Genomic DNA, 270,768 nt, shown 5'->3' with positions numbered 1-270,768 from the left:
TGTGTGAGGCTGCCCTCCTTGTGTCGCAGGTGCCGGAGTTACGTGGTGGGGCACGTAGAGAACGCCTCCCCCAGCCTGCAAGGCAGACTCAGGACCATCTTGGGGAATAACACTTCTGTAAGACAGGTTGTGGACAATTACAAAGGTGCGGGGCTCCTTTGAGGTGGGGCTGGGGCGGTCTGGGCACCTCTTCTCCCCTTCCTACTGGGGAATCTTGAGGGAGCCAGTCCCCATCCTGCGCAGGCTGGTGGGTGAAGGGGGGTATTGCCTCCTCCACTCCATCTGTCACTCCCCCCATCCCTTGTTCCTTAGGGGAGAGGGTGTCACTGTGCACCTGGCAGGGACCAAGAAATTTGCTTCTGCGCTGCCGTCGCTCACGGGCGGCTGTTTCTCACCTCACTCTCATTTTTTCCTTTACTCCTCCAAATCTCAGCCTCTCTGGAGACGACTCTGACCAGGAAGAAGCTGCAGCGACCTCTGGCCGTGGGTAAATTCATGGGACTGGGGAGGAAGTGGACAGTGGGGGGGGGGAGGCTTGCATACCGCCTGCCCTCGCCTGGCCCCACAGCAGTGTTTTCCCCAAGTCACCAGGAATGGAACCTGCTGGGAGTGGCTTTCTCTTCAAGTTGGAAGGCCCAAGGGATGGCAGGAGTCTGGGGGGTCCCAAAGGCAGCATCTGGGGAAGGGGGCAGGGGGTCTGTCAGCTGCCACACGGAGCCGGCTCTTCCCCACCACGCCTTGGCCCTTCCAGAAAAGAGCCAGGCTTGAGGGTGCTGGGCCGGGCATCCAGGCATGTCTTTCAGGGCATGGAAGGGGGAGGGGAGGGTGGCTCAGTTTTCAGTTTCACCCTGTAAGAAGTGGGGAGGGGGCTTCTTCAGAAAGACCAGCCTGATTTTAACACTTGTCCCCCTTTCTTCTCCAGTACCTGTTCCACAATATATACAAGGTCCAGCAGCGCCTAAAGGTAACAACACACTGTGGGAAAGCCCTGGGGGTGGGAGTGGGGTGGCTTTCCATAGAGGGTGGGGTCCAGCAGATGCAGGAGGTCTGCAGGCCCCAAAGCAGCCACCCAAATGTGGGCCTGGGGCAACGGCAGGGAGGTCCCATCGCTCTGGAAGAGCGCTAAACCCACAACCAGCAATAGTGGGAACTCGGGAGAAGCAGGAACGGAGGGAGTCCTCAACTTACGACCACAACTGAGCCCAGCATTTCCATTGCTGAGTGAGGCACCTTGTTAAGTTAATTTTGCCCCATTTTACAACCTTTCCTGGCACTGACTCGTTGCAGTCGTTAGTAACACGGTTGATAAATGAATCAGGCTTCCCCATTGACTTTGCCAAAGGGGATCATGTGACCTCAGGACTCTGCGACCGTCATAAGTACCATGCCAGTTGCCCCAGCGTCCCCATTTTGATCACGTGACCATGGGGGATACTTCAGTGGTCGTAAGTGTGAAAAACGGTCATAAGAGCCGTTGTAACTTTGCCGTTGTAAGACGAGGACTCCAGGTGCCCTGAGCAATAAAAGTAAACACAGGACCTTCCCTGGATCGGACCCCCTGGCTCCTCTTATCCTGTCTGTTCTCCCAGTGACCCACCCACCCACTGCCCAGCTCCCCTGCCCCTCCAGAGACCCTTCCCTGACCTCAGGCTGCAGAGACCATCCATACTTGGGAATTGGTCCCAAGCTTCCCTTTTTGGAAGCTCGCCCTGCACCACGTCTCGGGGCTCCAGAGACGAAAGAGAACAGCCCAGTTTCCTCCCCCTTTGGCATCCAGCTGCCCTCCGGCTGCTAAGCAGGGGCAGTGGCCACTTGCTCCGTCCTTCCCTGAGCCGAGGAGCCTGACCTGCCTTGCCCTCTCCTGTTCCCAGCCTGCCTAAGAGCTTCTCTCTCTTCTTCAGTCTACGTCACACTGGACAGTTCGACTGCCCACCCGCGGCTCTGCTGCCAGGGAACCACTCTCACTTTGGCCAACCAAAACCAGAATCTCCTGGATCTGCCAGGGAGGTTCGACCAGGAATTGTGTGTGTTGGGCTGCGGGGGATTCAACACGTGGTGGTACTGTTGGGAAGTGTTTGTGAAGGAGGCAGGCAACACCCCAGTGGGTGGCAGAGCAGTCTGGGCCGTTGGGGTGGCCATAGAGTCTGTACGCAGGAAGGGGAGCTTCCAGCTGAGCCCCCAGGAGGGAATCTGGGCCGTGGGGAAGAGTGTGGAGGGGCAGATGGTCGCTTTCTCCAAGGTTCATGAGAAGCTCAGCTTGCAAACGCCGCTGACGAAGCTGCGGGTGCAGCTGGACTACAGGGCAGAAGAAGTGGCGTTCCTGGATGCGCAGACTGGGGCTCCCCTCTACACCTTCCGGACGGGGCCCTTCCTTGGGGAGAGGGCCTACCCTTTTTTCTACCTGGGCCAGCAGGGGGTCACCCTTCAGTGTGAGGTAGTACGTTAAAGGTAGAGATGGCTGGTGGGCACTCCTACTCTGCAGCAGTCCACATTAAGGCACCACCTCCCCGATTCCTGCTTGTTAAGGGGGAAACATGTTAAAAGTGCTCTTCCTCAGATCCTGCACAATCCTCCTTGTCCGATTGTGGTACCTGGAAGCAGGGACAGAGGGATTGTAGAGGGGGTCACTTAGCTCAGCCCCACTTCCTGGTGCCTTCCGAGGATGCATCTGGCAAGAGGACCAGATATCCGTTGTCCTCCGGTACGAGGTCCTTCCCACCCTCCCGTTCTACCCTGCTAGTGTTTCTTGGTGGTCTCCCTTCTCCGTACCATGTCCAACTCTATATAATTTTGCCATGATCGTGCAGACTATTTGGGAGCTGCCAAGTGGTTCTGAGCCACCAATTGCTGGGAGCCCCTCCCCCCATTTATCCCACCACGTGGGGAAGACGCAGCGATGCTCCTGGCCCCTCTGAGCCCCCCTTTGAAGTGCCCCTTGCTCGGGCAAAACCCTTGATGCCTCCTGGTGCTAGGTGTAGCAATCTTGTTGTGCGTTAACACAGTGTTTCTCAACTATGGAAGATGGGTGGATTCCCAGAGTTCCAGAATTTAGGTATTGGAAGTCCACACGTCTTCCAAGTGCCACGGTTGAGAATCCCTGCCTTATTGTGGCTTGCAGTGTAGATCATAGTTAGATGTTTAAAGGACCTTTTGATTAATAAAAAGCATATCTTAATATCTGCATGTTATTCTACACCAGGGGTCTTCGAACTTGGCCCTTTGATGGGAGTTGAAGTCCACAAGTCATAAAAGGGCCACGTTTGAAGACCCCTGTTCTACGTTTATGTTATTCTAAATTTTACTCCAATGTTACTCCATTGTTACTCCCAAGTTTCGTATTAAAGCAATATGTTTATCTTTTATTTGTAGACATTGAATATGTTTTTAAGATTACTCTTCAAAGCCCTTGAAGTGGGGACAACGGGGGGAAGGGGTTGTCCCATGGGGGGATCCTCGTAGAGAGACCTTCAGCCACCCCTAAGGGGAGGGGGGACCCCTTAGTTGCTGTTCTGTGGCCCTCTAGGGTGGACGGACAGATGGTTTGGGAAAGGCGGTCCCTGAAGGCATCCTGGCCACACAGGGCTTTAAACAGACCCACAAATAGCACTCAGAGGCACCGGCAGCCACAACCTCAGTGGTGTGATGGGCCCACACCAAGGCTGGCCAGGGAGCACAAGCAGGCTGGGCGCTGCGCTCTGGAGTAGCCAAAATTTCAGGGTAGACTTCAAGGGCAACATGCCTCCATAAAGTAAACTGCAGTAGTCTAATCGGGACACAACTGACAAGAACTAATGGGTGGAAGCTTGTTGAAGAGAGCTCCAACTTGGAAGAAAGAAGAAATTTCCTGACCGTGAGAACAATTAATCAATGAAAAAGCCTTTTCAAGGAGAAGCTGGACAGCCATTGGCTGGATGGTGTATAAGGTCTTTTGCCTTGAGCAGGGGGTTGGACTAGAAGACCTCTGAGGTCCCTCTTCCAGCCCTAGCATTCTGTGGCTGTTCTGCTCCAGAGAAGGCCACAATGTGTCGTCAGCAGAAACCACGAGAAGATTACACAATTTTGGGATAAAACATTGGACTTGAACAGCTGCTCCCATCCTGGTGGGGTTGAGTCTGATCCTGTTTCAATATTCCAATTTTATCTCGACCCTTAAGTCCATTTATAACTTTGCAAAATGAAAATATTTAGCTTTATGCTGTTTACTTCAGAGCCTTTACATTCTCAAGCTTACGATTAATACTTTCTTATATTCAGAATTAATTGGTTACACTTATACGACCACACAATTCACACAGCGGTGACTCTGGGCAATTTACAGAATTTAAAAAACCCACATAAACCACCCATAACCCCACCCGAAACACACAGGGCAGCAACAACAACAGAATCCGATCAACCTCTTGGTCAGCTTCACTTTGGAAGCCTTGCCGTAAATGGCTGACGGAGATATCTCTAAAGGCTCAAGCCAGCGTCCCACGGTCTCCTTGGAAGGGAACAGCCGCCCGGAGCAGATGCAGGGGTGTCTCCCGTCCTCCCCTAATCCAGAGAGGTTTCCTCTGGGATGGCCGCTGCCTGCCAGACCTTCCCCAGAAGTCCAGAGGTGCCGAGTTCGTGCCACTCACGAACTCTTCTTGAGCCACAGCTGACTAATGCTGCAACATGCTTTAGAGCAGTGGTTCTCAACCTTTTTAATGCCGCAACCCCAACCGGTTGTAAGTCGAGGACTACTCAACTGGTGCAGCACCGTTTGCAGAATGGGACTTTTGGCGGGCTCAGCAAGGCAGAGACAGCCCGGACAATTCCTATTGGCTTTTGAAAGCCAATAGAATTAGACTCTATTCAAGAGAGTCTATTCTATTGGCTTTCGAAAGCCAATTGAATAAAAGGGAGGAGCACAGCAAAGGAAAAGGGGGGGGGGAAATGGCAGACTGCGTTGTTTGGCGACCCCCGTGAAATGGTCGTTCGACCCCAAATGGGGTCCCGACCCACAGGTGGAGAACCGCTGCTTTAGAGACAGACGCCATTGTGAACTCGGCAATGGAGGCAAGCAGCTCTTCGGGGGGGGGGCAGGTGTCGCTGTGCCCCCAGGGAGGCTGGCATCCGGTAAACAGGCTCTCCAGCTCCCTCGTGCCCAACTCCGGCATCGGCTGTTTGCCAGGCAGAGCCTCTGAAACGTCTTTGGGCTTTCCGGAGAGGAGAGGAGAGGAGTTACCACAACCCTCCTCCTCTGGGATGGCCGTGATGGGCCTGAGAGGGGAAGGGTTAATGAATCTCCCCCCCCCCAAAAAAAAGCCCACCTGGGCCTCACTTCCCTGAGTCCACTTGGGTCTCTCAGACGATCTGAGCAAGTTGGAGATCAAGGGCACCAAGCATGCAGTGACTTTATGGAGGGGGGGGTGATATTGAGGGCCAGAAGGCAGGATCCACCCCCACACCACCCTCTCCAGAGCAGCCCCCCCCCGAGACTCTGCCCTTTAGCACTGTGAGGCCGAAAGTGACCCTTGCAGGCTCCACAATGAGTTCAGCTCCTACTCTGGAGAGAATCTGCTGGTCATTTTTGGAGGGAGGTGTTTGGGAGTGGCTGGGGGGGGGAATAAGAAGGAAAATCCCCCCCCCCAAAGAAGGATCCTGGAGGAGCACTGAGGCAGAGCTGGGAGGGGAGGGCCCACCGCCTGGGGAAGGGAGATGCAGCCACATAGCCAGTGCAGGATTTTGGAAAACCCACCAGCCAGGCCCAGGAGGGGAGGGCCAGGCAGTCCTGGGGCTCATGTCCCCCCTCCCCCCCCACACACACAATCCCAGAGGGGGTCCTGGCTGGAAAAGCCAGTCTGGAAGCCTCTCTGCAAAATGAGGGGGGGCAGGAAACGTCCTGAATCCTGGGAGGCAAAGGGTCTCGGATCCGGGCTTCCCATTTGGTCTGCCATGTAGGGCAGTCAAGAGGTGGGGGGGACAGGGGGAGGGGAGGTCAGGACCATCCCTGCCCTTGCCTGAGGGAGGGTGGGCCATGGGGGGAGGGCTGTCTTGGAGGGGGGAGCCTTCAGGGCCCCTAGGAGTCTTTGGGTCTTCAAGGCAGCATTTGGACGCTCCCGGCGACTGGAGGTTTGGGCCGGGATTCTTCCGCTCTTCTCACTGATGCCCTGAGCCGAGGGCATCGCCCGTAAACCAGCCCAGCTCAGGACAAGTCTCCAAGGGATGGCCCCAAGCAGGAGGCCTGGTAGCAGAGCAGCCCCGGGCTCTTCTCCAGGCTTCCCCGTGGCTGCCCTGGCTGGGAAGTGCTTCGGAGGGGGAGCCAAAGGAAGCCAGTCTGTCCGGGGCAGCTGCTCTGCCTGGGGGCCAGCTGAGACCCCCCCGTGGCCCCTGCAGACGCCCCGAGAGGGGTCGATTCCTGGGTGGTCAGTGCAGCAATTGGGGAGCCTGGGGCCCCCTGGAAAGTTGTGCATGTGAGCCCCCCGGACACCCTCTCCCTGCAAGTATTGGGCACCACGGCTAGAATTCTTCTTTATTTGTGAGACGTCTTGTAAGGAAAAACACACACGATATTCTGACAGGAGGGGCCAAGGCTTCCTGCTCTGGGCAGGGGTTTGACTGGATATCCTCCAAGGTCCCTAGGAGTCTTTTGTCACTGTTGCCCCAAAGGAAGAGCCTCCAAGGGATGGCCCCAAGCGGGAGGCCTGGCAGCAGCACAGCCCCGGGCTCTTCTTCTGGCTTCCCTGTAGCTGGCTGGGAAGCCCCTTGGAAGGGGAGCCAAAGGAAGCGAGTCTGTCCGGGGCAGCCGCTCTGTCTGGGGGGCCAGCTCCCCCTCTCAAGTCTTCTGGGGATGCCCCAAGAGGCCTCCGTTCCAAAGGGAGGCCCGGAGTGGTCTGTGCAGCAACAGGGGGCGGGGGCAGAGCCTGGAAGACCCCCGGGTCCCCTAGAGCAGGGGTGTCAGGATCCACATCAAACTCTCATCCCAAGAAAGCAGAACCTGTGAAAGCGGTTTCTTCCGAAGGGAACTTTTATTAGGAGAAGCTGACAGCAGGCATAACAGACAGGATCTGAGGGTTTCTCGCTCAGATGGATAGGCAAAAGTGTCCCAAGCAAAAACCCCACCCCATAGTTCATCCGGTCGGTTCAAACGGCCCAATCCCCAGGTGTTAGGTTCCTTGCACCTTCTCTGGGACCCCAGACATAAAGCAGTCGCCCCCCCCCCCGAGGTTGCATGCCATTCTTCCCCTCCCTTTTGCTAGCTGACAGTAAGGGATGGGAAAGTTCACAGAGAAATAATGCAGGAAAGCAAAGTGTGACATTTTAGAGACAATAAACCTCAAGCACTCCCCCTTCCCCCCCCCCCCGCCTAGGAGTATGGCAGAGCCCAGGATGAGAAGAGAGTGGGAATTTGTTGATACGGGTTCTGACAAGCAGAGCTGGCTGAGGAATTCTGGGAGCTGAAGTCCACAAGTCTTAAAAGTGGTCAAGGTTGCACACCCCTGCCCCACACAGCTACGTATGTGGGTGGGGCATCCCTCCCCACCAGAAGGGGCTGGGCGCTAAGGGAAGGGGGGGTGGGCAGCCAGCACCCTCCTTATTTCTAATCCCTTACTTTATAGGAACCGTGTGCCAAAAATCGGGAAAAATCTCAAATCCCAAACACTCTCGTGAGTTTTGGCCACATATATTAAACCAGGGGTAGACAACCTTGGCTCCTTTATGACTCGTGGACTTCAACTCCCAGAATTCCTGGGCCTGCATGGCTCAACTTGGAAGCCTCTCCCTGTCCCCTCAGCATGGCTGGCTCAGGAATTCTGGGAGTTGAAGTCCACCGGTCATAAAAGGGCCAAGGTTGCCTACCTCTGGTGTAGGGTCTCCTGCCCCTCCCCGCGGTGGGAGGCCATTTCCCCCGCGTGGAGCGCTGAGCCGCCCCTCCCACCCGGCTGCTCTCCGCCAGGGGCCCCTGGCGGGCCTTGCCACGGCATGGGGGGGTCTGGGGGGAGCCGGCCACACTCAATGCTTCCCAAAGCAGGACCCCTTGCCCACCCACGGGTGGGGTTTGCCCTCTCATCCTGCAGTCCTGCACGGGACCCCCTGACGGTCCCCGACCCGACCGGGCTTCTTCTACGCCCTGCCCCAGACCAGGGGATCCAGCTCGATCCCTTCCCGAGATCCCTCTTCTCCCAGCAGGTGGGGAAGGGGCGCAGATCCTCGGCCGGCGAGGCGGAAGGAGGGGGGCGGTCGCGGGCAGCCCTCGGCCTCCGGGGTGAAGTGCGAGAAGGGAGCTCTGCGGGGTCTTCGCCAAAGCCTCCCCTGAGCGGCCCCCGGGAAGCGCGCCCCCTTCCCCACCCACCCCCACCCCACTCCTGGGAGGGAGGCTCCTCCTCTGCGCCCCTTGCCCTGAAGGGACGCCCCCGCCCACGCGGGAGAATCGCCTCGTGAGGCCGCATTTGCTCCCCCAGGAGTTTGGGCTGGCCGCCCTCTTGCCTTTTTTGACCCCTCCGGGAGCGTGGGGGGCCACCAAGCGAATCCCGGGCACCTCCACCCACGGGGGTCTTATTCCGGGAGGAGGAGAGGGCAAACCCCACCCGTGGATGGGCAAGGGGTCCTGCTTTGGGAAGCATCCAGCGTGGCCGGCTCCCCCCAGCCCCCCCGTGCCGTGGAAAGGCCCGCGAGGGGCCCCTGGGGGAGAGCAGCCGGGCGGGAGGGGCGGCTCAGCACTCCACGCGGGGGAAATGATCTCCCACCGCGGCGAGTGGAAGGACCGTCTCCTTCCGCTCCCCCTCCCAGCTGGGAAACGAAACCGAAAGCTCCGGCGTCTCCCTGGTTGCTTCTGCGCAGGCGCCGCCGAGCCCGCGCTTAGCTTTCCAGTCGGCGGGAAAGGCGGCTGCTCTGCCCTCTTCGGGCAGGGCTGCTTTTCCGCGCGTGGGAAAGTTGCGCCCCGGTTCAGGCTCCGGGGAAGGGGCGTCCCTCCTCCCCGCCTTGGGCCCCACCGACCGGAGTCCCTCCAGAGGGGGGGCGGCCCTGCAGCCTTCTGAAGGGCCGAAGCAGCTTCGCGGGAAGGTGAGCTCCGTTTTCTCCTCCCCCCCCCTTGAGAAACGACGCCCCGATTCCCACTGAAGGGCGCCCCAGTGGGGGGAACCCTCAAAGTGGGGGGGAGAACCGGGTTTTTCTCTTCTGTTGCCCAGTTTGTTTGGGGAGGGAGGTCTCGGTCTTCACGGACTGGCAGGGAAGGAGCGCAAGGGGGGGGTCTATGGGGCTCCATGCTTGTTCATTCTCCAAGGAGGGCCGGGACCCCACGAGACCCCTGGGCTGAGGCTGAAGGGACACAAGAGCGGATGGGGCCCAAAGAAGCCCTGCCAGACCCCAAGGAGGCCTCCCTTGTTCTCTGACCACTGAGTAACCCCCCCATTTCAAAAAGCCAGTTCTAACGGGGGGGTTAATGCCTCTGGGCTTGAAGGAGGGGCTCGGAGCATGTTCCCTCCAGGAGGGGAGGGGCTGAGAAATCCTACCGACTCCCGGCTGCCCCCCCCCCAAGGAGCCAACAAATCAGCCTCTCTTCCTTCCAGGCCCAGCAAGGGGGAAACGGAAGTGAAGAGTCCCATGGCGGCCTCAGGGGAGGAGACGGCCTTGGAGCAGCTGGGCCACGAGGCCACCTGCCCGCTCTGCCTGGACCTCTTCCAGCAGCCCATGGTCCTGGCCTGCGGGCACAACTTCTGCTGTGACTGCCTGGCCCGGCTGGGCGCTGAGGCTTCCTGCCCCCAGTGCAGAGCCAGGGTGGAGCCCGGCAGCGCCTACCCCAACCGGGCCCTGGCCAATATCGTGGGCCTGGTGAAGGGGCTTCGGCTGTCTGGGGGAGCCCAGGAGGGGAGCAGCGGCCCACAGCTGTGCCAGGACCACCAGCAGCCCCTGCAGACCTTCTGCTCCAGCGAGAAGCGCCTCCTTTGCGCCGGCTGCCTGGGGGGGCACCAGGGCCACCCCCTCTTCTCTCTGCCCGAAGCTGCCCAGGAATACAAGGTAGGGGACGGGCACTGTGGAGGCAGGCGTTCCCAACGGGGGGAGGTGAGCAGCCCCAACTGCCTGGGCCACTCCATCAGCTCTTGGGGGGGTCAAGCAGGGGGGCCCCCAGAAAGATGGAAAGATGATCGTGGGAGCAGTTGTTGTTAATTGCGAAGTCGTGTCCGACCCATCGTGACCCCATGGACAACGTTCCTCCAGGTCTTCCTGTCCTCTACCATCTTCTGGAGTCCATTTAAGTTCACACCTACTGCTTCAGTGACTCCATCCAGGCATCTCATTCTCTGTTGTCCCCTTCTTCTCTTGCCCTCCATCTTTTCCAGCATTAGGCCCTTCTCCAGTGAGTCCTTCCTTCTCATTAGGTGGCCAAAGTATTTGAGTTTCAACTTCAGGATCTGGCCTTCTAAAGAGCAGTCGGGGTTGATCTCTTCTAGGACTGACCCGTTTGAACGCCTTGCAGTCCAAGGGACTCGCAGGAGTCTTCTCCAGCACCATAGTTCAAAGGCCTCCATTCTTTGGCGCTCAGCCTTTCTTGTGGTCCAGCTTTCACAGCCATACATTGCAACTGGGAAAACCATGGCCTGGACTATACGCACTTTTGTTGGCAGGGCGATGTCTCTGCTTTTTAGGATGCTGTCTAGATTTGCCATAGCTTTCCTCCCCGGGAGCAAGCGTCTTTTAATTTCTTGGCTGCAGTCCCCATCTGAGGTGATCTTGGAGCCCAGAAAAATAAAATCTGTCACTACCTCCATTTCTTCCCCATCTATTGGCCAGGAATTGAGATGGCCGGATGCCATGATTTTGGTTTTCTTAATGTTGAGTTTCAAGCCAACTTTTGCACTCTCCTTCACCTGCATCAAAGGCTCTTTAGTTCCTCTTCACTTTCTACCATTAGAGTGGTATCATCTGCATCTCTTAGGTTGTTGATATTTCTCCTGGCAATCTTAATTCCAACTTTTGATTCATCTAGCTCTGCCTTTCTCATGATGTGCTCTGCCTATAAGTTAAATAGGCAGGGCGACAGTATACAGCCTTGCCGGACTCCTTTTCCAATTTTGAACCAATCCGTGGTTCCGTGTTCGGTTCTCACTGTTGCTTCTTGACCCGCATATAGGTTTCTCAAGAGACAAATAAGATGGTCTGGTATTCCCATCTCTTTAAGAACTTGCCACAATTTTTGTGATCCACAGAAGTAGATGCAGTTAAAGGCCCCCAAAGACTAACGCTCTAAAATGGCAGAGGAGAGCCAGGCTAATTTTCGGCAGCGAGAGAGGAGATGGGAGGCAGGCAGACTCTCAGCTGCTTCTCTCTCGTGAGCCTCTGCCTGCCCCGAGCCTCTCCCTGGCCGGATTCTCTGCTGGAAGCTCTGGTGCCCAGCAGGGCCTCCCCCTGGAGTGTAGCACGGGGGTCCCTCTGGCCCCTTGCCAGCCTCCCTGGGTGGGAGCACTGCCATCGTGGACTGGGCAATGGCACCGTCTCCTCCCCGCGCAGGACTTGCTGGATGCCCTCCTGGAGCCCCTGAGGAAGGAGGAGAAGCAGCTGCTGGAGCAGAGGCGGAGAGAAGAGCAGAGCCGGCAGGAGTGCCAGGTGGGTCTCTCGGGGGGGCACAGGAGACAGCTCCAGGGATGCTGGTTCTGCAACTGGGAACTCTCCCCCCTCCCTCTGAGTTCCCGTCTTCTGCCCCCCCAGGAGCAATTAGCCACTGAGACGCAGAAGGTCAGCCTGGCGCTGGGGTCCTTGGAGGAGCTGCTCCGGGAGAGGAAGTCGGTCTGGTTCGCCTGGCTGGCCGAGCAGGAGGAGAAGATGGAGGCCGAGTGGGTGGGCCCTCTGGCCCAGCTCAACGGGGAGGCCTCCCGCCTGCAGCAGCTGATTGCCCAGATAGACAGGAAGTGCCGCCAGCCGGACAGGGAATTCCTGCAGGTGGGCGGGGCTCTCGCTGGCCTCAAGAGGGGGAGAAACAGAGGTTCCCTGGGGGGGGAACGCTGGCTACCTTTGCGAGGGCCGGGACCCATTTCTCTGCTCTCCTCTTTCAGGATATCCAGGACACCGTGGACAGGTAAGGCACCATGTCGCCCTGTCCTTGTGGGTCAGTTTGTCCTCAAAATTCCTTGTGCGTCTGGATCTCCGAGGATAGTTTTGTCACCGAGAGAAGCTAGTCGTGTGGTCCTGGTGCTCTCTGGGCTCGACCGATTCCTTGCAGACGTTACATTACCTGACTGGGTAACGCTGTCAGTGCCGGGAGGAAGTGGGGTTCGCTCTCCCTTTACATGCAGATAGGCTGCCCTTAGTTGGGGTGCTGTTTACGGCTTGGTTGCAGATCCAGCCTTAAGCCGTAAGCGTCACAGATTAGGAACCACCAACACAGACAAACAATCCAACAGTAAACAACAGCCTGATCGTGGAACCACCGAGCAGGTGGCAACAGTCCCAGCAACACTTGACAGGGGAAGCGGGTAGCACTGGTGGTCCTTCACTTAAGAGCCACAGTGGAGGCTAAAATTCTGCAAGTGAGACAGTTGAATCATCTCAGTTTATAAGTTAGTAACATGATTGTTAAGTGAATCTGGCTTCCCCATTGACTTTGCTTATCGGAAGGTCGTACAGAGGGGATCACGTGACCCCAGGATCACGCAACTGTGACTGCTGTAAACGTGTCGGTTGCCAAGCGTCTGAATTTTGATCATGTGACCACGAGGGATGCTGCAACAGCTGGAGCTGCGAAAACAGTCATAGGTCACACGTGTTGTGGGGAGAGAGCTGGGTAGCTGTGTGAGGGCGCCCTCCTTGTGTCGCAGGTGCCGGAGTTATGTGGTGGGGCGTGTGAAGAGCGTCTCCCCCGGGCTGCAAGACAGACTCAAGACCATCTTGGAGAAAAACACTCCTGTAAGGCAGGTTGTGGACAATTACAAAGGTGCGGGGCTCCTTGGAGGTGGGTCTGGGGGGATCTGGGCCCCTCTTCTTCCCTTCCTACTGTGGAATCTTGGGGGAGCCAGTCCCCATCCTGCTGGGCTGGGAGGTGAAGGGGGGTACTGCCTCCTCCATCTGTCACGCCCCCAACCCTTGTTCCTTAGGGGAGAGGGTGTCGCTGTGCACCTGGCAGGGACCAAGACCGCCTCTGTGTGGCCGTCGCTTGCGGGCGGCTGTTTTTCACCTCGCTCTCATTTTTTCCTTTCCTCCTCCAAATTTCAGCCTCCCTGGACATGACTCTGACCAGGAAGAAGCTGGAGCGACCTTTGGCCTCTCCGGCCAGGAGCGGCTTACTCAGCAATTTTCAAGGTCCAAGGGACGCTGGGAGTCTGGGGGCGTCCCAAAGGCAGCATCTGAGGGAGGGGGAGCAGGGGTGTAACAGCGGCCACATGGAGCCGGCCCTTCCCTTCCACGCCTTGGCCCTGATTTTAACACTTGTCCCCCCTTTCTCCCCCAGGAACACCTGTTCCACAATATGTACAACTTCCAGCAGCGACTAAGGGTAACAACACACTGTGGGAAAGCTCTGGGGGTGGGAGTGGGGTGGCTTCCCATAGAGGGTGGGGTCCAGCAGATGTGGGAGGTCTGCAGGCCCCAAAGCAGCCACCCAAATGTGGACTTGGGGCAACGGCAGGGAGGTCCCTGATGGCAGGCGTGTCCATCGCTCTGGAAGAGCACTAGACCCACAACCAGCAATAGTGGGAACTCGGGAGAAGCAGGAACGGAGGGAGTCCTCAACTTACGACCACAACTGAGCCCAGCATTTCCGTTGCTGAGTGAGGCACTTGTTAAGTTAAGCAGCCGCCCCTCGCTCCATCCTTCCTGAGCTGGGTTAGCCTCCTCCTCGGGGAGCCAGCCCTTCCCTGCCCTGCCCTGCCTTGTCCTCCTCCCCTGTTCCCAGCCCACCTAAGAGCTTCTCTTCTCCCTCCTCTTCAGTCTACGTCACGCTGGACAGCTCAACCGCCCACCCGCGGCTCTGGTGCCAGGGAACCACTCTGACTTTGGCCAACCAAAACCAGAATCTCCCGGATGTGCCAGGGAGGTTCAACCAGGAATGGTGCGCCCTGGGCTGCGAGGCATTCACCGCAGGCTGGCACTATTGGGAAGTGTCTGTGCCGGAAGGTGGCAGAGGAGTCTGGGCTGTTGGGGTGGCCAGAGAGTCTGTACGCAGGAAGGGGAACTTCCGGCTGAGGCCCCAGGAGGGAATCTGGGCCGTGGGGAGGAGTGTGGAGGGGGAGACGGTCGCTTTCTCCAAGGTTCACGAGAAGCTCAGCTTGCAAACGCCGTTGTGGATGCTGCGGGTGCAGCTAGACTACAAGGCAGAAGAGGTGGAGTTCCAGGATGCAGAGACTGGGGCTCCCCTCTACACCTTCCGGACGGGGGCCTTTTTTGGGGAGAGGGCCTACCCTTTTTTCTACCTAGGCCAGCAGGGGGTCAGCCTTCAGTGTGAGGGATGTCCAAGTTCATCTGTGTGGCACGGCTACTGATTATAAGAGAATAGAAAATAGAATAGAATTAGAACAGGAAGGGACCTTGGAGGTCTTCTAGTCCAGCCCCCTCCCCCCCATTCAAGCAGGAAACCCTATAGACCATCTCAACAACAGTTCCTTCAATAATCAGTTACCAGAATACTGAAAGAAGCGACTTGTGGCCATTTTGCACACTTGGGACCTCAGTCAAGGCGATTGAAGTTCAGACCCTTGGCGAATGACTCACGTCTTTGACAGACGCCCTGACCTGGAATCCCCTGGTCCCCTTTTGCGACCCCTCTGATGAGCAAGGTCACCGGGGAAACGGAGTTCCCTCAACAACTGTGTGACCCATTTAAGAACTGCAGCGATTCGCTTAAAGTGTGGCGAGAAAAGTCGTCAGACGGGGCAAAACAAATTTCTCACTTAAGAACATTGATTTTTAGTCTCCGTTGGGGACTACCTCCAGGGCACGGGCCCACGTTACCTACCTCCCTGATTCCTGCTCATGGGCCTTTTTTCCCCGTGTGTGTGTTTGTGTGTTTGTGTGTGTGTGTGTACTTGAAGCCCAAGAGGTGGGGCTGCAGCACAGTCCGCTATGCTCAGCCCAATCTCCTGATGCCTTCAAGAGGACCAGATGTTGCCCACTGTCCTCTGGGGTGTCCTTCCAACTCCCCTGTCTAGTCTGCCAGGGTTTCTTGGTGGTCTCCCCTCCCCATCCATATCCTACCTTCCATAACGTCGCCATGATCAGCCCAGGCTGCTTGGGGGGCTGCCAAGCAGTTCTGGGCTGCCGATGGCCTGGGGGGCTTGGACTGGCCATGGCCTCTGGGCTAGAAAATTTGGGTGTCCACGCGTCTTCTGGGTGCCACGGATGAGAATCCCTGCCTCAGTACTTTTATAATCAATAAAAACGACATCTTAATATCTGCACGTTATTCTACATTTATGTGATTCTAAATTTTACTCCAATGTTACTCCAAGTTTCTTATTAAAAAAGCAACATGTTTATCTTTTATTTGTGCCATTTCTCTACACCTTGGTCCTCACAGACGCTGGGCTATTTACGTACATCTTGAATAAGTTTTTAAGGCGACCTTTGAAAGCTTCCACGACAATAATTTTTAAAGGTAGGCTCGACCCCCCCCAAAGGTCCTCTGGGAAAGGGGTATTTTTGGCAGCCCTTGAAGTGGGGCCAATGGGGGTGGGAGTTTCCCAGGGGTGGGGGGAGCCCCACAGAGACCTTCAACCGCCTCTTAAGGGGAGGAGGACCCCTTAGTGGCTGTTCTCTGGTCATCCGGGGTGGACAGACAGACACGATTTGGGAAAGGGGATCCCTGAAGACATCTTGGCCACAGAGGGCTTTAAAAGGAGCCAGCAGGCCCACAAATTGGACTCGGAAGCACAAAACACAATCCCAGATTGGGTCCTGGCTGGAAAATCCGGGTCTGGAAGCCTCTCCCTGCAAAATGGGGGGGGGGTGATGTCCCGAATCCTGGGAGGCAAAGGGCCTCGGATCGGGGCTTCCTGTTCGGTCTGCCATGGAAGGCAGTCAAGGGGGGGGGACGGGGGGGAGGTCAGGACCATCCCTGCCCTTGACAGGGAGATTGAGCCATGGGGGGGAGGGGAACTCTTCCCTTCGGTTGTCCCTGGCTGTGGCCTCTGTGGGGGAGGGGCCACTCTGATCCTGCAAAGGGCCCTGAGCAGCCGCAGGACTCCGGCTGGCCAGCCTGCCTCTCTGGTCCAGCAGAAAACGCCCAGGAGTTGGCCAAAGACTCTGGACACTTTACGGCAACAAAACAGTTAAAAAGTTTACAGGTCCCCAACATAGAAGGCGCCTAAGTCGCACACAGAGCCCCCTTGACCCCAAAGGCTGAAGGCCGGAAGGGAGGATGGTGCCCATATGGGAGAGCCCCCTCTGGATGTCCAGAACTCCCCCCCCCCAGGAAAGAGACCCTCCCCTGGGAATGAGTGGTTCCCCCCCCCCCCGGCAGAGGCCTTCGGGTGGGGTGAAGTGGGGAGGCAGCCCGGAAGGTGCCCGGCCGAGAAGGACAGACCAGTTAAAACCAGCGCTTGCCTGGCACCTGGGAGGCTGGGGGCCCCCTGGGGTCTCCTCCAGGTCCTGGCTGCCTTTTGGGTTCAAATTGGAGCTGAGACAAATTGATTCACTAATTTTTATCCTGCCTTTATTATTATAAATAACTCAAGACGGTGAACATCCTTTCTCCTCTTATTTTCCCACAACGACCTTGTGAGGTAGGTTGGGCTCAGAGAGAGGGGGGAGGGGAGAGGGAGGGAGGGAGAGACTGTCTCAAAGTCACCCAGCCGGCTTTATTGCTGAAGGCGGAACTAGAACTCACGTCTCCTGGTGATTGGCCCAAAGTCACCCAGCCGGCTTTATTGCTGAAGGTGGGACTAGAATTCACTGTCTCCCAGTTTCTAGCCTGGCGCCTTCACTGATAGGCCAAACTAGCTGGGGGGGGGAGGGAAATACACCAGTTCGCCTTTAAATAAATAATTATTAAATGTCATAGGAGATGCTTCAGCTGCACAGAGGTGAGATTTCTCCTGACTTTCGGCTCAGGGATCACAAATGAGGGGGCTTTACAGCCTCTCATGGGGGGGGGGTGTCCTTGGAGCTCCTTGACCTGGATGAGGTTTTGGGGGGGGGTTGCAAACGTTTTATTACCGGACTAGGCAACCTCCTCAGGGGACCCCGCAGTTCAACCCTCAGCCGCACATATTCCCTCCTGTGGGAATTTTCCTTAGGACGTGTCACAAACGAAGAGGGATAAAATCAGAGCAGAGGCGGCGTCGAGTGCTCGTGGGGTGGGGGGGTCCCCGGGCTGTGTGCAGCGGCGGCTTCCGTGGCGGCCAACCGGGCCAGGAGCCGTCACGGGGGGGGGAAGTGGGTGACCCGTGGGGGAGGCAGCCCCCTCCCGCCCTTCTCCGCGGAGGCTGCCCCGGCCAAGGAGGGCCGTCGAAGGGCTGCGCTTGGGGCTCTCGGGGTGCTCGTCCCGCCCACCCACAGCGGATCGGGGAGGGGGAGGGCGGGACTCAGCCAGGCTCTTCCGGGCAGCGTGGCGGCGGGAAGGAGGGTTCTCCTCCCCCCGCAGCGAAGGGGCCTCCGCAACCTCAGCCGTCCCGGAGAAGGCGCCCCGTCGGAGGGAGGTCGCTTTGCAGGGGCTGCGGTCGAAGGCGCCCCCTGCTGGCCTGGACAAGGCGTCCCATCATCCTGAGCCCAAGGAGGCGGGACAGCCACGTGCGGAACGGCACTCAGCCCCTTTTGGGGGGGGGAGGAATGCCCCGCCCACACACGGCTCTCCAGGGCCCCCCCCCATTGCTGCTCACACCACCCTGGGCCTCTCGGGGCGTCTGGGGGGGAGAGAGTGGGGGCAGCTCCTCCCCCAGGCAGAGCGGCTGCCCCGGACAGACTCGCTCCCTTTGGCTCCCCCTCCGAGGCGCTTCCAGCGAGGGCAGCCGCAGGGAAGCCTGGAGAACAGCCCGGAGCTGCGCTGCTGCCAGGCCTCCCGCTTGGGGCCATCCCTTGGAGGCTCTTCCCGAGCTGGGCTGGTTTAGGGGCGATGACCTCGGCTCAGTGAGGAGAGGGGAAGAATCCCGGCCCAAACCTCCAGCCGCTGGGAGTGTCCAAACGCTGCCCTGGAGACCCAAAGACTCCTAGGGACCCTGGAGGCCATCCAGTCCGACCCTCTGCCCAGAGCAGGCAGCCTCGGCTCCACCCACCTGAAGGCCCCTGGTTCAGACGTGACCTTTCAGCCAAGGGGGTGACCTACGTGGCCCCACCCAACACCCCCGAAGTTCTTGCTCCAAGCTGCCCCAGCAACAGCCACCCGAAGCCTCTAATCCCCCCTCACACGTAACAACGTGTGCCTCGCTGAGGAATTCTGGGAGTTGAAGTCCACAAGTCATAAAAGGGCTACGTTTGAAGACCCCCCCCCTCCGGAGTAGAGGTTGGTGCCAGGAGCCCTCTTGGGTACAGGTGCAGAGGGGCGCCCTCCCCATCTCGCTCCATCACGTGTAGATGTAGATCCCGTGTCTCTGCGGCTGGTGGACGTGTCCACTGTATATCAAGAGGGGGGTTTTGGCTGCCACTCGCTCGGTCCGGCCCTCCTGGGCCCCACCCGACACCCCCGGAGTTCTTGCTCCAAGCTGCCCCAGCAACAGCCACCCGGAGCCTCTAAGCCCCCCCCCACCTAAACACTTGGTGCGGAACCTCCCCTTGCAGGAGCAGTCCACCCCGGACGAGCCCTGCTCCGGAGCCTCCCCCAGCGGGTGGGCGCGCTCTGAAACACCAGGAGGGGCTCGCGTGCCCCCCCAAAAAGCTTTAAACATCTTGAGCAACTTCTTCCCTTCGGACGCTCGGGGGGAACAGCTGCCCCGGGAGCCTTTCCATGGGGGGCGGGGGGCGAGCAGGAAGCGCTTCCCCAGGCGACCGCTCTAGGACTTCGCTCGCTGCCCTCCACCCCGGTGTCCAGCGGGGCCGAGACGGGCGGAGGGCGCTGTCCTCGTGCTGAAAGCCCCCCCCCAGCCTCCCCCTTCGCCTCTTCGGAGCCAGGAGCCGCTGAACCCCCCGATGTTGGGCTTCCCTGCACTGGACGACGCACTGACGGTCCCCGACCCGATCGGGCTTCTTCTACACCCTGCCCCAGACCAGGGGATCCAGCTCGATCCCTTCCCGGGATCCCTCTTCTCCCAGCAGGTGGGGAAGGGGCGCAGACCCTCGGCCGGCGAGGCGGAAGGAGGGGGGGTCGCGGGCAGCCCTTGGCCTCCGGGGTGAAGTGCGAGAAGGGGGCTCTGCGGGGTCTTCGCCAAAGCCTCCCCTGAGCGGCCCCCGGGAAGCGCGCCCCCTTCCCCACCCACCCCCACCCCACTCCTGGGAGGGAGGCTCCTCCTCCGCGCCCCTTGCCCTGAAGGGACGCCCCCGCCCACGCGGGAGAATCACCTCGTGAGGCCGCATTCGCTCCCCCAGGAGTTTGGGCTGGCCGCCCTCTTGCCTTTTTTGACCCCTCCGGGAGCGTGGGGGGCCACCAAGCGAATCCCGGGCACCTCCACCCACGGGGGTCTTATTCCGGGAGGAGGAGAGGGCAAACCCCACCCGTGGGTGGGCCAGGGGTCCTGCTTTGGGAAGCATCCAGCGTGGCCGGCTCCCCCCAGCCCCCCCGTGCCGTGGAAAGGCCCGCGAGGGGCCCCTGGGGGAGAGCAGCCGGGCGGGAGGGGCGGCTCAGCGATCCACGCGGGGGAAATGGCCTCCCACCGCGGGGACGGGCAGGACCGTCTCCTTCCGCTCCCCCTCCCAGCTGGGAAACGAAACCGAAAGCTCCGGCATCTCCCTGGTTGCTTCTGCGCAGGCGCCGCCGAGCCCGCGCTTAGCTTTCCAGTCGGCGGGAAAGGCGGCTGCTCTGCGGAGGGGGCGAAAGTGCGGCGGCGGGAGCGCCGGGTGGGGGCCTTCCCTGGGTCCTCTTCGCTGCCCTCCCCAGGCCCAAGAGCGGCGCCCCTCCTCCGCTCCGGGCAGGGCTGCCTTTCCGCGCGTGGGAAAGTTGCGCTCCGGTTCAGGCTCTGGGGAGGGGGCGGCCCTCCTCCCCGCCTTTGGCCCCACCGACCGGAGTCCCTTCGGAGGGGGCAGCCCTGCTGCCTTCTGAAGGGCCGAAGCAGCTTCGCTGGGAAGGTGAGCTCCGCTTTCTCCCCCCCCCCTTAAGAAACGACGCCCCGGTTCCCACTGAAGGGCGCCAAGCGGGAAGGTGGGGGGCACCCTCAAAATGGGGGGGGGGTCGAACCGGGTTTTTCTCCTGTTTGCCAGGTTTATTTGGGGGGAGGCCTCGGTCGTGGGGGAACTGGCAGGGAAGGAGCGCAACGTGGGGGGTCTATGGGGCTAAAGGCTTGCTCATTCTCCAAGGAGGGCCGGGACCCCACGAGACCCCTGGGCTGAGGCTGAAGGGACACAAGAGCGGATGGGGCCCAAAGAAGCCCTGCCAGACCCCAAGGAGGCCTCCCTTGTTCTCTTCTCTGACCACTGAGTAACCCCCCCATTTCAAAAAGCCAGTTCTAACGGGGGGGTTAATGCCTCTGGGCTTGAAGGAGGGGCTCGGAGCATGTTCCCTCCAGGAGGGGAGGGGCTGAGAAATCCTACCGACTCCCGGCTGCCCCCCCCCCAAGGAGCCAACAAATCAGCCTCTCTTCCTTCCAGGCCCAGCAAGGGGGAAACGGAAGTGAAGAGTCCCATGGCGGCCTCAGGGGAGGAGACGGCCTTGGAGCAGCTGGGCCACGAGGCCACCTGCCCGCTCTGCCTGGACCTCTTCCAGCAGCCCATGGTCCTGGCCTGCGGGCACAACTTCTGCTGTGACTGCCTGGCCCGGCTGGGCGCTGAGGCTTCCTGCCCCCAGTGCAGAGCCAGGGTGGAGCCCGGCAGCGCCTACCCCAACCGGGCCCTGGCCAATATCGTGGGCCTGGTGAAGGGGCTTCGGCTGTCTGGGGGAGCCCAGGAGGGGAGCAGCGGCCCACAGCTGTGCCAGGAACACCAGCAGCCCCTGCAGACCTTCTGCTCCAGCGAGAAGCGCCTCCTTTGCGCCGGCTGCCTGGGGGGGCACCAGGGCCACCCCCTCTTCTCTCTGCCCGAAGCTGCCCAGGAATACAAGGTAGGGGACGGGCACTGTGGAGGCAGGCGTTCCCAAAGGGGGGAGGTGAGCAGCCCCAACTGCCTGGGCCACTCCATCAGCTCTTGGGGGGGTCAAGCAGGGGGGCCCCCAGAAAGATGGAAAGATGATCGTGGGAGCAGTTGTTGTTAATTGCGAAGTCGTGTCCGACCCATCGTGACCCCATGGACAACGTTCCTCCAGGTCTTCCTGTCCTCTACCATCTTCTGGAGTCCATTTAAGTTCACACCTACTGCTTCAGTGACTCCATCCAGCCATCTCATTCTCTGTCGTCCCCTTCTTCTATTGCCCTCAATCTTTCCCAGCATTAGGCCCTTCTCCAGTGAGTCCTTCCTTCTCATTAGGTGGCCAAAGTATTTGAGTTTCAACTTCAGGATCTGGCCTTCTAAAGAGCAGTCGGGGTTGATCTCTTCTAGGACTGACCGGTTTGAACGCCTTGCAGTCCAAGGGACTCGCAAGGAGTCTTCTCCAGCACCATAAGTTCAAAGGCCTCAATTCTTTGGCGCTCAGCCTTTCTTATGGTCCAACTTTCACAGCCATACATTGCAACTGGGAAAACCATGGCCTGGACTATACGCACTTTTGTTGGCAGGGTGATGTTTCTGCTTTTTAGGATACTGTCTAGATTTGCCATGGCTTTCCTCCCCAGGAGCAAGCGTCTTTTAATTTCTTGGCTGCAGTCCCCATCTGAGGTGATCTTGGAGCCCAGAAAAATAAAATCTGTCACTACCTCCATTTCTTCCCCATCTATTTGCCAGGAATTGAGAGGGCCGGATGCCATGATTTTGGTTTTCTTAATGTTGAGTTTCAAGCCAACTTTTGCACTCTCCTTCACCTGCATCAAGAGGCTCTTTAGTTCCTCTTCAGTTTCTGCCATTAGAGTGGTATCGTCTGCATACCTTAGGTTGTTGATGTTTCTCCCGGCAATCTTAATTCCAACTTTTGATTCATCTAGCCCTGCCTTTCTCATGATGTGCTCTGCATATAAGTTAAATAGGTAAGGCAACAGTATACAGCCTTGCCGGACTCCTTTTCCAATTTTGAACCAATCCGTGGTTCCGTGTTCGGTTCTCACTGTTGCTCCTTGACCCGCATATAGGTTTCTCAAGAGACAAATAAGATGGTCTGGTATTCCCATCTCTTTAAGAACTTGCCACAATTTTTGTGATCCACACAATCAAAGGCTTTAGCATAGTCAATGAAGCAGAAGTAGATGCAGTTAAAGGCCCCCAAAGACTAACGCTCGAAAATGGCAGAGGAGAGCCAGGCTGTTTTTCGGCAGTGAGAGAGGAGACCGGAGGCAGGCAGACTCTCAGCTGCTTCCCTCCACGTGAGCCTCTGCCTGCCCCGAGCCTCTCCCTGGCCGGATTCTCTGCTGGAAGCTCTGGTGCCCAGCAGGGCCTCCCCCTGGAGTGTAGCACAGGGGTCCCTCTGGCCCCTTGCCAGCCTCCCTGGGTGGGAGCACTGCCATCGTGGACTGGGCAATGGCACCGTCTCCTCCCCGCGCAGGACTTGCTGGATGCCCTCCTGGAGCCCCTGAGGAAGGAGGAGAAGCAGCTGCTGGAGCAGAGGCGGAGAGAAGAGCAGAGCCGGCAGGAGTGTCAGGTGGGTCTGTCGGGGGGTGAGGGGGCACAGGAGACAGCTCCAGGGATGCTGGTTCTGCAACTGGGAACTCTCCCCCCTCCCTCTGAGTTCCCGTCTTCTGCCCCCCCAGGAGCAATTAGCCACTGAGAAGCAGAAGGTCAGCCTGGCGCTGGGATCCTTGGAGGAGCTGCTCCGGGAGAGAAAGTCGGTCTGGTTCGCCTGGCTGGCCGAGCAGGAGGAGAAGATGGAGGCTGAGTGGGTGGGCCCTCTGGCCCAGCTCAACGGGGAGGCCTCCCGCCTGCAGCAGCTGATTGCCCAGATAGACAGGAAGTGCCGCCAGCCGGACAGGGAATTCCTGCAGGTGGGCGGGGCTCTCGCTGGCCTCAAGAGGGGGAGAACCAGAGGTTCCCCTGGGGGGGGGGGACGCTGGCTACTATTGCGAGGGCCGGGACCCATTTCTCTGCTCTCCTCTTTCAGGATATCCAGGACACCGTGGACAGGTAAGGCGCCATGTTGCCCTGTCCTTGTGGGTCAGTTTGTCTTCAAAATTCCTTGTGCGTCTGGATCCCCGAGGATAGTTTTGTTACCGAGAGATGCTAGTTGTGTGGTCCTGGGTGCTCTCTGGGCTCGACCGATTCCTTGCAGACGTTTCATTACCTGATTGGGTAACGTCATCAGTGTTTGGAGGCAGTGGGGTTCGCTCTCTCTTTACGTGCAGATAGGCTGCCCTTAGTTTGGGTGCTGTTTACGGCTTGGTTGCAGATCCAGCCTTAAGCCGTAAGTGTCACAGATTAGGAACCACCAACACAGACAAACAATCCAACAGTAAACAACAGCCTGATCACGGAACCACTGAGAAGGTGACAACCGTCCCAGCAACACTTGACAGGGGAAGACGGTAGCACTGGTGGTCCTTGACTTACAGCCACAGTGGAGCCCAAAATTTTGCTGCTAAGTGAGACAGTTGAATCGCCCCAGTTGATAAGTTAGTAATATGGTTGTTAAGTGAATCCGGCTTCCCCATTGACTTTGCTTGTCGGAAGGTGGGACAAAGGGGATCACGTGACCTTGGGACACTGCGACCGCCATAAACATGCGTTGGTTGCCAAGTGTCTGAATTTTGATCATGTGACCACGAGGGATGCTGCAACAGCTGGAGCTGCGAAAACAGTCATAGGTCACACGTGTTGTGGGGAGAGCCGGGTAGCTGTGTGAGGGCGCCCTCCTTGTGTCGCAGGTGCCGGAGTTACGTGGTGGGGCGTGTGAAGAGCGTCTCCCCCGGGCTGCAAGACAGGCTCAGGACCATCTTGCAGAAAAACACTCCTGTAAGGCAGGTTGTGGACAATTACAAAGGTGCGGGGCTCCTTGGAGGTGTGGTTGGTGGGGTCTGGGCCCCTCTTCTTCCCTTCCTACTGTGGAATCTTGGGGGAGCCAGTCCCCATCCTGCTCAGGCTGGTAGGTGAAGGGGGGTACTGCCTCCTCCATCTGTCACGCCCCCAACCCTTGTTCCTTGGGGGAGAGGGTGTCACTGTGCACCTGGCAGGGACCAAGACGTTCGCCTCTGCTTACGGGCGGCCATTTCTCACCTCGCTCTCATTTTTTCCTTTCCTCCAAATCTCAGCCTCCCTGGACATGACGCTGACCAGGAAGAAGCTGGAGCGACCTCTGCCCACGGGTAACTTCATGGGGCTGGGGAGGAAGGGGGCAGTGGGGGGGGGGAGGCATGCAAACCGCTTGCGCTTGCCAGGCCCCACACCAGCAGTTTCCCCAAATGGCCAGGAGTGGCGTCTGTCGGGTGGATTTCTCTGCAGGTTGGAGGGCCCAAGGGATACCCAGAGTCGGGGGGCCCCAAGGGCAGCATCTGGGGGAGGGGGCAGGGGTCTGTCAGCCGCCACATGGATCCGTCCCTTCCCCGCCATGTGTTGGCCCTTCCAGAAAAGAGCCACGCTTGAGGGCACTGGGCAGGGTGGCTGGGCAGGTCTTTCAGGGACATGGAAGGTCCCATGGGGGGGGGATGGTGGCTCAGTTTTTAGTTGTGCCCTGTAGGAAGTGGGGGAGGGGGCTTCTTCAGGAAGAGTACCTTGATTTTAACACCTGTCCCCCTTTCTTCCTCAGCACCTGTTGCACAATATGTACAAAATCCAGCAGCGCCTAAAGGTAACAACACACTGTGGGAAAGCCCTGGGGGTGGGAGTGGGGGTGGCTTTCCATTGAGGGTGGGGTCCAGCAGATGCGGGAGGTCTGCAGGCCCCAAAGCAGCCACCCAAATGTGGGCCTGGGACAACGGCAGGGAGGTCCCTGATGGCAGGCGTGTCCCATCGCTCTGGAAGAGCGCTAAACCCACAACCAGCAATAGTGGGAACTCGGGAGAAGCAGGAACGGAGGGGGTCCTCAACTTACGACCACAACTGAGCCCAGCATTTCCATTGCTGAGTGAGGCACTTGTTAAGTTAAGCAGCAGCCCCTCGCTCCGTCCTTCCTGAGCTGGGTTAGCCTCGGGGAGCCAGCCCTGCCCTTCCCTGCCCTGCCTTGTCCTCCCCTGTTCCCAGCCCACCTAAGAGCTTCTCTTCTCCCTCCTCTTCAGTCTACGTCACGCTGGACAGCTCAACCGCCCACCCGCGGCTCTGGTGCCAGGGAACCACTCTGACTTTGGCCAACCAAAACCAGAATCTCCCGGATCTGCCAGGGAGGTTCGACCAGGAATGGTGCGCCCTGGGCTGCGAGGCATTCACCGCAGGCTGGCACTATTGGGAAGTGTCTGTGCAGGAGGCAGGCAACACTCCAGTGGGTGGCAGAGCAGTCTGGGCCGTTGGGGTGGCCCTAGAGTCCGTACGCAGGAAGGGGAGCTTCCAGCTGAGCCCCCAGGAGGGAATCTGGGCCGTGGGAAGGAGTGTGGAGGGGGAGACGGTCGCTTTCTCCAAGGTTCACGAGAAGCTCAGCTTGCCAAGGCCGCTGAGGATGCTGCGGGTGCGGCTGGACTACAAGGCAGAAGAGGTGGCGTTCCTGGATGCAGAGAATGGGGCTCCCCTCTACACCTTCCGGACGGGGGCCTTCTTTGGGGAGAGGGCCCACCCTTTTTTCTACCTGGGCCAGCAGGGAGTCAGCCTTCAGTGTGAGGGACGTCCAAGTTCATCTGGGTGGCGCGGCTACTGATTATAAGAGAATAGAAAATAGAATAGAATTAGAACAGGAAGGGACCTTGGAGGTCTTCTAGTCCAGCCCCCTCCCCCCCATTCAAGCAGGAAACCCTATAGACCATCTCAACTTAAAACAGTTCATTCAGTAATCAGAAGTTACCACAACACTGAAAGAAGCGACTCGTGGCCATTTTGCACACTTGGGACCTCGGTCAAGGCGATTGAAATTCAGATCCTTGGTGAATGACTCACCTTTTTGACAGTCGTCCTGGAATCCCCTGGTCCCCTTTTGCGACCCCTCTGACGAGCAAGGTCACTGGGGAAACAAGAGTTCCCTCAACAACTGTGTGACCCATTTAAGAACTGCAGCGATTCGCTTAAAGTGTGGCGAGAAATCGTCAGATGGGGCAAAACAAATTTCTCACTTAAGAACATTAATTTTTAGTCTCCGTTGGGGACTACCTCCAGGGCACGGGCCCACGTTACCCACCTCCCTGATTCCTGCTCATGGGCCTTTTTTCCCCGCATGTGTGTGTGTGTGTGTACTTGAAGCCCAAGAGGTGGGGCTGCAGCACAGCCCACTATGCTCAGCCCAATCTCCTGATGCCTTCAAGAGGACCAGATGTTGCCCACTGTCCTCTGGGGTGTCCTTCCAACTCCCCTCTCTAGTCTGCCAGGGTTTCTTGGTGGTCTCCCATCCATATCCTACCTTCCATAACGTCGCCATGATCAGCCCAGGCTGCTTGGGGGGCTGCCAAGCAGTTCTGGGCTGCCGATGGCCTGGGGGGCTTGGACTGGCCAGGGCCTCTGGGCTAGAAAATTTGGGTGTCCACGCGTCTTCTGGGTGCCACGGATGAGAATCCCTGCCTCAGTACTTTTATAATCAATAAAAACGACATCTTAATACCTGCATGTTATTCTACATTTATGTGATTCTAAATTCTACTCCAATGTTACTCCAAGTTTCTTATTAAAAAAGCAACATGTTTATCTTTTATTTGTGCCATTACACCTTGGTCCTCACGGACGCTGGGCTATTTACGTACATCTTGAATAAGTTTTTAAGGCGACCTTTGAAAGCTTCCATGACAATATTTTTTAAAGGTAGGCTCGACCCCCCCCCAAAGGTCCTCTGGGAAAGGGGTATTTTTGGCAGCCCTTGAAGTGGGGCCAATGGGGGGGAGTTTCCCAGGGGTGGGGGAGCCCCACAGAGACCTTCAACTGCCCCTAAGGGGAGGGGGGGACCTTTAGTGGCTGGCTGGGGTGGACAGACACAGTTTAGGGAAGGGGATTCCCTGTAGACATCTTGGCCACAGAGGGCTTTAAAAGGAGCCCACAGACCCACAAATTGCACTCGGAAGCACAAAACACAACCCCAGAGGGGATCTGGGCTGGAAAAGTGTGGTCTGGAAGCCTCTCTCTGCAAAATGGGGGTGATGTCCTGAATCCCGGAGGCTCTTGATCCAGGCTTCCCATTCAGTCTGCCATGGAAGGCAGTCAAGAGGTGGGGGACGGGGGGGGTCAGGACCATCCCTGTCTTTGGCTGGGCCATGTGGGGAGAGCTGTCCTGGAGGGAGGAGCTCTTTCCGTGGGTCCAAGGTCAGTTCCTCGTCTGGAGCCTCCAGGGCCATGTGTGGGGCAGGCCTTGGCTGGGTTCAGCCTGAATGCCGTCTGTTGGGGTCAACAGACAGCCTGGAATTTGAGGTTTCGAAGTTTTCAAAAGGGATCCTGGCCCTATTAATAGCCTCTTTTTTATCTTTTAAAAAAGCCTGTTTTCCTCCTCTTAGCCAAGGCCGTCTCTCGGCATTTTGTTTATCACATGCCTTTGCCGCCCCGTCTCTCAGCTGAAGGCGACTGAGCAAGAAAGACGCAAATCTTTCACAACCGTGAATGCAAAAAAAAGGATTAGAATTACAGAAATTAAAAACAAACTTCAAAAACCCACCAAGGTTTGAAGGAGAGAAGTGGGGACTTTTTCTTTGCTAGGGCACCAAGAGCCTTTATAAGAATAATGATAATACAAGTTGGAAGGGACCTTGCTGGTCATCTAGTCCAACCCACTGCTCAGGCAGGAAGCCCTAGACCAGGGATAGGCAACCTTGGCTCTTTTAGGACTCGTGGACTTCAACTCCCAGAATTCCTGAGCCAGCACAGCTGGCTCAGGAATTCTGGGAGTTGAAGTCCACGAGTCCTAAAAGAGCCAAGGTTCCCTACCCCTGCCCTAGACCATTGCAGACCAATGGCTGTCCAGTCTCTTCTTAAAAACTCCCAGTGTTGGAGCATTCACTGGTTCTGGAGGCAGGTGGTTCCACTGGTTAATCATTGTAGCTGTCAGGAAGTTTCTCCTTAGTTCTAGGTTGTTTCTCTCCTTGATGAGTTTCCATCCGTTGCTTCTTGTCCTGCCTTTCCTGAAGGCAGTGTAACCACTTGCCTTTTTGGCAACTACACAACAGAGGGCGCATCCTGAAAAGTCCTTACGGAAGGTTCTCCCATTTTCACCTGCAATCAAGGTCTTTGGTTGATGGCTTGCCACTTCTGTCTGCACCCTTTGTCTGTGTACCCCATAAAAGGACTTCACACACACACACACACACACACACACACACACAAACCTACACTGCCTTAAGAAATGCTTTTTGTTTTGCCTGAATTAGTTAGAACAATTAACCAGTGGAACCACCTGCCTCCAGAAGTGATGAATGCTCCAAGATAGGAAGTTTTAAAGAAGAGACTGGACAGCCATTGGTCTGAAATGGTATAGGGTTTCCTGCCTGAGCAGGGGGTTGGACTAGATGACCTCCAAGGTCCCTTCCAACCTTAGTATTAGTACTAGTACTAGCATTATTATGGATCATCGCACAGTCAGCCAGATGTTCAGACTGGATTTGGCATTTTGTCTACCTATCGAGTCCTTACCCAGGACCTGGGATAGGCAGATGTGGATGTTTGATGGTATTACAAGTATCGTTGCAGGATGGAAGCAGTTCCTAGTAAGGCCACCTTTTGCAATTGACTAATAGCGAATTTGTCAATGCCAATGGTGTTCAAGTGGTGCTCCACTTGTTTTGGGATTGCACCCAAGGAGCCTATGACTATTGGTACTACCCTTGCTTGCTTTTGCCACAGTCTTTCTATTTCTATTTGTAGGTCTTTGTATTTTGTTATCTTCTCCAGTTCTTTCTCTTCTATTCTGCCGTCTCCAGGCACTGCCACGTCCACTATCCAGACTTTTTTGTCTTTCTTATCGACAATTGTTAAGTCTGGGGTGTATTATTATTATTATTATTATTATTATTATTCAGGAGTTCGTATTTGGGGGGGGCAAAGAAGCCCCTTTGCAAAGGTCAAAGTCTCTCTTTCCAATCCAGCAATCTGGTTTCTTTACCAATAAAGGAGAATCTTTGCAGCTCAAGGCCCTGGGTGGTCCCTCAGCTTGGCTGTCTTCTTGCAGACGTTTCGTTATCCAAACTAGCCAACATCGTGAGTGTTGGTTAGGAGTGGGGTTAGTTCTCCGTTGAGCAAATTGAAAGATGGATAACCTTTATTGTCTATTTTTTTAACTGGGCACAATGGCCCACATTAAAAATGAAATTTAGTTGCTTGCTCTGGAGGTGTACACATACATAACACACATTTAAACACACTATATACAACATATGGATAGACCTGCACACTTAATCTAAATCAGGGGTCTGCAACTTTGACAACTTTAAGACTTGTGGACTTCAGCTCCCAGAATTCCTCAGCCAGCTTCTAGTCCAGCCCCCTGCTCAAGCAGGAGAACCTATCCCATTTCAGACAACGGACCGTCCAATCTCTTCTTCACAGCCTCCGGTGACGGAGCACCCATGATTTCTGGTAGCAAGCTGTTCCACTGGTTTTTCTCTCCTTCCATTTCGTGCCAGAGACGAGAGATGCGAGGAGCTGGAGCCTCCTTGTATACGTAGCCCACTCATGTTCCGGATGTCGTCTGAAACATCCGTCACAGGATGATGCGTATCTGTCTGTCTGCCTGCTAAACAGTTCTGATAGCATCAGAGGGAGGAAATGAGGACCAACAACATGGACTTTGTGGTCCTGCTGTACTTGCTAAGGAGCATGGGCTTTTAATTTTAATTCTTGTAATTTATTTTCTACGCAAAGGGGCAGGATGTTTTAATTTCATTTAATATTTCTCCTTTTGTACTATCCTTTAATTGTGTTAGCTATAAAAGGAGAATGTGGATCAGCAGCTCCAACCTTCCTTCCTTCCTTCCTTCCTTCCTTCCTTCCTTCCTTCCTTCCTTCCTTCCTTCCTTCCTTCCTTCCAACCAACCATGACTTTGTTGAACTTTTGTGTTGTTTCTTTTGCAAACTTTTTTTTTTTTTTTTTGCTGCAAGGGGGGGGGGGCGGGACAGGCCGGGAGAGCAAAACTCTTCATTGGCCTAAGCAGCCTTTCCTTGAAAATGCTGGGCTGTAAAATAAAATGGCCAGATTTCCTTCCTGCGGACTCCATGGAGGGAAGGGATGTGAGGGCAATCAACCAGTGGAACAGCTGGCCACCAGAAATCATGGGCGCTCCATCACTGGAGATTTTTAAGAGGAGGCTGGACAGTCACTTGTCTGAGATGGTGTATAGGTTCTCCTGCTTGAGCGGGGAGCTGGACTAGAAGACCTCCAAGGTCCCTTCCAGTTCCATTCCATTCCATTCTCCATTCCATATTCTATTCTATTCTATTCTATTCTATTCTATTCTATTCTATTCTATTCTATTCTATTCTATTCTATTCTATTCTGTAACTAGCCTAACATATCAGCATTTTCATTGCCTGAGCTGTGGTGTACTGTAAGAGGGACTTGGGAGTCGTAGTGGACAATCACTTAAATATAAGCCAGCCGTGTGCTGCAGCTGCCAAAAAAGCCAACACAGTGCTAGGCTGCATGAACAGAGGGATAGAACCAAGATCACGTGAAGTGTTAATACCACTTTACAAGGCCTTGGTAAGACCACATTTGGAATACTGCATCCAGGTTTGGTCACCACAATGTAAAAAAGATGCTGAGACTCTAGAACAGTGGTTCTCAACCTTTCTAATGCCGCAACCCCATAATACAGTTGCCCATGTTGTGGTGACACCCAACCACTTATACATCACCGGGTGCCAGGGGCGTGGCCAAAGAAAAGGGGGAAAAAATGGCGGACAGCCTTGTTTGGCGACCCCTGTGAAATGGTCGTTCGACCCCAAATGGGGTCCCGACCCACAGGTTGAGAACCACTGGTCTAGAAAGAGTACAGAGAAGAGCAACAAAGATGATTAGGGGACTGGAGGCTAAAACATGTGAGGAACGGTTGCTGGAATTGGGTATGTCTAGTTTAACAACGAGAAGGACGAGGGGGGGACATGATAGCAGTCTTCCAGTATCTCAGGGGCTGCCCCAAAGAAGAGGGAGTCAAGCCATTCTCCAAAGCACCTGAAGGCAGGACAAAAAGCAATGGATGGAAACTAATTAAGGAGAGAAACAACCTAGAACTAAGGAGAAACTTCCTGACAGTTAGAGCAATTAACCAGTGGAACTCCTTGCCTCCAGAATGGGTGAATACTCCAACACTGGAAGTTTTTAAGAATTTATTTATTTATTTATTTATTTATTTATGAGACTTATATACCGCTTTAAGTGCAAGCACTCTCTAAGCGGTGTACACCAGTAAGCAATGTATATATATATTTACATTGCCCCCAACAATCTGGGTCCTCATTTTACCTACCCCGGAAGGATGGAAGGCTGAGTCAACCTTGAGCCGGTGAGATTTGAACCGCTGACCTGCTGAACACAGTCAGCTAAAGTGGCCTGCAGTACTGCACTCTCACTGCTGTGCCACCTCGGCTCAAGAAGAGACTGGACAGCCATTTATCCGAAATGGTGTAGCGTTTCCTGCCTGAGCAGGGGGGTTGGACTAGATGACCTCCAAGGTTCCTTCCAACTTTATTATTATTATTGTTATTGTTATTATTGTTATTATTTTATTATTACTACTACTATTACTACATTGGTACCCCTTGCTTTAGGTTATTTTATGCAATGTTTTTTGTTTGTTTTTATTTGCCTGCCACCCAAAGATGGAACCATTTCTTTTTAAAATCTGCTTGGCAAAACACAACTTCTGTGCCCTTTAAATGCTGACCGTTCTCTTACTAAATCTTGTAGTGGCTCAGCAAACTGTAAGTAGTTTGAGAACCACATGGTGGTTCGGCTCCCTTATTAGCACTTTTTTTTAAAAGGGGATATGGGCACTTCTAACAGGGCAGTCTGGGCCACAAATTATAACTTTAAGAAAATGTGTGTTGTTGTTTTGTTTCCCTTTGCTACCCAAGGTCTTCATTTCTTCGGTATGTGAGAACTTGCCCTTTCAGCAAACTACAGAAAAGAGAGAATGCTCTGGAAGTCCTTGAATTTTTATTTTTTTATTTTTTAAAAACCAACCCAGCTGGAAAAGAAGGATTTAATTGGCCACCTGTGGGAGCTTATCTGTTTTCTCTTGTTCAAAGCCTGGCAGGTGATCAAAGGCTTCATCCCTGGCTGGGCATCTCAACATGTCTTGCATTGTCTGCTTCTCCCTCGCCTAGTATAAAAGGACTTGACATCCCCCCACCCACTCCGGCCCTCCAATAACTGATAAGCTTATGGTCCAACTGGGGAACTGGCCAGGATCCTTCCACCCACCCACCCACCCCCTCCCAGCAGGGACTGGTGAAAGGGAAGTTGAGGCCCACCTGTAGTAGGTACAGTAGTGGCCAAGATTGTGGAAACCTTTTGGGAAAAGTGTATTTTTGAGGTTGGATGGCTAATAACACCAATTTCTTTGGGGGGGAACAGTACCATAAAATTATATATCAATGAAAAGATCATTTAATCAAGAACGTAGTGTAACAAAGTTTGTTCAATTATCTGTACTGTGTTCTCTGAAAAGTTACAGCCAAATAACCGGAAAAAGAGAGCACAACTTGCTTAGCTGGATCTCAGGGAGCTTTCCTTCCTCTGATTTTAGCCAACAAGCACGAGTAATAAAAATTAGTAATAATTAATAATAACTGGAGCACCACCTGAACACCTTTGGCATCGACCAATTCACCATCCATCAATTGCAAAAGGGGCTTCCCATCCTGTGACAAGAGTTGATACACCATCCCAACGTCCACACCAGCTCCTCCCAAGACAAAAGCACCAGAATAGAACAGAAAAATAGAGTAGAATAAGAATAGGACTTCCGGTGGTCAAAGCGGTGGAGATGGCGGCTACTTTGTAGCCGTCCTCCTGAGAAGGTGTCAGATCCGCGGAGCACAGCGTTTATCAGCTGGCCCGCGGCTCGCAATCCCCTTCCCGGGCGAAGGGAAGGGGTAGAGATCGCATGAATAGAGGTAGAACCTCTTAACTCTCCCTGGATTTTTATTTTTAGGGGGGTAGAAAGAGGGTTCCCTCGGAGTTCATTGCCTTCTCCGCCTCTCAGCTGTCTTTGTTTCTTCGGAAACAAAGCGAGACGCCGCTACCATCTCCGTACTTAAAGAAACCGTGAGTAATCTTAAACCGGACAGAACTGTTTAAAGGATTTTATTTATAGTTTAGCTTTATTTTATTTTTTTTAGTTTATTTAGTTTATTTAGTATCTGCTGATTTTTTTTTATTTTTTTGAGCTTTCTCTTTTTTTTTTGGGCGGAAAAGTGAGAGTGAAAGTAAAATGGCGTTTTGAAAGTTTTTTTTTCCTTTAAAAGACGGATCGGCTGAATTGTTGTTTAATATTGCTTTTTTTTTACTTTTTTTACTTTTTTATTCTTGGGGACTTTTAGATTGATCTTATCTTATTCTATTTTATCTTATTTTTAATTTTTTTTTGGATTACTTATTTTTATTGGTATTTTTAAGAAGAAAGGAAGATAAATTAAAATGGCTTCAAAACGACAACCAGCTACTGCAGCTTCTAAAGTAACTTCTTCTCCTGCTACTTCTACTGTGCAACAACAACTTAAAATAATACCCTCAGTGCAGCAACCTAAATCTACTCCACCTTCACCTCCCCCATCTGGCACATCAGCACAAGACATTAAAGAAATAATGGTAAGTGCTGTCTCACAGTTTAGGGAGGAAATGAAACAACTTTTGGATCAGAATAAATCTGAAACTAAGGAGGAAATGAAGAAAGAGATGAAGGAGCTTTTAGAACAGAATAATGCTATTTTGAGGGATGATATACTTCTAGCTCTATCTGGAATGGCCTCAGTGGTTGTGAAGCTGGACTCCAGAGTAGAGGAAATTGAAGAAACAGTTGAACTTTTGGATTATAAATTTCAAGATATGGAGAAAAAAGTGGAGACTTCACAAGATGATATTCTTATGTTCCAGTATAGACAGATGGAATATGCTTTGAGAATAAGGGGTCTGAAAGAAGATAAAACTCAAGATTTGATGGAAATGGTGATTAATGACTTGGCTGTTATTTTGAATATTGATAAAGAAGAGTTACGTGGGGATGTGGAAAGAATTTATAGAGTTAATTCTTGGATTGCAAAACAGAGGAATTTGCCTAGAGATGTGGTGATATATTTTGCTAAGAAGTCTTTGCGAAATCAGATTCTACAAACTTTTTATAATAAAAGATTTCAGATTGCTGCCCAAGATATTATTATTTTAAAGGAAATTCCACCTAAAATTTTAAGAAGCAGAAAAGATTTTGCTTTTTTAGTAAATGAACTTAAAGCAAGACAAATGCCATTTAGATGGGAGATTCCGATGGGCATTGTTTTGAGCCATGCGGGGACACGTTATAGACTTAATACAGTTGCTAAAGCTAAGGAATTTTATAAAACGGTCCTGGGAGCAGGCTCTCCTTTGCCCATGATGCATAAAGTCTTGAGTGACAAAGAGATGGAACAGAAATCTGAAGGTACAGGGATGATGACTGCTGGACAGGTGGTATGGATGTCTCAACCAGAGGTTAAAGAACAGAGAATGACCCGTGCAGCACATAAACGTAAAGAAAAAGAACAACAGAAAAAAGAAAAAGAAAAAGAAATTGAAGAATCTACTCAGCAAATTGCTTCAGTGCCGGTGGGAGGAGCAAGACCCAAAAGCTCTGCTACATATTCATCAGCAGCAGAATTTGAGCGGATCTTCTCCAGGCTGAAGGCCAAGGGAGATGGCAAAGCTCCTGTCCTGGAATGTTAATGGATTAAACATTCCTCAAAAGAGAAAAAAAATTTACCACTATTTGAAACAACACAACAATGATATTATTTGCTTGCAAGAAACTCATATTACAGCTAAAGATCAAAAATATTTAAATAATCCTCGCTTGGGATCTCATTTTGTATCTCCCGCCCCTGGGAAGAAAGGGGGTGTGGTAATCTATGTTAAACAGAATTTATCTGCTACCTTGTTAGAATCAGATCCTTACGGAAGATATGTTATGCTTGAACTTGGTTTATATGGCAAGAAAATTCTTATTGTGGGGTTGTATGCACCAAACCAGCAACAGGAGCAATTTTATAGGTTACTACATCAGAAAATAACTTTGTTGGACTATAGATCTGTGATTTTAATGGGAGACTGGAATGGTGTCTTAGATATACAAATGGACAAAAAAGGCTCTTCTACCTTTTTTAAACAGGCTAAATTACCTAAAGCCTTTTTTGACATGAAAGAAGATTGGGAATTGAGAGACTATTGGCGTGAACGTAATCAAGAAGAAAAGGATTTTACGTTTTTCTCAGATAGACACCAATCTTTCTCAAGAATTGATTTCTTTTTGATCACAACAGATTTATACAACAGGGTGAAGAATGTAAAAATTTTTCCTAGGACATTGTCCGATCATAGTCCAGTTTGGATGGAACTGTTTGTAGAGAAGGAAGATAGGAGATCCTGGAGGGTGAATGAGAATTTATTTAAACAAGAAAAAAATGTTCATAAATTAAAGGAATGTTTAAAGGAATATTTTACTTTAAATATGAACAAGGGAACATCAATGTCAATGGTCTGGGATGCAAGTAAAGCTTTTATGCGTGGTATTTTGATAAAAATGAATAATTTGCATAGACAGAAACAGATTCAGAAACGGAAAGACTTGGAAGAGGAGATTAAATTAAAAGAGAAACTTTTAATTTCAAATCCCTTAGATGAAAAGATTAAAGGAGCTTTAAAATTGTTAAAAACACAATTTAACATGCTGATGGCTGATCAAGCTGCAACTAATTTGCTATTTATGAAACAAAATACATTTTGTAATGCTAATAAACCAGGGAGATGGTTGGCTTATCAGTTAAGAAAAAAACAGAAACAGAGGAATATAGATAAAATAAATTATAATGGTAAATTGGTTTATCAGAAAGAATTGATTAAGAAATCTTTTTTAGAATACTATCAAAAATTATATAAGGGTACCAATATTCAAATTACAGATATAAATAATTATTTAGGCAAAGTCAACTTTCCTAAATTAACAGAAGATCAGGAAAAAAAGATTAACGGTTTAATTACTAAGGAAGAAATTGTTACAGCTATTAAACAATTGAAATTGGGCAAAGCGCCGGGTACGGATGGGTTGACATCTATTTATTATAAAGCTTTAGTAGAAGAGATGATCCAACCGTTGTGTGAACTGTTTAATAATTTATTACAGGGGTTAGAGATCCCTCCATCCTGGCGTAATGCATTTATATCATTGATTCCAAAAGATAGTCAAGATCTTACTTTGCCTAAAAATTATAGGCCTATATCTCTTTTAAATGTGGATTATAAAATTTTTGCAAAAATTTTAGCTAACAGGCTTATGGGGATCTTGCAGCAGTTTATACATAGGGATCAATCGGGTTTTATAACTGGAAGGTATATGAAGAATAACGTTAGACAAATTATTAATTTATTAGAGTATTTAGAAAAGAATAACCAAGTCTCTGCAGGCTTGATATTTTTGGATGCTGAAAAAGCCTTTGATCAAGTGAATTGGCAGTTTATGCTGTGTTTAATCAAGGAGATGAATTTTGGACAAAATATATTACAAGTATTATCCAATATATATCAAAAACAGACTGCTCAAATTATTGTAAATGGGGGTTTGTCAGAGGCTTTTGTAATAGAAAAAGGAACAAGACAGGGATGCCCGTTGTCTCCGTTATTGTTTGTTTTAACACTGGAAATTTTGTTGATTAAAATTCGGGAGTCTCAAGAAATAAAAGGAATAGAAATTAATAAAAAAGAATATAAATTAAGAGCCTTTGCAGATGACTTGGTTGTTACTTTGTCTCAACCTGTTTCTTCGGTGGTGAAATTATTACAATTGATTCAACAATATGGACGTGTTTCTGGCTTTAAAATTAATAATAATAAGACCAAAATATTAGCTAAAAACATGACTAATGGTGATAAACAGGCTTTAGTTAACTTAACAGACTTTGAAATTGTTGATAAGGTAAAATATTTGGGGGTTACATTATCTGCTTCTAATGTAAAATTGTATAAAAATAATTATGAAAAGCTGTGGATGGAGGTACAGAAGGATTTAAAAAACTGGAATAATTTACAGTTATCCCTTATGGGCAGAATTGCAGTTATTAAAATGAATGTCCTGCCAAAGTTTATTTTTTTGTTTCAAATGTTACCTATCTTAAAGAACGAACGTAATTTAGATGAATGGCAAAAAGGTATTAATAAATTTGTTTGGGCAGGGAAAAAACCAAGGGTGAAACTTAAAATAATGCAAGATTTTCGTGAGAGAGGTGGACTCAAGGTACCAAATATGAAATTGTATTATGATGCTGTAGTATTGACATTGATTAGCGACTGGGTGAATTTAACAAATACAGAAATACTTCATTTGGAAGGCTGGGACCTATTTTTTGGATGGCATGCCTATTTAATATTTAATAAAAAAGTGGATTGGGTTTTTAAGTCTCATATTATAAGAAACTCTTTGCTAAGAGTGTGGAGAAAGTATTATAAAAGTGACTTCAAAATACCATTATGGGCTATACCTCGGCATGCCATAGAAGGTATAAGGAAAGGGGTAAATATGGACAAGGTCTCTTACGTACAGTTATTAAGATGGGATGGCCAAGACTGGCAGTTAAAATCTTTGGAAGAATTAACACATGAAAACTTAACTTATTCATGGTTCCAATATAGACAAATAGTGGATAGATGGAAGATGGATTGTAAAATGGGCTGGCTTAGAGAAGATGGAATTTTTTTAAAACAAGTAAGAGATCAAAGGCCAACCCATATTAAGAGAGTTTATGGGGTTTTAGTGGAATTAGATTCAGAACTTGAACTAGTTAAAGATTGTATGATTAAATGGGCACAGAATATTGGTGAAACGATTTCAATGGATACTTGGGAACTTATTTGGATAAGAAATGTTAAATTCACACAAGCGCAAAATTTAAGAGAGAATTTTTATAAGATGTTTTATAGATGGCACCTTGACCCAAAGAAAATGTCCATTATGTACCCTAATCTACAGCCGAAATGCTGGAGATGTGGATATTTGGATGCTACCTATTACCATATTTGGTGGACGTGTAAGCATATAAAAGCTTTTTGGATTAAGATATGGTGGAATATTCAAAGAATTTTTAAAAGAAGGGTAAAATTTACTCCGCAATTATTTTTACTAGGTATTGTTATTGACTGTGATGCTAAGGAGGTTATATTGATGTTAAATTTGATTACAGCCGCTAGGTTGTTAATAGGACAATATTGGAAGAAGGAATCTTTGCCTACTTTACAAGAATGGTTTCATAAAGTTTCGTATTTGGCAGAAATGGCAAAGATTTCGGCTTTCTTAAAGGAGCAATCTCAAGAAAAATTTTTTGCGGTATGGGAAAAATGGATAAATTTTATACAACATAATTTGGATATGGAAAAATATTATTTAGCCTTTTTATAATTTGTAATGATTGTTTTTTCTTTCTTTCTTTCTTCTTTTTCTTTTTTATATATATACATTTTTAATGTATTATTATTCATATATTTTTTTTTTTTATATATATATATGCTTTATTTTTCGTCTACTTTCTTCTTTCTTCTTTCTCTCTCTCTCTTCTCTTTTTATTTTTTATTTTTTTTCTTTTTTAGTATATATTATTCATTTTAAAGTTTATGTTATGTATATTATTTCTATATATATTATTACTGTGATTTTTATTATTATTATTAATTATTTTATAAATTGCAAATGTTATTTTTAAAATATTTGTTAAATAATCCTATATTCAGTTCTGGGAAGTCGGGGGGGGGTGGGGTGGTTGGGGAGGGGGGGGTGGATTTTTATTTGTAAAACTTTTGAAAAATTTCAATAAAAAAAAAAAAAAAAAAAAGAATAGAGTAGAGTAGAGTAGAGTAGAGTAGAGTAGAGTAGAGTAGAGTAGAGTAGAGTAGAGTAGAACAGAACAGATATTGGAATGTAGAGTAGAGAGAGTAGAGTAGAACAGAACAGAACAACAGAACAGAATATAGAATAGAATAACAGAGAATAGAATAGAATAGAATAGAATAGAATAGAATAGAATAGAATAGAATAATATTGGAATATAGAGTAGAGTAGAGTGGAGTAGAGTAGAACAGAACAACAGAACAGAATATAGAATAGAATAGAATAGATATTTGAAAATAGAATAGAGTAGAACAGAACACAACAGAAAATAGAATAGAATAGAATAGAATAGAATAGAATAGAATAGAATAGAGCTGGAAGGGACCTTGGAGGTCTTCTAGTCCAACCCCCCACCCATTTACAATTAGTAAAAGGATATTTTTATTTTATATTTTATAAAAATACATTGTACTGTATATAAATATTATACGGTGTTTTAATATTTTATAATTTTATACATTCTACTTTCTTATATTTATGTGATACATTTAATAACGTATTTAAATTTGCGCATTTACGTTGGGTTGCAAGGCTGGATTGAACGAGGTGAAATGAATGAAAAAAGATACTTGGGCAAGTAGCCTTTTCCACAATAATTGGGAGATCTGCCGGCTCCCCAAGAATCCTTGGATCGTATCCAAGGCCAGGAAAGCTGGAAAAAAGATTTCTTTAGATTCTCTTAGGCAGAGCCTGTTTTTTTTTTTTTTTTTTACACAAGCTACAAAAACAGTTCTCGGATCTGCTTCCAAGAGAGGGTGTTAAATCTATCCTATATGGGTGGTCCTCAACGTATGACCACAATTGAATCCAAAAGTTCTGTTGCTAAGTGAGACATTTGTTAAGTGAGGTTCCCCCCCCATTTTTAGGACCTTTCTTGTCACAGTTTTTAAGCAAATCACTGCAGCTTTTAAGTTAATAGCAGTGAATGTCACTTGATCCCGGGATGCTGCATAACCGTCATAAGTACAAGTCAGTTGCCAAACACCTGGATTCTGATCACATGACCACGGGGATGCCGCGAGGGTCCTTTTAAGTGTGAAAAAAGGCCTCTTTTTCAGTGCCGTTGTAACTTTGGACCGTCGCTAAATGAACCGTTGTAAGTCCGAGGACTACTTATATCAATTGATCCATTCAGCACTTAAATTTTGGGGGGCTCTGATGGACAAAAATATTACACGCAGGAATTAAGGCAGGGGTCTTCCAACTTGGCCCTTTGATGACAGGTGGACTTCAACTCCCAGAATTCCTCAGCCAGGCACATGCGTGCCTGGCTGAGGAATTCTGGGAGTTGAAGTCCACCCGTCATCAAAGGGCCAAGTTGGAAGACCCCTGGATTAAAGGAAGAAATTTGGGAAATAAGGGGGAAAGACCAATACTATTTCCAGTTCTCCATTCACCCCCCCACCCCCTTTTTCATTTCATTTCCAGTGAACAAAGTAAACCAACTTTTGCCCTACATCCTGCAGAGATTCGGCTTATCCTTGGACAGCGGCAAGTTTACGATAACTGAATTATAACCGAAGACCCAGATGGCCAAGAGCCAGGAGAGTTGTTAGTTAGTTTGGAGATCTTTTCCATTTGTTTTTTTCTTTCTGGGTGTCTTGAAAAAGACACCCAGAGAGAAGCTTCACCATACTGAGAGCATGTGGGTGTGTTTTGATTTCGTTTTTATTTTTTTAACGGTTGCCTAGTTGGTCTTTTGGGCCAAGAAATGATCTTTTATCTTTCAGGGAGCGAGAGATTGAGTCAAAGGGACAAGCTTTTCTTGGAGGTTTCCAAGAAAAGACGGGAGAGCCGTTTCTCCAGGAAGGACTCTGGCCTTGGGCAAGGGGGTTGGACTAGATGACCTCCCATGTCCCTTCCAGCCCGAGGATTCTGTGATTCTATCTTCTCGCCACCTTTTTGGAATGCTGGTGAGGAGGAATCTTCTCAAACATTCCCAAACTGGAATAATAATAATAATAATAATGATAAAGTTGGAAGAGACCTTGGAGGTCATCTAGTCCAACCCCCTGCTCAGGCAGGAAACCCTATATACCATTTCAGACAAATGGCTGTCCATTCTCTTCTTAAACTTCCAGTATAATAATAATAATAATAACAACAACAACATAGAGAAAGTCATAGAAAATGATAAAATTAAACCGCTCTGGGACTTCAGAATTCAAACAGACAAGCACCTGCAACATGACACCCCAGACTTAACAATTGTCGATAAGAAAGACAAAAAAGTCTGGATAGTGGACGTGGCAGTGCCTGGAGACAGCAGAACAGACGAGAAAGAACTGGAGAAGATAACAAAATACAAAGACCTACAAATAGAAAGTGTGGCAAAATACCAATAGTCATAGGCGCCTTGGGTGCAATCCCAAAACAACTGGAGTACCACTTGAACACCATTGGCATTGACAAATTCGCTATTAGTCAATTGCAAAAGGCGGCCTTACTAGGAACTGCTTCCATCCTGCGATGATATCTGTAATACCATCAAACATCCACATCTGCCTATCCCAGGTCCTTGGGAAAGACTCGATAGACAAAAAGGCCAAATCCAGTCTGAACATCTGGCTGACTGTGCAATTAATAATAATAATAATAATAATAATCCACATCTGCCTATCCCAGGTCCTTGGGAAGGACTAGCTTGGTAGACAAAAATGCCAAATCCAGTCTGAACATCTGGCTGACTGTGCGATGATCCATAGAGCTGGAAGGGACCTTGGAGGTGATCTAGTCTAACCCCCTGCTCAGGCAGGAAACCCTAGATACCATTTCGGACATATGGCTGTCCAGATTCTTCTTAAAAACTTCCAGTGTTGGGAGCACTTAAGGGTGGATCGCAAAGGTGCTTTTCTAAAAAGGCAACTGATTTTCCTTGAGGAAGAAGCAGCAGCTTCATCGGTTGCGATGGAAGGATTTAGAGTCCAGACAGTTGAGACTGAAGGGTGTGTGTATGCGTGTCTGCGTTGTGGTGTGTGAAGCTCTATTGGCAAGACGGGGTTTTCACTTGTGTTTGAACCCGGGGGTCCTTCTCCCCCGTCTGGTTCCACAAGACGACATCTTGCCATAGATCGCATGATGCTTTGGGCTGGAATTAGGTGAATCAGGAGAGAGCTGGAAGGGACCCTGGACATTTATGTTGTGTATGTGTGTGTGTGTATAATGTACATTTATGTTGTATATATAAATGTATGCGAATATAAGTGAGTCCTAGTGGACTATCACCTAAATAGGAGCCACCCTTGTGCTGCAGCTGCCAAAAAGGCCAACACAGTGCTGGGCTGCATTAACAGAAGGATAGAATCAAGGTCACATGAAGTATTAATACCACTTTACAAGGCCTTGGTAAGGCCACACTTGGAATACGGCATCCAGTTTTGGTCACCACAATGTTAAAAATATGTTGAGACTCTAGAAAGAGTACAGAGAAGAGCAACAAAGATGATCAGGGGACTGGAGGCTAAAACATATAAGGAACGGTTGCTAGAATTGGTTATGTCTAGTTTAACAAAGAGAAGGACGAGGGGGGACAGGATAGCAGCCTTCCAGTATCTCAGGGGCTGCCCCAAAGAAGAGGGAGTCAAGCTATTTTCCAAGGCACCTGAAGGCAGGACAAGAAGCAACGGATGGAAACTCATCAAGGAGAGAAGCAACCTAGAACTAAGGAGAAACTTCCTGACAGTGAGAACAATTAACCAGTGGAACAACCTGCCTCCAGAAGCGGTGAATGTTCCAACACTGGAAGTGTTTAAGAGAATGGACAGCCATTTGTCTGAAATGGCATAGGGCAGTGGTTCTCAACCTTTTTAATGCCGCGACCCACAACCGGTCGTAAGTCGAGGACTACTTAACCGGTCGTCAGTCGAGGACTACTCAAGTGGTGCAGCACCGTTTGCAGAATGGGACTTTTGGCAGGCTCAGCAGGGCAGAGACAGCCTGGACAATTCCTATTGGCTTTTGAAAGCCAATAGAATTAGACTCTATTCAAGAGAGTCTATTCTATTGGCTTTCAAAAGCCAATAGAATAAAAGGGAGTAGCACAGCTAAGGAAAAGGGGGAAAAAATGGCGGACTGCGTTGTTTGGCGACCCCCGTGAAATGGTCGTTCGACCCCAAATGGGGTCCTGACCCACAGGTAGAGAACCACTGGCATAGGGTTTCCTGCCTGAGCAGGGGGTTGGACTAGATGACCTCCAAGGTCCCTTCCAACTTTACTATTATTATTATAATGTATATTTATGCTATATATCTAAATGTGTGTGAATATGCATTTATGTTGCATATCTAAATGTGTATATAATATACATTTGTGTTGTATATATAACTGTGTATACAATTTGAGGATGATGTCTTTCCTTCCATGCCAACCCCTCCCCCTCAGATGGGGGGGGAAAAAGCTCCCTCAAACTGTGCTTTTGTTCAGGAGGTTTGCGTTCCCTTATGGAGAGTCCAAGCTGTGCTCGATTTGGCCAAAAATAATTTGAGCGGCAACCCCAACCACAGTACGGCCTTGCTGGGAGGGAGCCATGTGAGAGGCCTTCTCCTCAGCCAGGGTGGTGGGAGTTGTAGTTCAATCTATGTGGTGAGCACCCAGCCACCCACACACGGCCTTCAAGACTCAAGATGGAGACTTTGGTCAGGCAGCTGAGGGGGCTCCCCTCCAAGGCCGCCTCCTCCTCCTCCCCCAGAAGCCCTGCAGCTGCCTGGCCAGACCCCCTCCCCCAAGGGAGGCTCCCCTTCTTCCCTCAGAAGAAAAAAGGCGGGAAAACCTAGCTAGTTCTGAGGGGGAGGAGCCTAAAGAGGGAAAATCCTCACACCAGGGGCCAGTTGAGCCTAAAAGGAGGGAAAATCCTCACACAAGAGCTAGTTGAGCCTGAGGGAGAGGAGCCTAAAAGGCAGGAAAACCTCCCAGCCGCTTCTGAGGGGGGAGGATCCTAAAAGGAGGGAAAATCCTCACATCACAGGAGAGCCAGTTGAGCCTGAGGGGGAGGAGTCTTAAAAAGGCGGGAAAATGCATCTAAGCAGCAGCTCTTCTTTCCTGCCTGGGAAGAAGCTTCTGGAAACTGCCTCCCGCTGGCCTTATTTAGCACCCTTAGCAGAATTCAGCAAGGGGGACGGGAAACAGCAGACACCATGGCTACCGCTGATGGTCGGGTGGTTCATTTGTGTCCAATTCTTGGATCGCCTGCAGTTTCCTTGCCAGAGTTTCCCCCAAGTGGTTTGCCATTGCCTCCTTCCTGGGGTTGAGGTAGAGTGACCGGCCCAAAGGTCACCTAGCCAGCTTCGTGCCCGAGGCAGAGTAGAACTCAAGTTTCTCGCCTGCTACCTTTACCACAGCACCAAACCGGCTCTCATTTATTTGCTGTTTCATAAAATTTGTTCAGTCACCTATTCCACGGTTTCTAGGCAGTTTACAAAACCTAAAACGGAATTAAGTTAAAAATACAGACCAGCATCGCTGGCTGGGGAATTCTAGGAGTGGAAATTGCCCAGTTTGGAGACCCCTGAAGTAGACTTCAGCAAAAAGCCCCAACTAAAAGCATGACCGCACCTTTCAACGCACAAACCTCAGGCCTGGAGCCAAGATTAGAATTTAAGGAAAGGGGTTGTTAAGCGAGTCACACCTGCAGAGAATCTGGCTTTCTCCACTGACTGCTTGTCGTAACTCCAAAGATGGCAGCCCCACGATCCTGGGATGCTGCAACCCATCTTCATAAATACATGGTAGCTACCAAAGTTTAACCCCGTGATCATCAGGATGCAACTGTTAAGTGTGAGGGCCGGCTGTCCCTTTTTTCAACATCATTCTGATATTGGAGTCACTAAATAAAGCCCGCAAGTCACACAGCAGCTCTATAGAAGCCCAGCCTTCAAAACCTGCGCACCCCCCCCCCACTAAAGCCCTCCGGACACTGGATTTGTACCATTTTCTTTCTTTTTTTATTATTATTATTTACATGTTAAAGAACCAGAAGATTTAAACATACAATTAAGATGAAACAAGAGCCCTAGAAGATGGAACAAGTGGGAAATAAAAGAAACGGTAGAAAAAATATACAGTCAACGTAAAAAACTCGATGGGGGGGCTGCCTCTCCTCTTCTGGCGGCCGCCCCGGAAAGGGGGCGAAGAACATGCGATTGTGGCGGTTGTGCCAAGGACATAACACGGCTACACTCACTCCGGGTCCCAAGGAAGCCAGGGGGGGGAAAGGGGGAATAAATAAAGAACCTTGAGTGCGGGGGAGGGGCGTGAGAGGAGGCGGCAACTTTTCTCCCCTCTCCCCACCCAAGAGGGGAGAGGCTCCAAGCTGGAGCACAGGGGGAGGGCACGCAACTCCCACCCCACCCAGGCCGTCTTCTGTCCCTCTGGAGGAGGAGCGTCACCAAACTCAAAACTCGCTAAATGCCAGATAAAAACTACACAAGGCTTTGGAGTTCCAGGCAACCCCTCCCTTCCGGAGCAACCCTGTACACACATAGTCCTGGTGCGGCCCCCACCAAACCGAAGCCACAAACGGGGGGTGGGGGGAGTAACCCAATGGGCTCTCGCCCCGCCACAGTCTGGTGGGGGGAGAAGAGAGGGCAGCCGGCGGCCGAGCCTTCCTGTGCTGACCCAGAGGGGGGAGCCCCCTCGCTCTTCCAGGTTCCGATCCCGCGGAACGCCTCCTCTTCCGGCCTCCCTTGCAGGGCCTCCCCTCCCGACCCACCCGTCTCTCCTCATTCGCCCCCGGGGTCGCCTAGCTGGAGTCCGAGTCGCTTGTGTCCGAGGAGGAGGAAGAGGAGCTGGAGCTGCTGGAGTCGGAGCTGGAGCTGCTGGCGCTCAGGCGGGAGACGGGCACCTGCTGGGCGGACTCTGGCTTCTCATTGGCTGCAGGGGGGGGAAAGAGAGAGATGGGTCAGTCTCGGACCACCAGACACCCCCCCCCAGAGTGCCCATGGCCGCGGCCGGAGGCTGACTGACCTTTCTTGGGCGGCTTCTTGGCCGAGTTCAGCTGCCCGCTGACATCCTGCAGGCGCCTCTCCAGCTCCCGCTTTTTCTCCAGGGCCAGCTCCTCCTTCGTCTTGCCCACCGGCTTCTTCAGGGCTGCGGGGGAGAATCCTGGTCAGGGGGGGCTCCTGCCAAAAGGAGGGGGGCGCTTGCCACCCACGCACAAAGCCTGCTGCTTCCACTCCTCACCCGGGGACAAGAGGGACCCCCGTAGCCTCTACTTCTACTCTTGTGATACGTATTTCAGGCTGTGTGGGTTACGAAGCCATCCACCATCTCTACACTTATACCTTAAACCGTGGCTAAGCAACCCTGAAACACGAGCCCACCCCTGCAACATTCACAATTGGAGGTTCTCCAGCCCCGAAAGGGTGTCATGGGAGCCAAACCTTTGGAAGGGACGACTGCAGTGGCCCACCCAGCCTCCCTGCTGACAAAACCTGCCACGCTAGAGAAAAACGGAAGCAAGGACCACGGGCACCAGGGGGGCCACGGGATGCACGGTAGAGGAAGAGGGTGGCAAGAGAGACCGACCGGGGCCTTCAGAAGGAACCCAAGCTCAGTCCTCGTTTTTAAACTAAGGCTGCCTCCTTCAGTCTTGCTAGGGGATTTTCTGTCCCCCAGGCTGGGCAATGGGGTGGGCGCCCATCTAAGTGAGCCCCTTAAGAGACATGGGTGGGCAGCCCAGGTGGGGGGTTTGTGGAAAAGCTTCCCAGACAAATCCAGCTGGCCAGGAGAACACCCACCCAGAGGAGGGGAAAAGAGCGGGAATGCAAGGCTGTGTGGCAGCAGCAGCAGCTGCTTTTCCTAAAGCATCTGGCAGAATCCCGTAGAAAGGCTTCATCTCCCCCCCCCCCGCCAATCACAACCATTATCCACAACTAATTGTGGATCCTGGGATTTCTCCCCCTCCCCAGAGAAAAAACCCTAACCAGCCATTTTCCTATCTGTGACACTGTTCGTAAACAAGGCCGGGGAAACCCTCCGTGGGGGATCAGGCCCCACTCCTACTCAGTGGTCGGGATAATCTAAGCACTCAAAAGACCCTCTTGGAGACCCCCCTGCCCCCCAGTGCCAACGTGGAGCCCTCTCCGGAGTGCAATTTCAAGTTGTTTTTCACAACTAAAGGCACTGTGGGGAAAACAACAAAACCGGGCGTGAGGAGACACGCAGTCTACCTTGCGCTCCTCGGAATAAAAACGGGGGCAAGGGGAGATCGCCAGCAGAGCCCCCTTCTGCCACGTCGTCTCCCCTCCCTCCCTCCCTGTGGCAGAGACGGCCTCACAGACTCCCCACAGAGCTGGGCCGGTTTGGGGGAGCCACACCACACCAGACTCACTCTCACTGTAGGGCTTCCGGGGCTTCTTGCGCAGGCAGGAGAGGACGTAGTGCTCCAGCTCCCGCAGGGTGGAGGCCTTGAGCGTCTCGAAGTCGATCTCGATCTCCTCCGGGTTCGAGTCCCTCAGCGAGGGCTCCCGCGACTGGATGATGTGCACCACCCGGCCCAGCTTCTCCCCCGGCAGCTTGTTGATGTCCAGGCTGAGCTGGCGCTTCTCGTCGTAGCTCATGGGCTTGCTCTCCTCCTCCTCCTCCGAGTCGAAGAGCAGGGGGGGCGGGGGAGGAGGGGGAGGAGGCGGCGCTGCCCCCTTGGAGCCCCCGGACTTCTTCGAGTTCCTGGCAGGAGAGGGGAGAGGGTTCAAGTGGCATGCAGTTCCACTGGCCCTCGCCCCTAGGAACCCGGCTGGGAGGGGGGATGAGCATCAGCTGTCAGACTTGTCTTGGCTTGTTTCCACGCACACAGAGCTCGCCACGGTCGATCCGCCGGGCAAAGAGAGTCATCACCCAGCTGGCCCCCCTCCCTGTCCTGCCTCAAGCACTCACTTGCTGCTGCCGCCGCCACCGCCTCCCCCACCGGCCTTCTTGGGCTTCTTGGGCTGGGCCGGGTGGTGAGCGCGGCCCTCCTCCTCCCCCGCTCTGGCCTTGCGCTTGTCCAGCTTCCTCCTCTTCTTCCTCTCCTTCTTGTCCCGCTTCCTCTTGGGCTTGGAGACAGGGCCCTGCGAGAGGGCGGCCAGCTGCTCGTGCACGGCCCGCAGCTGGGGGGAGGGGAGGCGGGGAGGAGTCACCAAGCGCCCCCTCCCTTTCTCTTCCCCCCTCCCACCAAGGCCCTGGGGGGGCCCTGCCTCGTTCCCCACCCACCCCTCCATCTTCAACCGGGCAAAGTGCCCCCCCAACTCACCTGTTCCTGCAGCTCAGCCAGCCGATTGGCCCGTTCCTCCTCGGAGTCCGAACTTTCCTCCTCGCTGTCCGAGGAGCTCTCGCTGCTGCTCTCATCTTCGTCCCCTTCCTCTTCGTCATCCTCTTCCTCCTCCTCCTCCTCCTCGCTGGAGGAGTCGTCGTCCGTGGAGGACTTCATCAGGAGCCCCGGCTGGGGGAGCGACGTCGAGGGGGGCCCGACGTGGAGGGGCTCGTCCGGCATCTTGGCGTAGCTGAACTCAAAGACGTCCTGCCAGAGGAGGGACGGTGAAGACAAACACACAGACACACACACACACCTCCTTATTGCTCCGGCATCTCAACGGGGAAGGGTCCCCTCCCACTGGGACCCCCAAGGGCTCTCACCTGCAGCTTGCGCGCCATGGCCACCACATCGTGGTCAGGAGGATTGTACTTGTAGCAATTGGAGAACATCAGCCGCACATCGGAAGCGAACTCCTGTGCGTCGCGGTACTCCCGGTTCTCCATCTTGCGCTGGGGCCGAGACAAAGCAGGCAGGAGAACACCATAAGGTCACAAACCCCAGAGCTTTCGACACACACACACACGTACCATCTCTCCACGGGGCCCACTTAATTCCCACAGGAGACAGCGTCAGGTTGTCCCTAACGTTGAGCACAGCAACACCGGGAAGTGGAGCCCAGCATGGACACATCCTGCTCACCCGGGGCAGCCAAGCCCTTTTCCCCAGCCTGTCTGCCACTACAGAACCCATCTCTTCCAGGCCCTGGGTGCACCCTGGCTACGCTGCTGGACACGGCTGCTACCGGCCCCGCAGCTTTGTCTCAGGGCCCTGGACCTACGTGCGGTGGGGAGTGCCTGGATGTGTCGTTCTTTCCCACAAAGTGAGGCCGGCAAAGCAGAACCGCATTTTCATTCAGAAAGGCTATTGCTGAGAAAATTATATTTTTGGGGGAGGGGGGGCTACTACACTAAGCCAAATAATTGCCTTTTTTTTCAGCTTCTTTCCCAGGAGGGCTGGATAACGTTTCCGGACTACGTGTCCTTCATTCGTCCCTTTCCCATTCTTTCTCTTTCTCTCTCTCTCTCTTTCTGTTTGTCTGTCTGTCCCTCCCTGTGTTTCTGTTCCCCCCCCCTCCCTCCCTCTAGGGCCAGGCTTTGCCCTCATAGGACAAAGGAAGCAGAAAATCCCGCCCAAGACGGACACAGCTGTCGGGCCAACAAGGCCAAAGGCAGACAGGGCAGCGGCCCACTCTCTCTCCCTCCCTAGAAAGCCGGTTTGGTCTAGCAGGTCAAGGCACCCGCCAGGCTAGGAAGCAGGAGACGACGAGTTCAAATCCCACCACTTTAGCCGTGACTTTGGGCACCACCCCCGCCCTCCCACCCGGCAAGGCAGTTGTTACAGGGAAAATTAAAGAGAGTGCTGTCTTGATGCGTTCCATTTATAAAAACCACCGAGGCAGGCTATCAGAAAAATACAAACACTAGAGAAGGTGCGATGCAGTGAGGGAAAGGGGGCCACCGGGAGACCTGGGCTTGTTGGCACAAGGCCTGCATGGGCCCCCTGTGCTCTACCCGAGGGAGGGAGGGAGGGAGGGAGACTCCTTGTTGCCACCCACCACTCCCCTCTCCGAGACCCCCCCACCCGGTGCCAAAGCGTTCAAGTGAAACCCCCCCCCCCGAGATTCCGAGGCGCTTCTGCCCCCCAGGCTCCCACCTTAATGCTGCTGAGGTCCATGGGGTGCTTGATGATCTCGTGGTAGTCGTGGAGGCCCAGGGCGGAGGCGTCCACGGGCTTGTAGAAGGGCCAGGCGTAGGCCGCATGCCTCTTGGAGACGAGCTCCTTCAGGATGCCGTTGCAGTACTTGAGCTGCTCCGACAGCTTCCCCCGCTTGGAGGTTTGGTGCTGCTGCGAGTCCGGCAGGTCCTTCCGGGGGGGCTTGATGGGGCGCCCGCTCTCCCGCCGGGCGGGGACCTTGGCCGCCTTGGCCTCCAGCACGGAGGGGGCGGAAGGGGAGGACTCCCCGCCGCTGGTGGCGATGATGGCCGTGGGCGTGGGGGTCGTGGTGTCCGCTTTCCGCTTGACGCCCTTTTTCTGCACAGGGCAACGAAGCGCTCTCGGTGAGTTGCCAAGAGCGTGCCCCAACTGGGGATGCTGGTGGGACCCCCCCCACACACACACTACTGCTCTTCCCTGGCCCTGATGGCAGGGTCCCCCCGGCCACCCACCAGACTTCCTACCTTGGTCACCGGCTGGGTGGGCGCAGGCACGGCCAGCAGTGGCTGGGAGGCGGTGGCGGCCTGCAGCGGCTTGAGGAGAGGGGCGGAGATGACGGAGGGGTGGGGGATGCTGATGATGGTGGTGGGGATGTCCGTGGTGCCGCTGGAGAAGAGCCCCGTGTGGGAGACCGAAGAGATGGCCGGAACTTGCTGGGCGGCTGCGTTAGCTGCTGCCAGGAGGGCTGGGGAGGAGAAGTTGCCACGAGAGGTTGGCCGAAGCAACTTAAGGAGGTCGACAAGCTCACCACCAACCCCCCTGGCCCTTTCCCAAACTAGGAAGCTCCCCCCCCCCAAGCAGCCTGGGCTGATTACAGTGACATGATAGAAGATTGGACGGGGAGGGGAGACCACCAAGAAACCTGGCAGATTAACCGGGCAGTTGGAAGGACACCCTGGAGGACAGTAGGGCAACATCTGGTCCTCTTGCCAGATGTGGTCTTGAAGGCACTAAGAGGGGCCATCCTCATGAGGCACAGGGTTCAACCTCCTCCCCCAGCCATTCTGCCCACTGCCAAGCCCCGCCCAGTGCCAAGCCCCGCCCCGCCCCTGGTTACCTGCTGCCCGAGAGGCTCCCTTCTTGTGGCTGTTCTTGGCCACCGTGAGGACGATCTCCTGCTCCTCCTGGGGCATCTGGGCCACTTTCTGCAGGAAGATCTTCTCCAGCGTCTGGGCCATCAGCACAATGTCGTCTGTGGGCTGCAACGAGGCGACAATCAGCAAAAAGAAAAAAAAAAAAGGCCGGGGACAAGACGCCTGGAGCTTCGCAGACCCCTTCGGCATCGATTTCCCGTATGCCCTTTTAAAAGCTGAAGGGAAGTTAGCATCAAACACGCTAAAACTGCGCGATCGAAGGTCGCCTGAAACAGCGGTGACAACAGAAGTTTCCCGAAATCCACCCATCTGGGGTTACCGTTCTCTTTCTCAATAAGATTCCCAAATTAGTTTGAATCAGATTTTCACACGACAGAAAAACAACAGGCTGATCTGCACTAGAACAGAAAGCAATTTCCTGCAGATCTGTCCAGACAAGGCAGGGAAAGGTAACCAATTAGGTGACCCATGGATAAAGTCCGGTGGAACCGAGCCCCGGATCACAAAAGCCCCCGGATGCTATTAAGCGCTACTACTTCCCTGGCCCTCCGAACAGGACTTCCATCAGGTGCCTCCCTCCAGCCCAGCCGGGCCTCACCTTGTTGTAGATGTAACAGTTGGTGAACATGGTGTTAAAGTCCTGCATGCACTCGCCCGAACTCCAGTAGTAGCCGTTCTCCAGGCGCCGCTTGATGGTGCCCATGTCCATCGGCTGCTTGATGATTTTGTGGTAGTCCTGGAGACGAGAGGGGCAGAGGGGCCAGCCGTCAGGGACCCTGCAAGCAGCCCCTTCTCAACGCAGCGAACCACCCAGGGTCCCCCCCCCCGGGGGGGAGGAGCAGGCCATGCAAGTCGCAGCAGCAACACCACCCGGGAGTGTGTGTGGGGGGGGTCCTGCCTCACTGTCTAGGCAACCCTGCCACTAAGCAGCCCAGCTGCACAAACACACGCAAGGAGGACAGGGACTCTATCCTGCCTGGCTCTTCCAAAGTGGATGAGAATCCGGCCAAAACGCAAGGGAGCCCCCCCTCCCCTTGGGGAGATCTACAGCCTGTACTTGAAGCCTCCCCCAAGAGCCACCCTACTCAGGCGTAAACAAGCACATAACCCTGGACAGATTTGTTTCTTTTTTTTACCTCTGGGCTTTAAATCCTTGGGTGCCGGCCGTTAATTTGGGGGGCCCGCTTGATGTCTTCTACAAAGTCATGGATGGGAATCTGCAAAACGCATTCAGGTCACAAGAGATTAGATGGGGGAACGGTGCAAAAAGCAGCTGCATCCTCTCATCCATGCCTTTGTAGGGACAGGAGGGAGGAGGAGGAGACCCTTCCCCGGTGGGAGAGGGAGACCCTAACCACTGGCAATGGACCCTGACTGACTGATGGGGAGGAAACGGCATCCCCACTGCTGGGAAGACGAAGCCCGAGAGAGAGAAAAGCCGGCACAGGAGCAGCAACAGCCGAGAAAAGCCGAAGATGATGGGACACCCGAGCAGCAGCGCCATTCCCGATCACCCTCCCCTCAACTCTGCCCCAGCCGCGCAACCCCGGAGGGAGGCAGGCAGGCGGTCGGTTCGTCGGTCCCCAGAAGAGCCAGGAAGCCCCCCTCGACGTCCCGCCACCACGACCTCCCCGCCGGTTACCGGGAGCCCCAGCTTGACGGCGTCCACCGGCTGGCGGAAGGGCCAGGCGAACTGGTGCTTCCAGAGGGCCTTCATCACCACTTTGTGCAGGTACTGGAGCTGGTTGGTCACCCGGCCGGGCTTCTTGGGGTTGGAGACCTCGGGCGGGGGCGGGTTGGCGGCCGAGGACAGGTGCAGGGCCGGCACCGACGCCATGGTGGGGCTCTCGAAGCCCTCGTAGAGCAGCGACGGCTTGCGGATCCGCTTGCCCGGCGCCGCCGACTCCGCCGCCAGGCCCAGCAGGCCGGCATTGCCCTCGCCCAGCAGCCTGCAAGACGGCGGGGAAGCGGGGCTCAGCCGGTCGCGCCCTTCCTTCCCTGCCTGCCTGCTTGCACCGAGGCTCCGGGGAGGCTGGCAGGAAGAGGCGCCCGGTTGCTAGGCAATCCCGCCGCCGCCGCCCCTCCCTTCTTCCTCCCCGGCCGGGCCTGGCCGCCGGTACCTACTTGCCGTTGGGGTTCACGTTCTGCAGCATGCCCGCCGCCACCGCCGCCGCGCCGCCCTGGCCTCTCCGCCGGGAGGGTCCCGCTGCAGCAGCCGCCGCCGGCGCCTCCGTGGCCTCGGGGGGGCCCCCCACCTTGCTGGGCGCGCGGCTCACGGGCGCATCGCGGGGAGGGAAGGCGGCTGCATGGCGGACCGGCGCGGGGGCTTCTCCTCCTCCTCCGCCGGCCGAGCGGCGCAAAAGCTCAGAAAATGGCGGCCTCCGCAGCTGCGCGGCGCTGCAGGCAGCTTCCCGCTCGCGAGGCCTCGGGGGAGGCCGGCCCGCCGCCGGGCACGAAATACGGGGCGTCGCGGAGTCCCCGGAGCCGCCGCCTCCGGAAGGGCCGGGAGCCGGGCTGGTCGTCGCGGGCGGAGCCACGGATGGCGGCGGATTGTCAAAGGGGGACTGCGAGCCGCGCTCCGCTTGGGCCGGCCGGCTCTGCCTGAAAGGCGGGACGGGCGGGGGCGGCCACCGCTACGGAAGCCGGGAGGAGGAGGATCCGAGCGGTGGTTGCAGCGGCGACGATGTCTCCGGATAGAGTCCGCCCCCTCTCCGCCGCACTCGCGCTGGCTCCAACGCGCGCAGAGAAGGCTCCTTCCTTCGCTACAACGAAATGGCGCCTGTCGGCCTGCCCCCGACCGGCCTTATATAGACGGCCGCCGCCTCCCGATTGGCCGACAGCGGGGCTGACATCACCGTCCCGCCCAGCCACGCCCATTCCCAGCCTCGACAGATCGCACGGGGAGGAACGCCGGACGCCGGTGCCTTACGATTGGGCGACACCCGGGTCCATCACTCTTCCACCTTCCGCCCCCTACTCCGGCTGCCGGCTCGCGCATTGGGCCTGGCTGCCATTCGTTCGCTCCCGATTGGCTCGCGCCCCGCGCTGGGGCGGGACGCCGAGTGGAGAGCGGCCGTTGGCTGTTGCTGTTCTCTGCTCACCGCGGGGGGAAGGGAGGGGAGACGGGAGAGGCGCCATTTTGGACAGCGGAGAAGCAGGGCGGCGGGAGGGCGGCGGCGGCGACAGCGTACCGTTCCCCGCCGCCCTCCTCTTTTCCTCTCTTCGAAATAGTCCCTACCCGGGGAAAAAGGAAGCCCCGGATGGGAAAGCGGGCGTTTTCCCGCCTCAGACGTCGTTTCCCGCCAAAACCCGAGACTCCTCAGCCGCACAAAAGATGCTCGGCTGAGGCTCCTCGACGAAATCAGAAACCGGAGGGCTCGGCCGGCCGTCTCCCTCACATATAGATCGCCCACGGGACGTTCTCGGCCTCGGCTTTCCAACGCTGGCACGGCACGCTCCTCAGGGCAGCAGGCGCGGGGGGGGGCGGCCAAGTGAGGCGGCTGAGTCATTTCCGGTGGGGGCGGGGGGTCCCAGCGGGGCTGAAGGGCACGCGAGACAACTTCCCCCCCCCTCGCCCGGACGCCGTGACGCAGCGCTTCCATCTTGGGCGGCGGCGGAGGGGGGCCAGAAAGAGTCCCCCCTCCCCCCACGCACCAATCACCCGCGCAGCACCGACTCCATTTCTTCCCGCCCCCCCAACCGTCTTTCCAGGCCCCGCCTGAGCCGCGCGACCCCTCAGCGCCGAGGGGGGCCCTTCCAGGCGGAGGCGGCCGGCGCGTCACGTGACCGAGTAGCGGCCTCCCCATTGGCCACGCCATGAGCGGGAGGGGCCGAGAGGCGAAAGGCTCCGAAATCGCGCCCGCCGCTCGCCGGACGGCGTCGCCGGAGCGGGGAAAAGCGACGGGGGTAGGGGAAAGGAGACGAAAAGCTCCTCCGTACAGTTAAGGAAGCAAAAAAAATAAAAAATCCTACCAGCGCTGCCACGGCCGCCATGAGCCTCACGTCACCGCGCTCCGATTGGTCCCCGCCGTCACGTGTCCTCGCCGCGGCCGCCGTTCCCAAAAGCCCGGATGCCGCCGGGGACCCGCTCTTTCCGCCTGCCCCGCCGCGTAACCATCCAGCCACCGAAGATAATCCCGAAAAAGCGGCCCGCCGGCGCGGCCCCCTTCCGGCGGCCCCCGCCCCCCGTCCGAGCCCCGCTTTGGGCGTAAAATCAGCATGGCTCCCGCGACGCCCGGAGAAGCCGACTGCGCATGCTCCGCCTTGCCCGCCTCTATCTACCCTCGCGCGTGCGCGCCAGCCAGCGCGGTGCGGGAGAGGCGGGGGTGCGTGCGCAGTGGTGGTTCGTTGCGGCCCGCCGCCGGGCTATCCGTCGCGGCCGATGGGTGCGGGAGTCCCCTTTGGGGGGGGAGGGGAGGGGCAATGGAGGTTTCCCTTTCTGGATCTCGGGGGCGGGGGTTGCACGCTCGTGGGGGGGGCGTCCCGGGACCCCTCCGGGCATGCGCAGAAGGTTCGCGCTGTGCCGCGCCTTGTCCCCGCTTGACCCCGCCGGCTGCAGAGGCGGCGTCCCTTCGGAGGGGGCGGCGGGCGTCGCTCGCTGGCGGCGAGGAAAGACCTCCCGGGAGGGTCTCCGGGGGAGGGGGAGGGAAGAGGCCGCCCCTCCCGTACAGCAGCTGCCGCTGCAGGGTCCAGTGTCCGGCCTGATGACCTCGGGGATCCCTTCCAGCTCTGCCACGCAGGGGAGCTTCCGCTTCGGGGGTTCAGTGCAGGCGTGGCCTCATCAGGGACGGGGAGGGGGCGGAACGAAGCCGAGGCTGCCTCTTCTCTGCCCCGCGGAGCTGCCCGGAGGGAAGGCGCGTCCCGCTCGAACCGGGACCCCGGAGCTCCCCGTTCCGCTCGGAGGGGACCCCCTCTGCACCGCTGCTTGACCCTCAAGCCCCTCTCCCTATTTCTGTTGTCCCCCCCCCCAAGAAATTAGGTGCTCCCCGCTGCCGTTTCTCCCCAGAGCGTAAATACAGCTTCGGAGTTGAGGTGGGGGCTCCCGCCAATTTCTGACCCCCCCCCGGACCGATGGGGAGGAGGGCATTGCTAAAACGTGCCTGTCCAGCAATCCAAGCGAAGGTCCTTGAAGCCCCCCCCCCCCGCACAAGCTGGTCTGGTGGGAATAAAACCTCGTCTGGATCCTGTTTTGTATGTTTCAGTGGGCTGCTCTTCGAGGGCGACGGGGCAAAGGGGACTTCCTGGGACCCAAAACCCGCCAGGGGTCTCTGGGGGGGGCACAATTGGGAGTTTAGTACAAATTCTGAAGGAATTCATCCATGGGCGTCCCCTTCCCCTGGAGGAGAGAACCGGGGATCCCCCCCCCCCAACGTCCCACCTGGAGGAGACCCTGGCAGAGGCACTTGGGCAGCTTGAGTGGCCCCATCGGGAGTTGGAGGGGACCCCCAGGCCGAGGGGATGCCCCTGGGGAAATCTAGGCCCAGCTCAGGCTAGAGTGCCCCCCCCGCCCTCCCCCCCCCGGGTTCCCTTTGCCCATTTCCAGGAAGTTTCCTGATGCTTTCCTACTCAGCCTTGTCTCTGGAGAGAAGCCCACCTTCCTGCCATGTGCACAGGGGCTGTGCTGGGGGGTCAGAAACAAGGGCCCCTGCCTCCTCCCAAAAGAGGTTGGGAGCTACTCAAGAGCAATGGGTGGCGTTCCTCCTCCTCCTCCTCCTCTTTATGGCTCATGGCTGGTTTTGCACACAAGGACCCCAAGCAAAACAGGAACATCCACGTAGACCAGGAAGTTAAGGTCCAGCCCATAGCAAACACTGTTCTCTCTCTCTCTCTCTCTCTCTCTCTCTCTCTCTCTCTCTCTCCCTCCCTCCCTCCCTCCCTCTCCCTTTTTATCTCCCTCTCTCTCTCTCACACACACACACACATTCTCTCTGGGTCTCTTTTCTCTCTCTCTCTTACACATTATCTCATTGTGGGTCTCTCTCGTTCTCTCATTCTCTCTTGATTGACCTGGTCAAAAGGAGATGTGTAGTAGTAGTAGTGGTAGTGGTAATAATAATAATAATAGGAACTGCTTCCATCCTGCCACGATACCTGTAATACCATCAAACATCCACATCTGCCTATCCCAGGTCCTGGGTAAGGACTCGATAGGTAGACAAAATGCCAAATCCAGTCTGAACATCTGGCTGACTGTGCGATGATCCATAATAACAATAATAATGTTGGAAGGGACCTTGGAGGTCAACTAGTCCAACCCCCTGGAAAGAGTTTGAAGGAAGGTGAGCAGAGAGCTGCAAAATGCCAATGAGATCCTTGGCTAGCTGAAGTGTCTGTGTGTGTGTGTGTGTGTGTGTGTGTGTGTGTGTGTGTGTGTGTGTGTGTCAGGTGCCCAGGCAGGATCGGGCAGCAGTTCCTCAAGGGCTCTGCCCAGGGGTGCCACCCGTGGGGAGGAGGCAGGACCCTCACTGGCCCGCCCCAGGTGCTGCAGCACCTCCCCCCCCCAGTTTTTAGTATCTGGCGTTCTTCCCAGGCTCTCCTGAAGGGGGGGCTGCTCTCTAAGGTGTTTGCTGCCCCCCCCCCCCGTCTAACTTTTGACAAGGTGACCGTGCCGTAGGTGAGGCTCCTGTCCCCGGCAGACTGAGGTGGAGCTGCGGACCGACGCTTCCGGTACAAAGGCTGGGCCAGCTCTGGGAGCAGCCTCCGGCCTCTTCCGCCCACCTTCTCGCCCCCAACCCGGACCTCCGGGACTTTTCTCACTGCCCGGGTCGAGGCAGGCTCCCTCCCCTGCGTTCCCCTGGCCCACCGGAGTGCCCCCTCCCTCAGAAAGGGAGGGCAGGTTGCTGTGGTGTCGCTCTAGCCTCGGTTCCCTCTGTCCCCCCCACCTGCTCCCCCCCCCGGCTTGCCGGGTCCAAGGTAGATAGGGGAAGGCCTGGAAAGGAACTGGAAAAACTGGGGGGGGGGACGGGGTTTTTCCGTTTTTTCCAAATGCCTTTAGAAACAAAGCGGAAAAAAAACAAAACGAAAAAACGGTGGTATTTTTTCCAGTTCTTAGTTTTTTTCCCCAGGCCTCAGAAATCATGGGCACGCCATCAATGGGGGCTTTTAAGAAGAGGCTAGACAGTCACTTGTCTGAGATGGCACTATAGGTTCTCCTGCTTGAGCCGGGGGGGGGGGTGGACTAGAAGACCTCCCAGGTCCCTTCCAGCTCTATTCTATTCTATTTTAATTATTCTGTTCTGTTCTATTCTATATTCTATTCCATTTCTATTCTATTCTATTCTATTCTATCTTAATTATTCTGTTCTGTTCTATTCTATGTTCTATTCCATTTCTATTCTATTCTAATCTATTATTTTATTCTAATTCTATTCTATTATTCTATTCTCTTTATTCTATTGTATCTTTATTCTATTCTATATTCTATTCCATTTCTATTCTATCTTTATTCTATTATCTGTTCAATTCTATATTCTATTCCATTTCTATTCTATTATTCTATTCTATTCTATCTTTATTCTATTATTCTATTCTATTCCATTCCTATTCTATTCTATTCTATTCTATTATTCTGTTCTGTTCTATTCTATATTCTATTCTATTCTATATTCTATTTCATTTCTATTCTATTATTCTATTCTATCTTTATTCTATTCTATTCTATATTCTATTCTATTCTATTCCATTTCTATTCTATATTCTATTCTATTCTATTCCATTTCTATTCCATTTCTATTCTATTCTATTCTATTCCATTCCACTCCACTCCACTCCACTCCTCTACTCCACTCCACCCCACCCCACCCCACCCTACTCTACCCCACCCTACTCTACTCTCTACTCTACTCTTTTCTAGCCCGGCTGCACTATCTCCACTTCGGGACCGAAACTGCCGGGCTTCCCCTTGGCAACAGGTGACCAGGGCGCGCAAGGGGAGCGGATTGGCTGGCCGGCCCCAGAGGCGGGCCCCAGGTGGGCGCGGAGCGTCGGGCTTCTCCCCGCGGGGCCAGAAGGACGCTGGGCGAGCGGGCAGGAGAGGCGATGGGTCCCGGGCGCTGCCGGTGGGCGCTGCCGGCCTGGGCTTTAATCTGGGCGTCGATGGCCACGGCTGGAGGTAAAGAGGCGGGCCGGGGGGGGGGCGGAGGCTGAGGAGCGCCTGCCGGAGCAGGAGACGCGCCGCTAGAGCCGCGCTCACACGGGCGCTTGACCCGGGTTACCAACCCAGGCTCCTTCCTTCGCGTAACAAAAGAAGCCGCGTTCGGACGGGAGGCAAAACTCCCCGCCGCCGGGAGCTCGGCGGAGCCCGCTTTTTCTGGCCGTGTGAACGGTCTCCGGATAGCTACACGCTTTTCTTCCCAAGACCAGACCTTCCTGAAGTGCTGGGGGGTGGGGGGGTCCGTAAACCCCCACATATACGACAGGAGAAGCGGCTGGTCCCGGATTTCGGAGCCCCCCCCCACACACACACTCACTCACTCACTCACTCACACACACACCCGCCCGCGCGCTTCGGCTGAACGGCCAGCCTTTCGTTTTCGCTTTCAAGAGAAGGAAGTTTTTCTTCAGCCAGGCTTCCTGCAAGAGTGTCACGTCTGAAGGCGCTTGGCCAGCTCTTCCTCGCGGGTTAGGAAGCCGCGAGTCTCCTCCTGGCCTTCCGGAGCAGCCCAGGCGACGTCTGGCAGGCGCTACAGCCGCCTTCGCACGACCCCCGGGCCACCAGGGTCGGCAAGGAGCCCGACCCCCCAACACACACGGGGGGGGGAAGTCCGTGCCTGGGAAGCAGGGAGTGACCGGCGGAGGGGCGAAGGGAGAGCAGGCGCCCGTTAGAGTTCAGGCTGGTCCTCACGGCCAGCATGCGGGTTGATCCGGAGTTGCTGTGTGAACGCATCTAGAAGAAAGCCCTGTCCTCCCCACCAGCTGAGAAACAGGGAGGGGGAAAGTGGAACGAATGAAGGAAGGTGGAGCAAAACGGGAGTAATTAGCAGCGGGGAGGGGGGTCTAAGACCATTTGCTCAGTCTCCCCCAACCCAAATGGCCCAAATAGCAGCAGCCACCCAAGGGGGGGAGGCAGCAGGCAAAGGAAGGGGTCGTGCTGGCAGCCCCCAAAGCCACACCCTCCTGGAATTGGATCTCTTTGTCCCTCACCAGGGACTGGAAGCACACTGGGGAGGAGGAAGAGGACGAGAGGTCAGAAAAGTCAAGATGGCAGCCCGGCGGGACCGTCGAAGCCCGGAATCCACATCTCGCATGGCGGAGCTTCATGGAGGGCATCGTCGCGACGGCTACGACGCCCCTCTGCAAGCAGCCTAAATCGGGGCGCTTCAAACTCGGCCCTTTGATGACTTGTGGACTTCAACTCCCAGAATTCCTCAGCCAGCGTGTACACGCTGGCTGAGGAATTCTGGGAGTTGAAGTCCACAAGTCATCAAAGGGCCGAGTTTGAAGGCCCCTGGCCTAAATCATGAATGGGAGTCTGGCCTGACCTGGTCACGGGGTGTGTGTGTGTGTCACGTGACGCTCCCCCTCGCTGCCTCCCAGTTTGCCGTGGATGGGTGAGTGGGGGTCTCCCTCCATCCACCCCCTCCTCTTTTTCCCCCTCTCGCCCCCTCCAGAGCAGCCGGCACACCTGTTCTCGGAGGTGTTTTTCTGCCAGAAGGACTACCCGCTTTATGGCCTGGCCCAGACCCTGGACGACGCCCTGGTCCTCTCCTTCGACTTTACGGCCTCCAGCTGGAGCCCCCGCCTGCCGGCCTTCCCCACGGAGGGGCTGCTCTCCATGGCCCAGATCGAGGCCAGGAAGAGAGTCTGTGACGCGGTCCTGTCTGCCCTCACCCGCTTTTCCGACACGTACATTCAGATCCAGTTCCCCGAGGCCACAGGTCAGGCGCTGAGTGGGGTGGGGTGGGGTGGGGAAGCGTCCCCCCATTTATCCTGTTGGGCCACAATTCGGTCACTCTATAAGCCAGGGGGTCTTGTGGACTTCGATTCCCTTTCCAGAGCCCCCTTGCTGGAGGCTGGCTTCCCAGATCTCCCTCTCTGCCCAGGGCAGATTCCTCCTGCAGGATCACTCTCCGAAGAAGTGTGAACTCTCTGTTATTTAAAGCAGAGGGGTATAGGCCCTCCTGTCTGAGCAGGGGGCTGGACTAGAAGACCTCCAAGGTCCCTTCCAGCTCCATGCTATTCTATTCTATTCTATTCTATTCTATTCTATTCTATTCTATTCTATTCTATTCTATTCTATTCTATTCTGTAATTCTATTCTATTCTATTCTATTCTATTCGGGAACCATGATTTATATTTATTATATTATATTATATTATATTAATTATGTTATATTATATATTATAATATATTATTATATTATATATTATTATTATATTATATTATATTATTATATGTTCATAGTATGTTTAGGTGTATGTCGTGTATGTGTTTCACTTGAGAGCGGGCAACTAAATTTCATTTTTGATGTCATTGTGCCCACAGTAAAATAATGACAATAAAGATTATTTTCTCTTCTCTTCTCATTTCATATATCATATCTTATCTTATCTTATCTTATCTTATCTTATCTTATATCTTCTCTTCCCTTCTCTTCTCTTCTATTCTATTCTATTCTATTCTATTATTCTCCTATCCTATCCCATCCTATCCTATCCTAACCCTGGGCCACTTGAAGAGCCAGCCAGCCAGGCCGTTCTGGGAATTGAAGCGGCCCAGGTCGGACAGCCCTGAGTCTGAGGCTGCTTCCTTTTATTTTATGTACTTGTTCATCGGTGCCCCCACCAAGGACCATTGGCCAGTTTACACTAACGCACGCTAAAAAAAAAAAAAATAGAATTTGAATAAAGCCTATAGAGAGAGCAGAATCAAAAGGAAAGCTGAAAACGCTGTGCACACTCAGCAGCAGCGAGCGGGCCTTCCGTGTCCATGCCAATTAAAATGGCACCCAAAGGATCCTACTGGGGATGGGATACAGCAGGGGTCTTCAAACTTGGCTCTTTCATCAGCGTGCCTGGCTGAGGAATTCTGGGAGTTGAAGTCCACAAGTCACCAAAGGGCCAAGTTTGAAGACCCCTGGCCTACAGTCTGTCTCAGGAGGAAAGCACCACCCTTGCAGAGACCCACTCACACACACACACACACACACAACCCTTTGGTGGGGAAGGATCTGAGGCAGGGTCTGGGTGTACATCCTGAAGGCCTGAGCCGGTACAGGGGGGAGGATGAACACAATAGCGGAATAAGAGAGTTGGAAGGGATCTTGGAGGTCATCTAGCCCAACCCAGGTGCTGAGTTTTGCTCCAAGGCCTTTTGAGCCCGGATGAGGTCAATCCCGGACTTTAGGGGCCTCTGCTGGTCTTCGTGACTCTGAGCCCTGATGTTTTGCCCCTTTGGAAAGAAGCCAAGTGTCCACCCCGGGGGACTCACTGGGCCGTTTCCCCCCCCCCAGGAATCCCTGAAGTGGAGATCTTCACCCTGCAGCCCCTGGTGCTGGGCCAGCCCAACGTCCTGGTCTGCTCCGTCAGGAACATCTTCCCTCCTGTGGCCAGAATCAGGTGGGCCCACCGGGACCAGGAGCTGACCCAGGGCGTCTTCTCCACCCAGACCTACCCCGTCCAAGTGCTGGATTTCCAGATTTTCTCCTACCTGGAGGTGACCCCCCAGGCAGACGACATCTACAGCTGCACCGTGAAGGGCCTGGGGGGCAAATTCGACAGCAAGGCCTTCTGGGGTGAGCTGCACCCCTCCCTCCTCCCTTCCCGGGCTTCCGCCAGAAGACCCCCTCCCGACTAACCCTCCCCTCCCCCTGCTTCCCTTGCAGTCCCCAAAGACCCCATCGCTTCCAAGCTCCTGGAGAACGTCCTCTGCGGCCTGGCAGTGGCGGTGGGAGGGGTCTTCTTCATCCTGGGGGTGGTCCTCCTGGCCCTCTCCTTCAGGGCCAGGCACGCAGGTAGGCCGAGGGGGAGGGTCAATCAAGATCCGGAGGGGATCTCGGCCTGCCCCTCCCGCGGCTTGGCTCCTGGGCAGAGCCTCCCCGAATGAGGAGTCAAGTTGGGGGGCGGCAGATTTGGGGAGGGGGGGCCTTGCCCGCTCTGCCCCCACTTTGTACAATCACCCCTCTCTTCTTCCTTAGACTGAAGGTGGCCCCATTAAGAAGACCCTCCTTTCTCCATTTCCCCCCCCATCCATGGATCGGCAGGACCCGGAGGCCTAGCTGGGAAGAAGACCCCCCCCCTGGATGTCAGCGTTCCCCCCTCCTCAAACTGAGCAGGGAAAGCCCCTTTCGGGAGGAGGTGCTCCCCCCTCTGCCCCTCAACCCCAACCAGCTGCAGAACAGATTCTGGGAGGGGGGAAGGCTGGGGGGCTGGGGAGGGGTCCCACCTGGGAGGATCACCCAAAAGGACGCACATTGAATCACACGGTTTCCGCTCCTCTCCTCCCCCCCCCCCACTTTCCTGCCTTTGGGCCTCATTGCCGGGCAGGTGTGAGCCCCCCCGCATTAGATTGGTCCCCCCCACCCCAGGCACCGGTGGGTGCAGACACTGGCAACCAGAAGGAGCATTTTATTCGCTCGTTTTAACCCAGGGGTGGGCAACCTTGGCTCTTTGATGCCTCATGGACTTCAACTCCCAGAATTCCTGAGCCAGCCAGCCATGGCTGGCTGGCTCAGGAATTCTGGGAGTTGAAGTCCACGAGGCGTCAAAGAGCCAAGGTTGCCCACCCCTGTAAAATTTAACCTGTAGCAAAAAGCCGATCAAAGCTGGAGGAACCGGAGTGGGTCCAGCTGCGCCGTGGGGCAGAAACAGCTGTGGTGCCTCCCCGTGGCCTCTGTTTGGTGGGGGGAGAAAATCCCATCGAAGCCAACGGGCCTTGCAGTTGGCCATTCTCTGCCTCCCTCCCTCTGCCAGGGCTGCCATGAGGAAGTGAAACCCAGGCGTGGGGGGGGGGGAAGGGGAAGACGCCAATCTTCCTTATCAAGAATAGCCAGAATATAAATTCTTGTGTCAAAGGAAACCGAGGCATTTGCATACAGTAAGGAGGAAATAATCTCAGATGAAAAATTACTAGGCTGCCAGCACTTGGGGGGGGGGGAGAATGCCCGTAAAAGGGCTTAAGGGCAGAAAAACTTACTTACAGCTGATTCTGTCATTAAAAGTTTAAAAATGCATGCCCGACGTGGGTGGATTTATTTGCTGGAGGGTCTTCTGCACCCCTGGGGGTGCAAATGGGGGGGGGGACCCAGCCCTTGAATGGTGGGGAGGGGGAGCTGGGGGTTGAAAGAGCAGTGATTAAATCAATGTTTCTCAACCTTGACAATTTTAAGGCATGTGGACTTCAACTCCCAGAATTCCACAGCCAGCAATGCTGGCTGTGGAATTCTGGGAGTTGAAGTCCACATGCCTTAAAATTATCAAGGTTGAGAAACACTGGATTAAATCTTTCGGCTAATAAATCGGGTAGGCAACCTGGGCTCTTTTAGGACTCGTGGACTTCAACTCCCAGAATTCCCGAGTCTTGGGAATTCTGGGAGTTGAAGTCCACGAGTCCTAAAAGAGCCCAAGTTGCCTACCCTAGTTTGAAGACAAGGGGCACATCACCATGGAGTCAGTGGTCCTGGGTGTTCCCGGGAGGCCTCGAAGCCTCCCTTCCAGAAGGGCCGAATGGCAGAGGAAGGACTCCGGGGCCCATCGTTCCCCGGTGTCCCAATTAACGAAGCAGGCTCTGCCACAGGGGCGCCGGGGATGATGGGACCTCCCGATTCCGCCCTTCAGAGACTGGAAACGGGCAGTGAAACTTCTGGAGGGGGAGAGAAGGGGGAGGGGGCCCACAGGCCGGGATGGTGGGGGGAGGGGGAGGCTGTGGGTTTCAAAAGAAGAAGGCCTGGGGTGGGGGGTGGGGGAGACGCGGGTGGAGGAGAGAAAAAGGGGCTTTTCCGGTCCGAGGATCCCTCGCTGTTCTGAGCCAGATCCTTCCAGAGCCCCAGATTGCGCTGGGGGGGAGGGGCGGGGGGCGTCCTGGCTGTAATCGACCCCCCGTTTGGATGAGATTAAAACCACCCAGCCGTGGAAAGCTTGGCTTGGTCTCGGGTGTCAGACGCTTCTCCTCCACGAAGAAGCGCCCCGCCCGCTGAAATGGGTCGGCGGTCGCCCAGCCGAGGCACCGAGGGGCTTCGTCCCCCTCCGCGCGCCTATCCCGGGGGGGGATTCAACTCCGGCGCCTCTCCAGTTCCATTTCTCTCGTAGAAAGACCTCTGGGGGACCCCTATGAGTCTATGCGGCGTGTTTAACGGCGGTTTGTGAAGGAAGGGGCGGCCGAGCCGGGCTCAGGGCGCGCAGGGGCTTTGAGGGACCCTCCTGGACCCCGAAACCCCGCCTGGCCGACCTCGGAGGGTCGTCCGCGGCGCTCAGCCGGAGGGTCGCGGGGCGGCTGCTCTCCTGTACCTCCCCCTTGCTCGGTTCTTCCTGCAACTGCCCCCCCGCCGCCCATCCTCCTCTTTCGCCCGGCCCGGAAGCCAGAGAGGGCGCAGCGCTCCCGTTTCTCTCTTCCTGCGACTACAAGGTCCATAATCCCCAAGTGCGTGCATCTGGGGAGGGGGGGGACAACGTCAGGGGTCCGGCTGGTTCAGGAAAAGCTCCCGCAGCGGGCCTGACCCGGGAAAGGAGCCGAGGCCGGAGACTCAAAGACACGAGAGGGGGGGCGGCAGGAAAGAGAAAGGAAGGACGGGGGGGGGAGGGACAGGCTGGCAGCCTTCCAGCGTTTGGGGGGCTGCCCCAAGGAAGAGGGGGGGGGTTCAGCCTCTACTCCAAAGCAGCTGAAAAACAGTCGTAAAAGAATCAAAGAGAGAAGCGAGCTGGAATTCAGGAGAAACTTCCCATCCGCCAGGAAAATTAGCCGGTGGAACGGCTTGCCACCGGAAGCAGTGGGCGGTCTAACGCGGGAGGTTTTTCTCAAGAAAAGACGGGGCAGCCACTCGGTCTGCAATGTTGCAGAGGGTCACGACTAGAGGACCTCGGAGGCCCCTTCCGAGCCCTGTCATTCCGTTCTTTTGCGAGCGCCCTGGGGCCAATCTCCCGTTCCGGCCCTCGGACGGCTCGGCTTTCCCCAGCGACTGATGACGCGCCGGCGTCCGCCTTTCCCATTGGGCGCCCGCCCTGGGAGGAGGCCGGGCCGGGGCGGGAGCGGAGGAGGGCGCGTCAGTCCCGCTCCGGGGTCCGTTCCGCGCGGCCCTTCCCGAGCGCCCTGCAGGACGGCCGCACCTCCCGCCTCGGCTGCCCGCCCAGATGCCGCCTCCGGGGCTGCTGCTGCTGATCCTGGCGCTCAGCGCCCCGCCGGCAGGTGAAGCCGCTCCCCCCCGCGCCCCCGGGACCCCCGCGCCCCCTCCCCAGTCCCTTCCCGCCCCGAGCGCCCCGCGGAGGCTCATTGGGGAACGGGGGGGGGGCCTCTCCGCTCAGCCGCAGCGAAGGGGCGCCGGTTACCCAGCGGGTGGAGCAGGTGGGCCCAGGTAGAGCTTCCATGCCCGGCGGCAGTCTATCTGCCCGTTTCAGCCCTCCGGAGATCTTCCCGGACGGTCCTCAGGGGGTTCCCGGGGAAGTTGGTGACGCCGCGAGCAGGTGGAGGCGGGAGGACCCAAAGGATGTGCGGGTTTGGGGGGAGAAGGGGGTCTTCTGGGCATGTGAAGAGCGCTTCCCCTGGCCACCGAGTTGCTCCGACGGGCCTCGCTTCCCTGCCCCGCTTTCGCTTTCCTGTTGGACGCCGAGCGCCGAGCCAGCGGGAGCCGCTCCCCTTTGCTTGCAGTTTCCGCCTTGGGTTACGGTTCCCATCCTCCACGGCGCGAGGGGCGCGTGGGCTGGGCTTCCCCCGGAGGGGGCTTCGCTTTTCTGGGCAAGGCGTCGGAAGGACGCCCTTCGCTCCCTGCCTGGGCATTCCCCGGAAGAAGGGAGCGCGAGTGTGTGTGTGTGTGTGTGTGTGTGTGTGTGTCTGTCTGTCTGTCTGTCTGTCTGTGTCTCTGAGTGTCCATCTGTATATCTGTGTGTGTCGGTGTGTGTGTCTGTATATCTTTGTGTGTCCGTGTGTGTGTGTGTGTCTGTCTGTGTGTCTCTATGTGTGTGTCTGTATGTCTGTGTGTATCTGTGTGTCTGTCTGTGTCTGTGTGTCTTTGTGTTTCTGTGTGTGTGTGGGTGTCTGTCTGTGTGTCTCTATGTGAGTGTCTGTATGTCTGTGTGTATCTATGTTTCTGTGTGTGTCCGTGTGTGTGTGTGTGTGTGTGTCAGTGTGTTTCTATGTGTGTGTCTGTATGTCTGTGTGTATCTGTGTGTCTGTCTGTGTCTGTATATCTTTGTGTGTCCGTGTGTGTGTGTGTGTGTGTGTGTCTGTCTGTCTGTGTGTCTCTATGTGTGTGTCTGTATGTCTGTGTGTATCTGTGTGTCTGTCTGTGTCTGTGTGTCTTTGTGTTTCTGTGTGTGTGTGTGTGTGTCTGTCTCGGGGCAGTGGGACCATGGAACTCCCTGCCTCTGGAGTGCCACCCTCTGAGCGCCCCGGAGCCGTTCAACTTCTTTGCCTGGGGAGGGGGCTTCCAGGCAGACACCCCTGATCTCCCTTTCTCTCCCCCCCACGCCTCCCCCCCCCGCGCAGGTGCCTTCGTGCTGCACCTGGAGACGGACTGCCTGCTCTCGGCCGACGGCGGCGTCCTTGAACACAACTGGGTGCTTTTCTTCAACAAGATGCCCTTCACCTGCTACGACTTCAACCAAAGCCAGGTCCTGCCTTGTGGCCTGGGGGCCTCCCAGCCCTGGGACCAGATGGGGGTGCCCGTGGCCCAGTGGCTCGCGCAAAACGCCCCGGAACTGCCGCAGGAAGCTGCCCAGCAGTGCCAGATCCACGGACGCCCGCTCTGGGCCCAGACGGGGCAGAGGCTGAGTGAGTGGGGGAGGGGGAGGGGGAGGGGGGGCGCTTCGGACCGGGGAGGGGGGGAAGGGGCTGGCCAACTAAGCCAACTGCTGAGGGAGCGGGGCTTCTCCTAGAATCCCAGCTGGAAGAAGGGGGTCTTAAAAGACCGTCTAATCCAGGGAGTCTTCCAACTCGGCCCTTGGATGACTTGTGGACTTCAACTCCCAGAATTCCTCAGCCAGGCACGGAGCGTGCCTGGCTGAGGAATTCTGGGAGTTGAAGTCCACAAGTCATCCAAGGGCCAAGTTTGAAGACTGCCTGGCTGAGGAATTCTGGGAGTTGAAGTCCACAAGTCATCCAAGGGCCAAGTTGGAAGACCCCTGATATATATATTCTGGTGGGGAGAGGACCCCTCCCAATTTTTTTCTGTGGGGGGCCAGGCAGAAGAGGCTGGGGGCAGCCAGCCCAGAGGGAGGCGGGAGGGGGCTGCCTGTCCAATGTCTACAAATAAAACATAAACATGTTGCTTGGGTAGGAAACTTGGAGTAATGTCAAATTGAGAATCATAAAACGTAGAACTGGGGTCTTCCAACTTGGCCCTTGGATGACTTGTGGACTTCAACTCCCAGAATTCCTCAGCCAGGCAGTCTTCCAACTTGGCCCTTGGATGAGTTGTGGACTTCAACTCCCAGAATTGCGTGCCTAGCTGAGGAATTCTGGGAGTTGAAGTCCACAAATCATCCAAGGGCCAAGTTGGAAGACCCCTGTCCTAATCCGAGGATGGGGGGGGGAAGCAGATCAGTGGGGGCCGGGGTGCTGAGAGAGAGGGTCCAATCCAGCCTCCCCTGTCCCCCCCCTTTCCTTTCTTCCTCAGCTATGCCGAAGGTCAGCATTTTCCCAGTCACCCCTCAGAACACTCCGGATCCCATCATGCTGGCCTGCGTGGCCTGGGGCTTCTACCCGGGAGACGTCAACGTAACCTGGCTGTGGAACGGGGACCCTGTGAAGGATCTCCTGGACCCCCTACTGGTCACCAGCAACGGGGACTGGACCTACCAGGCCCGGCTGACACTGCCGGTCGACCCCCAGAAGGGGGGCAGCTACTCCTGCTCCGTGCAGCACCCCAGCCTGGCTGCACCTCTCACTGCGGAATGGAGTGAGTGGGGTGGGGGGTGGGGACAACTCATGTGGGGGGGCAGGCACGTCTTCCTGTTAGTGGGCCTGGAGGAAGCAGGGCTGATCCTCAAGGGGACGTCTGTGCATGCGCAAAGGGCATGTGTTCAGAGGGCCTTCCCTCTGTGCGTGTGCGGAGGGCTCCTCTCTGTGCGTGTGCGGAGGGCTCCCCTCTGTGTGTGTGTGGAGGGCCTCCCCTCTCTGTGTGTGCAGAAGGCCCCCGTGCCTCCCAACCTGGAATGAAGGAGAAACTTGCTAACAATGAGAACAATTAACCAGTGGAACTACCTGCCACCGGAAGTTGTGGGTGCTCCATCACTGGAGGTTTTTAAGAAGAGACTGGACAGCCCTTTGTCCGAAACGGTATTGGGTCTCCTGATTGAGCAACGGGGGCTGGACTAGATGATCTCTGAGGTCCCTTCCAGCTCTATTCTGATTCTTTTTCGGCGAGTCTTCATCTCTCGGGGATTTGCAGGAAAACATCCGGACAAGGCGGTGGGGAGTTGCGGGAAAATGTCCAAGAATCGAGGCCCCCAAGCTACACCACCCCCCTTTAGAAAGTGCAGAGCCTGTGGTGAAATTGCAAGAGCCTATGGGACTCTCCTCCACTGGGGTCCTGAGGGCCACAGAGAGCTGGCGGTTTCTCTGGGACAGGGTCAGCTTTAAGATGGCCAGGACTACAATTCCCAGCTGTTGGTCTATCTATGTCAGGGGTCTTCCCACTTGGCCCTTGGATGGCAAAGCTGGCTGGCTGGGGAATTCTGGGAGTTGAAGTCCACAAGCCATCCAAGGGCCAAGTGGGAAGATCCCTGGTCTCTGTGCTGGCTGGGGAATTCTGGGAGTTGAAGTCCTCGCATCTGAAAGTCGCGAAGGGGTTCCGGGTCAAAGGGCAAGGGACCCCCGTAAATCCCCTCCAAAGTAGGAACCAGAAGCATCTTCAGCATCAGAAACAATGGGGGGAGGGGGACTCCTTGCGTTGGGCAAAGGACCCGAAGGGGAAGCCCCCTCCCCATTCTTGGTGTGTGTGAGACATGAACAGCCCCCTCCCCATTTTTCAGCCCCAGGGATCCCCTCGGAGCTGTGGATCAAGATTGGGGTCTCCGTGGCCGTGCTGGTGGTGGGGACGGTCTTCCTGGCGTCCGGCCTGGTCTTCTGGAAGCGGTCAAGGCTGCAAGGTGAGTGGGGGGGGCGGAGCCCCAACTCGAGTGGGGAGGCTGAGAGGTATGTGTGTGTGTGTGTGTGTGTGTGAAAAGGGCCCGTGCCTTTGGGGAGGGGCTGTAGATGGGGGCAGCCCCACACCCCCCAAAACAGGGCCTGACATGCTGGCTTGTTTCGTGCAGGGGGGCAGAGGGGGTGCGGACCCGCTAGGGGGCGCTTGCCAGCTCTCTGGGGCACGGTGGCTCCCACCCCCCCCCCCGACCCAGAGGGCGGAGCTTCAGCCACGGAGGGCACAGAGCCCCTCTGAAAAAGGGGGGGGGAACTCACCCCAAGGCTTGGGCGGGGGAAAGGGCAGGCGGGGGGGGGCGTGGATGGGGATGAGGGGTGTTGTAGTGCAGAAGCAGGAGAGCAGATCGGGGTGGGGGGGTGGGCCAGCCGTGTCTTGGGGCTGCTGGCCCTTCCTGGGGACCCTCCCCCATTTGGGCCCACCCAAAGACCTGAGCACCCCACTTAATCCACTCTCTTGCAGGATACGTCCCCCTGGAGGGCGATAGCTACCCCAGTGAAGGTGAGTCTGGCAGCAGCTAGGGGAGGGGGCTGCAGGAGCAGACTGCCTGCCTCCCCCCCCCACTCTTCAGCCCCAATGCCCCCCCCCTTTCGGCACCTCCAGGAAACCTCTGAGAGGTAATGGAGCAGCCCAGCTGCTGCTTGGGCTGGGGGGAGCGTCTCACACTGGAGTGGGCTCTTCCCTCTGATGGAAGACCCTTCCCCTACATTTCCCTTCCTGTCCTGCCCACGGAGACCAGCCAGAGAGAGCCCCCCCACCACAAAGTTTGACGCTTCTGGATCACTTCAGGTGTCGGGGGGAGGGAAGTGTTGGAGGGTCCCCACCCCAATTTCTGCATTTGCTGTGTCCCCAAGTCTCACGCCCCCCCTTTTCCATCCACAGGTCGGTAGCTTTCGGAGTTCACCCCCCCCCTTCCCAACGCTCAGCTGCACCCCAGCAGCCACCTCACTTCCCTCCCGCCAGAGGGCAGAAGATGTCATCCTGGGGGGGTCTCCCAAGAGGCCCCCCATCGCCGCTGCAGCGGAACGAAGCAGGACACCCTCCCCGTGGCTTCCTTCCACGCTTGTAGAAGGTGGGGGTGTGGACTCTCGCAACAGCCCCCCTCCTTTTCCTGCACCCTGGCTTCTCCAGGGTGGGGCTCGAGAAATAAAAACATTGCCCCCCCCTCCAGTTTTGCACAGCCTGATGGTGTTGGGAAGGGGAGGAGATGGGTGCAAAGGGAGGGGCTCTTTGCTCTGGCTGGGGGGGGGGTTCTGGGTGCTTCAGAAAAGGGGCCTTGAACTTCCGGGAAGGAAGCAGCAAAGGCGGTGCCAGGCTCTGCTCTCTGGGGGGGGGGTTCTGCCCAGAGGGACCCCCCCCACAAGGGGCTCAGGCAGGGCAGGGCGAAGGCTGAGGTTTCCAGCTTCAGCCTCTCTGACTCCCCCATGTGTGTGGGGGGTCCCCCTCAACGTGGCTTTGTTCTGCCCTGGATAGCCACTCCAGATGCCCCCCCCGGACGCCTTCTGCCTTAGCCCCCCCCATTCCAAGGCTTGTGGGCTCCCCAGTGTGTTGTGGCTGAGCACACGCAAGTGAGAAGCCCCCCCAGCCTACCGAAAGCTGCCCCCCCACCAGCCCCTCAAAAAGAGGAAGCGAGAAGTCCTTCCTCTTCTCTCCGACTGTTGGAATATTTCCCACCCCCCAAGGGAGGGAAGCTAAGTTCTTAAGGTCTAGCCTCATGAAATCTTTTTGAAGCCAGAAGAGCTTGGTGAGGGGGTAGGGTAGGGCCTCCGTGGCCTCTCAGCCGCAAGACACCCCCCCCAGAGAGGGTGAGTGGGGGTGGGCTGCTTCCCAGAGAAGTGAGTGCCGGGGTCCTGGGTGAGAAAGACGCCACGAGGGGCCTGGTTAACATGGCAATCCAAAATTAATCTGAATCAAAGTGTTGCAGCATTTAGAGTGGGGGGGCAGCTAGATGACCTGCCACCCCCCCAGCAAAGGTCAACCGCACAGCTTCCCTGGAGGGGGACAATCCAGTCACTGCTCCTCAGATTCTCTAAAAATCCCCATCGTAGCTCTCCTGTTGGTCTCCCATCCGGGGACCGAGGCTGCTGTTTCATCCCATATAGACCATGGCTACAATGAAGGGGCGCGTGGTGGCTTTGGAGGCCCCCCCCACGCAAGAGGGACACATGTGGGGGGCTAATCTTCCTGCTAGATTTCCAAGCAGAGCCTGGAAGCCCAGGATTCGCACCCGGAACCCAAAGGAAACAGGCAAACGAGGCCGAGCTGCCACACACCCCTCCCCCCAAATACGACAGCCCCTCCCTCTAAAACCAACTGAGCTGTACTGCAAAAAGCCCCCCCTTTCTCCCCCCACCCTCGGCTAAAGGAGTCCCCAGGCCTTCCGGGCCGAGGACGATGGGCATCGGTGGAGCCAAGAGGGTAAGGCAAACGAACCTCCCTCCCAAACACCCAGGACAGGGCGGCTCCCATCATCCACAGCCAGGCAGCCCGCGGATAAGGACGGAAGAGGCGAAGAGCGGATCCGGTGAGAAGCTGGAAGGCCTGGCGTCGAAACTCGAACTCGGATCCTCCCGACCAACTCCGATCTCGGCAGCCGAGGACCCCCCCCCGGATAGCCCAGCCCCCTGCAGCCCCCCCAAGAGTCTGGCTCATCTCGCTGACCTCCCCCCCCCAGAAAAAAGAGGAACTCCGAAGACCGATTTCGAAAGGAGTGAATATTGTCTTTTCAGTTCCACAAAAAAACATCTGTAAAAAGGCGGAAAACAAACTTCGACCCCCCCCCAGTCGTTCCCCTCCCCCCCACTGGAGGAGAGGGGGCAGGGGGAGCAGGAGCCCCCCTCCCACACACACACAGGCCTTCCTGGGGGGGGGGAGGCGTCTTCTGGAAGGGAAGAGGGGTGCCCCCCCACAACCGCCCCCCCTCCAGTTGCTGTCCATCAGGTTGGAGACCCCCCCCAGATTATTTCTGCTCCTTGGTGGGGGCGTAGTAGAGCTCCAGTGGCTTGCTCAGCTTCCAGTACTTCTCGTTCACCAGCTCCAGCGTCGCCGACCCGTTCAGCGTCTGAGTGGGGGGGAAAGGAGAGGGGGAGGAGAGAGGGGGGTGTCAGTTAGGGGGTCTCCTGCCCCTCGGCCCAAACCCCCCTCCTGCAGACCCCGAGCCTTCCCCGGGTGAAACCTTCCAGAAAAGATGGAGTGCCTCTCTCACTAGGCCGGGGGGGGGGAGGCCATCTTGGCTCATTTAGGACTGGTAGACTTCAACTCCCAGAATTCCTAAGCCAGCCATGCTGAGGGGAAAGGGAGAAGTTTCCAAGCTGAGCCAGGCTGGCTCAGGAATTCTGGGAGTTGGTCCATGAGTCATAAAGGACCTAGGCCCTAGGCCAGGGGGAGGCCACCTTGGCTCTTTTAGGACTGGTGGACTTCAACTCCCAGAATTCCTGAGCCAGCCATGCTGAGGGGAAAGGGAGAGGTTTCCAAGCTGAGCCAGGCTGGCTCAGGAATTCTGGGAGTTGAAGTCCACGAGTCATGAGGGGGCCATATTTCCCCCATGCTGGCTCAGGAATTCTGGTTGGAGACCCCCCCCCGGCTCAGGAATTCTGGGAGTTGAAGTCCACGAGTCATGAAGGGGCCAAAGTTTCCCTCATGCTGGCTCAGGAATTCTGGGAGTTGAAGTCCACGAGTTGTAAAGCAGACTAGGCCTAGGCCAGGGGTAGGCCACCTTGGCTCTTTTAGGACTCGTGGACTTCAACTCCCAGAATTCCTGAGCCAGCCATGCTGAGGGGAAAGGGAGAGGTTTCCAAGCTGAGCCAGGCTGGCTCAGGAATTCTGGGAGTTGAAGTCCACAAGTCCTAAAAGAGCCAAGGTGGCCTAGCTCTGCACTAGGGGGGAAACAGGTCACTCGGGCAAGCGAGCCCAGCCACACGGAGCCGACAGCCAGGCAGCAGATTCCCAGGATGGGCCAGAAGGGGGATCTGAACCCCACCATCGGGGGACCCCCCAAATCTTCCCATCCGCCCCTTCCCGTCCGCCGTGCTCTCACCGTGAAGGCCCCTCCCGCCGTGGTGATGTAGATGGTGTACTGCTTCTCGCTCACGTCCTCCAGGGCGGGGGGCTCGGGGCCCGGGTCGGGGGCCTCCTCCTCCAGGGCGATGCGCAGGGCCAGGTATTTGGAGAGGTGGTCCACCGTGGCGTTGGCCGTGGTCTTGACGTACCTGACAGCCCACGGAGGCAGGGGGGGAGAGAAGGAGGGGATGGTAAGAGGAAAGGACAACCCCCCTCCCAGGTTTTCTGGGGGGGGGGGCGAGAGAGAGCAGCTGACCCTCCCAAAGCGTCTTGAACCCCCCTCCCACCAGACCCCCGTAAACGGCCCCGATCCTCCACAGAGGCCCCAAAACAGAAGGGGGGGCCGCCTTTCCCGGTCCCTGACCTCAGAACCTTTGGGGGGGGGCAGGGGGGGTCTCACCTGGTCTGGGAGTAGCCCCCCTTCTCCACCAGGACCGGGTGGGGCCGGAAGACCAGCTCGATCTCGCTGGTGCTGGCCTCGGTGCCGGGTTCGGGGCTGCCCCGCCCGCCGTCGTGGGAGGTCTCGGGCTCGGCCATGGACTCGTCGGAGGCCCTGGAGCGCTTGCAGCTGGGCCCGGCCTCCGGCTGGCTGGGCGCCGAGGCGTTGCTGAGGTGGGAGCGGCTGTCGCAGTTGTCCTCTGCCCCACTGAAGGTGGTGTTGTCCGATTCCTGGGGGTGCTTGCGGACCCGCTGGCCCCTGGTGGAGGAGGAGAAAAGGCGGTGGGGTGGGTGGGTGGGTGACCCACGGTGAGGAAGGCGAGGGGTCTTCCCCGCTCAGCCCCCCCTGCTGTACTCAAGGGGCTTCAATAAAAGTTTATTATGAAAATCTGTGTCTCATGTCTGATTGGTTGTGTGCCAGGCTTATCCATTTTCGGACGACCAAATAAGCAGAAAAATATAAGTCCGCCATGTGAGCGTTTTGTTTTTTCCTTTAATTATTTTTTATCTTTAAAATTTTGTTATTAGATGATGTACATATGTTTATCCCAATAATAATAATAATAATAATAATAATAATAATAGAGGTGAATACATCAAGAGAGTGAAGAAGATCTTAAAGTCCAAACTCAATGGAGGAAATACCATAAAGGCAATCAACACCTGGGCAATCCCAGTCATTAGGTACACAGCTGGAATAGTGGACTGGACTCAAGCAGAACTAAAAGCAATGGATAGGCAGACCAGAAAAATAATGACAATGAATCATGCCCTTCATCCACGCAGTGACATTGATAGACTTTATCTACCAAGGCAAATAGGTGGGCGTGGAATGCTACAAGTACATCAGATGGTTGAAGAAGAAAAAATGGCTTGGAAGAATATCTGAAGAACAATGATGAAGATGCACTGAAATTAGTATATCAGGAAGGCTTACTAACTACTGGAGAGACCAAACTGGCCTACAAGAAAGACCAAATGAAGAACAGAATAGAGGCATGGGAAGACAAAGCACTACATGGCCAATACATGAAAAAATAGCTGGGAACGCAGATAATAACAAGACCTGGCAATGGCTAAGAGCAGGAAAATTGAAGAAAGAGACTGAGGGACTAATTCTGGCCGCACAAGACCAAGCTTTAAGGACAAATGCATATAAAGTCAAAATTTAAAAGACAGCAACAGACAGTAAGTGCAGCCTATGCGAAGAAGCTGAAGAAACAGTGGACCACCTGGTAAGCTGTTGCAAGAAGATTGCACAGACTGACTACAAGCAGTGGCATGACAAAGTAGCAACAATGGTGCACTGGAAGATCTGCAAAAAATATCATTTGCCCGTAAGCAAAAACTGGTGGGATCATAAAATAGAGAAAGTCATAGAAAATGATAAAATTAAACCGCTCTGGGACTTCAGAATTCAAACAGACAAGCACCTGCAACATAACACCCCAGACTAAACAATTGTCGATAAGAAAGACAAAAAAGTCTGGATAGTGGACGTGGCAGTGCCTGGAGACAGCAGAATAGAAGAGAAAGAACTGGAGAAGATAACAAAATACAAAGACCTACAAATAGAAATAGAAAGACTGTGGCAAAAGCAAGCAAGGGTAGTACCAATAGTCATAGGCTCCTTGGGTGCAATCCCAAAACAACTGGAGCACCACTAGAACACCATTGGCATTGACAAATTCGCTATTAGTCAATTGCAAAAGGCGGCCTTACTAGGAACTGCTTCCATCCTGCGAAGATACCTGTAATACATCCACATCTGCCTATCCCAGGTCCTGGGTAAGGACTCGATAGGTAGACAAAAATGCCAAACAAAGTCTGAACATCTGGCTGACTGGGCGATGATCCATAATAATAATAATAATAATAATAATAATAATAATAATAATAATAATAATAATAATAATAATAAAAAGATGGAAGGGACCTTGGAGGTCATCTAGTCCAATCCCCTGCTCAGGCAGGAAACCTTATACCATTTCGGACAAATGGCTGTCCAGTCTCTTCTTACAAACTTCCAGTGTTGGAGCATTCACCGCTTCTGGAGGCAGGTGGTTCCACTGGCTAACTGTGGTTAAATGTTTAAACACAGTTATTTCTCTCCCTCCATTGTTCTCCCCGATTAGATAGTTCAGCTTAGAAAGAGTTACAATCTTGATTGAAATTAAAGTGATTAATGGAAGGGTGGATGGATGCATTTATCGGCCTTTAATTTAAAGTTGATTTAGGCAGGCACATCCCACGGATCTAAAATCCTTCATGAAGTTACAAAGAATACAGATATTTCTAAGGAAGTAAAACATGGACGGAGACAGCCCCACTGGCAAATGGAAAAAGGATTAACAACAACAACAATAAAGTTGGAAGGGACCTTAGCGGTCATCTAGTCCAACCCCCTGCTCAGGCAGGAAACCCTATTCCGTTTCCTAGCCAATCTTACCTCATCCTACAGGATTATTTCCCCCCCCCCCATCCTGTTAGGGAAGAAATTGGACAACATGAAAATTAAGAACAAAGCAATCAAATTTACATGTGTCTTTAACAGGCCTGTCGATCAAAGTTTCCTTGTGGTGTCACCCTCCCACCTTCCTGAGTGGAGATGGTATCCCCCAGAACGAGACCCGGATGACAGGCGCTCCAATGCCTCCAGCAGGGGCTGGTCTAGAGGACCTCTGAGGTCCTCTCCTTGGAGGGAAAATGCTGCCATTGCAGATTCTTCGGGGGGGGGGGCGGTTTCGCACCCAAGAAAGCAGCTCTAAGCTTTAAAATTAATTAATTTTTTAAAAAAACAGACGCTGAATTGAGTCCCCCCCCACACACACACACCTCCATTTTACAGGTAAGTCCTCAACTTAACGACCAAAATTCAGCCTGGGAGAAATTGGCTCCAGGGACTTTTGTCCCGTTCTACGACCGTAGAGCCACTGGCAATCTATTATTAAGTTAGGCCACATGGTCGTTAAGCAAATCCAGCTTGAGCCCCCTCTCCCCGCTGATTTTGCTCGTCAGAAGGGGAATCACACCACACACACACGCATCCCCAGGGATGCTGTGACCGTCGTTAAGTATGAACCAGTCACCGAGCATTTGAATGTAAACACACGTGGCTACGGGAGACTGTAAAAACGGTTGTAAGTGTGAAACACGGCCACGGGTGGCTTTTTTCAGTGCTGTTCTAACCTCGGTCACTCAACAAGCCATTGTCAGTCAAGGACTGCCTGTCTATAGATCAGGGATCTTCCAACTTGACCCTTGGATGACTTGTGGACTTCAACTCCCAGAATCCCTCAGCTAGGCACGTCCACAAGTCATCCAAGCGCCAAGTTTGAAGACCCCTGGTCTTTGTGCTGCCTGGGGAATTCTGGGAGTTGAACTCCTGGCATCTTAAAGTCACGAAGAGGTTCCCGGTCGAAGGACAGGGGTCTGGCTGAGGAATTCTGGGAGTTGAAGTCCACAAGTCGTCCAAGGGCCAAGTTGGAAGACCCCTGAATCTTCAGGCTGGTGTTTTCGGCTTCGTGCTTCTAGAAGCACGAAGCCGAAAACACCAGCCTGAAGATGAGGAATGAGAATTCGTCGAAACGTCGCCAAGACACTTCCAATTTGACGTGGGAGAAAACCCGAATAACCAAAGACCTACATACAAACACCAGCGAAAACCTCAGAAAACATATATATATAAATATATTTATAAATTCTGATGAGGAGAGGACCCCCCCAATGTATTTTGGGGGGGAGGAGGAGGAGAGGCTCGGGCAGCCCTATAGGGAGAGGCGGTAGGGCGTGGGGTCCCCGCCCCCCCTCCCCTCCTACCGGTTCATGGCCTGCATCTTGAGCCCCTCCTCCATGCTGCTGCGCAGGGCCTGCTGGTTGTGGAGCCGGTTCAGCTTGGCCAGCACCCGGTCCTGGTGGGCCTCGTACTCGTCCCGGCTGGGGTAGATCTTGGAGATCAGGGCGTCGAAGTTGGGGTCCGGCCGGAGGGACCGCTTGGACACCAGCTTCTTCCGGCACGTCGGGCACTCCTTGTTCCTGTGGTGGTGGTGGGGGCAGACGGAGGGAGGGTTTGGCCCCGCTGGAAGACACACACACACGCACACGCACACCCTACTCACTCCTCGGGAGGCGAGCCCCCCCGGGCCCCCGCGGTGGCCCTACCCACTGCGCAGGGCTGTGACAATGCAGTCCGAGCAGAAGCGGTGCAGGCACTCCTTGGTGGTCATGGTGTGCTTGAGCATGTCCAGACAGATGGGGCACATCAACTCGCTGTGCAGGCTGCGGGGGGAGACGGCGATCTCCGTCCCGTCCATGACGGCCTCCTGCCGGGGAGACGGGCACGTTGACACAGACGACTGGGGGGGGGGGTGTTCCCTCTCGGCTGTGGTACTGTAAGCCACTCTCCGTGGGGCGGCCCTTGGCCATGACCGGCGCCAGTCCTGCCAGGTGGCTCCCGGGTGTGACTCGCAGCGCCCCCAAAGTCCCTCCAAGGCTGGACGGTCTGGGGGTGCCACGTCAGTCTGGGAGAAGCCCCTCCGCCCATTTATATGCCAATCTTTGGAGGAGGATGGGGGGTATCCTGGGGGGGGGGCTCCCAATTTTTATGGAGGGGAATCGACCTGTTTGTGTGCCACTTGTGCCTTCCTCCCCCCTCCTCCTCCCCCCTCCCTCTCCAGTCCCTCACCTGGGGAGTCCGAAATTGACCCATTGGTGCCCCCCCTTAAGATTCCCACATCCAAAAAGGGGAATCCAGTGGAAGTGCCCTGGAGGAGGGGTCTCCCATGGCTGGTTGGGGCCTTGACCCTCCCTGTCCTTCTCCTGCCAGCCTTGGGCCACTTGGGCCTTCCCCTCCCCCCTCCCCCCTTCTCCCCCTCCCCCTCCTCCCCCCCAAGTCCCTCACCTGGGGGGTCCGGTGAAGCTCGTACAGGCTGAGCTCCCAGGTCTTGCTGGCGGTCTGTGCGTTGGCTGGGGCGGCCATGGCAGCCTTGGGGGGGTCAGGAGAGAAGAGGGGGGGCTGAGCGGAGAGGGAAACCCTCCGGGTACCTGTGCACGCGTGTGCCTGTGCACGCGTGTGCGCGCAGCTTCTGAAAAGGACCCTGCAAAGGAAGGAAGGAAGGCTCAAGAGTAGCTCAGCTGCCAAGGAGTGGCCCCAGAACGCAAGACCTGGAAGGGGCCTCGGTGGTCATCCAGTCCAGCCCCGTCAGCGGCTGCTTCGGGGTTTAAACAGAGCAATGGGGGTGGGGGGTGGGCAGAGGGGAATCTTGGCTTTGCAGCCAAGGGCAGATGCCATCATAGCCCATCTGCCCCAGCCGTACAGGCCAGGGAGGATGGGTCCAATCCCTCTGGCGTTTGAACTCCAGGGACCGCGACCCCATCAGCTGCTGCTGACGGAGCGGCGTGGAGGAACCGGGGGAGCAACCGGCTCTTTCGCCCCCCCCCCGCCCCAGAGAGGACCCCGAGTCAGGCCTGCCGCCCCTCACCCACCCACCCGGGGACAAGGCCTCTTTTCCCGGGAGCGGAGCCGGGTCCCGACGGCGCCCCCGACGGCTCCGCAGCGGCAAAACCGAATCGAGGGGAAACCCCGAATATTTGGGGAGGGGGTTTCAAACGGCTACCCCCCTCCCCAGAGTTTCCCCCCCTTTCTCCAACTCCGGTTTTCTTTGGGTGTCCCCGCTCGCCCCACGAAAGAGTGGCGTGCAAGGGGCGGGAGAGGCCGGGCGGCACTCTGTGCACGCCCAGAGTACCCCTCTCCGTCCCCTCCTGGCCGCCCGGCGAGCCTCCCGGCGGGAGGGGGCGGCCGAGCTGCCCTCTGCACGCGCTCGGGAACAGCCTCGGCCGCCTCCCTCTCCTGCGCCGCTGCCCTCTGCACATGCTCGCCGTCCCCTTGCCGCTCCGCCCGAGCGGTAACAAAAGAGGCTCCGCCGGGCTGGGATAAAGAGGAGGGGGCGCTTCCCCCATCCCGGTTGCAGCCCCCCCGCCGCCGCCCTCGGGGGTCCCCAGCCCCCCTTCCCAGGGGCGCCCCCCACCTTCTCTCCGGCGGGAGGGACCTGGGGCGCCCCGCTCTTCCGTCCTCCGCCTCCCGCTCCGTCTTTCCCTGCCGGGGAGGGCGGGAGAGGGTGGGAACCTCCGAGAGCGTCACTTCCCCTCCCCGCCCCGTGACGTCACGAGAGGGGGGTGTCCCCCCCACCCGACGCCCCGCCCCCCCGGACAGCTGCTCCGCGGGGCGCCCGCCAGGCCCCCTCCGCAGAGCCCCCCCTCTCTGGGGAAGGGGCGTCCCGGGTGGGGGTCAATCAGCTCCCGCCCTTCTCCCGGACGGAGGGGGGCGAGGGTCCCACGTCGTCTTGGAGGGGGTCCTCTGGAAGCCGGATCGGGCCCGCATTCTTCCCCCCCCCCCGATTAAGGGGCGCCTTCTCCCCACTCGTTTTATGGGGCCGGGAATCAGGAGGGGTCTCCCCGAAAGAAAGAAGACCCCCCCCACGGGTGGGTTTCTAGGCTCCGACGGGGGGGGGGAGACCCCCGCCCGTCTCAGCCCGGCCAAGGTTTGCGGTGGGCTGGGCCGGCTTCCTTGAGTTTATTGCCCCCCCTTTTTAAGGGGTGACCCTGATATATTTGCTCCAAAGAAGGCAAATATATATATATATATATATATTCTTTTTCCAACAATTTAATCCAGGGGGTCTTCCAACATGGCCCTTGGATGATTTGGGGACTTCAACCCCCAGAATTCCTCTGCCAGGCACGCCTACGTGCCTGGCAGAGGAATTCTGGGAGTTGAAGTCCCCAAGTCATCCAAGGGTGGCGCCACGTTGGAAGACACCCCCCCCCCCGATTTAATCCGAGCAGAGGAAAAGACAGGATCCACAGAGCATAGGTCGCTGCAGAAGCATCAGCTGCTCCGTTTTATTGGGGAAAACAACTGGCCGATCTCGAACTCGGAGCAGGGCCCGGGGACGGGGGACCACCAGGCGATCCCAGGCGGTGGCCCAGATGCGTGAAGGGCAAGATTCTTCAGGGGCTCCTGCCGAGGGCGGCCGATCCAGCAGGGGCTTCGGCTTCGTTCGGCGAGGGGGGGGGGCATCAGAGACCCTCCCTGGCCGTCTTGAGATGAGTGCGAAGGATGCCGTGATGAAGACCCCCCCCTTTGGCTCCCCCCTCCGAAATTGTGGCTGGGGTCCCTGGTCCCTCTGCCATAGGGCCCACAGAGCCAGTGATCCCCTTTGCCCCCTGGGTGGGGGCCCTGATGGGAGTGAGCCCCCTCCAGGCTCTGGGCTCCCACAGCTCCCCCTGGTGCATGGAAGCCAGGCTGCAGGGAACAGAGGCAGGAGCGGTGGTGGGGGGTGTACAGGGGGATTGGCCCCCGGGGCAAGGGGGGAGGAAGGGGGGCTGGCCTAGGCCTGCAGAAATGCCCACCTCCCTCTCTCTGGGGGGGGGGTTCTCTTCCTGGCTTGACAGACCCTCGGAGGAATTAAAGGCCAGCTTCACACAGATCCCAGTGAATGGGGAGGGGGCTGAAGAGACCAGTTGGGTCCAAAGCCTCCCAGTTTTGTTCTCCTCTGCAGGGGGGGGCTGCTGGGAAAGGCCGGACAGTGGGCTTTGACCGAGCCCTGAAAGGGCCGTGACCACCCAGGCAGAGCCCGCCCACCCGGGCACAAGAAAGGGGCTTGAGGTGTGTGTGGTTGGGGGGCGGGTGGGCCGAATGAGGCTCAGGGGTGGGGACCTCTCTCCGCTGCCCCCCCCAGTCCCACTCGAGCTCCCCTCCTCTCCCATCAGCAGCCCAAGGATCCCGTGAAATGCCCCCCCTCCATGCTTAAGGAGGGGGGGAGAAACCAAAGGGATGGGAAGCACCTCCCCCTTTTTTACACGGGGGGGGGGGAGGTTGGATCAGATGGAGCCAGAGTTTTTTGGGGGGGGGGTAACTTTTTGAGGGCTGGAACAACAAAGGGCTTCCCAGCTATTCAGGGACAGAACTGAGGCCCATTTTACAGACCAGCCCCCTTCCCCCCCTTTCTCTGCTTGCGAGGGGGGGGGCACCAGGCTGGAGAAGTGGAATTTGGCGGAATGACCATCCTGCAGCAGTAGCAGTAGTCGTAGTAGTAGTAGTAGTGATGATGATGATGATGATGATGATGATGGAAGGGACCTTGGAGGTCATCTAGTCCAGTGATGGCGAACCTATGGCACGAGTGACAGGTGGCACTCAAAGCCCTCTCTGTGGGCACGTGTGCCGTCGGCCCAGTCCTTCAGCTGGGTTTTATAAAACCTTTTCGCTTTAGGCCTACGCCACCGTGGACAAAAAAAATAAGGTTCAATCAATCAGTCAATTTCAACTTCCACCCAGTCTGCTGTTACTGCAGCCACGCCCACCCAATGGGCCACACCCACCTGGCACCTGACGATGCATAAGTGGGTTTTGGGTTGCAGTTTGGGCACTCGGTCTCTAAAAGGTTCGCCATCACTGATATAGTCCAACCCCCTGCTCAGGCAGGAAACCCTATACACCATTTCAGACAAATGGCTGTCCACTCTCTTCTTAAAAGCTTCCAGTATAATAATAATAACAACAACAACAACAACAACAACAATTTGGTAAGCTGTTGCAAGAAGATTGCACAGACTGACTACAAGCAGCGGCATGACAAAGTAGCAACAATGGTGCATTGGAAGATGTGCAAAAAATATCATTTGCCTGTAAGCAAAAACTGGTGGGATCATAAAATAGAGAAAGTCATAGAAAATGATAAAATTAAACTGCCTGGGACTTCAGAATTCAAACAGACAAGCACCTGCAACATAACACCCCAGACTTAACAATTGTCGATAAGAAAGACAAAAAAGTCTGGATAGTGGACGTGGCAGTGCCTGGAGATAGCAGAATAGAAGAGAAAGAACTGGAGAAGATAACAAAATACCAAGACCTACAAATAGAAATAGAAAGACTGTGGCAAAAGCAAGCAAGGGTAGTACCAATAGTCATAGGCGCCTTGGGTGCAATCCCAAAACAAGTGGAGCACCACTTGAACACCATTGGCATTGACAAATTCGCTATTAGTCAATTGCAAAAGGCGGCCTTATTAGGAACTGCTTCCATCCTGCGACGATATCTGTAATACCATCAAACATCCACATCTGCCTATCCCAGGTCCTGGGGAAGGACTCGATAGGTAGACAAATGCCAAATCCAGTTTGAACACCTGGCTGACTGTGCTATGATTAATAATAATAATAATAATAATAATAATAATAATAATAATAATAATAATAATAATAAAAAATAAAGTTGGAAGGGACCTTGGAGGTCATCTAGTCCAACCCCCTGCTCAGGCAGGAAACCCTATATACCATTTCAGTTGCGCGAGCTTTCCAGAGAACAGCTTCTGGTCAGTTTCCAGCCTTCCACAGAAGGCGAGACATATCGGGGACCGCCCCACTTTGCCCTGCTGGAAAACGGGGTCTGGCATCAGGTGTTGTTCTGGTCCCTGGAAGCTTGGGGGGGGGCTGCAGGTCCCTGCTAACACGGGTGCCCCCCCCACATGGGGTGCAACTCTCCCCAAAAAACGCAGCCACAGGGCGGATCTCACAGGATCCGTGAGGGAGGGAGGGGTGGGCCCAAGTCTGAGAGGAAGCGCTTGGGGGTCAGCGCCAGGAGTGCCATGTTGGGCAGAAGCCGGCGTGTCCCCTGGCAGGGTGACCTGCCTGCGCCCAGCCCTGAGACAGCACTTCAGACCTGGTTTGCGCAATCTCCTTCCTTCCTCCCTCCCTCCCTTCTTTCTCTCCTTCCGAGAATGCCCCTTGAATTCGGTGCCGTTCCGCTTCAAGGGCAGGCAGATCCTCCGAAGAGCCCAAGACCCCCCCAGGGGCCTCTCGGGCCGCTGACCATCAACCCCGGCTCTTGATGTCCAGACTCAACTCTCGGTGGCGAGACAAGAATTGCGTTTGGACAATCACAAGCCGGGGCTCCGGATTGGGAGGGGGGGGAGAACCGAGAGGCGCCCGTCGGAGTCCGCAGAGCTCCCGGTCCAAGCAGGCCCCGAACATCCCCAGGGCGGTGTGCCAGCCAGATGCCTGCCCCAAGGCGGATGCTCTTCCGTCTTTGCCCCGGCCCATTTCCCTCATTCCTGTTGTGAGTCTTTCCTGTTGTTCCCTCATTCCTGTTGTGAGTTGGAAGGGACCTTAAAGGTCTTCTAGTCCACCCCCCCTGCTCAGGCAGGAAACCCTATCCCAGTCCAGACAAATGGCTGTCCAGTCTCTTCTTAAAAACCTCCAGTGAGGGATCACCCACAACTTCTGGTGGCAAGCTGTTCCACTGGTTGATTGTTGATTAATTGCTCTCACTGTCAGGAAGTTTCTCCTTAGTTCCAGGTTGCTTCTCTCTTTGATTAGTTTGCATCTGTTGCGTCTTGTCCGGCCTTCAGGCGCCTTGGAGAACAGGCTGACCCCCCCCTTCTCTGGGGCAGCCCTAGATATTGGGGGACTGCTGTCATGCCCCCCCCGTCCTTCTTTCCTCTCAATAGAGCAGTGTTTCTCAACCTTGACCATTTTAAGGCATGTGGACTTCAACTCCCAGAATTCCACAGCCAGCGTTGCTGGCTGTGGAATTCTGGGAGTTGAGGTCCACATGCCTTAAAATGGTCAAGGTTGAGAAACACTGCAATACAGCCAGACCCATTTGTCCCTTCAAACCGCTCATCCCTCCGGCCGGCCCCAGGGAAGCCGCTTCCCAAAATCTGCAATTACGCGGTTCCTGTTCTGCCCCTTGGTGAAGGTGGGCAGCCATTTGTGTACCAGTGTGTTGTTGTCTCCCTTAACAACTTTTCCGAAGTCAGTGCTGGGGCCGCAATGGGCGAAGCTCGGCTGCTTTTTTGTGATGTAGGGCGAAGGTGTCTCCTCCAGCTTAGGACATTTTCCAAAAGCGAATTAAACAACAGATGAAACGTGTTGTGTCGATGTGTAGTGTGGTTTTTTTTTTCTCAAAGCAGGTGAAGGAGAAGGGCAGGTTGTCTTAGCTTGGTCCCCTGACCCCCCCTTGCTTTGGGGCCCCTAACCCCCGTTCCTTTTGGGCACGGGCCCCCCAAATGCCCCTTTTTTGGACCAGGAGGAGAGGACCTCGGATGGGGGATTCCAGCGTCCACTAAATCCACCTCTTCCTCTCGGAAGCTGCCTTCAGCCTCCCCACCCTTGTCGGCCTGGGGAGGGGGACAGGGGCTGCCGGGACCCCCGAGCAGAAGGAGCAGCCCCCCCCCACCCCACTGACAACGTCAGCTGCTCCAGAGCTTTCTTTCCTCGTCCCTCTTCGAGCTGCCTGGGCTCTCATCCCCCAAGATGCACAGAGCACGTCAAGAGTTCCAGGATTTTGTTTTTTTACAATAATGTTGGCAGGAAAAACCACATAAATTTGGCTTCTCTCTCTCTCCCTCCTTCTCCCTCTCTCCTTCTCCCTCCCTTTCTCTCCCCCCTCTCCCTCCCTTCCTCCTTCTCTCTCCTCTCTCTCCCCCTCTCCCCCCTCTCCCTCCCTCTCCCTCTCTCTCCCTCCCTCTCTCCCTCCCTCTCCCTCTCCCTCTCCCTCCCCCTCTCTCCCTTCCTCTCCCTCTCTCTCTCTCTCCCCCTCTCTCTCCTTCTTCTCTCTCTCCTCCTCTCTCTTCTCCCTCTCTCCTTCTCCCTCCCTCCTTCTCCTCTCCCCCTCTCCTCTCCCTCTCTTCCTCCTCTTCTCTCTCCTCTTCTCTCTCTCCCTCTCCCCCCTCTCCCCTCCCTCCTCCCTCTCTCTCCCTCCTCCCTCTCTCCCTCTCCCTCTCCCCCTCTCTCTCTCCTCCCTCTCCCTCTCTCCCTCCCCTTCCCCTTCTCTCTCTCGCTTCTCCTCTCCCCTCCTCTCTCCCTCCCTCTCCCTCCTCTCTCTCCCTCTCCCTCCTTCTCCCTCTCTCTCCCGCTCTCCCTCCCTCTCTCCCTCTTCCCTCTCTCTCCTCCTCTCTCCCCCATCGCTCCTCCCTCGCCCTCCCCCTCTCACTCTCCCTCTCTCCCTCTCCTCTTCTCCCCTCTCTCTCCCTCTCTCTCCCTCCCTCTCTCCCTCCCACTTCCTCTTCCTCTCTCTCCTTCTCCCTCTCCACCTCTCTCCCCTCCTCCCTCTCCCTCCCTCTCTCCCATCTCGCTCTCTCCCTCGTCATCCCTCTCCCTCTCTCTCCCTCCTCTCTCTCCCTCCCAGCGTCCTCTTCCTCTCTCTCCTTCTCCCTCTCCCCCTCTCTCCCTCCCTCTCCCTCCCTCTCTCTCCCTCTCCCTCCTCTCCTCCTCTCTCTCTCCCTCTCTCTCCCTCCCTCTCTCCCTCCCACTTCCTCTTCCTCTCTCTCCTTCTCCCTCTCCCCCTCTCTCCCTCCCTCTTCCTCTCCCTCTCCTTCCCTCTCTCCCTCTCTCTCCCCTTCTCCCTCTCTCCCTCTCCCTCTCCCCCCTCTCCTTCTCCCTCTCTCCCTCTCCCTCTCCCTCCCTCCTTCTCTCTCCTTCTTCATCCCCCTCTCCCTCTCCCTTTCTCCCTCTCCCTCTTCCTCCCTCTCCCTCTCTCTCCCTCTACCTCCCTCTCTTCTCCCTCCCTCTCTCCCTCTCCCTCTCTCTCCCTCCGTCTCTTCCTCTCCCTCCCTCCCTCCCTCTTCCTCTCCCCCTCCCCCCTCTCTCCTTCAAACCAGGCATTTTGAGTTGGACAAACAAGGATTTAAGTTGACTTCGGTTTTTTTGTTTTGCTTTTTATAAACTGGGTTTTAAGGGTTCCATGTTTTGATTTTTCTCGCTAACTACCCAGTGCAGTTTGTGTGTGTCCAAAGAGAGGTTTTGTCCCTGAAACAAGCCCTGGCCAGCTGACCTTCCTCTTTTGACCCCTGCTGGGTCGGATGGGGTGGCGGGAGTCTTTCCTAGATGGCCTCTGTTCCCCCTCCCCAACGAAAGGCCGGCAAAACATGGGCTCACTCTGGATCTCAGGCCTCTCCGGGATCCCCAAAGGGTTGGGCTACTGCCGGGCAGATCCTGGTGGGGAGGAAATGTCACCACCCAGAAGGGTAACCTGCTTCCCAGAGTGCTGGGTGACCATCTGCCCCCAGGGCCTTCCCTCCCTCCCTCCCTCCCTCCCTCCCTCCCTCCCAGGACTGGCAAAGTGCTTCACCCCCTAGGCATGGTGCCTGGGTGCCCAGAGGCTCTGCCAGTTTAAAGGTGGAGGGGACAGAAGCAGCCTTGGGGAGGGAGGAGGACTTGACCCGATCCCCCCACTGACCCCCTGGAGCACCATTGGGGTGCAAAACTTTCCTTGGGCGAACGGGGGCTGGGAGGACTCCTCTCTGCTCCAGGGTGGGGGGCTGGGACCCCCAGGCCTTACATCGCCCTACATTGGCTGCTCCATCCAGGCCCTCCTCTGTGGCCGCCTCTCCCCTCCCCCCAAGTTGGCCCAGCCGAGTTGCTGCTCCGTCCGGCCTCCAGATGTGCACAGAACAAGACCTAGAAAGAACCCAGGGCGGGCCGGGTGACCTCATCCTCCTGGCCAGGGCCCTCCAAGGAAAGGGGGGCAGGGGGCAGCTGTTCTCGGGGCCTGCCCAGGGCCGCAAAGGCGACTTGGAAGGCCAGCCCAGAAAGCGGCAGGCAGAAACCCGCAAGATACCCCAAGCTGCGTTTAGACGATGTGCCTGCCCCCAACCCGGGTTAGCTCCGCGTTAAGAAACTCTGGAGTAACCGCGAGTAACAGCAGCATGCCGGCCAGAAGCGAGCAGCAGCCTCGGGGCCTTTAATTAGCGGGTAAACCAGGTTTAAAGGAAACTTAGCCAGATGCGCACCTGGTGGCTGTATGGATCTGGGGAGGGGGTTAGGGACTGGCAAGGGGAGACCGGCTGTCCCTCTCCTCTTCCTGTGGGGTCCCACTGGGGCTGGACTACAGTTCCCACGATCTAGCGCAGGGGTAGGCTGGCTCAGGAATTCTGGGAGTTGACGTCACGAGTCATAAAAGAGTCAGGGTTGCCTACCCCTGATCTAGTATATGGGAACTGTAGTCCAATGCTGAGTGTTCTGGTAGCTTAGAGCGGGAAGGCTATCTTGAGGCCATCCAGGCCAGCCCCCCCTTGATCCAGGGAATCAGTCAGCGTCTCTTCCACTGCTGCAGGGGAACCAATGAACGTGGGGATCGGACGCCCCCTCCCTCTGGGTCACCAGTTCCTACATCCAGCCGTTCCCAGCACTTCCCCCCCCCACACCTTAACTTGGTGGTATCTTGGCACCCTCCGCCCCAGTCTGGCTTGCCGAACGCGTGTCGTGTGAACACGTGTCGTGTGAACGTACCTGATGCAGGGTTCCTCCTCTTCTCGTTTGTGGGGGGGTCAGCTATCCTTGTGGACGGGGAAGGGTCAGAGGGCTTTGATCCACCCTCCATTTCCATGGGTTTGAAAGCGAGGGGGGCTCCCGTCTCAAAGGGGGGGGGACAGCGGCTCTTTTTTTTTTCAGAATCCGCCGGGGCGGGGATCCCTTCCGTGACTTCAGCTCCCCCCCCCTCAGCTCTGCCCTCAAACTCCGCCACGGGGCTGCCCCCTCCTCGCCCCCCTCCAGCAGCCCACGGATCGGCTTTAAGCCCCTGAGGAGCCGCGGGGCGTCTTCCCTGCCCTTGGGGGGAAGAGGGGGGGGCTTCTCTTGGAAGCCAGGAGGGTCCGTTCAGCCTCCGAGGAATGGCGGGACCTTCCAGGCGCCCTTTCCAGAAACGGGGCGACCGAAGCCGGAGCAAGGATCGCCGGGAGGGTCCCTTCCCCCGGCCTCGGAAGAAGAAGGACGCCCCCCAACCCCACCGGAGGCAGGCCGCTCTTTTTCCGGCCCACAGGACACGGGAGAGCGGATTCCGACGAGTCGAGAAGAGGAGAGTGGACGAGAGGCCGGGACCAGCACCCAGCGGGCAAAAAAAAAAAAGAGGCCGGCCTCAGCTGTGGCAGAGCCTCCACCTTTAAAGGCAGTCTATCCCGGGACGCGAAATCTGTGTTGAATTGGAGGAGACCCCAAACCACCTGTCGCACCCTAGAAGGAACGTGCCCCCAAATAAGGCCAGCGGTGGGGGAGCCCCCTCGACTTCGGCCCGGGGGTTGCTGACCCTCCCCAGCCCCCCCCCAACCTCCGCCCCCGTCCCCGCTCCCCCTCCTCCCTTTCGGCGCCCCCCCAAGACGGCCACCCCGGCTGGGCTGCGCAACAGGAACCGCCACGGAAGGCGACCCCGTCCGTCTCCTCGCACCAGCCAAGGCTTTCACTGACCTGTTGGGCAAGCGGGTCGTGCGAACGCAGCCGCGGAGCTCGGGGCGGACTCCGGCCGCTCCGCCTTTCCCTGCTCTCCGGAACGCTCAGCCCGCTCGCTCGGCCTCCTCCATCCTCCCCGCAGACAGGCTCAGGTGCCCCGCTCGGGCCGGGCCGGGGAGGGGGCGAGGGAGCGGTCCCGGGCCGTCCTCGCGGGTCGTGGGAGTCGAACGCGCGTCTTCCCGCCTCTCTCTCTCCCCGGCCGCGGCTTGAAGCCCCCTTAGCCTTCCTGGCCTCCCCCCATCGGGGTTGCGCACCCCGCTTTCCGCCACCGGCGCCCGGGCGCTTTTCTCCCCTCGGACCATCCCAAGGAAGGCTGGGTCCCGCCCCTCGCCCCCCACCCCACCCCCCAACGCGGGTGGGCAGTGGGGAAGGGACCGGAGAAAGTTACTCTCTCTCTCTGGGCCCAAATTTTTTTTGGGGGGGGCGTCCCTCCTCTCGCCCCCCCTTTATGCATGCACAGAGGTAAATTTTGGGGGTGCCCCTCCCCAATTTTCACTCCGCGCCGCTTCCTGGGGGTCTGGCCGTCGGGAAAGTGGCCCCCTTTCCGCCCGCCCGCCTCATGGGGGGGAGAATTCCCCGCCTCCCCCTGGCCCGGCTGGCTTCTCGGGGGGCCTGGGCAGCTGTGCCCACAATAGGCCCGAGAGGAGGGGGAGGGAGGGGGAGGCGAGGGGCTGAATAGGGGAGAGGCCGCCCTCCGTCCCCGCTCAGGAGGAGGAGGAGGAGGAGGGGGGGTCCTGGAGCCACCCAGGGAGACGGGGTCGCCCGTTGCCCTGGAGATGGGAAGCGGTGCCAAGGAAGGCCCCGGGGGGGGGGCGAGGGCGCCCCAGGACCCCCCTGGGGTTGGGGAGCACCCCAGCCCGGGCCCCGTATGTGTTTGGGGGGGGGAGGCGGTCCAGCCTCTGGCTGGCATCCCCCTTTCATGCCCCCTTCGGTTGCCCCGGGTGACGGGGCCGTGAATGGGCAGTATGGGGAGCCGGCGGCTTCAAACGGGGGCCAGAGAATAGAGACCCCGGGCTAATCCCTCCCGCCTGCCCCACCTCCTCACCCCCCCCCACCCCCTTCATTCATCCCGGCCAGAAAGAAAGGCTGCCAGGCCTTCTTCCTGTGTGTGTGTGTGTGTGTGTGTGTGTAACTTGGGGGGGTGCAGATCCCAATTTTGGGAGCTCCCAACACGCACAGAGGCCCAACTGGCTTTCCAGGGAAGGAGGGAGGGGGGAACAGCCATCCCCCCCCTCCAGACATCCAATTCCAGTGAGATGTCAGAAGCAGGATAGAGTCTCCTTAAACAGCCCCCCCCCCGCCGCTTTTCAGGCTGCCTGCCCTGGGTGAGGCTGGGGTCCTCTACCTTTTCCAGCTCTCTGCCAGACGGAAGCAGCCCCCCCCCCCGTGAAGCTTTCCTCAGCCATTCTGGGTCATTTTTAAAGAATTCCTTAACAATTCCAGCGGAACCATTTTTAGGGCAGAAATCCCCCCTCCCGCAGGAAATAGCTCTGCAAAAATGTTTGGAACTAGCACGCCCATTAGCCACGGGGAGATCCATGACCGCTGGGGATGATGGTGACTGCTTCCCCCTCCCCCACCTAAGAGACCACCAGGCAGGGGAAGAAGGACAGAGGGATAGAATCCAGATCACGTGAAGGGTTAATACCACTATACAAGGCCTTGGTAAGGCCACACTTGGAATCCGGCATCCAGTTTTGGTCATCATGATGTAAAAAAGATGTTGAGACTCTGGAAAGAGTACAGAGAAGAGCAACAAATATGATCAGGGGACTGGAGGCTAAAGCACATAAGGAACGGTTGCTAGAATTGGGTATGTCTAGTTTAATGAAGAGAAGGACGAGGGGGGACATGATAGCAGTATTCCAATATCTCAGGGGCTGCCCCAAAGAAGAGGCAGTCAAGCTATTCATCAAAGGCGCCTGAAGGCAGGACAAGGAGCAACGGGTGGAAACTCACCAAGGAGAGAAGCAACCTAGAACTAAGGAGAAACTTCCTGACAGTGAGAACAATTAACCAGTGGAACTGCCTGCCTCCAGAAGAGGTGAATGCTCCAACACTGGAAATTTTTAGGAAGAGACTGGACAGCCATTTGTCCGAAATGGTATAGGGTTTCCTGCCTGAGCGGGACTAGAAGTCCCTTCCAACTTTATTTATTTATTTATTTATTTATTTATTTATTTATTTATTTATTTATTTATTATTATTATTATTATGGATCATCGCACAGTCAGCCAGATGTTCAGACTGGGTTTGGCATTTTGTCTACCTATCGAGTCCTTACCAAGGACCTGGGATAGGCAGATGTGGATGTTTGATGATGATGATGATGATGATTAAGATTTCAACCAAAAGGGTCCTTTTGCCCCCATTGCGGCTTTTGCAAAACTTGACTCAAACAGGGAGGGTCCAGCCTCGGCCTGGCATCCTGGTGGCTTTCCTGGAGCAACTGTGGGGGGGGGCAGGGGGTCCCCAACAGATTTAGAGAAAGGATCCGGGTCATTCCCCCCCCCCCGGGATCTGATGCTGGCAAGAGAAAGGGGTCTCCCTCCCACACCCTCCCCCCAGCCTTGCCTGGCCCTCTTTGAGCGGGAAGAAGCCCCCCCAGGCTGCGGTCCTGGTCCCGGAATTGCTGCTGTGGGGGCCACTAAAGACCCCCGGAGCATTACCATCCTCCTACCCATCCTCCAGACTGCCCAGCCTTATGGTTTCTCAAGCCATTTCCCAGGAGCCTTCTTGCAGGAGATTGCCCTGTGGGGCTGCTCTCCCGTGACCCATTCTGCTTTCAGAGGCGACGGAGGGTCCGGGGCTAGGGCTGAGCTCAGGGGTCCGGCCTCGAGCCCCTGGGGGACCCTTCCCCAATGCCAGGCCGGAGCCTGAGTGCTCCCAGGGAAGACCCCACCCTCCCCTGCCTTAGTAGTGCTTGTGGTTGGGACTAACCTCCCTCTGCAACGGCTGGCAGAGGGTCCAGGATAAGGAAAACAAAGACAAATAGGCTGGAAAATGGATTTTATCCCAGAACTGTAACCATAATAAATACTACTGTATAGTAGTGCAACTTTGAAGTGCAATATCAGGGGCAGCGCAAGGGTGAATAGAGTGTAAAGAATGTGTGTAAATAATGTATATTTTCATTTGGGGTTTTTACTTCTGTGTAGTGTGCACTGTGGACAGCACTTAGTTTTGTTGTGAGTAACACAATGACAATAAAGATATTCTATTCTATTCTATTCTATTCTATTCTATTCTATTCTATTCTATTCTATTCTATTCTATATTTCTATTCTATTCTATTCTATTCCTCCATTTTCTATTCTATTCTATATTTCTATTCTATTCTATTCCATTTTCTATTCTATTCCTCCATATTCTATTCTATTCCATTTTATTCCATTTTCTATTCTATTCTATATTTCTTTTCTATTCTATTCTACATTTCTATTCCATTGTATAATCTATTCCATTTTCTATTCTATATTACTTTTCTATTCTATTCAATTCCATTTTCTATTCTATATTCTATTCTATTCCATTTTCTATTCTATTCCATTTTCTATTCTATTCTATTCTATTCTATTCTATTCTATTCTATTCTATTCTATTCTATTCTATTCTATTCTATTCTATTCTATTCTATTCCATTTTCCATTCCATTCCATTCCATATTCTATTCTATTCTATTCCATTCCATTCCATTTTCTTTTCTATTCTATTCTATTCTATTCTATTCTATTCTATTCTATTCTATTCTATTCTATTCTATATTCTATTCCATATTCTGTTCTATTCTGTATTTCTTTTCTATTCTATTCTATTCCATTTTCCGTTCTATTCTATTCTATTCTATTCTATATTCTATTTCATTTTCTATTCTATTCTACATTTCTATTCTATTCTAATTCTCTTCTGTTCTATTCTATTCTTAGTAAAAGTTGCTATTACTTCAACCAAATGACACACACCCCTTCTCCGCTTTAGACAGGGCTGGGGGGGGGGCACAGCTGCCTCGCACACCCCCAGATCCTCCCCCCTCCCCCAGCTAAATGCAGGTTAAGAAACTGGGTGAAGCCAGGGTTAGGGGGTCTAGGTCCCACGACACTGCCTGGCAGACCCACGGGTCTGCCCCATGGAAGCCCATTCCTGCCAGTCCCCATCGGCTGGGCACGATGGAAACTGGAGTCCAGCACAGGAAGGCTGTTCGGACTCCAGAAATGGGTCGGCATATTGTGGGAAGTTGTGTGTTTTGTTCTGGCTTCCTGGGGGGGGGGGAAGCATAGTTAGGGTCCCTGTATTCTATGAAGGCAGCCACCGGGCTAGTCAACCTGTGTGAGCTAATGGATGGGGATCATTTCTGTCCCGTCCCCCCCCCACTGATGGCTTCTGCTTCATCTGTCAGGCTGGGGACGGAGGGGGGGGTCCTGTCCAAGGGACCAGAGAGGCCGCCCCCCCCCGTTAATCTTTGCAAGAGTCCCGAATGGCCTGAAGGGGCCTGTGAGCCCCCAGCTAATCCTCTACCCCAGTAATCCTTTCCGCAAACACCGGTTAGTGTGCCTGCATCCCCGTCCCAGCTCTGGGTAATCCCCGGGCGGAGGAGAGGGGAGGGGGCTGGCTGACCCCCAGCTTGCAGATGGCACCTGCCCCCTCTGACCCAGAAGCGTTTGGGGAAAAGAAGCGCCATTAGGACTCGGACGGGGGGGGGGTCCGCAAGAGGCCCAGGCAGCCATGGAGGGCAAGGCCACTGGGGTGCATATACGGCAAGGATGCCCACAGAAGCCTCTGATGATGGGCTGGCCAGAGCCCCCCCCCCCAAGCCAGAAGGGGAGAGGAAGGGGTGCAGCAAAGCCCCTCGTGTGTGTGTGTGTGTGTGTGTGTGTGTGTGTGTGTGTGCGTGTGAAATCAGAAATTGCCAGTGGACCTGGAAGAAGAAATGAATGAGATTGGGGATAAGAAGAGGGCTGAGAGAGATTAAAAACTTCAATATACATGGTAGAGATACTTGAAGTGATAATTTGTTGATGTAAAACAGTGTTTCTCAACCTTGACAATTTTAAGGCATGTGGACTTCAACTCCCAGAATTCCACAGCCAGCATTGCTGGCTGTGGAATTCTGGGAGTTGAAGTCCACATACCTTAAAGTTGTCAAGGTTGAGAAACACTGATGTAAAACAATATTTGATTATGGTAATTTTAAATGGATAAAGCTTTAAAGCAGGCAGAGTAGTAACAGAAATTTAAGCTAGAAATGGAATATATTAAATCTATTATTTGTGAGAAATTGAGAGATGATAGTGAAATGTATTAAGTTGAGCCGTTTATGTATGTTTTTTACCTTGAATTGTTTGTTTACCCAAACACCACGGTGTGTCTAAAGTACTCTTTGTTAAAATTAAAAAAAACCAATAAAATATATTTAAAAAGAAATTGCCAGTGGATCCTCTGGGTGGGGGGATGAGCCCCCAGTACCACCAACCCTTCCAATGTAGATCCCAGAGGGGGATCCCCGGGAGAACCCCAGAGATGGGAGCCAGGAAAAGTGCCCCCATTTTTCCCAGGATCCAGGGGGGCCTTCTGGAGCCCCCCCCCAAGGAAGGCCGAATTGCAGAGCCTGGTCCGAGAACGCCGCCACAGTGAGGCAGGCTATCCTGCCCCTTTGCCAGCCCTCCCCACACCTGCCTGTCCTCCAACAGGCCAGCTAGCTGTGCCGTCCCCCCCCCCAGATGATTCTGGAAATATGACTTGGTGGGGGAGAGAGAGGGGGGGGAAGAGGCTCGTTAGCCATCAAACGGGGTTTTGAACCCTCAACCGGTGGAAAGCGGTGGGCGTTCCGTCCCTGGAGGCTTTGAGGTTTTGTCCGAATTGGTGTAGGGTCTCCTGCTTGAGCAGGGGGATGGACTAGATGACCTCCAAGGTCCCTTCCAACTCTGGAAGGGGGGCAGCTCCCTCCAGCGTCGTTTTGAGCAGCGATTGGGAGCAACGTTAAAGAGGGGTGGGTGGGTCAGGGGGCGTCCCTCCGTCCATCCCTGTGGGAGCCCCACCCCCAGAGCCTGGAAAGGCCTTTGGTGGATGACCCCCGTTCCCTCAGTCAATGGGGGTGAACGGCGTTTGCACTGGCACTAGACCTGGGTCAGCCCACCCCACTCTGACCCCCCCCTCCCCAGAGACCCCTTGGGAAAAGCTGCTTCCCGGCTCTGCTCCCAGTTGGGGCAGAGCGCCCCCCCCCCTTGTGACGTCCACCGCCCTCTCCGTGTGCAAATTGCTCCCCACGGGTGGCCCGTTCGTGGCTTGTAAACTCTCCGGCTCCCCCCAGACCGGTGAAGGAACCTGCGCAGGCTGGGCCCCTTCTTCAGCTTAGCCTTTACTGGAGTGGAAAAGCAGCTTTATTTAATTACAATTAATTGCTCGATCGACCCCAGGTGAAATGTAAAATTCCTCTTCCTGTCAGCAGCCTGGAACAGCCGTCGTACCCCTTGGCTGGGAGGGGTGGGAGGGGCAGCCTTGGCAGGAAAAGGCCCCTCCCTCCCACACAAGTCCAGAGCCCCCCCTCTATCCCCCCCCATCATTGCCCACGTTCCAGGTCCATCCTCCGTCCAAGTCCTTCCTGGAAGTGTGTTCGTGGGCCTTTCCCCCAGCAGGGGGCGGCAGTGGCTCAGATGAAGAGGCCCCCTGGTGGAGGAAGAGGAGACTGTCAGAGCAGGGAAGATTAAAAACTGGACTGCCCCCCCCATCCACAGCCCCCCCCCCCGTCTTACCTGTCACTTCCAGGCTGGCCCCAGTGATGTACCTGCTCTCGTCCGAAGCCAGGAAGGCGCAGACGTCGGCAACATCTGGAGGGGGGGGGGAGGATGGATGGAAACGAGGTGTGTATGTGTGTCACACTGAAGAAGGCCCAAGTGGGCTCCCGGGTACCGGACTGTCGTCCCGGCTATCGCACCCGCCTGCCGGATCCGGGAAGGGGCCGTAAAGCTGCTTTTCCAGCTCTGAATTTGATTCCTGGGCAGAAACTCCGGAAAAACACACGAGCTGGAAAAGGGGCTTTTTTCATCCTCTTGAGGTCCGGCTCCTTGCGCGCTCCGTCGCGGTGCTGGATGCACCCCGTGTGGACCCAGAGCGGGGTCTAGGCCCTTCCCTCCACACCTCCAACCAGGGATGCCCCTTCTCCCCCCCATTTCAACCCCCCCCAGGGCCAACTCTCCCCCTTAACCTCCTCTGGCCCTCTTTTCATGGCCGCATCCGAGGCAGAGAGAAGCTTTGCCCCAAGATGACACAAGAAACACTCTGCAGATGAGCAGAGGCACCCTTTCCCTCCAGCAGGGTGTGTGTGTGTGTGTGTTGTGTGTATGTGTGAACGCCTCACCTTCAGGCTCCCCCAGACGTCCCAAGGGCACCATGGCAGCAAACTGGGGGAGGAAAGGAAAGGAAATCAGCCACCATTCCCTCCCTCCCCCCCAGATGTGTCTGGTCCCCCCTTCCCACCCCAATTGGTTCCTGCAGGAGACGCTGACCTTATCCAGGACTTTGGTGGGGACCTTGTCCGTCATGGGAGTCCGGATAAATCCCGGCAGAACCGTGTTGCAGCGGATGCCGTACCTGGGGGGGGGGGACGAAATGGAGCACTTGGGTGCAGCAGCTTCTCTCAAGGCCCCCCCCCCCGTTTGCCCAGTTCATCCAACGCCCGGCCCTGATTTAATGTCCTCATCTCTCCCACCAAGAAGGTGGATCCTTCTTAAAGCAGGCCCCGTGGCGTACGCCAGGGGTCTTCCAACTTGGCCCTTGGATGACTTGTGGACTTCAACTCCCAGAATTCCTCAGCCAGGCACGCATGTGCCTGGCTGAGGAATTCTGGGAGTTGGTCCACAAGTCATCCAAGGGCCCAGCTGGAAGACCCCTGGCGTTCAGCTTACAACGGCACTGGGAAAAGGGACGTGTGACCGTTTTTCATACTTACAACCGTCGCAGCCTCCCCTGGGTCACGTGATTTACCTTTGGATGCTTGAGCACTGACTCATACTTATGTCCAGTAGTCAGGTTATCCTCTTTTGCGACCCCCCTGGTGAGCAAAAGTCAGCGGGGGACCCAGGACTTGTTGAACGACCGTGCTAGGGCCTGATCCCTCCCAACCCCCCCCCCTCCAGGAGGGAGGCTCACCTGGCCAGCTCCTTGGCTGCTGTCTTGGCCAGGGCCTCTACCCCTGCCTTGGAAGCCGTGTAGTTGGCCTGGCCCAGATTCCCCACCTGGCCGGGGCGGAGAGAGAAAGAGGGAAGGTGAGGAGGGGGCTCGCCTGGTAGAGGGGAGGGGGTCAGGGGGCCAGCCTCCTTCCGCCCCCAGCTCTGCTGGGGGGCCCCCGCAGGGTGTGACGGCCCACGCACCTTCCCCACCACGCTGCCCAGGTGGATGATGGAGCCCTCACCGGTCCCACTCTCCACCAGCGCCCGGGCCACGGCCTGCGTCACCAGGAAGGCACCCTGCATGGGGGTGGGGAGATAGGAAGATAAAGAGATAGAGAGAAAAAGAGAGAGACAAAGATGAAGAGATATAGAGAGAGAAAGAGATAGAGATTGAGAGAGAAAGAAATAGAAAGATAAAGACAGAGATAAAGAAAGATAGAGAGAAAGATGGAAAGGGAGAGATAGCGATATAAAGGATAAAGAGAGAAAGATAAAAAGAGAGAGATGGAGAGAAAGAGATAAAGAGAGATAGGGATAGATAGAAAGTGAGAGAGATGGAGAGATAGAGATATAAAGACAGAGTGAGAGATAGACAGAGTGAAAGAGAGAGACAGATAAAAAGACGGAGAGAGCGAGAGAGAGATGGAGACAGTGAAAGAGAGAGATAAAGAGAGTGAAAGAGATAAAGAAAGATGGAGATAGAGTGAAAGAGAAAAAGATGGAGAGAGATAGAGATAGAGACGAGTGAAAGTGAGATAGAGATGGAGAGATAAAGAGAGAGACAGAGTGAGATGGAGAGAGAGTGAAAGAGATAAAGACAGAGAGATAAAGAAAGATAGAGTGAAAGAGAAAGAGAGGGAACAACCTCATGAGGACTAGCACTGCCCAGCCGGGTCATGAAAGGACAGCCAAGGCTCCCCCCTCCCAGCCTCAGAGGGGACCCCCCCAGAGGACCCAGACCCCTCCTTGCCCCCTCCCCCCGCGGGAGGGGCGGGGCGAGGGGCGGGGCACCTTCAGGTTGACCCTCAGGACGGCCTCGAAGGCGGCCTCGCTCAGCCGCAGCAGGAACTCGTCGCGCGTGATCCCCGCGCAGTTCACGCAGACCGTGGGGGGCCGGGAGAAGTGCGCCTGCGTGGAAGGAGGGGGGGTTAGGAGTGGGGGAGGAGCCACCCGGGCCCCTCCCCCTTTCACCCCACCCACTCCGTCCCCACCTGCAGCCCCCGCATCAGCTCCTCCACGCTCCGGGCGCAGCCCACGTCCACCCGCGCCGCCCGGTGCTCCCCCGCCGGCAGCGCCCGCAGCGTCTCCTCCGCGCCGGCCTCGTCCACGTCCGCCACGGCCACCGAGGCGCCCTCCCGGGCCAAGCGGAGGCTCACCGCCCGCCCGATGCCGCTGCCGGCGCCTGCGGGGGACACAGCCGTCAGGCCCCGCCCACCACCGGGCCAGGCCACGCCCCCCGACTCCCCCCAGCCCCCCCCGCACCGGTGACCAGCGCCAGCGCCCCGCGGAGCCTGAGCTGCGCCGCCATGGCCGGAAGCCCCTTCCCGCCCGGAAGCGGCGGGCCCTCTAGGCGGCGCTCTCGGTGGCCTCGGTCCGCCGGAGGGGCCGCGGTCGCTAAAGCCGCGCAGGCGCAGATCGAGGCCGTTTCCCCCTCCCGGATTCTCCCCCTCCCTTCCCCTTTGGTGCGTGGGTGCCCACTTTCTTGCGGGGGGAAGTGAGGGGAAGAACAGCTGGCACAGCTGCTGCCTGGGCACCTGGGGCAGGCAGAGACACACACACACTACACCACACAGTCCCTGGAGCACACACACAGAGTCCCTGGAGCAGACACCTGGGGCAGGCAGAGACACACACACACTACACCACATAGTACCTGGAGCAGACACCTGGAGCAGGCAGACACACTATAATCACTACACACAAACGGGGTCCCCTGCCCGGAGCAGGCAAAGGGGGTCCCCCAGGGGCACTTTGGAAAGACCAACCCCCCCCCCAAAGGCTGCAGAGGCTCGGCTGGCCCAGCTGAGAAGAGGGCAACCCAGCTGAGAAGAGGGCAACGGCAGCACCTCTGGGGCACACAAGACTTGACCTTCCGTGAGGCTGCCCAACGCAACACAGAGCAGGGAATTTGCATTAACTCCAGGAAGTGTCGCGGGAATGCACCTGGAGGGAGATGCAGGAGAGAAGCCGCACCAGTTTCCCCCCCCTTCCTAGGCCGGGTGGCTTCCCGGGAAGTCCTCAGGCTTACGACCATCATCGAGCCCAAAGCTTGTCTTTTGGTGGGATGTTTCCTACGGGCTACCGTTTTACAACTTCTCTCACCGCAGTTAAGTGAGTAGCATAATTGCTTCCCCATCAAATTGTGCTCATCAGAAAGTTGCAAACGGGGATCGTGTGACACCCCCCCCCCACCCCGAAACGCTGTGACTGTCATAAATACAAACCGGTTGCCAAGCGCCTGAACTTTGATCATGTGACTGAAGGTCGCAAGTGTGAAAAACAGTCACGAGTCACTTGTTTTTTCAGCGCTGCTGTAACTTCAAAGGGTCGCTAAATGAACTGTCGTAAAGTAGGGGACCGCCTGTATAGCGGAAGTTATTCCCTTCCGAGGCCCAATGGCTCCTTCCCCAACCGGACCGGCCGAGCAGAGGGGAGATGGCCCTCGTGGGGCAACTCAAAGCCTGGCAAGGCAAGGCACGGACAGAGTTCAGGTTCCTTCTGCAACCCTGGGACCCTGGAGGCCTTCTAGTCCAACCCCGCTCTCGGGCGTGGTGGGAACGCACCCGCAGAAGGATGGGCGAGGGAAGGTGCAAGAAGCGAGCGCCCAGCACCCCCACCTGGAGCTGAATTGGGGGCAGAGCGGAGGGCTGCCCGCATCCGGAGCGCAAGGAGGACAGGACCACCTCTTTGGAGTTTGGACGCGTTTATTGCAGATTCCCTTCCCTCTCCCTCCCTCCCTCCCGGAAACGCAACCAGGTCCTCCTCCTCCAAAGTGACCAGCAACGGAAAAGCCACGTCTCCTTAGATAAGAGGCCGGAAGCCCCTTGGCTGCTTTCCAGCTGGCACCCACCACCTTCCCTTCCGGTCACGAGTCTCGCCCCGATTCCACCCCACCGTCGTATAAAAAAAGGACAGATTATCAAAGAAATGTACGCCGGGAGTCTCTCTTCCCATTCAGCTGACACTCGCACGCACACGCCCGCACGTCAGCCGGCTCCCCTGAAAGCATGATTCTCGTGTGTGTGTGTGTGTGTGTGTCCCACGCCACCAGCCTTGCCTCGGCCCCTCTGCCACGACAGGCCGGCACCATGCGGCAGAAAGGAGGGAGGGAGGCAGGCTGTGCAAATCCTCTCCCTGGAATTGCAAGAAGTGCCCAACCGCCTCTTACACACACACACACTGCCTCTCTCTCTCTCTCACACACACACACACACACACAAACACACAGGTGCAGTGCAGGTGTGCACCGATTCCCAGGGTGCCCCGTGGGAAACCTGGAGACATTCAGAACAGACAAGTTGGTCCCCTGGACGGCCAGACCCGTTTCCTGCTCAGGAGGACGGGAAGGGCCGGGCTTTTGGAGCAACGTGGGGGGGGGAGAGGGGGCCCCCACTCAGACGGGTGGCTCCTTCCAGCGGCCTTTGTTCCCCCTCCTCCGCCGGCGCCAGCAGCTCCGCCTGCTCTCTCTACTCATATTGGGCGATGAAGACCATCATGACTATGCCGCCCAGCAGGCTGAGCACCTCCAGCAAGGACTGGGCCGGCCGCGCCTCCTGCAGGAGCTCGGGGATGACGGAGACGGTGGCCACGTAGATGAAGCCGCCGGCCGTGAAGGGCAGGATCCAGGCGGTGGCGGCCTCACCCACGCCCTCCGCCAGCAGGGAGCAGACAGTGCCCGCCAGCGCCCCCACAGCCGTCACCAGCTGCAGCTTCATGGCCTGGGCGGGAGAGGGAGACATCTCAGCAGAGGCCGGGGGGACCCCCCCTCTCCTTTGACCCTCAGCCACCCCCCACCCCCCAAGTACGGAACGGCTGGTCGGTCTCTGGGCCGGGAGATGGAAGTCAAGCCGGACCCGCGAGGGGAGCCCCCCATCCCTGCCCACCTTGCGCTTCGTGCAGCCGGACTGGACCAGGATGGCGAAGTCGCCCACTTCGTGGGGGACCTCGTGGAGCAGGACGGTCAGGGTGGTGACGGCGCCCACGCCGGTGCCTGCCACAAAGGAGGCGCCCAAGGCCAGCCCGTCTGTGAAATTGTGGGCAAAGTCGGCGGCCAGGTTGAGGTAGCCGGCCACACGCATGGCTGGGAGGCGGAAGGAAGCAGAAGTCAGTCGGGGTGATCCCGCCAGAGAGGTCCAGCCCACCCCCCTCCTCCCTTTCCTGATCCCCGGAGCCCCTTACTGGACTCTGGAGGCGCCTCTGTCTTCCTGGCGGGGGCTGCCGCTTTCCTGGCCGGCCCTGGGACCCCCTCCTTCTCTCCTTCGTCATCGCTGCCCTTGGCCTTGACCCCTGCAGGAGAGACGGAGGAAGAGTGGGGGGCTGCCCGGAGGGTCCTGCCTCCGTGCCCCAAACCTCCTGGTAGAGAAACAGCCCAGGGGCTCCTCCCGCCTGCAGAGAGAGCCCGGAGCTGCTATAGGGGGAGGTACATGTTCCAGAGGGATCCCCCGTCCCGGAGGCCCCTCCGTATCTCCGAGTCCTTAGCGCCAAACGGGTCACCAGAGGGAGCAGCTGGGAGCTGGCCGGGGCAGCCATACCATGAGTGTGTCCGTGGCTGTGCCCGTGTCCCCCTTTGACGTGTCGGACAAACTTCTCCACCACGAGGAAGGCCACGACGCCGCTCAGGACCCAGAGGCCGACGGCCATCGTGTGCTGGTGGTCGGGGCCTGGCGGGGGGCAGGAGAGGCAGAGGTGGCACAGGGGAGCCTGGCTGGGAAGGGACCCCCCCCCTCCCAGGGGGCTGGCAGACATGACCCAGGAGCCGTACGCCAGCCCAGCCCTCCAGGAAGAACAGCTGGGTCACGCCGTGCGCCTGCTTTGCAGAAGGGAGGAGGAGGAGGGGGAGCTTCTCTTTAAGGACCGCTTCCCCCCCCCCAAAAAGCTCGGCTCCGTTCGTCCCCCAGTTAGGCTGCCTGGGAGGAAGGCGTCCAGGCTGCCCACTTTAGGAAAGGGGGCTGGAGCTCCCCCCGTCGGTCCCCAGGATTCGCATCTCCCCTTACCTTGGTGGGAATGACCGTGGCCGGAGCGCTTGGCGTGGGAATGGTCGTGGCCGCCAGCTTCTCCGTGAGGGCCGTGTGGCTCTGCAGGGGGGGGGAGAAGCACAGGGTGTGGGAGGGAGACCTCTTGGCCCAGGGGAGGGGGCCGCTTGGGCAGCCCCCGAGGGGGGGGAAAGGGCCCCGTGGGGCAGGGTTAGGGGACTCACCCAGGGCGTGGGGGATGAGGTGCAGGAAGGCGTCCCCCAGCAGGCCCCCCGAGGCGAAGCTGAGCAGCAGCTTGAGCAGGGCCTGGTGCTGGGGGCTGTTGGACTCCACGGGGATCAGGAAGAGGATGAGGTAGGGGGCGGCGCTGATCAGGAGGGTCGCCCCCAGAGCCTGCAGGGGGGGGGAAAGGGGGCAGACATCAGCCACAGAGAGCAGCCCTCCTCCCCGGAGGGCAGGGGTCCCACCAACCTGGGGCTGCAAGCAGAGGGGAAGCCCCCCACCCCACCCCAGGGCCTTGCAGCCCACAGAGCTCCCCATTCCCCAGGACGCCCCCACTTCCTGCTTGTCCTCAGGGGTCCCCTCCAGGCTCGCCCCACTCCCATTGCAGAGTGGGACGAGGGGGGGATGGTGGCCAGACCGGAGCCCCCCCCGGCCCCCCACTCACGTAGCTCCACAGCCAGAGGGGCTCCAGCTTCTCCCTCCTGGGCGGGGATCCCGCGGGACCCTCCTGGCTGTACAGGGGGTGAGGGTGGTGGTGGTCCTCGTGGGCGTGGCTGTGACGACCTTCGTGGGCGTGTCCATGGGCGTGTCCGTGTCCTTCGTGGGCGTGGCTGTGCCCTTCCTCGTGGGCCGGGTCTCCCGTGCCGGGCCCGTGCCAGATGTGCTCGTGGGTGTGCCCGTGGCCCCCGGGCCCGTGCGCGTGCCCGTGGTCCCCGTGCGCGTGCCCGTGCTGGGCGGAGGCGACGCATAGCAAGGCCGCGCAGACCGCCAGGGCCGCCCTCGCCCCCCGGAGACCCCCGCCGCCGCCGCCGCTCATCGCCATCGCCCTGCAGGGGGGAAGGAAGGCGCGAAAGGGCGGCTCAGTCCGGCTCCGGGCAGCCCCTCCCGTCCCCCCCGCTCTGCCCGGACTCCTCTATGGTCGGGCGCCCCCGAGGGGCCCCTCTGCGCCCGCGCTCTATGGCCCCCGCGGGAGGACTCCCCCCACCCCTCCCCCGCTGCGAGGCTCACCGGGCTGCGAGAGACTCGCCGGTCTCAGACCAGACGTGGCATCCAGGCCCCGCCCACCGACCCGCCCGCCGCGCCAGCTCTCGCGAGAACTCCCCCGCCCGGCTCCGACATGGCTGCCGCGGAGTCGCCGTCGCCGCCCGGCACAATCATGGCGCCGAGGCTCGGCCGTCCCGTAGATGGACTGAACGAGGCGGCCGCCCTCAACAAAAATGGCCGCCGCCGCCCGGACTACCAGGCCGAGGGAACCTTTTTCCCCCCGGCGGGGCCTCCCCGGTTCCGGCTTCGTCGTTCGCGGCGGGGCCGGAAGACCCGTCGGGGGACGGACCGCCCTTCCTCCCAGGCCCGACGGGAGAGAGCAAGAGAACCGAGCTTCCCATCGGCAGAGGAGGCCCACTCAGGCCCGCCGCGGAGCACGCCGGGAGCCCCGCCCGGGCCAATCGCCGTCCGCGGGCGCGGGGCATGCCGGGAGTCTGGCCAAGGCCGAGGCCGCGCCGAGAGGCGGCACGCGGTGCATGGTGGGTAGCGCGGCGGCGGCGGCGGCGGGGCGCCCGTCGGCGGGGGCGGCGGGAGGCGGCGGCGGCGGCGGCGGCGGCGGGAGCGGAGTCCGAGGGGCGCCCGGCAGACATGGGGGACGCGCGGCGGGGAGGCGGCGGCGCAGGTACCCCCCGGGGGAGGGAGGGGGAGGGGAGGCCTCCCTGCGGGGGATCGGAGGGGCGGCGGGGTCTTCTGGAGGGAGGGAGGGAGGGGGGTCCCTGCTCGCCCCGCCCGGAAGAGGGAGGGGAGGGGAGGGGGAGGAGGCCTGGCGGGCGGCCACCCTCCCTCCCTGCCTGCCTCTCCCTCCTGGGCCTGGCCGGGCTCTCCCAGGGCAGCCCCGGGGCCGCCTTGCCGCGGACGGGGAGAGTCGGGGAGGGGGGAGGGAGGGGGTGTCCTGGGGCGTCTCCACCCGCCCGTGCCCGGGGAAAAGCCGCTGCCTCCTCGGCCGGGTCCCGGGAAGGGCCAGCCGGGCCTCGTCGGCTTCCCCGGGATTGGCGCATAGAAGGCGAAAGAGGCTCTCCTTCCTTCCTATTTTTCTATCTTCCTTCCTTCCTTCCTTCCTTCCTTCCTTCCTTCCTTCCTTCTTTCCTTCTTTCCTTCCTTCCTTCCTTCCTTCCTTCCTTCCTTTTCCTTCTTTCCTTCCTTCCTTCCTTCCTTCCTTCCTTCTCTCATTCCTTTTCTTCCTTCCTTCTCTCCTTCCTTCTATTCCTTCCTTCCCTACTTCCTTTTCTTCCTAACTTTTCCTTCCTTCCTTCCTTCCTTCCTTCCTTCCTTCCTTCCTTCCTTCCTTCCTTCCCTCCCTCATTACTTTTCTTCCTTCCTTCTCTTCTCCCTTCCTTCCTTTTCTTCCTTCCTTCATCCCTTCCCTTCCGTTTCCTTCCTTTTTTCCTTTCCTTCCGTCCTTCCTCTCTCCTCCCCTTCCCTTCCCTGCTTCCTTCTCCCGTCGGATCCCCTCTGCCGGCCCGCCTCCATTGCCCAAGAGCTGCGGACCCCCCCCCATTTTCTTTGGCTTTCCCCTTTAGGGGAGGGGGAGAGTTTTCGCAGCCACCCCCCAGCCGCCGCTCCAGCCTCCGCCCGGGCTCGCCCCGTCTGGCTTTCGGCGGCGGTGGCAGCGGCGGCGGCTGCGCTGCTGACCTGCCTTCTCCTGACCTTCCTTTCGGGCGCTCCCACCGGCCCTTCCGACGCCTCGGACCGGGGAAGGTCCTAGCAAGCCCCCCACTCACCTCCCCCGCTGACTCGCCAGCACGGCCCTCCCGGCCTCCTTGACCCCGGTCCCTGCCTGGCCCTTCCCCGCAGGGTGGGGGGGGGAGCCGAGGAGGGAGGACGCGGCTGCTCCAAGGGTTCCCCGGAGGGTCTTTCAGCCCCCCTGGAGATCTTTTTTTTGGGGGGGGGGAATGGGGGTCTCTCTCCTGACTTAGTTCCCTGCAGTGCCCTCTTTTCCCCCCAGCCAGAGGCGAACCTGCAAGTGACCTCTGACCTCCCCTGCCCCCTTCCCCCCCAGGGCAGGGGTAGGCCACCTCGGCTCTTTTAGGACTCGTGGACTTCAACTCCCAGAATTCCTGAGCCAGCACAGCTGGCTCAGGAATTCTGGGAGTTGAAGTCCACGAGTCCTAAAAGAGCCGAGGTGGCCTACCCCTGCCCTGGGGCCTCTTTCATGGGGGGAGGGAGCGGTGGGGCGGGGCTTAAAGCAGGGGAGTCTCTCAGGGACGGGCTCCGGCACCCATTTTCTCCTCCTGGGGGGGGGGGCGAGTCGGTGGAGGTGAAGGGCTCCGTCCTGCGTCCAAAATTGGCTTCCTTTCCTCCCCCCTTCTTCCGTTCCCCCCCCCTTTCTGGTTTTTTTCTTCTTCTCTCCTTTGAAAACGTTTTGCTTCTCGTCCAAAAAGCTTCCCCAGTTCAGTGAACCAAAAAAAAGAGCTTTTTTCTATGAATAGTGAAACGTTTTCAAAGAAATAAAACCAAGAAAGTTCAGTTGCTTTTTTGCGGGGTGCGTGTGTGTGTGTGTGTGTGAGAAGCACCTTTGGGGACAGCCCCGACTTGGAGGACAGATAATTTCCAGAGACCTTTGGGCAGGGGATTCCAGCATGAGCGGGGGGGGGGGGGTGGACTAGAAGACCTCCAAGGTCTCTTCCAACTGTTATTTCTATTCTATTCTACTCTACTCTTATTCTACTCTTATTCTACTCTTATTCTACTCCATTCTATTCCTTATTCTATTCTATAATTCTGTATTATTCTACAATTCTATTCTATTTTATAGTTCTATTCTATTTTCCTTTCCATTGCATTCCATATTTTCTTTATTCTACTCTATTCCATTCTATTCCATTCCATTTACTATTCTATTCTGTTCTATCCCATTCTGTATTTTATTATTCTATTCTATAACTCTATTCTATTTTCCATTCCATTCCATTCCATTCCGTATTTCCTATTCCATTCCATTCATTATTCTATTCTGTTCTGTTCTGTTCTATCTTATACTGTATTTTATTAGTCTATTCTATTCCATTCTACTCCATTCCATATTTTATATTATATTTCTTTCCATTGCATTGCATTGCATTGCATATTTTCTATTCTATTTCTTTCTATTCTATTCCATTCCATTCCATATTTTCTGTTCTATTCTGTAATTTATTGTATTCTATTCTGTAATTCTATTCTATTCTATTCTATTCTGTAATTCTACTCTATTCTATATTCTATTCTGTAATTCTACTCTACTCTACTCTACTCTACTCTACTCTACTCTATTCTTATTCCATTCCATTCCACATTTTGTATTCTATTAATATTGTATTCCATTCTATTGTATTCCATCCCATATTTTTTATTCCATTCCATTCCATTATTCTCTTCTCTTCCATTCCATAATTATTCAGGCCTCGTGGCCGGCCGTGAGCAGGAAGACAGGCCAGGCTCCAGGAAAGAGCCCGGCCATCAGCTCCCTTCTCCCCCCCTTTTGCCGTTCTTTCTCCGTGCCCCACCAGCCTCATCTCCCCCTTCCCTCCCTCCCTCCCTCTGACCCAACATAAACTCTTGGCTTGCTGGGCGGAAGGAACGCCTGTGTGTGTGTGTGTGTGTGTTTGCTGCTGAGCTCACCTGGCAGGCGGTGCCAACTTCTGACCAATGGAAGAGAAGCTCCTTCCTCTTCCTCAAATGCAGTGCGAGATGAGGCAGAGTTTATTTTTAAAAGATGACCCCCCGAACCCCTTTGGCCCCCCCTTTCCCTGACCTGCCCTGTCCCCTCGGAGGGGGCCGCGACTGCTTTGGACAGAGCAAGCCGCCTTTGACCGGTCCCCGGTCCCTCTTGTCTGCTTTCTCGTGCCGGACTTTGGGGGCGGGCCTGTTCCCGGCTCTTTCTGCGCAGGGTCCAGGTCCCACCGCCCCAAAAGGAAGGGAAGGGCTCTGAGTGCCGACGGACACCCCCCCCAATTATCTGGGGAGGGAGATGGCCAGAGGCAGAATTCGCCCCTTGTGCCCACCGGGCTTTGGAGGGGGCGCCTAGAGCCTCCGTCCTTCCCGTCCAGGGAGCCTGGAGAAGAGTGGAGAGGAAGGACCACCCCAGCCCTCCCCAGGGGAAGTGGGGGGTCCTCAAAAGGGGCCAGGCAAGGCTTCAGCTCTGAGGCCCCAAGGACCCCCCCCTCTGCCTTCCCAGGAAGCAGCAGCGGCCGAGCACCATCCGGTCACGCGACCGCCGGCCCCCTTGCAAAATATCCGGAGAGGGAGGAAGCTGTGGGAGCCTGAGTGGGGGCTGAGGAGGAAGTCTTCAGGGCGAGACTCTGCCAGCCGGCATCTGGGGAGGAGGGTGGGGGCTCGGACCGCTGCATTAACGCTGCCGCCCCCCCTTTTCTCTCTCCTCCTCCCCACCCTCCGAAGACTGCAGGAGTCCCGACAGCTCTTCGCTCAGCAGCTCTCCCCCCCTGCGGGGCCCGGGGTCCTCCCCGCCGCCTGAGGCTGCCCCCCCTCTGCCCCCCTCCATGATCGGCTCGGCCATGACCAGCTCCATCGGCGGGCTGGGCTCTCCCTTCCCGGTCATCAGCTCCTCCATGGGCTCCCCGGGACTGCCGGCCACCCCCTCCATCGGCTACGGGCCCGTCAGCAGCCCCCAAGTAAGCAGGCGGAAGGGAGTGCGGTGGGTGGGGGTGGAAAGACTCCCAGTGGCCCTGCCTCTGATAGCCCTTCCTCCTCCGCCCTCCCCCCCCAGATCAACTCCACGGTGAACCTGTCCGGCCTCCACTCGGTCAGCAGCTCGGAAGACGTGAAGCCCCCCGTGGGCATGAGGGTCCTGCCGGGACACCCCCACAGCGGGCTGATGCCCGGGAAGCGGCTGTGCGCCATCTGCGGGGACCGGTCCTCGGGTAGGCAGGGCGGAGCTGCCCTCTCATGGGGGTGGGGGTGGGGAAAAGATCTTTTGGGGAGGGGGGCTGTCTTCGGATCGGCTGGGAGGGGGGAGCACCGTCCCCGGGGTGAGCCTCCCTGTGCCCCCCTCCCCCCAGGGAAGCACTACGGGGTCTACAGCTGTGAGGGCTGCAAGGGCTTCTTCAAGCGCACCATCCGGAAGGACCTGACCTACACGTGCCGCGACAACAAGGACTGCATCGTGGACAAGCGCCAGCGGAATCGCTGCCAGTACTGCCGCTACCAGAAATGCCTGGCCACGGGCATGAAACGCGAAGGTAGGGGCAGGGGAGGACCCGGGGACCCTCCCAGGGCAGGGCCGGGTACAAGGGGGGGCAGCCCTCCCTGGCTTTGCTCCGGTGGGGGGGGGGACGATGGACCAACCCCCTCCCTGCCTTGTGCGCTGGCAGCCGTGCAGGAGGAGCGCCAGCGGGGCAAGGAGAAGGACGGGGACTGCGAGCTGGCCGGCTCGGGGGCCAACGAGGACATGCCCGTGGAGAAGATCCTGGAGGCCGAGCTGGCCGTGGAACAGAAGTCGGACCAAGGCGTCGACGGAGCCGGCATGGGGGGCAGCTCGGTGAGTTGGGGAAGGGGAGCAGCGGGATCAGAGCGGTCCCTCCACCCCATCGACACAGACGAGGTAAGGGGGACGGGCAGGGCGGAGGAGGGATCCAGGCGGGGGGAAGAGGATGAGGAGGCTGCTGGGGAGTGGCTCCGTCCTGCTTGGGGGCAGACGGTGCTGGCGCAAGCATGCCCCGTCCCACCCACCCTCCGTCTGCCTGTCGCCCCCCCTCCCGCCCTCCCTCCCTCTCCTGCAGCCCAACGACCCAGTGACCAACATCTGCCAGGCTGCAGACAAGCAGCTCTTCACGCTGGTGGAGTGGGCCAAGCGCATCCCCCACTTCTCGGAGCTGCCCCTCGACGACCAGGTCATCCTGCTCCGGGCCGGTGAGTGTGGCGGCCGGCTTGGGCATCAGCCTTCCAGATATTGACTCCCGGACCGTCCCCCATTCATGGCAGCTTCTCTCTTTCTCTCTCTTCCTCTTTGGTAGGCTGGAATGAGCTGCTGATCGCCTCTTTCTCCCACCGGTCCATTTCGGTGAAGGACGGGATTCTGCTGGCCACGGGGCTGCACGTCCACCGCAACAGCGCCCACAGCGCCGGCGTGGGGGCCATCTTCGACAGGTGGGGGCAGGGGAGGGCAGTTTGGGGTGCTGCCCATCCGGGCCGGAGAGACCCCATTTTTGCAGAAGGGGAAAAGACCGGGGGCCGGCCAACCAGTGATCCCCCCTGGCTCCCCCTCCCACCTGAGGTGCCCCCGCCAAGCTTGGTTCTTCTGCCCCGCCAGGGTGCTGACCGAGCTGGTGTCCAAAATGCGAGACATGCGGATGGACAAGACGGAGCTGGGCTGCCTCCGCGCCATCATCCTCTTCAACCCAGGTGGGCTTTCCTTTATCTTCCCACCCCCCCCCAGGAGTGTTGCCTCCCCCCTCCTGGGCACAAGCCCCCTCCATCTTACTTTCTTCTGCCCTTTTCTCCCCAGATGCCAAGGGGCTCTCCAACCCCGGGGAGGTGGAGCTGCTGCGGGAGAAAGTCTACGCCTCGCTAGAGTCCTACTGCAAGCAGAAGTATCCGGATCAGCAGGGGAGGTAACGGCCACGGGGGGAAGGGGGGTGCCGGTCCCCTTTGGGATTTGGGGGGGGAGGGGAGAGGCTGTACCCCCACCTCTTCCTAGGCTCTCTCGGGGGGGAGGGGGAAATGGACAGCCATTTGTTAATAATAATATCCTTCCTGTTGCATTCCTGTCTGGCAGAGGGTCACCTCCCCCATTCAGCCTTTGGGCCCTTCAAAGCCATCTTTGGGGGGGGGGAAGACCCTGACCTGCCTGATGGCCTGACTCCCCCCCCCTTGCTCCCCCCCCACCCCAGGTTTGCCAAGCTGCTGCTGCGCCTGCCCGCCCTGCGGTCGATCGGCCTGAAGTGCCTGGAGCACCTCTTCTTCTTCAAGCTGATCGGGGACACCCCCATCGACACCTTCCTGATGGAGATGCTGGAAGCCCCCCACCAGATGTCCTGACAGGCCCCCCAACTGCCACCACCGTCCCCTCCCAGGACCGGAGGACTGCTGCCAAGAAGGCCGGGGGGAGGCCCACCCCGCCCGGGTGCTCTGCGTTGAGGCAGGGGGCTGTACTCCCCAGCCACAGTGGGGTGGGGGGGGCCTAGCCCCCTCCCGGGCTTCGCCTAAACCAGGGGGGGTCAAACTGCTGGGCCCGCCCCATCGCCGGGAATGGCAGAACTCTGCCGATACGTCGAACGGTGTCGCGCGACGTCGCGAGTTTGACATGTCTGGCCTAAATTAGGGGGTCCTCAGTTGGGGAAGGGGCTCCCCGTAACACTTCTCCCCCCAATCGGTTTGCCTGAGAAGCCCCTGGGTTGGGGGAGGGACGTGCCAGGGCTCCTCTGGGGGGGGGAGAGAGCAAGGACCCCTCCCCCCATTGCAGCTCAGGAAGCGCCCCTTTCCTGCTGCCTTGCCCCCCACCCCACCCCAAGCCGGCTTTTTGGCAGTGGGTTCACGGTTCTCCATTGGTTCCTGTTTCTTGGGGGGGCTCCTCTGCCCCCCCACCCTCTTCTGGCTTAGCACTTTTGACTGTATCGGCCCTCATCTATGCAAGGGGCGCGGCCTGGGGGGGCCACAGGCCACGCCCTCAGGCCAGACTACCCACTCGCCCCCCCCTCCAGGTGCAGAGGAGCCTCACTGCCCCCCCATCCTTGGGGTGCCCCAGGGGCTGGGCTCCCCCCACCCCCACCAAGTGGATAGGGGGCTGCCCTCCCTGCAGCTGGATTGGAAGCCCCTCCCTGCCCCCCCCTTTGCCAATGCCCTTCCCTTGCGGCTCTAACCACTGACTATGTAAGGCCTGATGGGGGGGCTCCCCCAGTCTCCCCCCACCCCCGGCCCATACGCGTCTTGCTGTTTCCTCTGTCCCCCCCCCTTCCCATTTATGTGACCTTCCCCAAATAATCCCTTTTGGGGAATACGTTGTTTTAATCAACCCCCCCCTTCAGCTGTCCCCCCCTCCTGCTTTCTGTTTCTCTTCCCCCATTTTAATTGGGTGTCTGGGGCAGTCTCTTTGCCCCCCCCCTCCCTTACCCTGAATCAGGAATGCAGAACTTTTGAGCATGTGCAGAGTGCCAGGCCGGGATGTTGTCAGAGGCTTCCTTATGGAAGAGATGGACCCTCCGCCTGTTTGGGGGGGGGATTTGGGTGATGTCGCCATGCCTCCCTGAGCATCAGCCCCCCCCCTCTCTGAGGGTGGCCATATCCGGTCGGGAGTGGGCGACGTGTATCCCCCCCCCGGCCCACGCGCGAGGGCGGCCTTTCCACGGCCTGCGAAGCCGGGGCCTCTGCCCGATGGACTACTACGTTTCCATAGTTTTGAAATCCTAGTTAGGTTTCTCTGTGGCTTCTGCTCAGCCGGGTTGATAAAAAAACACAGCTGTTGTGTTTGCATTACGTACCACGCAAATAAACCATGGATTGTGGTTTAAGCTGGCAGTCTGGTTTCTCGCTGGGTGCAAAGGACCGTCCCCCCCCCATCCCACACACAACACTGCACCGGCTCATTCTTTGCCAGGGGGTCTTCCAACTTGGCCCTTGGATGACTTGTGGACTTCAACTCCCAGAATGCCTCAGCCAGGCACGCCTAAGGCGTGCCTGGCTGAGGAATTCTGGGAGTTGAAGTCCACAAGTCATCCAAGGGCCAAGTTGGAAGACTGCCTGGCTGAGGGCTTCTGGGAATTGAAGTCCTGGCATCTTAAAGTCGCAAAGGGGTTCCCGGTCAAAGGGCAGGGGCCTGGCTGAGGAATTCTGGGAGTTGAAGTCCACAAGTCATCCAAGGGCCAAGTTGGAAGACCCCAGTTCTTTGCCCTGGGGGGGGAAAGGAGGCTGCAGTTCTTTCCTTGCCTGCTGGGGGCAGCAGCCGCACCCTCTCGCCAGCGGAGGGGAGGGTCCCCTCTGCCCCCCTCTGCCCCCTTCAACAAGCTGGACTACTACTTGGCAGACCGCCCCTTGGCCTCCTGGTCTCCCATTGCTTGGATTGGGGTGGGTGTCTCCTCCAGCCCTCCGCATCCCACCAGCCAGTTCTGGGGGGGGGGTCCTCGTTGGGGGGGGCTCAGGATTTCGGTGCGCTCTTTCAGCCCGGCACAAGACAGGCGGGGTGTCTTTTGCAAAAGAGCCTCCGCCCCCCCTTTTCAGGAAAGTCCCCGCATACCGTCGGCTGGGAAGGGCGGGCCGGTCTCCCCCCCCGCCCGTGGCCTGGGCTGACCCCCAAGCCGGCGGGGCTGCGGTCGTCTCTGCCGCCTGGAGACGCACAGAAGGGCCTTGTCCGTTCTCACCTCCCCCCCCCCTCGATCCGGTGGGAAACCTCCCTGCGCCGGCGGTGACTCAGCCGGCCCGCCAAGAGAAGGAGGAAGGGGGATCCTTGTCCTGGGCCGAGCTGCGGGCCTCCTGAGCGCGTGCAGAGTGCGAGAGCTTGCAGAGGAGGAGGAGGAAGGGGCCTCCCTGCCCAGGGCTGAGCTAAGGGCTTCCTGAGCGCGTGCAGAGTGCGAGAGCTTGCAGAGGAGGAGGAGGAACGGGGCTCCCTACCCTGGGCCGAGCTGCGGGCCTCCTGAGCGCGTACAGAGTGCGAGAGCTTGCAGAGGAGGAAGGGGGCTCCCTGCTCTGGGCTGAGCTAAGGGCTTCCAAAACGCGTGCAGAATGCGAGAGCTTGCAGAGCGGGAGGGACGCGGGGAGGAAGGGGTCCCCCTGCCTTGGGCTGAGCTGAGGGCCTCCTGAGCGCGTGCAGAGTGCGAGAGCTTGCAGAGGAGGAGGAAGGGGGCTCCCCGCCCTGGGCTGAGCTGAGGGCCTCCTGAGCGCGTGCAGAGCGCGGGGACCGGCTGCGGCTGCTGCTTCTCCGCCCGTCCGTTGCCGGCAGGGCGGGTCGCAGCTCTGCGGCCGGCCCCGCCACGCCCGCAGCCCAGAATAGCCGGCCGCGCATTCCTCGCCGTCCGGCCGGGATCCCACCCAGCGCTCCAGCGGAGGGAGGAGCCGAGGAAGGGAGGGGTCTGGCCATTCCCCCCTCCCCACCTTGCCCAGCCTCCCCCAGGGTCTTCCCTCTCCCCCCCCCACCGCCTCTGGATCGCTCCCGGGGATCCCTGCTGGGGTGCGCAGAGCGCCCTCTCCCCACGCGCGCCGGGGAACCGGGTGCGCTTTTCGGGGTGGGGTTGGGGGAAGCGAAGGCGCTCTGCTCGCGCTCAGAGGCGCCGTTGCTGAAGCGGAAGGCACGACTGTACGCCTCGGAGCGACCCCGTGTCCCGGAGACTGATCCCCCCACGTCTCCCGTGGGGCTTGCCGCCCGACCTCAGCCCCCTCCCGCGGTGCCCCAGACGGTTTCACCATCCCTGGGCTCCTGGCCTTGCCGGCCGGGGGGGGAGTCGTCTCTGGGGCCCATTTTCTGAGCTTCCCCCCCCCCGTGGCAGGTGGCATGTGTGGAGCCAGGATGGGACCCTCCCCTTTACACCCCCCTCCCGTGAGCTGGCAGAGGGGGGCTGTGGGGTTTTAGCAAAGAGATGATTAAGGGGGGGCTCTCACCACGCCTCTGTTCCCAAGAAGGGGCAAAGGAACAAGTCTTTCCTGGGGGGGGGCATGTCCTCCCATCCCTCCCCCACTTGGTGAGAAAGAAGCCCCCCCCCCAAAACAGCTGCAGCTCTTCCCCTCTGCTGCAGCCCGAGCCCCAGAGGGGAGGGGTGGGCAGGGCGCTCCCGATGGATCCCAGGATGAAGGCTACAATTAGACAGGGTGGAGTGGGACGGCCGCAGGACCCCACCCACCCCAAGTCCGGTCCCCAGAGCCAGGGCTGCCCTCTCTGCGCCCCCCACCTGCCTTTTGCTGGCCTCCTGCCCCTCATCTGGACTGGCCCGGGTCTCGCCTGGATGAAGCCTCTGCACTCATTTGTGTGAATAGGCCTGACTCTCATCTCCGTAACTCCTTTCCCACAACCCCCAGTGTGCTCCACGGGTCTCTCTCCGGGAGCTGGAACGGCCTAGCTGGGAAGGTGCAGGGTGTGTGGGTGTGGGTGTGTCTGGCTAGGGCTGGTCTGGGCCAGGTTGCACAACAGGTGAGTCGAGGCCCAGACAGCTTGGGGGGGGGGCTCCCTTTGCTCAGGCTGGGAGGGGGGGCTCAGAAATGGGGGGGGGACTGGCTGCTGTGGATTGCTGAAGCAGCAACGGCATCGGCCTTTTCTACTGCTGGGTCACATCTGTGACTCACATCTATATCCTGCCTTGGTTCCCTTTAAAAGAACAAGAATTCGGGATCATTTCCTGGGGGTCCCTTATGCTGCTCGCCCCCCCCGCCCCCTTTTGCCTTTGCTTTCCACGGGGCTTAAAAAATGTTGTGTGAATGCAGCAAACTTCGCTGGGGACAGGAGCAGCTGGAAAAATTATGAAGATAAGATAAGATAAGCTTTGTTGTCATAAAGGGGGGTGTTGGACTAGACCTCCAAGGTCCCTACCAACTACTACTACTACTACTACTACTACTACTACTACTACTACTACTACTACTTCTTCTTCTTCTTCTTCTTATTATTATTATTATTATTATTATTATTATTATTATTATTATTATTATTATTTTACTGTGGGCACAACGGCACACACCAACAATGAAATTTAGTTGCCCGCTCTCAAAGTGAAACACGTACATGACCCATACCTAAACATACGATACACAACATGCAAAATCATGAAGCACCTTTGCCTTAGCTCAAGGGCCTCCAAAACCTGCCCACTTTGGAGACTGGTGGACTTCAACTCCCAGAATTCCTGCAGGCTGGGCTGGCCAGGGCATTCTGGGAGTTGAAGTCCACAAGTTTGAAAAGGGGCAAAGTTTGGAGAATCCGGGCTTAGCTCGACGGCAGGGGTGAAGACGGTGGGGCCTCGGGCTGAGTCTGCAGCCACTCACCCCCCCCATGGCTTTTCTTCTGGAAGACTCCGGAAGGGTCCAGAGACCCCCCCAGGTGGGGAACCTGCACAGGTGAGGGGGGGGGGAAGCTCCACGTTGCAAAGTGGAGGGAGAATTGCCTGCGTCGGGAGGGAAGGGCTGCCCCTCCCCGCCAGCCCCACATCACCCTCAGCCGGGCAGCCCACTTTTGTGGCTTGATGTCTCCTCGGGATCCAGAGAGGAGATGGTTTGTGCAGGAAACCATGGTTTAAGCAGCTACGTTACGTGACGCCAGCCTTTGTCTCCTCCGGCTGGGTCAGGATCTAGCTGGGAAATGCAGTGGAGGTTTACAGGTGTGTGTGTGTGTGTCTATGTGTGTGTAACATCCCCTGCCTGTGATGGAAGTGGTGGCCGTTGTGCACCTGTGATCCCAGGGGTCCATAAACCTGCCCCCTTTAAGACTTGTGGACTTCAACTCCCAGAATTCCCCAGCCAGCTTTGCTGGCTGGGGAATTCTGGGAGTTGAAGTCCACAAGTCTTAAAGGGGGACAAATGTGGGGACCCCTATGCTAGCTTGTTTCTTGCTGTCACACCTGCACAAACACCTCCCCCCCCACGTAGGATCTTTCCCCTCCTGAGGCAGGCAAACCTTAGTTTTCCAAATAGTGTGTTTGTGCAAAATTGTCTCGTGCGAGAAGCCTCATGCTGGCTTGCCCAGGCTCCTTGCTCCTCCCCCCCCCAAACTGAGCTCCCTCTGAGCTTGGATGATCTTCTGCCCAGCACCCACCCTGCCACCCGGCCCCCCCCCAGGGCAAAGGACAGGAAGGCAGCCCAGCTAATTTTGGCCTCCTAATTACAGTGTCTCTTCTAGGCTCCGGGCTCAGCTGCAGGGGGAGAGGGGGGGGGAGGGAGGCCCTGTCCAGGACAGGCCAAGGCACCTCTGTCCAGCTGTGGCCAGAGAGGACTTTTCAGGCAGAACAGCTGTGGTCACGCAGGGCCGAGGGGCCCAGCTGTGGGAAGCCGCTGCCTGGCTGAACAGGCGGCTGTCGTGCTGGGGGGGGGGGCGAATGGACGGAGAGTCCCAGCTGAAAATGGGGCCCTGCTGGTGATGGGGAGACCCTCTTGTGGGACAGCCCCAAAGGCATCTCTGCAAACACACACACAGGCACAAGCACAAGCCCTCTGAGCAAGCTGGCCCAGCTGCGGCCTGTGGAACTCACGGCTAGAAAGAGGGCGGGTTTAAAAGGGACCGAAAACTGCTGGGGTCAAGGCCCATTCCTGCTTGGGGGGCAGCCGGGCCATGGAGGGGGATCTGGAGGAAGAAGGGAGGGGGGACCCCTCCCATGCCCAAGGGTCATCGGTGGGGGGCTAGGAGCCGAGGTGGCGCAGCAGTTAGGGTGCAGTACTGCAGGCCACTTTAGCTGACTGTGTTCAGCAGGTCAGCGGTTCAAATCTCACCGGCTCAAGGTTGACTCAGCCTTCCATCCTTCCGGGGTAGGTAAAATGAGGACCCAGATTGTTGGGGGCAATGTATATATATATATATATATATATATATATATACATTGCTTACTGATGTACACCGCTTAGAGAGTGCTTGCACTTAAAGCGGTATATAAGTCTCATAAATAAATAAATAATGGGGGGACCCCCATGCCAGGGTGGACAGGGCCGTCAGGCTATTTCGCTCTCAGCTGAGGGGTCCCTCCAATCCCCTTTCATCATCATCATCAATAACAGCAACAGAAACAACAACAAAACAACAACAATAATAAAAAGTTGGAAGGGACATAGGAGGTCATCTAGTCCAACCCCCTGCTCAGGACTCCAAACGGGATAGTCCCCCCCCCCAATTTGTGTCCTGGAATTGCGTTGGCCGTTCGGAAGCTCTCCGTGGCCCGTGGGGGAGGGGTGTTCCTTTGAAACGGCCAGACCCCAATGCCAGGGGCAGCCAAGCCAGGATCTCTGGGGCAGAGTGAGGCGCAAGGAAGCGGATCCACACGTGTGAAGAGTTTTCAAGCTGACTACTGGATTGCATTCTGCCTGTGGTACAGGAACCTCCCAGCCCCAGCCTGGGAAACCAGATAGACCAGGGTGTCTTCTAGCTTGGCCTTTTGACAACTTGTGGACTTCATTCCCAGAATTCCTTAGCCAAGGCACGCGATTCTGGGAGTTGAAGTCCACAAGTCGTCAAAGGGCCAACCTTGAAGACCCCTGAGCTAGACAAAGCTCTATGGGGTTTAAAGGGGGGGGAGCGAGCTCCGGACCCTTGCATCTGTGTAAGTACTCATGCTTGTGGGTCCCCCCCAAACTGGCTGGGGGGTCCCCCAATGGGAGCCTCCCTTGCCAATGTGAGGTTCACCCCTCCCTCCCAAGCCAGGAGGCTGCCTTTTGATCTTGCCTACCTGGAAAATCTCAGCCCTGCCCCCCACCACACACACACACACACACACACACACACACACACACACCATGCCTCTCTTCCCTCTACTCTTTCTGTGGGATTCCCTTTCTGTAACGATAACAGAATAACACAGTTAGAAGGGACATCAGAGGCAATACAACAACAACAACACAACAACAATAATAATAAAGTTGGAAGGCACCTTGGAGGTCATCTAGTCCAACCCCCTGCTCAGGCAGGAAACCCTACATCATTTCAGACAAATGGCTGTCCAGTCTCTTCTTAAAAACTTCCAGTGTTGGAGCATTTACTGCTTCTGGAGGCAGGCTGTTCCACTGGTTAATTGTTCTAACTGTCAGGAAGTTTCTCCTTAGTTCTAGGTTGCTTCTCTCCTTGATGAGTTTCCACCCGTTGCTTCTTTATTTTCTTTGTAAAAGTTTTTACTAGTTTCCCCCCCCCATACATTCAGTAATAATTTTTCAACCAACGTGCTGTCTGAGTTTACATTCGCTAATATCTATTTCATTCCCAATCCTTTATTCTTTCTTCTAGCTGTCGATGAAGTAAGTCCCAAGTTTGATAATATTCCATTTCTTGTTTTCCTTTCTCTGCGCACTCTAGTATTTTTTCTGATTATCTCTTCATCTGATGGTATTCCTTTATTTTTCCAGTATTGCGCAAATATAATTCTTGCCGCTGTTGTTGTGACACGCAAAATCAAACGTAAGCTTTGTTTGTTAGTCTTTTCTGGCATTATACCTAATAAAAAAAGGTTTAAAATCTACATGTTCAATCTTGTAATAATAATAAAGTTGGAAGGGACCTCAGAGGTCATCCAGTCCAACCCCCTGATCAGGCAGGAAACCCTACACCAGTGGTTCTCAACCTTTCTAATGCCGCGACCCCAGAATACAGTTCCCCATGTTGTGGTGATCCCCAACCACTTATACATCACTAGGTGCCAGGGGTGTGGCCAAAGAAAAGGGGAAAAAAATGGCGGACAGCCTTGTTTGGCGACCCCCATGAAATGGTCGTTCGACCCCAAATGGGGTCCCGACCCACAGGTTGAGAACCACTGCCCTACACCATTTCAGACAAATGGCTGCCCAGTCTCTTCTTAAAAACTTCCAATGTTGGAGCATTCACCGCTTCTGGAGGCAGGTGGTTCCACTGGTTAATTGTTCTCACTGTCAGGAAGTATCTCCTTAGTTCCAGGTTGCTTCTCTCCTGGATGAGTTTCCATCAGTTGCTTCTTGTGAGACCATTTGATCTGGGCAAATGGGAACCCCCCCCTTTTCTTTGCGGTGTGTGTCTGTGTGTGTGTGTGCGCGTGTGTATCTTCCTGCCAGACCCCAGGGACTTTAGCTGGCTCGGACTACAATATTCCTAATTCCCTGCCCTGTGGCCCCTCAGACTAGCAAACTCAGGATGCTGCTGGCTGGTGGGGGAGGAAAGCCTTCTACGGATCCTGGGAGATGCCCCCCCAGGTTGAGGGGGGGCTCTTTGTGTTCACCTCTGGAGCTGCTGTGGCTGGGCTCACTTCCTTGAGCTAGGCGCAGCCTGGAGGAGGGTCTCTGCTCCCAGCCCCCTCCCCCCACAGTGAAGAGGCGTCTCTTTGGTGGGCTTTTAAATGCTGAGAGTTTGGAGCCTGTTTTTATCCCTTCCATTCTTGGGCACCCCCCCCCAGGGCGGAAAAGATGGGGTGTCACTCAAGGAAGTCAGAAATAAGAGGGAGGAGGGGGGGTGAGGCTGGACGACCACCTCACCCTGAAACGGGGGTCTCTGCTCCTTCCTATCCCTGCAACCTGGGCTCATCCACTGGTTCCTTTGGGGGGGGTCTCCGTGGTATGTGCGGGGGGGGGCTTCAGTAGGTGCCAAGCAGCTCCCTTCCCACAAGGGGGGGGGTCAAGAAAGGGAACAGAACAGCAAAGAAGAAAGAGCTTTTCAGCTTTTGGGGGGGGCAGGACGGCGGGCGAGAGAGAGGAAAGGAGGGGGGGGGTCTTCGCCGCGTCGAGGGCCCCCTAGAGGAGATCTAGCGGGCTCCTGGGCGGACATCCAACCGGTGCAGCGCCGCGCAAAGGGAAAGGAGAGGCGGACAGGGACGGAGGGAGGCCGGCGGGGCGGGGGCGGCGAGGGGGCGGTCAGGCCAGGGCGGGGCGGGGGCCGTCCAGGCCGGACGAGAGGCAGGAGGACCGGACGGCGAGCCAGGCTGTCTGGGGCACCGCCGGAGACGCACCGCCGCCGCCGCCGCTCCTTGCGCTCCTGCCCGGACGGCGCCGCTGCCCCAGGCCCGACGGCAAGACGGTCCCGGTCGCCCGTTCCGTAGGCTCCGGGGCTATGGAGCTCGCCCGACGGCTGCTCCTGCTGCTCCTGCTCCCCGCCTGCCTGGCCGCTCAAGCAGGTAAGCCCGGACGAGGCGCCCGGGGGTCGCCCGCCTGGGGGCGGCCGGGGGTCGTCGGGAGCTGCCCGGGGGGAGGGTCGGGGGTCCCCCCACCCAGTCCTCTCGGGCCGGGAACCTGACGGGAGGTGGGCGCTGCAGGGGGGGCAGGGGGGTAATTTGCGCGGAGAAGCCCGGACGGGACCTGTCTCGGTCCCGCGGGGGGGGGCGAGGAGGAGGAAGGGGCAGCCTCTTCGGTGTCCACTGCCCGCCGAGGTGCCACCGCCGCCAGGTCCAGTCTCTGAGCCTCAAGCACCGGCAGGTGGCGGGCGCGGGTCCGACGGGGCGCCGCCACGTGGTGAGCTGCCTCCCGCGGGTCGTTTGCTCGACCCCCCCCTCCCCAGCCCCGCGGGCGCGCTCCCTCGACGGGCAGGCAGAGGATAGTTAATAATAATAATAATAATAATAATAATAATAATATATTAAAAATAAACAATATGCCAAATCCAGTCTGAACATCTGGCTGACTGTGCGATGATCCATAATAATAATAATAATAATAATAATAATAATAATAATAATAATAATAATAATAATAATAATAATAATAATAGTTGGGAGGGACCTCGGAGGTCCTCTAGTCCGACCCCCCTGCTCAGGCAGGACACCCTACACCATTTCAACAGCTGTCCAGTCTCTTCTTAAAAACTTCTAGTATTGGAGAATTTACTGCTTCTGGAGGCAGGCAGTTCCACTGGTTAATTGTTGTCACTGTCAGGAAGTTTCTCCTTAGTTCTAGGTTGCTTTTTTCCTTGATCAGTTTCCATCCGTTGCTTCTCCTTCCTTTCTGGTGCTTTGGAGAAGAGCTTGACTGCCTTTTCTTTGGGGCAGCCCCTGAGAGACTGGAAGACTGCTATCCTGTCCCCCCTCGTCCTTCTCTTCCTTAAACGAGACCGACCCAATTCCAGCAACCTTTTTTTATATGTTTTCCTATAGGTTTAGAAGGGGAGGGGGAGGGTCGAGCGCCCCCCAGCTCCGACCAGGCAGCGATTCTCCGGGTGGGGGGCGCGGGTGGGGGGGGGTCTCCCGAAGCTGCCGGGGAAGGGAAGGGAGGGGAGGGGGCGGCAGCGGCTCCGGAGCGGCCGCCTCGCCTTCCCCGCTGCCCTCCCCGCGGCGGCGCGGCGTCTGCCCAGACAGGGCGGCCTTTGTGCGTCGGGAACAGTGAGCGAGTGTCCGCCGCGCTGCCTCCCGGGCGGGGCTTGTTTGCCTTTGGGCGGCGGCCCGAAAAAACCCTTTGGCGGCCCCCCCCACCCATGCCAGGCGAGCAGCGCCCCCCCCTCCCCGACGTGCCCCTTCCTCCGGGACTCTGCTTTGCCCGCCTTCGCTCCTGGGCCTTTTGGGGATCCCTCCCCTCGACCTGCACCTCCCACCCCGGCTCGGAGAAGCCCCCCCTCAATTGGGTGGCCTCCTCAAGTATCCCTGGCCGTCGAGGGGGGTTCGTGAGGAGGAGGAGGAGGGGCTGCCGGGAGAGCGAGATGGATGAGAGATAAATTGAATAAATTAATAAGAAAGGAAGGAAGGAAGAAAGAAAAAGGAAGGAAAGAAGGAAAAAAGAAAGAAAAAGAAAGGAGGGAAGGAAGGAAGGAAAGAAAGAAAGAAAAAGGAAGGAAGAAAGAAAGAAAAAGGAAAGAAAGAGAAAGGAAGGAAGAAAGAAAGAAAAAAGAAAGAAAGAAAGAAAAAGAAAGGAACTAAGGAAAGGAAGAGAAAGGAAGGAAAGAAGGAAAGAAAGAAAGAAAGAAAGAATGAATGAATGAATGAAAGAAAGAAAGAAAAAGAAAGGAAGGAAAGAAAGAAAAAGAAAGAAGGAAGAAAGAAAAAAGGGAGGAAGGAAGGAAGGAAGAAAGAAAAAAGAGAAAGAGAAAAAGGAACGAAGGAAGGAAAGAAAAAGAAAAAAGAAAAAGAAAGGAAGGAAAGAAAGAAAGAAAGAATGAAAGAAAGAAAGGAAAGAAGGTAGGGAGGAAGGAAAGAAGGAAGGAAGGAAGAAAGAAAAAGAAAGAAAGAAAGAAAAAGAAAGAAAGAAAGAAAGAAAGAAAGAAAAGATAAGCGTCTTCCTGGCTTTCTGGCACTGCCCGGATGCCTCTGGCACTCATTGCCACTTGATGTTCCCATGCCCCGTGCTTCCCCCCCCCATGGGGTGGGTCAGCCAGGTAGGGGGGGTCCTTTCCTGAAGTTGGCCTGCCCTGGTGGGAACCCACTTGGATCGGGGGGGCTCAAAAACAGGTGGATCCTTTTGGGGGGGATCTAGAGAGGTCATCTAGTCCAGGGGTCTTCCAACTTGACCCTTTGATGACTGGTGGACTTCAACTCCCAGAATTCCTCAGCCAGGCACATGCGTTGGAAGACCCCTGCTCTAGTCCATCTTCTGATGACCTGAGAGGGATCACGTTGGTGTGTGTCTTTGTGTGTGTGTGTGTGTGTGTGTGTGACATCATGACAGGGAAAAACCCCAAGAATTGACAACCCAGGGATCATAGCATCAAAGTCGTTGAAAGCGACAATGGGGCTTTACACCCGTGGACCACCGCACGCCGTTTTGGTTGCCAAGAGCTGAAAAAGAGGTTGAGACTGTAGAAAGAGGGAGCAGAGAAGAGCAACCCAGAGGATGAGGAGACCGGAGGCTAACACATACAAGGAACCGTTTCTGGAACTGGGAATATCTATACACGATCCCAGTATTCCAGTGTTTGAGGGGTTGCCCCAAAGGGGAGCGGGTTCAAATTATTCTCCAGAGCACCAGAGGGCGGCTAATTAAGGAGAGAAGCAACCTGGAATTAAGGAAGAATTTCCTGACAGGGAGAACAATTAACCCGTGGAACAACCGGCCTCCAGAAATTGTGGGTGCTCCATCACCAGAGATTTTTTTTTTTTTTTTTTTTAAAAGACTGGACAGTCACCTATCTGAAAGGATATATAGGACCTCCTGCTTGAGCACGGGGCTGGACTACATGACCTCTTGAGGTCCATTCTAGCCGTAGAATTCTAGGATTGCAATGCCTACTATTAGTCCAACGGGGGGATGATGGGAGCTGTTATCTTAGCCTCCCAGTCTCTTCGGCAGTGAGAGGAAAGATGACCCCCATTGCGCCTGTTGAACTTCTGCCTGTGTGCACTGTGGTGATCCCACCGCTGGGCTTCGAGTTCACGGGGTGACGTTTTGGATCCGGCCCGCTTCTGCCAGCTCAGCCTACCTCACAAGATGGTTGTCTGACCTGGTGGTCTCCCTGCCAAAATTCGGGCAAAAAGTGAGCAAGGAAAGTTTCTCTCTTGCTGAGGTTTAGGGGAAACCTTCCCTGTTGGGCTTCTGCCTGTTTGGCCCTCTGGAAAGTCTCTGGTTGAAGTGTGGATGGCTCTTTTCTTTCTTCCCGATCTCTCTCTCTCTCTTCTTCCTTCCTTCCTTCTTCCCTCCCTCCTTTCCTTCTTTCCTTCCTTTCTCCCTCCCTCCCTCCCTCCCCTCCCTCCCTCCCTTCTCATTCCCTGTCTCCTTCTTTCCTTCCTTCTGATTCCCCATCTCCATCTCATTCCCCATCTCCTTCCTTCCTTCTTTCATCCCTCCCTCCCTTCTCATTCCCCATCTCCTTCCTTCCTTCTTTCATCCCTCCCTCCCTTCTCATTCCCCATCTCCTTCCTTCCTTCCTCCCTCCCTCCCTCCCTTCTCATTCCCCATCTCCTTCCTTCCTTCCTTCTCATTCCCCATCTCCTTCCTTCCTTCTTTCATCCCTCCCTCCCTCACTCCCTCTCTTCTCATTCCCCATCTTCTCCCTCCCGCCCTCCCCTAACTCCCTTTCTGCCCTACACCTTGTGCAAACGGAGGGCGGACAGACTCAGCCAGGCCCAACACACGGTTGGGGGGGGGGAGGAAATATCATCCCCTTTTAGCAGGGAGGGACGGGGGGGGGCTCAGCCCCAGGAGACCCCTCCGGGCAGGTTGCCAGGAGCGCTTTGATCTCCCCTTTCTGTCTCTTTGGAAGGCCGGCCGCCCCCCTCGGACAGGAGGGAGAGAACTCTGATTTGGGGGGGTCCTGAGGGGCCACCCTCCCAGCTTTGGTGGGGGGGAATCTTCCCTGCCATCCCGGCCAGGGTCTGCTCGGCCGGGGGGGGGGTCCCGGGGCTGCAGCGAAGACTCTAAAGATAGCAGAGGCTCCCTCAGCAATGAAGCCGCTGCCTTTGGCGTCCACACAGAGCTCTTTGTCGGCTGGGGTGGGGCCAGGCCAGGGGAATGTCCCCCCCACTTCCGAGGGGGAAAGGCAGCCCCCTGAGCCAGCAGCTGCCCTGCCAAGGGGGGAGGGGGGCGCTGCTGGTGGAGGGGAGACCCTTTGGCCTCTCTGGCAAAGAGTCCCGTGTGACCCCGCAACCTGGCATGGCTTTGCATACACACGCTTGAGGAATCCTTTGCAGCCGGGGCTGTCCCAGCTCTCCCTTCAGTTCCTCCTTAAGTCCCTGGGTGCCGGCCGAAAGAGAGGCCAGTGAGGACATCTAGACCAGTGGTTCTCCACCTGTGGGTCAGGACCCCATTTGGGGTCGAACGACCATTTCACGGGGGTCGCCAAACAACGCAGTCCGCCATTTTTCCCCCCTTTTCCTTAGCTGTGCTCCTCTCTTTTATACTATTGGCTTTTGAAAGCCAATAGAATAGACTCTCTTGAATAGAGTCTAATTCTATTGGCTTTCCAAAGCCAATAGGAATTGTCCAGGCTGTCTCTGCCCTGCTGAGCCCGCCAAAAGTCCCATTCTGCAAACGGTGCTGCACCAGTTGAGTAGTCCTCGACTTACGACCGGTTGAGTAGTCCTCGACTTACGACCGGTTGGGAGGGGTCGCGGCATTAAAAAGGTTGAGAACCACTGATCTAGCTGGACCCGTGGCCAAGCGGGACACACACACACACACACAGCTCTGCGGCCACTTCTTGCGGCCAGTTCTTGCAAAAAAGAAATGGTGAAAACGGTCCCCCCCCCAGATGTGGCTGGTGTGATATACTACTACTACTACTACTACTACTACTACTACTAATAATAATAATAATAATAATAATAATAATAAAGTTGGTAGGGACCTTGGAGGTCATCTAGTACAACCTCCTGCTCAGGCAGGAAACCCTATATACCATTTCAGACAAAGGGCTGCCCAGTCTCTTCTTAAAAACTTCCAGTATAATAATAATAACAATAACAACAACAAAACAACAACAAAACAACAACAACAATAATAATAAAGTTGGAAGGGACCTTAGAGGTCATCTAGTCCAACCCCCTGCTCAGGCAGGAAACCCTATACCATTTCAGACAAGTGACTGTCCAGTCTCTTCTTAAAAACTCCCAGTATACTACTACTACTACTACCACCACTACTACTACTACTACTACTACTAATAATAATAATAATAATAATAATACTAATAATGTTGGAAGGGACCTTGGAGGTCATCTAGCTCAACCTCCTGCTCAGGCAGGAAACCCTATACCACTTCAGACCAATGGCTGTCCAGTCTCGTCTTAAAAACCTCCAGTGTTGGAGCACTCACCGCTTCTGGAGGCAGGTAGTTCCACTGGCTAATTGCTCTCACTGTCAGGAAGTTTCTCCTTAGTTCCAGGTTGCTTCTCTCCTTGATTAGTTTCCCTCCGTGGCTTCTTGTCTTTTACCTTTGGGGGCTTTGGAGATTCTGGGAAAGTTTGGAGTTTGGGATCTGGGGATCCAGGCAAAGGGACTCCCCCTTTCTGCCTTACGGCTGGGCCAGGCGGATCTGCAAAGGGCCCAAACACAGACAGCGGAAGGAAGGATTGGGAGGGTCTCAGGGGGCCTGGGGGGGGGGAATGGAGGACCCCAACCCTTCGGCCAGGGCTCAGGGTCTGCGCAGGGGGGCTCCTGGGCAGACGCAATCCGAGGGGAAGCCGGCATCTGTTGAGGGGTTGGAGAGAGGCGCTGGGGGGGATCAGCACCGAGGAGAGGGAATTTGAGGAGGGGGCACCATCCTCACCCAGCCGGCCTCTCCCCAACCCCCCTCTTCCCGCAGCCGACCCGGTGGTCGACGTCCTGAAGGCCATGCAGCTGCAGACGGAGCCCGAGGGGGTCCGCCGGACGACGGGCTTCTGCCCCGGGAAGCGTGCAGCAACGGGGTCCGGCCCGGAGGCGGCCTTCCGGATATCCAGACGGGCCCAGATCAGCGCCCCGACGCGGCAGCTCTTCCCAGGTACCCCACAGGTGGGGAGGGGGGAGTTGGTGGTAGGGGAGGGCGTCTCCCGGGGGTCGCCCAGAAAAGACGGCGAACCAGGCCAACCGGGACACGGCGAAGCCCCCGTCGGTTGCCTTCGTCCGCGGCATCCACATGGGAGGAAAGGCTTCACCAGGTGAGCTCCCGCCTGCAGGCCTTCCCGAGGGGGGGGGTGGCTTTTGCCCTTGGGCAGGGGTCGGCAACCTTGGCTCTTTTATGACGCGTGGACTTCAACTTCCAGAATTCCTGAGCCAGCACAGCTGGCTCAGGAATTCTGGAAGTTGAAGTCCACGCGTCATAAAAGAGCCAAGGTTGCCGACCCCTGCCCTTGGGGGTCCGGAGGAGGGGAAGGGGCGGTGGATCCCCCCACCCACCCCCTGCCCAGCCAGGGATCCCACCGGCAGCTCTGCCCCCCCTCCCTGCCCCCCGTCCAGGTGAGTTCCCCGAGGACTTCTCCCTGATGGCGCTACTGAAGGCCGAGCCGGGCCACCCGGCCGTCCTGCTCTCCGTCTACGACCGGCACGGCGTGCAGCAGCTAGGCGTCGAGCTGGGCCGCTCCTTGCGCTTCCTCTACCGCGACCAGGGCGGCCGGCCGGACCCCGAGGAGCTGCCGGTCTTCCGAGGGGCCAACCTGACCGACGGCAGGTGAGTCCCCGCCGCCCACGGGGGACGCTGGTCAGCCCCGTTGCGCAGGCTCTGGGGTCGGAACCCCCGGCGGAGCCTGTGAGTGACAGCCGTGGCCGTGGCAGCTAAGCCCACCTCTCCCAGGAGGGGGGGGAGAAGTGGGGGGTCTGCTTTGGGGAGCAGAACAGCCTGGGGGACCCCAGAAGGGGAAAGAGGGCAGGGGGCAGGTGGAGGAAGGTTCCAGGGTCTCCTGGGGGTGGCGTGTTTCTCGCCCACCGGCATCCTGGATCCCCCACTTGGCTCCGGAGGGTCCCAGTGTCGGTGTAGTGGTGGAGTTGGGGGTGACCCCCCCACACTTTCCTTAGTTGGCCCAAGCAGAAGCCGGAGACCCTCCCCTCTTTGCTGCTTGACCTCCAGTTCACGCTTGGAACCAGGAGGTGGACTGCGTGACCTCACGAACCCCTGCGGCTTCTTTGGCACTCCCCAGCTCACGCTCCTGGGCCTTGAGGCCGCAAGAGACCAGGGCTTGGGGGGGGGGCTGCCGGGGAGCATTTGGTCTTGGGCCCCCTCCCCTTGTGTCCCTTTTGCCGAAGGAGGCCTGGTCCCTAGGCCCTTTGGCTCCCTTCTTGTCCTTGCTTCAAGGCGCTTTTAGCTCTTTGGGGGGCTTAAAATCTGGGGAGGGGGTGTCAGAGGGGGGGCAGGAAGAGGAAGAGAGACGAGCAAAAGCTGAGCTGGCTAAGAGACCAACAGGGAGGGGGGCAGGGGAGGCACCTAGAACAGGTGCCCAGAAGCCCCTCCCAGCTCTTTACCTGGGACCGCAGACGGGTAGATAAGTTGGCACCTGGCACGCACCGGGCACTCTTCTGCCAGTTCTCCTCCCTCCCTCCGAAAGTCCTTCCCCAGCCTTCCGGTGCCCGTGTGGCTGCAGGGGCTGAGCAGGGGGGGTCCACCTTGTCCCCGCAGGTGGCATCGGCTGGCCTTCAGCGTGAAGAAGCAGCAGGTGACCCTCTTCCTGGACTGCGAGAAGAGAGCCAGCCTGCCCCTCCCGCGGGGGAACCGCCCCGTGCTGGACACCAAGGGCATCACCATCTTCGGGGCCCGGATCCTGGACGAGGGGGTCTTTGAGGTAGCAGCCCCCCCCACTCTTTTCACCGCCCTCCCCCCCCCCCGCCGAGGCTCCGAGCCCCACCTCACCTGCCCTGTGCCCCTGCCCCATCTTTTCAGGGAGAGATCCAACAGCTGCTGATCAGCCCCAGCCCCCGGGATGCCCAGGACTACTGCCAGCGCTACAGCCCGGACTGCGGGGGGCCCCCCCAGAAGCCACAAGCCCTGGAAGCTCGGCAGAGGCCCCCCAGGCCTGAGGTGAGGGCGGGGAAACAAGCTGCGGGGGGGGGGGGCGGTTGGTGTATTTTATTTGCTGGTGTTTGGCCCCCAAAGTCAAAATAATAATAATAATACTACCTTGACGTGGTTGTGGGGCTTGTGTACTCTGAGGAAGATGAGAGCTATGCCAGAGGTTCAACCATACTGGACAGGTCTCATCAGAGGAGTCAGACAAAGAGTGTCTCTCCCATAAAAAATATGGTGAGACGTAAATTGCAGAATGCCGGATACCGTCCGCTAGATATTGGAGTTCCTGGATATCTGGTGAAAAATGGGTTACAGGACTCAGGACTGTTGGCTGAGCAACCAGGGCCAGCAGCTGCAGAACTACTGGAAGAAAAGGTGTTTACCCGTCGCAGATACACAGTGATGGAAAACAAAGAAATAATGATCTGTTACTACAGATCAAGTCCAACAAGACGAGGATATCTAAAACGAATGCACCAGTTCTGGAAAGAACAACATCCAGAATCAGAAATAACAGAACAGAGACTAGCAGATCAACGCCGATTTATAATACGAAATAAAGTATTTACAGAAACAGAATTGGACGAACTGCAAAGGTTTACCCAGGGCAAAGAAATCAAAGCCTTACAAGAAGTAATTCAGAATGTAGAGGCAAACCAGGGGGAGTTGGCAGTGAAAGAATCCAGTAGAGATATACAACTGTTCTCATTTGGAAACCAGGCACCTCTTCCTCAGGAAGAACAAAACCCTCTAACTAAAGAAATAAAAGAATTGAAACAAAGAATAACTGAGCATCTAGAACAGCACAAAAACAACAGAATAAGGCTGCCTGCATTGAAGCTTGTTCCAAAGAAACAGCTAGCACAAGCATTAAAAGATGCAAATACTGCAATAGCAAGTATAAGCACCAATTCACTGCAAGAAACAAACCAATTAATGTACAGCACAGCTGCAGTTATAACAGAATACCTGGGATGTAAAATCAACAAAAAAGAAAAACAAACAAACAGTGCACCACAAAAATGGAAGGTTAGACTAGAAAATAAGATCAGCAAGTTAAGATCACATGCAAGCAAGCTAGAACAGATGAAAGAAAAGAAGCTGAAGAACAAGAAGACCAAAGAATACCTAATCAAGAAATACCACTTAGAAACAAGGAAGATCAAGGAAGCACTGGAAATAATAAAGCAACAAATAACAGCTATAGCCAGGAAAATCAGTAGATATGAAGCTCGAATTGCAAACTATAGGCAGAACCTCCAATTTCAATCCAATCAGAAACCTACCAATCCATTGGAGAAACTGCAATCCAATCAGAAACAAGGAAGAAACAGTGCCAATCCAGATATGGGAATCATCAACCCAAAGAACATATTCTGGAAGCAGAATGGGATAACCCAAAGAAATACACCAAGGATGCAGCTTGGTTAAAAGAGGTGGATGCAAATAAAACAGAAGTTGAAATGAAAGAACTAGTAATAACAACAAAAATGGTAGAAAAAAGAGCAAAGAAAATCAAAAATTGGTCAGCACCAGGTGAAGATGAACTGCATGGGTTTTGGTTGAAACATCTAACTGTTATACACCCACTCATTGCCAAGCAGTTCAACAATATACTACAAGGAGGAGAAATTGAAAAGTGGCTAACAACTGGGAAAACCTACCTAATAATGAAAAATCCAGCAAAAGGGGCAACACCAGGTAACTACAGGCCAATTACCTGCTTACCAACAACTTTCAAATTACTAACTGGTGTGGTAGCTGATGCAGTACAACAGCATCTAGTTGAAAACAATCTCTTTCCACCTGAGCAGAAAGGAAACCGCCCCAATAGCAGAGGAACAAAAGATCAACTCCTAATAGACAAAATGATCTTGGAAAACTGCAAGAGAAGGAAGACCAACCTGAATGTGGCATGGATTGACTACAAAAAGGCATTTGACTCTCTGCCACATGATTGGATAATAAAGTGCCTAGAAATAACAGGAGTCAGTAGAAACATCAGAAAATTTGTGCAAAGATCGATGGCACAATGGAAGACACAGTTGCAGATCAATGGTGAGAAGCTGGGAGAGGTTAATATCAAGAGAGGAATATTTCAAGGAGATTCATTATCACCATTACTATTTGTTATTGCACTATTTCCTCTGTCAACAATACTGAATAACTCAGGACATGGCTATCAAACATCAAAAACATCTGCAGACTATCCCACCTCCTTTACATGGATGATCTGAAGCTGTATGGAAAAACATCATCTGAAATAGAATCGCTGCTCAACACTGTCCGTATATATAGCCAAGATATTGTATGGAGTTTGGCTTGGACAAATGTGCCACACTTACTATCAAACAAGGAAAAATAATGAAAACTGAAGGAATCAAGATGCCCCACGAAAATAACATTAAGAGTCTGGATGAGGAAGAGTACTACAAATACTTGGGTATCCTTCAAGCTGACAACATCAAGCACACTGAAGTCAAGAAAAAGATTAGAGGTGAATACATCAAGAGAGTGAAGAAGATCTTAAAATCCCAAACTCAATGGAGGAAATACCATAAAGGCAATCAACACCTGGGCAATCCCAGTCATTAGGTACACAGCTGGAATAGTGGACTGGACTCAAGCAGAACTAAAAGCAATGGATAGGCAGACCAGAAAAATAACGACAATGAATCATGCCCTTCATCCACGCAGTGACATTGATAGACTTTATCTACCAAGGCAAATAGGGGGGCGTGGAATGCTACAAGTACATCAGATGGTTGAAGAAGAAAAAATGGCTTTGGAAGAATATCTGAAGAACAATGATGAAGATGCACTGAAATTAGTATATCAGGAAGGCTTACTAACTACTGGAGAGACCAAACTGGCCTACAAGAAAGACCAAATGAAGAACAGAATAGAGGCATGGGAAGACAAAGCACTACATGGCCAATACATGAAAAAAATAGCTGGGAAAGCAGATAATAATAAAAACCTGGCAATGGCTAAGAGCAGGAAAATTGAAGAAAGAGACCGAGGGACTAATTCTGGCTGCACAAGACCAAGCCTTAAGGACAAATGCATACAAAGTCAAAATTGAGAAGACAGCAACAGACAGTAAGTGCCGCCTATGCAAAGAAGCTGAAGAAACAGTGGACCACTTGGTAAGCTGTTGCAAGAAGATTGCACAGACTGATTACAAGCAGCGGCATGACAAAGTAGCAACAATGGTGCATTGGAAGATCTGCAAAAAATATCATTTGCCTGTAAGCAAAAACTGGTGGGATCATAAAATAGAGAAAGTCATAGAAAATGATAAAATTAAACTGCTCTGGGACTTCAGAATTCAAACAGACAAGCACCTGCAACATAACACCCCAGACTTAACAATTGTCGAGAAGAAAGACAAAAAAGTCTGGAGAGTGGATGTGGCAGTGCCTGGAGATAGCAGAATAGAAGAGAAAGAACTGGAGAAGATAACAAAATACAAAGACCTACAAATAGAAATAGAAAGACTGTGGCAAAAGCAATCAAGGGTAGTACCAATAGTGATAGGCTCCTTGGATGCAATCCCAAAACAACTGGAGCACCACTTGAACACCATTGGCATTGACAAATTCGCTATTAGTCAATTGCAAAAGGCGGCCTTACTAGGAACTGCTTCCATCCTGCGACGATATCTGTAATACCATCAAACATCCACATCTGCCTATCCCAGGTCCTGGGTAAGGATTCGATAGGTAGACAAAATGCCAAATCCAGTCTGAACATCTGGCTGACTGTGCGATGAATGATAATAATAATAATAGTAGTAGTAGTAGTAGTAGTAGTAGTAGTAGTAGTAGTAGTAAAGTTGGAAGGGACCTTGGAGGTCATCTAGTCCAACCCCCTGCTCAGGCAGGAAATCCTATACCGTTTTGAACAAATGGCTGTCCAGTCTCTTCTTAAAAACTCCCAGTATAATAATAATAGTAATAATAATAATAATAATAATAATAATAGTAATAGATAATTACAATAACAACAACAGCAACAAAACAACAACAGCAACAACAACAATAATAATAAACAATTGTCGATAAGAAAGACAAAAAAGTCTGGATAGTGGACGTGGCAGTGCCTGGGGACAGCAGAATAGAAGAGAAAGAACTGGAGAAGATAACAAAATACAAAGACCTACAAATAGAAATAGAAAGACTGTGGCAAAAGCAAGCAAGGGTAGTACCAATAGTCATAGGCGCCTTCGGTGCAATCCCAAAACAATTGGAGCACCACTTGAACACCATTGGCATTGACAAATTCGCTATTAGTCAATTGCAAAAGACGGCCTTATTAGGAACTGCTTCCATCCTGCGACGATATCTGTAATACCATCAAACATCCACATCTGCCTATCCCAGGTCCTGGGTAAGGACTCGATAGGTAGACAAAATGCCAAATCTAGTCTGAACATCTGGCTGACTGTGCGATGATCCATAATAATAATAATAATGTTGGAAGGGACCTTGGAGGTCATCTAGTCCAACCCTCTGCTCAGGCAGGAAACCCTATACCATTCCAGAGAAATGGCTGTCCAGTCTCTTCTTAAACACTTCCAGTGTTGGAACATTCACCGCTTCTGGAGTCAGGTGGTTCCACTGGTTAATTGTTCTCACTGTCAGGAAATTTCTCCTTAGGTTTTGTGCTTGGAACCCCAATTTTTGTAAGGGGGGGTGGAAAGGGGGGAGCAGGATGGGCTTGTCTGAACACACAACTGGACTCTGTGGCGCATTTGAATGCCAGCGGGAGCCCCCGCAGCACAGAGAGAAGGTGCCGAGTGATTTTAAAATTCAACGAGTTGAATATATGCATTTTTTTTTTGTCGGTTGGAGGGCAAAAGAAAGGGAGTTTCGAGGTGGGAACGGCCGCAGGATTCGTAGGATTTTAGCTAGGGCTTTTAAAGGCCATCTAGTCTGACCCCCTGCCCCCTCCCCCGAGTGCCAGACTCCCACAGGCATCTCAGGCAGATGGTGGTGTGGGAAGGAGACCCCCCCCTCGCCTGTCCAGGCCACTGGACCCCCTGCCGAAGAGGCCTCGGTCTGCGTCTGCTTCCTGGGTCGCGTCTTCTGGGTCTCGTCGTGGGAACAGCGAAGTCTCCTCTCTCTCAGCTGGGGGTCAAACTGTCCCCACCAACGTCAGCCCCCCCCTTCTTGGGGCTTTTGCTTCCTGGTCCCCCTGCGTCCCCCTGGCCTTCAAAGGGAAGCTCCTGCATTTAAACTGGGATTTAACGCCCACATTAGTTGCTGGTCCTGGAGAAGGGAACTCTGCTCTGCAAAATAATATCTCGTTTTTCGTCCCTCAAAGTTTCCTGAGAGGCTGTAACGGATCTTCTCCCCAGGGTGTGTGTGTGTGTGTGTTTCAGTCTCCCCCTCCCAACCAGAGTCCATTGTGAATTGTTCCCCTCTTTGGGGCTGACCGCCGAGCGAGCCGGAGCCCTTTGAAGTCCGGGCGAGGACTCAGCCTGCCAAGCGACTCAGATCAGATCAAGGGAAACGGTTGGGCATTTGGTCCCCAGGAACACAAAGGAAAGAGGCCGAGAGTCTAGAAAGTGTGCAGAGAAACAGCGACAAAAAAGGATTAAGGGAGTCCGTCACTGGAGGTTCTTAAGAAGAGACGACTGGACAGTCCCTTGTCTGAGATGGTCTATAGGTTCTCCTGCCTGTGCAGGGGGCTGGACTAGAAGATCTCCAAGGTTCCTTCCAACTATTCTATTCTATTCTATTCTATTCTATTCTATTCTATTCTATTCTATTCTATTCTATATTCTATTCTATATTCTATATTCTATATTCTATTCTATTCTATTCTATTCTATTCTATTCTATTCTATTCTATTCTATTCTATCCTATCCTATTATTTCTATTCTATTCTATATTCTATATTGTATTGTATTCTATTGTATTGTATTCTATTGTATTGTATTCTATTCTATTGTATTCTATTCTATTGTATATTCTATTCTATTCTATATTCTATATTCTATTCTATTCTATTCTATTCTATTCTATTCTATTCTATTCTATATTATTCCATTATTTCTATTCTATTCTATATTCTATATTCTATTCTATTCTATTCTATTCTATTCTATTCTATTCTATTCTATTCTATTCTATTCTATTCTATTCTATCCTATTATTTCTATTCTATTCTATATTCTATATTGTATTCTATTCTATTCTATTCTATTCTATTCTATTCTATTGTATTTTATTCTATTCTATCTTATTATTTCTATTCTATTCTAAATTCTATTCTATTCTATTGTATATTCTATAGTCTATTCTATTCTATATTCTATTCTCTATTCTATTCTATTCTCTATTCTATTCTATTCTATTCTATTATTCTATTCTATTCTAGATTCTAGATTTTATTCTATTCTATATTCTATTCTATATTCTATTCTATTCTACTCTATTCTATTATTTCTATTCTATTCTATTCTATTCTATTCTATTCCTATTATTTCTATTCTATTCTATATTCTATATTCTATTCTATTCTATATTCTATTCTATATTCTATATTCTATATTCTATTTTCTATTCTATTCTATTTTCTATATTCTATATTCTATATTCTATATTCTATTGTATTCTGTTCTGTTCTATCCTATCCTGTGCTGTCTTGTCCTGTCCTGTCCTGTTCTATTCTATTCTACATACGAAGAATGTAGCATGTGGCATGTCTCACGAAGAGAAGGATCAGGGAGACATGATAGCAGTGTTCCAGTATTTGAGGGGCTGCCGGAGAGAAGAGGGTGTGTGTGTGTGTGTGTGTGTGTGTGTGTGTGTGAATCTCTTCCCCAAAGCCCCAGAAGGCAGGGCGAGAAGCAATGGGGGGTGGGGGGAAGCTCCTCAGAGGGGGAGCCTGGGCCCAAGTGGGGTTCTGTCCTGGGGAAGGGGAGGGGAGGGTCTCTGCAGAGAGGGCTCCGTCTGGCCAAACACTCCCCCCCCCTTTGGCTCTGCTTTCTGCCCCACTGGGACTTGCTCCGGCACTCTCCCTCCATCGCTGCCTTTGTGTCCCCCTCCCTGCCAGACGCCGGCCAAGACGAAGCCCCCCACCAGCACCAAGGCCAGACAGCCCCAGAAGCGGCAGCTGCCCAGCCTCCCGCCCGCCGCCCTCAAGACCGACGCACCGGAGAGGAAGGAACCCCAAGGAACCCGCAAGGGGCCCAGCGGCAACGGGAAGCCCTCGGCCGGCGGAAAGACCCCCAAGGCCAGCAGCCCCACCCCCAAGGCGACCACGGCCGGCAAGGCCTCTGCAGCGAAGAAGGCAGCCAGCCCGGGGGCCACGAGGGCCCAGGCAGCCCGGGGGCCACGAAGCAGCTACCAGCAGGTAGAGACAGAGGGAGGGGCTGGGGTCGGCGTGAGGGGGGAGGGAGAAGACCTGTCCCCCCCCAGGGGCCCCGAGCAAGAGAAGCCCCCCCTTGGGTTGGTCTGCAGGGCCTGGGGGCTGCTCCAGGCCCCCCTGTCAGCTGCAGCTCTGCTATTCTACGCTGGGCCTCGGTCAGCCCCGTTTTCCTGGCCCAGCTGGGCACGAGACGGTTGGTCCCCCCCCCAATATCCATTTAGTCCTCTGGGCTTCAAGGATCTGGATTCCGGGAATTGGCCTCCCCAGACCCCGACGGGGACATTTGCACTAACCAACTAACCCCCCTCCATCTGTCTCCCTTTTTTGCTTCTTTCTTCCCTGAATCCGCCGCCCGCCCTCCGTGTCTACCCTGACTTTACCTCCGTTCGGGGGGGTGCCTCTGCCAAGGACGCAGGGCCCCTTCCCACCCCGGGGGCTCCCCGGCACCCCAGCCACCCCCCGCCTCCTGAGGCTACTCCCCAGAAGAGGGTCCCCACCGGGGAGGCCTCGCCTCCCACCCCCTCGTCGCCATGGGTGCAGGTAAATGACACCCCCTCCCACGGCCTTGGCAGGCTGGCGCAGGGGACTGGGCCCAGTGGGCAGGAGTCGTGGGGCGCAGGGCCTCCCTTGGTGCTGGGCCAGGCTGTCCCGCGGCTGGTGGGGCCAGGAGAGCTGCCGGGGCCTGGGCAAGGGCTCGGGTGCCAGGGGGCGCTTGCTGCAGACCCCGTCTCTTTCCTGGGTTAACGTCCCCTGCCTGGGCCAGGAGGACGTGGCCGAGGAGGTGCAGGGGGGGCTCCTGCCCGGCGTGGCCCTGGATCACAGAGACGGCGATCCGAACCCCAGCGACTTGGGCCCCCAGCGCTCAGCCCAGGTCCCCTATGATGCTGTCGTAAGTGAGCGCCCCCTGTTGTGTCCTGTGTCGCCTCCTCTGTGTCGCCACTTCTGTGTCCTCCTGGCCGTCTACCCGTTGCCCATTGCTGACCGCCTCTCCTAGTGCTTTGGGGGGGGCAGTTTCCAAAGGCCGTTTTTTTGTGGGTCTTTCGCTGAGCCCTGTGTTGCTGTGGGCCCTTTTTGTGTTTGCTGCGTGTGTTCCTGTCCTGTCCTGGATAATGGATGTGGATGTCCTTCGGGCTTCTGATTCCCAGGTGGTTTTGGGTCCCTCCTGCCTTTCCCATTACCCACCACTGGGTGGCAGCAGCCCCTTGTCCCATTTTTTTTCCCACGTTCTGAGCCCCTCTCTAGGCTCCACCATCTATGGTTTGCCTGGCTCTGGAGGTCTGGGCTGCGCTGACTCTCTGGTCCCTCCTTTCCATGGCTTCCAGCTGCTTTGTCACGTGTCTCTCCTTCCTGTTGGGGTCCCCCTTTTGATGATGTCAATTCCCAGGAAGTTGCATCCGGTGACATCACTCCCCACTGACGATGTCACTCCCTGTGTCGGGGTGCCCTGTGATGTCACCTCCCCGATGACGTCATTTCCTATCAAGTTACATCCGATCACATCGTTTGATGATGTCATTTCCTATGAATTATGACCCGCGCCATCTGTCATATCGTGCCGTTGATGACATCATTTCCTGCCAGGATGTGGCCTGCCCGTCCTTAACGCCTTGATCTTTCTAACCACGAAGCTGATTTACCCTGGAAATGCAGACAGGCCATTTTTTCCCAGTATGGCAACACCACTGGTCCCAGTTCCCGCTATACTGGAAAAGGCATTTCCTTCCCCCCAATTAGCAGACAGTAATTACTGCTCCAGTTGCCATTTAGGAAGCCCCACCCATTCCTTCCTGTCCCCCCTGCAATCCAGAGCAATTCAATGGACAGCCATTTGTCTGAAATGGTATAGGGCAGCGTTTCTCAACGTTTGTGTGATGGCGACCCCCGTCACACAAACGCGCCCCCACGTGCGGCTCGCATGCGCGGCGGCGCCCCCTGAGGGGGGAAAATGGCGGATCGCGTTGTTTGGCGACCCCCGTAAAATGGTCGTTCGACCCCAAATGGGGTCGCGACCCATAGGTTGAGAACCGCTGGTATAGGGTTTCCTGCCTGAGCAGGGGGTTGGACTAGATGACCTCCAAGGTCCCTTCCAACTTTGTTACTAATTATTATTATTAAGAACATTTTCAGAGCATTTTTTTTTCCTTAAAATCTTGAGAAATTCAGTGTATCTTGGCGGATTTTTTTAAAATTCAAAAGTTGACCGCCTGCTGCCCGTCAGGTCCTCGTTTCAGAGATTCTTCCTTAGCGGATTCCTCTGCCTTCAGCAATGACAGAGCTTCTATGCGCTTTGAAAAGTTCTCAGCCATTGTTAGACATTCAGACCTTGTCACATCCCGCCTTCGCTGGAAAAACCGTGACGACGTTCCGGGACGGGTCTGCCTCCAAAAGTGGCCCTCGCTGCACTGTCCATCACAAGTCAAACATCAGGAAATGTTGGATGACCTTTTGTATTAGGTCGTAAACTGAATTTTATGGTCATTTTTACGCCAGGCCAAATTTTATAAAATTGGCCGAACTTTAATGCTGGATGCACCCGGTGTAAGCGAGCCCGCTGGAAGCACCTTGATTCAAAAATGGTTGCTGCGCGAAATTTAAAAGTTACAGCACCAAGGATTTTAGTAGTAGATCGATAGATTCAAGGCGCACAAAATAAGCAGGCAGGAAATTTCACGAGGTGCCCTTGGAGCTTGAAATAGGAACTACCCAGAGCCTGAAGGCAAATGAAAGCCCAGGGCAGTTCGGACGTGACAACTTTTAAGATGTTTTGTGTATGGGCTTGGAATTGGACTTCAACTCCCAGAATTCCCCAGCCAGAAGACCCTTCCCCTCCTCCCCTTCAACGGGGTTTGGTTCTCAGAATCTGCCAGGAGCAGGGAATGGGCCAGGGTTTCTTGGCGAGGACAGCCCTTTGTCTGTATAGAGTTTCCTGCCTGAGCAGGGGGTTGGACTAGGTGACCTCCAAGGTCCCTTCCAACTTTATTCTATTCTATTCTATTCTATTCTATTCTATTCTATTCTATTCTATTCTATTCTATTTTCTATTCTGTTCTGTTCTGTTCTGTTCCGTTCCGTTCTGTTCTGTAATTCTATTCTATTCTATTCTGTTCTGTAATTCTATTCTGTTCTGTTCTGTAATTCTATTCTGTTCTGTTCCGTTCTGTTCTGTAATTCTGTTCTGTTCTGTAATTCTATTCTATTCTATTTTCTATTCTATTCTATTCTATTCTATTCTGTTCTGTTCCGTTCTGTAATTCTATTCTATTCTGTTCTGTTCTGTAATTCTATTCTGTTCTGTTCCGTTCTGTTCTGTAATTCTATTCTATTCTATTCTATTCTGTAATTCTATTCTATTTTCTATTCTATTCTATTCTATTCTATTCTGTAATTCTATTCTATTTTCTATTCTATTCTGTAATTCTATTCTATTCTATTTTCTATTCTATTCTATTCTGTAATTCTATTCTATTTTCTATTCTATTCTGTAATTCCATTATATTCTATTTTCTATTCTATTCTATTCTATTCTGTAATTCTATTCTATTCTGTTCTATTCTGTAATTCTATTCTATTCTATTTTCTATTCTATTCTATTTTGTTCTATTCTATTCTATTCTGTTCTGTAATTCTATTCTATTCTATTCCCCAAAGCTAACTGGGATTAAAATGAAAAGCCTAAATGGAAACTTAAATAAGACACAGATTTATTTATTTAATTTATTATATATGGCCGCCTTCTCGCACACGGCGACCAAAAGCAGCTGACGCAGATATAAAAATGCCCTATAAAAAGAATAGAATAGAATCTGGAAGGGACCTTGGAGGTCTTGTAGTCCAGCCCCCTGCTCAAGCAGGAGACCCTACACCATCTCAGACAAGTGACTGTCCAGTCTCCTCTTAAAAAAACTTCCAGTGATGGAGCGCCCACGATTTCTGGTGGCCAGGTGTTCCACTGGTTAATTGTCCTCCCTGTCAGGAAGTTTCTCCTTAATTCCAGGTTGCTTCTCTCCTTGATCAGATTCCAGCCATTGTTTCTCGTCCTTCCGTCTGGAGCTTTGGAGAATAAGTTGATCCCCTCGTCTTAAAATGAATACAAAATAAAGAAAAAACAAGGAGAAAAAATAATAAAAATAATAACCTCACCCCACCCCCGCCACCGCACCGCCAACACACATTCAGACGGTGCATCTCGGTCCTTACAAAGAACCCATAAGGGCTAGCAGGGTCCCTGAAGGCCATCTAGTCCACCCCCCTGCCCGGGTCGAAAGACAGCCCAGCAACAACTGAGGCTTCTCTTGACCAAAACCCATTTTTAGTGGTGACTTTTTGCAGGGATTGTGACGGCTGTGCAAAATGTGTTTGTGTGTGTGTGTGTGTGTGTGTGTGTGTGTATGTGTGTGTGTGTAGAAGTAGAATTCTTTTTTCCGCCACGGACATGGCTTTGCCTGTGCTGAGGGAGGCTCCTTCAGGCCTTCTCCCCTCTCAGTGTGAGTGTGTACGTTGTGTGTGTGTGTGTGTGTGTGTGCTACACGCGCCACAATGCTGACACTCTCCTTGTGGCTACATGTGTGCGACCCACAGGCAATGCTCGGAGCCCGAGGACTGAAGGGGGACAAAGGCGAACCGGCTGTCTTCGAATCTGTAAGTTGCCGTGGTTGTTGGTGTGTTTGTGTGTTTGTGTGTGGGAGGGGTGGGTCTTGGTTCCCTCCCCATCTGGGCCAAAGACGAAGCCCCTCCCTGCAGCCAGCTGGGGCCACATCTGGCCGATGGGAAAGGAGATTGGCAAGCAGGAGCTTGAGGGCAGGGATGGGAGGCCATGAAGTGATCCCATGGCAGGAAGGAAAGGGGCGGACGGGGTCAGAGCATGGCTGGGGGGCGGGAAGGACCCTTGGGGGCTGGACAGTTGTGATTGTGCTCGGGAGATGCTGAGTAGTTTGGCTACCAGGCCCTAAAAATCAATGTTTGTTTAGCTGGGCCACTGGAAGATGGGTGGACTTCAACTCCCAGAATTCCCCAGCCAGCTTTGCTAGGGAATTGTGGGAGTTGAAGTCCACCCATCTTCCAGGGGCCCAGCTTGAGAAATAGAGCATTTAATCAATGCCAATCCACTGGGGAGGGGGGGGAAGGTGAGTGCCCAATCCCTCCCCGTCACTTTAGGGGTCAGAGGTCAGGATCAGCGTCCACTCCCGCCCCCCCTCCCCCCTGGGTCTCCCAGGAGCGGCACCCCTCTTCCCGCTAGGATCAGGCCCCGCTCGGACTCCTTCCCAGGGACACCGCCACGACTGTGCCTACCTTCCTGGACGACAAGGGGAGGTGGGGGGGGTTCCTCTTCGCCCCCCTGACCCCCATTATTTTTCCGCAGGGGATGATTGTGGCGGGACGTCCCGGCCCCGAAGGACCCCAGGTAAGAGCTGCGCCAGGCGTCGGGTGCCGGGGTGGGTGGGGGTGGGTGGTGGGGATGTGGGGGTGGGCAGGTGGGGCAGAAATGGCTGAAATGACCTTCTCGTCTGCAGGGCATGAGTGGACCCCCTGGTGTCCCGGGGACTCCCGGACCCCCTGGTGACCCCGGAGAGCGGGTGAGTGGGGTAGCCCCACTGGGAGAGTGGGGGAGGGCAAGTGCCTGTCCATTCCTGTCTGCAGGGCAGGCCTATCTGCAGCTCCTGAGCATGTGTAGAGCTCCTTTCAACTCGCCAGGGGTCTCTGTGCAGCAAATTATTGCAAGGCACTCTGCGCATGGACCAAGGTGCCCTCTCTCTGTTGGCTGTCCAGAAGCAGGTTGGGGGGGGGTCCGGTGCCAACGGGGCTTCCTCGGAGTAGGGGGCCATTTCCCACTCTGTGAACTTGCCATTGCAGGCTTCGGGGGAGGGGAGGGAACGATGGGGAATGTAGTCTGGTGAATCTGGAGGGAGAAGCCTCGACCTGACAGCCTTGCTCAAGGACTCCTTCGCCCATGGGTCACGGCCGGTGATTCGAGCGCAGTTGGGCCCAGAGGGGCATGTGTGTGTGTGTGTGTGTGTGTGTGTGTGTGTGTGTGTGTGTGGTGGGGGAGCCATTGTGCGTCTGTGTGTTCCCGCAGCGTCTCTGCCTCCTTTGCAGGGTCCCCCCGGACGGCCCGGATTCGCGGGCTCAGATGGACGCCCGGGTCCCCCAGGCACCTCCATGATGCTTCCGGTGAGTCAGGAAAAAGGGGGTACAAGGAACCGGAGTTGGGATCGTCCTGGGGGGGCTGCAGGAAGGGAGGGGGCGTCTGGCTGGGGGGGGAAGCAGATCTGTCCCCGAATCTGTGAGGAAGCGGCTTGTCGATGTTTTTGTGACTCTCTGGATTCTCCCCTCCCGATTGCAGTTCCGTTTCGGGGTTCCTGGGGGCCAGAAGGGGCCCGTCGCCATGGCTCAGGAGGCCCAGGCCCAGGCCTACCTCCAGCAGGCCCGCGTGAGTCCAGCCAGCCCCCTTCCCAACTTTACGGGGTAGGGCTGGGGAGGGGGGAAGAACCGGAAGAATTCAGAGGAGCAAAATAAGCACCACCCCCCAATTCGGGAGCCATCTCTGCCTCCAGTCCGGGGCCCGGCTTTTGAGCCTCTGGGTGCCCCCGATACTCAACTGGGTGGGTCCCTTTTCAGAGGCCTCCAAAGCTGGGTGTGCAGCTGAGAAGGTCCCTGGGGGGGAGGGGGAAACCCGCAACCCTCCAGAGTTCAAACTATCCTGGATTGGTGGTGCAACTTGCCCTAGTTAAGGGCGTTGTGTGAACGGGGGGGGGGAGAAGGCAGCTCTCTGGAGCCCTCCAGAATGGGGTGACAGAAGACTCCTCACCCCCCACAAGCCTAAAGTCTGATGCCCCAGGCTCTCCGGGGTGGGGGTCTCTGCTTAGTTCTGAGTCCTTCCCTTCCTTTCCACAGCTGGCCTTGCGTGGCCCTCCGGGACCGATGGGGTACACCGGCCGGCCTGGGCCCATGGTGAGTGTGTGTGTTTGTGTGTGTGTGTGTGTGTGTGTGTGCTTGGATATGGGCTAGGCTGGGGGTCCAGAGACTTCGGCCTCGGGAGGGTCCCCTGGCTGGGGACAGCCGGGTGCTGCTGCGCTTGGCCCTCGCTGCCCAGGGGCCCGACTGCTACATCCCCCTCCTGCTTCCTCTCCCGCAGGGTCAAGCTGGAAGTCCCGGTGTGAAGGGCGAGCCCGGAGATTTTGGCCTCCAGGTAAGGTGGACGGAGCGTTGGGCGTCTTTCCCCCCCCCCACTGCCTTGGTCTCCAAGGCGATTGACCATTTCCTGCTCCCCATTCGTGCGGGGAGGGTGAGCTGCAGCTGGGAATTGGGGTCCCCTGTTCTGGGTCAGCTTCAGGGGCCCTTTTGGAAGTGGGGGCCCCTCGGCGGTCCAGAACAGGGGTCTTCGAACGGCCCTTTGATGACTGGTGGACTTCAACTCCCAGAATTCCTCAGCCAGCGTGTACACGCTGGCTGAGGAATTCTGGGAGTTGAAGTCCACCAGTCATCAAAGGGCCGAGTTCGAAGACCCCCTGCTCTAGAGGGTCCCCCCTCTTTGCCGCACTAAATTTCTGGTCTCTCTCTCTCTCCTCCCAGGGGCCCCGGGGCCAACAGGGACTGACCGGCGCCCCAGGGAAGCCCGGCCGCCGAGTAAGTCCCGTTTTCTTACGTGACGGGAGAAAAAGCTGGTTTGATAATTGGGCGAGGAGGAGGGGGCGGCCGGGAGCCTTGAGTGGAAAGTGGGGGGTGGGCTCCTCCTCGTGACCCCCTCTGTGTGTGTCCCCAGGGCAGGGCTGGCGCTGACGGCGCACGGGGGATGCCTGGCGTGCCCGGCCTCAAGGTAAGAGCCCCGTTTCCTCAAGGGAGGAGGACTCGAACTCAGCTCTTCCAGTCCCAACGACGGCTCTGGCTCTCTACTCCCACCTCCTCACTGCTGCCTCTGGGGGACCCCCTTTCCTGGGGGGGATCCCCACTTTCTCAGTTGCCCCGCCCTGCTGCGGGATTGTGGGGAACACCCCCCGTGCCCCACGCCCAGCTTCTCTGATACTCGTACTTCCCCCTTGCAAACAGGGGCAGATCACTTTGTGGCCCCTGTAGGGGTCCCTAGGGGCCTCTGAGCCCCCTCCCACTGTTGCCCCCCAATCTCTCATGTGTTTCTCCTGCAGGGGGACCGGGGTTTTGACGGGTTGCCCGGCCTTCCGGGAGACAAAGGATACCGGGTAAGTGGGACGGGGGAGAGGGAGGGGGTCCCTGGGGGGGTACACACCAGGCTTGTCCTGGATGGGGGGTCCCCTGCTTTCTTGGAGCCCCCCCAATTCTGCTGCTTCCGTCCTTGGCAGGGGGACCCCGGTGCGCAGGGCGTGGCTGGACCCCCGGGCGAAGACGGCGAGAGGGTAAGGCCTGCCCGGACAGGAAGGGAAGAGTGGATGTCTGAGAAGACATGAAGCTTCTTGAGGACTAGCAACTTGAGCTTGAATACAGACCCCTCCAGGGAGGTCCTCAAGGGCCGGGGGAGGGGTTTCTGCCAGGGGGTTTCCATCTGCCTATATAAACAGAAACAGGAGGGGGGGCATAAAAACGCATGCCGGTTTGCCCCCTCGCGAACGTTTTTCTCTTTCCCGCACTGCAGGGAGACGATGGTGAGATCGGGCCTCGGGGCCTCCCCGGAGACTCGGTACGTAGCATCCCCAGCCTGGGGGTGGGGTGGGGGTGGAAAATCAGGCCTGCATGGGGAAGGGCATTTTAAAGACCCCCTTGCCCCATGCCCCCCACCTTGGGGGTCTCCAGAGGCGAAAATCGGGCAAGAGGGTCGCGCTCAGCCCCCGAGGCTCCGCTTTGGCCTTCTCCCGCCCATCCCGCCTTCTCTTCGCAGGGACCAAGAGGCTTGCTTGGCCCCAAAGGGCCCCCAGGCATCCCGGGGCCACAGGTAAGTGCTGGGGAGGGACACCCCCCACCCCCCACCCTCGGGGCTTCCGTTGGCCAGGCCGCTGACCACCGACTCCGGCCTGCCTTTCTCTCGACAGGGCGCGCGTGGCGTGGACGGCCCCCACGGACCGAAGGGGAGTCTGGTAAGTGGACGGAGGCCTTCCCTGGACCGGTGGTTTTTGGAGGGCTGGCATGTTAAGGGGCTTCTGAGCGTGCGCAAAGTGCCTTCCCGGCAGCCTCGGACAGAGGCCTTGGGATCCCGAAACGGACCCTCTAGGGAGGAGGCGGCCCCTTCCCAAAGCTGCAGCCGGCGACGCTCGGCCTGGGGCCCCTTGGTGGCAGGTTGGTGGCCCATGGGCAGTTGTAGTTCTGTAACGGTTGCCCAGGGTGATGGGAGCTGCCGTCCAGGACTCTGCGGAAGGCGGGGCAGCCCTTTGCAAGTTTGCGGACAGGGATTAGACGGAGGTTAGAGAGGGTGGCGCAAGAATGGATCCCTAGCCAGGGTAGGGGTCGGGCTGGATGATCTCCAGTTACCTGGACCGATTTTAGAAGCTGAAATGGCTCCCGGAAGGGAGGCCACCAGGACATCCGAAACGTCCCCAAAACAGGCCTTCCTTTTAGAGCCTGCTGGGGAAACGTCTAGGGCACGTCCGAGGGTCTGTCTTATAATAATAATAATAATAGTAGTAGTAAAGTTGGAAGGGACCTTGGAGGTCATCTAGTCCAACCCCCTGCTCGGGCAGGAAACCCTACACCATTTCGGACAAATGGCTGTCCAGTCTCTTCTTAAAGACTTCCAGTGTTGGAGCATTTACTGCTTCTGGAGGCAGGCTGTTCCACTGATTAATTGTCTTGATCTAACCCCCTCCTCCCATTTGTCTATCTCCAGGGTCCGCAAGGGGAGCCGGGCCCCCCCGGCCTGCAGGGGATCCCAGGCACTCAGGTAAGTCCCACCTGGGTGGAGGAAGATCACCCTGGCCTGCCCTCCATTGCTTCCCAGCTGCAGGGCTCTCTGGGGTGGCTGGCTGGGCTTAGATTCCCCTCCCCTCCTCCAGTCTGCCTCCCTAACAACAGCCCTGTGGGGGAGGCAGGTTGGGGGGGGGAGGATGCTAGCTGCAGCTGTTCTGCAGTCGATGCAAACTCTTGAATCCCTCTTTGGTTCTGGTTCGGCTCTGGGGCTGATCCGAAACCTCTTGGACTCCCCCAAAAACACAGGCCTCTGGGGGAGTGAGGGGGGAGAGCTGGGGGGGGGTCTGGGTGGGGGTTTGGCCTCCAGGACCGCCTCTCACCCCACCTTCCCTTCCCTGCGGCCAGGGCTTGCCGGGACCGCAAGGCGCCATGGGGCCCTCTGGAGAAAAGGTGAGGAGGGGGCGGCTGGGTGGGGTGGGGCTCTCTGGTGCCAGAGCCCAGGGAGGGGAGGGGCCTCCTGGCCTTCTGGGTCCAACGGGGTCTCCCCCTCTTTCGCAGGGACCCCAAGGAAAACCCGGCCTTCCTGGGATGCCCGGCTCGGATGGACCCCCGGTGAGTGCCCCCTCCCCCATCCTTGGTCTTTTGAGGAGGGGGCCGACCCCCCCCCCAGCACCACCTGGCCCTCCCGAGCCTCTGCCCTGGATCCGGGGAACGAGCCGTGGGGCTGAAGATCCACCCTGGGGCAGAGTGGCCTCTGTTCCCCGGGGGGGGGCTCCCCAAGATGGTGGGGACCCCCTGACGCCCCCCACTCTCTTCTCCCCGCAGGGCCACCCGGGCAAAGAGGGACTTCCGGGCACCAAAGGGCAGCCGGTGAGTGGACAGGCCTGGCCCCTGCCCTGCCTCGGCCCAGCCTCTCCAAGCTGCCCTGGGGTGGGGTGGGGGCTTTGGGGCCTGGGTGCGAATGGCGGGGCAGGAAAAGGAGCGCTCCGAGGCTGCCGGGGCCCCCCATCCTGGCACCATAAAGGGAAGCCTCCCGGGCATCTGATGGAGGGGGGGAACGCAGTGGGGGGGAGGTTGTGGAGGGAGGGCGGTCTTAGACCTTGGCAAAGGGGCTTCAGGCAAAGAGGAGGAGGGAGGGAAGGGGAAGAGGGGAAGAGGGGAGGGGAGGGGGAACAGGAGGAGAGAGGGGAGGGGAGAGGGAGGGGAGAGAAGAGGGGGAGGGGGAAGAGAGAGGAGAGGGGAGGAGGAAGGGATTGAGAGGGTCTCCCTTCCCGGGGCCCTTTAAAACAGCGGTTCTCCACCTGTGGGTCGGGACCCCATTTGGGGTCGAACGACCATTTCACGGGGGTCGCCAAACAATGCAGTCCGCCATTTTTTTCCCCCTTTTCCTTAGCTGTGCTACTCCCTTTTATTCTATTGGCTTTTGAAAGCCAATAGAATAGACTCTCTTAAATAGAGTCTAATTCTATTGGCTTTCAAAAGCCAATAGGAATGGTCCAGGCTGTCTCTGCCCTGCTGAGCCCGCCCAAAGTCCCAGTCTGCAAACGGTGCTGCACCAGTCCAGTAGTCCTCAACTTACGACCAGTTGGGGGGGTCGCGGCATTAAAAAGGTTGAGAACCACTGCTGTAAAAGCTTTAAGAGCCCCATTGCTCTGTTTACCATTTATTCATTTGTGATTGATTGATCGATCGATCGATTGATTGCCCATCTCAATACGGGACCCTGGGAGGCATACGTCGTATAACCGGGGGTGGGGGGGGGGAAGCTGAGAAAGCCTCCCAAGGTGGGGTGGGGACGGTGAGGGGCCCGAGCCAGACCTGTATCTTATTCGGTTGGGCCTCTTCCATGGGGCCCCTTTGGGACATGCAGTTCCCCTTTGAGCCACCGGGGGGTGGGGAAGTGTGAAGCAGCTTCCTCAATTCTCCAGCAGGGGGCAGACCTGAAGAACGCCTACATCAGTGTTTCTCAACCTTGACAATTTTAAGGCACGTGGACTTCAACTCCCAGAATTCCACAGCCAGCAATTGCTGGCTGTGGAATTCTGGGAGTTGAAGTCCACGTGCCTTAAAATTGTCAAGGTTGAGAAACACTGGCCTACATCATTAAGCCCAGGCAGGGGCAGGGCAGGTTTCATGCTCTGGAGACTGTGTATGTGTTGTGTGTGTGTGTGTATGTGTGTGCGCGCACGCGCTACCAGGAAACAGGGAGGCCTAATTCTGGGGAGCAGGCGAATGAGGTGGCGGTGGGGGCCACAGCTTTGCCTCCGGGCGGGCCTGATCCTGCCTCTCGCCTCCTTCCTCATAGGGCCCGTCTGGCCCCCAAGGACCGGTGGGCTACCCGGGTCCCCGCGGAGGAAAGGTGAGCCTGCGCTGCGAGCCCTGGGAATTTGAGGGGGGGGCTCAGGAGGAGGGCTCTCCTGGGTGGGGCGGGGGGGGGGAATCATCCTGCGTTCCCCCTCCCCGGGGCCTTGGAGGCGAGACGGAAAGGCCTCCAAGGGGGAGGGGCAGAAGATGAGGAGGAGCTGAGCTCTGCAGAATGGGGGAGGGGGGCTGGAAGGGGGGAGAAGGGGGGGTGAGGGACTGAAGGGGGTCTCAGGGGCCCACCTGGGCCACCAGGTCACCCCCCCCCAGCCCAGAAAAGGGCCACCTCTCTGCACATCCGGTGCATCATATTGTTCGTGCCCTCGGGGAGAACTTTCTCCCTCGTCCTGGGGTTGTTGCTGGGAAGCATGGGGCTTGTAGTCTGGCCCACGTCGGTGACTCCCGTGTTTCCCCCTCAGGGTACTGACGGCGTCCGTGGCTTGAAAGGGCAAAAGGGCGAAAAGGTGAGCTCCCCCTTTTTATTTAAGGCTCTGTTTTCCCCCCCTCCCTCCCCGGGCCAGACCCACTTCACTTGCATCCTCACGACAGCCCTGTGAGGTGGGCTGGGCAGGAATAGAGGGGAGACAGGCCCGGCGTTACCTAGTGATTTCGTGCTGGGGTGGATTGGAATTTGAGTCCCCCCCTGTCTCATCCCTGACGGCTGAATTATGGACCCACCCAAGGATGTAACTGGCCCCCTGTGACACAGCCAGGGCTGCTTGAGGTCATCCAGTCCACCCTCCCTTGCTCAGATTCTGTTTTCCTGCCTCCTGCAGCTGTGGCCGATGGGCTTCATGCCCTGAAGGCAGGGGAGACATTCAGGGGTTCCAGCAGGGCCTCCCCTCTTTTGCAACCCGGCTCCTTCTTGGGGTACTCCTTCGTCCTCAGAGGAGGCACATCCTTGGGGGGCCGGGTGCTTTCATGTGGGGTGCCCCGTTTCCTTCCCTTGCTCTGAACTGGTATGAATCACCATGAAGGTCCTCAGCGCTTAGTCCTTCCTCTCTGCTAACCCCCCATCAGAGGGGGCAGCAGGAGGGGTCTGAGTGTGGAGGGTCAATTCAAAGCCCCCCCTAAGGATCCCCTTTTCCTTCTCTGGGCTGGCAGTTGGGGGTTCATATGTCATGGGGTGGCTGGTTTGGGGGCCCATCTTTTCCATTCCCTCTCCCTATTTCTGAATGGTGCCCTCCTGCCCCCTTTTGTTCTTGTAGGGTGAAGAAGGGTCCCTGGGCATCAAGGGTGACGTGGGCCCAAAAGGCGACAGGGTAAGTGGCGTAATGTTCACCCATGGATGAAAATCCTAAAGGGGAAAAACAACTCAAGAAATGTGGGCAACTCTGAAAAATGCGATTATAAAAGCCCAGTACTGTCCAATACCACTGAAAAAGAAAAACAAGAAATCCAAGAAGAAACCAGCATGGCTGCACAAAGTTCTCTCTGATAAACTCAAACACAAAAAGGATAATATATAAAAAATGGAAAGAGGGACACATAATTCAGACAGAGTATCAGCAGATAGCCCAAATCTGCAAATACGAAGTCAGGAAAGCAAAGGCTCAGAACAAACAAAAGATCATTTTTAAAAAGTTTCTTTTAACATGTTAAAAACAAGAAAAAAGCCAAGGAAAGTGTAGGCCCACTGAAGAGGGAAGATGGCAAGGAAGTAACAGGCAGTAGTGAGAAAGCAGAGCTGCTTAACTCATACTTTACAACAGTCTTCACACCAAAAGAAACCATAGGCCAACATATAAAAAAAAACTACTGCAAAAGACACACTAGAAATGAAAAAAATAAGCAGGAAAATGGTAAGAGAACACCTGTCCGACCTTGACGAATATAAATCACCGGAACCTGACAGATTACATCCCAGAGTTCTGAAGGAGCAGACAGATGTTATCTCAGAACCATTACACCACATCCTCCACAAATCCTGGATCACCAGGGAAGAACCCGAGGATTGAAAAAGGGCTGATATGGTCACCATCTTCAAGAAAGGGGAAAAAAACAGACCCAGGAAACTACAGACCAATCAGTTTAAACTCAATACCTGGGAAGATCCTAGAAAAGATAATCAAAAAACAGATCTGCGAACACCTAGAAGCAAACAAAGTCATAACTGGCAGCCAACATGGGTTTGTCAAAAACAGGATCATGCCAAACCAATCTTATCTCATTCGTTGATAAAGTGACTAAATTAGTAGACCAGTGAAATGCTGTGGATGTAGTATAACAACAACAACAATAACAACAACAACAACAATAATAATAGTAAAGTTGGAAGGGACCTTGGAGGTCATCTAGTCCAACCCCCCGCTCAGGCAGGAAACCCTATATCATTTCAGACAAATGGCTGTCCAGTCTCTTCTTAAAAACTTCCAGTGTTGGAGCATTTACTGCTTCTGGAGGCAGGCTGTTCCACTGATTAATTGTTCTCACCATCAGGAAGTTTCTCCTTAGTTCTAGGTTGCTTCTCTCCTTGATTAGTTTCCACCCGTTGCTTCTCGTCCTGCCTTCAGGCGCCTTGGAAAATAGCTTGACTGCCTCTTCTTTATGGCAGCCCCTGAGATATTGGAACACTGCTATCATGTCCTCCCTCGTCCTTCTCTTCGTTAAACTAGACATACCCAATTCCAGCAGCCATTCTCTATATGCTTTAGCCTCCAGTCCTCTGATATCTTTGTTGCTCTTCTCTGCACTCTTTCTAGAGTCTCAGCATCTTTTTTACTTAGACTTCAGTAAGGCATTACTTCTTGATAAGCTAGAAAAAAGTTGGGATAGACAGCATCACCCCTAGATGGATCTTCAGCTGGTTGGCAAGCCTTACTCAGCGAGTAGCCCTGAATGGCACCACATCCGCATGGAGGGAAGGGAGCAGTGGGTACCACGAGGCTCCGTCTGAGGCCCAGTAAACTCTCCAACGTCTTCATCAATGACTTAGACGAGGGAATTGAAGGGGAACTCATCAATTTTGGTCACCATATCACAAAAAGGATGTTGAGAGTTTGGAAACAAATTAGAGAAGAGCAACTAAGATGATCAAAGGCCTGGAGACTAAAACATACGAAGAACGGCTGCGGGACTTGGGTCTGGCCAGTCTAAAGAAAAGAAGAAACAGGGGAGACACGATAGCAGCATTCCAGTATTTGAGGGGCTGCCCCCAAGAAGAGGAGGGGGGTCACGTTATTCCCCAAAGCACCAGAGGGCAGGACGAGAAACAACGGCTGGAAACTGACCAAAGAGAGAAGCAACCTGGAAGTAAGGGGAAAGTTCCTAAAAGTGAGAACAAATAACAATTAACCAGTGGAACAGCCTGCCACTGGAGGCTCTAAAGAAGAGAGTGGAAAACCATTTGCGCAGACTGGTTTAGGGAGTCCTGCTTGAGCAGGGGGTTGGACTAGATGACCTCCAGGGTCCCTTCCAACTTTTTATTTTTATTATTTTTATTGTTTCTTATTTTTATTGTTTTTATTATTGTTATTGTTATTATTGTTGTTATTACCTCCAAGGTCCATTCCAGCTCTATTCTGATTGATTGATTGAGTCCCTTCCAATTTTTTATTTTTGTTATTTTTATTATTTTTGTTATTTTTATTATTTTTGTTATTTTTATTATTGTTTTGTTATTGTTATTATTGTTATTATTACCTCCAAAGTCCCTTCCAGCTCTATTCTGATTGATTGATTGATTGAGTCCCTTCCAACTTTTTATTTTTATTATTTTTATTTTTGTTATTTTTATTATTTTTGTTATTGTTTTGTTATTGTTATTATTGTTAATATTACTCCAAAGTCCCTTCCAGCTCTATTCTGATTGATTGATTGATTGATTGGGTCCCTTCCAACTTTTTATTTTTATTATTTTTATTATTCTTATTTTTATATATTTTATTATTATTGTTATTATTATTATTTTATTGTTGTTATTGTTATTATTACCTCCAAGGTCCCTTCTACCTCTATTCTGATTGATTGATTGATTGATTGATTGATTTGATTGATTGACGTTCTCCCAGAGGCGGGAGATGACCCTCTGCCTTCTTTGTGCAGGGCGAGATGGGGGTCCCGGGGTCCCGTGGGGAAGACGGGCCCGAAGGCATCAAGGGGCGGATGGGCCCCCCTGGCGATCTGGGTCCTTCCGGATTGGTGGGAGAGAAGGTGGGTATTGGGGCTGGCGGGGGAGGGGCTTTGGAGTTGGACCACCCCCCACCCTCCCCTCCTCCGTTGACCCCCCTTCTTTCTTTCTTTCTTTCTCTCCTTCCTGCCAGGGCAAACTGGGGGTGCCGGGTCTCCCCGGATATCCCGGCCGACAAGGCCTCAAGGTGAGTAGAAGCCGGGCAAGTGGGGCCCTGGGGGTCAGAAGGGACTGTGGGGTGAGAGGGAAAGCTGGGGCTCCCCAATGGGGGTTCAAGCAGCTGAGCTGGGGGGGGTTGCTGGTCCCCGGAGCACATCTAGGTTGGGGTCCGAAGGGGGCCTGGCTGGGGAGAAGCCGACGGGGGGGGGGTGTCCCCGTGTGACATGCCCCAGTGAAGCCCCTGCAGTTCTTCGCCCAAGATGGCGCCCCTCCCCTCCCCACCTTTGTGACCCCCCCTTCTTCTTCCCTCCGCAGGGTTCGCAAGGGTTCCCCGGATTTCCCGGATCGAATGGCGAAAAGGGGGTTCGGGTAAGGAGCACCTCTTCTCCTCTGGCCCATCTGGGGTCCCTCCAGAGGCCTGGGGGGGGGGTCCTTAAGGAAGGCAAGAGTAGGGTCCGAGCCCCCGTGGGCGAAAGATGGGATGCCGAGGATACCCCCCACCCCAGAATCCCTCAATATCCCCCCCCCTGTTCCCTTCTGTCCCTTTTACTCTGCGCAATGTCCTGTTGTGGGTTGCACAAACGTCCAGCTGTTTGTGTTAAAGCTTGAACCCAAAGAAACGGCCTTGGAGCCGTTGGGCCCCTGCAAAGCCTCCCCAGGAACTCTGCACGTGCTTAGGGGCAGGAAAGGGGGCCCTTGTGCGGCACCAGAAAGGAAGGCTTTGCTTGTGTTCATGGAGACGTGTTTGGGGCGTCTGTCCGTGGCCCCTGGAATAGCCCCCCGGGATGTTTGGTGGCCCAGAGGGGCAGGGTGGGGGGGTCTTTGTGGGGGTGGGGGCTACTTCCTAAACTGGCCTTTGCTCCTTCCCCCCCCCGCAGGGCCTGTCTGGGAAAATGGGACCACGAGGCGAACGAGGACCCTCCGTGAGTCAAAGGGAACAGATTTCATTTGGGGGGAGGGGTCTGGCAGTGGATTTGCCCCCGCTTTCCCGCCCGTTTCCTTTCCGGTGCCAAGTGCAAACGAAGGGGGGGCTTTGTCTGGGGGGGCCACTGGTCGCCTGCTGGCGGCTCTGAAGGGGTGGGTGGTGGTGGGGTGACCCCCGGGGGGCAGGCTGTGGCCCCTGGGCGGACGCACCCTCTCTCTCTTTTCCAGGGCCCCAGAGGACAGCGGGGGCCACGAGGAGCCACGGGGAAGATGGGAGCCAAGGTGAGCCCGGTCAGCTGGGTGGGGGCGGGAGTGGGGCAGAGGGAGCTCCAGAAATGTGGGGCTGGGGCGTCAAAAGCGCCCCGGCTGAGCCTGACCCTCTCCGTGGTTTGGGCAGCTTTGTGCAGGGGTGCTACCAAGGGCGGGTTGCACTTGGGAATCCAGAGGTAGACTGCTCCTGCATCTGGAGGATCCATTCTCAGCAAGGGAAGACGGGGAAAGTTGATAAATTTTTGGGGCTCGGCCAGCTAGAAAAACCTGCAAGAAAAATGGGGGGAACTCTGGAGGAGCACGGAAGCCGATTACGCATCTCGCTTGTGCCTTTGCTTGTGTGTGTGTGTGTGTGTGTGGTAAACCGGCAGTGTTTACACAAACAAATCTCGGCGCACGGAAACTGCAAGGTCTGAATTTGCCCCGGCACAGACGGGCGCGTCTTCTTCCTGGCGCCGCACCCAACTCGGCCGCCTTCGCACAACTCAGCCGAGCGTCCGGCAGCCTTTGGGCACAGATTTTAACACTTAGTGTCGGTGCAAATCCCCTCCTGTGTTACGTCGACGCAAAGAAGCCAGAAGGAAGCTCAGGGGTCAGTGGGCTGACCCCCCCTCTCTTTTCTCCCCCCCTCCAGGGCACCTCTGCTGGGGAAGGGCCCCCCGGGCCCCCCGGAGAACGGGTAAGCCGGGACCCCGAGGTTGATGATTTGGCCGGGCGCCTGGCGGAAGGATGGGTCCCCTCGCCCCCTGTACCCCGCCGTGGGGGGCTCCTGGCTGGAGGTTGCTGGGGGGGAGGAGGGGAGGGAGGGAGGGGGTCCCTCTGCAAGAAGCTAAGTGGGCTGGAGAGCCCCAGAGACCATATTCCTGAGCTGTCTGGAGGTGGTGAGTTCCGGTTTGGGTCCAGCTTTGAGGGGGGAGGGCACCCTGGCATGACTCCTAATGGGGGGCTCTCCTCCTCCTCCTCCTCCTCCTCCTCCTGCAGGGTCAACCAGGACCGCAAGGCCCGAACGGATTCCCCGGACCGAAGGGCCCCCCGGTGAGTCACAACCCCCCCCCACCTCCTCTGTTTCCCCCCCCACTGTCTCCTCCCCCCAATGGCTAACTCTGCCCCCTTTCTTTGTCCACAGGGCCCCCCTGGGAAGGATGGGATGCCCGGCCACCCGGGGCAGCGTGGAGAAGTGGTGAGTGACAGCTCTGCCCCCCCCAGCCAGCTGCTTCCCCCCCCCGTGAGACGATGTGGGGCTCGGATTAGCCTCGGGGAGGGTCTCCCCCAAACCTCGGCCCTGAGAAAGTGGGGGGGCTCAACATTTCGGAATTTGCATTTTTACTCTTCACCTTTTTTTAAAACAAAACAAAACAAAAAAACAGCATTTTAAATTTGGAAACACCGAGGTCCAATTTTTAGATTTATGTCTGAATCCAGCCTTGGAGACTTAACGTCCTAATTGTGCTTTTTTTTTTAATTTAAAAAAAAAAAACAAATTTCCTGGAGATTTTTTTTTTCCAGAACTCCTTTTGAACTCAAACCCACCCACCTCGAAGGGTTGGTTTTGTGTGTGTGTGTGTGTGTGTGTGGAAACTAGGAAGGAGAATAAGCATTTCGGCCGCACCGAATGAAAGTCAGATAGAAATGGAAAAAATTGGACTAGATGACCTCCAAGGTCCTTTCCAACTTTTTATTATTATTATTATTATTATTATTATTATTATTATTATTAGTAGTAGTAGTAGTAGTAGTATTAGTATTAGTATTAGTATTAGTATGTATTAGTATTAGTATTAGTGTTATTAGTGTTATTATTATTACTACTACTACTACTATTATTATTACTACTACTATTATTATTATTAAAATCAAAATCAAATTTCTAACGGGTGGGGGTGGGGAATTTTTAACCGGGAGGGGAAAAGAAAGGGAGGCACTCTGCATGTGCTCAAGGGACCTCTTCTTCCCCCACGGGCCCCCTGCGCCCCTTAGCAGAGAAGACTCGGGTTTCACTTCGGGAAGGTTCCGGGTGCGAATTCCACCCTTTCCCGGGCTAGGCAGACTCAACCCCGGTTTATCTGAGGGGGGGGAGTGTTTGACGCTGCCCCCCCCAGTAACCCCCCCGCCACCCTCTCTTCTGCCTTCCAGGGGCTGCACGCTGCCCCCCCCAGTAACCCCCCCGCCACCCTCTCTTCTGCCTTCCAGGGGCTGCAAGGCAAGGCGGGCTCCCCAGGCGGGCCGGGCATCGTGGGGCCACAGGTAACGGCCGCCCCCCCAGAAAGGGGGCAGGGGTGGGAGGGGAGGGGGGGCTTGGGAGGGGAGGTGGCACCAAGGAGGGGAGGGACTGCAGCGGTGGCCCTTCAAACATGTTTTCCCCCCCCCGGCTGCTTTTTTTCCCACAGGGCCCCGCAGGGGAGACTGGCCAGATGGGGGAGAGGGGCCATTCCGGCCCCCCCGGACCACCAGGAGAACAAGGGCTGCCGGGGCCCTCCGGGAAAGAAGGGACCAAGGTAGGCCGGGGGGCTGACCCCCTCTGCCCCCTCCCCTCCCTTGCAGTGGCCCCGATGGAGGGGGACCCCCCCGGCTGTCCCGCGTGCACCGGGCCCTCCCCGTGAGGGGGTGGCTTGGCTGTGCAAAGAATCGGAGGGGGGGACGGGGCTGTTCCTCGGCTGGGGGGCTCCTGGGGGGACACTGAGGGGCTCTGTGTGTGTGTGTGTGTGTCTGTCAGGGCGACCCAGGAACCGTCGGAGGACCCGGGAAGGAGGGCCCCCCAGGGCTGCGGGGCTTCCCCGGAGAACGCGGCCTTCCCGGCACGGCTGTAGGTACCCCCCCCACCTCCCTCTCTGAGGGGACAGCGGGGAGGAGCACGGCCCCTTCCTGCAAGAGGGCTCTGTCTGGGGAGGGAGCAGGGATAGGAAGTTCCCCCCCTTTATATTTTCTTTGTCTCTCTCTCTCTTTCTCTCTCTCTCTCTCTCTCTCTCTCTTCATTCTTTCTCTCTTTCACTCGCTTTTCGCCCTCTCTGTTTTGTCCACACTCTCTTTCTCTCTGTTTCTGTCTCTTTATCTCTCTCTCTCTCTCTCTCTCTCTCTCTTCATTCTTTTTCTTTTTCTCTCTTTCATTCTTTCTCTCACTCTCTCACTCTCTCTCCCTTCCTCTATTTTGGTCCACACTCTCTTTCTCTCTCTTTCTGTCTCTTTCTCTCTCTTTCCTCTGTCTTCGTCCCAGTTTCTCTCTCTTTCTCTTTCTCTCTCTCTCTCCCTCCCTTCCTCTCTCTCTCTCTCTCTTCCTCTTCTCTATTTTTGTCCAGACTCTCTCTCTCTCTTCATTCTATCTCTCTCTCGCTCGCTTTTCATCCTCTCTATTTTGTCCACACTCTCTCTTTCTCTCTGTTTCTGTCTCTTTCTGTCTTTCTTTCTCTTTCTCTCTCTCTCTTCATTCTTTTTCTCTTTCTCTCTTTTCATTCTTTCTCTCTAGCTTTTCACCCTCTCTATTTTGTCCACACTCTCTTTCTGTCTTATTTCTTTCTCTTTTTCTTTCTTTCTCTCTCTCTTCATTCTTTTTCTTTCTCTTTTTTCATTCTCTCTCTCTCTCACACTCTCTCTCTCCCTCCTCTATTTTTGTCCACACTGCCTCTCTTTCTGTCTCTCCTTCCTTATCCGAGTTTCTCTCTCTTTCTCTCTATCTGTCTCTCTTTCTTCCTCCCTCTATCTCTCTCTCTTCTTCCTGTCTACTTTTGTCCAGACTCCCTCTTTCTCTCTCTCTCTCTCTCTCTCTCTCTCTCTCTCTCTCTCTCTCTCTCTCTCTCTCTCTCCCTGAAGAGATAGCAAAGTTTTCCTCTTTGCTCTGACCAGGAGGGCAGCTAGCGTGTCCCTTTCCCTTTGCGTGTCCCCTTTGCGTGTTGCTGTGGCCAAGAGAGAGACACCTGGGGAGAGCCAGACGAGGGCTAGAAGGGGGTCTGGCTGGGTGGACGGGGGAGGGAGGAGATGAGGCAGGGCAGAGAAAAGACCCTCCCAGAGGCGGCCACGAGTCAGAGCCAGAGGCCCCTCAGAGGCCATCTAGTTGAGCCCCTGGCCCAAACGGAAAGAGAGAGCCACCTGCCCCCGGCAGACCCCAAAGGGGCACCTGAGTGGCTCAGGGGCTGCCCGCTGGCAACTGTTCACTCAGTGGTAGACTGCTCCTGAGCTGGAGGCTTCATTGGCAGCCACCCTCTGCCCGAAGTCTCTTGGACCTTTTGGGTGGTCCTCGTTGGATTAGAAGGACATGTGGGGTGAAGGGCTCTCTCTCTGCCCCCCCCTTACTCAGGTCTGACCCTTACAAAGCCCCCCCTGCTCCCCAGGGTGGCTAGTCTTGCACGGAAGGCCCCCTCCTTCCCCTCACTTTGTCATAATAATAATAGTAATAATAATAATAATAATGCAGGGCACCTTGGAGGTCATCTAGTCCAACCCTTTTAAAGAAGAGTTGATGACATCATTTCCTGCCAGGATGTGGCCTGCCCATCCTTAACACCTTGATCTTTCTAACCACGAAGCTGATTTACCCTGGAAATGCAGACAGGCCATTTTTTCCCAGTATGGCAACACCACTGGTCCCAGTTCCGGCTATACTGGAAAAGGCATTTCCTTCCCCCCAATTAGCAGACAGTAATTACTGCTCCAGTTGCCATTTAGGAAGCCCCACCCATTCCTTCCTGTCCCCCCTGCAATCCGGAGCAATTCAATGGACAGCCATTTGTCTGAAAGGGCATTGGGTTTCCTGCCTGAGCAGGGGGTTGGACTAGATGACCTCCAAGGTCCCTTCCAACTTCTTCTTCTTCTTCTTCTTCTTCTTCTTCTTCTTCTTCTTCTTCTTCTTCTTCTTCTTCTTCTTCTTCTTCTTCTTCTTCTTCTCCTTCTTCTTCTTCTTCTTCTTCTTCTTCTTCTCCTTCTTCTCCTCCTCCTCCTCCTCTTCTTCTTCTTCTTCATCATCATCATCATCATCATCATTATTATTATTCTGCCCCTGCTCAGGCAGGAAACCCTATTCCATTTCAGACACGTGGCTGTCCCCCTTAACCTGGCTGGGCTCCGAGGCCTGCAGGGAGCCCCCTCCTCCCCCCCCCAGGCAGTGGGGCATGCAGGCTGAGTTGAGGGAAACTGGACCCCTTTTCAAACAAGGCTGGGCCTTGGCCTGTGGTGAGCGGGGGGCGCCTGGGGGGGTGCGTCCTGCTTCCCCCCCCTTCCCACAGAGCCAAAATCCAGATCCACACGGCCAGCTTCGGTTGGGGTCCGCGGCTGCCCCATCCCTCTGGGGGTGCTGAGAAGGACCCACCATCTACTGAGTAGGGGGCCTACCAGCCTCGGCTCTTAGAGACCCCCCCTCCCCTGCCCCAGTGGCCCGGGGGCCCGAAGCAACGGGGCTGGCCGTGCTTTGAAAGGGGCAAAATGGGTCAGAAACGGGAAGACACGTGGGGCAAAGAGGGCGGGAAGGAGGGGAGGAAGGAAGGAGGGGGTCCCTGGTGCTCGGGGGGGGGATTTTGGTCCCCTCCCCCCATTCTGGAGGAACCTGTTGAAGGGAGGTGGGCTGGCTAAGCTTCTTCTCTTCCTGAACAGGGTAGTGGTGGACTGAAAGGCAATGAGGGACCTGCCGGCCCCCCAGGACCAGCGGTGAGTATTTCGACCAATCCCTTCCCAGGCAGCCGGTCCCTCTTAACGGGATCGCGATCTGTGATTGGATACCATCGGAAATTGAGTTCTCCTTCCGGGCCTGCGCTGGGCTGCTTCCTTGCCAGAGGCCCCTCACCAGCCCCCTTCCTCACCAAGGCCGGGGGGCTGCAATGGGGAGGAAAAAGGGAGAGAGGGAGACCCCCCTCCCTGTCTTGAACCCTCCCAGCAAGAGACGGGACTTCCAGGCCTTTGGTCCCCACTGTCTCTCTTTGCCTGGCCCCAGTCTCCTTTTCTGGCTGGGAGTGATGGGCTTTAGAGCAGTGGTTCTCAACCTTTTAATGCCACGACCCCCAACCGGTCGTAAGTCGAGGACTACTCAACCGGTCGTCAGTCGAGGACTACTCAATTGGTGCAGCAATGTTTGCAGAAGGGGCTTTTGGCGGGCTCAGCAGGGCAGAGACAGCCTGGACAATTCCTATTGGCTTTTGAAAGCCAATAGAATTAGACTCTATTCAAGAGAGTCTCTTCTATTGGCTTTCAAAAGCCAATAGAATAAAAGGGAGTAGCACAGCTAAGGAAAAGCGGGAAAAGAAAATGGCGGACTGTGTTGTTTGGCGACCCCCGTGAAATGGTCGTTCCACCCCAAATGGGCTCCCGACCCGCAGGTTGAGAACCACTGCTGTAGAGTGAGAGGGAGGGTCGCAGTGGGACTCTCCTGCCTCCCCTTCCCCATTCCTGCCTGCGGCTGACCACCCCTTTCCTTCTCGTCCCAGGGATCTCCCGGAGAGAAGGGGCCCTCGGGACCGGGAGGCCCCAGTGGGCCCCCTGGCAGACCCGGCCCCCAGGGACCACACGGACCAGCTGGAGAGAAGGGCGTGCCTGTGAGTAGGGGGTGGGGAGACAGGGAGGGGGCAACAAGGAGTCGGGGTTGGGGAGGGAGAAACACTGGGCTGGCGGAGGGGGCGGTCCCTCAGCCTCAGTTTCCCACTTCTCCCCGCAGGGTGAAAAAGGGCCTCTTGGCCCTGCTGGTCGTGACGGCGCCCAGGGCCCCATTGGGCTACCTGGTCCTGCAGGACCCCCTGGGGGCCCCGGTGAGGATGGCGACAAGGTGAGTGGCTGGAGGGGGGATCTCCCCTCCTCTCTGGACCGAGCCTTCCTTCCCTTATGTCTTTTCCTTGTCTCTGCAGGGAGAGTTGGGGGACCCGGGTCGCAAAGGGCCCAAGGGGGGCAAAGGCGAGCAGGTAAGCTGAAGCCCTGGGCAGGAACCGCAGTGGGGCAGGGGAAGCTGGGGGAGGAGTCTGAGGCCGTGACTCTGCTCGTTGCCCAGCTGATAAGCTCCTCTTCCCCCTGCAGGGTCCCCCCGGCCCCTCAGGCCCGCTCGGTCCTGTCGGGCAGCCGGGCGCTGCGGTAAGTATCTGCGGGGTTCCACAGGCGACCGCTGGCGCACCTTGTTTCCAGTGGGTCTCACGATTGGTACCTCTGATCCTCCGGGGCACCATCCCTTGGTTGACTCTGGAGTAAGGCAAGGGTCCCTTTGGCTTTTGGGGAGACCCTCCTTGAAACGGGCAGGAGGGAGGAGCGAGGAGATCCGGGTTTGTCTTTCCTTTGGGTATCAGCTCTCCGATTGCCTCTTTCCGCACTGCCATTAGGGTGCGGATGGTGAGCCAGGAGCGAGGGGCTCGCAGGGCCATTTTGGAACAAAGGGAGATGACGGCATCCGAGGATTCAACGGGGCACCAGGACCAATCGGCTTGCAGGTAACGAACCACCGCGTCGAGTTCCACCCTTCTGCCCATTGATGATCCAGACGCCGCTCACTCGTTCTTTCTCGACAGGGGCTGCCCGGACCAGCTGGGGAGAAAGGGGAGACCGGCGACGGGGGACCCCTGGTAAGTGCCACTCCCTTTCTCGAGGGGAATCCCCCCAGACACCCTCTCCATGGGGTTCCTGCTCAGCTCTGTTGTCGAGATGTGGACGTTCATCGGTATTTTCTTACAGGGACCCCCGGGACCGCCAGGACCACGAGGACCAGCTGGAGCCTCCGGAGCTAGCGTGAGTCTCTCTCCTACCCTCTTCTCCACATGATTCCTCCTCTTAATAGATTCCCAAAGCTGAGCCTGGTTGGGTCTCTTTTCCCGCAGGGTCCACAAGGTCCCACAGGAGAGATCGGAAATGAGGGCCCACCGGGACAAAAGGTAAGTGGGTTCCAGGGAACGCTTGGTGGAGGGCAGTCTGTGATATTTTGGCAGGAAGCCGAGAGGTGCGAGTTTTCCAGGCTCTTTGGGAAAGAGATGTGGGGCGGCGGATCCCAAATGAAAGGTGAATCCTGGCCATGGTCCCTATAGATCTCTGCACAGACTCTTTCCTCTCCCCTGGAGGACGTTGAGGCCTCTTAGACCAACCCCCGGGCTGGGCCACAGAAGTGGTGGGTGAGTGCACACGCACAGTTTTATTTGCGTGCGCAACAGGCGGGAAACGAGTACACGCACGCAGCTCCATTTGTGCAAGTAGCGGGCACACGTGCTTGTTGCTGATAGAAATGGAGCCACGCACATGCGCGCACTTACCCGACGCTCACGTTGAAACCATCCCCTCTCCCCCCTCCCTGCCGGTTTGCAAAACCGCAAAAGTTGCAGACTACGGTCTTAGACGGATCAGCTCCTGCAACTGTTGTTCGTCAAACTGGGCTGGACCGTCCTTCCCATCAGCCTCAACCAGAGCAGGGACAACTCCACCCTCTGAGAAGGACATTTCAGGGCCAGAGACTGCTTTCCTTAGTTGTGTCAAGCGCTTTGTTGGGACTGCCCTGTCCCAGGAACCGAATGGTTGCCCCCCCGGACTTTGGAGAGTCAGGAGGCAAAACGTAGTAGAGGAACCCCACAGAGAAGGGCCTTGCAGCACTCCTTCAGGGCCCGATCCACTAACCTCCCTTCTCCCATCCCAGGGCGAATCAGGAGAGCAAGGCGGACCCGGAGTCCACGGAGAGCCTGGGCCGAAGGTGCATCTCTTTCTTCTTCCCCGTGATTGTGTCGCCATATCTGTTCCGCCCCCCGGACCCTCTTTCTCCCTCCTCCCGCCTGTTGGTGGCCTTGGGTGCCACGTGGAGTAGGCTTCGCACACCCTCCTGCACATCCTGGTGGGAGGGTGTCCCTCACCCCAGCTGCCAGGGACCCCTCCCCATCATGGCTTGGCTGCCTCCCCCCAGTCGAAGGCTTCAGAGCTTTGCTGCACTTTTTTCCACTTACTGAATGTTGACAGGTATACCCCTCCTGCATCGGGAGGCTCCACAACGGCCTTCGATTCTAATAGCCCCTCCTCTGTCCTCAGGGCCCGCGGGGTGAACAAGGAGAGAAAGGGGAAGCCGGAAGCGCCGGTGTGCCTGGACCCCCTGGAGGAAGAGGGCCCGTTGGGGACGATGGGCCCAAGGGGAACCCGGTAAGAGAAACTGCAGACATGAGATTTGTGGGTGGGGAGTCTGGGACTGGGAGGGGGCAGCCTCCCCCACGCTGAACTCCTGTAGACTACAAGCCCCCAGTAATCCCAGAACCAGATAAGAGATGGGCTTTGTAGTTTAGGGCCAGGGACTGTGTTCAGCAGGTCAGTGGTTCAAATCTCACCGGCTCAAGGTTGACTCAGCCTTCCATCCTTCCGGGGTAGGTAAAATGAGGACCCAGATTGTTGGGGGCAATGTAAATATATATATACATTGCTTACTGGTGTACATCGCTTAGAGAGTGCTTGTACTTAAAGCGGTATACAAGTCTCATAAATAAATGTAATGGGCTGTTTTGTCCAACTGTTGGAAAGATCTTGGTTTTTGGGGGGGGGGGGACATGTCTAAGGGTTAGATGAGGTGAAAAAGTGCGGAATTCTCTCTGGCTGCAGGGCCCGGTCGGCTTCCCTGGAGACCCCGGACCTCCTGGAGGAATCGGGCCCCGAGTGAGTATGACCCTCCCCTCTTGGCTGGGCCCTCCCTCTGAGCCCGCCCTCCGGTAAGACCACCAGACCCATGTGCCTCTCCCACAGGGCCAAGATGGAGCTAAAGGCGAGCAAGGAGAAAACGGCGAACCCGGAGAGGCGGTGAGCCTTTGGATGGGGAGGGGGCAGTGGGACCCTACCTGGGATATTGCTGGGTCGAAACCCCCCACCCACTGTCCAGCAGGAAGCAGGCGGTGTCTGCCCCATGGCCTTCCACTACACCCCCACCCCCCGTGGCCTCGTGCTTGTGCCCCAGAGTGCCAGTGTGCTTGTCCCTCACCTCTCTCCTTCCTATTCAGGGGTCTCCGGGACCATCCGGTGAGGCTGGTCCCCCTGGGCCACTTGGAAAGAGGGTAAGTTGGGGACCCCGGATGTGGGGTCCACTTTATTGGGGGGGCAGGAGCTGTTTCCCCCCCTCCTTGCACCCACAGGGCCCTGGGATTGGGACCCACGGGACAAGGGGAAAAGAAACGGCATCCAGAGCCAGCCCAGGCCCCCAGCAAAAGACCACCCCCCCAAAATCAGGACTCGGGGACCACTTACACTCCAGGGTCTAAGCCCGGTGTTCGTCCCCCGCTCCTTCGGCCGCAGGGGGCCACAAAATGCCCCCCCTTCTTGAGGGAGAGCAGGACAACACGGTCTTCAGACTGCACTGGCCCCCGTTTCTGCCCCAGCCCACCCCCCAGTCCGGAGGGACAAAGACCCCCGACTCAGCTCAACCCGGCCCCTCCTTTCTCCTCTCCGCAGGGCCCCGCTGGAGCCCCCGGCCCCGAGGGACGGGAGGGAGTAAAGGGCAAGAAGGTGAGTGGGGCTACCCCTGGGTGGGGAGGTCACTGTGCCCCCTAGAAGGCATGGGGGATGGGCTGGGCCCCCCATATGGCAGATGAAGCTCCGGACTCTTTCACCCCCACCCCCAAAAGGGCCTTCGATCCCCACTGAAGGGTCTTTTTTCAGAGAAAAAAGGGTGGGGGGAAGTCAGGAAGGATGGGGTCCCAACTGCAGCAAAGGGGTCTTCCTCTGGGGGCCCCCAAGCAGAGTGGAATTTTTTGGGAGGGGGGGGGTCTGCCCAGGCTGTGTTGACCCGCTCAGCGGTTGCTCTGCTGGTGCTTCCATCCTGGACCAGAGGCTGAAGGCCTTGCAGCCTACGAGAGTGGGGAGGGGACCTTAGAGGTCATCCAATCCAGCCCCCTCGAAGCAGGAGGGAGCTAAGCTAAGCCCTCTCCTGTGGGCTCTTTCCTCCCTCGTTCTGAGCCTTGTCCCACCCTAACTCTCCGCCTCTCTCCAGGGAGAATCGGGGGCCCTGGGCCCCCCTGGAAAAACCGGGGCTGTGGGACCCCAGGGAACTCCCGGGAAACCCGGCACGGAGGGCTTAAGAGGTGTCCCCGGATCTGTGGTAAGAGGGGGAGCAGCTGCCTCGTTACTTGGGGGGGCTGTCTGGCTCATGCTGGGGTGGGAGGCTGGCAGGGTCAGGGTGGGATCCCATATGGGGGGGGATCAGAGTTTTTACGGGGCAGCAGGCGGCCGCATTTCTGACTCGCTGGAAAGGGAGATGTGGGGTACCCTTACCTGCAGGGGGGGCTTACATTTACATCTTGGTCTCTTCCAGGGGGCCCAAGGAAAAACGGGGGCCACGGGCCAGGCTGGGCCACCAGGACCTGCGGTGAGTGGCCACCCGTTGTAGGGGGGGGGTTGAGCTGACCGAATTTGGGGGAGGGGGCTGACAGCCACAGGAGCTGCTTAAAAGCTGCCTTGGGGTGTTTCTTCCCACAGGGCCCCCCCGGATTGCCCGGCCTGAAGGGCGAGACGGGCCCCAAAGGAGAGAAGGTCGGAGTGGCGAAGGGAGTGGGGTTCGGGGCGAGCGGACTTCTGGGGCAGAGGAAGGAGCCCCCCCATCTGCTGACACCCACCCCCCGTCTCTCCACAGGGTCACCTGGGACTCATTGGCTTGATTGGACCAGCCGGAGAGCAAGGAGACAAAGGGGACCCGGGCCCCCCGGGCCCCTCAGGCAGTGGGGGTCTTAAGGGAGAGACTGTAAGTGCTGGGTTAGGGGGGATTGGGGGGGCTTGAGGGACAGGGATGAGCTTAACCCCCCCCTCCACTTTCCTGCCTTGCTCTCCCCCCTACAGGGCTTCCCTGGACCGACCGGCCCTCTTGGCCCCGCGGGACCCCCGGGACTTCCCGTGAGTAGCGCCTGACACCCCCCTGGGCCCTCTTACGCCTCCTGGATGGGATCCCCCAACTCTCTCCTTCTCTTTCAGGGTCCTCCCGGTGTGCAGGGCGCCAAAGGAGCCTCGGTGAGCGATTCAGCCCTGCCCCAAAGCGCTTGGGGGTGGGGTGGGAGGGGGGTGGGAGGAACGGGGGGGAGGAAAGGGAGGAAAGTCTCCCCTTGAGGACTAACCTCTTGGCAATTTGATTCCAGGGTGAAGCCGGACCCAAAGGACAGCGAGGCGTCCCCGGCCCGCCTGGGAATCCGGTAAGACCCCTCAGCCTCTCCTCGCCCTGCCTCAGTTTCCCCCTCGGCAGAGGGGATCCAGGAGTGGCCTGGGAGGCGCGTTTCTTTGGCTTCCCTCCCAGTTTTTCCAAACCTGCCTTAAAAATGAAGTTTCGTAAAATATCTAAAAATATAAAAATAACAGTCGTAATAACAATAAAACAATAATAATACCAGCTGTTGGAAGGGCAGCAACCATCTTAAAACACCCCTTAGAGACCCCCCTCCCCTGCCCCAGTGGCCTGGAGGCCCAAAGCGAAGGGGCTGGCCATGCTTTGAAACGGACAAAATGGGTCAGAAACGCCAAGACACGTGGGGCAAAGAGTGCGGGAAGGAGGGGAGGAAGACCCCTTTAAAGGCTGAGAGTTTATTGCAGCCAAATATTTAATTTGATTATCTGATTATTTTATTTTTTAAGTGTATACATCGGTCGTACTCAACTTACGATCACAACAGGGCCTCAAAGGTCCGTCGCTAATCGGGATAGACGTTGAGTTTTTGCCCCATTTTTACGACCTTTCTCGCCCTGGTTCTTAAGTGAATCGCTGGTTGTTAAGTAAATCCGGCTTCCCCCTATTGACTTTGCCAGTGAGAAGGTCACAAAAAGGGGATCACATGACCCCTTCCCCGGGATGCGGCGACTGTCGTGTGAGTCAGTTGTCACGCATCCAAATGTAAATCATGCGAACCTGGGAGTGCTGTAACATGGGCGTAAGTCTGAAAAATTGTCATTTTAAAAAAAGGTCACTAAACGAATCATTGTAAGTCGAGGACTATCTGTATCACCCATCTCGTATCTACAGTGACTTTTGACTTCGTTTGCACCATGTTCCCAACTTGGCTGTTTCCCGGGCTTCGAGCGATACACAAGCGTTCCTTTACTTACAACAATTTGTTTTTAGTGACCGTTCAAAGACACCACCACATTTTTCACACAACTACTTGCAGCATCCCTTGGGATCACGTGATCAAAATTTGGACGCTCGACTACTGATTCGTATTTATGGCAGTCGCAGCGTCCCGGGGTGGGGGTCACGCGATCCCGTTTTGCGACATATATAAGTCTCATAAATAAATAAATAAATTCTGACCAGCAAAGTCAAGAGGGGGAAGTTGGATTCGCATAATAACCACATTACTCACTTAACAATGGCAGTGATTCACTTAACTGCGGCAGGAAAGGTCGTATAATGAGGCGAAACTCAATAATCGTCAACTAGTGACAGAAATTTTGAGCTGAGTTGTGAGGGTAAAGCGAGGACTCCCTGCATTGGCCAACCTGCTTGTGGTGCCCGAAGAGGGGCTTGCATCATGTCTGAACGGGGCTAATCTCTCGGGCAGGGTCCGCCGGGTGAGGCCATCCAGCCGCTGCCCATCCAGCGTGCCAAGAAGAGCCGGCGCTCGGTGGACGGCAGCCAGCTGGTGCCCGAGGAGGAGATGGAGGCGGCCGACGGGCCAGCGGGTCAGCTGGCCTCCGGGCTGGTGGAGGGGATCTACGGCACCCTGGAGACCCTCCGGCAGGAAATCGAGGGGATGCGGAAGCCGCTGGGCACCCGGGACAGCCCTGCCCGCACCTGCCAGGACCTACGGCTGGGCCAGCCAGAACTGCCCGACGGTGGGTGTAATGGGACAACGACAGTTGGGAGGCACCTTGGAGGTCTTCTAGTCCTACCTGCTGGACACGCCAGAGACTCATTCCATTTCTGTCTGGTCTCTTTTTGACAAGAGGCCTGCTTGCCTCCCCCCACCCCTGGGGGTCCTGCTCTGCCCCTCCCGCCCGAGAGCCACGTGGCTTCTGTCCGGGGGGGGCTGCAAGGTGCTTGCCAAGGGGGCGGGGGCGAAATTCCGTGGACTCCTTTCATGGTAGAGACGGCAGTTCCTTTGTCAAACCCAGGAGCTGCTGGATTAACTACAGCGCCCAGCAGCCCCTGCCAGCAGAAGAGGGGAGGGGGCAGCCCCAACTCCTGAGATCTGCCTCCCCCATGCCTGGACTCCACCCACGGTTCTCCCTGCAAGCCCTTTGGGGGCAAACACAAAATCCCGGGGGTATATTTGCACCCCGGATCACCTTCGCCACCAAACAGTCCTTTGTTTTTTGGGTTGGGTGGGGGTTGAGTTTGCAAGGGGCCCCCTGGAGTTGTGGGACACCCCTCCCCAAACTGGAGGCTCGGTGGGCAATGTTGGTCCTTCCTTTCCCCTCCCCCACCCCAGGCGAATATTGGATCGACCCCAACCAGGGCTGTTCCAGGGATTCCTTCCGGGTCTACTGCAACTTCACGGCGGGAGGGGAGACCTGCGTCTTCCCTAGCTGGGAGACCCGAGAGGTGAGGAGGGGGGCCTGGGCCCAGGGAGGGGGGCTGGTGTGGCTGGGGGTTCGTGGGGAGCCTGCTGCCCCCCCTCAAATGAAAACACTAAAAGCCAATGGCCCTGTTTCTGCAATTTATGAAAGTGAAAGTTGGGGTCCCGAAATAGTCCAGGTGGCACCCCTGGTGATGCTAGGCTAGCCCTTCTGTGTGTGTGTGGGGGGGGGGGGTCAACCAGTCTGAGCTCCCTATGTGGTGGGCACAGTCTGTCCGGGCAGGGGGCAGAGGGAGGCTGCGTTTCAGGGTGAAGTGCTTTGCCACGATCCCCTTCCGGGATGTGGTTTTGCCTCGCTGTCACGGCTGCAGTTCTGTGATTGCCTCTTGGTCTCCCATCCAGGCCTGGCCCTGCTTAGCTTCCAAGTGAAGGCCAGGAGGCTTTGAATGGGGCAGGGTGGCTGTGGGTCCCAGCCACATGGATCAAGCCCTGAGTGTGTGTGTAGGGGGGAGGACCCCTTCAGAAAGCCAAGAAGGGGGAGACTTTGTCTTTGGGGCCAGTCACAAGAAGACCCCGCTGCTCCAGGTGCCCCCCCTCTCTCTGTCTCTCCCTGTGAGTCAGAAAACCATGGCAGTGAGGGCACGGCTTATTTTGCCCCCCACCAGGCTCAAGAATGACCCCGTATTTCCTTGCCCCCCCAAATATCCCTCCTTAGCGTCTTTCCATGGGAAGGCCGGTCCTTTGAGCATTTCCCTCTACAGGTGCCCCTGGCAGCATGGGAGGAGGAGAAGGAGACCCCCCTGAGGTGGTTCAGCCAGTTCCAGAAGGGCCATCGGGTGAGTCCTCTCGCTGGGGGGGGGGATTTGCTGGCAGTGGATCCCCCCCCGGCCTCTCCTGCACCTGAATCTCCTCTCCTGGAAGGTGTTGGGGGACACGCAGGAATATTAGAATGGAATCACAGAGTTGGAAGGGACCTTATCGGTCATCCAGTCCAACCCCCTGCTCAAGCAGGAGACGCCAATCCCAGAAGGCAGTCAGGATTTGCTGGGCAGGAGGGATGGTGGGGGAGACCTCTTAGTTGGGGGGCTCCAGGGGGGAAAGTGGGGAACAGGGCTCTCCGCCATGAAGCCCTCCTTCCGGATTGCCGAATAGAATGGTGCATTCACACAACACCCAAAACGTCACCCCGAAGGACCTGCTGGAGCAATCTTCCGTGAAACTTGCCAAGCCCAGAAATGGGGGGAGGGTGTGGAGAAAAGGGGGTGGGGGAGGAGAGAATTGACTTCCTTCTGGCTTCCCTCGGAACTTGCAGGGTTGTGTGAACGCAACGTGTTTGGTTAGCCTTGATCTGGGACGGGGACAGGAACCCAGCAAATGGATTGGTCTGGTTCCCCACTGCAGGGCGCCGTGCGAAGGCCGTCCGTTTGCAGGGAGGGGGGGGAGGAGGGATAGAATCTCCAAAACGGGACCCTTGAGGCCATCCAGCCCACCTCCCCACTCAGGGCCCAGCGTCCTCTGCTTGAGGGCATCCACCCCCTCCAATTCCTTAGCTCCCCATTCTGCTCCGCTGGGCTTTCCCAACAAGGGCAGGTGGAGTGGTTGACTTACTCCCCCCCTCAATCCCTGCCCCCTCCCCAGTTCTCCTACGTAGACGCAGCTGGCCAGCCGCTGGGCGTGGTGCAGCTCTCCTTCCTCCGTTTGCTGAGCATCTCCGCCCGCCAGAACTTCACGTACCACTGCCGGCACTCGGCTGCCTGGCACAGCCCGGGGTCCCCCGCCTTGGGGGGCTACCAGCGGGCGCTGCGCTTCCGGGGGGCCAACGAGGACGAGTTGAGCTACGACAACAGCCCCTACGTCAAGGCGGTGGTGGACGGCTGTGCGGTGAGTGCCTGGGAGGGGATCCAGGCCTGGCACCTTGCATGCTCACCTGGATGGATTCTGGGTGGAGGGTCTTCAGATCATTTCTCCTACGATCTGATGCTTCCCTCCCATGGGGGGGGGGTCAAGGGCCCACCCTGGCACAGGTGGGGGCAGGTGGATAGGTAAATGAACGGACGCAGGGGCTGCCAGGACAAAGCAGATTCCCCCCCCCCAAAAAGGGGGTCCCGATGTCCCCCATTCCCAACTTCCTAACTGAAAGATGGACTCTCAGCTTCCCTTGGGGGGGGCAGTGACCCTCACTCTGTGGTGACCCTTCTCTTCTTCACCCCCCCAGGCACGGAAAGCATCCGGCAAGACGGTCCTGGAGGTCAACACTCCCCAGGTGGAGCACCTGCCCTTGCTGGACGTGCACCTGACGGACTTTGGGGAGCCTGGGCAGGGCTTCGGCTTTGAGGTGGGGGCTGCCTGCTTTCTGGGCTAGAGCAGAGCCCCCCAGCGCAGCTGGCCGGCCTCGTCCGAGAAGTGGGGGGGGGAACCAGCTTCCCAGTGCCCAGCAAACAGTTGAGACCATGGTGGGGTGTGTGTGTGAGGGGGGTCCAGCAACTGGAAGAAGACCCCTCTGTTGAAGGGGTGCAGAAACCCACCCCCCCATGGAAGCTTTCTCCCTCCCAAATTCTCTCTGTGCCCCCTCCCCCTGCTGAACCCCCCTCGGGGCTCTGACCCCCCCTTCCTCAGATGGACCCCCTTCCTGGTTCATTGCGTCCTGATAGAGACCCCTCCCTGCAAACAGCAGAGACCCCGGCCATTGTTGAATGCCCCCTCCCAGTAAACCCCTGCTTAGCCCCGCCCACTTCAGCCCTATTGATGGCAACTCCTTGCAGTCGGTGGCAGGCTTGGAAAAATGGGGTCCGTGGTCGCCCCCTCCCATTTTTATCTTCTTCCTCTCACTCCCCACCCAGCCTCCCCTTCCTTTATCCCGCACAAAAGCCCTGGGTACGAAAGAAAAGTTAAAAAAAAAAAAAGTCCAAAGAAGAAAGAGGAAACCGTATATATTTTATTGTTTTTTTATAAAAAAAGAGAAAAGAAATAAATTAATTATATTATTTAATGGAATCAATATTAAAAAGAACACTTTTTTTCCCCTGCTGCAAATTTGTAATCTTGAAAATGGTGTGTGTGTGTGTGTGTGTGTGTCTTGGAGGGGGAGGAATGTGAGTCTGAGATCTCACTTGTGGGCTAAGGGGAAATTTAAGAAATATATTGAATTTTTCTTACGGACTGGCTCATGCTTTCTATTATCAGGGGTGTCCAACCGTGACCACTTTAAGACTTGTGGACTTCAACTCCCAGAATTCCCCAGCCAGTATAGCTGGCTGGAGAATTCTGGGAATTGAAGTCCACAAGTCTTAAAGTGGCCACGGTTGGACACCCCTGGCTTGGAACGTACCACAAACACAGGATGTTCTTCCCTGGCTTGGAATGTACCATAAACATAGGGTGTGCTGGGAGTTGAAGTCCACAAGTCTTTAAGTGGCCACCCCTGGCTTGGAACGTACCACAAAGGATCTTCTTCCCTGGCTTGGAACGTACCACAAATGTAGGGTGTGCTGGGAGTTGAAGTCCACAGGTCTTAAAGCGGCCCCAGTTGAACACCCCTGGCTTGGAACGTACCATTGACACAGGATGTTCTTCCCTGGCTTGGAATGTACCACAAACATAGGGTGTGCTGGGAGTTGAAGTCTACAAGTCTTTAAGTGGCCACGGTTGGACACCCCTGGGTTGGAACGCACTACAAACATTTGTGAGTGCGCAAACTACTTTCCTGAGCCAATATGGAGCCTTCCTCCCTGCCAGCCGTTTGGGAAAAAAAGGTGTGGGTTCTTTGTGGCACATGGGCTCCATTCCAAGTTTTAGAAGTTTTTTCTGTTTGTGTATTGTCTGACTGTTGAACCACAGCTGATGTGGAAGAGGGGGAGGAGGCGCCAAGGTCAACCAAAGGAGGCCACTATCATCACATCTTGTGGCTGGGAGTTTCGTAAGTTGACTACATGTTGCATTGAGGGTCCTCTCATGACCTCTGGGCAGGAATGGAATAGAGGGGGGTCCCCAACTTATGTCCACTTGCTTAGGGGCCGTCTGACAGTAGTGACTTAACAATCCGCCCTCGTACTTAGGACCGCTGCAGCATCCTTGTCGCAGTCGTGCAATCGCCATCCAGGTGCTTGGTTTGCGTTGACGACAATTCTCTCTCGTGATCGCCATTTGCAACCTTCTCAGACGGCTTCCCACAAAGTCATTGGGGAAGCCAGCGGGAAAGACGGGCAAAAGGTGGCCACTGACGTTTGGCTTAAATCACGGCAAAAAAGATGGTAGAACTGGGTGAGGTGATGCCTCATTTAACGACCACGTTGCTCGGCAATGAATTTTCCAGTCCCCGATTCTGATCGTACATTGAGGACTGCCTGTTATCTGGCACCCAAAATGTCACAAATGCTAAGCTGGGTCAGTGCTGTCACTGCATTCACACACAGACACCTCTTTCCTTCTTTAGGGAAAGCTCCAGTTTGTGTGACGCACACTCACCAGCAAGCTCTGCCCGGGGTGATGGCACGGGGACGGGGATAAGTGTGGGTGAGCCTGGCCCTCAATTCCAGCCTCCCCCCCTACTTCCCCCTCGGTCCCAAGGAGGCCTTCTGGGTCACAAGAGAGTTTATTAACAGGACTGTACAAGGGGGTGGGGGTGGGGGGTTTCCGCCCTCAGAAGTTGGGCCGGTGCTTCTTCACCTCGACCATCAAGTGGTGGATGTTGATGAGCTCCGAGCGGACGGGGAGGGCCTTCAGCGGGGGCAGCGCCAGGACCTTGTGGAAGCGGTGGTAGTACTGGATCAGCTGCGTCAGTGCCCCCTGCGGGCGGCAGTGGGCAGTGAGGAAGAGCTCGGTCCCGCCCCTTCTGGTCCCTTGCCTCCCCCCCACCAGGTGCCCCTCCCAACCTGGATGATGGTGGTCCCGTTCTTGAAGTTGGTGAAGGAGCGCATCACGTCCTGGCTAAGGGTCTCCACCGAGGCCTTCCACGTGGCGGCAAAGCCACGTACCAGCTGTGTGACCCGGGCTGCAGGGCGGGGAAGGTGGAGTGAGTCGCGCAAGGACCCCCTCCTTCCTCCTCCCCCCCACATCCATGCCCCACTCACCTTCCTCCCCTCGCAGGCGCTCCAGCTGTCCCCGCTCGGACAGCCCCTCTACCTCCTTCACAAAGGCTATCATGCCCCCGAACCCCGGGGCCAGGAGCTCCTCGATGAACTCCTGCCAGGGAAGGAGGAGGAGGGCTCAGCTGAGACAGAGGGACCCCTTCCCCACAAAGCCCCTCTGAGGGCATGGGGTGCCCCCCATTCTACCGAGTGCATCGATTCAAGCACTGCCCAGCACGACTCTACACAACGAGAACACATCAGTCCTACAACTGAACCAGCTCTGCGTCAGCACCTGGGGTGTATCTCACATGCCTCCATTGCCCCAGGAGAGGGAAAGGCAGGACCCTCCCCCCAGAGGCCCAGTTGGAGACCCCTTGGGCTTCTTGAAGACAGGGACCCCTGAGAAAGGAAGCTGCAACAACCAACCACCCATCCCGGCCCACCTGAGTGCGGGCATTCAGCAGCTGCTGGAACCCCTCCACCTCTTTGCTCTCCTCCACCGCTCGCTCCTGGGGAGGACAAAGGGGGAGGGACACCGTGTGTGGAGGGGTGAGGCTTTGTCCTTCTACCCCTCCCTCCTCTTGCTGGACACTCCCCCTCAGTCGCCTGCGTACCATCAGGACACCCAGCATCATGTCGTAGTTGTTAATGAGAAAGATGAGTTGCTCGGTGCGGGAGGAGAATTCAGCTGCCACACGTAGGACGAAGTTCTCCACTTCGGTCTGGGGTGGGGGGGAGAGGAAGGAAGCAGGCAGCATCAGAAAAAGGCTCATGCCCCTCTCCAGACTAGCTCCCCCAATACTAGGAGGTGCAAGACACCACCCTATACCCAACAGCCAGACTGGGGCCAGTTAATAAGAAAAGCCAAGGAAAAGCAGGATACCGGGGGGGGGGGGGATCAGAGGCTGCATCTGCCCAGCGCCACAAGCCCCCCAAGGAGACCCTCACACTTCAGCCCCTGGCTGGACCCAGCATGCAGAGAACCAGGAAACCGGACAATTCAGAAATGTTTGTTACACCATGGATGGTGCCCCACGCAAACAGCCAGAGGGTGGAAGGGCTCACCTGGAGCTGCCCCAGCAGGGCCAAAGTCCGCTCGTGGGGGAAGGTCTGGTTGATGCTGACGATGGCCGAGGAGAACTCTGCGTACCGCCGGGTGATCTGTGGGTGGGGAGAGAGCAGAGAAGCGGGGTGAGGGGCCTCTGGGTTCTCCAGACTTAGCTACAGAAGCCCCCTCCTTCCTGGCTGGCCCACCAGGAGGTGGGCACCCAAGCATCCCTGCCAGACGCTTCCCCGGCTCTGCTCCAATCCAGTGCCAGGGCCCCCCTGCCCATCTCCAGCAACTTGGGAGCTGTTTGGCCATAAGCCCACCCCCCGTTTCAGTCCTCGCATTCTGCCCTGCAGGAGAAACTCAGCCCCCTCCCCACTAAGCAGGGGGGCATTCATCCCTCCCTTCCTGAGGGCCGCTCCCGCCTGTACATACGTAGTGGGGACGCGTGTCGAGGAAGCCCAGCTTCTGGGGGTCCGTGCTCTGGATGCTGTGAATGTTCAGCTCCAGAATGTACTGAAATCGCGGCCAGAGCAGTTCCAGTAGTGTGTCCCAATACCTGGGGGGGGGAGGGAGGAGGGAGTGTCAGCCAGACAGAAGATACCCCAAAATGTGTTTGAATATTAGTAGCTCAGGTTGGTAGTTGGGCTGTTGGTTTGAGCTCAGAGCTTGACAATTTGGTTGCCAACGTTTCGTCACCCTTTAAGGAGATACCGTCAATGCACTTTGAACTGTGCTCGTCTATCAGAGCGCTGACCTTTATACCGTTTTATGTGATGCAAATTTATGCAATGAATATTCATGCCAATTTGCATCACATAAAAAGGTATTTAAAGGTCAGCGCTCCGACAGACGAGCACAATTCAAAACATATTGACGTCGTCTCCTCGAAGGGTGACGAAACATCGGCAACAAAAGTGCCAAGCTTGGAGCTCAACAGCCCAGAAGACACCCTGTCTGAACCCATCAGCCCCCACTGGCCAAGGGAGGGAGAGCGTTGGAGGGGAGGGGGGGCAAGGGAGCTCACTTGTCAATAGCCGGGACATTGCGCTTAGCCACCAGGGCCTTGAACCGAAGAACAATGTGGATGCAGAGGAAGACGGCGATGCTGTCGTAGCAGTCGCTCACGTAGGCGTCCATGTGCTTCTGTGGGGAGGGGAGCAGATAGAGAGAGATGAGATGCATGGTGGGGCCCCCCGCTTCTCGGACCCCATCCCTCCCAAAGGATTCTAGGTCCTCGGACTGCAGGGCCCCTCGGGAGCCAGGCGTGAAGATCCCGTAGCCGGAAGGATCCAGAAAGAGGTGGATAAGGGGTGTCTCCAGGTTATGCTTAAATTTCAATTATTCTGAGTCCCTTGTCAACAAAAAGCAGAAAGAACAGAATAACAGAGCTGGAAGGGACCATGCAGGTCTTCAGCCCCCTGCTGACCCTAGAGCAGGGGTAGGCAACCTTGGCTCTTTTATGGCTCAGGAATTCTGGGAGTTGAAGTCCACGAGTCATAAAAGAACCAAGGTTGCCTACCCCTGCCCTAGAGCACTCCTGACAAATGGCTGTCCAGTCTCTTCGTAAAAGTCTCCAGTGTTGGAGTACTCATAACATCTGGAGGCAAGCCGTTCTATCGGTTAATTATTCCCGCTGTCAGGAAATTTCTCCTTAGGGCTAGGTTGGTGCCTTGATTAGCGCCCACCCACCGCTTCTTGTCCTGCCTTTAGATGCTTTGTAGGTTTGACCCCCCCGTCTTCTTTGCGGCAGCCCCCTCAAATATCGGAGCACCGCTGTCATGTCGCACCTAGTCCTCCTTTTCATCAAGTTTCATTTGATGCCCGCAAAGTGTGGTCTAGCCCCCACGCCTCCCACCCCCAGACCTGGGTGCAGATGCTCACAAGGAACATGGCGAGGGTCTTGCCCATGACGGCGTTGAAAAGGTCCAGGGCGGGGGTCCCGGCCACCAGGAAGAAGTCGCAGAGGAACAGGTACTCGCGGCAGCTGTTGTCCAGCAGGGCGTAGTGTTGGCTCCGGAAGAGCGACTCGAAGGGATACTGCGCAGAGGAGGGAGGCGACACTGGCAGGACCCCCGGGGTAGAGCCTCGGGATCCCCAGCACTCCCCAGCTCCCATACCTCCCTCCTCCACAGAACTCCATTTTTTTCCAGAGATTTCCCGTCGGACGGAGAAAGCAAGCAAACCCAAAAATGGAGGGACCTGCGGGTCTCTGGACTACAACTACCCTCATTCCCAACCAGGCTCTGCTTGTGAGGCTGAAGACCTGCCAGTCTGGGCTCTGGGTGGCATAAAGCTCTTCTACGTAAACCAAAGGGACCCCCAAATGACATCGAAAGGCAGCAGCTGCTATTGCACAAAAAAAGAAAGATTAGGGAAGGCAACCGCTGAGGGATCCCCCGTGCCTCAAGAAAGCCCCCTACCCTAATTTGTCTTGCTGACTGGGGGGAAGGGGCCATGTTTAGCAAATCCTCTGGGTTCTCCTGGGAGACTCCCATCTTAATCAGTGTAAGGAAGCCACACACACAACCTGCAGCCACTGCGGTCCCTGCCGTTTGAAAGGCCGGACTTACTCGGACGTCGCTCTTCTGCGCTGAGTGGGGGACGATGATGGAGCCCTCCAGCTCGGTGCTGCTGATCACGTTCCCCCGGTTCCCCAGCGTGAAGATGGTGTTCCGGCTGCGGAGGGGAGGCTTGGAGAAGAAGCGTGGCCAGCTGCCGTCAAGGACCACTCCGTGGCGAAAGCGGATACCCTGTCCGTCCCCGGGCCAGGATCCTTCCTTCCTTCCCCTCCCTCTGGCCATGCGGGGCAGCCCCAAACACGAGCCAGGAGGGGTGCAGATTGGGGGGGGGAGGACTGCCTGCAAGCCCCCCTTGGCTGCTGGTCCGGTCGCCCCCTCCCCTGGGGTCCCCCCAGGAAAGGATATCCTTCTTGCCGGTGTCTTCCACCCCCATCAGGTCGTCCTTCTCAGCCACCTCCTCGTACTGCAGGTTCGGGAGACAGAAAATGGGGTCGAACTTGCTACGATGGAACGATGGAGACGGAGGGGGCCCTGCATCCGGGATGGGGGGGAATGGAGACCAGGACCCCTGCCCAGGGAGCTCACCTGGAGCTTCATCAGGCGGTTGGTGTAGGACTTGAAGTAGCTGAGGTAGATCTTGCTCATGGTGTCCACGTACTCGTCCCGGACCTCCTTGGCGATGACCCGCTCGTGGCCCAGCAGGAACTGGTAGAAAAACCTGCCACCAAAGAGGAGGGACTTCGCTCGTCCCCCACCCCATAGAAGAGGGAGTGGGAGTCCCAATTTGCTCTCCCCAAACCCAGCGCCAACGTCTGCGGAGAAATACCTTGAGCTCCTCCCGAATCTCCCAAGGTGAGAACGATCGTGCATTCTGGGAGGCCGACCGCTCCCCAGAAGCCCATGGCATGCTGGGAGGAAGCGTGCAGCCACCTGGCCCAATGTCCTACCTGTACTTGAGCAGGGCATTCTGGGGGATCTGGTAGTTGGTCATGGGTTTGCGGAAGGAGTAGACTTTCTGCAGGATGAATTCCCGGATCTTGGCCACCGCCTGGTGGAGGAAGGAGAACCAGCCATGGGGCACCTCTAGCCAAAGGCTGGGGCACCAGCCCCCACCCCCCAAGTCTGACCTCTTCCCACCCACCCACTTCCCTGACAATTCTACAGCCAGAGCCTTGCAGGAAAGTGGGACCATCTGATGCGATGGGCAGACGGAACAACCTTGAAGAACATCAGCCAAAACTGTGACAACAGATAAAAGAAACCAGAGTCCGGGCCAGAATGGTAACCTGAGAAAGCCACTCGTCCTCACAAAGATAGAATGTGAGAGCTGCCATCCTTCACGTGCACCTATGCTTCGCTCCTGTGTTTCCCCAAATATAAGACCAGATGTTATATTGATTTTGGCTCCAAAAGGTCCATTAGGGCTTATTTTCTGGTTAGGCCTTATATTTGGGGAAATACGGTACTAAATGTCTCTGTCTGGCTGATGATCTTAACGGGCTTATATTACGCGCATCCTGAAAAATCACGCTAAAGCAGGGATGTTAAACTGCCGGCCTGCAGGTCAGTTGCATCGTGCGTAGGCTGTGCCCACCCCGGGTCCGGCAATGCAAAAAAAAAAAAGTCACAATACATTGCGACACTTCACGTGATGCGGCATATTTGACACCCGTGTGCTAGGGCTTATTTTCTCGTGGGGTCTTATTTTCAGGGAAACCCAGTAGATGCCGTAAGCCATGGGGGGGGGGAACTGTGGAAGATGGGGGGAGGGGAATCAAAAGCAATCTCGCTGCCGACCCGAGACATTCCAAGGCTGCGAACATCTCTCCACCAACCGTTGCAGGATGAGTTACTAAAACAGCTTCTTCGAATATGACCAGACAACGGGGAGATAACCAAGGGGTTGGAACAGACAAGGGAAAATTAACTAGGGAATCTTTGTGCACAAAGTCTTAGAGCTGGCTTTGCTACATAACAATCACTTTGTTTTAGTAAAAAAGTAAGAAATGGAGTCGAGCGTGTTTCTTTCCTAAGGGATCAAGTTGGGGCAGGTCGGACACGGAGAAAGGAAAGAGGAACGATTCTTCCCGTTACTTCTTACAATAAAAATGTTTCTAGCTGGTGCATCTTTGGTTTACAAATTCGGTCTACCTTGCAGGAACGACGTCTGCAGAGCAGGAAGAAACGGGGGCCCTGCCGGAGAAGGAGGGGAAGGCACCCGGCTTCTCACCTTGGCCTTCAGCTTGTCCAGGATGTCTGCCACATCTGTGCAGGCCATGGTCTCACGGAAGGCCTGCTCCTTCACGACGTTGATCTTGTTATTAAGTTCATGCAGCTGCTCCAGGAAGGCCTGGTCGGTCACTGGTGTCTCCAGGATAGTGCTGCGGGACGGGAGAGGGAGGAGCATCAACCGGGCGTCCTCTTCCCCCCACGTGGGACTGCCCCACGCTCTCCCTTCTCTGTCAGAATGATGGGCCCTCTGCCCTGCCGGACCTGATCATGATGTTGGGCACCACCAGCTCGTCCACTAGCTGGGAGAGGCGCCCGCGGACGGCCTGGCGGTTGCGCAAGCGGACGTTCATGGCGACCGACTGCTCCTGCAGTGTCTGGATCTCACAGCTGATGCTGCTCAGGTCGGACTGGAAGGAGCTCAGCATGGCCTCCATGCGCTGGGGAGAGGAAGGGGGGGAAAGGATAGGCAGGATTTATCCATCTTGCACACACACACACACACACACACACACACACACACAAACCTGAGTCAGCTAGGCCAAGGGAAAAGCATTCTGGAGTGCGGGAAACAGGTCTGGATCTGAGGTGGGGATCAGCCAACCCCAGTTCTGCAAAGAGGGGGAAGAACCCACCCAGAAGCCCCCACCCCTTGCTATCTAAGGAGAAGCCCCACAAGGGGCCCTGGGTGAGGAGGGGGACAAAGGGCTTCCCCCGCCCCTTTGCTGGCCTTGGAGTCTCCCAGTCCTGCCACGCTACTCGGAGCCTTCATTCACATGGCAGAAATAGAAATATAGAAAGAGAAATGGAAATGGAAACATAGAAAGAGAAATATAGAAATAATATGTCAGAGCATGCACAGTCTTATTGCGTGGAGGTAACCCAGAAGTAAATACAATAAACGGTGGTTTGCATTACATGGTGATTTATATTACATATCTACAAACATACGCAAGAAACAAGATGTACACACGTGGTCATTCGGCAAACTCCAATACACAGCAGTTACGGCAGGAAAAGGACGAGAGAGAGAAAGACTATCTAGCAAAAAGCCTTCCCATTTATACTCAAGCTCTTAAAGGGATACAGACTCCTGCTGAGTCGTTCCTAACCTTGCATCATTCATCTCACATGATACAAGCTGGTTAGCTTCTAAATCACGGGTGGGCAACCTTGGCTCTTTTATGACTCGTGGACTTCAACTCCCAGAATTCATGAGCCAGCTATGCTATGCTATGCTGGCTCAGGAATTCTGGGAATTGAAGTCCATGAGTCATAAAAGAGCCAAGGTTGCCCGCCCCTGTTCTAAATCATTATCTTGACATAATAGAAATAGAGCTGGAAGGGACTTTGGAGGTCTTCTAGTCCAGCCCCCTGCTCAAGCAGGAGAAGCTATGTCCCAGTGACTGTCTAGTCTCTTCTTAAAAACCACCACTGATGGACCGCCCACAGTTAAATACGGTTGGTGTGCTAAGTGGAAGGAGCCGGAGTCCAGCCATCCGAGGGTCAACTTATGCGATGGGGGCCAGTGAGTTCGGGGAGCAGTAACCCCCGCCCAAGGAAGCCCCGTCCCTCCCTCCCAGCAGGAAAAGTGCAGGAGGGGGGGAGAAACGCAGAGAGATTCACCTCAAGGACGGCATCGCAGGCCGTGATCTGGGTGTGCAGGGAGGCGATGTTCTTGCTCTCCTTAATATCTGGGGAGGGGGCTGCTAAGGACAACAGTGGGATGAAGGGGTGAGGGGTTCTCCTGACACGAAACCCCCTGGGATCAGCCCCCCCCCAGCCAGGCAGAGGATACAGTCCTTGATGGAGGCGTTTTCGATCTGCTGCAGCTCCTGCTCCACCTGCTTGGAGTACTGCCGGAGATCCACCCCCTGCCAAGGCAGACAAAGCAGTGAGTGAGAGGATCCCCCCCCTCGATCCCACGGACAACCCCCCCCCCCGGACTTCCGGTCTCTCCCACCGTCTTCAGGGCCTCTTGGACGAGGGCGTCCTCCAAGTTGGCTTGGATGTGAACTGAAAGAGAGAAAGACAATAACGCTGCCTGGAGCAAGAAAGATTTTGTCCTACCCCCCCCCCAACTAAGCCCCCCCCCAGGTGCTGTCCTGGGACTGGAGCCCCTCCCTCTTCCTCAGCCGCACCAGTTAAGAGAATTGCCTTGCCAAGCTGGGGGGTGGTGGGAGGGGAAGGGCCAGTTGAACCCCAGCAACTTTTACTGGGAGAAGGGGAAATGGCTCTTCCCAACAGCGTCTTTCTGGGTGAACTGGAAATAAAGATACTTTCTGTACACGTTTCCCCCAGTGTGTGTGTGTGTGTGTGTGTGTGAAAGAGAGAGAGAGAGAAACAGTGAATGATAGAAAAGAGAGAATGAAAGAGAGAACGAGAGAGAGCGAATAAATGAGAGAGAAAACAAGAGAGGGAGCGAGCCAACGAGAGAGGAAAGAGAATTAGAGAGAGAAGAAGAGAGGGAGAACAAGAAAGAGTGAACAAATGAGAATGAGAGAGAGAAAAGGAGAACGAGAGAGAAGAGCGAATGAGAGAGAGTGAATGAGAGAGAGAGAACAAGAGGGAAGAGAGAGGAAAGGAGAACGAGAGAGAGCAAAGAGAGGAGAGAGAACAAGAGAGAGAACGAGAGAGAGAGAACAAGAGGGAAGAGAGAGGAAAGGAGAATGAGAGAGAGCAAAGAAAAGAGAACAAGAGTGAACAAGAGAGAGAACGAAAAGAGGGAGAACAAGAGAGAGTGAACGAGAGAGAGAACAAGAGGGAAGAGAGAGGAAAGGAGAATGAGAGAGAGCAAAGAAAAGAGGAGAGAACAAGAGAGAGTGAACGAGAGAACGAGAAGAGGGAGAACGAGAGAGTGAACGAGAGAGAGAACAAGAGGGAAGAGAGAGGAAAGGAGAATGAGAGAGAGCAAAGAAAAGAGGAGAACAAGAGAGAGTGAACGAGAAGAGAGAGAACAAGAGGGAAGAGAGAGGAAAGGAGAACCAGAGAGAGCAAAGAAGAGAGGAGAGAGAACAAGAGAGAGAGAGAACAAGAAGGAAGAGAGAGGAGAGAATGAGAGAACGAGATGAGATGGAAAACAAGAGAGGGAGTGAACAAGAGAGAGAGAGAGAGAGAGAGAGGAAAGAAGAACAGCAAAGAGAGGAGAGAGAACGAGAGAGAAGAGAGAACGAGGAGAGTGAACGAGAGAACACGAGGGAAGAGAGAGGACAGGAGAACAAGGGCGAACAAGAGAGAACGAGAGGGGAACGAGACGAGAGGGAAAATGACAGAGAGAAAACGAGAGAGAGGAGACAATGAGAAGAGAGAGAGGACAAGAGAAAACAAGAGAGAAAATGAAAAGAGAGAGCAAACAAGAGAGAGAGAACAAGAGGAGGAAACTTGGCCAAAGATTCTCCTGGGCACCTCAATTTCCACCTTCTCGGACAGAGACTATGTCAATCTCCTTGGGGGGGGGCAGAGTTTTCCTCATTAAAAGCATCAGTCCACCCTCCTGCCCCCCGGCTGAAAGCCCCCCCTCCAGTCCCAGCTCTGGAGAGGCTGCAGAGAGACCCCCACCCCCACCCCGGCGGCCTCTCTTGCTTCATCCCCCCCTTGCCCAGCTTACTGTCCACTTCGTCCAGGATGAACTCCTCGGAGGTCAGGTCCAGCTCTCCCAGGTTGAGGGGCAGCGGCTCATCGCTCTGGCCCTGGGGGGGGGGGAGACACATAACAAAGGACCTTGTCACGCCCTCAGTGTGTGTGTGTGTGTGTGTGTGAGAGAGAGAGAGAGTCTGAAGCAGGGCAGCCCTACCCTGATGGGAAGGGCCTCGTTGCCACCCCCCATCCCCAGCAACCCAGCGGGATTCAGGGCAGACCCAACACTGGGGGCTTGGGGCCCTCTGTGCATGGACGGGCAGGCTCCGGTCCAGAAGAGGGCCGGCCCAGAAGGTCAGCCACGCCCATTCTCCGTCATCCAGGTCACGGCTGTCCCCAAAGGTGCTTTTTTCAGGAGGCAGCTGGAATTTCCGGCCTTTTTCCCTCGAAGAGGTTGCGCTCCTCGTCCGAGAGGCTTCTTCAGTTCCGCCGTCCAGTCCGAGCTGAAGAAGCTCCTCGGATTGAGAAGCGAAACGTCTTCAAAGAAAAGTCCTGGGGGGGAAAAAAAGGCACCTTTGGGTCAGGTTTCCGTTCCGCGGGGGAGGATGGGCCGTGTAGTGCGGAGGGCCAGAAGGAGAGGGGGGCTTTTGTTCCTTCCCCCCTCCCCTTCTAGCCCTGGTGACGTCACCTAGTCAGGTCGCGAAACGTCTGCAAAGAAAACACCCAGGGGTCTTCCAACTGGGCCCTTTGATGACTCGTGGACTTCAACTCCCAGAATTCCTCAGCCAGCTTTGCTGGCTGAGGAATTCTGGGAGTTGAAGTCCACGAGTCATCAAAGGGCCCAGTTGGAAGACCCCTGGGATATTCTCTCCTTTAGTGGTTTTACCCCTTTTAGCCCAGAGGGGGGGTTACGTAAAGGGAGGGGGAGAGGGAGGGGCGGGGTCAGACCCAGCCCCGCCCCCTGCAGGAATGGATAGGCGGGAAAGGGGCCACCCGACCCCTGCAGCCCCTCCAGCCCAGGGCGGACATCGCTGGCAGGCCGCTGGGGCACAGGTGCAGCTGACATGCGCAGACCGGCCTCCCTGCAGAGACAGGGGGGGCGTTGTGGGGGGGCCTGGCTCTGCCCGCCCCTCCCCCCCAAAAAGGCCGGAACTCAACCCCGAAGGCCGCAGGCGGCCACCCGCCAGGTGCAGCCCGAGGGTCCTGGCCAGAGGGGGTCAAAGGTGAAAGGGGGCGTGACCACAGACGGCCATGAGGATGGGCAGCCCAGCGAGACAAAGAGGGGGGAGGAAGGAGCGCCGCCGCTGCAGCCCACCTCCTCCTCCTCTTCCTCCTCCGCCTCCCCCGGGCCGAGCTGTCCCTGCGGGCGCCGCGGCGTCTCCTCCGGCCCGGAGCCCACCACGGACGCCATCGCCGCACCAGGAGAGGGCCGCTTCCGGGTGGCGGAAGGGAACTTCCGGTTCCTTCTAGGCCCGAGCCGGAAGAGGCTAAGCGAGCCGGAACTCTTTTTTCTCGTTCCTCGTTTCCCCTCCGGACACAACAGGGCAAGGCACACATCGCCGTAGAATATACTACTCTATGATACGCCCTCAAGTCTCCTCTCTACATTTTGTCTCTCTATGGTTTACGCCCAGGGGGAGCCGAACCGTACTAGTCTAACTCTATGGTGGCCACACCGGAAGCGTCGGCAGTTTCACTTCGGGGGGTGGGTCCGACGTCGGGCCTCTCACGCTGTATCATTTCTTTTTCCGGCTGAGCCGAGAGCGAGAGGAGCCGGCGCGCAGCCATGGTGAGTTACCGGGACACCAATAATCCACTGCCATCCGCCACGGGGGTCGCGCTCGGGAGGTCAGGAGCGGGCTGGGCGGGTCGGGGGACGCCGGGACTTTGCTTTTGGGGGGGCTGGGTCGCTCTTCAACCTCCGCAGCTTGAATCCCGGCGCACCGGTTGGATTTGTGCCTGGGCGGGAGGGGAGGGGGGGCGGCCTCTGCCCACCTTTTTCGTCCGGGATCTTTGACCCCCCTGCCCTGCTGCGATTCTACGGCTCTACTGCAGCAGGGCGGCTTGATCCTGGTTTGATCCTGGTTTAATACTTGTCTATTGTATGTACAGGGGATGCATGTAGTGCGCGTGCGTTATTTAAGCCCATAATCGTTGTTTTGGACGTGTGCAGCTAGTCCTCGGTTTACGACTACAAGGGAGGCCCAGGTTTCTGGGGTTCAGTGAATTTTGCCCCATTTTACGACCACGGTTGTTAAGCGAGTCGCTGCAGTTGCTAAGTGGGCAAACCCGGTTATTCAGTGAATCTGTCAACGCTGCTAATATCGAATATCAGACACATTACAGAATCAGGCTGACTTTGCTGGCCAGAAGTTCACAAAGTGAATCATATGCCCCCCGCCCCTTGACACCATACGACCATCACAACCATGGATCCCATAGGGCTGGGGAACTATGCCCCCCTTTGTGACTGGTGGACTCCCCAACTCCCAGAATTCCTGAGCCAGCATGGGGGGGCAGCCATGGTCTCCTTTTATGACTGGTGGACTCCAACTCCCAGAATTCCTGAGCCAGCATGGGGGGGGACAACCACAGTCCCCCTTTATGACTGGTGGACTCCAACTCCCAGAATTCCTGAGCCAGCATGGGGGGGGGACAGCCACAGTCCCCCTTTATGACTGGTGGACTCCAACTCCCAGAATTCCCGAGCCAGCATGGCTGGCTCAGGAATTCTGGGAGTTGAAGTCCACAAGTCGTAATCCAGCCTCCATGGAGCTTAGTGGGGCCGACTTGGTCCTCTGGGGGGAGGTCACACAAGCGGGGGGGCTGCAGCAGTGGGGGGGGCTTCCCCTCCTACCCCCCAATTTCTCACACAGCCCCCTCCCCGTCTTCTCCCCCCCCCTCCAGTCTCTCGTGATCCCAGAGAAGTTCCAGCACATCCTGCGAGTCCTGAACACCAACATCGATGGGCGGAGGAAGATTGCCTTCGCCATCACCGCCATCAAGGTGGGGGGTGGGGGGCTGTGGGGTGGGAGGGCTGTTACAGGCATCTGGGGCTTGGTTGGGGGCACATGTGTGGCCCCTGTCGCTGAGAGGACAGGTGGGCGGCCTTGGCTGGTGCTGGGGAGGGGAGGGGTCCCGATCCACATCTGGCATTTTGTCCCACCTGAAGGTCTGCGTGGAGCCCCCCTAAGAGCCCAGGCAGGCGGTCCTCGGCTCGCGACCGCTGTTGAGCGGTTGCACTAAGTGAAACATTTGCAAAGTGAAGTTTTGGACTCGGGAGCAACTGAACCAGGCTGCCCGGGGAAGGGGGGGGATCTGGCCGCCCTCCCTGGGGGGCCCCCTCTGAGCGGCTCGTCCCTTCCTCCGCAGGGGGTGGGCCGGCGCTACGCCCACGTGGTCTTGCGGAAGGCGGACATCGACCTGACCAAGCGGGCCGGCGAGCTCACGGAGGACGAGGTGAGAAAGAGCTGGGGGGGGGGCTTGTCTGGATTTTGGGGAGGGGTGACGAAGAAGCGGCCGATGGGAATGGGGGGGGGTCCCCGGGAAACCCAGGAGTGACCATAGCAGGAGGCCAAATAGCTAGCGGTCCTGAATAGCGGCGGTGTGTGTGTTCGGGGTTTGGATGATCTTTTAGGTCCCTTTACGATTCTAACCACACACACACACACACACACACAACGTCTCAGCCCAGGCCCCTCTGCCCAGTGTCTGTCCGGCACACAGAGAGTATCCTTGGGGAGGGGGCTCCCCAGGCCCCCATTGCCAGCTGGGGGGGGGTGTCGGTCAGTGGATCCAAAGGGCAGCTATCCAGCCGGTCTCATTTGGCCCTCAGCCCCTCCCTCCCTGCCCGGCCTTTAGCCATTGGGGGCCCTGACCGGTGGGCCTCTGACCTCTTGACCCCCTCCCCCCCCCGAACTTTCCCCCCAGGTCGAGCGGGTCATCACCATCATGCAGAACCCCCGGCAGTACAAGATCCCTGATTGGTTCCTGAACCGGCAGAAGGACGTCAAGGACGGCAAGTACAGCCAGGTGAGACCCCAGGGGGGGGCTTTCCCCGTGGGAGGGGGATGACTACTGGCGGGGGGCTTTCTGGGGGGGGGGGAGACTGCTGGCCAAGAGTCCTGGGTGCAGCCTGGGGGAGGGGGGAGTAGGTTGTTTAGGCCCCCCCGTTGGAGTTCCCAGGCTGGGGGGGGCGTCTGGAGTTGGGGTCTCTTTGGGGGGGCTTTGCTGACCCCTCCTTCCCTCCCCCCCCCCGTAGGTCTTGGCCAACGGTCTGGACAACAAGCTGCGTGAGGATTTGGAGCGCCTGAAGAAGATCCGGGCCCACCGGGGCCTGCGCCACTTCTGGGGGTAAGTGAGCGGGTGGGGGTGTGTGTGGGGGGTGAGGAGAGCCCCCCCCACAGCTGGCTCAGGAATTCTGGGAGTTGAAGTCCAGGAGGCATAAAAGAGCCAAAGTGGAGTGGATGGCCTCGGGGGGGGGGACCCCTTCCTTTATCGGCCCCCCTCCTCATCGCTCCCCTATCCTTCCCCCCCCCAGCCTCCGTGTCCGCGGCCAGCACACCAAGACCACCGGCCGGCGGGGCCGGACCGTGGGCGTCTCCAAGAAGAAGTGAAAGCTCCGTGCGAATAAAATGTTTCCCACCCACGTCTCTCTCCGTGTTCTCCTTGGGGCGGGGGGGTATGTGTGTGTGTGCCGTGGGAGTCCCGTGGCTGTGCCCATGTCAATCCCCCTCCCGACACAGGGCGGAAGGGGGTGGGTCCTGGGCTTTCCGGGTGGTCTCCCATCCAGGGTGGAGAGCGCAGGGCTGTGTAGTAGTTGGGGCTGGGCCATTCGTTCTCCCCAAGGGGCCGTGTGTCTGCAGCTGCTGTGGAAGGCCAAACCATGATGGTTGTGAAGGTGCATAGATGCACACACACACACAAAAAGGGCCACTTTCAATCTGAAAGCAACTTGGCTGTGTTTTGTGCACAGTGTATATTTATATTTATTTACATTTGATTTCTAATTCCCGATTGACCTGACGGGGCCGGACAGGAACAGCCAAAGACCTGGACATGGTCCAAGGGGGTGTGTGTGTTAAACACCCAGGTCTGGTCCAGGTGGTCCTGGCTGGGGATGAGGGCCGCTGTAGTCCAACCGGATGGGGATATACTGGGTGACGTGGCCTGCTGTTCTCCGCTTCCTGATGGGCTCAGTGGCTCCTTGTGGCGGTTACAAGGGGGAGGGCAGACGGCACCAGTGGGACTCCTGCCCATGATTCCCGCAGCCCCCGGAACTGGCTGGGTTGGCACAACTAACCAGGATTCAAATGAGATCATCCTTAAAATGCTTGTTTGCAGCTGCTGGAAGGTGGGGGGGGGCTCTCTGCCTGTGCCCCCCCCGCGCGTTCCTTGAGCCCTTTCCCGATTGGGGGGGGCAGGATCGGACACCCCCCTTCCCCCCCAGCGTTGGGACTGCAGCACCCATCATCCCCTCCAACCGCGGACGGGACAAGCCCGAGGAACTGCCGGCTGCCTCCCCCGCCTTGTTTGGTCCTTTCGCCCCGCGGCGCCTTCGCCGGCCGGGCAGAACGACCTGCGAGCAGCCGGTCCGGCCCTTCGGCGGCCGCGTCTCCGCTCTCAGCCGGATCCAGTTCCGGCCTTTGGCGCGGCCCGGCCTCATCCGGCCTCTGACCTCCTCGGCGCCGGCTTCCCGTTACGGAGAGACGCCCAGGAGCCCCGCCGGGGGCCGCGCGCTGTCCGGCCGCCCATCCGGCGTCGCCGCTTCCCGCCAAGGCTCCGATCTCCGCGGGACTCGCTCCAGGAGGGCCAGAGGCGGGCAGGGCGCGCCGGGCTCGGAGGCTCCTGCGGGGGAAGCGCCTCCGCCGCCCGCCCGGGTCCCCCTTCCCGCAGGCGCGGCGGGTCCGGATGCTGAGCCGCTCCCTGCGCCTCCTGCTGCCGGGCGAGGGCGAAGCGGCGGCGACGCTCCGAGCCGTCCGCAGCCGCAGCCCCGACGCCCAGGAGCGGCGCCCGCCGGACGCGCAGCCGGTGAGCCCCGGAGGGTCCCGGGCTGGGCTGGGGGGCGGCCACGGGCTGTCCCTCCGCTGCGCCCCGCGGCCCCCTAACGCGCGCCCTCGGGGCTCCGGCGAGCCGAGGCCCCTTCCTGCAGCCGCGGACCGCAAGGGCGGCGGCGCTCTACAGCCGTGGCCCGGCAGCTGGAATGCGGCCCGGCCTGTTTGGGGAAGTGGCGCGGGCGGGCGGGCGGCGGGGAAGCGGAAGGCGCAGCAGCAGGTTGGCGGGGAAGGCGAGGCCCGACGGCGCCCGCTCCCTGGCCGCCCCCCACCCGCCCATGAAGGGCCTCCTCCGCCTGGGGGGCTGCCTGGAAGCGGGGGCGGCGGGCCAGGCTCCCCCGCTGACGCGCACCCGCTGGTACTGCCTGCCCGCCAAGGTATAGGGGGGCTTGGGGAGAGGGGTCGAGCGGGGCCGGGGGATCTCCCGCCCGTCTGCAGCACGGGGGTGGACTAGAAGACCTCGAGGGTCCCTTCCAGCAATGTTCTATCCTCTTCTTCCTCCTCCTCGTTCCCCCTCCGCAGGCCCCGTTGACCTCGTGGGAGGAGGCGGAGGAGGGCGCCGTCTACACCGTGAGCGCGCGGGCTCCGGAGGGGCCCCGTGGCGGCGCCGGGAGCGGGGTAAGTGGGGGGGCAGGGAGGGGGGACTTGACGGGGGGATTCGGGGCGCCGCTTCCTCCCCTCCCAACCTCCCTCCGTCTCCTTCTTTCCCCCCCCCCCCGGCAGGTCGAGGGGGCGTCCGGCGTAGCGGAGTTCCCCGCCGCCCCCGCACCGTCCCGGGCGCTGAAGGCCGGCTCGCTGCCCCGCCTGGTGCGGCACCTGCTGGAGGCTCCGGCCCTCGGGGACGCGGGCTACCGGCCGGCCTTCCTGGCCACCTACCGCAGCTTCACCCAGCCCTCCACCGTCCTGGAGCTTCTGCTGGAGAGGTGGGCGTCGGGAGTCTCCGGGGGAGGCCTTGGGGGTCGCGAGGGGGGTGGTGGATTCCCTTAGAGATCCAGGCGGCGGCTCCCTGCGCCTGCCGTGGGCACCCTCTTTCTCAGCCTGGCCCGCCTCACAGGGCTGTAGGGAAGATAACACGGGAACAGTTAACCAGTGGAACCACCTGCCTCCAGAAGCGGTGAACGCTCCAACACTGGAAGTTTTTAAGAAGAGACTGGACAGCCGTTTGGTATAGGGTTTCCTGCCTGAGCAGGGGGGTGGACTAGATGACCTCCAAGGTCCCTTCCAACTTGTTTATTATTATTATTTAAACACTTCTCGACCTGTCTTTCTGGCTTCTGAAGCTGCTCCGTGTTTTTTCCCCGCTGGAAGGCTCCAGGTGGTGACCCGATCCAATGCTTGCGGCCCCCAAAAGACGGAGGAGCTGCGGCAGTGAGTCCCCCCCCCTTCTGGCCCTGGTCCCTCCCCAACCCCCCCCCCCACACACACTGCTGGCAAAATTGGGGGTTTCTCCTTCCGTGGTGGAGGTTGGGCCACCACTGCCATGCTCAGAGGCACCCTTGTTCTGGATTGGGCTATTTTATCCTCCGTGAGGCCCCCTCCCTTGCAGGGGTCATTCCAGGGCTCACCAGTCTCCACCGAGGGTGGAGCACACAGCCGACGGGGGGGGGGGAAGACAGGCTGTCCCACTGCATCCCCACCCCCCTTGGCAGCTGCTCAGCAGGGTTGGGTGGTCTTTGCGCCCCTCCTCTGGGGCACAGAGTTTGTCTGAAGGCTGTGCAGAACCTCCAGCGTCGGGAGCAGTCAATCCCAGAATATCAGGATTGATCAGCAAGATCATCCTTCCCGAGGGGAGTTTGCCCCATGGCTCGCAGCTGGGGTGGGGGGTCCAGCCCTGATCGTTCCTCCGTCTCCCCCTCCCCCCCCCCACAGAGCCCTGGCCGCGCTGCTCTGCTCCTGGCTGGACGGCTACCCCCAGGACTTCGTGGGGCTGGAGCCCCACCTGCGGGAACAGCTGGTCAGCTGGCTGCACTGGGCCTGCGGGAACAGCCAGGGGCCCGAGAAGACCTTGCCGGACCCCCCAAGCAGGAGAGAGCCCCCCACCGCCCCGCACGGAGGGGACCCTGACCCCCACTACATCTTGGGACTGCAGGCGGAAGACGTGGCTGCACACCTCACTGCGCAGGACGCGGTGAGTGTGGGGGGGGGCGGGCTGGGAGGGGAGTCTGCCTGCAACACCCCCCCCCCCAATTCCAGCTGTGGCACCTCCCCATGCTGGCCGGCTCACCTGGCATAGAGTTGGGAGGTGGGTGATTTTGGGGTGTGCCCTGCCAGCGGAATATGGCTTATTATGGGGGTTCAGGCTTCTCATGTGGCTGAGCTGACCCCCCCCCCTTATTTTTCTCTGTGGAATAGCAGAATTTTTTTCCCTGCAGAGAGTAGCGCCCCCTGATGGCTGTGTGCCTCCATTGCAGGCTCCCCAGAAGCCTGACTGGCTCACCTGGCAGAGTTGGGAGGTGGGTGATTTTGGGGGCGCGCTGCCAGCGGGCAACGGCCTGCTTATTATGGGGGTTCAAGCCCCTCATCTGGCTGAGCTGCCCCCCCTTTATTTTTCTCTGCGGAATAGCAGAATTTTTTTCCTGCATAGTAGCGCCACCTGGTGGGTGCGTGCCTCCATTGCAGGCTTGCCGTTTTCGTGCTGTTCTCCTACCTGTGGCTCATTTTTACTTATTAAATTTGCTTGCTGCCCGTCTCGCTACAAGGCAACTTGGTGTGTGTGTGTGTGTGTGTGTGTGTGCTGACAATATACCTGTTGCCCCAACGGAGTCTTTGGGGGGTGCTGGTCAAAAAAGTCAAGATTGGAAATAGGACTATTAGACTCAAATGTTGTTGGAAAACGATAAAAAAAAGGGATTAACTGGCTTAATAATTAGGATTTAGATTTATAAGGGAAATGGAAATTAAATACTAGGAATCAGCCTTGAACTATTGCTTAGCCCAGAAAATATAGATGATGGATTTGAGACAATAAAGGTTAATCTATTAGTAAGGTGTGATGTACGAGGATGAGAAATAGAAAATGTTTATGAAATAAAATAAGAATATATTTAAATAATATGTGTATTTTAGATATCATAAGTTTTCTGTAGCGAAATAAAGGAAACTTGGGTTACCAACATTTGAAGATTATGGATGTAAAAGGTTAAACTGGAATACTGTAATTAAAAACTAAGAATTAGCTAAAATTTAAAAACAGATATGGATATATATAAGTAAAAATAGATTAATAAATGCTTTAACTGAGCTTCTTATGGTTAGAAATTTACTACTTTAAGTATGTTATATGAAATGTTAAGGGAAATAGAGAAGGAATTCTTGATAATGTAACCTGAAATATGTACTAAAAATTTTGTTACTGAACTATTGATTACCTAGTTACCACGATGCTTTCTAAATACTTGGATGTTAAACTGGAAAACTAATAAAGCTTGTTATATATATAAAAAAGTCAAGATGGCGGCCACCACGGTGTGATGGACGAGCTTCACTGTTTCAGGAGAGGAGGGTCCCTGGGTCCACCTCTACTGACCCTTACTAACTCTTCTGTTAGCACTGGCCGTGTATTTTTCAGGTGTATTTCTTTCCTCCATGTGGACTGAATCTTGGTTAAATGAAAGCGAAGGTTATGATCCTTCATGGAGCCTGCTGTGTGGTTCTGTGGTCAGTTTTGGGGATGGGGAGAGACACCACAGCCCTCCGGTGACCCCCGTCTCTGGCCGTTTCCCCGGCAGGACCTCTTCCTGCGCCTGGTGCCCCACGAGTGCCTGGGCTCGGCCTGGTCTCAGCGGGACAAGAAGGGCCACCAGGGGGCCTGCCCCACCGTCCGGGCCACCGTGGCCCAGTTTAACCTCGTGGCCAACGCCGTCATCTTCTCCTGCCTGTGGGACACGGGCCTGCGGGCCGCCCAGCGAGCGCGGCTGCTGGAGAAGTGGATCTGCGTGGCCGAGGTGGGTCCCAATCCTGCCCTCCCCGGGACGGTTGGGGGATCAGGACCCCGAACTCATCCCACCTCTCTCTGTCTGTCTCACCCCCTAGGAGTGTCTCCTTCTGCGCAACTTCTCCTCGCTCTACGCCGTGGTCTCCGCCCTCCAGTCCACGTCTCTGCACCGGCTGAAGCGGACCTGGGAGGAGACCTCCAGGTGGGTGAGAAGGGGGTCAGGGAGGGGCTGCCCCTCGCTGCCCTGCCCCCAGACCTGTGGAGCGGGGGGACAAAGAGGCTCTGCCCCCTTGCAACAATTAACCAGTGGAACTACCTGCCTCCAGAAGTTGTGAATGCTTCCAACACTGGAAGTTTTTAAGAAGAGGCTGGACAGCCACTTGTCGGAAATGGTCTAGGGTTTCCTGCCTGAGCAGGGGGTTGGACTAGATGACCTCCAAGGTCCCTTCCAACTAATGAAGAGAAGGACTAGGGGTGACATGGTAGCCGTGCTCCAATATCTCAGTGGTCAAGCTATTCTCCAAAGGGCCTGAAGACAGGACAGGAAGCAATGGGTAGAAACTAATCAAGGAGAGAAGCAACCTGGAACTAAGGAGAAACTTCCTGATAGTTAGAACAATTAACCAGTGGAACAACCTGCCTCCAGAAGCTGTGAATGCTCCAACACTGGAGATTTTTAAGAAGAGGCTGGACAGCCATTTGTCTGAAATGGTCTAGGGTTTCTGGCTTGCACAGGGGGTTGGACTAGATGACCGTCAAGGTCCCTTCCAACTCTATTAGTATTAGTATTAGTATTATTATATGGCATAGGTTCTCCTGCTTGAGCAAGGAGTTGGAGTAGAAGATCTCCAAGGTCCTTTCCCACTCTATATTATTATTATTATTATTATTATTATTATTATTATTATTATTATTATTATACTGGGAGCTTTTAAGAAGAGACTGGACAGCCATTTGTCTGAAATGGTGTAGGGTTTCCTGCCTGAGCAGGGGGTTGGACTAGATGACCTCCAAGGTCCCTTCCAACTTTATTATTATTATTCTTGTTACCTCATTTTGGGAGGGGGGAGTTTGAGGGTGGGGTGGTCCTCCTCCCCCCCTCAAAGAAGCCTTCTTCTCTGCTTGACAGGGATTCCTCCCGTTGCTACGAGGAGCTCAGCGCCATTTGCTCCGAGCAGGATAACTACAGCCAAAGCCGGCAGCTCCTCTTCCAGGTAAGCCCCCCCCGGGGGGGGGCGCTCCCTTCCCTGCTCCCTCCCCGGCCTGCGAGTTGGAGGTGCAATTGCCGCCGGGGGAGGGGCTGGAGATGCAGGTATTCCCCCCTCCCCACCCCAGGAATCTCAGCAAGGGAAGGTCTGCGCAGCTTCACCCGTCACCCAGCTCACGGTTTTCCCGAAAGGCGCTTGTTACCAAACGCCCGCTGGACGTCTTTGTCTCTCTCTGAAGACATTTTGCTTCCTCAGCTCTGATTTAATACTCCTTGCAGACAGCTGATCATTTGCCTTCTTTTAGAGCAGGGGTCTTCAAACGTGGCCCTTTGAAGACTTGTGGACTTCAACTCCCAGAATTCCTCAGCCAGCGTGTACACGCTGGCTGAGGAATTCTGGGAGTTGAAGTCCACAAGTCATCAAAGGGCCACGTTTGAAGACCCCTGTTTTAGAGAGCCTTTGAGGGTTTACCTGTGTCCTCAGGGTCACCTGAGCGGTGCAAATGGGTGTGGAGCCATCTTGGAGCTGCTGAAAGGACCGTGGTGTAAACTTGAGATGGACGGTGTTCTATCCCCCTCTGTTGAGAGAGGGGTGTTCAGTTTTGGCCTAGGTGGCCTCTTTGATGCCTCTAACAAGCCAGCGGTCCTCTCTGTCCAAAATCTGGACTTTGCTGTCTTCCAAAGAGCAGCCTCTGTCTCTTAAAAGGCAGATGGACGGCTGAATCTTCTCCTGGTGGGTTGGACCTCCTGTGGTGTGCCAAGTGGTTGTTTTGTTTCCCCAATGCAGAGATTTGCATTGGGCTTGCTGCATTGTAAAGAAGAGAGTAGAGTAGAGTACAATAGGAGAGAATAGAATAGAATAGAATAGAATAGAATAGAATAGAATAGAATAGAATAGAATAGAATAGAAAAAGGAATAGAATAGAATAGAATAGAATAGAATAGAATAGAATAGAATAGAATAGAATGGAATAGAAAAAGGAATAGAATAGAATAGAAAAAGAATAGAATAGAATAGAAAAAGGAATAGAATAGAATAGAAAAAGGAATAGAATAGAATAGAAAAAGAATAGAAAAAGGAATAGAATAGAATAGAAAAAGGAATAGAATAGAATAGAAAAAGAATAGAAAAAGGAATAGAATAGAAAAAGGAATAGAATAGAATAGAAAAAGAATAGAATAGAATAGAAAAAGGAATAGAATAGAATAGAAAAAGGAATAGAATAGAATAGAAAAAGAATAGAAAAAGGAATAGAATAGAATAGAAAAAGGAATAGAATAGAATAGAAAAAGAATAGAAAAAGGAATAGAATAGAAAAAGGAATAGAATAGAATAGAAAAAGGAATAAAATAGAATAGAAAAAGGAATAGAATAGAATAGAAAAAGGAATGGAAAAAAATATAAAACTTCTATACCACTCATCTCACCGGAGCGACTAACCTAACTTTCTTGGTTAGGGCCTTTGTTTCCTGCTTGGTCGTTTGTCTGGTGTTAATCCCTGCTTATCTGGGTGTTGGCTGTTGGAAAGGATCTGTTTTTTTGGTATTTTCATTTCCTCATTAGCTTTCTTGCCGTCTTTTCCGAATGGCGAGCGAACACGTTTTACCTCTGTGTGACCCTTGGTGGTTGATTTGTTGGAATGCCAACTTTGTAGAAATTCCCTGGGGGTTTTCTTTAGATTTAGCTTGTTGTGGGATGTGTGTGTGTGTGTGTGTGTGTGTGTGTGTGTTTCCTAAATTTTTGGATTGCTAATGAAGAATTAAGGGGGACTGGGATAGCTATTTCCAGCTGATTAGCTTTCATCAGCCAGACATACCCTTCTGAGATTCGAACCTGGGCTGCTTGCACATTAGGCAGCTGTGTTCACCTCTAGGCCATAGGCTCTTTCTCACTTTGTCAGTTGTATCAGGGAGGGAAGAGACCAGAGGAGGAGATTTACTTTGAGTGTTTTTTTTATGCATCCTATCGGCCCAAATATGGGAGGAAGAAACCTTTTGCTTGTATCAGCTCAATCTAGAGCCACCCAGAGACAGCAGTCACTACTGCAACATCATTTGTGTTTCCTAAATTTTTGGATTGCTAACAAAGAATTAAGGGGGACTGGGATAGTTATTTCGAGCTGATTAGCTCTCATCAGCCAGACATACCCTTCTGAGATTCGAAAGATTTCTTCCTCCCATATTTGGGCCGACAGGGTGCATATATATACAGTGGGGTAAAAAAGTATTTAGTCAGCCACCAATTGTGCAAGTTCTCCCACTTAAAAAGATGAGAGAGGCCTGTAATTGTCATCATAGGTAGACCTCAACTATGAGAGACAAAATGAGAAAACAAATCCAGACAAAATCACATTGTCTGATTTGGAAAGAATTTATTTGCAAATTATGGTGGAAAATAAATATTTGGTCCATATCAAAAGTTCATCTCAATAATTTGTTATATATCCTTTGTTGGCAAATGACAGAGGTCAAACGTTTTCTGTAAGTCTTCACAAGGTTGGCACACACTGTTGCTGGTATGTTGGCTCATTCCTCCATGCAGATCTCCTCTAGAGCAGTGATGTTTTGGGGCTGTCGCTGGGCAACACAGACTTTCAACTCCCTCCAAAGGTTTTCTATGGGGTTGAGATCTGGAGACTGGCTGGGCCACTCCAGGACCTTGAAATGCTTCTTACGAAGCCACTCATTCGTTGCCCGGGCGGTGTGTTTGGGATCATTGCCATACTGAAAGACCCAGCCACGTTTCATCTTCAATGCCCTTGCTGATGGAAGGAGGTTTGCACTCAAAATCTCACGATACATGGTCCCATTCATTCTTTCCTGTACACGGATCAGTCGTCCTGGTCCCTTTGCAGAGAAACAGCCCCAAAACATGATGTTGCCACCCCCATGCTTCACAGTAGGCATGGTGTTCTTTGGATGCAACTCAGCATTCGCTCTCCTCCAAACACGAGGAGTTGTGTTTCTACCAAACAGTTCTACTTTGGTTTCATCTGACCATAGGACATTCTCCCAATCCTCTTCTGGATCATCCAAATGCTCTCTAGCAAACTTCAGACAGGCCCGGACATGTACTGGCTTAAGCAGGGGGACACGTCTGGCACTGCAGGATCTGAGTCCCTGGCAGCGTAGTGTGTTACTGATGGTTGCCTTTGTTATGTTGGTCCCAGCTCTCTGCAGGTCATTCACTAGGTCCCCCCGTGTGGTTCTGGGATTTTTGCTCATCATTCTTGTGATCATGTTGACCCCACGGGGTGAGATTTTGCGTGGAGCCCCAGATCGAGGGATATTATCAGTGGTCTTGTATGTCTCCCATTTTCTGATTATTGCTCCCACAGTTGATTTCTTCACACCAAGCTGCTTGCCTGTTGCAGATTCAATCTTCCCAGCCTAGTGCAGGTCTACAATTTTGTTTCTGGTGTCCTTTGACAGCTCTTTGGTCTTCACCATAGTGGAGTTTGGAGTGTGACTGTTTGAGGTTGTGGACAGGTGTCTTTTATACAGATAACAAGTTCAAACAGGTGCTATTAATACAGGTAATGAGTGGAGGACAGAGGAGCCTCTTAAAGAAGAAGTTACAGGTCTGTGAGAGCCAGAAATCTTGCTTGTTTGTCGGTGACCAAATACTTATTTTCCACCATTGTTTGCAAATAAATTCTTTCCAAATCAGATAATGTGATTGTCTGGATTTGTTTTCTCATTTTGTCTCTCATAGTTGAGGTCTACCTATGATGACAATTACAAGTCTCTCTCATATTTTTAAGTGGGAGAACTTGCACAATTGGTGGCTGACTAAATACTTTTTTGCCCCACTGTATATATTCAGATTTCTTTTTGCTGACAAGAGTTAAAGATTTAAGTGGGAGACTAGTATAGCCATTTCGGACTCATTTGTCCTCATCAGCTAGCCACATCCTTTATGAGAGATTATAAAGAGGTTATAAAAAGGTAGAACTGCAGTATAGCAGTCAAAATGCCAAGGTGCAATCAATCAGACCGGTCTGTCTGAAAAACTTATATATGTGGGTACATGCATAATTCTGTATATTTCTAAAATTTGGATTGCTAGCAAAGAATTAAGGGAGAACTGGAATAGCTATTTCGAACTCTTTAGCTCTTTTCAACCAGACATACCCTTCTGAGATTCAAACCTGGGCTGTCTGCATGTTAGGCAGCTGTATTAACCTCTAGGCCACAGGCTCTGTCTCACTTTTGCCAGCTGTGTTAGGGAGGGAAGAAACAGGGGAGGAGTTATCTAGAATGCTGTATGTTACACCCTGTTGCCCAAATATGGGAGAGATAAATAAATAAATAAATAAATTCTGTATTTATTTATTTTTGTCATATTTATGCAGCATATATTGGGGGCGGCAACCTTTTGAGAGCTGCATACAACGAAATTTCATTTTAACGGATGCCGACTAGTGTATATACAAAGTGACTATAAAGTTATTATTCTTACTCTATACAGTCAGGCCTGTCCGCAGGCTAAGAGACTGAGGAGTTTTAATTGTGTCTTTTGATTGCCACGTGGTGTTTGTGGATACACACCTGCTAGTCCTCTGCCTGTTTGTCCTACACCAGGGGTGTCAAACAGCCAGCCCACGGGCCAGGCGCATCATGCTGAAATGGTGCCCGCCCCATTGCCGGCAATGGGGAAAAAAGTCGTGACACGTCACATGACATTGCAAGTTGGACACCCCTGTTCTACAAGTGGCTATTACCATCCTTGCACTGTATGTTGTAAATGGTTCCCATTTTTTCCCCCAGGGCTGCTGGATGTTTTGATTTATTTAATGGGTTTTATTTGGTTTATGCGTTACGATGATGCCGTGCGGTTACAACGGTCCTTTTTGTTCTTGGACATTTTTGACGTATGGCAACGTTACTCTTTTCACAGCTCATGCTGCGGTTGTGTTGTAGGGGTGTTGAGTGGTCAGGCACCTTTTGATAAAGGTGCGTGCGTATCCCTTTTGCTGGAAAACGGTGGTCCATTTCCTTTTTGTGTGTGTTCTTGGTTGCCGCCGTGTGTTTGTGCTTGTCTGAATCATGTTCTTACGAAGTCAAAAACAGATCATGCCAGACAAATCTTATTGCGCAGGGGTTGGGGACCTCTGCTGTGTGTAACGGGCAACAAAGCCCATCCTTCTTGCCGTTCCTGTTGCATAAGGAAATGACGGAGCTCAACGCCCCAAATCTCCATTCTTTTGGGGTGAGGAGTGGGGTGGAGGGGGGGGGGCGAGGCGGGTAGAGAAAGCAGCTTTGGGGGCTGCTGTGTTTGTGCACTTTTGGCTAAACGGGGCTTTGCAGCCTGCATTTGTGTGATAGATAATATATAATATAATATATAATATAATATATAATATAATATATAGTATATAATATATACTATTAGTATATTTAAAATAATATAATATTATATTATAATAAAACCCCATAATACAGTTCCCCATGTTGTGGTGACCCCCAACCACTTATACATCACCGGGTGCCAGGGGCGTGGCCAAAGAAAAGGGGAAAAAAATGGTGGACAGCCTTGTTTGGCGACCCCCGTGCAATGGCCGTTCGACCCCAAATGGGGTCCCGACCCACAGGTGGAGAACCACTGGCTTAGAGAGTGCTTGCATTTAAAGCGGTATATAAGTCTCATAAATAAATAACATAATATAATTAATATAATATAATATACTATAATATAATTAATATAATATAATATAATTTATATAATACAATAATATAATATATAATATCATATAATATATAATATCGTATAATATAATAGATAGGATATTAATATATAATGTAATGTAATGTAATATAATATATAATATAATAAATATGATATTAATATACTATATAATTAATATGATATAATATATAATATGATATAACATAGTAATGCAATATAATATTATAATATAATTGATATGATTTATATGATATAATATGACATGATATATACTATACTATACTATATTATACTATATAATATAATGTAATAAATGTACTATGCTATACTATACTGTAATATAATAATTTAATAATGTAATTTAATATATAATATAAATATAAATATATTGTCATTTTTTACTGTGGGCACACCCGCACACGTTGACAATGAAACTCTGTTGCCGGCTCTCAAAAGCGTACGCATACATAACACACACACAAACATGCCACATATAACATGTATGCTATGCACATACCTACACCCTTACGTACTAATAATATATAAATATGAATCGCTCTCCACCTTGATGCCCGTTTTCTGGAAGAGAGGAAAACACAACGGCGGTACCCTCCTCGCTTGATGGATTGATTGCGCCCCCTCCCAGCCCTCCCCAACACGGGTGCCTCCCACCGTCCTTGGATTCCAACTCCCATCTTCCCCAGGGGATGATGGGTCCCAGGCCCTCGAAGGGGACTTGAGGCTTGGCTGGATGACGGATTTAAGCCGGATGTTTTGCCGCGCCTCCCCCCTTCCAGTGCTGTGTTATGGGGGCTCCTGTGGGTTTTGGGGGAGCTGCCGGGGGTTTCTCCCTCCCTCCCCCCAGCTCTTTCCCTTTTGTCGCCCCCCAGGAAGGCGGCCCTGGAGCAGCGGTGGGAGGGGCCGAGCTGCCCCAGCGGAAGCATCAGCGGAGGCTGCAGGAGCAGCGCCCTTTGGTAAGGGGGGGCTGGTTTGGAGGAGGGTGGGGGGCTGGTGTTGGGGAGGAGGCGAGGGGGCTCCGCTGTCCTTAACCTGGGAGTGTCCCTGCAGGGCGTGATCCCCTACCTGGGCACCTTCCTGAAGGACCTGGTGATGCTGGATGCAGCCACTCCCACCCGGCTGCAGGTGAGAGCCAGCAAGGGCCTTTGCTGCTGTTCCCCCCCAGCAAGGGGGGACTTGGGGGGTTGAGGGAGGGGTTTGCAGGCTGGAGGGGGGGAGAGAACATCAGCAGCACAGCTGGTGTCTCTGTTGGGTGCCTGAAGCGTTGGCTGATCAGGCTGAGGGTGTGTGGGTGCGTGTGTGTGTGTGCATGTCCTTGCAGCGTTGCATCAGCCTGCCACACCTCCCCAACCTTGGATGGGGCTGTGGATTATGGGAGAAGAGGATGGCCGGTTGGAAGGTCTTGGGGACCCCCCCCCTTTGGGCTTTGGTGCCTCTCCCCGCTTCAAAGAGCTTGCCCCTGTTTTTCGAACAGCTCTGCGCAGGCGGGAATTCAACCGGGGAAGAGTAACTTTCAGCCAAAAGCCATAGGCAGAGTTTGTATTGGGGGGGGGCAGCCCAGAGGAAGATGTGTGTGTGTGTGGGGGGGCATTGGCCAGTCAGACATCTCAGGGGTCCTCAAATTGTGTCGTCTTTCTGACACAATTGTAGTTGACCAACTGGTCTGGATGGGGTGGTGGTGTGCAGGCGGTGGGCCCCGGCTGACTGGTTCAGCTCCCTGGGGGGGAGCCTCTGGGCCTTGCAATCCTTCTCCGAATGGGGTGCAGCCTTGGTGGGGGGAGAGAGAGTGTGTGTGTGTGTGTGGGGGGGGTCAGGCTGGGCCTGGAGGCTGACCGGGCACCTCTCGCTTCCCTCTGCAGAACAGCGGCTACATCAACTTTGAGAAGCACCGCAAGGTAGGTGCCGTGTGTGTGTCTGTGTGTGTGTGTGGAGTAGTAGGGGGTCCCAGTTTGCCCCCCACCCACTAGAAGGACCCCCCAATCCCCTCTCTTCTCCTCCTTCCCTGCAGGAGTTTGAGATCCTCACCCGCCTGCGCCTCCTGCAGGCCAAATGCCGCAACTACGCCCTGGCCCCCGACTGGACCCTCCAGGGATGGCTGCAGTGCCTGCCCCCCCTCAGCGAGGCCCAGAGGTGGGTGCGGGGGGGGGCTCTGGAAGAGAGGAGGAGCTTGGCCTAGAGACCCCCCCCTCCGTTGTCTCCCCTTTCTGATTCACCATCGTCTCTCGCCCTTCAGTTACCGGCTCTCCTGCACCATTGAGGCCCCCACTGAGGGAGGGGCCCCCGCCAAGTCCAGCAAGCCCACCTTGGTGATCACACGCTGCACAGAGTACGGACCGGGAGGGGGGAGGGTCTCTGGGGGGGTCTCTGCCCCTCCCACTCCATTTCCCGCTGACCCCCGTTGTTTCCTTTTCCAGCTTGATCACCTCGCTGGGCGTGAGCGCCCCCCTGCCCTGGGACAGAGCGGGGTCCCCCCACGTCTCGCCCAGCCTGCTGGGCCCATCGGCCACCTCCCCCACCGCCCTGGGGGCCCCCCAACCCATCCAGGTGACTCAGGACTGCCCCCCTCCTTCCTCTGGACTCTTCCACTCTACTCCTTCTGGGGGGGGAGGCCGAGGGGTGACCCCCCCCAAAGACCTCAGAATCAGGTGTGGCTGATCCAACTTGCTCCCTCCCTCCCCCAAGTTTCTAGTCCTCAGTATGATTTCAAAGCACAGTTCACAAAGAGGGCGGGGTTGTTCCTCTTGTGGGGTCTGCTCTGGGCCCCCCAAATTCTCCAAGATCCGACGGACTTCAAAGAGCCCCCTCTCCTTTGGACACCCCCCCTCCCGGCGTGGAAGGGAGTCTGCCCCACCCCCCCTTTCAGGGCCGCTTCTCTCCTTCCAACCGGGACCCACATTTAAGGAAGCCGCCTCGCAGAATAACAGAGTCGGAAGGGACCTCGGAGGTCATCTAGTCCAGCCCCCCCCCCCCCGGATCAAGCAGGAGATGCTATTTCAGACAACGTTCCCTCGGTTCCCCCCTTTAGGAACATGCCCAGATCCTAAAACGGGAGGGCCGAAAGGGAGGAGGGCAGGAGTTGCCGGAAATGCCAAAATCTCCTGTCCCTCAACAGCCACCGATGGCCGAATTCGAATCCGGACCCAACCTCCAGCCCCTTTGGCTGCAGCGTCTGGGACGCTCCGTGCTCTGCCCCTGCAGCGAAGCTTGGGGTGGGGGAGGCTTGGGGTACCTTCCTGACCCAGGGGAGGAGGAAGAGGAGGATGCTAAAGGAGGAATGAGGTCCCCAACACGGATGGACCAGTGAACACGCATATAACACAGGGGGAAGGGGCCCTCCTGGTTCCCCGGGGCCCCTTTCTTGCCTGGGATGCCGGCCCCTTTTTCTAAGCAGGAGGGCCGGAGATGGCTTCCCCGAAGGGCCCTTTCCTTGAACCCAGGACCGGCCCCTGCTGCCTTCCCGGCCTCACTTCCCTCCCGCTCTCCTGCAGGGCAAGTGGCCCTCTGTCTCGGCCCTGGACACCTCGGCCCCCTCCTGCTCCTCCCCCGGGGATGGCCTGGCCCCCCTCCCTGCCACGGGGGACATCTTCCTCAAGGGCCACCGGCGCTCGGCCTCCTGCGGATCTGTCTACCCCAAGACCCCCGACACGGGGGGCGCCTGTCCCTCCGACTGCTGCATTATCCGGGTCAGCATGGCGCTGCAGAACGGCACCCTCTACAAGAGCATCCTGGTGAGTGTGAGTGTGTGTGTGTGTGTGTGTGTGTGTGTGTGTGTGTGTGAGGGGAGATTTGGTCAAGAGAACCTCTCCTCACACCTGGACTGGGGTGAAAGAGGGAGAAGAGCTGGAGCTGAGCCTGGGAGACGATGCGTCTTTTTAGAGTGCTGTGAGTGTGTGTGTGCGCGCGCAGATTCAGCTAATTAAATGCATCGACTTACGACAACATAAAAAAAGAGGTTGAGGCTCTAGAAATTTAGGAGACTGGAGGCTATAAGATATAAAGAACAGTTGCAGGAATTGAATAGAAATAGAAATAATAGAAATAGAAATAATAGAAATAGAAATAGAGATGCAAGGGACCTTGGAGGTCTTCTAGTCCAGCCCCCTGCTCAAACAGGAGGACCTATACCACAGGTCAGAAACCCGCAGCTCTGGAGCCGCATGTGGCTCTTTAGGCCTTCTCCTGCGGCTCCCAGTCTGCCATTTGCAGAGAGAGACAGAGACAGAGGCACTTGCATTTCCCTTCTCTCTCCCTCTCCCTCTCCATCTCCCTCCCTCTCTCTTTCTCTCTGTGTAAAAAAGAGTGGCCTCACGCTGTTCTCTGACAAGCTGACAAGCTTATTGGGAGGGGCTCCTGCCTTTGCTTTATCTCAGCAGGAAACAGCAGAAAGCAGCAGCTCTCTCTCTCTCTCTCTCTCTCTCTCTCTCTCTCTCTCTCACACACACACACACACACACAGACACACACACTCTTGAGTGGGGGAAGAGGACTGGCAGACCAAGGGCAGGAGACAGTCAGCCCAATAAGAATGTGTGTCAACTTGTCGGAGAATGTGAAGCCAGCTTTCCAGGCGAGCAAAAGATTGGAGAGTGGGGAAGAGAGAGAGAGAGAGAGGGAGAGAAAGAGAGAGAAAGAGACGGAGCGGAAAGAGAAAGGGAGAGAAAAAGAGGCAGAGAGAGAAGGAGAGAGAAAGAGAGAGAACACATGCACAGCACCCTCTATTTCTTTTTAATTAAACTCTTCAATCAAGCCCCCCCCCGGCAGCATATAAATTATTCAATTTATATGCCGTCTATCTCCCCGATAGGGTGGACAGCTTACAGACCGTAAAAAGATAAATAAAAAGCAACTAAAATTTTTAAAACTGAGCAAACCACCGTCTGTTCAGCTCTCTGGATTTCTGTCCATCCTGGCTGAGTTCTAGGTTTTTGGCAAGTGGGGCTGAGCTTTTTCTCTGACCAGCCGGGCCTCCATTCCACTTGGAGGTCCCTGGAAAGGCTGCTGACAGGGTAGACCCAAGCGTGGGATGGGTGCCGATCCCGCTTGGCAAGTGCTGGGTGGGAATTCTGCCTGTAGAGGGGGGGGCACCAACGGGGTGGGTGGGCTGAGCCCTTTTTTACGTGCCCCTCCCCAGGTGACCAGCCAGGATAAGGCGCCCACCGTGGTGGCCAAGGTGTTGGAGAAACACAACCAGGACCAGGATCTGGCACAGGACTACGAGCTGGTGCAGGTGTTGCCGGACGGCCGAGGTGAGTATTGGAGACGGGGGGATCCTCTTGTTGGGACTGGCCTGGATGCCCCGAGGAGGGCCTCGGTTGGTTTGTTCCAGAGGCTCTTTATAATAGAGATGGAATGGAATGGAATAGAAAATAGAATAGAATAGAATGAAATAGAATAGAGTGGAATGGAATGGAATATAGAATATAGAATATATAGAATATAGAATAGAATAGAATAATAGTAGAGTAGAATAGAATAATAATAGAGTAGAATAGAATAGAACAGAACAGAAATAGAAATATAGAATAGAAATAGAACAGAAATATAGAATAGAAATATAGAATAAGAGTAGTATAGAATAGTACAATAGAATGCAGAATATAGAATAGAATAGAATAAAATAGGAATTACAGAATAGAAATATAGAATAGAATAGAAAATGGAATAGAATACAGAATGGCATGGAATGGAATGGAATAAAAGATAGGATAGGACAGGACAGAACAGAACAGAATATAGGATAGGGCATTATAGGACAGAACAGAATACAGAATAGAATAGAATAATAATAGAATAGAATAATAATAGAATAGAATAATAGAATAGAATAGAATAGAACAGAATAGAAATATAGAATAGAATAAGAGCAGAATAGAATAGTACAATAGAATGCAGAATATAGAATAGAATAGGAATTACAGAATAGAAATATAGAATAGAATAGAAAATGGAATAGAATATAGAATGGCATGGAATAGAATGGAATAAAAGATAGGACAGGACAGGACAGAACAGAACAGAATAGAATATAGGATAGCGCACTATAGGACAGAACAGAATACAGAATAAAATAGAATAGAATAGAATCTTTATTGTCATTGTGTAACTCACAACAAAATTAAGTAATTAAATTAAATAATGGGTTGTGTGTGTGTGAAAAAAGAAAGTGCCTGGCATGCTGGGGTCCCTGTAAACCTGATTCCGTAAAGCCATTATCTCTGCACCCTTGAGACCATACGAGGTCCTGTATTCAAATTCAGGTCTGAGAATGGGAACTGCCTACCTCCTGACCGCTTGGGTGCTATGAAGCTGGTCTGTTGTGGGGTGGGGGGTTGGGGGGAGGCTTGACTGGAGGGGGGGGTCTAGGGGCGCTGGGGAGGAGGGCGGGGCCTTTCTCGTGGGGCTCCCCCCCCATTGATCCCCTCCCCCGCTCTCTCCCGCAGAGCTGGTCTTCCCCCCCATGGCCAACGTCTTCTATGCCAGGAACGGCTTCAGCGTGGACTTCCTGCTGCGGCCCAAGGGGGCGCCCAGGAAGACGCCCCCCCCGACCCCCCCACCCAGGAGTCCCCGGGCCAGAGAGATGGACATCTGCGCCACCTTCCCCAAGATCAAAGCCACCGGCCGCAGGATCGCCCGAGCCCTTTTCTGAGCGGGGGGGCAGCTCCGGTGGGGTGGGGCTGCTTTGACAGGCCAGGACCCTGAACACAAAGTCGGGGGGGGGGGTCCCTCAGCAGCATCCCGGGCTGTGCAAGAGTCTGGGAGTGTCCACTGTCCCCAGTGGGAGGGGTCTTCAGACTGTGGGGCGGCCGTGGGGCTGAGTAGGCCTTCCTGGAAAAAGGCCTCAGGTGACTGAAGGGGCCCTCCTGTGCCTTCATTGCTGCTTCTTTAAGAAGAGTGTGTGTGTGTATACCTGCATGCCTGTTCAGCAGAGCCTGAGCTGAGATCCAAATATGGATGGGGGGGAGGGGGCTGCTAGATCTGGGGCATCTGGGGATCTTCCTGGATCTGGTGGCCTTGGATTTGGAGTTAAGCAGATTTTTTTTTAAGAATGGAGTAGAGATGGAAGGGACCTTGGAGGTCATCTAGTCCAGCCCCGCTGCTTGAGCAGAACCGATACTATTCCAGATAAGTGACTGGATGGTTGCAGCGCTTGCTGTGAGTGGGGGGGGGTCTCCGCTGAGTAGGAGAGAACCGTGTGTGTTTGTGTGTGTGTGTGTGTGTGTGTGTGTGTGTGTGTGATGGCAAGCAAGCCTGGACCAGACTAGATGGCCTCTACCTCCCCTGAGCGGAAGCTGGTGAGTCTCAGCAGGAGAAGGTCCGGCTGTCATTCTTCTCCCCAATCTGCCACCTTCAGCCTCCATCTTGGCGGAAAAAGAAATTCATCACCTGTTGAAAACAAAAATATATATCTTTTTGCATCGGCAGGATTAAGTCTGGAAAAAAAATACGAAAATTAGAATACGTAATAAAACTTTTGATGTAAATAAGCTACTTGTGGAGAGTCTACACAGGGGGGAAACACACACACACTTCCCCACCCTTTTCTTTGCAGCCCCCCACCCCCAGGCAGGCCGACACTGCAGGGGGGTGGTTGATGGGTGGGGGGGCAGAGGGAGGGAGGGAGGCTCTGCCCCTTTCAGGGAGGAAAAGGCTGGGAGGGACCTGGGATCCCTCCCCATCTCTCTCCTGGGACCGAAAGGGGGTCAAAGTTCAGCCGAGGGGCTGCAAAAGGGGGGGGGCTCCAGAGTGACTTTGAAAAGATGAAATTCCCCCTAATTAACTTAATTAGTGGGGTTAAGAGGGAAGCCTTCCCTCCCTGCAGATGTTTCATATTAATAAAGAGGCTACGATGGGGGGGCAGAAAAGGGGGAGCGGGGGGGGTCACTTGGCCAGATACTGTGTGAAAAGTCGGGGAGGGGGGGAGAAAAGGCGACTTGCAGGCCTGCAGTGCCCCCCTCCCCAGATTCCCTTCCTTTCCCCTCTGCAATTTCCCACAACTTGGAAACGCCCTGGGTGAGATTGTAGCGTTGTGTGTATGTGTGTTTTGTGCTCGGCTGCACTAGAGTTTTGGCTTCTCCACAGCAAAGAATTTCAAGGCTGGATCGATTTCTTTAAGAGACTTTTTTTCTTTTTTAATGGAAGAATTGGAGAATTAAATCCCACCTGTCACTTTTTTGGGTGTGTGTGTGTGGGTGTGAAGATGCTGACTAAAACTCTTAGCACCATATATATATAAGTGGTATATAAATCTAACCGCTGGTGCTATTTTGGAGGGGGGGCTTCAGGGAAGAAGAGAAACTCCCCTGCAGGGTGAGCCCCCCCCCTCCTTACCGGGGGTCTCCTTCACCCTCTTCGCTTCCGGGGATCCGGGCCAGCGCCCCCACCAGCAGCAGCAGCAGCATTAAGGGGAGGCCATGGGTGCCGCCCCACAAGCGCCCCCAAAGAGGGAGGAGGGAGATGCGGAGGCTCCCAGCCCCAGAGGCGGAATCGGGGAGGGGGAATCTGGATTGGGGGGAGGGGTCGTTTTCCTCCAACTTTACAATTGGGATGGTGCAGAAAAGCGGATGGACCAATCGGAATTCTCCTTTCTGCAGCGTCATTAGTCTCCGGGCAGAGCCTCCCTTGACTTCACCCGATGGAGGAGATCGTTCGGCGCAGAGGGAGAAGCGGAGAAAGTTGGGAGGGGGGAACAATCCCTTCAGTCTTGGGGGGGTTGCAGCTCAAGGGGGGGTTCAGGCCAGCCCCGCAGGGGAGTCCGGACTTCCTTTGGCCCTCCCCCTTGACCTGGCGGGGAGGGGGGGCGCAGAGGAAGGCAGAAGGGGGGGCGCAGCCCAGCAGCCAGCGAGGACTTTTTTTGGGGGGGGTCTCTGAGCGGGCTGACTGGGGAGTCCTGGGGCGCCTTCAGACACACAGACACGCGTTCTCTGGCCCCGCATTTAAGAAGAGGCCAGGTCTCCGTCCTGGGTGGGGTCAGTGCCCCCCCCCGTCCCTCCAAAAAGCCTCTGCTTGGACCCTTGGCAAAGGGGCTGCGGGGGGGGGGAGGTTTGCCCCCAGCGCTGTGGGGTTTTCTGACCCACCGCAAATAGAAGGTCGGTTTTGGTTCAAGAATCGCTCCTTCCTTCCTTCCTTCCTTCCTTCCTTCCTTCCTTCCTTCCTTCCTTCCTTCCTTCCTTCCTTTTCCTTCCTTCCTTCCTTTCCTTCCTTCCTTCCTTTCCTTCCTTTTGTCTTCCTTCCTTTTGACTTCCTTCCTTCCTTCCTTCCTTTTGTCTTCCTTTTCCTTCCTTCCTTCCATCTCCTTCCTTCCTTCTTCCTTTTGTCTTCCTTCCTTCTTTTTCTTTCCTTCCTTCCTTTCCTTCCTTCCTTTCTTCTTCTTCCTTTTGTCTTCCTTCCTTTTGTCTTCCTTCCTTCCTTCCTTTTGTTTTCCTTCCTTTTCCTTCCTTCCTTCCTTCCTTTTCTTTCCTTCCTTCCTTTTCTTTCTTTCCTTCCTTCCTTCCTTCCTTCTCCTTCCTTTTGTCTTCCTTCCTTCCTTCCTTTTGTTTTCCTTCCTTTTCCTTCCTTCCTTCCTGCCTTCCTTCCTTTTCTTTCCTTCCTTCCTTTTCTTTCCTTCCTTCCTTTTCTTTCTTTCCTTCCTTCCTTCCTTTTCTTTCCTTCCTTCCTTCTCCTTCCTTCCTTTTCCTTCCTTCCTTCCATCTCCTTCCTTCCTTCCTTCTTCCTTTTGTCTTCCTTCCTTTCTTCTCCTTCCTTTTGTCTTCCTTCCTTTCTTTTCGTTCCTTTCTTTCTTGTCTTTCCATCCTTCCTTGTCTTTCCTTCCTTCCTTCCTTCCTTCCTTCCTTCCTTCCTTCCTTCCTTCCTTCCTCCTTCCTTCCTTCCTTCTTTCCTTTTCGTTCTTCCTTGTCCTTTCATCCTTCCTTCTCTTTCCTTCCTTCCTTCTTCCTCCCTCCCTCTCTCCCTCCCTCCCTTTCTTCCGCCCTCTGCCTCCCTCTGTCCAAGCACTGTGGGGTTTTCTCACCCACCGCAAAGAGAAGGTCAGTTTTGGTTCAAGAATGGCTGTTGTGGATCACAAGGGAGGGGGGCTTTCATGGCCCCTCCCCGGGAGGGGAACCTCTCGCAGCCTCGCTCTGGGGTGAAGGAGGAGGAGGGGGGGAACGCTCCGTATCCCAGGGGAACGATTTTCCCAGCTAGGGGGAGACAAGAAAGGGCGACCCCCCCACTTTGGAACGATGTGCTGGGGGAGAGCAGCCTCAGGGCGGCCCAAGAGCTGGTGGGCTCCCCTGCAGGGGGCGGGGTGTCACTGGAGGCCAGGCAGCTGTCTTGGAGAGGGGAGCTTCCATTGGGATCCCTGCCCAGAGTGGAGGGAGGGGGTCCTGGGACCCCACAGCTGCCAGAGAGAATCCTTAGGATACTCAGACTATGTAAAACTAGATCTTCGGCTGCCTTCCCGTGGGCCCCTCCCCACCTCGGCCCCAACCTGCAAAGGGAGGGGTCTCTCTCTCTCTCTCTCTCCGTCCTCCTGGGGGGGATGTGGGGCGGGAGGGAGGCTCTCTTGCCCTCGACCCCTTTCCCAAAGTCACGTCTGGGGTCCAAGCCCCTTTCTTTCCCCCCTCCCCCAGAAGCACTGAGGGTCCCTCCCAGACCTTCCCCTCCGCCCGCCCAACCCCTCCTCACCGGAGTATCCCCCCTTCTCTTCCAAGGATCTGGGCCAGAGCCCCTTCCCCAACGGCTGGCAGGGAGACCCCAGCAGAGCCCAAGGACGCCCCCAGCCCCAGAGGTGGAATCGGAGGGGGGGGGAACTGGAGTGGGGACGGGGGAGGCGTTTTCCTCGGACTTCAGAACTGGAAATGCCCTGACGGAGAGGAACCAATGGGAAGTCTCCCTCCTGCAGCGTCATCGGTCTCCAGGCAGAGTCCTTTGTGACTTCACCCACCGGCAGACACAGCGAAGGCGATCCAGGGAGGGACGTCTCCCCCCCCATCCCCAGGGAGGACGCCCTGCTCTCCGCCCTCCCTCCCCGGCCCTGGCACCTTTTGTTTGGGGGAGGAGTAGATGAGGGGGGGGGAGATTGGAAGGGGGGAGCTGAGGGGATCAGGGCCCCGAAGAGGGAGGGAGGGGGCAATGGGTGCGAATGGGGCAGGAGCCTCCCTGGCTTGTGAGGGGTTCAAACGGGCTCCGATCCTGGAGAAAGAGGCCCGGATGAAGCCAGGAGAACCTCCAGCTCCAGCAGCTTCCCAGCTACGGAAGAAGCTCTCCGGGGGAAGCAGGAATAGGGGGTCTCCCAGGGGTCCCCTCCATCTGCCAGGGCTTGGAGAGATTGAGGAGGAGGGGGGGTCCTGCCCCTTCCCCTCCCTGGGATCTGCCCACCCTCCTCCCGAACCGCTTCTGGCTTCGGATCTAAATTAGCCCGGTTGGTCAATATGGAGGCAGGGGAGGCCTCAATCCGGGGAGGGGGAGGGGAAAAAGGAGGACTCTCTGATGGGGGGGGGGGCAGGAAAGAGGATGAACGCCAGGGTTTTCTACAATTTAAATTTTATTCTTTTACAGGGAAGGGAAGGGATTCAGAGGAAGAGGAGTGGAGATGAAGCTGCTGTGGGTTCAAAGCCGGAAGAGATTTGGGCTTGTGGACTGACAGGCAGGCCCAGAGTCCCTGGGGTCAGTTTATAGGGAACGGACCGAAATGGAACGGAACAGACAGAATAGGGAATGGAATGAAACGGAACAGAACATGGAATGGAATGGTTTTGTGGTCTACCTTGTCAAAGGTCTTACTGAAGTCTAAGTCTACCACGTCCACAGCATTTCGCTGGTCTGCTACCACTTTATTAAAAAACTCAAACGCCTTAGCCAACATATCGACTATTTTTAGGCTAAAATGCTCCTGATCAAATTAATCATAAAAGGTGTTAGAGAATTTTAATTTCTCTATTGGTGAAAAAATAAATCAGAAGCTTTCACAGTTGACTGCATTTAGCTGATTCAAATAACTTTATATTCATATAAAAATATTTACAATACCATTCTTCTTTACAGCAACATAGCTTAACAAAGACTTCTTATAGAGACAGACCAGAGACAAAGCTTGTGACTGGAAATCCAGCTCCTAACTCAATACTCTTTTTGCACAGACTCAGTAGCCCTTTCTTCTCATTGGCTGACTGAGTTACCACATGACTCTTCCTGTTCATGAATATTCCAACACTCCTCCCTTCATGACAGGAAGAGACATCAGACCTATTAACTTAATACATTCTTCAATCGTGAAAAACCTTGTGCCACTAACCTGGCCTTATACTATATATCATTATTTGGCAATAACTTTTTCTTATATACCCACTTACAACCCACAGCTTTGGTTCCCTGTGGCAAAGTCACTGATTTAAATACTTCATGGTCTCCCATGGATTTCATCTCTTTATCCATGGCCTCCTTCCATTTTTCTTGTTCAGCTTTTGGTAATGCCAACACCTCTTTATAACTTCTTGGCTCATACCACACATTGCAAACCTTTACCTTGCTGGCAGAATACCTGTCAGGTGGAATTCCTTTGTTACATCGCTCTGACCTACTTGGTATTAACTGCTCCTGAGTCTCAAGTCTTTCTGGCTTCATGCCTTGTTCAGCCTCTCCTCCCTGAACATGGACATCTTCAATCATCATTTTTTTAATCATTAGATGAGTTATTGTCACTAAACAGATCACCGTCATTAAGTGAGACATACCCAGAATTTGCATTAATTCTGTCCCAATTTTGTTCTGCAAAATTAGCAGACCTTGAAATTACAATTCTTTTACTTCCATCGCTAAAGCGATATCCTTTTGACCCTGGCTCATAGCCCACAAATTTCTTGCCTTTTGCTGTCCCTTTCTACTAATTGCTTTTGGAATATGTACCCATGCAGTACTTCCAAAAATTCTCAAATGTGCCAGTGATGGCTTTCTCCCATATAGAATGGCATATGGAGTATTATTAATGGAGGAACTCCACAGCCTGTTAACTATATAATTTGCAGTCAATATGGCTTCTCCCCAATATGACCTGCTCAAACCAGAATCCTCCAATAATGAATCTTTCATTGTTTGCAAAACACCATTCCTTCTTTCAGCTACACCATTCTCTGCTGCTGTGTAAGGATTTGTACATCTGTGTCTTATCCCCAACTGCCCCAACCATTGTTGGAATTTAGTTGACATAAATTCAGTACCTCTGTCAGTTTGCAACTGACACACATTGTCTGTATCTTCTCTCTACAAAACTTACCCACTGCTTGAATTGTTGTAGCACCTCTGTCTTTGCTCTAAGCAAATAGCAAAACGAATACCTGCTATAATCATCAACAATTACCAGTGCATATTTTGCTCCTCCCAAACTGGCTTGCATAGGTCCCACCAGATCTGCATGAACCAGCTCTAGAACTCTTTTTGTTTGTCTCGTGCTACATTTACTAACTGGGAATGCCTTTGACTTCGATGCTTTGCATACTGCACAGTCCAAATATGTTTTGCATCCCTTCAAATTTAGCCCTTCTGCAAAATCTTGCATTTGCTGCAAAACTTTAAAGCTTGCATGGCCAAGTCTTCTATGTAGAAGATGAACACATGAATCATGCTCTGCAACATTCTTAAATATATGGGAACATTGAACCTTTTGTCCCTGCAATACATATAGATTATCTTCCTTTATGCCTTCTGCACAAATATTCCCATTCCTTTTGATGAGACACTTCCCATTTACAAAAATGACCTCAAAACCTTGTTTGTCTAAATTAGACACACTTAACAAATTATGTTCCATCTCAGGTACACAAAGCACATTGGTAAACTTTGATTCCAAATATGGAATTTTTACATCGCCTCTTCCAATGACTTTTGCTTTCTGGCCATTTGCCAAAGCCACAGCTTCTTGTGCTACTGGAACAAACCTGCAAAATAATTCAGAGTCATTAACAATTGTTCGACTTGCCCCACTATCTATTAGCCACTTGTCTCTATTGTTGCTATAGCAAACTTTTGAACACCAAAATGTTCCTTTTGCAAAGCAGTCCTTTTTGGTTGCACAAATGTCCTTTGCTGCAAACAGTTCCTCTGCAAACAGTTCCTTTGCAAATGTGTCTTCACTCCACAAATATAGCAATTCTTTCCTTGAAAAGCTCTCTGCTTGCAAAATCTCTCTTTTGTTGCAATTTGGTCCGGGTCCGATCTGCTTGTTTCTTCTCCTCTGGAGACTTGCAGTCTGGACCCCCTCCTCAGGAATTTCTCCTCCTCGTGGCTGCTTCTAAAATGGTGTTTTTCTTCTTCATTAAGCAAACATGCCTTTAAAGCTTCAAAATTTAAATCTTGTTCTTCTTTGCACTCAAATATTGCAGAAACTGTGTCCCAGGTTTTATCTAAACTGTTAAACAGTTTTATCTAAACTGTTCAACAAAACCTTCTGGGACTCAGGGAATTTAATCCCACATTGTTCTAAGTCCAAAAATAAACTTTGCATTTTATTTGAATGCTGTTCCACAGATTCATCTGGTTGCAAACAGGCCCTGTAAAGTTTTCTTGACAATTGCACTATATTGCATGCAGAAACATTCACATGCACAACTCTCAACTTCAACCAAATCTCCTTTGCAGTCTTTAAATTTGCAATATTTAGAAATTGTTCATCATCTAAATTCAAGATGAGATAAGCCATTGCTCGATCATGGCTTTTCTGATCAACTGCTGCAAACACTTGTGGTGGATTTTCTACAATATACCACAGCTCTTTTGTTTTGAGCAAACATTCCATTTTAGCAGCCCACACAATGTAATTCTTCTGGCCCAAACGAGGCACACAGCTTTCCTTAAATTCCATTGCAGCCATTCTGCTAATTCTGCCTTGTTCTTATACTTTCTAAACATAGGCAATTTCTTCCAGCTTTAAATTACAATGCAGTCCTTAGTAAACTCTGGGCCCATAACCTGTTAGAGAATTTTAATTTCTCTATTGGTGAAAAATAAATCAGAAGCTTTCACAGTTGACTGCATTTAGCTGATTCAAATAACTTTATATTTATATAAAAATATTTACAATACCATTCTTCTTTACAGCAACATAGCTTAATGAAGGCTTCTTACAGAGACAGACCAGAGACAAAACCTTGAGACTGGAAATCCAGCTCCTAACTCAATACTCTTTTTGCACGGACTCAGTAGCACTTTCTTCGCATTGGCTGACTGAGTTACCACATGACTCTTCCTGTTCATGAATATTCCAACAAAAGGCATAGAAGAACAATGAAAGCACCAACCGCCCTGGTCACAGCCCGAATACAGCTTTATTGTTTAATCAAAGAAGAGCCCGATATCTCAATTTCTTGTCACACGCACAGCGAGACAGAGGAAAAAAAGGCATACACGCTACTAAATCCCACCCCCCCCTTTATAACTAAGGCACTTTCTCAGTCTAACAGGCTAAAAGATTCCTTTTTTTCGTTTGAATACATGTTTTCTTTATCTATCAGGTTAGGTCAGTTACAGCTTGTCACAGGCTACGCTTCGAATACACAACTGCTGGCAAGCAGCCCAGAATATTCTCCTTGGGTGGATACATTTGCAGCGGAAGAATGATACATTGCAAGCTATAGCCAATATTTTTAAAGTTAGAATAGAACAAAATAGAATATAGAATGGAATGGAATGGAATGGAATGGAACGGAATAGAATAGAAGAGGTGGCGCAGCAGTTAGGGTGCAGTACTGCAGGCCACTTTAGCTGACTGTGCTCAGCAGGTCAGCGGTTCAAATCTCACCGGCTCAAGGTTGACTCAGCCTTCCATCCTTCCGGGGTAGGTAAAATGAGGACCCAGATTGTTGGGGTCAATGTAAATATATATATACTTTGCTTACTGGTGTACACCGCTTAGAGAGTGCTCGCAGTTAAAGCGGTATATAAGTCTCATAAATAAATAAATAAATAAATAAATAAATAAATAAATAAATAAATAAATAATAGAACAGAACAGAATAGACCAGTGGTGGCAAACCTATGGCACGGGTGCCAGAGGCGGCACTCAGAGCTGTCGCCCCAGTCCTAGGCCTTCAGCTAAGTTTCATAAAACATTTCCGCTTTAGGCCTCCACCGCCGTCTGCAAAAAAAAAAAAAAAGGTTCAATCAATCTATCAATTTCAACTTCTCACGTGGGAAAAAAAAAGATCTTGCAAAGTTGGAATTGATCGATTGAACTTTTTGGTCCCACCCAGTCTGCCGTTACCACCACAGCCACGCCCACCCGATGGGCCACACCGACCCAATGGGCCACGCCCACCAGGCACCCAATGAAGGATAAGCGGGTTTTGGGTTGCAGTTTGGGCACTCAGTGTTTAAATGGTTCGCCATCACTGGAATAGACGGAGCCTTGTGGTACCCCACTGCTTACTTCTCTCCATGTGGATGTGGTGCCATTGGGGACTACTCGTTAGTACGGCTTGTCAGCCAGCTACAGATCCATCTGGTGGTGATGTTGTTTATCCCACCTTTTCCTAATTTACTAAGGAGTAGGTTGTGGTCTACTTTGTCAAAAGCCTTAATGAAATCTAGGCATGCTACGTCCACTGCATTTCGCTGGTCTACTGATTTAGTCACTTTATCAAAGAATGAAATAAGATTGGCCTCGCATGATTGGTTTTCCACACACCCGTGCTGGCTACCGGTTATGACTTTGTTTGCTTCTAGTTGTTCGCAGATCTGTTTTTTGATTATCTTTTCTAGGATCTTCCCAGATATTGAGGTTAAACTGATTGGTCTGCAGTTTCCTGGGTCTGTTTTTTTTCTCTCCCTTTCTTGAAGATGGGAACCACCTCAGCCCTTTTCCAATCCTCTGTTCTTCCCCGGTGCTCCAGGATTTGGGCAGGATGGGGTTCTGATATAACAGCTGGTATCGGTTGCCTGAGGAGTTTCGGAGTCTGTGTGTGTGTGTGTGTGTGTGTGTGTGTGTGTGTGTGTGTGCGCGCGCGCGCAGTTCCCCCCACATGGTCCAGACCTGTGAGGGGGGGGCTTCTTGCCCCCAAACTGAGCCGGGCGAGCCCAGGAGGAGCCCTCAAGCTCTGGCTCCACTTTGCTCTAGGCTCCCTCTGGGAACCGAAAGGGCATCTAATCCACCCCTCCAGACACCCAGAGAAAAGGAGGTTCTGGTTGAGAATCACGAGGGGGGGCGCAAAAGGAAGTCCTCCCTCCCCTCCGGAGCTGGCCTGAAACGCCCCCCTAAAATGCAGCCCCTCCCACCCCGACTGAAGGGATTGTTCCTCCCCCCCCCCAACTTTCTCCGCTTCTCACTGCGCCGAACTATCTCCTCCATCGGGCGAAGTCAAGGGAGGCTCTGCCCGGAGACCGATGACGCTGCAGAAGGGAGAAATCCCATTGGTCCCTCGGCTTTCCTGGGCCCTCCCAGGTACGAAGTTCGAGGGAAACGCCTCCCCCCCCCCCAATCCAGACCCCCCGATTCCGCCTCTGGGGCTGGGAGCCTCCGCGTCTCCGTCTCTTCTCTCTCTGGGGCGCTTGTGGGACGGCATCCATGGGCTCTGTTGGGGTCCCTCTTCTGTTGCTGCTGCTGGTGGGGGCGCTGGCCCGGATCCCCGGAAGCGAAGGGGGGAAGGAGACCCCCGGTAAGGAGGGGGCTGGGCGGGGGGAGGAGAGGGGCTGGGAGGGGCCGTCAGAGCCCCTGAGGGTGGGGGGAAGAAAGGGGCTGGGACCCCAGAAGTGGGGAAAGGGGTCGAGGGCAAGAGAGACGGAAGACTGCGGGAGCGTCGATCTCCGCGTGGTCTCCGCCCCCGCCTCGCCTCATTTTCCCCGCAGGACGGAGAGGGAGCCCCCTCCCCTCTTCCCTCTTTGTGGCCGAGGTGGGGCGGGGGTCGCGGGAAGGCAGCCCAGGTGGGATAAGAGGCAGCCGGGCCCCTCTATCGCCCCTCCCCCCGTGGCTGGGTAGGAGGGGGACCGTGCGGACCCCGAATTAGCGCGAGCCCCAAAGTTTCTTGCACCGAAAGAGGAAGGAGACGGAAAGGGAAAGTGAAAGAGGGAAACTGAGGCATTTTCAGAGCTGAATCCACAAAGGCCAGCAAAGAGTATAAGAAAAAAAAGGGTTTTTTTTGGCAAAAGTGTTTTTGCACCCTCAGTTTTTCTTCTGAATCTCCATTTTTTTAAGGGGAGGGGAGAGTTGAGCTGGATTCCTTCTTGGGGAGACGCTGAGGCTCCCATTGGTGCCTCCGCTTTCCTGGGCCCTCCCACGTCCGAAATTCGAGGAAAACGCCCCCTCCCCCCACTCCAGACCCATCTATTCCGCCTCTGGGGCGGGGAGCCTCCGTGTCTCTCTCCCCTCTTTTGGGGGGCGCTTGTGGGGCGGCGTCCATGGGCTCCGCTGGGCTCCCCCTGATGCTGCTGCTGCTGGCGGGGGTGCTGGACCGGATCCCCGGAAGCGAAGGGGGAAAGGAGGCCCCCGGTAAGGAGGGGGCTCAGAGGGGGAGGAGAGGGGCTGGGACCCCAGTAGGGAGAAAGGGGGTGGAGGGCAAGAGAGACGGGAGCCTACAGGAGCCTCGATCTCCGCGTGGTCTCCTCCCCCTCCCTCAGGAGGACGGAGAGGGGTCTCGGGAAGGGAACCAAGGTGGGTTAAGAGGCAGCTGGGCTCCTCTCTCGCCCCCCCCCGTGGCTGGGTGGGAGGGGGACCTTGCGCACCCCGAATTAGCGCCTGACCCCCAAAGTTTCTTGCACTGAACGAGGAAGGAGACGGGAAGCGAAAGCGAAAGAGGGAAACTGAGGCATTTTCAGAGTTGAATCCAGAGAAGCCACCAAAAGTATAAGAAAAAGAGATTTTTTTTGGCAAAAGTGTTTTTGCAACCTCAGTTTTTCTTCTGAATCTCCATTTTTTTAAGAGGAAGGGAAGAGTTGAGCTGGATTCCTTCTTGGGGGAGACTCTGAATTGGGGAGGAGACCCGGAACCCCCACCCCATATTCCCCATTGCTGAATCCGGACTTGGAGGGGAGGGGGGAACTGAGGGAGGAGGATATTGGGGGCGTCTGAATTGCTCCCCTAAGAGCCCCTCCCTTTGAGACAATCTGGGGGGGCTGCAGGGGGGTCTATTTGGTCGGGGGAGTGGCAAAAGGCGTCGAAAATCATCCAAAAGTTGCTAGTGGGGCTGAAGATGGGGGCGAGGGGGGAAGAGAAAAAGGGAAGGGGGGGCTTGAAGGGCGGGGATAGCCCAGGAGCATGGGTGTGGGTATCCTGATTGTGACCCCCCCCTTCCCTTCTGCTCCCAAAAGGAAGAGGGAGAGAGAAGCTTGGATATTCCTTTCCTTCCAGCGCAGGGGGGGTCTCTTCCTCCCCCCTTATTTCCTGCCAGTTTGGGGGGGAAAGAGGCCCCACCGGGATCTAAAATTCCTTGCAGACACTTAGACCAAGTGCTGGACCAGCTGAACTTCTGCCTGCCTTTTTCTACCCTGGGAAGATGGGGGGATCCCTCACTAAGCTCCTCCCCTCCCTCATTTTCCTCCCCCCTCCCGACCCCCACCAAGGGGGAATCCCGCTGGGACCGACGGTTCCCCATCCCTCCTCCAGGGGGCGCCTTCCGGTAGCCTCTCGCGGCAGGTTTCCCTCCCCTCCTCTGACAAGCCTGTGTCCCTCCTCGAGGGGAGGCTGGGGACCATGGGCCCTGGAATCCCTCCTGATCCCCTTCCTCCTCCTCCTCCTCCTCCTCCTCCTCCTCCTCCTCCTCCTCCTCCCCGCAGCCCATTTCCTGTCCCAGGGGACGTGCGAGTGCCGCTTCCTCTCCTCTCCGGAGCTGGCATCAAACACCTCCCTAAAATGCAGCCCCCCCACCCAGACTGAAGGGATCCCCCCCCCTCCAACTTTCTCCGCTTCTCTCCCTTCAACTTTCTCCGCTTCTCTCTCGGCTTCGCACTATCTCCTCCTGTGGATGAACTCAAGGGAGGCTCTGCCCGGAGACCAATGACGATGAAGAAGGGAGAATTCCCATTGGTCCTTCCGCTTTTCTGGGCCCTCCCAATTACGAAGTCCGAGGAACCGCTTCCTCTCCCCAAACCAGACCCCCCCAATTCCGCCTGTGGGGCTGGGAGCCTCCGCGTCTCTCTCCCCGCTCTCTGGGGGCGCTGGTGGGGCGGCGTCCATGGGCTCCGTTGGGGTCCCTCTTCTGTTGCTGGCGGGGGCGCTGGCCCGGATCCCCGGAAGCGAAGGGGGGGAGGAGACGCCTGGTAAGGAGGGGGCTCGGAGGGGGGAGGAGAGGGGCTGGGAGGGGCCGTTAGTGTCCCTGGGGAAGGGGGGGGAAGGGGCTGCGACCCCAGAAATGGGAAAAGGGGTCGAGGGCAAGAGAGGCGGGAGACTGCAGGTGCCTCGATCTCCGCGTGGTCTCCCTCGCCGCATTTTCCCCCGCAGGACGAAGATGGAGCCCCCGTTCCCTAATTATGGCCGAGGTGGGCGAGGGTCGTGAGAAGGCAGCCGAGATGGGATAAGAGGCAGCTGGACTCCCTCTCTGCCCCCCGTGGCTGGGTGGGAGGGGGACCTCGCGCACCCCGAATTAGCGCCTGAGCCCCGAAGTTTCTTGCACTGAAAGAGGAAGAAGACAGAAAGCGAAAGTGAAAGAGGGAAACTGAGGCATTTTCAGACCTGAATCCACAAAGGCCAGCAAAGAGTATAAGAAAAAGAGGGTTTTTTTTGGCAAAAGTGTTTTTGCAACCTCAGTTTTTCTTCTGAATCTCCATTTTTTTAAGGGGAGGGGAGAGTTGAGCTTGGATTCCTTCTTGCGGGAGGAGACCCAGAATCCCCCACCCCATATTCCCCATTGCTGAATCGGGACCTGGAGGGGAGGGGGGAACTGAGGGAGAAGGATATTGGGGGGGTCTGAATTGCTCCCCTAAATTCTCTACTCTATCCCTTTAGTGAGGGGGGCTGGAGACCCTCCCTTTGAGATGGTCTTGGGGGGCTCCAGGGTGACAGAAAATAGGGCTGAACCCACAAATCACGCAAAGTCAGCCAGTAGGGGTGAAGTTGATGGGAAAGAAAATTTGGGGGTAACTAGGGAATTTGTGGGTTCTTTTCTCCCCAAGATCTCCAGACCCCCAAGCCATCTAGGTCAAACTTGAGCAGTCCCCCTCAAAAGAGTGGGGGGAGGGAAAGGACCCCCTATCTCCTGCCTACAACGGGGTCCTTTCAGCAGCCCCAGGAAGGCTCCCCACCCCTTTGCCCCCCCAATTCAGGGGACCCTGAGGGCCCAGATAAACCCCTGGGGGTCCTCAAGGCCCCTCAGAGAACCAGGGACCGACTTTCAAAATGACCAAATGACCGCAAGGAATATCCGTCCTTCCACCCTCCACCTTCGGTCAGAACTGAAGAAGCTTCTGGGATGAGAAGCGAAACGTCTTCAAGGGAAAACCCAGGAAAGTCCAGCTGCCTTTTGGAAAAGCCCCTTTGGGCCAAGCGAGACCAGGGGGAGGGAGGGTCTCTGGAGAGCCCCCCCTGCTTCCCCCCGCGGCTCCCCTCAGCCTTTCGGAAATCTCCGCAGACCCAGCCTGGACTCTTCATGGGGCGCCTTAAGGGAGCTTAAAGGGGCATCTAGTCCACCCCTCCAGGCACATAGAGAAAGGGGGACGGTGGTTCAGATTCATGGGAGGGGGCAAAAAAGGAAGTCCACAACCCCCCCTGGACACCCCTCTAAAGCTGCAGCCCCCAAGACTGAAAATCTTCCCCTCTCTCGCCTTCTCCGCCTCTATTGGGAGGGATATTGGGGGGGGTCTGAGTTGCTCCTCCAAACTCCCCCTTTAGTGAGGGGGCTGGAGCCCTTCTCTTTCAGGTGGTCTTGGGGGGCTGCAGGGGGGAGGGGGACAGAAAAGAGGCCTCGAAAAGTACCCAAAGGCAGCTTGTGGGGCTGAAAATGGGGGGAAGGGGAAAAGGGAAGGTGGGGGTTGAAGGGGGAGAGAGCCCAGGAGCATGGGTGTGGGTATCCTTATTGTGGCCCCCCCCACCCCTTCTCCTCCCAAAAGGAAGAGGGAGAGAGAAGCTTGGATATTATTTCCCCTCCAGCCCAGAGGGGGGGGTCTCTTCCCTCCCCCCATATTTCCTGCTGCTTTGGGGGGGGGGGGAATCCAGCGTTCCCTGCAGAGGGACGGAGGGCTGGACCGGCTGAACTTCTGCCTGCCTTTTTCCACCCTCGGGAGATGGAGGGGGGTCCCTCTTTCCCCCTCCCTCATTTTCCTCCCCCCTCCAGACCCCCACCAAGGGGGAATCCCGATGGGACCGACGGTTCCCCATCCCTCCTCCAGGGGGCGCCTTCCGGCAGTCCCTCGCGGCAGGTCTCCCGCCCCTCCGCCTTCCCGTCGCTCCGCCCCTGCTGGGAACCATGGGCCCTGGAGTCCCTCCTGAGGGCTCTCTTCTTTCTGCTCCACCCCCCCCCCGCAGCCCATTTCCTGGCCCAGTGGAAGACCGAGTGCCATTTCTCCAACGGGACGCAGCGGGTGCGACACCTGGAGCGGCAGTTCTACGACCGGCAGGAGATCTCCCGCTTCGACAGCGACCGCGGGAAATACGTGGCCGTCACTCCGTTGGGGCAGCCCGATGTGGACAAGTGGAACAGCGATAAGACCTACCTGCAGTACGAGAAGGCCTCCGTGGATCGCTTCTGCCGACACAACTACGAGGCTCTCCAGAGCGATTCCGTGGTTGGCCGGAGAGGTGAGTGGGGGAGGGGGAGTTCCACGGGGGGTGGAAAAGCAGGGACCCCCCCCCCGTTTTCCTTTTGTTTCTTTGGACTCTCCCGGAGAAAGATTTGCCCCTTTTTTATTCTGTGCTCTCCGATCTATGGAATTTATTCATTGGTATTTATTCATATTTATTGCTATTTATTGATAGTCCTAATCCCTTCATCTGGATGGTGCACGATATAACATCACCCCTAAATAAAAATGTATAAAAAATAAGGTTAAAAAATAAATTATCTTTAAAAAGTTTGAAATTCTACAGTGATGACAATGAAACATGCCAAAGGGTAGAAATAGATTCCTCTCCTTCCCATTGGCCCCACGATCTTCCTTCTCTTCCCAAGGTCCAAAGTTTCCCCTGCCCAGAAAAACTTCTTTCCAGAAAATTATACCAAATATTATATTTTTCTTTGGGGGGCTGGAATCCAGCAAGATCTCTCTCTTGCCCACTATATAGATATATTTCAAGATAATCTGTATGCTATATAATATTTCAATATAATATTTTATATTAATAAATCAACATTTCTTTATTGATTTACTTATCAACTTTTGAAACCTTCTCTCTCCATCTCCCCCACAGAGGGACTTTGCATGGTGTACACATAAAATATCAAACCACCAAAATCATCTATAGAATTTCAGATTTAAAAGGCAGGAATGATTAAAATCCAGTGATAAACATTCATGAAAAGGGGGGGGGGCTTCAGGAGGCTGACCGGCCCCATGGCTGCCTCCCCCTCTGTGCCCCCCCAAAACCCCAGAGCCCCCATTTCCCCCCTTTCCGGAAGGCCAGGAGTGGGGGAGGGGCTCCCTTCACCTCTGGGGCCTTTGGGATTTCCGGATAAAAAGTGAACTTCCAAAGATCTGGAAAAGGGAATCAGGGAAGGCTCTTTCGTCTGCTGTGCCCTGTCCTTCTTTCAGTTCTTTTTATCCTTTATTCAGAGTCAGTTGTTCATCCAATGTTGGGGGTCTGGGAGAAAAGCCCCCCCTGAAATCCCCTTTTTGGTCACAGACTCAGCTTCACCTGCAGCCAAATCGCTTCCCTCTTCGTATCTGGGAAAGTTCCTCATTTGGGGGCAAAGATTCAAAAAACCCCCACAAACATTAAAACTGAATTTCGGGCCTTCATTCAGTCCTGAAGCCTCAGATTGTTTAGTTCCCTGTTCCAGATTCCTGGCAAATTGCCTACATTTGTTGTTCTAGTTTTATTTGTTTATATTATTATTATTTATTTCTATCAACCGATAAGGTTTCATTGTGCAAAACAAGTGTTTCATCTGCGGTTGTTGCCATTTGTTTTTGTCAGGGTCTCCCAAAATAACATGCTACCAAAGAATTAAATAAGATCTTTCTTCCACGAGAGAAAAACCACCAAATCCCAAGAGAAAAAGGCATTTTACAGGGAGATGCTGGGTATCTGCTCCTTCCGGAAATTATGGAATATTTAAGGGGAACCGACCCAGATTTTGTTCTCCGCATATTCAGTCTGGAATTCATTTTTACTCCAAAATTCTTCCCTGCAAACCTAGGAGGATAATTAACTGTTCATAAAAAAATCCCGACCAGATCCCAGGACTAAATTACAAATAACCAAACCTTTAAAAATTGCATGTTCTTAAACTTTATATAATGAGCTGTTCATCAGAGAATCCCTCAACGGAGAGAAACATTGCTAGCAAAATTTCTCTGATCTGGAGTGGATCTAAGAAGGACCCTCTTGGGGGGGCTCACTCAGCCCACCCCCCCATTAATCCACCCAAGAGTTGTGCCATTTGCTGAAGGAAGAGATCAAGAGGGATCCCTTCTAAGGCTCTTCTGTGATCCTGGGATCTGCCTGATCTCCTCAGCCATCAACTGCCCTCACCTTCCCTTTCCCCAAGATCCCCCCCAGATCCTTTCCCCCCTCCCTGTCCGGAATGGGGCAATTCACTGCAGGACAATTCAACAATTTTATTTAATTATTTAAAATAATTTTAAAAATGTTTTTTAAATTTTTGTCCTTCACATTTCATTTTCCTCCTCCCTCGGCCTCCTTCCTTTCCTGATTCTCTTTCTCCATTTCTTCCTTATTGTGTAACTTTTGTGCCACGTTGAGTTGGCTGAGTTGTCCTAGACCCCTCCCTGCCCCCCCACCCAGGCAGGAGGGTGGGACCCCTCCCCACCTCCCTCCCCAGGGGAAATGGGGCTGGGAGGGAGGCCGGAAGCTGCAGGGAGAGGTTGGGGGAGGGGGAACCTGGGCAGAAAAAACCAAAGGTTCAAGTACAGATTAGGCGAAATCTGGCTCAAAATCACTGGAGGTAGTTGTTGAATTCAGAGGCAATCCCCCCTCCCCCCACACCTCCTTTTCCTCCCTATCTTTTAACTGTAATTTTATCTCGACTGGGAATTCCATTTTGATTGCAATAGAAATATTTATCTCTTAGGATTTTAATGATCTAATGTTGTAAGCCAGGTCTTTTAAACCTATTGATGACTGATTGTACCACTTTTAGGATATATGGCAAGATTCGAGTACCACCTAGCAAGGTGTCAAAAACTTGATGACCAAAAAACCCGTGTTCAAAGTTGCAATTGCACTGAAATGATTTATGACCATTTTTCACACTTATGACCATTGCAGCATGCCCAGGGTCATGTGATTTATATTTGGATGCTTGGCAACGGATTCATATTTATGATGGTCACAGTGTCCCAGGGTCATGTGATCCCCTTCTGCAACCTTTTGACAAGCAAAGTCATTGGCAGGGCTGCTGGTGGCCAAGTGCTAAGGTGAGACTTCCTTCCCTCCCTCCCTCCCTCCCTCCCTCTTTCTCATTCCCATCTCCTTCTGAAGGACGAATTTGACCCCCCCAATTTCCCTTCTTCCATATATTCATTGAACAAGGAAAAGCCGCCAGAGACGGAAAAGACAAGCCATTGAGGGAACTAGCTTAAAAAGGCGCATTCCCCTTTAAGAATTAGCTACTGGCTAAAAAGGAAAGTTAAGGAGTGCAGTTGGTACTTAAGGAAGAAAAAACATGTAGTAAGTATGGCTGCTGGCTAAGGCAGCCTCCCCAAATGTCTCCATTTGTAAGTACAGGCAAAATCCATTCAGGAGAAAAATACTTCAAAATCCCTTGCAGCAAATCTTACACCTAAGAATAGCAGAGCAGTAGAAGCTAACATGAGACATCAGCCATCAGCCAAATAGAAATTGCCAAACACTCCTTAAGAACACAAAATCTCCAATGCACAAATCCCAGAACTTCAAAGTCACAAAAGCACAAAAGGATCCTTCCACTCTCCATCTCCCTCCTTGCCTCACCTCCAGCTAGTGCTGCCTTTCTTCATTGCTGCCTTTCTTCATTGCTGCCTTTCTTCATTCCTCATGGAGAGCAACTCCTCCTCCCTACGTTCCTTGCCTCTTGGTTGCTGCCAGCACAGGTGGCTGCCACAGAAGTTGTAGATCCACTTGTGGCCGGCCTGCTTGATCTCCTCTCCCCTCCCCCACCCTACTCCTTCTTTCCATTCTGTGCAGCTAGAGCTGACTCCACCTCCTCCCAAGGCTGCTTTTTTCTCTCTCTCTCTTTCTCCTGGCCAAAACTGCCTCCTTTTATAGCCTCTTCTGTCTCCGCCCCCTCCTCCTCCTTTCTCATGGGGGAGGGGGGTGAACCGGAAATGAGCCTGGGGCCTTTGCCTCGCCCCAGCCACTCTGCAGCTCCACTCACAGTAAGTCCTTCCTTTGCTGGCTCGTTCGCTCCCCCACTACACTTGGCTGGGCAGGGCAGCATACCATCTGCCATGTGTTCATGTACCACAGGTGGTACAAATACCACCAGTTGAAAAGCCCTGCTGTAAGCTGCCTAGAGTCATTTTATCATGAGATGGTGGCAAACAAATTTAATAAATAAATAAATGTTCCGGTATTCTACCTATTTTTTTAAAAATGTGGTTTTCTTTTGAATGGGATCCCTGCAATTCTCCAAAACATGCTGTGTGTCTTCCCCGTCTTCTGGGTCTCTTTCGATCTCCCACACATCTGGCAGGAAATTCCTTCCGTTTTGGGGCGTTTCCAGTATTTATTTCTGTTGGACTTGTGCAATTTGATGATGGAAACTGATCCCAACCAGGAACGATTTATGTTTTTCCATCTTTCAGGATCCCATTTAATTTCTTGCTGCAATTTGCTTTGGAAATGACTTAAAACAAATACTATTTTCAAAACTGAAAAGGGCTCTTGGCCTGAACTAACCAACATGGTCTCCTGTTCTGGCCCCTCCTCTGTCTCCCCCCATGTCTCTTCTCCTCCTCCTCCCCTCCAGCCAAGCCCACCGTCTCCCTCTCCCCCACCAAGATGGATCCCACTTCCCCTAACACCATCCTCCTCTGCATCGTGAGGGGCTTCTACCCCGTGGAGATCGAGGTCCGGTGGCTGAAGAACGGGCGGCCGGAGGAGGAGGGCGTGGCCTTCGGGGAGGAGCTCCAGAACGGAGACTGGACCTACCAGCTCCACGTGATGCTGGAGACCCAGCCCCAGCGGGGGGACGTCTACACCTGCCAGGTGGAGCATGCCAGCCTGGAGGCCCCCATCAGCGTCCAGTGGGGTGAGCCCCTCCCCTCTGGTCTGGGGACCCCCTCCTGCCCTGAGAAGGGGGGAGATACCCTCCCTGTGGGGGGAGCTGGGATGGACCCTCCTGGGGGGAGGAAGCTGGCCCTGATCTTCCTACTCAGTGAGGCTCCTTCTCCATTCCCAGAGCCCCGATCCTCCAATTCTGCCAGGAGCAAACTCTGGACGGGGATCGTGGCAGCCGTGATCGGGGTGATCTTCTTTGCCATGGGGCTCTCCCTGTACCTGAAGAGCAAGAAAGGTGAGTCTGGGGGGCTGGATAAGAGATTGTGGGGAGGGGACCATCCAGGGGAGGCCTCTCAGCAAGCTTAGCAGATGGCAAGGAGGCCCCCTTGGAGATTTGCTTGGGAAATTCTGTTCTTTGAGGGTCTATTGTATAAGTGAGCATCCTGCAACCTATTATGGGCTATCGATAGGGAGCCCCCCCCGAGTCCTCCATCCCACGAAGGGTCCTGATTGGGTCTTTTTCTCATTCCAGCAATTCCCATCCAGCCTCCTGCAGGTGAGTTTCTCCCCAAGTTATAGATGTTTCTTTAATATTCATTAATTGATCCTTTAAAAGAAAAATGTGCCCGAACAAAACGTCCTAGCTGTGGATAACACAAATATTTGAAATTTTGGGCAGCTTTTCATTACAGAGACCTGAAAACAGTGCAATCAAAAACAAACACACACACATAAACACTAAAATCTGGCCCAGGAAGATTCCAGGTTTTGGGAAATTGCAAAGGAGAAGGGAAGTCTCCTTGTGACATTTCACACAATTTCTGGCAAAGCGACACCCAGCTTTGCTACCACTCCCCATCCTGGCCCCATCTTCTTTGTTCATATGAAACGTCTGGGGGGGGAGGCTTCCTTTCTTGATTAACCCCCCAGTTAAGTCAATTGGGGTGAATTCCATAAGCCTCTGGAGATGAATTTCTGGTCCTTTGCATCCTTTTCCTCTTTGAAAAAAAGGGGGGGCACTCCCTCACTTTGTTCCTACCTATCAACCACCCCCCCTGCAATGTGAGCCTGTCTGGGGGGGTGGCTGAAAGAGAGGAATAATAAGCTATTTACACTGGCTTCACTTTATTTTCTAATTTTCTCCCCATCTCTTTTTTTCTACAGCACACATGAATTAATCCTGCTGTCCTTCCTGCTTCCTGTTGGGAGAGGAAGGGGCTTTTTTCCATTAGCTGATGAATTTCTGTCTCTTTTTTGCAACCTCTGAAAAATGGAGGGTCAAGATTTTAGACTGGGGGGAGGAGGAGAATGGCAGCCTGGAGCTTTTCCTGCTGAGACCCCTCTGGCTTTCCTTTGAAGGCCTCTCTTTCTTGTGAGGGAGCGGTGGAGACCATCTAGACTGACCCCTGGGACTCTGGACCTGCCTGTCAGTCCAGACACCCAAATCTCTTCCGGCGTTAAATCCACAGCAGCTTCATCTTCATTACTCTTCATCCGAATCCCTTCCCTTCGCTTTGCTATAAAAGAATAAACATTGTAGGAAAAATCCTGGAATTCCTCCTTCCTCTTCCTCCTCCTCTTTCCTCCCTGTTCCCCGCAGGAGGGTTGTTGCTTCTCCCCTTCCCCTTCCCAGATTGACACCTCCCCTGCCTCTGGATCAACCATCCCAGCTACTTCAGGTCCGAAGTCAAAACTGGTTTGGGAGGAGGGTGGGCAGATCCAGGGAGGGGAAGGGGCAGGACTCCCCTCCTGCTTGGGGGCCCCCTTTCTCTGCTTCCCCTCAAGCCTCCTTTTGAGGACCAGGATGCCAGAAGGCGTGATCCCCTTCAAGCACTTGTGGGGAGCCATTGGGAGACACCCGAGACTCCCCCTACACTCACCCAGCCATTTCTGCCATTTTTCTCCTTCACAACTGGAGGGTCCTGCCCCATTTTGGCACCCAACGCCTTCCTCCCTCCACCTGAGACACCAAAGGCCTTTTCCAGGACTTCCCACTTATCACTGCTGCCGCCCCACAGCCTGTCCTGCCTTCAGGTCTGAAGCCCCCTCCCTCTGGGCAGATGAGACCCCTAGAGCAGTGTCTCCTGCACAGTTTGAGAGTCCTCCTGCTTCATGTCCTGGGTGGAGGACCCCATCTTGACCCGATGGTCCCCAACAGAGGGAGTCCTGTGCGAGTCTCACGTGTGGCCCCCAACTGGAGCTCATCTGAGACTCCCCACAAAAAAGGCCCTGAGTGGGCCTGTGGCCAATGGCCTTGATCTCTGGGAAGGTTGCACTGATGTCCATCTCCCTGGTCTGAGGGCTCCTGGGCAGGGGGTGTTGGGAAGGGTGTCTTCCCCAGGGCCTCTTTGGGCCAGAGCAGAAAGTCCAGCCGAAGCCATTCCTGGTGTAGGAGACATTTGCCATCAGGGGGGAGGGAGGGAGAGCAGCTCTGCGGGAGAGAGGAAAGGTCAAGGGGGCAACTCTGAGTGGAAGGCCCCTCCCTTCTCCCCAGCACCCCTAGATGCCCCTAGATAGCTCTTCCACTGAGCCTTGCCCCCTCCAGAAGCCATCCAGACTGGTTCTGCAGGATTCCCCTGGCATCGATCTCCAAGGGCTGATTTTTCTCCTCCCACTCCTCATCTGGGGCACATAAAGAATAGGTTGGTGGAGGAACTGTCTCAAACACAGAGAAGACTTGGGCTTCTGTCAATAACACCCCCTCCCTTGGAAGAGGACCTGTGGGTACCTGGAAAAGGGACAACACCAAATGTATCAATTGCAGAAAAAATAATGAGACCAGACTTCCTTAAGATAAACAAAGTCATGTGTTGGTGATTGAGGATTTATTGCTCAGAGGAACTGAACCAGCACTTTGCAGAATGGACAGTCAAACTAGTGGTTAGCTGTTTCCCAGGAAGATGTGAGTGAGAGGCTTACTAAAAATAATCCACAGATTATTTTATTATTCCTTTCTCCTCTTTCATGTGGGGATGAATGATACACAAAGTCCCTGGAAACAATATCAAGAGATTATGAGCAGGTAGAGATTTAAAGCCAAAGATATGGGAGCACAGGTGGTGTCCCCTTCTGTACTCCCAATAAAGATCAGCATCCAATGAGGATATGCACAGCCTTTGAAGTCAACTCCTGGCTTAGAGGATGATTCTGTTGAGAGAACTTTGGATTCTTGGACTATGGTCTACAATACCCACATGAGGGGCTTCTGGCAGGAGATGAGCTACACTTCACAAGAACTGAGAATGTCATCTTCGGAAGCCAACTGGCTTGTCCTATCTGAAGAGTCTTAAACTGAAACTGAAGGGGGAGAGAGACAGATTTTTTAGAAGTTAATTCCAAGCACAAATCTCTGGGCAATCAACCAAATGGAAAGGAAAAAGGAGAACTCAGACACAAAAAGAGGGGATGTGGAAACCAAATAGGATCAGTCAAAAGGGACTCAGATGCCTCTACACCAATGCTCAAAGTACGAGGAATAAACCAGGGAGAACTTGAAACCCAAAGGCAGGTCTGACCTGGCAATCACCGAAATTTAGTGGGATGAAACCCACAACTGGAAGACACAACTTAAGAGATTTAATGTCGAGGAATTGCGCAGCAGCTATTCAAATGAAGTGGGAGACACTGACACAAACTTTTAGTTTTACATCCATAAGTATAACATTTATATTGCACAGCAGCTGTCCAAATGACATAAACCTGTGGTGTTACATAAACCTATTTAGCATCTATATTCACAGCAGACAAGATAATCAGGAACACAGGAACATCATGAGATAAACCAATCAGCAGATGGAGCACACAGAAGAAAAGGGTGGAGGAAAAGTGGGAAACGCCCCCTTTACACCCACAGCAACCAATCATTGCATAGATAACCTCATGCAGGAGCCAGCACTCTCCAACCAATCAACTAGAACTCTGTGTCCCGGCCCATTGTCCACTTTACTGTTCCATCTACTAAATTTAGTATCTTAACATTTAAAGTGTTGAAAAGAAACAGACTTAATAAAAGGTGGAGTTGCGCTATATATAAGAAATAACTACAGAAATGCTACAGAACAAAGACAAAAATCTCCTTGAAAGCATTTGGGTTAAAAAGGGGGAAACAGAACGACATCACCATTGGTGTGTACTACAAAGCCCCCCAACCCAACAGAGGAAATAGATGAAATTTTTCTTAATCAGTTAGCTAAGGCATGGAGAAAGCAGAGCAAAATAGCAATGGGGGACTTTGACCACCCTGGCATCAACTGGGAGACAGTTTTTTGGGCCTAGTGGGAGATCCAGCAGGCTCCTGATGAACCTAGCAGACAACTTTGTCCCCCATAAAGTAGAGAAGGGAACTAGGGGGTCAGCCCCACTGGACTCCAATCTCCCTAAGAGTCCTAGGCTGCCTCAACAGAGGGACAGAATCAAGATCACCTGAAGTTTTAATAGCACTTTGCAAGGCCTCGGTAAGGCCACACTTGGAATATCGCAACCAGTTTTGGTCGCCAGGATGTAAAAAACAAGTTGAGACTCTGGAAAGAGAGCAGAGAAGAGCAACAAAGATGATCAGGGGACTGGAGGCTAAAACATACGAAGAACGGTTGCTGGAATTGGGTAAGTCTAGTTTAACAAAGAGAAGGACGAGGGGGGACAGGATAGCAGTCTTCCAATATTTGAGGGGCTGCCCCAAAGAAGAGGGAGTCAAGCCATTCCCCAAAGCCCCTGAAGGCAGGACGAGAAGCAATGGATGGAAGATCTGGATTGAAGGAGTAATTTCCTAACAGTGAGAACAATTAATCAGTAGAACTGCTTGCCTCAGGAAGTTGTGGTTGCTTCATCACTGGAGGCTTTGAAGAAGAGACTGGATAGCCATTTGTCTGAAGTGGTATAGGATCTCCTGCACGGGCAGGGGGCTGGACTAGAGGACCTTCAAGGTCCCTTCCAGCTGTATTATTATTCTGTTACATTTTTGCAGAGCAGATTCTGGATGTTTCCCATTTGGGCGCCTCCCCTGGGCACTGAAATCAAAGGTGGAGAAAGGCCAGGAGACTCCCAACCACTTTAATTCAAAGCCTTCGGGCCAAATCCTGCCTTAGAGTCTGATCCATTTGCTCCCTTTCTTTCCCCCCTTTTGCTGCCTAGGAAAAATGGTCTCCTTCTGTTCCCCATAAGACCCCCCCTAACTCTGCCTTACATGGGTTTTTTTTTAATCCAGTGTTCTTGCCATTGTTTGCGCCGGTTTGAAAGCGTGCTTTTGAAAATGGGAATTAACCAATTAGATTATTTCCCCCATTTTGATCGGTGTGCCACAAGGAGAATGTATTTTGGAAGATGAAATCAAACACATTATATGACAGGTAAAAAAGAAGCAGCTCCTTCATTTGAGTCTTGTCTCGGATACGCTATTTTCTCTCTTCCACAAGGGCTTTTCGGATGATCTGGAGAGGAAAGACTCCCTGTCAGCAGGTGAAAATCCCTCCCTCTGCAGGGCTGATCTCAGCAACTCTGCAAGGCCAGTCCAGGCTAGTCCTGGGAGGAAGCGGTCTGGAAATCCCAGAATCTCTCTCTCTCTCTCTCTCTCTCTCCCTCTCATCTCTCTCATCTCTTTGTGTCTATCTACATCTCTCCCTCTCTATCTTATCTGTCTGTCTGTCTATATATCTATCTATCTATCTCTGTCTGTCTATCCTCTTTCTCTCATCTCTCTCTCATCTATGTATCATCTCTCTCTCTCTATCCCCTTCTCCCTTTCCTTCTCTCCCTCTTTCCCTCTTTCTCTGCCTGCCACCCCTTCATCTCTCTCATCTCTTTATGTCTATCTACATCTCTCTCTCTATCTTGTCTCTGTCTATATATCTATTTATCTCTCTTTCTCTGTCTCTCATCTCTCTCTCATCTATCCATCTCTCTCTCATCTATCCATCTCTCTCTCTCTCTCTCTCTCTCTCTCTCTCATCTATCTATCTATTTATCATCTATCTATCTATCTATCTATCTATCTATCTATCTATTTATCTATCTATCTATCTATCTCTATCATCTATCTCTTCTGTCATCTATCTATCATCTCTATCTATCTTTCTACCGCCCCCTCTATATTATCTAGCTATCAAATTTATATAACCACCCATCTCACAACAAGTGACTGGGTTGGATACACAAAGCTAAAAACAGGTATGTACATGAAATTATTAAAAAAAAAACATTAAAAACAATAAAAAAATTAAAAAGAAGAAATATTAGGCGAAGAGTCGGGTTTTTGAACAGCCATGAAATGAACTGCTGTGAAGTCATCTCCATCCCCAGCGCTTTAATTGGTGGGGAAAAGACGGGAGATCTTCTATAACGAGATGGGCTAAAGATGGTTTGTGCCATCAAGTTGGTGTCCACCTTTAACCCCCCCCCCCAATGGATGGACTTTCTCTGGGGAGCCCCTCCCCCCACTCCTCCAGGTCCTCCCTCAGCATCCCCCTCCCCCCACTGCAACTGAGCCCCTCCCCCTCCCTGCTTCTGCTCCTTTTCCTCTCTTTCCTTCCACCTTTCCCGGCATCAGAGCCCCTTCAACCTCTCCCCCCCCCAGAGCCGAGTCTCCCCGTAACGTGTGAAGGAGGAGAATCGAGAATCGGAGCCTTCGGGTCCTTTGGGGGACGTTTCTCCAGCCCTCCCTCGGTTTCTTCCCTGGGCTGTCCGGGGTCTCCTCGGGGGTCGGGAGGGGCCCCTCAGCCTCTTCCGGGGGGGAGGGCAGAGGACCGAGGGGGAGACTCAGCCATGGGGCGGAGCGTGAGAGTCCCGGAGCTGCCCCGGGGAAGAATCGGGGCTTGTTGCCTGCTGGATCAGGGCCAGTTCCTCGGTTCCGCTTCGGGGGAGCCCAGCGCTTCAGGCCGGGGTGGGGGAAGCGAAACTCCAGCACTTCTCCAGCTGTTGGGGGTTGCGGAAACAAACAAAGTTCCTCTGTGTGTTTGTGTGTGTTTGTGTGGGGGTGTGTGGAGGGCTGGGGGGGCAGGAGGAACTCAGAGAAAACCAAAATCTTCCTGGGGAAACACGAAAAGAGTCCAGGAGTTCTGCTTTGATCAGGCGAGCCATGGAGGCCCCCCCCCAGACGCTGCCTGGATCTGGGACCCACTTTGGGCGACTGGCTGTGTATACACAACTGTGGTGCAGCCTCCTTCAGCTGCGGGGGGGGGGACCCGGCTGTGGCCTGCCGAGGCTGGTGCTGGGCCAGGGGGGAGTTTGACCCCTCCAGCCCCCCATCCCTAGGAAGGATTCAGGCCCCCTCTGGACCCCCAAAGCCCTTCGGAGCAGAACCGGGAATGGAGGATCTGCCTGACCCGCCTTTGCGGAACTGACCACAACCCGAATGTCCTAGAAAAAATGGTTTCCATGGATGTAGTGAAACATTAAAAAAAGAATGTCTGGTTTTTTGGATAGTTTTGGGGGGGAAGTTTTCGGACATTAATGGTTAAGGCTGTAATCCTATACTTGAGGGTATATAGAATTACTGAAGTCCACAGAATTTCTATCCGCTGTCCGGGTTATTTTATAAATTATAAATTTATTCTTTGGTTTACTATGCTGTCCATCCATCCATCCATCCCTCCATCCTTCTTAAAATAGCATTGAGATCTTTCACAAGGGAGAAAACCTGCGCGGATCCTCTTATACATCCCGTCCATGGATATGGATTTTTTTTTCCTTCTTCGTGCAAAATATCCCCTCCACTCCCACCCAGAGGAACGGAGCTAACCTCAAGAGGGTCGATTCTGGGGAGGGGGTCCCAGGGCTGATTCCTCTCCCCATAAAATCCCCCCCACTTCTCCGCTTCTCCGCTTCTCCCTCTGCGCCCAACTATCTCCTCCATCGGGTGAAGTCAAGGGAAACCCTGCCCAGAGACCGATGACGCTGCGGAAGGGAGAATTCCGATTGGTCCTCCTGCTTCTTCTGGGCCCGCCCAGGTCCGAAGTTCGAGGGAAACGCCTCCCCCCTCCCTCCCAATCCAGACCCCCCCGATTCCGCCTCTGGGGCTGGGAGCCTCCGCGTCTCCGTCTCTGGTCTCTCTGGGGCGCTTGTGGGGCGGCGTCCATGGGCTCCGCTGGGCTCCCCCTGGTGCTGCTGCTGCTGGCGGGGGGGCTGGCCCGGATCCCCAGAAGCGAAGGGGGGAAGGAGACCCCCGGTAAGGAGGGGGTGGGCGGGGGGAGGAGGAGGTTTGGGGGAGGGGGGGCTGGAAACCACCCCCGAGACTCGTGGGGGGGGAGAGGGGGAAGAAAGCTGCTAGCTCTTCAGAGGGTAAGAGTGACGGGAGCCGGCGACAGCCTCGATCTCTGCGTGGTCTCCTCCCCCTTCCCTCCCCACTTCCCCCCCAGGAGGGCGGAGAGGGACCCCCTCTTTCCCGATTGCAGCAGAGGTGGGGAGTCGCAGCCGGGCCCCTCTCTGCCCCCCCCAAATGGCCGGGTCGGAGCGGCTGCGTAGAAAGAGGAAGGGGAGGGAAAGCGAAAGCGGGAAACTGAGGCATTTTCAGACCTGAATCCACACAAGGAAAAAGCTGCATTTTGGCCAAAGTATTTTGGCTTCTTCAAAGACTTCAAGTTTTCTTCCCAAATCTCAAATGTGAGGCTTTCAAAGTCAGGCCGGAGTTGAGCTTCGGTCCCTTCCGGGGGAGGCTCTGAATTTGGGGCCAAGAAACCCCCACCCCATAATCCCCCGTTGCTCTATCGGGACCTGGAGGGAGGGAGGAAGCGAGAGAGGAGCATTTGGGGGGGCTCTGAATGGCTCCCCTATGGCTCCCCAAAACAATCCCTATCGTGAGGGGGGCTGGAGACCCTCCCTTTGAGATGCTCTTGGGGGGGCTGCAGGGGGCCTTTTGGGGAGGGGGAGAGGAAACAAGTTTCAATCTCGAAAATCGTCCCAAGGCAGGGAGTTGGGCTGAAGATTAGGGGGTAAAAGACAAGTTGGGGGGACCCAGGGAAGGTGGGCGGTTGAAGGGCTGGGACCCCTCCGGAGTGTCACTCATTGTGCCCCCTTCCCCATATTCCCTAGCCCCCCAAAAGGCAAAGAGAGAGTGGGGGGTATGGATGTTACTTTCCCTCCACCCCAGAAAGTTTCAGCCCCCCCCAATTCCTCCCCCTTTAGATCCAATGTTTCCTGCAGAGAGTAGATCTGCTGGACCAGTTGAGCTTCTGCCTGCCTTTTTCCACCCGGGGAGGATGGAGGAGTCCAGCAGGAAGTTCCTCCCCTCCCCCTCTTTCTTTCCTCCACCCTTCAGAGCCCCCCACAGCAAGTCCTCCTCCCTCTGGCACTGAGACAGTTCCCCCTCTCTCCTCCAGGGGGCGTCTTCCGCCAGTCTCTCACCCAAGGCCTCCCCCTCCTCCCGCTTCTCGTTTGGGTCCCTCCTTTGCTAGCGGCTGGGGACGATGGACCCTGGGGCCCTTCCTGATGGTCCTCCTCCTCCTCCTTCCAGGGAGGGGGAGGGGCAGGACTCCCCTCCTGTTCGAGGCCTCCTTTCTCTGCTTCCCCTCAAGCCTCCTTTTGAGGACCAGGATGCCAGGAGGCATGGTCCCCTTCAAGCCCTTCTGGGGAGCCATTGGGGGACACCTGAGACTCCCCCTTCACTCACCCAGCCATTTCTGCCATTTCTCTCCTTCACAACTGGAGGGCCCTGCCCCATTTTGGCACCCAACGCCTCCCTCCCTCCACCTGAGACCCCAGAGGCCTTTTCCAGGACTGCCCACCTATCCCCACTGCCGCCCCACAGCCCTTCCTGCCTTCGGGTCTGAAGCCCCCTCTCTCTGGGCAGAGGAGACCCCTAGAGCAGTGTCTCCTGCACAGTTGGAGGGTCCTTCTGCTTCATATCCTGGGTGGAGGACCCCGTCCTGACCTATGGTCCCCAACAGGGAGAGTCCTGGGCGAGTCTCACGTGTGGCCCCCAACCGGAGCTCATCTGAGACCCCCCCCTCAGAAAAGGCCCTGAGTGGTCCTGTGGGCAACGGCCTTGATCTCTGGGAAGGTCGCCCTGATGTCCATCTCCCTGGTCTGAGGGCTCCTGGGCAGGGGGTGTTGGGAAGGGTCTCTTCCCCAGGGCCTCTTGGGGCCAGAGCAGAAAGTCCAGCCGAAGCCATTCCTGGTGTAGGAGACATTTGCCATCAGGGGGGAGGGAGGGAGGGAGAGCAGCTCTGCAGGAGAGAGGAAAGATCAAGGGGGCAACTCTGAGTGGAAGACCCCTCCCTTCTCCCCAGCACCCCTAGATGCCCCTAGATAGCTCTCCCACTGAGCCTTGCCCCCTCCGGAAGCCATCCAGGCTGCTTCTGCAGGATTCCCCTGGCTTCGATCTCCAAGGGCAGATTTTGTCTCCCTCCCATTCCTCATCTGGGGCACATAAAGACTAGGTCGGTGGAGGAACAGTCTCAAAACCTTACAACACAATGCCTGTCTTCACACTATTAGGAGATCATTATGCAGTCAACATCACCTTAGATGCAAACTAAATACGGCTACCCCATATTTTCTGGGAACATAATTATGGGCTGCCACCTGGGGGAACTCGGGGAAGTATGTATTTAGGGACAGTAGCAACAGGCTTAGTTCCTTGCATCATCAGGGAGAGCCAGCAGGTGTAGGAATTTCTCACTCTCCCGTTGGACTCTTTTACTCAGCTGAACAAGAAGGGCTAGAGAAGAGAGGAGAAGATTGCAGGGTTTACTAGGCCCAAACCTCCTTTCTTCTCCTGCCAGTGACAGAATTGGAGTTAGAAAGGGCTCTTTGCCTTGAGGGGGGAGCCCCTTTCTGAGGACTCTCCCCTGCCCACCTTGCCCTCACAGGCAGTGAGTATTAGTGGGTCAGTGAGGCTACAAATGGCAAAACTAGCCAATCTGAAAAGAAAGTCAATTATTAGTAAGGTAGTTCTTTGCCCACGAACCGCAGGCAGAGGCTAGCGGTATTTCTAAAAGTGCACTGAAGTCTAGAAATAATGTTGAGCTCCTGGTGTTACCCCAGAAACGGTCAATTATCTTGTGTAATGAGTACTGTATGTGCAGAGAGGGAAGTGGGGACAAACTGACATGTTGTTTAACAATAAAGTGTCAAGCTGTGAAGATCCTTTGCTTTAGAACTGCCATGATGCTTCCGACTGATTTCTGTGTTACGTGTACCCTGCCTGTGTTGTAAAAAATGCTGCATTAAAAAGTTAATAAAGAATGGATATATGTTAGACCTACTTTGGTAATTACTATTTGTATTTTAATAATTATTTTCAGTGAAGTCTGATTCATAGTTGAGATTTTAACATTTTATAGGATGATTTATGCCACAGGTTAAATATTTACATCCCCTTATAAATTTAGACATTGCAATAAAAGAGAAGTAGAAAGTGTGTGAATGAAAGTTGAGAGGGGGAAGGAATTGAATAGTTTCAGGCTTGTATGGATACTGGTTGTGCAAATTATGTTTTCACCTGTGTACATTGTTAGATCACACCCCTTTATTAGCATAGGTGTAATAGTGTCCACAATAGTATCCCTCACATGTTGGCTGTGTTTGTTTGTCTGCATCAGGTCCTATGTGACTCACCTCTGATAATGTGGTTTTATTGTGTAGTCTATTTATTTGTTTAGATGGTATCTAATCAATTTCATAACATCTGTTGGTCTGTCTATTTAACAAAAAGATTGGGCCAGGAAAGGATCCTCTCTCTCTCTCTTGCGGATTTCCTATTGCTACATCTTCATTTCCTTTATCAAGATCCAGGCTGTGCTGATATTAAGTCACTCTTATTCTAAGTTGTATCCAAGGCTATTTCACTTGAGAAAAAATAACCTTAAGAATTTTTTTCCTGCTCCTTTCCAAGATCTTAGTGAATAGCTTCAATCTGATTTTATACTATTTCTGCCGAAGCAACTACATTAGCTGGAAGACATCGGTGGCAAAGTAATCGCAAAGCAATAAATAAATAAACCGAAAGAGAAGAATGAGACTGTGTGAAATTATAGCATAATATATGGTTGAAGAGCAGGCACCACCTCCCTCCCTCTCCCTCCCTCTCTCTCTCTCCCCTCCCTCCTCTCCCTCCCCCTCTCTCCCTCCCTCTCTCTATCTCCCTCCCCCTCCCTCCCTCTCTCCCTCCCTCTCTCTATCTCTCTCTCCCTCCCTCCCTCCCTCCCTCCCTCTCTCTCCCTCCCTCTCCCTCCCCCTCCCCCCTCTCTCTCCACAAATGTTTTAGACTTTGATGGGTAGCAATTTTATTTAGATAAAGAAAGATAAAGCGATAGCAGGCAGCAATCTCAGGTCATTGGCCATATCTTGAAGATATCCATGGTCCTAGATGGAGATGGCATTATTTTCCACGTGTCCTATACAAATGAGAAAAAAATAATAAGTTGATCAAAGTGAGTTTAAAGTAAATTCTTTGCTTTGCAAAGCTTTTTGAATGCAAACAATATCAGGCAGAGAATCTCATTATGTACTGTATCTGTAGTATCTCTATTAGAGGAGAGTTTTCTTACCTTCTACAGCACTTCTGTCACGGCCCACAGTCCAGCTGCTTAAGGTCAACATGTCTGGGAGGACATCCTCTGCGAAAGCAGCGTCCTTCTAGACGACGACACTGTTGTTGGGCATTCCCTATGAAAAGAAAAAGAGGAGACAGGTAAACGATGAGTAAAGATTCCTTAATATTTAAATATATTTTTCCTTCCAAGACACTACCTTCTTCTACAGAATTGCAGGATTCCTTTATCAATTTATATTTTTATTCATTTATAACATAAAAATATCAAAATAAAAAGCAAATAGTAAGGAACAACAATAGGGAAAGAGGAAAAGGGGAAATGTGGAAAGTGGGGGGAAGAAACAAAAGGCGTTGACTTCCGATTCCCTGTTGCAGTAAAATAAGGCATGAAAATCGAATCTCAACTTTTTACATTTCTGTATTAGTATGAACTAGCCATTTTTTCTATCAACAAATCAGTCTAATCAGTAAACCCCAAAATCATAGTATCATTTTTTTCCACTTCAAGCACAAAGTCCAGAAGCAGTTTCCAAGTAGAAACAATAATGCTTTTATTCTTTTCTTTTATCAAAACTGTCAGTTTAGCCAAATTCACTCAGTCAGCTTTCAGGCCCAAGGTGGGACTGGAACTCAGTACCCAGAGTTGTCATGTTTTGCTCTAATCACTAGACCAAACTGTTTCTCCATTGTGCCTCCTTATTCAAACAAACATATTTGGCTGAGAATTGGGTAAACCAATACTAAAGTGAAGCGTACCAAAAAAAATAAAGTACAATAACAAAACCCCCAACAAAGTTATTTCAGGAATTGTGCATCAAAAGAAAAATCAATGGCATATTTATCTTTATCAAGATCCAGGCTGTGCTGATATTAAGTCATCAGACAAAATCATTCTTATTCTAAGTTATATTTAAATGGTATTCAAAATGGTATTTAACTTGAGAAAAAATAATCTTAAGAATTTTTTTCCTGCTTCTTTCCAAGATCTTAGTGAAAAGCTTAAATCTGATTTTATACTATTTCTGCCCAAGCAACTACATTAGCTGGAAGACATCAGTGGCAAAGTAATCACTACAATAAATAAATAAACCCAAAGGGAAGAATGAGACTGTGTGAAATTATAGCTAATTATAGCATAAATTATAGCAAATTATAGCACAAAGTCCAGAAGCAGTATCCAAGTACAAACAAAAGTACTTATATTCTTTTCTTTTATCAAGACTGTCAGTTTAGCCATCTCTGCTAACTCCATCAGCTTTTGTAACCATTCATCCAAGATGGGAATGTTAACATCCTTCCAACAATTGCAGGATTCCTAGGACCACAGCAAGTTTTCTCTGACCACACAGATCCATCTCTGCTGATCTCCTGCAGCAGCTCAAATAAATCAGCCATTAACCCAGGTTTGAAGTCTGACTCAAAGATGAATTAGCTGGTAAGCCTACATCTATTAATGTAGGAGGGAAGAAATAATTCTATTTCATATGAAGGATAGACCTTACTGTGATATATTTCTCTCCAGTATTGCCATGGATCCTTGCTGAGTTACAGTGGCCAGTTGCATTGTGTGTTTTGGATGAAGACCTTGAGTGAGCTGAGAATTTGGTAAACCAATGTTAAAGTGAAGCAAATCAACAAAAATAAGCTATAATAATAAAAACCCCAATAAAGTTCTTTCAAGAATTGTGAATCAAAAGAAAAATCAATGGCATATTTTTCAAATCTTTGGAGGCTCATGTTGTCAATAGTCTATACCGTTCAAAGCTATTTCTGTAAAGTAAAACAAAAAGATGTTGAAATTATCCTGCTTTCAGTGAAGATCGTATTTGTTTAAAAAGGAGTGAGTTACCAATCCTTTGTAAATTATCAGTAATTTTATTTCTTACCTGGTTCAGACAGGAATGCAAGGAAAAGAAATGCGAACAGCAGATAAAGGATCTTCATGCTGAGACTGGTTCTGGACCAAATCTTACTGCTGGGACAGACATGGCTCTCTATTTATGGAGTTGTAATGATTGCATCATATCACCTCAGTGAAGTATTGCAAAATAGTTCTTACCTAAGGCAACGGTGCATCTTCCTTGTATTGAAACACTCCTGTTTGTTAGCTGTTACAAAAGCCCTGAGAAGAGCAGCAGACTTAGTTGAACATCTAACCTGCTATGGCTATAAAAGATGGGAGGCTCAGGACTTGCAGTGTCCGAATGGGTCAAAGAAAATTCCTTACTGAATTGCTGCCCAAACTCTACAGTCCACGATGATAATGCTCGGCCATGTTCACCAATGGCTGGAGTTTGGGAAAAACCCTTACAACTAAGTGGTGGAAATCTGGGGTTGGCACTGCTATCATGGGCGACACATTTTTATGGGTGGGTTTTGGGAAAACAGCTGCTCTGCTTCCTGGTGGGTCTTTGTGGCACTCAGATGAAGCACAGACTGATTTGGCTTTCGTTGAAGTATTCCTCCCTCATCCAGGTGATTTCTATTTCTCTAAAGACAGAGAATATGCAGAGTTGGAAATATCCCTGCAGTCTTAGTTGAGGGTTAATAATAATAATAATGATAAAGTTGGAAGGGACCTTGGAAGTCATCAAGTCCAACCCCCTGCTCAGGCAGGAAACTCTACACCATTTCAGACAAATGGCTGTCCAGTCTCTTCAAAAACATCCAGTGTTGGTGCATTCACCGCTTCTGAAGGCAGGTTGTTCCACTGGTTAATTGTTCTCACTGTCAGAAAGTTTCTCCTCAGTTCTAGGTTGCTTCTCTCCTTGATGAGTTTCCATCCGTTGCTTCTTGTCCTGCCTTCAGGCACTTTGGAAAATACCTTGACTCCCTCTTCTTTGGGGCAGCCCCTGAGATACTGGAACACTGCTATCACATCCCCCCTCATCCTTCTCTTCGTTAAACTAGACATCCCCAATTGCAGCAACCGTTCTTTATATGTTTTAGCCTCCAGTCCCCTAAGCATCTTTGTTGCTCTTCTCTGCACTCTTTCTACAGTCTCAACATCTTTTTTACATTGTGGTGACCAAAACTGGAGGCAGAATTCCAAGTGTGGCCTTACCACTCCTTATTAGGAGTCCTGTGGGACACAGAAGATCAACTGAAATTGAGAAGGAGAACTGGGTTCCAAAAGCTGTGAGTGTTGGTTACATTGAATGTTTCCTGCTGCTTCAGTTACAAAGGATCTCATGGGGGCCATATTTTTTTATTACTTATCTCTGCATTTCAGTGGTGAGAATAATATGGCTTTACACTTAGGCAAGAAAAAATGAATGCACAGGTATAGAATAGGTGATACGTGGCTCCATAGCAGTAACTGTGAGAGTTTGGCTCCAGAGGTTTTGGGTGCTCCATCACTGGAGGTTTTTAAGAATAATTTGGAAAGCCATTTGTCTGGAATGGTGTAGGGCTTTCCAGCTTCAGCATGGGATTGGACTAGCAGGACCCTGCCAACTCGGTTATTCTGTAAGTTCTGTTGCTTCTCAGGTGTCGCATCCAGTTGCCATGGATGCTGTAGAGATTTAGAGAGGATTTCAAAGTGAAGCACAAGCATTTTCCCATGCCCTGAATAACACAGTAACTTAAAATCTATTTTCAAAAACAAAATACTCAGACTTAGTTACATATAAAATCATCCTAGTTTCACAAACTAAATATGACTTTTCAACATTTGCCTATTTTTCACCATCTTTTTCTCTTTTGTCTTTTTTTCTTCTCCCAATCTGTGATACAATTGCTCTGAGAAAGGATCCTAACAGTGAAGGATGAGAAGAATAGAAAAAAAAAAAACCACTGAAAGATTTAACAATTTCTGTGTTAGATGCAGAAATGTAATACAGAAAATGTTAAGTAATCAAGATGCAAAGAATTGCTGCAGTGAAAAAGCATATTTGGAGGGTCTCTCATGGAGTTAATATTGAGCCTGGTTGTTGGTGAGCAACGGGTTGAAAGTTCCTGGCAATGAGTGGAAAAGGTGGTTATTGAGCCACATCTCCTAAGCTTTGCGTTGAGGGTTGGGGCCAATTTCTGTGGACTCCCATCAAATAGCCTTGATACAGGACCTGATAGAAGATGAACATGCAAAATTAGAAATCAATTAATCACAGGTGCACTAAAGAGTAGGAGACCACTGAGACTGAAAATGGCAAAATTGGCAGCCCTAAAAAGAAAGGAAATTAATATTTAATAATGTGGTTCTTTGCCCAAGAACCACAGAAAGCAGTTAATGAGGAAATTGTGGAAGCTGCATCAATAAAAGTGCCTTGAAACCTTGAAATAAGGTCAAACTCCTGCTATTTCCCAAGAAACGGACAATTACTTTGTGTAATGAGTGGGTGCAGCAACGGTAATGAGGAAAGCACAGATGCAAACTGACTTGTTGTTTAGTAATCAAGTTAAGTAAGGTAGAGAATAATAAAATAAGTGGAGACTATGACTTAAATTTAGGTTTAAAAATAATTGAGGAACACTCCATGGTCCCTTCCATCCCATTTTTGTTCATTTCCTTGAGAGTGTGTTTGGGGCTCAATGGAGCCATGAGAAGTAGGATTGATATGTACCAAAACTGAAGAAAAAGGTGATGCCAATATGACATTTGGGTTGCATGTGCTGTTAAGAGGACCTGGATCCTATTCTCATAATAATTATCTGATTTTAGATGAGTCAAAGTCAAAAGTGATGGTTCTTGGAAAATGACAGCATTGCCCTATAGGGCTAATCGATGAGGAGGCAACAGAGCAAGTTCACACCTTTCCTTACCTGGGGGAATTTTCTCTGGGACTGGATCTGGGCTCCCTCAACATCAAAGGAGCTCACTTAGAAGGCACAAGTGAATGCACTGTTCATTTTTTTTTAAAAAAACCTCATAGGTATGCAGCTTCCTTAGACTGAATTATTAAATACAAAATACCACCGTTACTATTATGCACTTATATTGAGCTGAACTTTGGGATTTAATTTATATCACTATTAGAACAAATTAGATCACATATCTGAGAAGTATCTTGAGGGTGGATGAAAGGACTTCAACTGCTGCCCTCAGAGCAGAATTGGGAATTTATACAATTTAGAAAATTAGGGTATATAAATATTTTTATTAAAATTAATGGTATGGAAAATAATAATACTAGTAATAATAGTGATGGTGATGATGATGATATTGGAAGGGACCTTGGAGGTCATCTAGTCCAACCCCCTGCTCAGGCAGGAAACCCTATACCATTTCAGACAAATGGCTGTTAATTAGTTAGTTAGTTTCCATTCGTTGCTTCTCATCTTGCCTTCAGGTCCTTTGGAGAAGAGCTTGACTCCCTCTTCTTTGGGGCAGCCCCTGAGATTTTGGAACACTGTTATCATGTCACCCCTCGTCCTTCTCTTCGTTAAACTAATAAGAGTGCCCAAATGCTATTAGAACAAACAAATTTCATTTAAAACATTCTTGATTTTATATTGGGAACTGTCATCTGCCTGTCTTTTTTGCCACTCGAGAAAAACCTAAAAAATGCTGCACAAAGAATCCAAGATGGTTAAAATAGAGAAAAGTAGGGCGTCTTCAGTAAGGCTGGCACACTGAAAGGCATCAGCTGCTACAAATGTACCTTCCAAGTATTGAGTTGAATCTTCCAAACTCCTTACAATGAATTAACCACAGCTGCTCTAAAGAGTAGGAGACCAGTGAGACTGAAAATGGCAAAATTGGCAGCCCTAAAAAGAAAGGAAATTCATATTTAATAATGTGGTTCTTTGCCCAAGAACCACAGAAAGCAGTTAATGAGGAAATCAGTGAGTGGGTGCAGCAACGGAAATGAGGAAAGCACAGATGCAAACTGACTTGGTGTTTAGTAATCAAGTTAAATGAGGTAAAGAATAAAAAAATAAGTGGGGACTATGACTTAAATTTAGGCTTGAAAATAATTGAGGAACCCTGTTTGAAAAGAATCTGCCTAAATTTCTGTGTGAAGAAGTTGATACTATTTAGCAGTTGTTAGAAGGACATTTGAATTGACCAGGGCTTTTATTTATTGTACTTATGGCATTTTGTTGTCTGGGACGAAGAGTTAGGCTTGAGAGAAGGAACATTTTAGTTCCAGTTATCTCAGTGAACTTGCCGCATGGAAAGTGAAGCAAAGCTTCATGAGGACTTTTCACGTATCCTGCTTCCACCCTGTAATCCCTCAGAGGTATTTTTAAATCAACCAAGCTCATCTCTTCTGAAATACTGAAAGGAATTTGTGGTGCTTCTCTCTGAGAAGAAGGCAGTTTGATAAGTCTCATGCTTCTCCTCCAAATCCCTCACAAAGCTGTTTGAATTTGATCCCTGATTATTCACACTGTAATGCAGAGAATACGAGGAGAACACCATAACGTGTTCAAACGTGGCCCAGAGGAAGCTGCATTTGTTTGGTTTTTTAAAATGGGTTTTATGAAAAACTATGGGACAGCAAGTTGATTACCCAAAACCTTTAAAAAAGGACATAAAATGAAATCCAATCCAATCCTAGCCCAGCCCAGCCCAGCCCAGCCCGCAACCCTTAGCATTCTTTCAGATTAAAAATCCTGTGTCTTCTGAAGGTGAAATGATGGCATGTCAACTTCTTTAGCTTTACTCCTGACTGACTAGAGCAGTGATTCTCAACCTTTCTAATGCCGTGACCCCATAATACAGTTCCCCATGTTGTGGTGATCCCCAGGTGGGTGTGGCCACCAATAAGAGGGAGTAGGACAGCTAGGGAAAAGGGAAAAAAATGGCGGACAGCATGGTTTGGTGACCCCCGTGAAATGGTCATTCGACCCCAAATGGGGTCCCGACCCACAGGTTGAGAACCACTGGACTAGAGATGCTACGTAGAGTTGACTTTGATTAGTACTTGGATGGTGGACTGGACCTTGAGGTACACACAGGTACACTTGGCCCCTGCAAAGTATTGCTGTATATAATGAAAAACTGTTTGGATGTGTCTTTCTATAAAAAACTTTTTTTCCATTGTTTAATGGAATATCAGTATTGTCTCAAATAAAATAATAAAAATCCATGCAAAACCAACCTAGCCGACAACTTTGTCATCCAAAAGATTGGCTTACTGAAGTACTGAAGCATCACTTTGGTGGAAAAAATCAGAAATAAAAAGGAACAATTTAGAGAGAAATGTTACTTAGATTTGGTCATTGGCTTGTAAGAGTGCACTTCATCTGAAAATCCCTTGAATGCAATTGTTTATCTTCATTGTTAGCTGCCTTAGGACACACTGCGAGGCTACAGATCAAACTAATAATAAATATGAGTGTGTATTTCCCTGTCAGATTGTGTCACCTAATTGTATTCTCTCAACAGAAAGGACCTTGTGTTGGATACCGTATGTTGAATATTCCTTTCACACATAAGGCTCACACTCATGACCCATGTGGTGCATCAAGTAATCCATGACTCACCCTTTTTGAGGGACACGTTCTCATGACCTCACCTCCATCTCACCTCACTATAGTTTTAGAAACTAGTCAGTCAGTTTTAGTTTTAGTTCACCAGCATGGCAGCCATATAAACCGAACATATATATATATACAAATAAAGTTCATCTTTAGGGTTGACAGCCCTTATTTGTAAAGAAATTTTCCTTTTTTTATCTTAACTGGGAGATAATTTTGGACCATGTTCAAAGGGAAGCAGCTTTGCAAAGTTTTATGCACTTGAGAAGAAATCTTTCCAGATTCTGCTGGTCAGAAGAGCTTTTCTTGATCATGGTTTTATTCTATTTCAATAAATCTAATGGAATAAAAAATGAATCTTTTATGATAAACGTCACTTCAAAATTAGTATGTTTGGATATTATATTTTAAAATCAAGCATGTATGAAGACTGGAGGAATGCATGCTAATTCCACTATGAGGAGGAACCCACCCGTTGTCAGTTAATGCTTAAATCTTTTCTCAATTTCATCCCTCAGACTTTGTTAAGTAGAAAGGTTTTTTTTTTTTTTGTAATCTGATATGTCAGAAGAAAAAGAGAGGGACTGAAAGAGGCATCTGCCTGCAATTGTCTCTCCTGCAACCATTTGGAAGTGGTCAGAGATTTCATATTTGCCTACTTGAAACCCAGAGATGACTTGGCTGATGTTCATGTCTACCTCCATCTTTACATGGATGGTCATTCCTGACATATTTTCTGTGGCATTTCTCCTTTTTCTGTTTAGTCTCTGCCTCAGTCTAAATGTGTGGGAAAATGCCATCCTGTATTTGTCAAACAGGCTCGAGAAGGAGAGCCAGTTTGCTGCTACGACTGCATTCCTTGTCCAGAGGGGACCATCTCCACTCAGGAAGGTGGGTGACACCACAGGGAAACTTTGTTCAATATGCCTCTTAAAGACACATGTAAATTTGATTGTTTAGTTCTCAATTTTAATGGTGTCCAATTTCTTCCCTAAATGGGATTTATAAGAAAAATATCTTGAAGGATATGGTAAGAAAAAGGATATTGTGGATTGCATGGAAAATCTCTCTTTCATTTCCCAGTTCGGATGTTTCTGTCCATATTTATCTTTCTTAGAAATATGTGTATTCTTTGTAACTTGAGGAATAATTTTTGATCAATGGGTTTTGTTTACCTAAACCCAGTGCTTTTTTCCCCCCCAAAAGAGGTGCCAGAACTCATACACATCATACAACCCGCCTTTCCTACCCTACAAGATTCCATCCCAAAAAGTTGCCGGAACTCCATTCTGGGCTCTCTATGAGAAAAAAAGCCCTGCCTAAACCGACTTTACATTACAAACTGATAGATGCATCGATCAATTATTCATTTAATCAGTTAATCTTTAGTAAGATCATTTATCCTTATAAGCTGAGATATCTAATTGGGAGGAACAATAGAGGGAGAGATGTTGGGTTAAAGGAACAATGAAAACCAAACAGAGAATTCAGCATAAAATCATCAAGTAGATATTTCCTTTCCACCTTTTCTTATCTTTCCAATTTTCTTTCTTGTTAAATACTGTAGTAAGATATAACACCCCCCCTCCTCCAAAAAAGCAATATAGTTGTGCTCCTGAAAGGAAAAAAATTCTACATGCAGTGTTGGGATTAAAATGAACAGAAAGAAGGAGGAAACAGAGAACTAATTTATTTATTTATTTATTTACAAATATTTATATGCCGCCCAATCCCAAAGGACTCAGGGCGGCGTACAAAATTAAAAACAGTCATAAAACAATAACATAAAATAATCCAGTCATACCGCGAGTCCGATCATATCCCGGCCCGCCGAGGACATCAGCCCCAGGCCTGCCGGAACAGGAGAGTTTTAACGGCTTTCTTAAAGGCCGTTAAAGACCAATCTACTAAATGTCCTTTGATACCAATGTTGAATTCATTCTCTTTAAAAATTTGCCAAATCGAGAGAATATGGAAACATATTGCTTCACCTTCTCATTTTTACAGGGTAAAAATACAAATAACACACTCAGTTCCTGTTGTTGAATTTATTTATGAATTAATCTTCGTTGAGATGTTTTTTCAAATTTATTTATCAGGTATATATGGCTATTTCACACAAAGTGACTCTTGGTGGGATACAATTAAACCAATAATAAAAATTAAAACATTGAGGTATAAATGCTAAGAAAGCAAGAGAGGAATACATCAAGATGCTACCTACCATGAAACCAGCACACGGGGCCCTGTTACCAGGAGATCCCCAGGACCATTGAAAGAATCACATTTTAAGGAATTTCTAGAAGGCCTAATAGTTAGGAGACGCTCTCAATTTCAGGATAGTCAATGGTGTTTTTGTGAAGGGGACTATACAACCTGTCCTGAAATAGTCAGTGTTGCAACCCTTCTCAAGTGGTTCTTCATGGATCCAACCATGTTAGACAAATTTATCCTCTGTCCAGTATTTTTGGAGCAGTATATTGAGAGCATGGTTGATGGGTCACTCATCAGTAACTGAGTTTAAACCTTTTTGGGATAAACATATGTCCATCATCTGAATTTTTTTTGAAAAAAATGAATTGAAATATTAAATAAGTAAGAAAACAAAAAACTCAAAGGGCAGACTCGATGCAGCACTAGGTCTTTTTCTGCCATCAGTTTTCTGTTTCTATCTTTTTATCCCATACTCATAGGGTTGCTCTTGAAAACCAGCTGGAATTTATAAAATGGTCCAGAATGCAAAGGCGTGCACAGTGTTGAGTTTCCATGTGTTCTTCCCTAGAACATCCCTGCTGTGCAATCTCCACAGAATCCCAGTTTCTTTCCAGGTGCAATTAAATTCACCTTTCAAACCCTCCATGAGACAGAACCAGGGTATCTGCAGGGTTTCCTCTGCTTGAGGATACCTGCTTGTCCCACCAGAGCAGATATAATTGGCATGCAAACAATCCATTCCCTAAAAGATTCCCACTTTATGGATCATCAGAAGCCTGCCTTTTCTGCTGCAGTTCCTGCCCTACTGGACTTACTCCCCCTTGAAATTGAATAAGTCCCCCATCCTCTTAAACGTCTGGAGACTTGTTACTTCTGCCAACCATTTGGGATAAGGTAAGTACAGTGCAGGATAAGAATCTGGTGGATTACCTCAGAGAAGGGAGTTTGCAGCACCAGATAGCTCTTTTAATTTTATGTTGTTGTTGTTGTTCTTTTTATAGTTGTATGTATTGCGGATTTTTGTTGTTGTTGTAGTATAAGTATATCCCATTTACTGAGACTTTTCTGTCTCTCTGTATCACATCTTATCCAACGTTCTTCTTGAAATTTGAAAGATTATAAAAGAAATATTACTTTCTTTTCTCAGATACCAAAAAATGCACCAAATGCCCAGATGATCAATATCCAATTGAGAACCGAGTCCAGTGTATCCCCAAAAGAATTAACTTCCTGTCTTATGAAGAACATCTCAGCATCATCCTCATCTCCTTTGCTCTACTCTTGTTCCTAATCACAGGCTTTGTTTTAATCGTATTCATTAAATACCTTGAAACTCCTATTGTCAAAGCAAACAACTGGGACCTCTCCTACATCCTCCTGGTCTCCCTTCTGCTTTGTTTCTTATCCTCCTTGTTCTTCATTGGCCAACCAAGGAAAGCCACCTGCCTTCTCCGACAAACAGTGTTCAGCATTGTCTTCTCAGTAGCCGTGCCATCTGTGTTGGCCAAAACTATGACAGTAGTGCTGGCATTCCTAGTTCAAAACCAGGCAATAAAGTGAAGAGATGGTTGGGGAAGAGCTTGGCCAACTCCATCATCATTTCTTGTTCTGCTGTCCAAATTCTCATCTGTGCCCCGTGGTTGGGAGTTTCTTCCCCATTTCCTGACTCTGATCTCTACTCCCAGTCTGAAGAGATTATCCTTCAATGCAACAAAGGCTCTGTCACCATGTTTTATGTTGTCCTTGGCTACATGGGCTTCCTTGCTGCAATTTGCTTCACTGTGGCTTTCCTGGCCAGGAACCTGCCTGGAGCTTTCAATGAAGCCAAGCTGATCACCTTCAGCATGCTGGTCTTCTGCAGTGTCTGGGTCTCCTTCCTCCCCACCTACTTGAGCACTAAAGGAAAATACATGGTGGCCGTGCAGACCTTCTCCATCTTGGCTTCCAGTGCTGGACTGTTGGGCTGCATCTTCTTCCCAAGTGCTACATTATCATCCTGAGACCAGATCTAAACACTAAGGAAGATCTAATGGCAAAAGCAGGGGAATAATTGTGAAATTGTTTCTTAGGTTGGTAACTTCTAATTATCCATTATTATTGGTTATATATTCTTCCTTTGGATTTGCTTGACAACTTATGTTTATTAAAACTGAAGGAAATAAATATGTGAAGTTTGTTAGTTAGATGAAGATTCAAGATAATCATCAAATACACTAATAATGAATAAATAAGTAAACAAAAAAATGAATAAATATTATGTTTTTTAAACTATTGGTTTTCTTCCTTTTCCTCAGCACACATGTCAACCAATATTTAGCTTACGCAACTCTTCAAGACAAGAGCTATATGAGTCATTTCCTGGGCTTTATAGTGGTGTAAGGGCTGTTGGTACCGGAGGTGAGTAAGACATCCTCCGAAAATAAGACCTGATGCATCTTTTGGAGGCAAAAAAAAAAAAAGATCCAGTCTTATTTTCAGGGAAACACAGTATTTGAGAAAGTTCCTCTGGTACATGCTAATAAATACTGTAGTAAGAGTTTGTTACTTTCTTTGGGTCCTACATCTGATTCCACAAGAAGTAGGATACTGCACTTTGGAAGGAATTTTCCCTCCTTTAAGAAGAAAGATTTGTTTCCACTGTCCACTGGCAGAGATGACACTCTAACCATAGGTAGTGAGGATTTTCCCTTCAATCCTCTTCTAATTCCCCAGAGGGAGGAAGGGAGCAAGGAGAGCAAATTGGCTAGGAGTTGCTCACCCATAACTGGGTCTCTTCAGAACTGAAGCAGCTCAGAGGCAGTGAAGATTTAATTCTGAGGACACCTTTTCCACTATTATATAATACTAGAAGGGAATCAAGAGGTGGGGTTTTTTTTAAAAAAAGTATTCCTCTGATAATCAGCAGAGGTCACATACCAACCACAGGTCCTTAATTTTTTTCCCCACAGAAACTGGCAACAATGGATAGGCTAGGTGGGGCTAGGGCAGTCACACAACTTAGAAGTGGCAAAGATACCTGTATGCCAATCCTGTCAGAAAGGCAGAGGCTATAAAGATGTCTGCTAAAGAAGATTCCTCACCAGAAGGAGGAAAGTCTGCTCAGCACCTCAGCCCAGAGAAGTTGGAAAGGGAGGCTAAGAGACAAGAAGCCAAGAAAAGGATAAAAATTGTTCTGGAGCTTTAAAAAATGGAGATTGCTGAGAAAGAGCCCATCAGGAGAAAAATGAAAGAAGCACCAAATCCAATTAGAGTGGTTGAAATTGAAACACTACATCTTCTACACTATTTGTCCATTTTTCATAGGTAAAAAACAGTAATTCTCCATATCAGCTTTAGCATGGTTTTAGATGCCATGCATGCATCCACATGCTGGTTTCACATAAAAGATTTTTTACCCCTAGCACGTAACAGGATGTCCTGCAATAACTTTTTAACTCCTCCCACTGTCTAGATGAACTATAGAATTAACTAACAGCAAAAACTATATTACTCATAAGCCATCTCTTAAGGAAACAGCATTTAACTGTTTAAATGCTAAATGTTCTAACATACAGTTCTCTCAATGATACAACATTAACCCTGTAAATGCTAAACATTCTAATACAGTTCTTAAGCTAACTGACTAGTACAGCACACTCCCCGCTTGGAAATATAAATGTCCACTACTAACTAACTAGAATAAGCAAAAAACATAGCATCAAAGCATGGTCTTTCCCAAAGGCATCTGCAGCTGAGTACCGAGCTAAGGATTCAATCCATAGCTCAGTTCTCGGCTGCAGTGGCTCTCTGGAAAGGCCTGTGAATGAAAAATGCAGGCCTGGCTGCAGAAGATGCTGCAGAAGAAGTGGGCTGGCAAGGAGAAGCCTGGCTGCAATATAAATGAACATCCCCAACCCCTCCCTAGCTTGATTTTTAGGTGTGTGCCTCACCCCAAAACAAGGGCTTATTTTCGGTGTAGGCCTTACTTTTGGGGAAACACGGTAATATTGAGAGACAGGCCCACACATAATAAATAGATGCACACATATTTATGTATCTCAAAATGTCAGGAGAGACTAAGTAACAAATGATGTAAGTGTACATATTCACAGGTAAAGGATGTCAAGGAATTGTCAGTGAGTTTAAAGCAACACAAACCTGAAAACTCCTCACAGCCATGGGCCGTGTTGAATAGCATAAAGTCCATAGCCAGGATGTTCTGCAAAATTGCCGTTCTTTGCTGTTCCTGATCCTCATTCAGGAGAGGAGTAGCGTTTGAAGTTTGGCTTATACTTGTTACTACTAAACAAGCCAGTTTTCTAATATTGAGGTAGACATGGGCTGCTAGGGCTGTTTAGCCAATTATAGAGCTAGCAAGCCCATAAACCTTTTCTCTGTTTGATTGCCCTATATGGTCCTCCCAACTATTGTCAAGTGGGGAGCCCCCAATGAGGTTTATGTTCCTGCACGCTTGTCTGGGCTTGTGACTATGGTTTGAACCTACATTAGGCCAATATCCTCCCGGCCATGGGATACCACGTGAACAAGGAATCCAGGACTTTGAGTAACTGGAATCTGCTCAGATTCACATTACTGTCCCCCCATACAACACTCACAAACTTCCAGTGACTGAGAGGACTCTGCTGGCTCTCTGGCATGTCATCCCCATTGCTTGATGCATGGGTGAGGTTGTCCCTCCACCTGCCCCAGCCTCCCCCAGGCCGAAAGCTTCCCTTCTTCAGATTCTCTAAGATCTGGTCTCCCCAGCCCTGCCTGTCGTCTGCTTGTGAGAAGGAGGACAAGGAGGCGGCTTCAGTTGTTCCAACTGCCAAAAAGCGGCAATTCTTTTTCTGATTGAAACAGGCAGGCATAGAGACACAGAACTTTGGAGAGAACTTGGGTAATCTCAGCCTTTACCCAGATTTATTTTGCGGTTTGTCTAAAGACATTTAAACAAGACATGGGAAACTTTGCATATGCCTGGGTGTCATCAGCACACAGCAACAAGTCATCGACCCATGGAATCACCCCTCCCTCTCAGGGCTGCAGCCGAAGAACATCCAGCATCCTCCCATCAGGGAAGAAAAGAAGGAATGGGAGAAAGAAGAGCGAGAGCTACAGCAACCTCTTTAACTGCTACGAGATGGGATTTCTCCAGCAGTCCATAACCTTCACTTTGACCCAAGAAGTGCAATCCTTTTTTTGCTTCTTCTGGAAGAGAGAGGGGGCTACTTAGAAGATACTGATTTTAGCAGTTATCAATCTTTTAATTCAGCTTTCAGGAAAAAGATTCTTGCTTTGCAGCAGCACCATTAAAAAAAATTCCTAACCTACCAGTTCATCCTCACCTTTACAACCTTGTTGCTCCAACAAGGGAGTATTTTCAAAGCTAAAATTGCTACAAAAATAAAAAATAGTAGGGAGGAGACAGGAATCCTTCTGTGCCCCCTTCCTCCCTTTCTGAATCATTGGCATCCATTGCCCTCTTTCAGCAGCAATTCACATGAGGTAATGGTGGTCAGTCTCTCAGCAGGCAGCTCACGTGAGGTGATGATGGTCAGTCTCTCTCAGCAGCAACTCACATGAGATAATGATGGTCAGTCTCTGTCAGAAGGCAGCTCACACGAGATGATGATGGTCAATCTCTGTCAGCAGCAGCTCACGTGATGTGATGATGGTTGGTCTCTCTCAGCAGCTCATAGGAACCTCCCTTATTCTATCTCCTCTTCTCTTTCTGGCCTTTTCCCACTGAATCCTCTCCTTCTCTCTTCTCTTCTCTCCTCCAAGCTTGCTCGAAAGAAACTTCTCTATCTCCATCCCTCCCTCTCCATCCGGCTTGCCCCACCGAAAAGGATAAAAACAAAATCCAGCCAACCTCCTCCCTCACTCTCCCTCTGTCTGGCTTTCCCCACCAGGAAAAAAGAAGAAAAGCTATCCCCCAGTCAACCTCCTCTTCCTTTTTAATGCCTCCCCAAGCACCGTGCCACACCACCAGCCACCGTGGAGGCTGTTGGGGGCTCCTAACCTCCACGTCGAATCCGCAGAACTCCAGCAAACCCTCCCAGCCAGAGCCAATCCCACCCCAACTCCCCTCTCCGCTACACATGTATGAGTTGGGTTTATTTGTTTATTAAATAATTATACAAATATTTATACATTTCAGAAAGGAGGGGAAAACGATACAAAAAGGGAGAAAATGATCCATATATACACATTCATAAATGATGGTCAATCTCAGGTTATTTGTTGCCCTTCTGTTAGATCTGCAAAAAAAAATGATCTTAGTTAGAAGAAACATTTGCATCTTCAGATTCAGTGGTTGCTATAGGGATGTTCTGATAAAAATTTCCACGGTCATTATGAGCCGCAATCCTTATATCTCCATTTGCCTACCAAACAGTCTCATCTATCTGGAAACTGATTTTACTCTATTGTAACTAAAATGAGACATGGTGCATTGCTATTGGTTTCTTTGGGAATAAGAAGAATACCTCCTCCCCATGTGCATGTTGCTCTCTTCCTTCCATCTTTCTCAATTTTAAATCAATGTTAATGCTACTATTTATTATTTTAATCTTTTGTTTTCTTTTGTCTGGGTTGTAAGCTGCCTAGAGTCATCCCTAGCCAAGATGTGCAACATTTAGATTTAATAAAGAAATAAAAAAACAAACATTAAATGATCGAAATCTATTAATCAAGCCTACTAAATGACATTTTTGAAAAATAATAGATTTGTAAAAGTCATTTTTTTCTATTTTATTTTGACATCAAATGTCCTTTGGTGTTCAGATCTGGCCTAAAAATAATAATATAGCACTTGGGGATGAAGATGCAGCCCAGCAATCCAGCACTGGAGGCCAAGATGGAGAAGACCTGCACAGCCACCATGTACTTTCCTTTGTTATTCAGGTAGGCTGGCACAAAAGACACCCAGACACTGCAGAAGACCAGCATGCTGAAGGAGATCAGCTTGGCTTCATTGAAGGTCCCAGGGAGATTCCTGGACAGAAAAGCCACTATGAAACAGACAGCAGATAGGAAGCCCATGTATCCGAGGGCAATATAAAACATGGTGACAGCACCTTCACTGCATTTTAGGATGATCTCTCTAGGTTGGGAGTACATGTCAGAGTCAGGGAATGGAGGGGAAGTGCCCAACCAGATGCTGCAGATGACAACTTGGAGACCAGAACAAGAAAAGACAATGGAGTTGGCCAAGCTCTTCCCCAAACATCTCTGCACTTTATTCCCTGGTTTTGTGGCCAAAAAGGCTAACACAACTGTGACTGTTTTGGCAAAGATTGAAGAAATGGCAATTGAAAACATAATGCTGAAGGTTGTTTGTCGGAGGAGGCAGGTCACTCTCCTTGGCCGGCCAATGAACAGAAAGGAGGTCAAGATGGAAAGCAGGAGAGAGGCCAGGAGAATGTAGGAGAGGTCCCGGTTGTTGGCTTTGACAATTGGTGTTTCCATGAATTTAATGAAGACCCACAAACTAAAGCCTGTGATTAAAGAGAGGAACAAGACAATGAAAGTCAGGATAATCCCCAGATTTTCCTTATAAGAAAGATAGCTTTTAATCTTGGGGATACAGTGAACTCGATTGATGTTTGGATGTTGATCTTCTGGACATTTGGTACATTTGTCTGCATCTGAAAAAGAGCAAGAATAGTTTCTCCCTTTAACATGCCCTTTAATGAAAAGCATTGTTTGTGTAAAATAGTTTTTGGTGTGAACATCTATAAAGATGTGTAAAGATGAAGTCAATGTGTTTCTTCATTTCCCTCCATTTAGAAATCTCAATATTACTTTTCTTTTTTTATGTCACCGTTTCACCAATGAACTTGTTAAGAGAGAAGGAGGGAAGAAGAAAGGATTCAAGGAAGGAAGGCAGTTTCACCATTTTACCTTTCCACTGCTGAACCTTTTTAAAACTGAAGCTCTGCCTTTTGTCAGTGCCTTAAGGCACCAATGAGATCCAGCCTACAATGGAATGAAATATATGTGAAGGTTCACTTAGCATAGTTTATGCCAGCTGAAGTGGATAAACGCTACTTTTGCCATGGAGAAAGAAACGTTAGGTGGAGTGGCCCTTAACGATGAGCTGGATATGGAGTGAGGACATCAAAATGCATTCCTCATTTTTTTTGTTATCAGAAAGAGGAACATCTTCCAATAAGATCAATAAGGAACTTTGGCTCAACCCTAACTCACAATTCCTCTCCTCCCCTCCCCCATCCTCTTCTCCTCTCCAAGACTTTGAAAATAACTTTAAGAGGAGAACCTCTGCAATGTCAGCCTTAGGAAGTATAAACCCAGGAGTCACCTGAAGCTGACCAAAAAGGGCACCCCTTGAGCAGATGGCACAATCAAAAGAGTATAACATAGTGCTACCAACTCCCACACACATACACTCACACACCCAGCAAGTAGAATGAGGAGCACATCAAAGACACTCTGTGAGAATCCTTTAGCAAAGAAAGAAATCCCTTGATTAAAGGCAAGTAGCTACAACCTGAAACTGTGGTTGTCCAAAGTGCCCACTAGACATGGACTCTTGCCAGAATTTGGTCAATCCTCTTCCAAAGATCCAATCAAAGTTTAAATATTATATTCTGGAATCTGGAGACTCTCACTGTTTGGAGCAATGAAGGAAATAGTAATTTGAAACATGGAAGATGTGTTGTAAAAGATAAAGAGCAAGAGATGCCATCTCTCTCACAATATTCAGCCCTCATTTATCCTGCATGTTCATGATCTCTATCCCTGTTTGCTTGATCTATATACCAGATTAATCTCTAAGGTATTTTGTTATAATTCACTATGATATACTAAATGTATATCTTGATCAAGACTCAGAGAGGTGGGACCAATTCTGGCCAAGCCTTCCAACATGTATGTTCATGGAGAATCTCAGGGGAGCTGTATCATCCTCCCCAAAGTCTGCCCCTTTCTACTGCTGCCACCTACCTTCCATGGTGGAGATGGTTCGTTCTACACATGGACGAAAATTGTAGCAGCAGATGGGCTTCCCTTCCTGAGCCACCTTCATGAATCCAGCAGGACAGCTTTCCACACATCTGGAAGAAGGTAGGGGCTCGGCAGAAAGAGGGGGAAAAATAACTTCCACAACATGAATTATTTCCTAAAAGAGGTAAAAGGAAAAGTTTGGGGATCTTCAAGTCAAGGTTTAGCTTTGCTAAATTCGAAGCCTACAAGAAACTGATTTGGTTGCTTGCTGTTTGCCTATTTATCTTCTCTTCTAGTTTTTCTCCCACTACAATTTTATTTTAAATTCTCAGTGTACCTACTGAAAAGGAAGTTGAATGGATTTCTGTTTTGACAAAATCAATCACTTTGTCGCATGATATAAATCTAGCTTCCTTGTAGAAGTTTGATAAACAGTTAACTGGAATAGTTAAGGATATTTTTTTCATAGACACATGAACATCTAACCAAAAATAAATATTTCCATTCTGGGAGAACTGAGATGACATCCCAACCCTATCCCTGCCCCAATTCTGCAATCCTCTGGGTAAGACCTTAAAAAACAAAAACAAAATAAAGTCTTTTCCCCACCTTGTTCAGCATTTCCATCTTTGCAATCGCATTCTGGTTCATCATGAGCTTGAAATTTAAGGATCCCACTCTTTCTAGACTCCCAACTATCACTTTGCTAACAGACATATTGGAGAAAACCACCGTGTTCACAATGACCAGGTCTACTACCAGCTCTCCATTCTCATCCAAATATACCCCATTGTTGGAATTATTGTAAAACTGAGAGGTTCGAAGGAAAGAATGAAGCTGGAATGGAAGAGAAAATGGGCAATGTTACACAGATGCAGAAAGCTCTCTTCCATTTGAGCTGTCATGAAGGATCCGTACTGAGAAATAGAGAATAAAAATCTTCTTAGAAGGACCAAGAATGGCCTGAAAAATAAAGATGGTCAAGGATGTCTTTTATCTCTTCCATTTATAATTGTTACTGCAGAGTTTGGAAAACCAAAGGGAAGTATAGCAAACAATACATCCAGTGTGAACTAATGAGAACCAAAGTTAAAACCTGACAATAAACAGATGTTGTGCACAACAATACTGAAGAAATTCTGCCAGCCAGGTCAAAATGCAATCAGATGCCAAATACAAAAACAATACTATAAACAACTGGTGTACAGGTCAAATAGGGCAAATAGGAAGAGAAAAATCATTGTGTCATGGTTCCAATTAAAAGAACTTCCAGGCTACGATTTCTTCCTTAAAGAACATTTTATTTAGGAAACAAAGTATTGGCACATACAAAGATGAACCCAAGACTAAAATCCCCTCCCTTGGGCTACAAAGTAACAAGTTGCAATTCCCACCCCAAAATTGCTGTCATAAATCACATTCACCAATGCATTCAAAATATGGGTTCTCCTCCCATTTTCTCAGCCTGCCAAAACTTTTTTCAGCACTGACCTTGGTTCTCACACAGAAGTATTGTTATGGCTAACTAAGAAACTTAACATTCCCCCCTCCCCCTCCTTCATCTAAAATCTGTAAACTAAAAAGTGGCAATGAAAGCAAAATGTAAAATGGCTTCAGTTTTTCAATTGTCATAGCATTGACACTTTGCTCACTTTGAGGATGATTATGGGGGCCTTTGCTCTACTAGTAGGTTGTGCTTATGAAACTCCGCATTGAGGTGACATATGGGCAACTTGCCATGGAGAAGAGACTCCATATCTCAAGGTGAAAGATGATCTCTGATACCAGTTAAGGTCACCTCCTTCAATTTTATGGAACATTTATGGAATTTTGCGGAACATTCTTCATTCTTGCTGCTTCCAGACTTTTTACCAGTTCAGCCCTTCATCTTCTCACCTGACCTTAGCCTGCTCACCTTCTTGGCCCAATGAAGCTTCTCCATTCACTGCTGCTTTGTTATCTATGATTCTACTGAAAGCTTTGAGCCGGGGAAGAAAAATCAAAGGGATTCTTAGCCAAAGAATGAGATCCACTCTGGGTAAAGGCTACCCTGGAGTACAAGGGCAGCCTGGGAAGTGAAAGGGTATGAGAGATGTTAGACAGCTTAATATGCACAACACACTTTTTTAGACTGTGTGGTAGATGGTAATGGTCCTCCTTGTAAAAAAAAAGAGTCAAAGAAGAAAGAGGTGGAGGGAAAATCTTTTTACCAAGAAGCTGCTAAATAAAATTGGAAAAGAAATTAGCAGGGTGAAATGAATTGCAGAAAGGAGAGCAACTGAAAATTGGAATTTAATCTGAGACTTTCGGTGAAGAATATGGCCAGCTAACAAGCCCAGAGAATTCCATCTCTCTGGACTGCCATTTTTCCAACTTATCAACAGAAGGAACAGGTTTCCTCTTATTTATTTGACCCTCCTGGATTAGAGAGGGTCTCTCAACCATCCCTTAAGATCCTTTGATAACAGCATCAGCCTGCAAGTCATTTTAGAAATCGTGCTTCAGAACAATGGGTGAGTTGAAGCTGGGGGGTGGGATAGAAATCACGTCATTGTTGGATAAAACAGCCGTTTTGGAATTTACTTTTCAAGCAAACAATAAACTGTGCCCTTCATTTCTTAATCAATTTATGAGACTATTCTTTATGAGCTAAAAGAGACTCTCTTTAATTACAGCTTACTACTAATTTTTGAAGTTATAAACCATCTTTGAGACTCCAGCCAAAAGAAGGAAGCATGGAGTATTTTTTCTTTTGAATTATAAGGATAAAAGGGTTGGATTTTATTTTACTACTGTTGAAAGAAAAGTCTTAATCCTGGTTCATCCAAGCTGGGGATAAATAAACAACATGGTGGCTGCTTTGGGAAGAAGGTTGCAGTTTATTGAAGAGCCAGACTGAAAGATGGTTCTGGCAGGAAACAGGAGAGAAAAGAAGGGCTGAGCATATGTGGGAAGTAGGTTTTTATACCCACTGAAGCATTTTGTTTGCAATAGTTTCCTGTTCCTGTTTTAGGCTTTGTATTTCCTGTGTCAGGTATTCTGACCTGAGTCTGGGTGTGCCTTTCTGGTATTCTTGATGGTGGTGGTTAGTCCTATTATCATATCCTGCTTCCCTGGTGCTAATGACTCCTAGAGTTTGGGTGGGGTATGCAGATAGGGAAGCGAAAGGCAAAGGAGAAAGAGAAAGATACACCCAATTGAATGCAGAATTCCAGAGAATCGCTAAAAGAGATAAGAATGCCTTCTTAAATGAACAGTGCAAAGAAATAGAAGAAAACAATAGAATAGGGAGGACCAGAGATCTCTTCAAGAAAATTGGAGATATGAAGGGAAAGTTTCATGCAAAGATGGGCATGATAAAGGACCAAAATGGCAGGGACCTAATAGAAGCAGAAGAGATTAAGAAGAGATGGCAAAACTACACAGAAGAACTATACAAGAATGAGCTTAACATCCCAGATAACCACAATGAGATGGTCACTGACCTCGAACCAGACATCCTAGAATGTGAAGTGAAATGGGCCTTAGAAAATCTGAGCAACAACAAAGCTAGTGGAGGTGACAGCATTCCAGCTGAGCTATTCAAAATCTTAAAAGACGATGCAGTAAAAGTGCTACACTCAATTTGCCAGCAAATTTGGAAAACTCAACAGTGGCCACAGGATTGGAAAAGGTCAGTTTACATTCCAATTCCAAAGAAAGGCAATGCCAAAGGATGTTCAAACTATCGCACCATTGCACTCATTTCACATGCTAGTAAAGTTATGCTTAAAATCCTACAAGCTAGACTCCAGCAGTATGTGGATCGAGAACTACCAGAAGTACAGGCAGGATTTCGAAGAGGCAGAGGAACTAGAGATCAAATTGCCAACATACGCTGGATCATGGAGAAAGCTAGGGAGTTCCAGAAAAACATCTACTTCTGCTTCATTGACTATGCTAAAGCCTTTGATTGTGTGGATCACAACAAATTGTGGCAAGTTCTTAAAGAGATGGGAGTACCAGACCATCTCATTTGTCTCTTGAGAAACTTATATGTGGGTCAAGAAGCAACAGTGAGAACTGGACACGGAACCACTGATTGGTTCAAAATTGGAAAAGGAGTCCGGCAAGGCTGTACACTGTCGCTGTCAAGACTGCTAACATCCTATGTTCTTGCTTGCCATATATGAAGAAGCAAACCTGTTTTATTTAGCCGAGTAGCATTTCTAGAGTTAAGACAGATAGCAGTAGGTTAAGGGGTGGGAAAGTATGCAAGTTAACCATAACAATGTCTGTGCACAGTGTGGCCAAGGTCAGCTCAGCTGCAACGGGAGGGGCACCTCACGGTTCACATTAATTGGAGAATGTGATTGATGACTGTAAAATGAAGGAGTGAGTTATGCTTTGTTACAGATGCTTGGGGGAGGGAGGATTCAGTTTCTGGCTTAACTTTGTTAGTGCCGAAGCTATGCAGAATAATAAAAGATTCTTTTAGAGGAAAAAGCCTCAAAATTCTTTGAAAATCTGCTTTCTTTCGGAACCATGTCATCAAGCCAGAAACCACAAACTTTTAAATTCATTTAGGGGTCCCTTACCCCAGTCACTATCCCTAAACTAACGGGGACAGCTGACAAAGAGAAGGGGAAGATTTTGCCATGGAAGGGAAAAAAGTGCCTGAGGCCGGCACCCCCCCAGCCGCAGCTTCTCCAGGAGGAACAGCAGCAGCAGCTTCTCCAGGAAGGGAGAGGCCAGCTACCCAGACAGTGGAGAAGAAACTCTGGCAAACTCCACAGCTGGGAGCAAGGCCAAAACTATCAGGAGAGCTGATTTGGTCGTCAGACTGGGACAAGCCAAGCAAAAGCTCCGGAAGTTTCCACACAGCCTTGCCAGCAGATGAGCATGAGTCACGGCGAAGGGATGCTTACATATCACCTTCCTCCCAACAATGGAGAGCTGCCCGGCCATCTATTGCTGAAGACTCGGGTGAGTGGAAATACCCACCTGCAGCTTGCAGTGGGTCATTAGAATACCTAGCAGAAAGATTTGAAGAATTAGAAGTGCAAAGCGAAGAGCAACTCCCATTGAGAGAGGCCCCCAGCCCCTTCCTTGCAGATCAATTGGCTTTTCAACCCCTGGGGACACCTGCCAGAGCCTCTAGCCCCACACAGAGAGGAGATTCCAGCCTGGGGCCCCTGCTGCAAGGTGAAATTGAGCAAATTCCACAGATAAGTGATCAGCCGTCTCCAAGCCTACAACAAATAATAGAGGCCTTGCAACAGCTCGGGCTAGTGCCAAAGCCAGGGGAGCTACAGCCAGTGAGCTTGCAGACGAGGGAGGCCCAACATGTCCAGCAGCCATTGAGGGGCCTACAGCAGCAGAGGGCGTCACCACCCCCGCTTGCACAACCACCATTGGGAGGCCTGCAGCAGCAGGGGGCACCCCCAGCCCCCACTGCCCAGCAGCAGAGGGCCCAGCAACCATTGGATCAGCAGGCAGGGTGGAACCAACTGCAGCAGGGGGCGCCACGCCGACTACTGAGAGCCCCGCAGCCGTTGGATCAGCAGGCTGGGTGGGGCCAACTGCAACTAGGGGCACCACCACGTCAACAGCAGAGAGCCCCACAGCGATGGGGCCTACAGCAACTGGGGGCACCACGTCAACAGCAGAGAGCCCAGCAGCAATGGGATCGACAGGCCGGATGGGGCCAACAGCAACCCGGGTGGGGTCCGCAGCAGCCTGCACTTGCACCACCTTTCAAAGCAACGTTCGATGGGGACCCAGAGAAGCTGATTTTTTTCCTCAACCAAGTGCGTTCTCATTTAAATCGCTGGGCCTATCTCTATCCGGAACCAGGGGCCATGGTTGACGTCATTGGGGCCAACCTGGAGGGAGAAGCATCTGAATGGCTGAACAATCTATATAGCGAGCAAGCCCTCGAATTGGAGGATCCCCATCTCTTTCTCTTAGGACTGAGAGAACGATTTGAAGACCCATCCATCGGCCTCAAAGCAGCAGGACAAATTCACAAGATAAAACAAGCAGGGAGGCCTGCCCTAGAGTACGTGCGAGAGTTCCGCAAGATGGCAGGTCGAATAGAGGGGTGGCCTGAGCAGTCCCTCATCCATCACTTTATCGAGGGATTAGATGATCACCTCTCTCAGGCTTGTATCTATCGAGAAATACCTGATCGGCTTCAGGAGTGGTACCAGACAGCCGTGAAGCTAGATGTTAAGCTCTCTCGCTACAAAAAGCCTCCCCCACAGGAACCCGAACAGCAACCAGAGTCACCCGGACAGCAATCACCCCCACGAAAGCCTTCAACTACTGCAAGGGCTGAGACCCCCAGGTCACCTGCACACCCTTCCTTTGAGTGTTTCCGGTGTGGACAAGGAGGACATCGAGCGGCCACCTGTCCAATCCCCTACCCTCGACTGCAGAGCAAGCCAGGACCAGCAATGCAAAAGAAACCTGCTCAGCGGCTAACGAGAGAAAAATCCAATCGACTCACGCAAAAACCAGTTGCCCAGGTTACACCCCACACACAGGAGGATGCCAAGACTCCAGGTGGACCTGCCCCTGCTCTTCCCTTCTTTAATAGCGACGATGAAGGAGAAAACGACCCAATGGTGAGTCAACAAATCCTGCCTTTTTCACTGCCCGCCAAACTTGTAATCCCTAAGTCTGGGGCACAAATAGACTTAAACGTACTAATTGATTCGGGATGTACCCGCTGCATTATTAGTCAGGCGTTTGCCATGAAAATGGGCATAAGGGCAAAACAGCTTTCCAAACCGATGAGATTTGAGCAAGCCGATGGCTCCCTGATGGGAGGGACTCTTATTACACAGGTAACTGAACCCTTACGCCTAGAGATAGGTGCACACTGGGAGTTTATTCGCTTCCTGGTGGCTCCAAAAATGACCGAGGCGGTGATCCTGGGACTAGCCTGGTTGGACAAATGGAAGCCATTTATCTGGTGGGAGAAAGGAATGAGAATTGTGAGACTACCTATAGGGCCTGATCCCCCCATTGATTCAACAGATGTTACTGGGCATCTTAAGCCACCCAATGAGCGAGCGCACATGGCCGCCTCACTGACTCCAGGTGAACCAGTCATCCCCAAAGAATACTTGGACCTGGCGGAGATGTTCAATGAAAAAGAATGTGATGCGCTATCCCGGTTACCCCAGTACAAAAGCGAACGAGAGCAGGTTAACGAGGCAATTATTCTCAATTCACAAACTGTCACTCAACTTACACCTCGCAGGGTCCCCAATCCGGATGACCCTGGAGTGAAGAAAATAAAACGAGAGCTCCTCACTGACCAATGGTTCAAAGATAATCAAGCGTCCCTAACATGCAGGGATGGCTTGGCTTACAAAGGGGGGAAGTTATATTTGCCAGAAGTGCTCCGTCTAAATGCTCTCAAACACAGCCACAATGTAAAGCAGGCTGGACACTTTGGATATTTGAAAACCCTACACCTCACCCGCCGGCAATTTTGGTGGCCGGGGCTGAAAAAGGATGTGGAAAACTTTGTAAAAAGTTGTACTGTATGTGCCACAACGAAAAGAATCCCGGGAAAAACTCCTGGGCTACTGCAACCTGTGGCAGACCCTTCTCAACCCTGGGAAGAAATAGCTATGGACTTTATAGTGGACCTACCTGAAAGTAGGGGAAACTACAGTACTTGGTACAATGGAAGGGATACCCATTGTCTGAAGCCACCTGGGTGAAATCTAGTGAAGTGAAAGCTGACAGATTGATCAAAAAGTTTCATGTTAAACACCCCAACAAACCGAAAAATAACCCTTAACCTATACTTATGTTTATATTCCAGGGTCTGTTCTTTTTGTAAGGAGGGCCGGATGTCAAGACTGCTAACCGTATGTTCTTGCTTGCCATATATGAAGAAGCAAACCTGTTTTATTTAGCCGAGTAGCATTTCTAGAGTTAAGACAGATAGCAGTAGGTTAAGGGGTGGGAAAGTATGCAAGTTAACCATAACAATGTCTGGGCACAGTGTGGCCAAGGTCAGCTCAGCTGCAACGGGAGGGGCACCTCACGGTTCACATTAATTGGAGAATGTGATTGATGACTGTAAAATGAAGGAGTGAGTTATGCTTTGTTACAGATGCTTGGGGGAGGGAGGATTCAGTTTCTGGCTTAACTTTGTTAGTGCCAAAGCTATGCAGAATAATAAAAGATTCTTTTAGAGGAAAAAGCCTCAAAATTCTTTGAAAATCTGCTTTCTTTCGGAACCATGTCAGTCGCCCTGCCTATTTAACTTATATGCAGAGCACATCATGAGAAAGGCAGGGCTAGATGAATCAAAAGTTGGAATTAAGATTGCCGGGAGAAATATCAACAACCTAAGATATGCAGATGATACCACTCTAATGGCAGAAAGTGAAGAGGAACTAAAGAGCCTCTTGATGCGGGTGAAGAAGGAGAGTGCAAAAGTTGGCTTGAAACTCAACATTAAGAAAACCAAAATCATGGCATCCGGCCCTCTCAATTCCTGGCAAATAGATGGGGAAGAAATGGAGGTAGTGACAGATTTTATTTTTCTGGGCTCCAAGATCACCTCAGATGGGGACTGCAGCCAAGAAATTAAAAGACGCTTGCTCCTGGGGAGGAAAGCTATGGCAAATCTAGACAGTATCCTAAAAAGCAGAAACATCACCCTGCCAACAAAAGTGCGTATAGTCCAGGCCATGGTTTTCCCAGTTGCAATGTATGGCTGTGAAAGTTGGACCATAAGAAAGGCTGAGCGCCAAAGAATTGAGGCCTTTGAACTATGGTGCTGGAGAAGACTCCTGCGAGTCCCTTGGACTGCAAGGCGTTCAAACCGGTCAGTCCTAGAAGAGATCAACCCCGACTGCTCTTTAGAAGGCCAGATCCTGAAGTTGAAACTCAAATACTTTGGCCACCTAATGAGAAGGAAGGACTCACTGGAGAAGGGCCTAATGCTGGGAAAGATTGAGGGCAATAGAAGAAGGGGACGACAGAGAATGAGATGGCTGGATGGAGTCACTGAAGCAGTAGGTGTGAACTTAAATGGACTCCAGAAGATGGTAGAGGACAGGAAGACCTGGAGGAACATTGTCCATGGGGTCGCGATGGGTCGGACACGACTTTGCAATTAACAACAAATGCAGATTTTAGGTTTCTTTGTCTTCTTGATCTCCTAGTTGGGGCCCTTCTGATGGTTTACATCTGCATTTGTACAGGGCTGGCTTCTGCTTGAGACAGAGAGACTTGGGAGCAGGGTTGGTTTCTGCTTTTAAAATCCTTTTGAGGAAATATATTTTTCGGCCCTTTTAATATTTCCTTCTCTGGGGAGCTGACTTCCCTCACTACTTTTAAAATATTCTGTAGCCTTGTATTGTGCTAGGGTGGTGGAAATTCTCCGCTTTTCATCAATTCTGATTGGCCAGGAAAAGAAAAGGAAAAAAAAATAAAGAAATATTTTGACCACTAGAGGGTGCTGACATTAAACAATCTATGCAGAAAATTCATGATATCACAAATCACCTAGGCTAGGGTTTCAAGCTGCTAATGATACAGAGGTGATTAAAAAAGAAGATTATCAACCCACTGTAGAAAAGTATCAACCCACTGTGACAACTCTACAAATGCTGGACAGTGCAAATAACCTAACTGTGGATTTTTTTCCCATGACAAAGGTAAAAAAAAAAAATGAATTTATATAGAGGATTCCCTTAACATGAATTAGGATAAAGTTTAATGAGTCAATAAAAGTAGATACGGTTCCCCACAGTAATGAGAAGTAGAGAATGTCAGACAGATTCTTTTATCCAAAGAAGAGAATACATTTAATCTCGCTTTTATTTTGAAATTGCTTACAGATTTTGTGCTTGTAATGAAAAAGAAAAATGAAATCTTCATTTTGTTTTAGTTAATTAGATAGGTTTATTGTTATAGAGATAGTTTGTACGTATTGTTGTGTAAAAGCAAAAAGTTGTGATTGTAATGTTGTTATTTTCTACTATGCTAAAGAGACTCAGAAATTGGTGCCTTTTTCTTTTCTTTTCCCACTTTACACTTGTGAGAAGAATCCAGAGAAAGAAATGTTTTGGGAAATATTAAAAAGACAGAATATTATATTTCCCCAAAGGATTTTAAAGGCAGAAACCAACCGCCCCCCCCCAAGTCTCTCTGCCCCAAACAGAAACCAGGTCTGCAGAAATGCAGTTGTGATAATCTTGTCAGAAAGATTGGAGTCAGGAAGCTGGAATTAGAAAGAAAGATCCCTAGAATCAACAATCCCTCACACAAAAAAATCCAACAGTCATCAGCCCCAGCCCCAGGGAAGCAGGATATGACCCTTGGGACATAATAGGATTAACCCGCCACCATCAGAATGACCAGAAAGGCACACTCAGACTCAGGTCAAAGTTCAAGCCACAGGAACAACTCCAAACAAAGCCCAAGAAAGTATAAAAACTCATTCCCCACTACATGTGGTCAGTTTTTTTCCCCAGAGCCATCTTTCTGTCTGGCTCTCCTCTTCAATAAACTGCAACCTTCTTTCTAAAGCAGTCTCCATGTTGTTTATTCCCGGCTTGGACTGGACCTTGATGAAGATTTTTCCTTCAACACACTATTTCTTTCTTTTCCTCCCTCTTTTTCTAGTTTTCTATTGCTTTTTCAAAATTCTATTTGTATTTTATATTTTGACAAACCAATAAAACTATTATTGAAAATTGGAATTTAACTTAACGTTTACATTCAGAATACAGTAAAACTACTGTCAAAATAGTTACACAGTTCTTACAATTGTAACGTTGACTCCCAACTGCTATGGAGAGCTGTGTAATAGAAAATAAGTACCTGCCATGCCTTCAGCATTGGAGTTTTCAAATTTTTACCACCTTTAAATGTCCTCCTGGATCTGGATAAATAAGCTGCATTTAAGGCCCATGCTGCAGCCCAAATTGTGTTGTAAATGAAATAGTTGTCCTGAACCAGGATTGAATCCATTTCTTCTCTCTTGAGATCCTCCAGATCTTTTCTCTGCCTGCACCGTCTCCAGACTTTCACTGAAAAGCCATCATTGCTGTAGGAACACAGGAAGGAGGTCTCCACAAAGTATCTCATAAGAGAGTAAACTCTCAAATGCACACCATAATTTCCAACTTGATTTTTCTTCATGGCAAATGAAAATACACTATGGATGTATTGAGCAGGAAAAGTTTCTTTGATCAAATACATATTGAAGTCCCAGCGGATTGTGGTGATTAGGATTTTTCCTCTAAGCGGTTCAGTAAGCCTTTCAAATACCTGAAACAAAACTGAAACACCTAAATTGAATGAAGTCAAGTCTGCACCATAAATGAAGACCTTCACCTTTCTCCATCTGCGGTATAAATACGGGTCTACCTCCGCGTTCCAAGCAGCTGGAGAAAAGGTTTGTGATAAAACTGGACAAATGCCATTCCTGATCAGCATGGAAGTCAATGTCCTCATGAACCTTTCTCCATTCTCAGTGTCTGGAGCCAGGAGACCCACCAAGGTCCACCTGAAATGGAGGACCAGCTTCACCATCCCTGGGTACTAGACTCCTTCAGCAGGGAGCATTGGGTAGAAGAAAGGATTTTCATCACTCAGGACCTGGGAATCAAAACCGTGATTGATCTGAAAAGGAAAAAAAAAGTTTGTTTTATGGGAGACCATAAACATAAAATCTATCTCTAATGGAGGAATTGTTGCACTCCTTGCAACAAAGAATCTTTATCTGGTCA

General features: G+C 53.4%; 15 protein-coding genes and 1 long non-coding RNA gene across 38 annotated transcripts in view; 11 read left to right on the top strand and 5 right to left on the bottom strand.

Moving 5' to 3' along the window:
* The window catches only part of LOC120318395 (zinc finger protein RFP-like), a 7,169-nt gene extending 3,807 nt beyond the window's left edge, over nt 1-3,362 (top strand). The window contains exons 6-9 of one of the 2 annotated variants that reach the window (XM_039365948.1): nt 30-145; nt 434-487; nt 923-964; nt 1,872-3,362. In XM_039365948.1, the coding sequence (XP_039221882.1) occupies nt 30-145; nt 434-487; nt 923-964; nt 1,872-2,446 (787 nt within the window). In that variant the 3' untranslated portion in view covers nt 2,447-3,362. The remainder of the gene's footprint in view (nt 1-29; nt 146-433; nt 488-922; nt 965-1,871) is intronic. The other variant, XM_039365949.1, reaches the window with a different exon arrangement.
* Nucleotides 3,363-8,143: 4,781 nt separating this feature from the next.
* Nucleotides 8,144-15,438, top strand: LOC120318397 (tripartite motif-containing protein 10-like). Its single transcript, XM_039365951.1, has 9 exons — nt 8,144-8,157; nt 9,537-9,984; nt 11,476-11,571; nt 11,674-11,904; nt 12,018-12,040; nt 12,780-12,895; nt 13,174-13,260; nt 13,409-13,453; nt 13,888-15,438. The coding sequence occupies exons 2-9, from the start codon at nt 9,571-9,573 to the stop codon at nt 14,436-14,438; spliced, it is 1,563 nt and encodes a 520-aa protein (XP_039221885.1). The 5' UTR covers nt 8,144-8,157; nt 9,537-9,570; the 3' UTR covers nt 14,439-15,438.
* Nucleotides 15,439-18,875: 3,437 nt separating this feature from the next.
* On the top strand, nt 18,876-26,809 carry LOC120318399 (tripartite motif-containing protein 10-like). Of its 2 annotated transcripts, none has more exons than XM_039365953.1 (9): nt 18,876-19,140; nt 20,626-21,073; nt 22,601-22,696; nt 22,806-23,036; nt 23,153-23,175; nt 23,913-24,028; nt 24,297-24,350; nt 24,791-24,832; nt 25,260-26,809. In XM_039365953.1, the coding sequence occupies exons 2-9, from the start codon at nt 20,660-20,662 to the stop codon at nt 25,826-25,828; spliced, it is 1,545 nt and encodes a 514-aa protein (XP_039221887.1). In that variant the 5' UTR covers nt 18,876-19,140; nt 20,626-20,659; the 3' UTR covers nt 25,829-26,809. The 2 variants fall into 2 exon arrangements, with proteins under 2 accessions (XP_039221887.1, XP_039221886.1); XM_039365952.1 differs by lacking the exon at nt 18,876-19,140 and adding an exon at nt 19,454-20,106.
* An 18,322-nt stretch (nt 26,810-45,131) lies between these two features.
* BRD2 (bromodomain containing 2) lies at nt 45,132-55,515 on the bottom strand. Of its 6 annotated transcripts, none has more exons than XM_039365930.1 (12): nt 55,281-55,515; nt 52,951-53,257; nt 51,907-52,044; nt 51,272-51,413; nt 50,679-50,899; nt 50,155-50,532; nt 48,822-48,950; nt 48,439-48,705; nt 48,084-48,295; nt 47,542-47,876; nt 46,176-46,298; nt 45,132-46,082 (listed from the first exon to the last, which is right to left on the bottom strand). In XM_039365930.1, the coding sequence occupies exons 2-12, from the start codon at nt 53,143-53,145 to the stop codon at nt 45,952-45,954; spliced, it is 2,271 nt and encodes a 756-aa protein (XP_039221864.1). In that variant the 5' UTR covers nt 53,146-53,257; nt 55,281-55,515; the 3' UTR covers nt 45,132-45,951. The 6 variants fall into 6 exon arrangements, with proteins under 6 accessions (XP_039221864.1, XP_039221868.1, XP_039221863.1 ...); XM_039365934.1 differs by lacking the exon at nt 52,951-53,257 and adding an exon at nt 52,445-52,525 and having other exon boundaries at nt 55,281-55,512; XM_039365929.1 differs by lacking the exon at nt 55,281-55,515 and adding an exon at nt 53,433-55,269.
* A 3,887-nt stretch (nt 55,516-59,402) lies between these two features.
* On the top strand, nt 59,403-63,585 carry LOC120318379 (class II histocompatibility antigen, M alpha chain). Its single transcript, XM_039365906.1, has 5 exons — nt 59,403-59,418; nt 60,917-61,183; nt 62,759-63,040; nt 63,131-63,259; nt 63,443-63,585. Exons 1-5 carry the CDS (start codon nt 59,403-59,405, stop codon nt 63,445-63,447), a joined length of 699 nt encoding a protein of 232 aa, XP_039221840.1. The 3' UTR covers nt 63,448-63,585.
* A 2,904-nt stretch (nt 63,586-66,489) lies between these two features.
* LOC120318406 (class II histocompatibility antigen, M beta 1 chain) lies at nt 66,490-71,762 on the top strand. Its single transcript, XM_039365960.1, has 6 exons — nt 66,490-66,645; nt 67,942-68,226; nt 69,071-69,352; nt 70,428-70,544; nt 71,057-71,095; nt 71,477-71,762. Exons 1-6 carry the CDS (start codon nt 66,591-66,593, stop codon nt 71,482-71,484), a joined length of 786 nt encoding a protein of 261 aa, XP_039221894.1. The 5' UTR covers nt 66,490-66,590; the 3' UTR covers nt 71,485-71,762.
* Nucleotides 71,763-73,293: 1,531 nt separating this feature from the next.
* Nucleotides 73,294-81,222, bottom strand: RING1 (ring finger protein 1). Its single transcript, XM_039365959.1, has 7 exons — nt 81,118-81,222; nt 79,992-80,187; nt 79,253-79,413; nt 78,911-79,126; nt 75,054-75,350; nt 74,631-74,802; nt 73,294-73,655 (listed from the first exon to the last, which is right to left on the bottom strand). The coding sequence occupies exons 2-7, from the start codon at nt 80,067-80,069 to the stop codon at nt 73,554-73,556; spliced, it is 1,026 nt and encodes a 341-aa protein (XP_039221893.1). The 5' UTR covers nt 80,070-80,187; nt 81,118-81,222; the 3' UTR covers nt 73,294-73,553.
* A 15,516-nt stretch (nt 81,223-96,738) lies between these two features.
* HSD17B8 (hydroxysteroid 17-beta dehydrogenase 8) lies at nt 96,739-100,187 on the bottom strand. 2 transcript variants are annotated; one of them, XR_005559482.1, is made up of 10 exons: nt 100,027-100,187; nt 99,756-99,946; nt 99,556-99,672; nt 98,746-98,841; nt 98,525-98,610; nt 98,360-98,426; nt 97,882-97,966; nt 97,734-97,776; nt 97,129-97,203; nt 97,018-97,042 (listed from the first exon to the last, which is right to left on the bottom strand). XR_005559482.1 is itself a non-coding variant. In XM_039365961.1 (9 exons), exons 1-9 carry the CDS (start codon nt 100,070-100,072, stop codon nt 97,026-97,028), a joined length of 756 nt encoding a protein of 251 aa, XP_039221895.1. In that variant the 5' UTR covers nt 100,073-100,186; the 3' UTR covers nt 96,739-97,025. The 2 variants fall into 2 exon arrangements, 1 of the variants encoding a protein (XP_039221895.1); XM_039365961.1 differs by lacking the exon at nt 98,360-98,426 and having other exon boundaries at nt 96,739-97,042; nt 100,027-100,186.
* A 1,300-nt stretch (nt 100,188-101,487) lies between these two features.
* Nucleotides 101,488-105,082, bottom strand: SLC39A7 (solute carrier family 39 member 7). Its single transcript, XM_039365955.1, has 8 exons — nt 104,967-105,082; nt 104,404-104,785; nt 103,961-104,129; nt 103,758-103,838; nt 103,296-103,424; nt 102,943-103,050; nt 102,648-102,844; nt 101,488-102,482 (listed from the first exon to the last, which is right to left on the bottom strand). The coding sequence occupies exons 2-8, from the start codon at nt 104,779-104,781 to the stop codon at nt 102,231-102,233; spliced, it is 1,314 nt and encodes a 437-aa protein (XP_039221889.1). The 5' UTR covers nt 104,782-104,785; nt 104,967-105,082; the 3' UTR covers nt 101,488-102,230.
* RXRB (retinoid X receptor beta) lies at nt 105,044-113,446 on the top strand. Of its 4 annotated transcripts, none has more exons than XM_039365940.1 (10): nt 105,044-105,481; nt 109,380-109,612; nt 109,708-109,861; nt 110,000-110,179; nt 110,312-110,541; nt 110,720-110,849; nt 110,954-111,086; nt 111,250-111,341; nt 111,445-111,550; nt 111,830-113,446. In XM_039365940.1, exons 1-10 carry the CDS (start codon nt 105,076-105,078, stop codon nt 111,975-111,977), a joined length of 1,812 nt encoding a protein of 603 aa, XP_039221874.1. In that variant the 5' UTR covers nt 105,044-105,075; the 3' UTR covers nt 111,978-113,446. The 4 variants fall into 4 exon arrangements, with proteins under 4 accessions (XP_039221874.1, XP_039221875.1, XP_039221876.1 ...); XM_039365941.1 differs by having other exon boundaries at nt 110,312-110,478; nt 111,830-111,977; XM_039365942.1 differs by having other exon boundaries at nt 105,350-105,481; nt 109,387-109,612.
* Nucleotides 113,447-121,424: 7,978 nt separating this feature from the next.
* On the top strand, nt 121,425-172,325 carry COL11A2 (collagen type XI alpha 2 chain). Its single transcript, XM_039365966.1, has 67 exons — nt 121,425-121,684; nt 127,729-127,905; nt 128,361-128,571; nt 129,514-129,676; nt 129,775-129,912; nt 136,967-137,266; nt 137,690-137,821; nt 138,045-138,170; nt 141,860-141,919; nt 142,641-142,682; nt 142,792-142,854; nt 143,375-143,449; nt 143,622-143,708; nt 144,173-144,229; nt 144,414-144,467; nt 144,851-144,904; nt 145,041-145,094; nt 145,420-145,473; nt 145,594-145,647; nt 145,884-145,928; nt 146,127-146,180; nt 146,278-146,322; nt 147,069-147,122; nt 147,494-147,538; nt 147,647-147,700; nt 147,914-147,958; nt 149,394-149,447; nt 149,869-149,913; nt 150,658-150,711; nt 153,494-153,601; nt 153,712-153,765; nt 154,053-154,106; nt 154,616-154,660; nt 154,890-154,943; nt 155,566-155,610; nt 155,913-155,966; nt 156,058-156,111; nt 157,122-157,175; nt 157,319-157,426; nt 157,645-157,734; nt 160,509-160,562; nt 161,336-161,443; nt 161,563-161,670; nt 161,750-161,803; nt 161,916-161,969; nt 162,212-162,319; nt 162,398-162,451; nt 162,561-162,614; nt 162,704-162,757; nt 163,507-163,560; nt 163,890-163,997; nt 164,448-164,501; nt 164,589-164,642; nt 164,840-164,893; nt 165,288-165,341; nt 165,826-165,933; nt 166,147-166,200; nt 166,311-166,364; nt 166,465-166,572; nt 166,668-166,721; nt 166,800-166,835; nt 166,961-167,014; nt 168,374-168,647; nt 169,244-169,356; nt 170,092-170,166; nt 170,969-171,211; nt 171,546-172,325. The coding sequence occupies exons 1-67, from the start codon at nt 121,621-121,623 to the stop codon at nt 171,690-171,692; spliced, it is 5,526 nt and encodes a 1,841-aa protein (XP_039221900.1). The 5' UTR covers nt 121,425-121,620; the 3' UTR covers nt 171,693-172,325.
* A 974-nt stretch (nt 172,326-173,299) lies between these two features.
* Nucleotides 173,300-185,245, bottom strand: VPS52 (VPS52 subunit of GARP complex). Its single transcript, XM_039365937.1, has 20 exons — nt 185,090-185,245; nt 183,806-183,887; nt 182,162-182,214; nt 181,997-182,072; nt 181,825-181,892; nt 180,463-180,638; nt 180,200-180,350; nt 178,917-179,017; nt 178,555-178,687; nt 178,375-178,432; nt 178,021-178,154; nt 177,332-177,487; nt 176,475-176,593; nt 175,883-176,006; nt 175,465-175,560; nt 175,014-175,121; nt 174,843-174,908; nt 174,400-174,511; nt 174,202-174,320; nt 173,300-174,115 (listed from the first exon to the last, which is right to left on the bottom strand). The coding sequence occupies exons 1-20, from the start codon at nt 185,183-185,185 to the stop codon at nt 173,969-173,971; spliced, it is 2,175 nt and encodes a 724-aa protein (XP_039221871.1). The 5' UTR covers nt 185,186-185,245; the 3' UTR covers nt 173,300-173,968.
* A 171-nt stretch (nt 185,246-185,416) lies between these two features.
* Nucleotides 185,417-188,422, top strand: RPS18 (ribosomal protein S18). The gene is made up of 6 exons (XM_039365965.1): nt 185,417-185,563; nt 186,682-186,780; nt 187,147-187,233; nt 187,705-187,806; nt 188,036-188,127; nt 188,315-188,422. Exons 1-6 carry the CDS (start codon nt 185,561-185,563, stop codon nt 188,388-188,390), a joined length of 459 nt encoding a protein of 152 aa, XP_039221899.1. The 5' UTR covers nt 185,417-185,560; the 3' UTR covers nt 188,391-188,422.
* A 511-nt stretch (nt 188,423-188,933) lies between these two features.
* Nucleotides 188,934-208,159, top strand: RGL2 (ral guanine nucleotide dissociation stimulator like 2). Of its 3 annotated transcripts, none has more exons than XM_039365928.1 (18): nt 188,934-189,804; nt 190,350-190,445; nt 190,551-190,750; nt 191,136-191,195; nt 191,697-191,955; nt 192,200-192,280; nt 193,556-193,771; nt 193,860-193,963; nt 194,891-194,975; nt 201,548-201,631; nt 201,726-201,800; nt 202,535-202,570; nt 202,684-202,805; nt 202,909-203,001; nt 203,090-203,219; nt 204,164-204,403; nt 205,807-205,921; nt 207,116-208,159. In XM_039365928.1, the coding sequence occupies exons 1-18, from the start codon at nt 189,685-189,687 to the stop codon at nt 207,319-207,321; spliced, it is 2,322 nt and encodes a 773-aa protein (XP_039221862.1). In that variant the 5' UTR covers nt 188,934-189,684; the 3' UTR covers nt 207,322-208,159. The 3 variants fall into 3 exon arrangements, with proteins under 3 accessions (XP_039221862.1, XP_039221860.1, XP_039221861.1); XM_039365926.1 differs by lacking the exon at nt 188,934-189,804 and adding an exon at nt 190,005-190,204; XM_039365927.1 differs by lacking the exons at nt 188,934-189,804; nt 192,200-192,280 and adding an exon at nt 190,006-190,204.
* A 9,960-nt stretch (nt 208,160-218,119) lies between these two features.
* LOC120318414 (H-2 class II histocompatibility antigen, E-S beta chain-like) lies at nt 218,120-229,494 on the top strand. Of its 6 annotated transcripts, none has more exons than XR_005559487.1 (7): nt 220,566-220,892; nt 221,074-221,111; nt 223,093-223,365; nt 227,696-227,934; nt 228,128-228,241; nt 228,479-228,502; nt 229,111-229,494. XR_005559487.1 is itself a non-coding variant. In XM_039365967.1 (7 exons), the coding sequence occupies exons 1-7, from the start codon at nt 220,630-220,632 to the stop codon at nt 229,122-229,124; spliced, it is 1,008 nt and encodes a 335-aa protein (XP_039221901.1). In that variant the 5' UTR covers nt 220,573-220,629; the 3' UTR covers nt 229,125-229,494. The 6 variants fall into 6 exon arrangements, 5 of the variants coding, with proteins under 5 accessions (XP_039221903.1, XP_039221904.1, XP_039221905.1 ...); XM_039365967.1 differs by having other exon boundaries at nt 220,573-220,892; nt 227,696-227,977; XM_039365969.1 differs by lacking the exons at nt 220,566-220,892; nt 221,074-221,111 and adding an exon at nt 218,120-218,296 and having other exon boundaries at nt 227,696-227,977.
* Nucleotides 229,495-235,932: 6,438 nt separating this feature from the next.
* LOC120318416 lies at nt 235,933-251,432 on the top strand. 5 transcript variants are annotated; one of them, XR_005559490.1, is made up of 4 exons: nt 240,532-240,568; nt 241,741-241,865; nt 248,620-248,746; nt 251,217-251,432. It is a non-coding gene; the product is annotated as an uncharacterized LOC120318416 (long non-coding RNA). The 5 variants fall into 5 exon arrangements; XR_005559493.1 differs by lacking the exons at nt 240,532-240,568; nt 241,741-241,865 and adding an exon at nt 235,933-236,104; XR_005559489.1 differs by lacking the exon at nt 240,532-240,568 and having other exon boundaries at nt 240,998-241,865.
* The last annotated feature ends 19,336 nt before the right edge of the window (nt 251,433-270,768 follow it).

Source organism: Crotalus tigris, unplaced genomic scaffold (assembly GCF_016545835.1).
Source record: "Crotalus tigris isolate CLP2741 ecotype Arizona unplaced genomic scaffold, ASM1654583v1 scf7180000020216.623372, whole genome shotgun sequence".
In the NCBI taxonomy this organism is placed as follows: domain Eukaryota; kingdom Metazoa; phylum Chordata; class Lepidosauria; order Squamata; family Viperidae; genus Crotalus; species Crotalus tigris.
The sequence above is the reverse complement of the archived record's forward strand: the minus strand, read 5'-3'. Positions and strand labels throughout refer to the sequence as shown.

What these genes read in the sequence shown, in the direction of transcription:
- LOC120318397 (XM_039365951.1), top strand. Translation starts at nt 9,571, where the DNA reads ATGGCGGCCTCAGGGGAGGAGACGGCCTTGGAGCAGCTGGGCCACGAG. An exon ending in GGTTGTGGACAATTACAAAG is followed by an intron (nt 12,896 to 13,173) that starts GTGCGGGGCTCC and finishes TCCAAATTTCAG; the next exon opens with CCTCCCTGGACATGACTCTG. An exon ending in CTTACTCAGCAATTTTCAAG is followed by an intron (nt 13,261 to 13,408) that starts GTCCAAGGGACG and finishes TTTCTCCCCCAG; the next exon opens with GAACACCTGTTCCACAATAT.
- LOC120318399 (XM_039365953.1), top strand. Translation starts at nt 20,660, where the DNA reads ATGGCGGCCTCAGGGGAGGAGACGGCCTTGGAGCAGCTGGGCCACGAG. An exon ending in GGTTGTGGACAATTACAAAG is followed by an intron (nt 24,029 to 24,296) that starts GTGCGGGGCTCC and finishes TCCAAATCTCAG; the next exon opens with CCTCCCTGGACATGACGCTG. An exon ending in AAATCCAGCAGCGCCTAAAG is followed by an intron (nt 24,833 to 25,259) that starts GTAACAACACAC and finishes CCTCCTCTTCAG; the next exon opens with TCTACGTCACGCTGGACAGC.
- BRD2 (XM_039365929.1), bottom strand. Translation starts at nt 53,461, where the DNA reads ATGCTGCAGAACGTGAACCCCAACGGCAA. An exon ending in TGGCTGAGCTGCAGGAACAG is followed by an intron (nt 48,296 to 48,438) that starts GTGAGTTGGGGG and finishes CCCTCCCCCCAG; the next exon opens with CTGCGGGCCGTGCACGAGCA. An exon ending in CCGGAAGCCCTACAGTGAGA is followed by an intron (nt 46,299 to 47,541) that starts GTGAGTCTGGTG and finishes TCTCCCCCGCAG; the next exon opens with CCCTGAAGAAGCCGGTGGGC.
- LOC120318379 (XM_039365906.1), top strand. An exon ending in CCAGTTCCCCGAGGCCACAG is followed by an intron (nt 61,184 to 62,758) that starts GTCAGGCGCTGA and finishes CCCCCCCCCCAG; the next exon opens with GAATCCCTGAAGTGGAGATC. An exon ending in CGACAGCAAGGCCTTCTGGG is followed by an intron (nt 63,041 to 63,130) that starts GTGAGCTGCACC and finishes CTTCCCTTGCAG; the next exon opens with TCCCCAAAGACCCCATCGCT.
- LOC120318406 (XM_039365960.1), top strand. Translation starts at nt 66,591, where the DNA reads ATGCCGCCTCCGGGGCTGCTGCTGCTGATCCTGGCGCTCAGCGCCCCG. An exon ending in GCTCAGCGCCCCGCCGGCAG is followed by an intron (nt 66,646 to 67,941) that starts GTGAAGCCGCTC and finishes CCCCCCGCGCAG; the next exon opens with GTGCCTTCGTGCTGCACCTG. An exon ending in GAAGCGGTCAAGGCTGCAAG is followed by an intron (nt 70,545 to 71,056) that starts GTGAGTGGGGGG and finishes ACTCTCTTGCAG; the next exon opens with GATACGTCCCCCTGGAGGGC.
- RING1 (XM_039365959.1), bottom strand. Translation starts at nt 80,069, where the DNA reads ATGGCCGCCCCAGCCAACGCACAGACCGCCAGCAAGACCTGGGAGCTC. An exon ending in GTCACAGCCCTGCGCAGTGG is followed by an intron (nt 79,127 to 79,252) that starts GTAGGGCCACCG and finishes CCACCACCACAG; the next exon opens with GAACAAGGAGTGCCCGACGT. An exon ending in AAGATGCAGGCCATGAACCG is followed by an intron (nt 75,351 to 78,910) that starts GTAGGAGGGGAG and finishes CTCCTCCACCAG; the next exon opens with GGGCCAGCGGGTCCGCAAGC.
- HSD17B8 (XM_039365961.1), bottom strand. Translation starts at nt 100,072, where the DNA reads ATGGCGGCGCAGCTCAGGCTCCGCGGGGCGCTGGCGCTGGTCACCG. An exon ending in CCACCAAAGTCCTGGATAAG is followed by an intron (nt 97,777 to 97,881) that starts GTCAGCGTCTCC and finishes TTCCTCCCCCAG; the next exon opens with TTTGCTGCCATGGTGCCCTT. An exon ending in ACGTCTGGGGGAGCCTGAAG is followed by an intron (nt 97,204 to 97,733) that starts GTGAGGCGTTCA and finishes CCCCCCCTCCAG; the next exon opens with ATGTTGCCGACGTCTGCGCC.
- SLC39A7 (XM_039365955.1), bottom strand. Translation starts at nt 104,781, where the DNA reads ATGGCGATGAGCGGCGGCGGCGGCGGGGGTCTCCGGGGGGCGAGGGCG. An exon ending in CCTCATCCCCCACGCCCTGG is followed by an intron (nt 103,839 to 103,960) that starts GTGAGTCCCCTA and finishes CCCCCCCTGCAG; the next exon opens with AGCCACACGGCCCTCACGGA. An exon ending in AGAGGCGCCTCCAGAGTCCA is followed by an intron (nt 102,845 to 102,942) that starts GTAAGGGGCTCC and finishes TCCGCCTCCCAG; the next exon opens with CCATGCGTGTGGCCGGCTAC.
- RXRB (XM_039365940.1), top strand. Translation starts at nt 105,076, where the DNA reads ATGGCTGCCGCGGAGTCGCCGTCGCCGCCCGGCACAATCATGGCGCCG. An exon ending in GGTCATCCTGCTCCGGGCCG is followed by an intron (nt 110,850 to 110,953) that starts GTGAGTGTGGCG and finishes CCTCTTTGGTAG; the next exon opens with GCTGGAATGAGCTGCTGATC. An exon ending in CATCATCCTCTTCAACCCAG is followed by an intron (nt 111,342 to 111,444) that starts GTGGGCTTTCCT and finishes TTTTCTCCCCAG; the next exon opens with ATGCCAAGGGGCTCTCCAAC.
- COL11A2 (XM_039365966.1), top strand. Translation starts at nt 121,621, where the DNA reads ATGGAGCTCGCCCGACGGCTGCTCCTGCTGCTCCTGCTCCCCGCCTGC. An exon ending in CAGGCATCCCGGGGCCACAG is followed by an intron (nt 146,181 to 146,277) that starts GTAAGTGCTGGG and finishes TTCTCTCGACAG; the next exon opens with GGCGCGCGTGGCGTGGACGG. An exon ending in AAGGGCAAAAGGGCGAAAAG is followed by an intron (nt 149,914 to 150,657) that starts GTGAGCTCCCCC and finishes TTGTTCTTGTAG; the next exon opens with GGTGAAGAAGGGTCCCTGGG.
- VPS52 (XM_039365937.1), bottom strand. Translation starts at nt 185,185, where the DNA reads ATGGCGTCCGTGGTGGGCTCCGGGCCGGAGGAGACGCCGCGGCGCCCG. An exon ending in GTGCCCAACATCATGATCAG is followed by an intron (nt 180,351 to 180,462) that starts GTCCGGCAGGGC and finishes CCCGTCCCGCAG; the next exon opens with CACTATCCTGGAGACACCAG. An exon ending in AGACCCTCGCCATGTTCCTT is followed by an intron (nt 176,594 to 177,331) that starts GTGAGCATCTGC and finishes CCCTCCCCACAG; the next exon opens with AAGCACATGGACGCCTACGT.
- RPS18 (XM_039365965.1), top strand. An exon ending in TCGCCATCACCGCCATCAAG is followed by an intron (nt 186,781 to 187,146) that starts GTGGGGGGTGGG and finishes CTTCCTCCGCAG; the next exon opens with GGGGTGGGCCGGCGCTACGC. An exon ending in AGGACGGCAAGTACAGCCAG is followed by an intron (nt 187,807 to 188,035) that starts GTGAGACCCCAG and finishes CCCCCCCCGTAG; the next exon opens with GTCTTGGCCAACGGTCTGGA.
- RGL2 (XM_039365928.1), top strand. Translation starts at nt 189,685, where the DNA reads ATGCTGAGCCGCTCCCTGCGCCTCCTGCTGCCGGGCGAGGGCGAAGCG. An exon ending in ACCTGGGAGGAGACCTCCAG is followed by an intron (nt 193,964 to 194,890) that starts GTGGGTGAGAAG and finishes TCTGCTTGACAG; the next exon opens with GGATTCCTCCCGTTGCTACG. An exon ending in CCCCTCAGCGAGGCCCAGAG is followed by an intron (nt 202,806 to 202,908) that starts GTGGGTGCGGGG and finishes CTCGCCCTTCAG; the next exon opens with TTACCGGCTCTCCTGCACCA.
- LOC120318414 (XM_039365967.1), top strand. Translation starts at nt 220,630, where the DNA reads ATGACGATGAAGAAGGGAGAATTCCCATTGGTCCTTCCGCTTTTCTGG. An exon ending in CCCCATCAGCGTCCAGTGGG is followed by an intron (nt 227,978 to 228,127) that starts GTGAGCCCCTCC and finishes CTCCATTCCCAG; the next exon opens with AGCCCCGATCCTCCAATTCT. An exon ending in GTACCTGAAGAGCAAGAAAG is followed by an intron (nt 228,242 to 228,478) that starts GTGAGTCTGGGG and finishes TTCTCATTCCAG; the next exon opens with CAATTCCCATCCAGCCTCCT.